This window comes from Ammospiza nelsoni, chromosome 2 (genome assembly GCF_027579445.1).
Source record: "Ammospiza nelsoni isolate bAmmNel1 chromosome 2, bAmmNel1.pri, whole genome shotgun sequence".
NCBI classification, from domain to species: Eukaryota; Metazoa; Chordata; class Aves; order Passeriformes; family Passerellidae; genus Ammospiza; species Ammospiza nelsoni.
In genome coordinates, this window is record NC_080634.1 from 46028689 (window position 1) to 46317046 (window position 288358).

General features: G+C 40.2%; 3 protein-coding genes across 4 annotated transcripts in view; 1 reads left to right on the forward strand and 2 right to left on the reverse strand.

The window, feature by feature from the left end:
• The window catches only part of POGLUT3 (protein O-glucosyltransferase 3), a 15407-nt gene extending 10539 nt beyond the window's left edge, over positions 1-4868 (reverse strand). Inside the window, exon 1 of one of the 2 annotated variants that reach the window (XM_059466377.1) lies at positions 4640-4868. In XM_059466377.1, coding sequence (XP_059322360.1) covers positions 4640-4859 — 220 coding nt within the window. In that variant the 5' untranslated portion in view covers positions 4860-4868. Of the gene's footprint in view, positions 1-299; positions 334-4639 lie in introns of those variants that run through there. The other variant, XM_059466378.1, reaches the window with a different exon arrangement.
• Positions 4869-10117: 5249 nt separating this feature from the next.
• Positions 10118-45440, reverse strand: EXPH5 (exophilin 5). Its single transcript, XM_059466047.1, has 6 exons — positions 45145-45440; positions 28002-28159; positions 23693-23837; positions 19043-19091; positions 17392-17518; positions 10118-15794 (listed from the first exon to the last, which is right to left on the reverse strand). Exons 1-6 carry the CDS (start codon positions 45261-45263, stop codon positions 10465-10467), a joined length of 5928 nt encoding a protein of 1975 aa, XP_059322030.1. The 5' UTR covers positions 45264-45440; the 3' UTR covers positions 10118-10464.
• A 29203-nt stretch (positions 45441-74643) lies between these two features.
• On the forward strand, positions 74644-228337 carry DDX10 (DEAD-box helicase 10). The gene is made up of 18 exons (XM_059466772.1): positions 74644-74839; positions 79771-79831; positions 80067-80197; positions 81682-81840; positions 82296-82416; positions 83532-83721; positions 85736-85862; positions 87152-87314; positions 88569-88653; positions 101200-101301; positions 107993-108080; positions 113637-113725; positions 121594-122059; positions 171829-171942; positions 174159-174320; positions 188249-188305; positions 217388-217521; positions 227649-228337. Exons 1-18 carry the CDS (start codon positions 74654-74656, stop codon positions 227836-227838), a joined length of 2625 nt encoding a protein of 874 aa, XP_059322755.1. The 5' UTR covers positions 74644-74653; the 3' UTR covers positions 227839-228337.
• The last annotated feature ends 60021 nt before the right edge of the window (positions 228338-288358 follow it).

Genomic DNA, 288358 nt, shown 5'->3' on the forward strand with positions numbered 1-288358 from the left:
ATTTAATTTATTTTTCAGTACAATTTTTTAATTATACCAAGTTGGTAAAACTAGTTTCCAGTGATGAAATATCACCCTACCAAATATTCTTAGTCATTGCACACCGCTAAATGGAAAACCTGCAGGTGTAGATAGAAAGTTAAATATTTGATTATAAGACAGAAGGAAAAGCTAACAGTATTTTGAAGCTAAGATCAGGTTTTATTCTAAGTTTTCAAGTTAGTGCTCTGAGGAACAATAATTTCCTCTAGAGTAAGAAAGGCAGGAAACCAAGTGAAAGTAACAGGAGAAAAGAATACTTGCCAGCTTGTGGAAAGGCAGTTGCAGCATGCAGGAGTCACATACAAATTGTTCAGCTTTGGGCTGCTGCTGACTGTCTTGAACATTTAAAGATCCAGCTACTGAAAAGCAGTGATAAGAGAATGATAATAGAGATGTTCCCTGGACATCTGTCTGACCTGTGCTTAAAGATCACCAGCATTTCATCATTAATGCACTAAGATATGGAATAATTTATGAACAATATGAGTATGCATAAAAATAAATCTGTTATAGTCTTTAGTTCTATCACAAGTGGTCATTGCCAACTTTATTAATTAAAAAAAAGGAGGGGGACAAATTATTCACTAAGTGTGACAGTCTAAGCATTATGAACCAAACAAATACAATGCTACCACCAAGTAATATACAGAAATAAATGAAACTGAAAAAATCCAGAAAAAATCAAGATGTAATTAAAATCTGAATATGTCCCAACAGCACTAAATGGTTGAGATGTCAAAGTTATATTTTGCATCCACAGATAAATACACTGATGTGGTAAGTACCAGTCTTTTAATGATTAATCATGTCTTCCTTAGATCACTGGGTCTTAAAACTGGATTCAAGTCAAGTACTGTGCAAGAATATTCAGATTAAATTACTCTCCCAAAGAAATGAACATCTCTGCCTCTAAAGGTCACTGCAAGTCACAAACTTGCTTGAAAGTAGCTGAGTACTTCAACCAAGTACCCTCTCCCTAGGTGACTATCACCTAGTATTATTTGGATGAAGAAGCATTGAAATCCAGAGTATGTCATGAGGTTCACAGACAACTGTTTCTTGTTGGTATCACATCTTTGTCTCCTTGTACCCCTTTTATTAAACAGCATTTTTACTGAGTATAGTGATTTCCCACTGAAGAAAATTACGTTTTCAACCATCATAAAAATTAGTGAATATTGTGAAATCAGAAGTCAAATATTACTTCCTTGTCCTGTATTACTTGTATTACTATTTTATATCCTTGTCCTGACCTACAGGAAATACCTAAGTGGGTCTTTTCCCCTGCTGGTTATGTACGTCCTGCTCTAGACATGGAGCCCTTGATCTGCCCAAATGATATGTTGGGTTTAGCTGGTGGCACTTGGACACAGGAATCATTTGATAAGGGAAGTGACTGATAACAAAGCTCTATGGGAAAAAGCTAACTCCACTGAAAGTGAAGGGGAAGAAAAACAAGACTGAGTGTCTCATGTAAGTACAAATAATTCATTGGAGGAAACAGACTTCTTGTTTGTAATTTACAACATTGATTGTGTAATGGGGCCAAAGCCTCCATGGTATACTTAATCATGACAACTTTTTGCTGATTTTTATTTTTTATTTGGAGGAAGTTACCATGGTACTTTCACTCCTGTTTTTTTTTTGTTTCTCTCAGCCCAAAGGAATTACAAAAGAAAAATGTGTCCTTGATGAATCAGCAGTGCTACTACTTCTCTGTTACCCTGAAAACCTGTCTGGGAGAGCATTTTGAGTACAAATAATTTCCCAGCACTGAAGAGACACTAAAATATAGACACAGTCAAAATGGGATACTTTAGGTAACCCAGGTAATGACACCTGCTTTATGCATTTTTTTTCTTCTGTGCAGCTTGCAAAAGAGGTATGCCATGCATGGAGGAACAAGTGACGAAATGGAGGGAAAGAGAGAAAAAGTAACAAGATACTGAATTTAGGCAAATTGCTAGAGAAGAGCAAAAAAATCCTAGTCACCCTATTTCTGACATGTATGCAGAAGAGAAATTAAAAGATCTGAAGATTTTTTGATTCAACTGTTTTACTAGAATTGTTGCTGGTTACTCTCACAGATGGAAATCACAAAATCAACGGACTCACTAAAGGGACACACAAATTATTAGCCTATACTTTCAGAGAGCTGGATGCAAGAGCATACATCCAGTAATAAACAAATACAGGCCTTGTGTGTGACCATCACAAAAGCCCAGGGATTGTGGTCACCAAAGGGAGGTCCTGCAGTGCCCAGGTATGAAGGTGAGTGAACTGAAATGTACAACTGTTTGGCAGCACTGCAATGAGAGCTGGAAGAAGCATGCCCTGCTCTTTGAAAGCATTTGGTGAAACCTACAAGAGTATCTGGGAGGCCTTGAAAAATATTTATTAGCACAGTATCACCTGATCAACAGATAATCTGAACAGATCATCAGAGATCATCTGAGCAACAGTTAATAGCTGATTTTATCACGGTCAATAGTAGACATGGTTGGCAATTGTTAAATCTAGGATAAAACCCAGCAGAAAAGAAGGAGAAGGCTTATCCAAGTAGCCAAAGGAAAAAAATCTATGCAGTTTACACTAAAAGAAAGTTCTGTGTTTTCAGCAGGGATTTTCTTAATCTTTGAAATAATTTTTCTAGGGAAACAATGAATTCTGCATCATTCAACAACCTCCTACAAAGGCAGGTAAAACAGTTACAGCCTCTGGGCTGAAATTCCAGTGTAATGTGCAATGATGCATATCAATTCTGGTGAACAGACTAGATATTCAGAAAACAATTCTGCATTTAAAATCTACTTATTATGCTACACAAGTTTTATAATGGATCCCAGTAAGTCCTGACCCACTTAACCAAAATTCTAATGCACATAAAAAACAATTTAATAGATTTGGACACATTTCACAAATGTGATGCCTTAACTGTGGTTCTGCTGCTCTGATCACAGTGTTCCTGTTTCGCAGTGGGGGTGATAATGTCAATTTTTTTTGCTATCTCCACAGGTATATTTTGAGATGTTTTTAGTTTATGTTGGAGAGTGGTGCCTGAATGAATATTGTTAATGGTAATTCTTAATGATGTTTTACAGAATTGAACATTTTAAATCATTAAAGAACAGAAGTTTATACCCAGGGTCTCTATGAATACTTTAAACAGTGCTCATGCACTGAATATGATCAACTCTACCACTAATTTTTTTAAGGATGCTTGGCACCCTCCTAAACAGTTCTTGGCATGGGACAGCAGCTAGCACAGGCCGAGGCAGCAGCTCTTCCCTGCTGGCAGCACTCATGCTGTCTTTGACTGGAGGCCACAGCAGGTCATGGGATGAATGGAGATCACTCCATGCCAGATGGCATTGGGACTTGGAAACTTTCCTGGGACACTGAATTTATTAACATAAATACGAACACACTGCAATCAAAACTAGGTCTCAGTACCCATATCCTCCCAGTTTATCTTGGAGGACTTACACTAGCATGAGAATCCAACTGAACTTCACACCTTTTCACCTTTCCCAACCTGTTGTTTGAACCCAGGGCTCTCCCTGTGCAGCTGCTATCAGCCTCCACCCCACAGTGCAGTCGCATTCTGGACTGCAATTACAAACTGTGCTGACATCCAGCACCAAGCTGCAACAGCAGATGGAGAAAGCCCAGACCTGAAATATCTGAAGTATCCACACTCCTGTCAGACTGAACACATCCCCTGTATAATATATGGCTACTCCTTAATTCTGCAAGCAGCAGCTTTCTAACTAACAAGACATGAAGAGGCCATGCATACTTGGTAGCTGCCCGCTCAGTACCATCTCTGTGAACAGTAAATAATACACAGCAAATTAAATAGCTTCTACCCTATGTAAATTAGCAACACAGGATTTCCTCTGGGGCTATCTTCATTATGAAGTCTGTGACACCAAAGTAATTTTCATTTCAAATTTAAATTATTAATACAGAGTGTGTGGAGTTAACTTGCAGCAGCAAACAGCTGACTGGCATCATACCACTGGCCTGCAAGAACGAGCCCAATTCCCACCCTCAGGAGAAGTGTCGTGGGATGGTTTGTGCTTGTGCTGAGTAAACAAGAATGAAAATTACTCCTTAACGGAACAGCAGTAGGATAACAGAGCCCAGAGGCTCTGCTGACTGAGACACAAATTTTAAGCAACTGGTGTGTGTGCAGCATTAAAAATAATTACGTTACCACTTCCCAGCTGTGCACTGGGAATCTACGTCCACTAGCTCCAGGAAGACTGGTTCTTTCTGAGCTTACGGTTTTTTACAGTAAATTCCAAACTGTTTAGAGCAGACTACTGGTGAGAGCAGAGGAGGCACTGGGCAGCACCAGAAGAAATGAGCCTGGGACCATGTGCTTCTCTTGCCATCCCGCCTGTCCCGGGCGCTGCGGGACCGGGTGCGGGGGCACAGCCACCACGCGGAACGGGGAAAGGAAGGAAGGAAGCAAAGAAGAGGGGAAGAGGGCAAGGGCTGGGCACCTCCAGCCAGGTTCTGCGGCGAAACCGCGGCCCGGGGTAGGGTCTCCATTCCTGCCCCTGCCCGCCCCGGAGCACACGAACGGTACCTGGCGGGGAGCGGGAGAAGTTCCGTCCGGCCGCGCTGACCGCCTGGATGTAGAAGTACCGCACGGGGACGGTGACCCCCGCGTCCAGCCCGGGGCCCCACGCCAGGCTCCTCTCGGCGCTGACGGGGTCCCCGGGGTCCGCCGACTGCGCCGGCTGCAGCAGCGGCCCCGCGGCGCCCAGCAGCAGCAGCACTGGCAGCAGCAGCCCGCGGCCCCCCATGGCCCCACCGCCCCCTATCGCACCCGCTCGGAGGGGTCCGGGGCCTCCTCGGGCCCTGCGCGGCCCCCGCCCGCTCCCCGCCCCGCGGGGCGGCCCCACGGCGCCGGGGCCGGTCAGAGCCTGAGGGAGGCGAGCAGAGGGCCGAGCTTTCCCCGGGCGGCTGAGTCCGCCTTTCCTGGTTCTCCTCCTCCTCCGGGCTGTCCCGCGATGTCCCCGGGGAGGTCGGGGGGTGAGAGCCCAGCCCAGCCCGTGTGCGCTGGACCGCACCAGCGGCGGGAGCGAGCCCCGCCCGCGGGGCACAGGCACAGGAGCGGGTTCGGAGCCGTGCAGTTCCCCGGAGCCGCGGGAAATACAGCACTGTGAGAGTGCTGGGAGAGCGGGGAGCGGGCTCGGGGCCGCTGGTCTGCGGCTGCCTGTGCCGAGGGGCTTTCTTCCCTGCCTGTGGGCGCTTTGAGGGCCGCGCTGAGGAGCAGGTGATCGGGGGTGTGTCGGCCCCCTCAAAGAACACGTTACCTGTGGTTTAGGATACGACTCAGCCGGCAGCTGAACAGCTGGCCTGGAATTTAGAGAGGAAAAAAATCATCTCTATCGCTTATTGTTACTGCCTTGTGTCAGCTGATGTACAGGGATTGCTGTAAAAGGAAAAAAAAAGCCCCCAAAACCTGACAATTTAAAATTCCTCACTGTTTTTAAGATTTCCCATAGCAATTGCATTTAAAGCAAAGGACAGAGCATGGACCCTGTTAGGATGCACGGACACACGGTTCCCTGTCAATAGGCTCCACTCCCTGTCCCAGAGAGGAGGCTCAGACACGCACCCGTGCCCAGGTGCTCCTGAGGTCTGTGCGTGACATGCTGCTGGTGGCCCTCATCAGTGCTGTGATGCTTGGTGAGGGGGGAAAAGGGATCACAGTGTTATCCTCTAGAAAATTTAACAACCAAGTAATTTCATGGATTTAAAATGTTGGGTTGCTAGTAAAGAGGGTAAAACTCCAATGATTTGTCTCCTAAGGTTGTTTTATCGTTTTTCCTAGTTGCTGCTACTAGGAAGTATTTCAATGTATGAGTAGATGGGAGGGTTTACAAGGCTGTAGGAGAATTAAATCAAGCTTCTGGGCAAGCCTGGATTTTCACATGCAAAGCAATGGGAGCACAAATGAGTTCTGTCTGGTTTTGAATAACACGAACTTCAAGTCTCTGTGCATACAGACCATGAAAAACAGGTTCCTTGAAGGGGAAATTATCAAGTCTGGTTTCCTCCTTGCTTTTGTCTCTAGTCTCTTCAATTCCTTCACTTCAGATAGCCACAGATCTCCACTGACATACCATGTCTGATACTCCCAACAAGTGAGAGAAAACTTGTGTAGTATTGCAGGGTACAGGGCAGGGCTGGGGTCAGGTGGGGACATCAATCTGCAGATCAGGATCAGTCCCTGTGAGGGGAATTGGGGTCAGACACAACTTTGGGATAGCTGCCTGTCCTGGGGTTGTCAGCCTGCAGATAGGGCCAGGCTCAGCAGGGAGGGCAGAGGAGAGATGGAGACCAATGACCTATGCCATCAGTGGGGCAGGGACTGATGGCCCCAGGCTGGCCAGAAATGGTGTCCATGGGCAGAGAGAGCAGGGGGAGCCCTGAGGAGGTGGGGGGATCAGGGCCTGATGGTGCTCTTGGGCCGCTGTCCCTGGGAAGGAGCCACCCCTGTTCTGGTATGGGCTGGGAGCAGCTGCTGGGAGCAGCTCTGAGGGAATGGCCCTGGGGATCCTGGTGGGCATGGAGGGACATGGGCCATCAATGGCAGTAACAGTGGGGTGAAGGAACAAGGGCAGAGCCAGAGGTCGAGGGGAGTCATTATCCACCTCCACTCAGTACTTGTTAGACCACATCTAGATCCTGCATCCAGCCTTGGGCTCCCCAGTACAAGACATCAATAAACTGGATCAAATCCAGGGGAAGCCACTGAGATGGCGGAGCTGGAGCACCGGCCCTGTGAGGAGAAACTGGGGCAGCTGGACTTGTTAAGCCTGTTAAGAGATACCTTCAATGAGGGAGTAGACCTCACAGGAGCCCCTAGGAAGATCATGATATGGTGCAGGGCAGAAGGATGAAAGACAACTAGCATGAGTTGAAAGAAGTGATTGTCACCTTGTAACATGTCCATGTTATAGGCCAAGGCACAGAGAGACTGTCCAGTCTCCATTTTCAGAGATTTTCAAGCCTCAAATGGATGAAGCCTTAAAAAGCCAGCCCTGACCTCAAAGCCAATCTGCCGTGAGCAGGAGGCTGGACCATAGACCTTCTGAGGTTACACCCACCCTGACATATCCTTTGATGAAACCATGACATTTCTGTCCCTTCTTTCAAATGTCATCAAGATGGTAGAATGCTCAAAGATCATCTAGGTACATGCACGACCTACTGGGTAGACAGAGGTCTAGACAGAAAAACCACCTTAGTTCATAAACCGTGTTTCCTTCTGAAGCCGGGCTGAAGGACTGCTCAGGTACCACAAGTACTGGCTGTAGTAATTAAGGCTGAAAGACTGTGATTGCTCTCACACATTTACACAACACGTGGCAGCCAGGTTTCACTCAGGCCTAATTGCAGCTGAAGGGATCTTCACGTGGAGCTCATCACCTTGTAAAACTACTCATCAAACACCACCCTTGGCCCCTATGTGGAGTATTGGCACCTCAAGGCAAGTTGCAGGCATATGGCTCTCTAAGGGTTTAATATATCTACTGTAAAGGTTCTACCATGGATGGAAAACTAGTTTGTGTGCTGGAGCCTCGTCAGCTGGCAGGACAAGAGAAGGCAGCACATCCTGCCTGAGCCCAGCAGCTGATGTGACTGCTGGCTACAGCTGTGAGATGGACCAAGGCTGCCTGTCCTGCTCAATCCATGGCTTTGTGGGCCATCAGCACCCTGATGATGTTAGCAACCATATTGAGATGCTGGATTTTTTTTTTAACAGTCTACTGCATTCACAGCATGTGAAAAACAAATATAATACCAATACATTTTTTTCATGTAAATGCAGAAATTTTTTCAAACAAATAATTTTAAATGTGAAAATCCTGTAAATTATCAATATTTATAGAATATATTTTTGCCAAAGAAAATCTTGGAAGAGTGAAAGTGTCAAAATTGGGCTCTGCTAAACTGAATGGAGCTGAATGCTATTCAAAAGGTATTTCTCCCTATGTTTTCATGCAGTTGACTGTTAGAATACTGCTATTCAGTGTAAATTTTAGTTTACAAATCCTCAACAGGCTGCAGTCTTCCACAATTAATTTACAATCAAAAGCAGTTTTTACTTGCTTACATTAAATCAAGCCACCTGATTTCCTGTCATACACAGCATAGGAAATGGAAAAAAATTGTATCTGCAAGGTGAGCACTTAATCCAACTACTGTTGAATGGTTAGAAAATAGTTACAAATAAAAATGTTCTAAATCATCCACATCTAGTCAAGAAAAACTGTATGACCATTTACTTCCTTTGTACACATTTCTTTTATTATTCTTTACATTATGTAGCTAGTATCCCAAATTTTTGGATTAATTTATTTTGCAGAAATGTGCAACAACAGAAATTCCACACAGATACTCAGCTTGTTTTATTGTCTTACTCTACAGAATCCTGTACACACAGAGAATAGAGACATTTACAGAAAAACATAATCTCTCCTTAGAATACCATTTTTTACAAGACTGCAATTATACAGTAGTCATCTCCTTCCAGCATTGCCTATGTCAGTATATTCTTTTATCCTTGTGAAACAGGCATGTGGTAGAGATCAGTTCTGTCTATAAATATACAGTTTATGTTAGTCTTTCTATGTACAACAAAAGACAAATTACCCCAGCAAAAACTAATGATACTTATATATCAGTACAGATTTGAACTACAGACCCACTTCTTTAACGAAGCTTACAGTATGAAAAAATAAGGATACCTCTTACCTACTGTAATATTTTCATCTTTTAGTTTTTTGTGGAGTAGTCCGTGATACAAGCATTGCTTGTTTTGTGTAAAATGGATTATTCCAAAATACCGATATACTGTCCTTCAATTTAGAAAAATATAATTATGTCCTACAGAAATTTTATTGGATTAAAAAGCATATAAAAATATGGACCATCATTTCAGACCATATATGAAATTAGAAATAAAGTAGAAGAAAATGTCTAATTATTTTAAAATATATCTTTTGGCTCAGTGAGCCACTTCTGATTTTTCATAAAAAGAGAACAAGGCTTAGTTAGAAATTTTATGGCCAGGGCCAAGTTTTGGCTACTGAGTAATAATATTACATTATTGTTGTGAGGAAGGGCCAATGGAATATGTTTACACCCATTCAGTTAAGAGGATAAAGAGACTGTGGTCACAGCAGGAAGAGTTGAAAAATACCAAAAGGGGACAGTAATTTGACAAAGGGCAAAGAGCCCTTTCTTACTGGTTTTATTTACTTTGCCTGTAAAAAGCCACCAGTCAGTACGGTGCAGTGGTGCCCCAGCCAAGTGCCCTCTCAGGCTGCCCCAGGTGCTGCTGCTCTGGAGGAGCCCAGGGGCTGCAGGTGCCTCACCCTGAGACCTGCCAAGCAGAGCCAGCTACAGAACTCTAGGACCCCACAAACTGTTTTGGTTATTTTCTCTCTACCAGGACAACTAAAGATTGAACCTATGAGGTTAATACAGGAAACCAACAAGCTAAAACTTTTTATATTTTGAATTGTTAAAAGTGTATGTATTTTAATCCAAATTAACCTGTTTCTAAGACCAGAAATCTGGCCAGTCATGTCAACTGTAACCAAAGCAGTGCTGGTTATAAATCTTCCATGTCTGGAAAGCAGATTTCCATGCTCAGCTTTCTTTCTTTTGGCCAGTTTCTCAGGGCTGTGCCCTGTGTTGAGCTTTTTCTCCTACACTAGAAGTACCTCTGCAACTCACATTGCTCACTGCTCTTGCAATGCTGGAAAGTCCTGGTGTGGAATCTGCTTTAACAGCACAGCAGAAAAAATGCCACCAGGGACAGTGTTGCTATGCTTCCCAGGAATGCAGAAAAAGAACATTCATGCAGAATGCGCTGTAAAGATTTAAGAGGTTTCATTTTGTGAGGATATTTGTTCAGTGGGAAGGATTAGCATTGTCATGCTTGATAATGAGGAAGATCAGAGAAACGACAAATTATCAGCAAAATAACTGCTTGGGTTTCTATTAAGTTCTGTAAGAAAAAGCAGCTCAAGCTAGAATTTATCCATTCCAGCACTGTGTAGCTGGCAGGAACCTAAGTACTGCTTGCTGACTCAGAGGAAAGCCATCCCTGGACTTACACTGCCCAAAGCTCCACAGCTGTTTACCTTCTATTATTTGGGGAAGGGATTTTTTAACATTGTTTTTTCCCTGCTGAGAGAAACACGAAAGGTGAAGCCACGCATTTAATACAAAAGTCAAATGCTCAGCTAATATACCATACTAACTCCCTTGAAACTAAGGAAGCTGTACCACTTTATAGCAGCACAAGAATGGGCTCAGCATATTTGACATGTTTTTGCCAGCCCAGAAACTACCACACTATTGTGCCCTTTTAGTACCACAGTCCCTTCATAGCTCTGATTCTTTATCTATCTCATCTAAGTAATATTCATCATCAGTGGTGGTATCACTGTCTGAGTCCGAGTAAGCGGCTGGGTCTTCCCCGTAGGTATCAGTGAGCTCTCGGGGGGACGAGGCAGCTGATGACATTTTGCTCCCAGCAGAACTCGAGCTCAGAAGCTCAGCCCTGCTTATAGAAGAGCTCTCTGTATCTCTGAAAGCACCAGGGTTATTCAGAAGACATGGTCTCCATAATCGCCCTTCTGTGAGTGACCTCTTGATATTTTCCAGGAAAGCCAGTTGTTGCTCTTTGCCAAATATACCAAATTCCACAGATGGATACATTAAATTTCTGGTGCTGTTACATTTCTCATCATCTGATGCCCAGTTTTCATTCTCATCACAAGACAACAGCTCTGAGTAAGATTTAAATCTCTTGCCATGTATGCCATCTTTGGGTAGAATATTGCTTCCTGAGGCAGAGATCTCAAGGGAATCTCGAGCACAAATGCCCTCGGAGAGGTGACGCTCTCGCTGACTTTTTGCACGGCTCTTGCACAACTGATAGCTATTGAGGTTAGCGTTTTCTAAGCCAGCAGGCTGAGAGGTATTTTGATGCTGACCAAGCACTGTCTGGGAAGTCAGGTTTTGCTCTGGACATGTGTTTGCCTGCAAGCAGCTATTTACATAGGTGTTGGAGTTTTTGTCAGTTAATAGTGGCAAGGGAGGAGCAGAGGTATGACTGCTAGCTCCTCCTTTCTCTTCATCCAGTGGGTATGACGTAGTAGCACTGGGGGAGATGGGTTGGCTTTTGCTTTCTAACCTGAGATCAAGCACTTGGGAATTCTCATTTCTTGTGCTTACCGATTTATCTGGAAATAGGGTTGTGAGTCTTGGCCTATTTTCCACTTTCACTGCAGTTTTTTGAGGACTGATGGCTTCCTTCTGGGTATATGGACTTGTAAAAGGCCTCCTTTTGCTGTTAGCAAGCAAAGAGGGATCATTCTGATTTTCAGTCTTCTTATTATCAGCTGTTCTTGGTCTTGGAGTATTCTTGTCAGAGTTCAGACTGTGATTCTGATTTTCATTGTCCAACTCCAGGAATGGCTGGTGGGAATCCATTGAAATCAATGAGTCAAGGGACATGTTGACCTCTAAAGAAGTAGCACTTCCATCATTCTGTGAAAAAATGTTACTTATGTGTGGTTTGGGGGGTAGATTTTTACTTGAAAATTTACGACTTGTTTTGTAAACAGCTGCCAATTTATTTTTAATTGAAGGTCTGTTTTTCCTTTTCTCTATATCTTTGACTTTGTCTCTTGTGCAGTCAGAGACTTTGTCTCTTGTGCAGTCAGAGAGAAGCTTGTTCTCCTCTTCTGCACTCTGTGTTATGTTCTGATTTTGTGTAACCCTGGGGACTTTATCTTTAATGTTCAGGTTGCCCTCAATATGCCTCTCTGATTCCTGAAAACCACTGTAAACTTTACCCATATGAGAACTCTGTGAGTTTTGCTCTTTTTTAATTTTTGAATTCTTTACTTCATCTGTGCTAGCCACTTTGTCTAGCTGAAGAAATGGATCAGCATTGGAAGCTGTGCTTACCTCAGATGCTTTGCTTGGAGACTCTGGAAGCACTTTGCTGCAAAAGTTTGAACCGCTCTCTTTTTTTCTTGAACTGTCAGCCCTTAATTGCAGTCCACTAAATTTATTATTACACAGAGGGGTGGTTTGGTGTAGGACATCTACTCTCTGTTTAACTTGGGCACTATCCCTGTACATACCTTCCACAGGAGTAAGTGGCACATCAGCATGCTCTGTGCTACCACTCCTTCCAAGGGAACTCTTCTCTTTGGAGCAGATGAATAAACTGTTCAGATTTTTCTTGTTCACTTTTGGGGGCTGAGAGCAAGTTTCAGAGCTTCCCTTCTGTACAATATTTTTATTTGTCGAATTAGAATATAAAGGCTTCTCTAAATGTCTGGCTGGCTTGGGAGGGGTTGATAAAGTGGACATTAGTGGTGTGGCTCTTTGTAAAATTTCCTTCTTTTCTTTTACATGTATTTCTGCCTTTTGGCTGCTTGAAGCATCAGAAATGGCCCTACCTGACTTAGTCACTATCGCAGTGGATTGTGGGCCACCAAAAGAAATTTCTTTTGTCACCACATGAGAAAGTACATTTTCTGCTAATGGTAGACATGCTGAATTATCTTTCCTGTTAGGTACCACACTCACTGACTTCTCAGAGCTAGGGGATAAATGAGAATTCTCTTCTTCACTATCAACAGCAGTTCTTAAATTCTGAGGTGTGACCAGAACTGAAGATACTTGGTCAGAATAATATGAAGACACCTCTTTTTCTGAAGTAGTAGGGAAAAAAACATTTGCTAAACTCACATGACCTTCATTTTTCTTGTTTTGTATTCTTGGTGACTGAGCAGTCTCTTTGGGACAAGGTAAATCTGCATCCTCTGAATTATCTCTAAAGAGGCTACAAAATGTTTTTGAATGCCTCCGTGGTAGTGTGTAATAAATTGAAACTAGTTCATGATACTTGACATGATCTTCATCAACACAAACTGTAAATGTGCTTGTGGTTTTATATTTCTGCAAAAAATTTCCCCCTTCCTTATAATCTGAAAACACAGAGGATTCTCTTCTACTTAGATGTTTACATCTGTCTGTCAGATCAACTGATGTACTACTACTGACTGAATCATTACTATTTTTGCCTAAAGGACTGTGGTAATCTTTTTTAGTTGTGGCAGCATTTAATGATGCTGATGTTAGAAAGGAACATTTTGGATCTAAACAAGACACATCCCTTTGATTAGAATAACAGGTGTCAGCTCTATGCAGAGTTTCAGACCTTAAACAATCATATGCTCTGCTTTCTCTAGGTAAAGAGATAGGTGTCTCTGACATAATACTACCAGCAATGCTGGCTGATTTTCTAGGTAAAGTGTAATAAATAACAAGGGGGTCAGAAGATTTGGAGCTGTTTCTGCCAGGAGAGCCAGTAATGCTACAGCTACTGCTATGTCTTGGCGAGCTGTCTTGCTTGTGAAATCTTCTAATACAAGGTGAAGTACTCCTCATTTTTTCAGTTCCTTTTTCAAGGCAAAAATAACTTAAACTATTTTGAGAGGTATTGGGCTCTCCATCAAAGCCACGCATATAAATATTTCCAGAATTTCCATTTCGTGGGGAACTAGTAGTGAATTGTCCATTATAGTCCTTAGTAACTAAAGTGCTTGCATTTTGCAGTGTTTTCTGTGAAATCTCTTTGCTAACACTTGTCCTACTCACTTCAGCTGTTGTCCCCCCTTCTGCTTGAGATTCAGTAACAGTGCTATTTACCGAAGAGCTAGATAGTGTTCCTAAGCATTTAGCATTGTCTTTATGAGAAAGTGCTTGGGGAGAATTTTGTGAGAAACTAGATGAGAGCTCAGGAGGACAGGACAACATGCCTTGACAGTTTGCTAATTTTTCAGTGGATAGAGCAGCAGTAACATTCAGTAATGAGGAGTGCCTCTTTGGAGTAGCTTTGTTAAGGGCTTCTGCACTCCAACTGTCCTGTTTGCTGCTCTCTCTTTGAGCTGCATAATGCAGATTATGTTCCCATTCTTTCTGACGTGGAAGAAAAGGTTCCTTCCTGCTCCCATCACCTGGCAAAATACAGGGAGGCTGACTGAACGCACTATTGGGTGGACAATCATTTTCCTTCATTTCTATACTTCTTTTATCACCATTTGATGTATAATTTTTTGCAGGATCTCCTCTGGCAGTGGCTTGGGCTTGTCTCTTTGATGTCATTGTGCTATAGAGAGATACATCTCTTTGCCACATGGCAGAAGCTGGGCTGTTAGGGGAAAAACTCCGTGCGTTGATGTAGCTTGTATCTGCTTGTTGAGGAACTGACGGTAACAGCGTGTCTTCATCTGCCTGTTTCACACCTTCAGCCTTTTCCAGGTGTGTAAAGTCTGCCTTTGTACTCCTTTGGGTAACAACAACTGAATTCCTGTTCAGTCTTGTAGGTTCTGGTTGGTTCTTTGAATTGGGAAAGCCTGACTCATCAGTTCTGATACCAGATGAAGAAACAGAAGATGTACAACTTAGCCAAGGCTGACAGCCCTCAGTGAGTTCTGAAAAATTTCTGTTTGCACTTCTTGTCATCCTTTTGATACTTGTATTTTCTGGAGAGTACATGTGAAAATCATTCTGCAGGCGCTGTGAACCAAACTTGGCATTCTTTGCATGTGCCCACTGCTGGTCATTTAAATTAGCCATAAATGCTTCAAAGCTGGTGTCAGGGGAAATAAACACCTCATCACTGTAACACTGAGGAATATCAGTCCAAGAAGGATAGCTGTCTTTTCTTCCATAAGAATTTTTTTGGTTTGCATACAGCTTCCCATGAGAAGAGGTGTCTCTATAGAAGGATCTAGAGAGATTATTTTCTGATTTGTATACAGGATAGTTTTCCCAGTTATCAAAGGGCAATGGAGAAGTAGCTTTGTCAGGGCAACTAACTCTGCTAAAGCAATTGCTGCTTGAAATAGATCTTCTGTAGTGCTGTTTTGAGTGGTAACTTGGGTATTTCTTAGTTTCTTGTAAAGAGCTGGGATATCTACCATGGTCTGTAGCATGAAATTCCATCAGTGATTGAGTTCTAAACATTGTTTCTGGAGCTTGTTCTGAAGAGTCTGGTGTGTTGTTCCATACAATGGAAGACAGAGGAATTCTCTTTGGGTTCTGTCGACCAAACCTTGGTACAAAACCATTCTTGCTCTCCCTTGCCAATGGATGCTGCAGACTAGATGCTGAGAGCTGATCAGAAGATACTGATGATGGACACCTTCGAAGGGAACACACAGAGTAACTCCTGCCAGCTGCATCCCTGTTCATACAAGCCTTGTGCCTAAATCCGCTGTTGTGCGTTACGGAGGGGGGATATAAGCTGCCCTCGGAAGACCGCCCGAAGGACACCGCGGACAGCCTCCTGCGCTGCAGACGGGGGTTCCCCTCCACTGCATCACCATAACTGCAATCCTCCTGAAAGGCTGCTTGGTGCCAGTTTATATATGCACTCTGTAACTTCCTTGGTCTGATGAAAATCTTGTGTTCATCTTTGGCCCGCAGCGTTCTCATTCCATCCGGGAAAAATGTGCTAGGCATGTCACTCCAGTCATTTCTCTGTTGCCCCCTGCCAACAGTCTGCCTCTTTGAAGTAGGGAATGCACTACTACTTTGGACATTGGATGCACTGCTTGTAGAAATGATCCTGTCCAAAGGGTCTTGGGCTTGTTCCTGGGCCAGCTGGTCATCCAGATCACTTAGAACTGCACAGGAAAAAAAAAAAAAAAGATACTTGGTTTTGTTTTCTTTAATAATCTTCTGACTGCTTATGTTAAAAAGTTTCATGTACTACATTATTAATCAGAACTGGCTTTAAAAGGAGTCATCTTCTCAGCATTCAAAACCCTTCCCAAACCGCAAATTCTTCTTCCCTAGGACTTTTCAGCAGTCACCCATTATGACTAGAAGAAAAAAAATGTTCTCCTCCATGACTGCTCTTTATGTAAATGTTAGTCTTAAATGCTATTTAAAGGAAGAACAAAACAATTTGAAGTCTGAGTTTTCACTCACTGTATTGTGTGTGTGTGTGTGTGTGTGTGTGTGTGTGTGTGTGTGTGTGTGTAAACTTTCCAAATACAGTCTGTAAGCAAAAAAATCCTTGAAAAGAATTCACTAGGCACACACAGACCTTTCTGTTCACAAAGCACAATTATGACATAACTATAAGAGAACAGAATCCTGCAAACCATCAAACAAGCATATTCAGCAGTCTGGCATGTCCACTGTTTATTCCATTCATTAAATAAGTTCTCTTCTGAATTGTATGAGCACTGAAAATGGCATTTTCTGCATAAGAAAGGGTAATTAAATAGTTAGGAAGCTGTGATTCAATCTAGCAACAAATATGTATTTATATAAACATATATAGGCAAACTCATGAAATGGAATTAAACACTATGTAGCTCAATTAACCAAGATATTCAGTCAGAAGACTGATAGCAATATATTGAAACTATTTTTATTGTCAAAAGCATTTTTCCTTTGCTAATTGTATTCTGCTATTTCCAAAATATTACACATAACATACAATGGATATGATTGTTTTGTTACAGAAGTTCCTAATCCACTTAAATACATAAGACTGAGTGATCAGTCACTACAGAACTGTGTTAACACTACAAAAGCATTAAGAAAGCATTGATAAATATGTATAGTTGGTATAAAATGTGATCCAAAGGTACTAAAATTCTCCATTTTTCAAAAGTTTCTCTTCAGCACACAAAATAAAAGACTTCTGAGAAATCCAGCTTAGAACGAGAAACAAGATGAGTTGTTTCTGAGTCTTCCATTGGGAGGACATGAGCCAAGCTGAAAAAGAACCTGCAACTCTTGACTGGGGGTATAAAAAGGCTTCCACAAAACTAACTGAATGTCATAATGCCTCTTGATTCTGTGGTTTCTGGCTTTACAGTTTATAAAACCAGGCCAAATGATTCATCATGATCCAAATTATTCATGCAGGAAACGGACAGAATTCTCACATAACCATATGTCTTCATCTAAAGGGTGCAGTGTGGGCTCCAGGCAGAAGCAGCAGAGAACTGTGCACAGTTACATGGGATTCTTCTGAACTGCATCAGTATGAGAGGAAATGCACTCTAAGAGTGATTGATCACTGACATCTCCTGAAATCAGTGTTGGAGTAGACATTCTGCTATCAGACAAAGACAACACAAAGTAGCCACTCTGCTAGAAATGAGCCATTTTTTTACAGCTGTGCTTTTGCAGAAAATTCTCCCAAACCATAGTAACTTCTAGTAACAACACCATCAAACAATACCAAAATAAGGACACACTTACCACTGAAAATCTCCTTCTCTAGCTGTTCATTCCATTCCAGTGTACTTTTCTCCACTGTTTCATTTTGGTTTGTATCAAAAGATTGACCACTTGTTTCAGTTGACATTGGGGAATTACACATTTCAGCCTGTTAAAAATTGTAAAGTAACCTGGTTTCAGTTCTACATGTAGGTTCAAATCACATTTCACATATCACATCACAACCCGTGTCACAAATTCCAGAGGTGAGCAAGCTCTGTCAGTCCATTAAATAATGTATTATTAAAATACACAACTGAGGGTTGTAAAATTGCATGCAGTTTATAGAGGTCTATACATATAATAAGGAGAATTACTCATCTTGTCCTCATCCTGTATGTTTTGGATAAGGGCATAGTTTACTTAATTTATCCTAATGCATCCTTATTGCATTGTATCTCTCAATTTAGTTTTCCACAATCATCTCTTCCTTGACCAGTGTATTTTAAAATTCACCCACTGACCTCCCAACAGAGATTTAATAATTTAACACTACAGTCCATTTTCTTATAGAAAGACAGCACTTAGTGATAAAAGTGGGGAAAATGTCATCCTATTCTCCATCTGTTTTTTGATTACATGTTAAACTGAGAGGTTCTATCCCACCCATATTTCACTAAGCTCACAGTTTCAGATGGTGGAAGTGCAGACAATTGTTTAACTGCTGAATAATTTTAGCTGAAACTCTTCCTTCTTTTTTCAAAAAAAACCCCACCCTACTACTTTTTGTTTGCCATATTTATACTATTTTACTCATCTAGCTATAATATAGCTTTATATAATATGTTTCTATAACAGACAAGATTCCCTGATAAGATCTTTGCTCAGTCATATATTAATATAGATTATCTCTTTGTTTTTGAAATATGAGAGAAGGGAGGTGGCCAGTTTACATCCTCTGTGCCTTTGATTATACACTGTATACCTTCTTAGTCCCCTCTGTGGTTATGCCACCCAATTGAAGATGAGGAAAAACATGTTAGTAATACAGGGTCGTGAAATAATTAAGATAGAAAATATAATCCTTGGAAGCAAATCTGATATTTCAACAGCATGCACTTAAATTACATCAGAAATATATCTGTTTTATCCTTAAAATGAGCTTGTGCTTATAAAATGGAACATCCATCCATTAAAAAAAAAAAGTTCCTACTTCAAAATTTACATTTACATGGTAACTCTGTGCATGGAAATGTTGCACAAAAGGTTCTAGATTACTGCCTGTCAAAGGCCAGCTACTCTTTTTCATCCTTGTACAAATGAAATGAAACAAAGTAAATATACTAGATTATGATTTAGTGTGAGTTTTGATCTATTTACAGGTTGGTTACAGTTGCCAAGATATGTGAAGGTCCTGACCTAGGAAAATATCCATGCAATTATTCTGTCATTATGAGAGAACTGAAATCCTGCAGAGCTAGATGTAGGGCCTAGCTAGGAAAGCTTTGGATTTTAACAGAAAAGCTCAGTCTACTACAACAAGTTCACAACAAAGACATTTTAGTCATCATTTAAAACAAGAACTGCAAGAATACTATTTAAACACGTTAAAGCAACAGCCTAGAGCAAGGGGACTAGTTTTTGAAAACTCTGTATTGAAACATTGCAGACAAGAAATTGATAAGCTACTTACCGTTGCCATTTCTTCCACTTTTGAGGGTGGGCTAGCAGAATTGTCATATCTGTAGGCAGAGGGATTTAAATGTTGGTTTTGAAAAGGAACTTGCTGTAATTTCATCAAGTAGGAAATATCCAGCAGCTTCTCATTTTAACAACTATTGAGAAGCATCTGAAAAAAAACTTGCTCTATGAAGAATTCATCCTTACCTCCCCCCTGCCAATATCCTGCAAAAATAAAGTTCTTGGAAAATGTACCATTCAGTTTGGCCTTGTCAGCTTGCAAACTTCATAACTGCACAGCTAAAAATGAACTCAACCTACTGACATCTCAGTGTCTGCAACAGAATTGTTTTAATCCAGCATTATGGTAAGATGGTATTTGTTCTTTTTCCAAACAACTATAATTTAGTAGGTACTAGTCATACTTAAGTTATATACTTGTTAAGTTCTGACTGGTTTGCATCTGCAATTCCATTCTTTTTCTCTTCTGTTTCACCCTACTCAGATGCAGAGCTGTGCTCTGTCCCTGCAACGGAGGAGAGACAGAAAGCAGATTGGTTTTGGAGTGAACTTTGGAACTTGCTGCTATTCACCCAAAACAGCCTTTATTTACCAATTTTTAAGACGTGGCAGAAGGCTCATCTGCTTTCCTAAGCTATTTAAGGCTGCAAGGGCTTGGCAGAGAACTGGCTCCAGGGTCCGTGAGTAATGCAGTGGTTGGAACAAGCCGAGAAGCCCCGAACATAAAAAGTACTCTGTCTGATGGGGTGACTTGCAGACAAATACAAAATAAATGAAAGAAAAAAGAACAGGACTAGACGTCACTGAGTCTATTCAGGTCTGCAGATCCTTGTTTTACAACTAAGCAAACCCAGTCCCTTCAAATGCCCCGAAGGAAATGTTGTTCAGCCTGTGCTGATTGCCAATTCTTCCTCGTCTCAGAAACTGTTTTTTTCCCAGGAAGTTAATTCTTGGGAGAAAATGAAGTAGGGAAAGATGGTTCTGCTCAGTCCTGTTTGTCTCAAAGTCTTTTTGAATGACCTTGTTCTTAGGCTCTTAAAGCCTCCTTGTGCTCAGGTAGACTACTTTATTGTGCTTCAACAGCAAGTATAAACCGGCTTGTTGGCAAGTTCTTTGTGGCCCAGCCTTTCCTCCTGAAGTGCTTTGTCATTTGTTTGCAATGTGCTTGCAGGCAGGGAAGAACAGTTGAAAGGTGCAATTTGTTTTTGCTTCTGTAATTGTGAACTGTAAAACCAGGATTCCTCTCTGACATGGGGTCCAACTGAAACCAAACAAGCCTGTTGACTTCAGCGGGCTTAGGATTTGGCCAGACAGTCTGAATCTAAAATTCCTTATTTTTCTTTGTAGCTCTGAATAAAAATAGCCATTAAAACGGCGGTTACCTCCCTCTTTGAATGAAGTTTACAGAACCAGAACCCAGAACTGTATGTATCTTTTCCTTTAAACTTAAATAAAGTTGTGTTTTAATGCTTCTAAAACAAATTAAGAACAAAACTTAGGTTTCAGAGCTTTTACAATGATTTCCTGTAAATTAAATTCAGTAAAATCCTGTGGTTTAGCAAGTTACCTTAGTTATACTTATATGCATAACAAAAATGCAAAAGCTTTGTTAGAAGCTTTCTTCTTCAGCTTTACTGTGCAAAGCCACTCTTTGGCAAAGCCCAAGAGCACAAAGCTCTCCCCACCTGATGTTGTATTAATTGCTCCTTGCCATGAACCTACGTGAAGTAGACATGTTAGTTAGAAATGTCAGTTAGAAATGTCTTCTGATAGTCTAGGCAAAATTTAAATTTTCATTTGCACCTGTGGCACTATTCTAAATTCATCTGTGTCTTTATTGTCACTGTTCTCTCAGAAATAACTGGTCATTGCATCCTGCGTTATTTTTCTCCCTGCTAACTTACACTGACGAGGTTTTTTTAATATTTTCCCTATGCCAATCTCTCAATTTTCCAAACTGCCTTATTAGTTTCTATGAACTGTTTTAAATTTTCCAGCATTTAAAAATTAAAATTTTTCTTACTTTCAGAGAAATATTGCCTAATTTTAGGAAACAGTAATTCAGTTTCTTTTTGGTTAATGACATGGAGCAATGTTTACATTATTTTGCACACAATGCATATGTACATATACTTTTAAATATTGTCTGTTATTCATAAACAGGAAAGAAGCTAAATTGATGTTGAAGTTCAGAAATATTTGCCATGTGGAAAATTATCCTCAATATGGAAAATGAAAAATTATATGTTCTACTTTTCCACTTCCATATATATGTATCTTTTTAATGACAATCAAATGTAAGATGAAAAGTAAAAGATGACTATCACAACTGGTAACAATAATAAAAATCCATGAATTAAAATCTGCTGTGAATTAGTATTTCCACAGAGGCAGGGCACCTGTCTTCCCCAGGCTACCACCAAGCTGTCCAATGTCAGTATAATCCATTTTCTTCAAGACTATTCTTATCAGTACTAAGTAAGAAGCCAACTAAAACCCAAACACATAAATCATATATGCTGAAAACACAATTAAACAGCATTTTTATCCAGGATGAATCACACTTACACATATAGAAGAGAGTAAGAATGAATTCAAGAACTGACACCTTTGAACCGAAAGGGATCAAACTGCCTTCAGACTACAGTTACAAACCTTTTATTAGCATCTTCTGTATGTCCATGTGAGCGCACTCCTTCCTGCAGCATCCATAGTTTACTCTCAGAGCAGAACACCACGACAGCTGCCGAAACTCCCTCTCCAGAACTGAAAGGACCCTCTAACCAGCCATTAATGTTCAGCCATTGAAAAGCTTCCGCCAGTTAGGCTTACTTACAGGATTTACGGTGCTGCCTCCTACAGTGTTTCACTAGCTCTCCAAAATAACTCTACCTGGTGAGAGGCAGATTATTTCAGTGCTTTGCCTATGCATAAAACAAACCACATGCCACGGCAACACCTAGAAGAGGGTGGGGGAAGTTTTCAACAGAGAGGCGTGACTAGAAAATGTAGCAATCAGCTCAGTTACACGTCAGGATTGACTTGTTTATTTTTCAAGTTATGCACGGTCAGAAATCAAAGGCATCTGAGCCTGAGATACGATAGATTTTCCATGGAAAAAACAGATAAACACACACAAGAAAAGCTGATCTTATGAGTAGGCACAGTTTGGTTTTATTGCCTTCTTCAATTAAGAAATCATTTCAGTGCTTAGATTCTACAGCAAAGCCTCGACCTTTGTGTGTGCATTGGCTACCTCACTGTGCACCAGGATAAAGCACCCTTGAAATCTGATTCTCAGTTACACAAGTGTCCCTTTATTCTTCGGGGAAGACTGTGGCCCAGTATTTCTGTGTTCCAGAATAAGGGGCATTATCAGGTCACAAGAAAGAGGAAGGAGAAACTGACAGGTATGGAGCAGTGTTAACACTGCATATTCTTTTTTCATGTTGTGTTGTTATGTAAGAGAATTGTTACCAGTGAAAATCCACAAGGCTAACCTCAAAGCCTCTACTTAAACCTCTCCTTAAATCTCCTGCTTTCATACAAACACTCCACAATAGCAAGCTGCTATGTTACAAAACCTACGTATCAGACTAATCATAATTTCTTTAGAGGCTTGCATTCCCTGTCATTGTTTATTACAGCTGTTTTATTACATCATGCCAGCAGGGAGCCCCAGGCACAGACCAGAATACCAATCTGAGACGCACCGAGCAAAATCAGCTTTTTGTACAAAGATCTTGCATCTTTGTACTTGGATTTCACAGCACTGCACAATGCTCTACCTGTGATTGCCAGTCCCAAGCATTACCCTATGATGCACACAAGAATAGCAAGATTTCATGCACGTGCTGCTGACGTACAGCCACACAGGACAAAAGTTAAGAGAGATCAGGCAGCCTAACCAGCCTGACTGTAGCTTCCCCCACCCCTTTTCCTCTGAACAGCAGCTTCAACCCTGGCAATGGCAAAGGAGAAGGATGCTCTTCAAACAGTAGCTCCTGAGCTGCGTATGAGACCAACTTTGGTTCAGATTCAAAAACCAAAGTAAACCAAAGCAAACCCAAGTACTGAACCCAAAGCACTGACAAAGCACAGAAGGCAAAAGGGCCAAGAGCTGTCCGGTTTGCCTGGCTGGAGCTAAAGCTGCAGGGCTGCCTCTAAGCTGCCTCTGGGCTAGAAATGGTGGGAACTGATGCAGCAGAGCTGCCTGGGGCCGGCACTCTCTGCCATGACTTGGGAAAGCTGTGCTTTCCTATTGTATCACAGCCACAGGGCACCTGATCCCCATGCACCTTACGCTGTGTCCTCTTGAGAGGGAATGAAACAGGATGCAGCTGCTCCAAAGTCTACAGCCTTTCATTTACTTCAAATCTTTATGCAAAACCTGAGCAAAATAGGTTTGGCCAAGAGACTCTACCTACTACTTGTGACTTAGTCCCTTTCTTCTGACACAATACAGATAATCTTTCATTACAGGACCAAATAAATCACAATCTTCTCAATGAGGTAAAAAGCATGAGACTTAAAAAATAATTTAACAAAATTTTCTAAAACTTTAGAACTTTGTTCTATACCACAGAACAATTCATATACTTTTTAGAAGCTGGAAATAATGTATGTTCTCATTATAGCTCACCGTGGTTGCTTCTGAGTCTGGGTTTTCCTTGATCTTCTAAAGGAGGAAAGCCAAGCAAAAGGTGATCTGAACCCCAGAAAGGAAGCTGAGGTGTTCTTTTGGGCTTGAGGATTTGTGCGGGATGACATTTTTATTTCTTTATGATCTAAAAATGTGATAAAAAGCAGATTTGTTTTGAGCTCTTAATAAATGCAGTATTAAAATATACATAAATGTTTTATCTTCATAAAAAATTGCTTTTGCTTACCTTTTATGTCAGGTAAATCCAGTTTTGACATTTTTGGACAGACTATGTGACATACTGGTTTATAATGACTAACTAGAAGACAGAGAAAGATAAACAGGTCTAAAGTTTCAAAATGTATTATTTGTTTTGGGTGATGCATGTGAGCTACATGAGGCTGATTTTCACAAAGTAATCAGAACTCAATTACTTGAAAATCATACCTGTTTTAAAATACAGGCAAATCAAACATTTGAAAATTGAGGCCCCTCACAATCATTACTCGCTTTCTTTTTACGTTTGTAAGAAATATAAATGCAACAACCCAGAAAATACAATGACCTAAGTGACTGTAATGTAACTACATAACACCAACTCGGACTAATGTGCCCTCTGTATCACAGATTTCCCTACACTGGGATTCCTGTGGCCAGTAGAGTACCTTTTTTTTTCTGCTACAAACTGCATATCACATCTGTATTTTCAATGCACGATATTGTGAATTATTTCTTTGGAAAGGTTATGACTTGTTTTCTTCAAACAGAACATAAACTCAGTCTGCCTGTAAAAGCAGCAGGCATTTGGCGGGAAGATGAGGATGAGTATCACTTATAGAAAAGGGAAAGAAACAGAAGGATCAGCACCACACCACAGCAAACTGGATAATACAAGGAAACAAGATATAACTAGGAATAAGGCATTACTTTTTTTTTTTTTTTTTTTCATTTAAAGCAACACATTTAAAGCCTGAAACAGCACAACAGCCTGAAAATGGCTTATACAATGAGTGTAGGAGAAAGCAAACCCAGAAATTAGGGAAAAGTGACATTTATAACAACAGCAAGGGGCAGCATTTTGGACATTGTCCAAATGAAGTGAATAATTCATGTAATGTGATTTAAATCTTGTGTGTAATACATGGCTTTCCCTTCAGTGACAATCTCTGTGTACTTCAAAATGCCTCATTCTTTACCCCTTTCAGAGCCTATTCTCTTGGTGGCATGGACTTGACAATGCAGGTGACATCAAGAGAGTCCTAATAGCACTGCCATAGCCAGGATGGTCTTAGGATGTAGACACAGCAAGGCTTGCAGGAAGAAGTAGGATCTTTTATTTAGCCAGCTTATACAGCTGGAAATATCAGACAAGCCTCTGAGGCACACAAGCCCTTCTTCAGATCTGAAATAGAAACAGGTGCTTTCAAAGTTAAATGCCAGAGAACAATTACACAGAGTTTAGTCAGACCATCTCTGAAAGATAAAAAATGTAGGTAGCTGAGGACTAGAGGGGATGTTGGGGATAAAAGGTCAGGAAACCCTGCAATCTATTCTGTGCAGGTCTGTAGTATGAGGAAAATGTTTAAGGTTTCACTTATCTTTCGAAATCCATGACTCTAGTTCCAGTTGCTATGAAGCACAAATAGGAGGAGCTCAATAAAAAACATGCAGAAGTGTGAATGGAATAAAAGCATATATTGTGCATGAGAACTATCTGAATAGAAGATGAAAGTGCAGAATACCATGCTTTTTCTAGAGACACTGTGTTTCTGCTGCATATTCATTTTGGATGGGCATCAGAATCTGTGAAATGAGATCTCAAGAAATTGCTTCCTGGTCAGGCCAACTTTTCAGGCTTTGACACTCACCCTGATAATAAGCACTAGCATGCTTTTAGCCCAGTGTTACCAGAAAAAGTTTTCCACTGGTATAGTCAAACCTTTCTCACCCAAATTCATCTACTTATTCCAAATGTCATTTAGGTGCTTTTAGTTTTTTAAGAAAACTAGGCAAAACAGGGTTTTTTTTGCTGGTTTTGGCTGGTATAGTTAATTTTCTTTCACGGCTGCTTGCATGGGCTGTGTTCTGGATTTGTGCTGGATGCAGTGTCAGTAACACAGGAATATTTTACACAGTTAAGGCCTTTCCTGCATCTCACCCCACCCTACAAGCCAGTAGCTCAGTGTGCACAAGGAGCTGGGAGGAGACACAGCTGGGACAGATGACCCCAGCTGACCCAAGGGACATTCCAGACCGTACAGCACCGTGCTCAGTGTGGAAAGCTGGGGGGAAAGAAGGAAGGGAGGATGTTCAGAGTGACAGTGTTTGTGTTCCCAAGCAACCATTGTGTGTGCTGCAGCCCAACTTTCCTGGGGACAGCTGAACACCTGCCTGCTCACAAGAAGTGGTGACTTAATTCTTTGGTTTGCTTCCTCATGTGCAAGGTTTATCCTTTATCTATGAAACTGTCTTTATCTCAGCTCATGAGTTCTCTCACTTTTAGTCTCTTGCCCATCCTGATGGGGGTCAAGTGAATGAGCCACTGGGTGGTGCTTAGTTGATGGTTGGGGTTAAACCACAAGACTTCTTTAGGATACCCAGTGTAAGGCTCGAAGTGTTTGAGATAACAACAGACCTCAGTGGAATGTGCTAGACAGAATTTATCGCTGTTCTTGCTTAGAATTCTTGTTTAGCTATTAATTGACAGGTTCCAGTGCTTGCCATGGGGATTGCTTGCCCGGCTGTAAGTTAGAGCCTATGCTCCTTGGTGTAATGGTTACACGCCATGGTTATGGTGCACCTCTGAAGGGATTGTGACCAGGAGTAAGTGCGTAGAAAGTACACACCTCCAAGAATCCGTGGAGAACTTCAAAGTGAGTGGCCATGGATAAGCCCATGACTCCCCCACGGAGACTGCAGCCACAGGTAAGGCCATGTTGGAGTAGGTGCATTTCTGAAGGCATTGTGGCACACGGAGGAGGCCATGCTGGAAAAGGTGCACCTCAGATGGACTGGGGCTGTGGAAAACTCCATGCTGCAGCAAGTATATCCCTGGAGAGACTGTGACTCCACTAGACTCTCACTCTACTGTGACTCTACTTGGAGCAGGAATACCCCTGAGACACTGCAGTATATGAGTTAGTCTTAGCTGGAGCAGAGGCAAGGTGAAGGCAGTGGGGTGGTTAATGGGGACACACTGAAGAGTGTGGGACCTGAGCCATGGAATAAGGAGTAAAGAATGTGCTGGGTTTGGCTGTGATAATTAATTATTTCCATAGTAACTAATATGGGGCTGTGTTCTGGATTTGTGCTGAGAACAGTTCTGGTAATTCAGGGATGTTTTCCTTACTGCTGAGCAGGGCTTACACAGCGCCAAGGCTTTTCTGCTTCTCACCCCACCCCATCAATGAGTGGATTGGGGATGTACAAGGAGGCAGAAGGGGATGCAGCTGGGGCCAGCATACCTGATGAATATCCCATACCATACAGCATCATACTCAGCATATAAAATCTAGGGGAAGACGAGGGAAGGGAGGACATTCACAGTGATGGCATTTGTCTCCTCAAGTCACTGTTACATGTGATGGAGCCCTGGAGATGCTGAACACGAGGAGTGGTGAATGAAAGCCTTGCTTTGCTTTGCTTGTGTGCGTGGCATTTGCTTTATCTATCAACTGTTGTTACCTCAATTCACTTTTACCCCTCCAATTCTCACCCCCTCCCATGGTGGGGGAGTGAGTGAGTGAGTGGCTGTGTTGTGCCTTGCTGCCAGCTGGGGTTAAACCACAACCTTTTTGTACAATGCAGACATCCCTGCTTTGATTGGGAAACTACCATTGTATTTACTATAATTATAGCAATTTCATTTTGATTAATAAAGACTTTTTTTACCGTGAGAACAATTAATCACTGGAACAGCCTCCTCAGGGCCATGGTGGAGTCCCCATCACTAGAGGTTTAGAGATGTGACTGCAAATGGTGCCAAATAATCTTATCCAGGTTCCCTCTCCTATGAAAAACTGGACCTGAAGATCTTCTGATGTCCTTCCAACCTGGGCCATACTATGATTCTAACTATGGCATAAAAATATCAGGGATTTTCTGTTGTGAATCCCAGCTCTGCTTTTAACAGAACCTGCTCAAAGAAACATACCCATTTTGAAAACACATCTTTAGTAAAACTATGATTTGAGAAGAAGCTCAGTGCAATTTCAGAAACAAGGATTAACTATTACACTCTGACATGCCATAAGACGTTGGTTTGGTGACCACTATTATATAGATGAGGAAATGGACAAATGTAACTCACTGGTGTTTTTGCTCTTCCTTAACTGATGCTCTAATGGTGGTTTTAACATTCTATTGACATCAATGTAATTCTGATATTTTCTTCTTTTTATTTCTTCAAACCATTCTCCAGTCACTCCCTGCAGCCCTTTTTCAGATTTCTTTCTCTTCAGAAGTTTGCTAAAAAAAAGGAAAAAAAAAGCCATTTTAGATATTACAGGGCCATCATTAGGAACTCTCCCTGTTTTTCATTAAAGTATTTACAGTATATCTCTACATATAATGACTTTTACAAAGGCAGTGGGACATTCACAGCAATCACATAAAAGTTTTAGTGACAGCAACATTCTACTGTTTAACAAATGACTCATATGCTTGCATTATTCTCATCCTCAAGGAAGTGCATCTTTTTTCCTTGCAAGAATAAGGCAATCCATATGCATTCTAAAACTAATTGAATGTAAGATTAAGTTGATCCAATAATCAAATTAGAATAAATAACACTCAAAATAAAGCAAATTTTGAAATATTTATTCACTCATTTAAATAGAAGAAATAACAAAATTATTTTTATTTTCTAGGGGTAGATCACTGATGCCCTGACAATGAGGTGCCCACTACACATTTTCCATGCAAAGGAGAACAGTAAATTGAGAATTCAGCTAATAGATATTCATGAAACATGTTCAACAAGTTTATCACATTTTCCTCTTTCCTTGATGCATAGTGATTCTGCTTGTGTTCAATATGGATGGAGGCAGCCAATAATGAATATGAATGTTCTGCCACACTGAGGCGCAGCCTGAGCAAGCTACACACATGTGGCTGCAACTGAAGAAGATATTTAGTAGCAAGTTCAGATTTTAAACCAAGAGGTCATAGGAATGAATTGTTTAACTGGACAGAAAAGAAAAAGGTACAATTGCAGAGGAGTGGGAATAGTGCAAGGGACATGCAAAGTTATTTGTTTTTAAATTACATTTACACTAGTGTCGAAAGTATAGATGCAAATACAGCAAATCCACACCCCCAACTGATTCTGATGGTAACAAAACGAGACGTTGTGCACAGCCTGGAGATGTAATACCAATGTTTGAGCAAGGCTTTCATGTAAATCTGCCTCCTTAATCAGGGGTAAAAATCTGTGTCCAGAATACAGATGCTCCCAGAGAACATAAGTTGCTTCAGTTATCAATTTAAGTAAAAACTCATCTGAGACAATACTACTTCACAGAACAAACTTAAAATTAAACATCTAGTCTGGAAATGGGTATATTTTGATCTGGAATTTATGGAATTCATTGTCCATTCTAGCCCCTACTGTGCATCTGGTGGCATCTGATGGACAGGAAGGCTGGAGGGAGACATTTTTGGGAAATGAGTATTTCCCTTGAAGAAGATTACACAGCCACCTGCACGAGTACTAGCCATTCCAAATAAACTTATTACAGAGGCAAAAATGTTACTCATCGCAGATATTACCGCACCATGGGAGTGACTAAACACCGTAAATGCATTGTGCAGTCTGGAACGCAGCCTAGCACTGATGTGAAGCAGGAGGGGATGAACAATGTGCTCTCCATAGCCAACTCCATGACCTCACTCCTGTGGTAAAGGGGATCCAAGATACTGGGAGGAGTAAAAGCACAGAGAGGAAGGCATGAGCTGCTTGGGAAGTAGCCGCAGCCACAGCGACTGCCCGGGAGACAACCCCTGCGCGGTTCTGCTGAAGTCCCGAAAGCGGAGAGCATCTGTTAGGATCCATCCCCGCGGGCCGAATCGCTTTTCCCGCGGGAGGCGGCGCTGGCATGGCCGCTCCCGGGCAGGCGGGCGGGGCCGTGGCGCCCCCCGGCGGCGGCCGTCGGCAGCACCGCCCAGCGCCCGCGGCCGGGGAGCGACAGGACGGGCAGAGAAACAGCTGTTGGCCGCACATTTACGCATTCCAGAGCAAAGGGAAATATAAAAACCCCACAATCACTCTATAATAGACCATACCAGGCACTGCACGAACGCGCCTTGCACGGAGAAATGGAGTTAAAAGTTTTGCACAAACACTGACTTCACTGCTTAAACACTATAAAGTCTGTACTGGTACATGCCTGGCATTATATGTAGTCGTTATCTGTGTATCTGCTCCTTTTGAATTGTGCTGTCATGCCCAACTCATCAAATAAATCTTTTAAACTGCCTGTGCATATTTATATTTATACACACAGAGAGTCATATATGGAACCCTATATATGTAGTTATTTGAGTAACAAATAATAGTTAATGAGTATGATACATGATACATAGTTGCAGTATTGCACGACTGTTAAGTATTTCTCCTTCGCGATGACTCCCAGCCAAACCACATCATTTCCCTACATACCTGCTCTGTCAAGTTTACTGCCCCCTCACGACACTAATGAACACCGGTTGTGAGCCAGAAGGAAAGCCCATCTCAAGAAACAATTACAGCAGGAGATGCTATCTGCACTCAGTATTGCAATGAACCTGCCTCTGAGGCAGCACTATTGTTACTTGGATAACACATTATGTGTTAAGACACTGCACGTAGGAGTGTCAAAACACCTATTGGCCTCTAAACCAAATGCACTAAGCCTGCTTCCCAGTCTGCTCCATCCATCCTTACTCCTCATTTGCCTACGGCTATTTTGTACACTTGGAGCCACTACCTTTTGAGAGGAGACAACATCATTGTGACTGGGAAAAGTACCTATAAACTATTGTGGGGTTGAAGGCAAATCCATTCCCAGGATTACTTACAGGAGACTGCTCCACAAACCAGTGCAGGCAGCAACCCTAAATGACCTCACAGGCTCATTATCTTTCCCCATCTATTATTCTACAGAGCGTCTAAACCAATGAATCACTCAGGAGCAACTTCTTTGCAGTGTTTTTAAAAACGTCTCTTCCTTATTGGCACAAGGATGTCCCAGTATTTCTTACAGACATCTCCAGGGAAAAGTTACCCTAAATGTTTGTGTGCTCTAGACTTTCATGTGGGTTACCATAAATACTGTCCATAGATGTGCAGCCTCCCCTGCCACTTCCTGTTAGCATAATAAGGAGTTTTAATTGCTACTGTAAGAGGAAAGGCATTTTCCTTACCATCTTCACTCTGAATATAAAGAGGAACATGTGTTCAAGGTAGTAGAAACTGGGTTGCCAAATAGGACATTTGGGGACAGCACTTGTTTGCAGAGGACAGAGGATTCAATCCTATTTTTGCTAAAAGCAGAAATTATTATTTCTATTGAGTTTAACAGAGCAGGATTTGACCCTAAAGGACTCTTACCACACACTTCAAAAGAGAACAGATAAACAGCAACTACAAAGAATGAAAAATTGCACCAGGTGAAGAATAAACAGATCAAACTTGCTCATTGGATCAAAGCTCTCAGTGTCTGAAAATACAAGACCGAAAAGATTGCAGAAAAAAAGTAGTGTTGAAAGCATTAGATAAAAAATACAGCAGGGCAGATAACTTGCAGTAACCTAAACCAAGCTTTTCTCTTTACTCTGTTCATATTCCTTGTTTTGTCAGGAAGAAAAGGCTAGAGATCAATGAAAAATCAATGCCTGAAGAACCTGTTGTTTCCCAATTTTTTTTTTTTTTTTACTTCAACTTACCCCCTTCATACCACTTTATGCTGCACTGGTGAACTGTACAACTCCATCACTTCTATGACCAGCTATTTTTCTAGAAAACTCTGGCTGTTGTCACAGCCGCAAGTAGCTCTAAAACGCTCTCCTGGGGCAACCCTATGATGCTGGATTGTATCCCCATTGGTCTGTTTAGCCCAGAAATACATTCTGCACCTTTAAAACTAGATCTGAGAGCAAAGAGGGGAAGAAGGACAAGTGGTGGAATTCTTTTCGCGGCTGTGTTCACAACACAGAGGTAAGCAGTGCTCTCGGAATTCTCTGCTCTGCAGACAGAGGGGGAATTTTCCCTTGTTATATTTGCTGTTTTTTCCTCTGGTTAGCTGAAGCCAGAAGGGTTTTTTTGGAACGGTTTGGCCATTGTTGGTTCGGGAACACCAGGACCATCATCCAGGGGTACCCAAAGCTGCACGGCCGGGACACCGGACCCGAGCCCCGGAGAGACTGAGAGAAAGCCAAGGACACACCCACGGAAAGGACTGTGAACTACAAAGGACTCTCTGAATTTGCCGTCTCTTCAGAACAGCGAGAGGTTCCATTGTTTAATATTTTTCATTTTCTTGTGTTTGTGAATACTTTGCTTGTTAAAGAAACAGACTTTTCTACTTTTCTCTAAGGCTGTTTATCACCTGAATAGATGGGGGGGAAGAGCTGCTGAATTTTGCCCTTTAGGGAACATCCTTTTGGAAGTTCCCTTCCAAATTTGTTCCAAACTAGGACAAATGCATATGCAAGTATATTTTCTTACTTATAGTTCCTTTTAATTTTATGAAAACAATTTAAAGACATGCTTCCAAGTTGTCATCTTATTTAGAAAAAAAAGGGAAAAGAAGTATTACTGAGAAAGGCAAAGGCTACCACATGTGAAATAATTTGAAAAAATTTATTATCTGTAATTTCCTAGAAACATATAATAGCAATAACAACAACATTTCAGTTTCCAAGGTGCCAGAGAAGCTCCTGTGGCAGGCTAATCCTACCAGGAAGAAAAACAATGAGTCAACACACTCTTTCCTAGCATGTCAGACACCTAACAGGTCTGTTTTCTAAGGCAGTCTTTATTCTTAGTAGCTGGTATACTTTTACTCAGGTTAAAGCATGTTTTGTTTATTTTTCTTTCTTACTGTTGTCTCTTTGGCTAAGAAAAATGAACCAAGTCAGCCTCATTATTACCTGTAAGACTTTATGCACAAGTAGATGAATAACAGAGGAAAAAAGACTCCCATGTTTTGGTTGTACATACTACAAGACAATGTAAAAAGATCTAACGGAAAATTCACTTATTTGTTTATTTGATATATGTAAAATTAAGCATTTCTGCAGTAATTCTCTGAAAAGTCAAGGTCTCCTCTATTTTGATGAATAAAATGTGTTGTCAATCAATAATGCTTGAATCTAACCTGCTACGTCGTTGCTGATCAAATTTAATTTTCTCTTCCCCTGAAATAATAGTTTTCTAAGTGTTCATCCTTTTCATCTTTTTGTCATTTTTGTCATTATGTATTCATTTTATAATGCCCATTAACCCACCAAGTTGCCCTCAGATGTATTTATCCGAGTATGTGACCAACAGAACTAAAGATGTGCGTGGGCACAGAGCATGTGGCACAACAGTGCAGAATAAAGAGTGTGAGTTCAGTGTCTGTGACTGACCAGGACCTGAACACCAAGAAATGCAATGGAAGGACTTCAACTCTCCTCAACAGGCACCAGGTCAGGCTGCGGCAGGGAGAGTCCCCTAGTGGTGACACCCCTGCGTGGAAAGGAGCAACTGGAAGTGCCAAGAAATATTCACCTGAAGGCCAGGAGTGCCCAGCACTGAACTGTATGGCATATGTTTTCAATTCCACTTTAATGGTCGCATGACAGTGCCAGCTCATAATTATCCCTAAGTATTTAGATTCCAGTTATGTGCAAAACCAAGACGCAGAAGGCAGAGGAAAGTGGAAAAGTAATTGATCTTCTCTAGTTTTTCATCCCAGACTGTACCTTTAATAGTCAGAAGTACTTAAAACACAAAGATATCACTTCTGCCCATGAATTTGATATGCAGTCACAAGTATCCTTTAAACAGCAAGTAGGGCTACAGAAACAGACTCTTGCAGACAGAAATATAATTTTGTCCTTAGAACACTTTTGTTGAGAACAGGTATCAGATTCATACATTATGACCTGCTGTGTGTGTCAGGGATACAGTCAGGGAATATGTGAGTTGAAGGCAGAACATCTTCTCTACCCTTACTAAAGCTCTACCTTATCTGCTATGAGGAAAACCCTTCCATTTCTACCTCTCCTCTTCTTAATTAAAAAATAGCATAAATCACAAAATCTGACATTATTACACTATCTCTATTCAGCAAATTTATTCATTTAAATGAAAGCTGATCACCTGCTTTGAGATAGCCTAATCCAGTGGCACTGTGTGCATTCATTACACACAACCCACAAAGCCAGTGAGATTTATGAGCATACACGAAACATTGAAGTCCCAATGGACATCGAATACTTCTACTCTATAAATCACAATGACTTTTGTGTCTACAATTCTTTAACTTTGGCACCCTCTGTACAGTGACCAAAAGTTACCTGTGTTTTCTCCAAAACATTAGCTTCTCATATTAAACTATGTGAAATTAATATAGTGACTTACACTAGCTGCTCTTTTCCTTCATCAAGTCCAACACTCCTTTCCCCTTGAAGCTTTTGTCTGCTTTTTTGAGCAAAAGCACACACTTTCCTTTGAAATGGAAAACTAGGAAATGTTGTAAGGGCAAGAACAAAGGTTAATTCTCACGCTGACTACATAACTCCTCTGTGTTCTGACAGCTCAGGAATCAGAAGCTCTTAGTTAATGCTCTGAAATGAGAAGCTCAACGACTGCCTTCAAAAAGTTACGTTTTCAAAACACAGCATTGAAACCTGAGATCACGGGAGCTGAGGGTGATTAATCATGCACACAAGGTGCAACAATGCCTCAAGACATTACTGTTAACACTAAACTATTTCTTTAGCAGCTACCCCGGGTTTACAGTGAAAACATCATTTCAGCCCAGCTGGAACAAACAGAAAAGTCTGTAAGTACAGATCTTTGAGCAGTTATAAATACTTAGAAAATGAAAGCTTTTAGTTCTTTGGGCAGCTGGTCACTAGGAGAGAATGAGGTGGAATACCACTAGGAATGTCACAGCTGTTGGTGACTCTCCAGCTTGGGCTGACTCTCTGCAGTTCCTTTCACAATGCATGCAATACAGGGGAAAGCTCCATTCTGTGAATGTTTTATCCATTAGTTACCATGTCTCTGTAGGCTACAAATGATAGTCTAGAAAAAAGGGTGTTACATTGCAAGCTACCTACCAATATTGTATGGTAATAACAAAACAAACCCATGATGCAACGGAAAGAAAACCCACTTATCATCTTTAAAGTGTGTCACATAGCTTCTGAATGGTAGTAATTAATGTCTCTAATGAGATTACTTCATTAATAGGAATTTCTATTAATATTAATTCATGCTAATAGAGGCAATGGATATAATTCTCCACATAAAGACTCTGATTTATTTGCAGTCATAGATGTAGTCTCAGTCCAAAAACACTGGAATAAGTTGTGAGGTCCTGAATTTCTGTCCCAGAAATCTTACATAGAAATGTAAGATGTATACCATGTGTACCACATGATGGGTTGGAAGGCTGATGATCAGGTCTCTCAATAAATCTGAAGCTAATGATTAACAGAGACATATTTACTCTGCCAGGGTAGAGCTGCTAGTTGATTACAATGAACTTTTATAAATATTGATAGCATGCAAAGAGATAGTCATCTATTGCAAGTAATTTACAGCTCAGTCATGTCTTGTAAAGTTAACTGCCTTACAAAGACATAAAATGCAGACACTATTCTTCATCTTATTGTTTGACTTTCTTTATGAAAAACCTTTCCTAATAAACAATATAAGAACAAAAACCACCCCAAACCAGAAACAAAACACAGGCTAGGTGAGAACTCTGTAGGAGGGAATTGGTTTCAAATTAAGAGCAAATCCTCATCTCTACAAGCAGATTTGTGTATGATGACCCATGGGTTTGGACAGAGTTCTGAAGTTGAGACGCTCCAAAAAGGCCATTTGCTTGTACAGAGCTAAGCCTGAAGCCAAGGGCTCTCAAAACGCACCTCTGCAATCTCAGATAATTGTACAGAGTCTCACACTGAGCAGAGTTCACAGCTCTGGACAACAGAAGTAAGACAGGTCAGTGTACCTGCACACAGTTTATGTGTTACTATAACACTACAAAAGCCTCATTTACATTGCTTTAAACTAAGGAAATAGGTCATAAGAATTAATGAAAGCTTTAAAAGTTGACACAGTGGGTGTTTTTCATCTGGAAATGTAATGCTTCTATACATGTATGTATTACATACTTACACAGAGATCCTCTGCCACAGTACCTTAGACTCACATAATTTATCACAACTCTTCCACTGGAAATGGAAATATTTTATTATAATAATGCTTTAAAGTAGAATATTTACATGTGTATAATTTTGCATATATTAAAGAACACAGAAAAATAAATACGTATTTAAGGACACACAAGTCTCTAATGAAGAAAGATACTGCAGAGCACCCCAGACACAGTGCTGAAGCTTTTCCTGACTGCAGCTCTCTGCATTCAGACCCCTGCTGATCTAAGAATCCAAAGACATGGCCAGTATAAGTGTTACAGTTCCTTGATTATTCCAATAACAAAGTAAATTCAATGTAATTAATGTGCTATAAAGTGTAAATACACTGTACTTTTCATAATTTACTCCTGGCTATTGTGGTTTTGATGTGTTGTTCACAGTTAATATGGTACCAGGATATGGATTTATTTATTTCTGAGAAAAATAAGATAGGTTCAGTTAAGAGTTTAAAATGCAGACATTTAAATATAGTTTATTATACTTAACAGTGTAAACATAATAATTTAGCTGCAGAGAAGGATTAGGAATAAATTTCCTTTGATGTTTTAGATGCACATGTCCTCAGAACAAATCCTATTTTTTTCTACCTGCTTTAATGAATTTCCTGCATTGAATACTTAAGTAGTGATTTTTTTCAGACTGTAAGCTCCAAGGAAATATGTAATTTGTCAATTTAAAACAATTACAAGAAAGACCAAACAGAGGTCAGGCCTTAATTTAGATAGTCCTGTGTTAAATTTCTGGAACAGAAAAGAAAATGGGGTCTCTGTGCCCAAAATTCAAAACTCTAGTGGGCCAGATACCACTTGATTTGAAAACTAGATTCAGAGAGAAAAAAGATTTTAAAGGATGATTAAATTGACTATACACAAACCACTGGCAAAACCTAAATTTATAAAAAGAAAAGGAGACAGATACCACAATTTTCAAATGCCATCAAAACAGTATCTGACAGAAAGCAGTGAACATCAGCTGGAGTCCTGACACAGCCCAAGGAGCTTTGCCCCCAGCTGTTAGCCAGGCTGAGAGCCACGTCTGCGGGAGGTACAAGTGCTGCATGTCTGGATGGATACGGGAGTTTGAAGTACATCAGGGGCCAAATCCAGCAAAACTCCAGCTCCTTGGGCTTCACTAGGGAAAGCAGGTGTTGCAGCCTTTGTGACACACAGGCCTATGAGACACACATGTCACCTGAGCACACCACCAGAGCACAGCTGTGCCAGTACGCATGGGGAGATAGCCAGCCACTCTGAACGTGAATCAGATGTGTTTCTGCAAAACACTTTTTTGAATTACTGGCATAGCCAATTTATTATTTCTGAAATAGATGCAAGGACTTGGAGGTGTTGGGACACTGTGTAGAAGTTGTCAGCATGAGATAATCATTCTCATCATATAGACACCTCAATGACTCTCTGCTATCCTAGTAGGGAAAGCTGTCTTCCACCTAACAGTAATTTCTCATTCCAACTAGAATGTCAATTATTAATTAAACTTCTGCACTTGAATTGTGGAGGAGACAGAGGGTGTTGAGACTATTACTGCTGGAAAGGTCAGACCTGGGAAGTGTGCAGACTTCCTACAAGGTGCACAAGACTGTAATTGGGTCACAAGTCCATGGAAAACCTTAAAAACTTGGACTGTTCTGCATTATCTATTCCAGAATAACTCTCCATATTGACTGTCTACTCAATAGTTAGTGCTTGCTTGCTCTGCTGTGTCTGACCTATTTATTCGTGAAGGCTGGTCAATTTATCTATAAAGACAGAGTTCAGTGAATTCTGCTTTTACCATTAAGTTTGAACTTCGAAAATGTCTGCCTATGACTTAACAGTAAGTCTTTGCTTAAATCTCATCCAGTTTCAACACCATCTTACTTTTTGGCAGCCCTAGTGACATCAGAAAGTGAACTCAATAATAACAATAATAATCTTTGTGATTTTCACTTTCACACTGTTTGGTCGCTTGAAAATGCAAAAGTTAGTCTCAGCAGTCTGAAAGACCAGGCACAAAGCCTGTGTTTGAATGAGCACGGGTGAAAGTGCCCTGAGAGTGTCCTTCCTGCTCCTGTGGGTTTGGCTGCCTGGGCCCTGGACCAGCCTGGGCAGAGCAGGGCTGGGTGTCCTTAGACAAAGGTGTTGTGCAGACAGCAGCCACAGGCTCAGCAGGGGTGAGCCCTCCTTCCCTGGGAGCTGCACAGGCTGTCCCGCTGGGCTGTGCTCCACTTACAGCCCCAGCTGCATCCCCAGCTCCATCTGTGCCCTGACCCCTAGGCTGACACCCAACTCGGCCTCCAGCCCGGCCCCTCACCCCTGGCCTGCCTGGCCATCACAGGCCATGGCTGACCCTGGTCACTGGCACCAGGTCTGACCCTGTCTTGACTGCTCATCTTGACCATGGCCCTGCCCCATGATTCCGGCCCTGCCCCGTGAGCAGCGGGCTGTGGGGGAGCAGGCCTGACCCCAGCCCTGAGCGTGACTCAGCCCCACAGCCTGGCCCCGGCCCCGGCCCTGCCATGACACCACAGCCATCACTGCGCTGCCCATCTGTGTCATGGGACACAGGCCCTGGTGGCCAGGCCCTGCCCTGCCAGCCCTGTGGGGAGCCACCATGGACCCAGTAACCTGAAAAAAGCAGAAATACATTCAGTGCCCTGCTGACAGGCTGTTCCAAATGTTACACACTTCAAAAGGTTCTTCCTTCTGCCACCACACACACCATAGGAAACCCCCTGCCCTCAAACACCAAGCACAAATCTTTAGAGGAAAGGATTGACACTGAAATTAATTCAGTATGAAAGGACAAGACCAATGAGCTGGCAGCAAGGCTGGTCCAGACTCTGCTCTGTAGGCATAAAACTGGAGTTACATCACAGCCTTTGGTCTAGTTATCCCAGATGGATAGAGTAAAAACCAACAGAGAAAATGGCACACACAGTGCCTACCTGCCCCTGGCCATTCCTACTTCTCCTTCTCAGCCTGTGTGAAGCCCCAGTCTGTGAGTCTAGACCCCACCACAAGATAGGACTATTAAAAAACACAATGAGGAAAAAACTTGGTATGCAACTTACCAATTGCATTTGGTTACAGTACCCCCACTCAAACAAGGGAAGTCTCAAAATGGGATTCTTATGATAGCAATTGTTTACCAAAGCAAGTAAAGGTTTTTAAGTCCCGGTCTTCCCTGCCATTTTTGCTTCTACTGGCACTTCTTTAGCATGTTAGCCCTTCAGGGCTTCAAAGGCCTATTTTCATTAGTGTTTACAAACCACTAAACACACTGGTGGCACAGTATCAGTGGTAAGTAATAATAGTATCTCCTCCACAACAAGACACAATAGAACACTTGCGCCCAGAAACATTCCTGGGTGGAGTATCTCTTATGAAAGAATTTCTTTATTAATGCTTTGTTCAGTAATGCTGTCCTGGTATCCTGTCTGCTCTCCCCATCCATGCAGCTCATGTACTTTGGAGCTGATTTTTAAAAATTCTTTGTAATTGTGAGGAGTTGAGCCCCAAATCCCTATCTCTAACACCCAACAAGTTATTCTTGATCTCCAAGAAAGTAAAGAGGACTACTTCTGTGAATATGACAAAATAAAGCCTGCAATGGCAGACCCCTCAAACTGTAAGCAAGACAATATAATTGGAGCACTAAGTATGAATATGCTTAAATACATACAAAACTGAGTATGTCTGCACTTCTGCAACAAATGTCTTCCCAAGAGAAGAAGGAAAAAAAATACATTTCCAACACAGGATTGTATTCCCCTCCTATTGCCAGACCTGTGAGAGTAAATGGCAGTCAGGAGAATACAATAAGGAATTACTTGCCACAAATGAACTCAGTAAATTATCTGCGTGAGGCAGTAAGAACAGCTGTGTGCCTGTAACAAGTAACTATGTCCAAATGATTTAATTTAGAGACTGTCTGGAACAGTCAAAGGAGGGGACTCATCTTTCCCACAACACTCAAATGTTGTTAATGGGTCAGCAAGAGTGGAGCACTGAGTGGTGCTGACTGTACCTTCCAATTAATTTCATGTGCTTTTCATCTTCAAATTTGAGGGTAAATTAAAATAAACCTTTGTTTTGCTCCTGTCTATTCTCATAGTCATCTGTAAAATAAATTTCCTAAACATTCCCCCCCCAAAAGCATAAACCAACCTGGAAAAGAGCAAAACAAATTAAACTAAATAGAATGAGTGCTCTCCTCTCCCACAAACTCCATTTCCCTTTCCTCTTTTTTTCAGTTTCTATTCAGAGACAGTGGCTGAGGTGCCAGATATGTTCTAGAGCTGGCAATTATTTTTTTGCCATTCTTCCTACTGAAAAAAAGAAAAAAAATCCTTAAATAATACATGCATACTTAGTTCTCAAAACATGATCTATAAAGTAAATTGCTATTAGGGCAGATAGGTTCATTTCCCTATTCTGTGGCTCAGTCTCTCAGTTATTTTCAATATCTTTTTTGTAAGTGAAGATAACAATATTTCCCTTTTTCTCAAGGATTAATTAACAAAACCAGCACAAGACTATTGCATGCAATTGTAATAGGAGCATAAAACAGCCAAGTCTCCTAAATAAAATTATTAAAGGATACAGAGCTTTTGTGCCCTTTTACATGCATTTTCTATTTATCCATAACTCTTCTACTCTGTCTTCCAACTGTTCACTTTTTGGACAACCTGCAACTGTACCAGCTACCTGATCCCATGCCACATCCTCCTACCTGCTGCCTCTTTTAAGTAGCTGGCTCCATGTCTCCTGGATCTTCTCATCTCAGCTGCGTTCTCTTGGCCTTGATGCAGTTCCAGGGGTGGAGGTGCATCTCAACACCCAGTGTTCAGGCTATGAGACATCAGAGATGCAAACTTGACGGGAATGACACCTGCTTGGGCACCGTCTGCCTCTCTACACTCTGCAGAGGGAGGAGCTGCCTTGGAGATAAAAGGCATTAGCTCCACCTCTGTATCCCATAGCTTCATGCCCTAATGCTGCTGAGACTTCCTACAGGGACTGCCAGTTCCTCTGCTACCTGCCAGGCTCTGAAGTGCTGTCCTGAAGAGATGGAAGGCAGTCAGCCTCTCTTCATCCTGCCCATTTGCTTCATCAATAAAGGACAGAAAAGAGAAGCACCTTCAGGTTTGTTTGGCCTTTGGGACCTGGAGGTCTCTGTGCAACTATTAGCTGTCAGTTCTTTTTTTCATTTCTGTCCCCAGCAGCTGCAGAACAAAGCTTAGGAAGATGAGCTGGGTGGACTCTGTAGTCTTGAAACCATTAGTCAAATATGTGATTTTCTGGCCTATTTCATTACATACAGAAAGTTGATCTGTGATATTAATACCTGTGCAAGTATTCATTGCACTGTTATAGAAACAGAATTTTTGGAGAGCCATCTGAACAGGATATTGCACTGTGAACATGCTGTATTCCTCCCTGCCTTCTCCTGGACATCTAATTCTAACTGAAGTATTTGTGATAAGGAACTTCCTTCCACAAGCTTCTGTAAAATCATCAGTTTCACTAATCAGGCTTATTAAGTAGCATTTAATGACTTGAGTTGGACTCCTGCCTTAATACTGCAAATACTATAATGGAACAATGCATGTATATTGATATATAAAATACTAAATTCCATCTCTCTTCCGCACTAGCATGATAAATGAAATTTTCTTTGAATTGGTATTATGAATGAAACTGGATTGGATGAGCAAAGAAATCTGAAGGGAAGCATTACCCAAGTTCAAAATGAGTAAGTTTTTTTTTCTTTTAAATTATTATATACGTGATTAATAAGTTTCTGAATTATTTTCGGTGTAAATAGCAGTGAGCAGCCATATGAGTTATACCAAAGCTGACTGTTGCTGCTTCTCTGAACTTGTTTCAAGGAGAAGGAGGCAGGTAGGGCTGGTTTGTGGTGGCTGCTCAAAGGTACAGCTGAGAGGAGCCACGAGAGGGCACTGGAAGGAGAGAACCGGCCAAAAAATGCACTCCTGGGAACCAGCAGGCCGGGACACAGCAAGAGCTCTCCTCCCTGCTCAGAGCAAGAACAAATTAAGGTCCAACAGGACATACAGTTCATTTCTGTATAAAAGCCAAAGCTATACTGAGAGGTGTCCCAGGCCAGGCTTAGAGGTCTGAAGGCTTCCAAGGGAGCCAAGAAAGGGCCAACGGTTCCCAAAGAATGTGCAACAGGAGGGAAGCACCAAGCAGAGCTGAGAGCTACACAAATGTTCACAGTTGACAACATAACTCACATGTTCCTGCTCTGCATAAAGGCTACTAAGAGAAAGGGAGATGAGAGAGGCTGTATAAAGCAACCTTTCCCCAGAAAATCTCCCCATTATACACTTCATTTCACAACGGCTGTGCTGACTGGATGAAGAGAGATCCAGTTCTATCCAGCGCAGGTAAGCAACAAGAAAATAAATGTACTTGTCAGGAAATAATTGCAAGCTCAATACATTTGATGAAGTCACAATAAACCACAGATAATGTAAGAATTAATATTTTGATTTTATTTCTTATTTCATCTTTCAAAATTAACTGGAGTTAACATTTTTCAGTATAACAAATGTAGCTTGTTCCTGCTTTTAGGATTCTAGATCCCACTTTATAAGTGGGAATGAGTTTCAATTTTTCATTGATCTTTTAAGAGACTGGCAGACAGCTATGTGCTTGCTTGTATGACATCAGTGTGGAGAAGATCAGCGCAGTCATTGGAACCTGACTTTGGTCTGGCAGCAAATGCTTCATTCCCTCTGTCAGTCCAGTCTACATTGGTCTATACAGGAACCTGATGCATTGTAAATACAGATGGTCACTGAAAACACTTTACCAATTTGTTTCTGACCACTGGTTGTTACTGATTTGCTCCCTGGCCCTGCCCAGCTCCAACTAGCTATTTCCAAAACCATGCTCAAGAGCAGTTTGAAGGGCAACTCACTTCACTAACTTTGTGCAGAAAGAGTAGTCTTAATGAAATTGTTCCTTCCATTCCACAGTATCTCCTGTATGCCTTGTTTGATTGACAGCATCAATCAAATAGCTACAAAATCACACTTTGAAAATATCCCAGGAGTGGGCTGCCACAGTTCTCAGGCATTCTTTTAAAACTTTTATACTGAAAAAATGTCTATGAAGTTAATTATCAAAATAATAGTAATAAGAATGGCAAGGAGGCAGGCATATGAGACAAAGGCATATGAGACAAAAAATGCAATTTTGTTTAGAGCCTCTGAAGCTCACTGTGGTCATATAGGAACTGCAAGATTTGGCCCTCCAGGGTGATCACTGTTATTACTTTGATTATAGTAGCACAGGGCAACACCACACAGACTGGAACCTGTCTGCTCCTGATGAGAGTCTTCTGGCCTGAAGAGCTTACAGTCTAAATAAGACCAGGTAGACAAGTGGAGTGAGAAAGAAAGTACTTTTATTAGGTCCAGGAGAGATTAGGAAACTTGCCCAAGGACACATACCTTTGACAGATCCAGGGTTTAACCTAGATTTTCAGTATGGCACCTTGGTCATAAATACTTCACCTACCTTCTGCTCAACTTGTCAATACCTCTTCAGCTGAGACTTAAACAGACTACATCTCAATAAAGCATCACCAGAAACAACCTGTTATACCATGTTTATTTTGACAGCTTTCACATAAATAACATTTTCTATTGACAAAGTCCTAAGTGCATAGACAAAGAAAAATACAAATTTGGGGGTAGGTGAAAGCCTCAAGCTCAAAAGCAGGCTACTGCTTCACAAGGCTCTCAACAGCATTGGAATGCATTTGCTTCAGCTTTAGTCCCAAAACCTCTAGTTTTAAACTTACAGGCCTCCAGCTATGTAATTCCCTATATCCAGCAAAATATTTTTTCTTTTTGGGAGAGTAATAGTAAGACACATGTAACAGAAATTAATCAGAAAAGTAATACCAAATCAGGGAAGAAAGAAATTGCCAAACTTAACTCAGTCCAGGTGCACATGCCACAGAAAACCAAGACAAGTTTTAGATGTAAGTCATTGTTGACACATAATATTTAACCATGCTCATCATAAAATCCACTTTACTGAAATCAAAAATACACAGTACAAAAATCCACTTGACGCAAATGTTACTCATTAACATTCCCTCTATATCTTACTTGAAAGCATTTCTTGTGAAAAGTGCCCACTTGCAAATCTGAGAGGACACACTGCCTCTCACTTCACAATGTGCCAAAATTCATACCTCCGGGAGGAAATTATAACCTTTAATAATAAACGGCTCATTTTCCAGCATAATTTCTTCTAACTCCTCGACCTTTGCTTTCACTATCAACACAAATAGCTTTGATGATTGCACAAAGGAGAAATACGAGCTAGAGACAAGGTCGAGGTGTCCTATATCTTGATAAGGCAGAGAGAATTCAATTAAGTCACTTTAAAGAGTCTCGTGAACTACCTTTCAGGCAGGTGAGCGCCTACCTTTGTTTCCAAAAGCTGCCAGGATCGACTCAAAAGCCTCAGAGTTGCTACGTTTCCCTGCAAGGTCCGGCACAACTTCCCCGTCGCCGTGGTCTCCCGGGTACCGGTGTTTAGCCCACACCCCATGCCAGCGGCACGGCGAAGCACAGAAGTGGCCTCCTCCTCCTCCCCGGGGAAGGAGAGGTGCCACGGGGAGCCGCAGCCGTGACTCAGAGCCGTCTCTGTCACAACACGCATTTCCCAAACGTCCCGATGCTCCAGGTGCCCGGCCGGACGGCTCCGGCGGCAGGCAGCGCTGGCTGAGCCCCGGCAGCACCGCGGGGAGCTCAGCCCTCCCTGCCGCGCAGCCCCGCAGCCCCTCGGCCGGCGCAGACCTTCCCCGAGGGGCGCCCCCCGCCACCCCCTTTCCCGCTGCCCACCTCCTTTCCCGCTCTCCCCGTCGGGATGAGCGTCCCCCCGTACCGCCGGGCTGGGGCCGTGTGCGCCCCGCAAACCCCGTTCCGCGCCCTCCGCCTCCCCACGGGCGCGATGGGCACGGCGGGACGGGCTGAAAGCCGGTACCTGACTCTGTCCTTCTCTGCCCGCCGGAGCTCCGCGTCCCTCTGCAGCACCTGGAAAATCGCCCTGGCTTCCTCCTCGTTCAGAAAGCTGAGATCTGGCCCCTGGGGCGCTGCGGTCATGGCTTGGCTTATCGGCGGGCGGGCGGGCGGAGGCGGGCGGGCAGCGCTGAGCCCCGCGGAGCGTGCAGCCGCACCAGCATGGCCGAGCGCCGGGCGGACCCGCACGCCGGCACCGCGGGACACGCGTGTCCCTGAACGGCGACAGCCGGCGCGGCGAGCGCTCGGAACCGCCCTGGCCCGGGCTGGGCAACTCCCTCCGCAGCGAACGCAGCGCAGCCCGGCGGGATGGGGCGGGGAAGGGCAGGGCAGGGCAGGGCAGGGCAGGGAGGAGAGGGGAGGAGCGGGGAGGCGGCACCACCGTCGGGGCCGAAGCCGGAGCCGGAACCGGAGTGGGCGTTGGTGTTGGAGTGGCCGCTCGCCCCGTGCTCGTGTACCCCGGTTCAGTCGGGTGATGCGCTGAGCGCTCGGAGCGGTGTTTGCTGTGGCACTGCCCAGGGAGCACACGCTCGCACGGCGGGGCCGCTGCGGTTCCCTCCTGGCGCTGACGGCGCCGTTCCCGCCGGGCAAGCCCCGCCACGTCTATGCCCGGTTCTCCACGGCACCCGAATGCGGCCCCGGCGCTCCGCCCGGGCGTCGCTCGGCCCCCGGCAGCTCCTCCGTGGGGCACTCCGCGTCCCGCTGCTGCAGGAGGACGTGCCCGTAGTTGTGCGGAGTGGATACAAAGCGGCAAGTTTTCCACGAGGGAACAACGGGACAGTGTTACCTATTTATCTCCTGTAAGGCTTTCCTGAAGAAATAATAGGGAACTATTCTTGTTCTTGATCTGGGAGTTATAATCAAATCTCGGGAGTAATTTCATCTTGACTCCATTCTAACAGCTCTAATGCAACTCAGCTCTGTGGTGAGAGCACCATGAATTGCTGTATCTGTCCTATATGTGTCTGACTAGTTCGCTGTATTGGTTGAAAACTTTGTAAAATGTCCTTTGAATTTTTTCCATCAGAGAAGAGCTTTATTCAGGGCTGAACTGCAGATGGAGAAGAAAAATTATGGTCAATTATTTCAGGCTGAGAAAGTTTGGGCTCTTCAGCCTGGGAGAGGTTTGTTGTGCCGACCTTGTAACAGCTTTTCAACATATGAAGGGGACCTACAGGGAAGCCAGAGACGGTAGACTCTTCATTAGGAACTCTAGTGGTGGGACAAAGAGTAATCGGTACAAACTGAAAGAAGTGAAATTTAGGTTAGATATTAGGAAGAAAATTTTTTTACTGTGACAGTAGTGAGACTCTGGAACAGGTTGCTCAGAGTGGTTGTGGATGCCCCAGTCCTGGCAGTATTCAAGGCAAGGTTGGACAAGGCCTTGAGCAACTTTTTCTAGTGGGAAGTGTCCCTGCCCATGGCTGGGGGGCTGAGACTAGACAATCTTGAGGGCCCCTTAAAAACCCCTGATTCTATGAAAGAAAACGCAATTTTTATTATGGCAAAGCAAGTTAGTGGAAAAAGGCGGGGCAGTGTGCAGCAGGAGCTGGGCTGTGATGCACGCAGCCACTGTCCCACCCTGCAGCAGGCTGATGTGGGGCTGCGGGAGAATGTTGCCCCACTAGGGAGCTGAGTGGTGCAAGTGGAAATGAGGGCCTTAGAGCACAGTGGGAATAACAGGTTGCAGGAGGTTCCTCGTTTTGAAAGAGCTTCTGGCATCATTTGTCTGACCCAAAGAGAAACTTACCCGATTCCTGGTAATCAAACAACAAAACCAAGGCTGTGAGACAATTGATGAAAATGTAAAAAAGCAAACTATGTGGAGAGGGTATGTCTCCAACAGAGAAAACACAGTGAATTTTTAATAGTGTATGGGAGACACTTCTGGGTAAAGTCCAAGCATTTCTACATTGTTTCTAAAGGTGCAAGAGCCACAGCTGTCCCTGGTGCAGTAGGGGAACTTCCCTCTAAGAACAAATGTCCTGTCCTTCCCATTCTGTTGCATTGAGCATAACAGAGTGACTGTTTCACCAGCAGAAGCTGAGTGCATGGACTTCTCCTGGGGACTCTCCTAGGCAGCAAATTAGACATCACTCTCCCTTTCTGACTGGCACCTGCAGGGTGGGAAGCAGTTGCTCACTGTGCTTCTGCATCATGCATCGTGCTTCTACTTCTGCATCATTCAGAGCTGGGGCAGAACATGGTAACATTTTTTTCTGTACATCCATTGCAATGAAGCTCATCAATGCCCACACTTGCCTTAAAAACAATATTGCATCTTACTGGTGAGTTGTGGTCTTTTAACTTCTTGTGCAACTTACAAGTTGTCATTACTCTTTGCAGGAGATTGGAATAGATGACCTTGAAACCAAACCATAAATACATGCATACAAAATAAATAGGAAGGCTGTGCATTTTCTTACGGTTTTGCAAAGGAAGCTATATATTACAATTCTTACAAATAAAGGGTGGCATTTCCCCACAAATTTGGTGACTATCTATAATTGTATCCTGCATGTAAGTCAAGAATGGACTTGTATTTCTAAGTTTCTGTCATTCTTTTCCTTAATTTCTACAAATTGGAGTAATTGGTGCATTTTTCTTCCCATCATTAATAATGGGAATAACATAATTCCCATTATTTGTTGGCATTTTTTTAGTGCAGAGGGAAACAGAGACAAGATGTTCATTTAATGTATAAGCAATGTAAAGTCTGTCAGGTAATAAGAAAGAATTTTTTTGTGTGTGTGTACAAAGCAATGGAATTGTTTAGAAGAGTGACAAGTACATACACTAATGGCTTTACAGGGATGCTGCAAGACTTCAGAATGATAATTATTTCAGTGGTTTCTATTCAGAAATATTCTATTCTATTCTATTTAGAGATTTGGGCATAGCCATCTGTATAAGAATAAGACCTTCATTTTACACAGCATCTTTGGTACATCACATAACCATTACAAAGTGTATGTTGGACCAGGAATAGAAACAGCTCCTATCTATGGAGTCTTTTACCAATAATTTATTGTCTGGTAAAACAACCACTTTTTGGTGAAAAAAACACTTTTCTAAATGTCTTTTCATTACTCCAACTCTCTTACAAATTATGTCTTTTCCATATATGGATCATGATGACAGGAAAACACTGCCTGTATTCCAGTATTTGGAGTCCCTAGCACCTTATGTGCTTTAATTTCTGCTTGATAAACCTAAGATAAGAGACATGCTTTAAATTTTTTCCATGTTTTTCAGTTAACAGCTGTTCCAGGAAGATACAGAAGTGTTTCTTGTGAATAAGTAGTTTTCCAGTTTAAAAACCTGAAACAGAGGGCCAAAATAGCATATGAGAGGCTGCAGACATGAGACATCGTTAGTAATGTTAATTGCCAAATGCCACTGAAGAGGATGCTGACATACATATTTTAATTATAGGGCAAATTCTTCAAAAACTGTGTTTCACAAATACTGCTGTACTAATGGGTGTTGCTAACTTCACTTATTCTCAGTGGATGAATTAAAAGTGTAGGGTTCTGGAAAGCCAGAAGGATTGATTCTAAAAGTTGGTCTGTGCCTAGGGAATTGGGAGGAATATGCAGAAGGGTTGGTTAAATCTTGTAGCAATTGGTCTTGAGGCTTGTAACAGCCTCGAGGTTTGAAAGAACTGTAAGGTCTTGTCTGTTCCTGTTGCACTAATTACTGTCTAAAGTGTCAGCCAGATTAGTGAAGGCTGATTTAATTAACTCCCTGAGTTAAGTGAGAATGGCTTTGTGACAAGGCAAAAAATAAATATGAAGCGTCTTCCATTTAAAATGTGCTAGATCTGCTTATTGCTTTTGAAATAAATATTTCTGACACTAGGCTAGGTGAAAAATACTCAGATCATACTACTCATAAGGACAAAAGCAGTGCCTCTCCTCTGTTTAACAAGCCCATTGTTTATACCTCTATTTATTCTAATAGTCATTGCTTATTGATGTGGGTTAACATTTGGAGATCCATCTGCCTTTCAGGGGACATGGAGGCTTGCAGTGTATGGTTCCCACTGCCACAGGTCAGCATCTCCACTGAGCAGTGGGTGTCCTCCAGGATCTTGCACTGGGCCATTAATTCCCCCTTCAAGAGAGCTTTGGCCTCTCTTTTAGGCATTTCAGCTGTGAAGTGGTGCACTTTGAAGATTGCCTGGACATCAATATCCAAATGCTATTTGTGTTTTTGTAGCTGTTTGTGTGCTACACAGCCTCTTGTGAGGCAAGGAGGGAGCCAAGACCAGGCTGAGCAGGCTGTGGGGTGCAGACCATCACTGACCACCCTGTGAATGCCATGGGCAACAGCTCTGCTCCCACAGGGACAGCCAGTCTTCAAGGTACACTGTGTTCCCAAGTCACATCTTGTAGCCATCTGTGTGGCTGCAGACTGCTCCTTTTCACAATCTCCTCAAGCACTTTGTCTTGCTGAGTCTGTCATTCACCTGCTTCTTTTTCCCTCCCCATCCCTGGAGTGTGGGCTGCTCCCTTCCCCCACTTTTAGACTCTGTTCTGCCCACACAGCACATTTCCTCACCTTACAAGTACTGCTTGCTGCTGCCTCTTGCTCCAAGGCTTTCCTGCCCCATCCATTGCCAATATGGACTCCTCAATTTGTTTCCTGTGCAGGGTTGTTTCTGCTGAAACAGACTTCTCGATCCCTTAGAATGGACTTAAGGACATCAAAATATGATCTAGTTTTTGCCTACCAGAAGAAAGGTAAGAGCAATGTCCCAAAAGCATATTAGCATGACATAGCAGCAAGGAAAGGTGGTCATAAGAGAGATCTAGAGATCTCTGAAATGGTGACTGAAATCTGAGTGGGGTCTCTGAAATGGTCAGACTCTGCAGTCTGTCCCTGACATTCATGACACTACCCTCTGTGTATTTGGTGCTGCTTTGGAAAATGAATCCATGACACCCCTTTGTTTTGCTTTCTCCTTATGACTGACCATCCTTCTTCCTCCCTTATTTTTAGGATTCAGTTAATCACCAATTTAATTTGTAATACTCACTTTCTCTGGATGGGAGAGAAGAGAATATTGTGAGTAGGATCCCCCTCACAGGGCAAGACAGATTTGGCTTGTAGGGTGTTGCTGCAGAGGGCTGCAGCCCTGAGAGGCATACAAACCAGATTGTTACCTTTACAGCTCTGGAGTATTAAACCAATTTACAGCTCTGGAGTATAAAACTACTGTTGGAATGGGAGGGTGAACATGTTTGGTTGAAATTATGCAGGGTTTCTGCTTTTTTAGAGGTCTGATGTCTTGACTGTCAGAGCCATAGGTTGGCTAGTACTGCATGTAACATCTGCTCTCTTGTCAGAAACTAGGCAACCTTTTCTTCCTCTTTAACTAATAGGTGCATAAACATAATCACCAGAGGCCAATACTTGGGACATGGCAGAATTATACATTTAATATATTTAGGTCATATGCCAGTGCATGCAACCCATTAAGACAGGCTTGAGTAAAGGTACAAAGAACCAGGCATGACTAAACCATAAGGAAGAGATGTCATCAGAAGCAAGAAGGCAACCTTTAAAACACTGTAGTCATATCCAAATGAGTAAAATAGAACAATTCATAAATCCAGGCTGATAACATATTTTAAAAAAGGGAAAAAAAAAAAGAAAAAAAAATATGGGAGGAACAACTTGCTGAAGATCTCTAAATGAGGACTAAACCCTTCTTCAGCACATCAAGAAGCTCATCAGAGAGTCTGTGAGGCAGATCAATGAATGCTATATAAAAGAAGCACTATGGAAGATTCAGTTTGACTTCTAAAAACAAAATTCCTACTTGACAGTGCTCTTTTTGAAGGATGGCAGCAAATATTTGGACAAAGCCAAGTTGATGTAATCTGCTTGTACTTTTAAAGACATTTCATAGTACCATCATCAACAGTTTCCAAGGAAACTTAGTATTATGAGATTAAATAAAAAGTCATTTTATGGGTCAATAACAGGTTACAATTTGGGAAATAGAGGGTAAGAAGACAGGTTACTTATTATAGTGGAAGGTCAGTGGTAACTACTGGTCACAACCACTGGTAACCTTTGATTTTCCCAAAGCTCTGTGCACACGCTTAGGTGACCCGGAAAAGAAATGAGCAGTGAGCAGAGGTGAGCAAGTTTGCTGGTATGGTGGTAAAGTTTGTGATATGAAGACATTCAGGATAGTAAGGACAAAGGCATACTTGCTGTATGGAACATAGATTATATTACATATTACCTTATGAACATAGATTTCTGCATATATATTCTGATTATAAATTCATATATATTCCAAATAAATGAGAGAATTAGAATATGGAGTTCTGTATATTCTATATTTCTATAGAAATGATGGAAAGGAATTAACTTTGGTGTTTCTTCAAGTATAAGAATGAGGGGCCATCACTCTGGATTCCAGATCCATGGCTGTAATCAGGAGTATGTGTTGCATGTGGCTGTGGAAGGCTCCTTGTCTTAGCAATAAAGTTCATGAGGATTCCTCTTCTTTTATGCCTAGCTATTCTGCTAATGTTCATGACTAGCTGCTATGAGATTTTGTTGGAGTGGCTGTCCTCAAATAGTTTCTGGATATTTCCTACTAGAAGATGTAACCTTAGGAGCCAACAGATCCCCTTTTGATATCAAACTGTTCTTCATCATCAGAGTCTTAAAAATTTTGCAGTTTACCAGCAGCTGAAAGAGGGATATCAGAGTTGAAGCAGAGTGGTGTCAAATATGGATAGATGAGGCTGCTCTGTATGGTGGGACAACTTTATAGGATTGGGAATAGACCAATTCAAATGAGCTGTGCATTTTTGCATCCAAACTGCTTTCAGGAATTAAATTCAAACTCAAAATTTCTCTAGTTGTACCTTAATTTCTTTTCAAGCCAGTTTTCATGCTTATGCTAGATTCAGCATCTTTCTCATGTGAACCAGCACATGAGAAAGATAGGCAAAGCATGCAAACTCAAGTGAAATCTCATGTGACAGTGAAGACTTACTCAAATGTCCCTGTGCTTCCCTCTGCATGTGCTGTTACATATAAGCTAGCCCAAATCTAACTGCTGCATCTGGCCTGGTTTTGGCTGGGATAGATAGATAATTTTCTTCTTAGTAGCTGGTATCTTGTTGTGCTTTGGATTTAGTATGATAAGACATTTTTTAGGTTTTAGTATGGTAAGATTTTAGATTTTAGTATGATAAGACATATTTAGTTTTCTAAATAGTGTTTCTATCAAGTAAAGGACTTTTCAGCTTCTCATGCCCTGCCAGCAAGAAGGCTGGAGGGGCACAAGAAGTTAGGAGGAGACAGAACCAGGGCAGCTGACCCTAAAGACCAAAGGGATATTCAGTATCACATGTCATCATGCTGTATATAAATTAGGTCAAAAGCTGGACAGGGGCTGCTCTTGGGAAATGGCTGGGCATCACTTGGGAAGTGGAGAGCAGCTGCATTTGTGTATCACTTGTTTTGTCTCTTCTAATTCCTATTATTATGGTAATTAACACTACTATGATTTACTTCCTCTTATGTTTCATTAAACTGTTTTTATCTCAATCCACAAGTTCTCACTTTTACTCTTCTGATACTGTACCTCTGGGACTCAACTTCCTTGCTGGATGGGGTTAAAGCAGGTTAAAGCATCATGCCACCTATAGTTCCTGAATGATGAAATGGAATGCATCCTCATTAGCAGGTGGGGAAAAGATGGCATGCTGGATGGCAGGGCATCAGGGGGATCTCAACAGGCTAGAGAAACAGCCTGACAGAAACTTGAAGTTCAAAAAGGGAAATTAAAAAAACTAAGCAAGCAAACAAAAAAGCCATTTAAAAAAGGCAAGTAAAGCCTCATCTAAAGCTCTATGACACAATGCCACTGTACAATCTAGAACAGACAGGCTAGAACAGAGACTTTTGGGAAAGAACCTGGGGTGGGGGGGTCACAGTGAACAACCCAAACATGAGCCAGCAATGTGCCCTTGCAGCAACAAAGCCTAACTGCATGCTGGCCTGCTTTATTACGGGTCTAGCCAGCAGGCCAGGGAAAGTGACTTCCTTGTGAACTCAGGAGGCTTCATCTGGAGTGTTGTATCCAGTTTTGTGCTCCCAAATACAAGAAACATTAGCACACAGGGACAAGTCCAGTAGAGGAGCATAAGACTGACCAGAGGGGTGTAGCCTGTGACACTTGACTAGAGGTGAGGTAAATGGTTTTGCTCAGCCAAAGAAAAGGTTAAGAAAATTTGTGTACAACTTTTTAGTGGATGGTTACAGAGCTCCTTGGAGGTGCAACACAAAAAGACAAGTAATAATGGACATAAATTCCCTGAAAAAGTTCTAAGTCACCATTATTAAAAAAAAAAAAAATCCTGGATTTATTTGGGTTGAAAGGGACTTTTAGAGATCATTTGGTTTGTCTCCCCCAGCTATGGGCAGGGATGTTATTATTCACTAAATCAAGTTGCTCAAAACTTCACACTGCCTGACCTTGAAAACTTCCAGTGATGGAATCCTGGCTGATGCAGGTTGTCTAGGAAAGATGCAGACGTGTAAAACTGGGGAAGGCACTGAGCATCTAACATCAGAGTTAGCCCTGCTTTGAGAGGGGATTCAACCTGACAAGGTCCCAGAGTCCATGTAGATTACTTTATGCTTCTGTGATTGCAAGTGGTTTATAGCATATATGTCACATTCAACTCCTCAAAACAAAAATTATCAGAGACAGAAAATGCTTCTGTGTACTGACTGCAAGATGTAAATGTAGTCCATCTTGAGGAAGTTTATTTCATCATATATATCAAGTAATCTTTTACTAGAGACTAATAATCAGATTATCAGAGAGAGTCACCAGCAGCAACCCTGATTAATGTCCTTAGAATTTAATGGTCTCCAGTGCTGGGTGGAGAAGAAAGGTAATACATTTTACAAAAAATATTACTTCAATTTTCATTTAATTAAGACAATTAAAATAAATGAAACACAATTAAAGTCTCAAAATCTATAATAAACAATCTTAATGATATCTTTAGTAAAATTATTTTTGAGCTAAAATCATATAATACTCTGTTTAAACCCTGAAACAAGTACAATTATTAATGCCCCAGAGAAATCTCTGGCTTTATTTACATGCTCTGTCTCAGAGAACAAGGTACAGCAAGTATGATACAGCTAAATCAGAATGCCTCTGTGAATATGCCAGGGGAAATTAATATAAATTGTGGCATGAAAATGCCTTTCATTCCTGCAAAGCAGAAGATTATCTTGAACTTAATTATATCACAGACAATTCCGTGTCATTTTTAGCCCTTAACTCAAAGAGTCCTTTTATTTCAAGAGAATCACCAGAATTAGACAAAATCCTTCCTTTACTTTCCCTTCCTCCTGGTGTTTGCATAAATACCCCTAACAGTGGAGGGGAAGGAGTAGGCAATTCACATCCTTCTTTTAAATACCAGTTACTTTTGATGTTAGTCAGCTACAAATACAGCAGATCAGAAGAATAAAGAGCATTATCGAGTAAAAAATATTTTACCTTTTCTTTGTACAGCAATCAAGTTCTATCTGAAAGATCAGGTAAAATACACACTTGTGCTTCAATACCACTGCCTGACTTATCCTCACCTAAACACATTGATGATGAGTCTAAATACCTTCATCTGCCAAAGAAAGTAATCATTTCCCTAAATATAAGCACTTGTGCTGCAGACAGCTCCCTTTAAATGAATTAGCCTAATTACTTTTATTTTCAATGAAGAACACCAAATGATTATAGTACACAATTTATCTCATTCCAAAGTAGACATTTAAATAGGTCAGATGAATCATGCCTTAAAAGAGGCTGTTTCTCTCTATTGAGTGTAAAGAGAGTCTGGCATGACTAGCTCCAAATTGTAAACTGTATGCATCTAAAGTTAGGTGAGAGGAATCTCATCCCACCTGTTTGTGCACTTAATAAAAGAAGAATACCAATACAGTATGAAATTGAACAAACTGTCCCCAGGCTTTGAAACAAGTTGTTTTAATCTTGAAGCAATCTGGCTCTTAATTTAGGGTTTGATTTAACTCCCACTGAAGTCCATAACTGTATGTTTTAAGGGGAATTTAATGAGTCTTGTCAATTACTGCTGTTCACTCTCTAATCAAGTATACTTAATTAAATTCAAGGAGAAATGGATACTCAATGCTTAATGAGAAACAATATTCTATAAATACAGGTTGTATTTTGAACAGAATTTTTTTGCAAATTAGTTTTTTCCCCCTCCATCTTATAAATTAGATATGTAAGTAGTATAGATAAATCCTTAGTGATAACTGTCTTTAACAATTCTAATTCAAGTAACATCAGGGAATGCATATTTTTTTACCTTCCACAGGATTATTAGCTCTTTAATTAATACCTGGAATATATTAAATGAAGTCCAGCAGGATGTTATTGCTCTGTTTAAGTGACACCTCTGAAACTTGTTTTACACTGTCACTTTTGCAGAGCTCCTCAGCGCTGCACCCCAGGTAACAGTAGGCTTATTGGACTACTTATACACAGAGTGCAATGGAGTTGTAGTTTGAAAATCTGATGGAAACTTTTGGGCCCTACTATCAGAGATGGAAATGAAGGGCTATCCAAATGAAACCATTGAAAATTTTCTGTGTAGCCAGGGTGTGGTTCCAGTCCTCGTCTTCATGTGGGGAACTGAGGAAACAGTGGGCGTGCATTACATGACTGTGACCATGTCGTGTAACACAGGGCCTTTGCTGGGAGAGATGAAGCCAGAAGATTTGTGTTCTCTTTTCTCCTTGATGAATTCCTGCTAAATACCTAACTGGCTTCACAGCTCACTGATTTGATGTGCAAGTGGTATGGAGGTCTTGGAGGAGGAGAGAGAGGGAACTCTGTGAAAGGAAGGAGCTAGCATCTGAGTGAGATTTACAAATCCTGGAGTTAGACACTACACATCTATTCTCTAATTCAGTTTCCATTTCTACCTGTAAATCTGCTTCAGAGTAACGCATGTTTGAGAAGACAGAACATTACCAGGAGCTGCATGAAGGAGAGGAGGCTGCCTTGCTTTGCCTCTTTGCTGAGAATTGTGTGTTTCAAGTTCCCCAGACAGCCCTTTTTGGCAACCCTAATGCAAAGGAAAAGGAGGTCAGCTTGGAAGGATTTTAAACATGTTAAAATTGAAGTAGCAACACTGCATATTAATAACAGGATTAAATTAAATAAATGGATCGGTACAGAGGGGCTGAAAGCAAAGGACTCTCTCCAGTGCACCTGGCAGTAAATGAAGAGGATTTAAGTAGGTGGGGAAATAGAAGCAACTTCAATACATTAGAAACACTGATGCAAAATTGAATGTTTTTTTCTTTTATTTAGCCTACCCCATTCTTGTGGTATGAGAATTTCTGCTAAACAAGAGGCTCTCCTATAAACGAGCTCTTCTGTTCCATTTCTGGCTTCAATCCGCACAACAACCTTTATTGTGGCACCTGATCCAGCCACTGATGAATAGTTGGTCTGTGTAAGCCTGTAAGGGAGAACTGTGTGCTCTGCAGAGCTCTTTAGTGGGGAGCACTGGAGATGATATCTTGTAATGTTAGCAGGGAACTTCAGCCTCTTTGGTACTCTCCTTCTGGGTAAATCTGTGCTTCACTTGTTCTAATTGTGTCTACATGTATTTAAAAACATTTGGTGCAGACTAGGTAAAACCTTGGGTCCTGAAGGAATGCAGAATTAAGAAGTTTTTTCTGTTCCAATTGAAGTAACTACATTATTAGTTTTCTTGCAATTTACCACTTTTTAAATGAACCATAGAAACTTGGTATTTCATACTGAAAAGAATGTGAAGTTTCTGTGCATTAAAAAGTGACTGTGCTATGAAATCTATTACTAATTTTTTCATGAGGAATAATGAAAAACTGAGAAATTTTATCAATACTCCACAGGGAAGGCATTAGAGGCTACACACACACATACATAAATTATGGTTACATTCAAGTATATAATCAAGTTATGTTGATATAACTGCAGCATTTTATGGTCTTTTTTGGTACAGTGACCAGTGGCATGCTGAAAAATTTATATATGTTCTTATTTTCCTGTAATACCATCCATAAATTTTGCCTTATACTGGTCTATTTCATCAGATGAAAGAATCACACACAAGTTTTATAACACTATAAAGATAGGATGAGTCTGGTTACTTTAATTACTAGCCCAAAAATGCTAGTAAAAGTAATTTTGATGGCACAAGAGATGTCAAAGCAACTTAATCAGTTTCAAGTTCTCATTTTATTTACAAGCTTATGAAATCTACATAGAAGCTTCTTTCTTAAGAGCAAAAGAAAAATGCAGAACCAAGATGGCACAACCTTTAGCAATGGCTTGACTTTAAAGGCAAAGGGATTTATGAGATGTACATGTTCAGTAAACAATCACATTTATGTCCTTGTCTGGGTTTGATGGTGGAAATATTGCCACAGGTTTTGCATGGCAACAGACATTTCCAAATCAGTGGAATTGCACAATAATGATTTTGTGCCATATATAGAATGGAAATTCTATCTGCTCTCATGGGCTAATTTTGCAATGACTTGCTCACCCTGCAGGCCCTTGTACACCAGACCCATTGCTGCATAGAGATCCTTATATAGGGCTGCTGATCTTCTATTGGTTAATGTTTCTCAGTCATTCTCTGCTCTTGAGCTGTGGGCTTTGGGAGTCAGTGGGCCCTGAGCCATAGTCAGTCTCTCACTACCAGAATTACCTTTCCCCAGCTGAGGTTGATTCAGCACAGTTGCTGAGATGGATTTATTTTTTCCTTATCTTGTACATTTTGCCAAATTTCCTGGTGGCACACAGATTCTGCATTCTTCGTGTCCACTATCAGTGGTACACTCTTCTTCCCATGTTTTAGTAACCTCCCCCTGGATCTGAGATCATTGGAGCTTGTCAAGCCCTAAACCTTAACAATGCAGTGCTGCCAACAACTAACTTGTTCTTCTAACATCCAGACATCCCTTGGAGCTTGTTAGCTGCTATCTGTTTCATGGATTCAATTTCCTTTCTTTTTATTAGGCCTGAAATGACACAAAGATCAAACATCAAAGAACATACTTTCTTAAGAAAATTTTCTATATAACCACATTTTGCAACACTGGGACACCTGACAGCATGTTTTGGGGATCCGTTGCTGTCACAGACGGTAGAAAAAGGCACTTATAGAATTGACTACTGTCATCTGGCAGAATGGACTATCCAAGTGCTGTAGCCCATTGAAAAGTGTCACGTTGCATCACCTGGGTGACACACACCTGGACAAATAAATATTATGGAGGCAGTTAGGAGCTGCCTATCACCCTTAACTTCTATCCCATGTGTGGACAGCCTCTGGTAATAATATCTAGTATTTTGTGTGATCTTAAATTTCATGATCTTGTTAGGAGCTGGATATGCTGTCCAGGGGATGGGGATGAAAAGATTGGTAATGTAAAAGCAGACAGTTCCTAAGAAGGAGCTGAGTCCTGTTACCCAGAACAGCAAAAAATTCTCCTCTCTCCTTAATTTCCTTGGCACTGTATGCTTGGTAGAAGATGCTCAAAAAGGAGGAAGAAATAATTATTTGCCTTTGCAATTAACCCTTGCCATGCACGATTAAGTCAGAGTACCAGAAATGCTTTTTCATTCAAACACCTCCTCATTCAAGGTGAGAGGCAAAACCAGTTCTTCCTCCATGTCTTGATGGGGACACGTATTCATTCAGAACAACAAAAAGACTTTGTCAGCCAAGGCAAAAGTAGTTTGTGTGCTGTAGTGGCTGATCTTGAGCCTACATCTAGTCTGTTGCTCACTTCTCCCAAGAAAAATGGGAGAGAGACTTGGAAATGCAAAAGCTGAAAGCTTGGATTGAGATAAAGAGTGAAGAAAAGCTATTTGTAGAAGCAAAGCAGAATAAAGGATTAATTCACAACTTCCTATTGGCAGAAGGTGTCCAGCTACTTCCTGGGAAGCAGGACCTCACCACATGTAACAGTTACTTGTAATGACAAATGCTTTAACCACAAACATCCCTCTTTCCCATTGATTTCATAGTTGAGCACAATGTTATATGGCATGGAAAATCCCTTCAGTCAATCTGAGTCATCTGTCCTGGTTGTATCCCCTCTCAGCTTCCCGTGTACCCCCAGATTATTTGCTGGTGGGGCAGAATAGAGGAAGAAAAAGGGAAAAAAAGTGACCTTGGGGCTTAACAAACACTGAGCAGCAACACCCAAACTCTGGTGTGTTACTAACACTGTCTCAGACTCAAACAGCAAACACAGTAGGCTATGAAGAAAGTTAACTCCATCCCAGCCAGACCCAGTGCAAGGGCTGATCATCAAGCTGCTGTCGTGAGAGGAGAGGAGCCCCTGTGCCAGCAGACATACCTATGGAGGAGCCTGATATGTCTGGGTATCACTGTAAACCTACAAATCAATTAAAAATCCATGACCTGTGGATGTCTGACTGATGCAGCCTGTGTTCTCTCCTTGTCTCAAGCAGAGCGAGTTATGAATGTATCTGTGTATCTGTTTTATTTGCATTCAAAATTCAACGCATCAAGCACTACACCTTGGTGGACCCAAGCTGTGTTCCACTGCTGGGAAATGCACGGAGGAAGCTGGCAGGGAAGCACAGGGCCAAGGGTGTGTGAAGGATCCCAGTCCAGGCAGGGCCAGCAGAGGTGTTGTGGCCAGGAGCAGGAGTGGCTCCACAGCAGGGGTGTAGAGAGAGGTGTGGCCCCAGGCATGGCTCCAGAGGTGAGGCAGGCAAGAACACAGGTCCAGGGTGGGGTGGAAGAGCAACATGTGTGCTGGCAAAACGCCCAGGTCCTGGCTCCATGCCCAGAAAATGACAAAAGAGGGAACCAGGAAAGGACCTACCAAATGACCTTCTTGCCTGGGAAACCTAATTATGGCTCCAGCGTGGGCTGTGGTGATACCTTGCTGGTGCAAGGTGAGGGTGGAAGCAACAGTGAGGGCTGAGGGTGGAACAAAACAGGCTACGAGGAAGACAGATGTGTGGAGAGATTGAGTAAGAGATTAGGAAGAAGCCAACTAAGTGTAATGTGATGTTAAAGCAAAATTTTAAATTGGTACTTGCAGCACCCAGACCCAATAGCCATGGGAATCAGTGAATAGGAGGGAGAGTCAGAGAAACTGATGAAAAGGATGAGACAGCTGCAGATATCACTCGCACAGAGAGGCAATGCCTAATGTGACAAAGCCTACTAGCTGACCCAGCAACATACTTGGAGTAACTTTGAGCTGGGAAAATACTTTTGACTGGGTCATTGATTTGTGTCATGAAGGCAAAGTATTGACCTACTTGTGCGAGGCTTCAGCTCCACTCTAGTGGATGATCAGACCAGAGTGACTCTTAGAACAGGGAGTGGATTTGGTTGCATGAGAATCACACAGCGTAGGTGTACAAAAGCAACCAGGAGATTAGAAAGAGCATTAGAGACCTCTGGAACTGTGACCTGAAGGAGAACCCAAAAGAAAGAGCAAGTCTTCGTCACTGCCTTACAGCCCACTTCAAATCTTTTACTGGATTTTTAATTCACATTACTTAATGGCATATAATTCTCTATCATTGCTCTCTTAGAATGACATACTTATCATTTAACAAAAAATAGTAAACATCAAATTGTTTTCATGCCTATATTCCACTACCAAAATACACCAATAAAATCTATACTTGTAATTTAAAATGCATCAAAATTTTTTAACTCAGACCTATCTGGAAAAAGAGCTTAGGCTTCTGAGTATGGAGGTTACCCTCCTGCTATTGTGTATTATTATTGTATTTGAGAAACAGGACTTTGGGTAGATGATTTGCACAGGCAGGGCAATGCAGAGATAAAGCAGGTGTTTTTCTTCCAGTGAAAATGATGCAACAAAATAATCCTGAATACTCTCTAACTGCCTGAGTAAAGGGTAAAAGCAGTTTATGTATACTGAGATATTTGCAAGTTGGCTGAGTAGCTTGTTAAATGGAGATCTGCTTAACCATATGCTTACTCTCAATAATTTGTTAGTAACTTGATGAAAGTAGATCTTGTTCCAGTGCAAAGTGACTGTCAACTGCAAGCATTGTTAATAACAATAGCAGTGTATTGTACTCATGTGGTGATAACCTAAACTACTCTTCAAAGTACAAGGCAATAGAGCCATTGAGGATTTTTCTTATCTTCTGTCTAGTCCTCAGTCCCCTGAATACCACTGTTTCACCCACTCCTAACTGATAAAGAGATAAACCCCATATTTCCAGTGCAACTGCATATGTTTACTGAGTTTCTAGAGGATTTGAATCTTGTTATGCAGTGTTCTTGAATCAAATTGCTAGATAATTTTTTCCATAATGTTTATGTGTGTCTGTAGGAAGAGTTTGTTTCTCTGTCACCATTACACATAGAAGCCTTTGCAGAATACTAATGAAATAAATTTATCTCACTAAATGGGACATCAAAGCAGGTATCCATTTAAACATTTGTGAATGATGACACTTCAACAGATGTAGACCTTCAATATCTCAATCTACATATCCTAGTATGTAGCTGTACTATGGATAAGTGGCAAATGAGATAAAAAACTACTGTGGTATCTTAGAAAACACAGAGCACCTTTATTGCTCTAATCTGAAGCTCTTGGAATACCAAAATGACAAATTACTAAATAAGTGCATAAATAATTGTAAAATTATTTAAAAGCAAACCAGCATATGCTACTGCCTTTGAAGGATCCATTGCCTAAGAAAGAAAAAAGTGGCTTTGTTTATTTTGAAACTCAGGAGAAGAATGTATCTATTACCAGTTCTCATCTCTCTGTAAGTCCCAAAGTCAGACCTTGAATCAGAAGAAAGGTTTGTAAAGGCATGCAATGTATATGACAAACAATGCTTTTATGTCTTTACTGGGGACTGTGAAACTTCTGTCATAATCTGTTCTCCTCCTCTCTCTTTTTTTTCTTTTATCTTTTTACCTTTTTTATTTTTCTTTTCTTCTTTCTTTCTGTATTTACATCCTGCAGAGGCAAAATGATCTGGTTAAATGAACAGGATAATAAAACATGAACTTATGTTCAGATAATGGTCTCCTACTTCTGAAGAAAATCATGAAGTAAACCTAAGAAATTTATTTTGATGTCAATCTAAGCCATTTTTGGAACAAAATTTACACTTTGTTAAGGTTAATCCTAGACCTCAGAATGCACAATGAGATCAAGCTTCAAGGTTGCCAGGGCAGCTTCTCTTTCTTTAACAGGAAGAAGTTAACCCAACACAGGAATGTCAAATAAGACTACTAAGATAGTTCAAAAGTAATATACTGTGAATGCTACTTGCACATTTAAGCTGCTAGAGGCAACAGAAATGGTCATAAATATACAGTGGAGACTTTTAAAAATCTGCAGCTCATTGTAAACTTAGCTGTTCACAAGAGTTTTAATACTCTGAGTACAGCTGCTTCCTGGCAGAAGTGCAGAAGAGTCTCTGTGAACCCATGCTCCTCCAACGCTCCCTTGCAGTGTGATGCCCAGCTGCCAAAAATCAGGGAAATGCACTGAATCCCATCATTTTGTGTGCAAGCTGGGTTTGAGACCAGGTACTGCAAGGAACCATTTACCTGAACTCCTTGGATACATGCTTTGTACAGTAGAGATATGGCTAGCCTGTAATTCCCTTTAAAGATGCAATTTGCTATGTTTATCACAGGATTAACTGGGAGGAACTGCTGGCTCCCTCCAAGGCAGGGAGGCCATGTAGAGAGACTTCAACAAATGAGAGGGCAGATGAAGTTCCACAAGGGAAAGTTCTGGATTCTGCACCTGGGATGGAGCAACCCTGGATGTACAGGGAAATGAGATGCTGCAGAGCAGTGCCACACAAAGGGACCTGGGGGTCCTGGTCTGTGCCAAGTTGGACATGAGCCAGCAGTGCCCTGGCAGCCAGGAGGGCCAACCCTGTCCTGGGGGCATCAGGCACAGCACGGCCAGCTGGGCAAGGGAGGGGATTGTCCTGCTCTGCTCTGGGCTGGGGCAGCCTCACCTCCAGGGCTGGGGGCAGTTCTGGGTGCCACAACATAAAAAAGACATTAAACTGTGGGACAGTGTCCAAAGGAGGGCAACAAGGGTGGAGAAAGGCTTTGAGGGGAACCCATGTGAGGAGTGGCTGAGGTCACTGGATGTGTTCAGCTTGGAGGAGACTGAGGGGAGACGTCATTGGGATCTGCAGTTTCCTCATGAGGGGAAGAGAAGGGGCAGGCACTGATTTCTTTTCTGTGGTGACCATGACAGGACCCGAAGGAATTGCCTCAGGTTGTGTCAGGGGAGGTTTGGGTTCAATATTGGAAAAAGGTTCTTCACCCAGAGGGTGTTTGGGCACTGGAACAGGCTCCCCAGGGAGTGGTCACAGCACCAGCCTGGCAGAGCTCAAGAAGTGTTTGGACAGCACTCTGAGACACATGGTGTGACTCTTGGTAATAGTGCTGTGCAGGGCCGGAGTTGGACTCAATGCTTTGGGTCCCTTCCAACTCAGCTTATGCTGTGATTGCGAGATTCTGAGCTTTCCAAAGGGTTTTCTGGCTGTCTAGAAAGAGCATGTTTTTCAGTGGCTTATTTTTCATACATTTTTCAAAATTTGAATTGATGTTCATGTCCTTCATGAATTACAGTGTGTCTCCAAGGTCTTTATTTTGCAAAGCATATTTTTCCAATCCATACCATCTAAGAACTAACACTGATTGTTTTCATCCTACAGAAGGATCTTGGGGGACCTTAGAAAATGCAGTTACCTGCATATTCCAACATATAGCAGTTGCCTTGCCTGCCTCAGAATCTTGAGGACTCAGAACAGCTTTTAAAATCCATCTGTAACACCAAAGTGCTTTTCCTGCTGCATTTGTTGCCAAATGAACCCCTCCCTGGAGCTGCAGTAATTGGATTTATTGCAGAAAGGCATCCAGAAACAGGAAGTTTCTCTTTAATATTACTGCAAGGAATGGGGTGGAGTGATTAGAATGAAGATGCAAAATAGTTGTTATCAGGAGTGAAGATCAAAGAGAAGGTGATGAATGGGCGGTTTCAGTTGTTATTGCTTTTGAGAGCTGACTGAAGGGAAAACAAAGCAAAACACACACATAAATTGTTGCCAGTAAGTTAAAGGTATTGGCCTGGATTCTTTGTACACCAAGTTCACTCGCTCTGCAGTCCTTAAAACAATTCAACAATAAGGAAAATAAACCTTTTTATTCTTTTCTGTAAGAACATAAATAGTAACTCAAATGCCTCTTCCTTTTTCCTAAACATAAACTGAAATCCCTCACTATGTATCCTTGCTTTTCTCCTTTGATCTCTGGTTTCTTTTCAAGGATGTCTCTTGCTATCTTTGTATCTCATGCAGTATCATAATATGCCAAATTACGCTGATATATATGATGCCAATTTTTGTGGCCCAACAGGCAGTAAGCACAGATTTACAATGAAACAGAACAACAATAATAAATGGCAGGAAAAAAACCAGAAGCTTTTTGTGAATCCAAATTTGAATCCATATTGTTTTCTTCTGAACCTGTCCATACTATCCCAAGCACAGGGGCAATGCCAGGTGAAAGAGAACATTCTTGCTGAGATGTGCTTCTGTGAACACTCAATGTGATTAGATGTGCTCATTACAGTTTTATTTGTCCCTAAAAGGAGCTACCTTCTTCCCATTTCTGGAGCATTGCAATCAGAATAAATCCTAAGCCTCGTGTACATCTACAGCAAAACTCCTACGAGTGCTAGATTTCAAGTTTTTGCAGTATTTGCATTGCTCTATTCAAAAGGAAGCAAGTGTTCTGGGGCTTCTCAGAGAGGCTAAGCCACTGAGATATTGTCTGCTTCATTTACCCTTTCTGTGCAGTCAAAGTGCTACTGTTTCCCTGATGTCACAAGGCTGGATGCTTTGGACACTCCAAACTGACTGATAGAGGCTGATGTGAATGAATGCAAGCAGTTTTCCTCTGTCTCAGATGTGGAAAGCCAGAACATGGTGTACTCCCTTTGAAATTTTCTGAGTGACACAGCAGTATAAATTCCTCACAGACTGTTTACAGTCTGGGGCAGAAAGTTGAGTGGTGTTACCACTAAATCTCTACATACAGCCATCCAGCTGGACAACACTCACACACACGACAGAGCACTGGGGCTTTTGTTGCTTTTTCTTTCAGTCACTATTTGTGCCTCACAGAATAGCTTCTAGTTAGACAGATAAAAATGCCCAAATAAGAATCTTATGATAGAAACAGTTTCATTTAACACCCAAATTTTATGTGTAGCAAAAAATCAACTAGACAGCCATCATTGGTACATATACAGTTGGAACAGTTTTCCTTGTGTATAATTTAATGTTTAATTACCTTGAATTTTAATTGTTGTTTTATTATCTTGCTAGTTATTCTACAGTCTTCACAGGAAATCCTTTGACACAATAGAACATACTGTGGAACAGTGAGCCAGGAGTGCAGAGTGAGAGTGGGGCAGGTGAGGACAGTGTCCTCCTCCCTAGCAAGGCACAATCCCACAGTGCCTGAGCAGGGCGAGCAGGGCAAGCAGAGCTGGTCCTGTGGTGGTCACCCAGCTCAGCCACATGCCAGTGACGACCAGACACACAAGTTTGTGGTGATCCAAGGTCCAAGGCCCAGCCATGTCCCCTCTGGAAGCCATGAATCCTTCTGCCAAACCCCATTGAGTGGCAGAGCCTGTTAGCTTAGACTGGGTGGCTGTGACTGTCAAGATCCTGAATGTGGCAGGAGCCAATCCTCAGTAGAGCTGTGTAGAGCTTTTATGGGTTCTGTGTTTGTTTTTATGAGTTGTTGAACTGGTCTAATATAGGTCTGAAACAAAGATGCTAATTTCATTAAAGAATATTGAACATTTTTGAACTGGATCCAAAAAGTAGCCACTGAAAGATCTGTTAGATTTGTTTAGGCTTTAAGTTTGCCTGTGAATCAACCGCATTTGCTGAAACCTGTTTCCTGAGTGTTATTATTGATGGTGATTTAAAGGATTGCTAAATGAAGCAAAACTGGAACACTAAACTGCTGAGAAGCTCAGTGAAGCTTTTTATGTCCATGTCTTCACACGCCTTTTATCGAATCTTTACATTTGGTGAACATTAAACTCTTTGGGGAGGGATAGGGGGCAGTCAGCTCTAGCTTGGAGGCACTTTAATTTCCTGTCTACATGTCATGTTCCCATTACAGTGAGTGGAAACCCAGACAATTCAGCTAATGGACTCTGCAGGGGGATTCAGATGTCTCTTTCAAAATGAGTCAAATAGCTGCACAGTTTCCAGTGGGATTAAACATAAGCATTCAATGCTCTAGGATACAGAAGCAAAAGGCTGGCACATATAGTGTGGGGTATATGGGAGATCTGTGCCCCTCTGGAGAGGCAGCTGGGGCTCAGGCAGGGTGCCTTACAGCACCACAGGTGGCAGCTAAGCAATTGAACCAAGCCCCTCCATTTAGATGCCTATATATACATATATCTGTGATCTGGAGCTGAATCCCACACCTGAGGTTTGATTGTTCAGAAATTTTAAATCATTATGTTTGTTTGCCAAACAAAAGTAGCCAGAATCTCCCATGAAAAATGTTATTTTTCTTAACATAGTTTCTGGTTTTGCTTTTTACCATGTTCTTAGAACCACAGGAAGTACGGAAATGTTATTGTAAGATTTAGAAATCCAGCTATTTAGGCACATGTCTTTACTCCATCATCATGAACTGGTCTTTGGTAGGGAACTGTAGACAAATCCACACAACTTCATCACCACATCCTGAAAGAAACCCTTCTAACCTTTCCTTGAATTTGTAATTGTGAAGATGAGGAGATTTAGCACAGCAGCTTTTCTCTCTCTAGTTTTTAGAATGCTGTGGTCACTCTGAAGTTTGGAGGTCATGTGGCTACTCATGCTATAGTGGCAGTTTCCTTTTCACCTGAACCTTGTCAGCACCTTCTACTTGAGAAATCAAATGCAACTGAAATAATAAAGCATGAAGATAAATTTATTTTTTATAAGACTTTCCAGTTATTTAAGGGATGAATTTGGTTCGACAACTTTACAGTTCATGCAGCTGTTGCCCATGCAGGTCCACACAGGACTCCTACAAGTCCAGGGACTGTCAGCAGGAATGGCTGAATGGTAGGGACACAGGCATGGCTCCAGTCTCACCTCTGGCAGCATAAATAGGCACTACCAGGGTAGTTTATCTTCAGTTTCCTTAGCCTTCCCACATTGCCTCTCTGTCACTGACTTCCAGCCTATTTCTCATCTCAAATTTGTCTCATGACCCATTACTATAAAATATCAGTCTAATGAGTCTAAACTTTTGAAACAAATTTAACTTCTACAGTCAGAAACGTGCAGATAGATAAGGCAGGCTGGGTGGCTTACACTTCCCAGCCACAAAAAGAGGTGTTATTAAATCATCATAACTAGGAAGGAAATGTACACTTCAGAGTTGAGCAATACACCTGGTGAATAAACTACAGGATCAAAATAATAAACTATGACTCTTTCTGCAAATGCAAAAATAATCAAGCACATAAAAACAAGGATAATAAGGCATAAGTGCTTGTTGCATAAAGGTACTGTGCCTTTTTTTACATATCCGACAAACCAAATATATTATACTACGCTAATGATCTGGGAGAAACAATACATTAATTGCCTCCTGAAATTATTCTGAAATACAGAAAGGCCAAGAACTGTGCTAAATAAAAATGCTTTTTTTCTACAGAGTGCCTTGATAATTAAAGGACAACATTCAAGCATGTAATTTTAATATTAAGCTTCAGTAGCACCACAGTGTGTACTATTCTGTTTGGAAAATGGCATTCTTCCAAAATGTGCGATCATCTGAAAGGTTAACTCATCTTTTGTAATTTCATTTGTCAAGTCTGCATCTCAGTCAGGAAATCAGCTCAGTTGTGAAAGAACTGTCAAGTGTGCTCAAGATGAATTGCATATTAATGGAGTTCCCTGCATTAGAACTCCAATGCAATGGATTTCCCTGCATTGCCTGTGCCCTGGGACTGTACAGAGATCCCAGCCGTCACGAAAGGGCAGGCTCGATGAGTTAATGGTCCTTCTCAGGGTGGTGTGCCTGTTGTGATCCCAGTTTATTACTCATTTTTATTTCCCCAGGTCTGTCACGGCCCCTAGTGGCTCAGAGACACCCAGACACCAGCGTGGGCCCGGCACCAGCAGCCCGGAGAAGGGTGAAGTGCTGCAGGGCAAACTGTGGGCACGGGTGAAGTGATGGGGCCTGGGAAGCCTGGGCGTGTTCAACAGCTCTGTGAGCCAAAACAAGTTCCAGCAAATCCCATCTTACATTTCTTGCAAGATTGGTCATGCTTATAATTTTCAATAAAAATATTTTGTCGATTGAAAGGAAAAATGTTTTGATTTTGTATTTGTTTTAATATTCATCTTGTGTTTTTATTAAAAGAATCTATGTATCATAACATTTTGAAGAGGCAGATGATTTAATTTAAACACTGAAAGTATGACACACTAAGTAATTAATTTTTAGAATCGCTTTCTGTTTTATAGGTTATCTTGTCAAACAATCTGAGTGAAAGCTTTTCTTCTTATCCATGGAATTGTTCTTGTTGGCCAGAATTTACATCACAGCTTTCCCAATGTTCAGTTGGGCTTTCATTGGCAAAAAGTTCATTCTATGGGCCCTGCAAACTAAATCATGAATATTATCAGTCCTCTAGAAAACAAAAAGTCCTCTGGCATTCCAGGAGAAATGTGTTTATGCCATTCTAGTCATGGCATCCTTAGCTTCTGGATTGTCTACCTAAATCCAAATTCCTGTAATTTACATGCTTGGTAAAAGCATACTTGTTTTATTAGTTCCCCAAGAAGAAATGCACTTGCAAATTCATATTTGTTTCATTGTTGGGCAACAGCTGTTCTTTACTAAGAGGAAAATACAAGATCTCAAGTACACCACACAATATTCTTGGTAATAACTGACTATTTATCCATCACAACTAACCCATTTGCTCAGACCAGGAATTATTGAAACAGTGTTTCTACTGTGGTTTTGAAAATCCAGTGTAACTTTCAACTTCAAAACTATAATTTCTTGGTAGCCTTTTATTATAGGGCTACCCAATACAGGAAAAAACAATTCTCAGGGTTTTATTATTTTTTTTTCCTCTACCTTGTCTCTTTTATTGATTGCTCTCCATCCCAAACACCAACTGTGACTCCTTTTTTGCTTATCCTGGGTCTGCATGAGAGTATTGAAATTTCTGTTTTAAATTGAGAGCATTGATTTTCTTCTCAGCCTGCAGTACTCAGACTAATACCTCTTGGCTAAGCTGAAATGGAGTTCTGAGACCATGGGCAGGAGTTGGGAGAGACCCTGGGGGAAGCTTAGCAGGGACAATAAGGTCCAATAGTGCCCTCAGGGCCCTGACATCTACTCTAACACCCATTTATTCTCTGAACAAGTCTGTCCATCACACCTAATAATGCTCATTTTAAAGTGATTTTTCTTTTTCCAAGTGAGATTATAATTTTTCTATGTCATATTGTCCATCCTTTGGACAGATAAAATTTCGTAATAATGTCTGATAGGAACATTACCTCTGTTAAAAATAACTTACAAATCTGACTGCCATTTCCATACTTTTTCCAAACTGCTCTGAATCTACATGTAGTAGTGCAAATATTACATTGAAGATCCACCCTTTCACTGTGGGTGTCTCATTCAGAGACACTCAGGCAGAATATTCTCATGTGCTTTCTCTCAAATCTCCTGAAGCACAGCAAGTGAGCCTTGGAAGATAAGGGTGCTGAGAGCCATTGAGGAAATTCTCCTAGCATGTGATTGTTTTATTGAGAAGGGCTTTAGTTGTATCTCACTGACAAATGGTCCTTCAAGGGTCACATCCTCTGGTTCACTGACTACTTCTTTAGGTATATAAACAAAATGGTGTAGAAAATGGAAAGTAAGCATGTTAGTATAAAACAATCAAGGATTTAATGTGAATGCCAAAGTCTAACTTAAACACAGTGATAATTTTAAAATATTATTATCAAATAAAATCAACCTTTACTTATCTTAAATTCCTGTAGAGATTTGCAGAGGAAATATTTAACTGGGGTATGTGGTATGTGAATGAGAGTCTATGTGGCTGCATGAGGCACCAGGAGAAATGGTAGAGCAGGAGTGCAGGGAGTGATGCACCTGCAACAGATTATGACCAACCAAAAAATGCAAGAAGGAATATAGGTAAGAATGGAAATTTGGCAACATCTGGGTGTTGGACCAACTGTTCTAAATCCTTGGCATGAAGAAAGCCCCATGAAACACAGTTCCATAGCTGTGTGGTACAACTCAGCTTGGCCCTGAGGTTTTCTCAAGAAAGAATATTAAGGATACCAGAGACTGTGAACCATTGTCACCATTCAGGATGAACCCAGACAAAGTGACAAGGGCTTGATTGTCAGGGCACAGCCAGGACTGGCTGCTCCCTAAGAGCCAGGATCTCAGCCTGGTAACACAGCCCCTGAGTGAGGGAGCAGTGTGTGCTCACAGCTGGCAGCTGTGGTCAACCAAGAGTCCAACTCATCAAACACATCTGAAGCAGGTCCAAGGTCAAGCTGGAAAAATCAGTTCCTGGTCAGGGACAGGATAAGGATGAGGATCAGGATGAGCTCTGGTGGCCATAATGAGGGTCAGATACAGTCACTGATGACTGGGCATGTCCACAGTGACAAAGCAGGATGGAGGTCAAGCCAGGAAGTCATTCTGCAGCTCTGGGTCCCAGCCAGTGGGATCTATGGCCAAGGACAGGCACGGCCATGGCTGAGCTGGGGATGGGGACCAACATGACGTGTGACATAACTCAGACAGGCCCTGAAGCTGCAGGGTGGAGCTGTGCCAGGGTGCAGGAGGAGGACTGAGGTGAGGCTGGTCAGGGCCATTAAGGTCTATGAGTGCCCTCAGGGCCCTGACCTTGATACTTGGTGCCCCTTGTCCTCCTCACCATAAAGAACTTTCAAAACACACGCGTTTGTACTCATGAGTAGGAAAGATTGAGTATGCATGAAAGTGAACTCTACGGAGAATGACTGTTCCTAAAATAGGTCTTGTTTAAAGTGAAAAATTGCTGCCTTCCTCTCTGTGGTTGTGTATAGGGCTTTGCTACTTTTATTGTTATAGCTGTACTCCATTTCTTCAAATTACAAGAAAACAACTGTGCTTGAATAATTTATTTGAATCTCCCTCAATCTCTCTCAGAAGGACCTCTGGTTTTGCCACAGTTTTAGGGATAGTACTATTACAAGGCAACTGAAATTTTAAATGTCTTATTAGAAATTTTACAAGGTAGAGTTTGTTCCTGTATAAAAGAGAAACTTTCACAAACCCCTGACTGTTTCTCAAGCAGGCCCCTCACAGTGAGAGGACCAGAGAAATTAGAAGGGCAGTTCCAGAGCCCTTGCAGGCTCCCAGACCTCCAGCCTGGAGCTCCATCCAGCATTTTACCTCATACTGTGAATGAGCAAATTAATTATTAAAAAAGCCTCAGCATGCTTTCATGCTTTTCAGAACCTCTTCAAAGCGTTCATGACAGTAGCATAAAAAGTTGTTTTAGAAACAGGACAGCAAGATATGATTTTACTTTTTCTTTTTCATTGAGGATTTATGTCTGTCATGACTCACAGACCACTGCTGCTGTTCTGTTATGAAAGAGATGAGCCCTGCAGGCAAAACACAGACCAGGTGAGCAAAGCCAGCATGTTCAAACACAACACTTCTACTGTACATTTACTCAGGAAAAGAGTAAACTTACTCCAGTGCTGGGACAGGAGGGACAGGAGGCTTTTTGCTTGGATGTTTTTCTATTACAGGCAGACATAAAATGCCTAAACTGGCAGCTGAGCCCTGTGACAGTCTGACTGTGCTAGATTGGGACTTTGTTTGATATATCACGGTAATGTGTTGTAACTGTGGGAAACATGAGCCATCACCCAAAGCACATCCTTCAGGGTGGATCAGCACCTCCTGCAAACAGCTTTTTATCAGGTAGTTTTGGACAAAACTATTTTTGTTTCAAGAATAAAACCTTCAGGTTTATTTATGAATACTTATTCATTTGCACAGCAATAAACCCCTAGAAAAAAACATTGCATTCAAAGCTGTACCTGGGTGAAGAGATCTCCCTGGGGCATACTTAAAGGAGATATTTCCATTCCCTGCTGAAATTAGTAACTTCATGGATTTTAAAGGGAAACCAAACATTTCTATGATCATAGGTTTCCCTGATCTCAGGGAAGAGGGAAAACATTGTTCAGCGATACACTCAACATATGTATGGCAAAAGTGGAGCTAATTAAGAGACACTCCCTTTTCCCTTGGCTTTCTGGAATTCCAAACCCTCATCAGAGACAGCAATTATTTTGGGAGTCTTTCACTGTTCCCCTCATCAAGGTGTTTACTTCCGTCTTATGCCATTGCATAAATATGTTTGCAATTTTCTTTTCCTGATGTGGCACAATAATTCCACAGCCTGTTTTTGTTTTGAATTCCGTGTGCTGATGAAGGGCTAAAGCTCACTCAGCAAATTGTTTCTGACCGCTGAACAACTGCAGAGCAATGCAGACCTTCCCGTTGGGAGGGGTTAAAAATTGGTGAACGTAAAGATAGTGTAATATAAATCTGCAGGGTGCTTAAATCCAGTTTGTTGAGAGATATGTGCCTCTTACAGACACCAGCCTTACACCATGCAGTGTAGGACAACTTTGTCTGTTTGTGGTTTTCCCTGTGACTTTCTGCCAACCCTTTGCATAGTTCAAGGCTCTGAGCCAAGGCCATTAAGGCTGACTACAGCTGTATTATGAAGGGTCAAAGCGATGTCAGAGCTTAAACCCAGCACTTTAAACATGAGCTCCACTCTATGCCTTTCAACTGAGTTTTGATTTTTCCAAATTTCTCAGTTTTCCCTTGTACCGAATAAGCAAATAAAGCATTAACAGCCTTGCCACAGAGTTCTTCCTCCTGATTCCAGCTCCAGAGTACTCATTCCAGCTCTGGGGTCCTCAGGACAAGAAATACATGGAGCTGTTGGAATAAGTCCAGAGGAGGCCATGAAAGATGACCAGAGTGACAGAGCACCTCTCCTATGAAGACAGGCTGAGAGAGCTGTTTAGGCTGGAAAGAGAAGACTCCAGGGAGACCTTATAATAGCTTTCCAGTATCTAAAAAGGGGCTTATGACACCAAGCTGGGTGATGTGGCTGACACACTTCAGGGATGGGATGCCATCCAGAGGGAGCTGGACAAGCTTGAGAATGGGCCTGTGGGACTTTCACCAGGTTTAAATGCACCAAGTGCAAAGTGCTCCACATAGGCATGGGCAACTTCTGGTATGAACACAGGCTGGGGGTGAACAGAGGGAGAGCAGCCCTGCTGAGAAGGACCTGGGGGTGCTGGAGGATGAGAGGCTGGCCATGAGCTGTCAGTGTGCTCCCAGAGCCCAGAGAGCCAAACGTGTCCTGGGCTGCATCCAGTGGTGGGCAGCAGGGCCAGGGAGGGGATTCTGCCCCTCTGCTCTGCTCAGAGCCCACTGCAGGGCTGCATCAGCTCTGGGGCACCAGCACAGGGAGGACAGGGACCTGCTGGAGTACAGAAGGACACTGGGATGATCAGAGGGATGGAGAACTTCTCCTCTGAAGAAAGGCTGAGAGAATTGGGATAGTTCAGTCTGGAAAAGAGAAAGCTTTGGGGTGACCTAGCTGTAGCCTTTCAGTACCTGGTGGGGGCCTACAAGAAAGCTGGAGAGGGACTTTTCTCAAGAGCAGGTAGAGATACATCAAGGAGAATGTATTCAAACTAAAAGAGGGCAGATTTAAACTAGACATTTGGAAGGAATTTTTCACTGTCAGCACGGTGAGGCACGGGAACAGGCTGCCCAGAGAAGCGGTGGATGCCCAGTCCCTGGAAGTGTCCGAGGCCAGGGTGGATGGGGCTTTGAACCACCTGGTGTAGCGAACGGTGCCCCTGCCCACAGCAGAGAGGCTGCAACTGGATAATCTTTAAGGTCCTTTTCAAGCAAATCCATTCTATGATTTTGTGATTCCTCCACACCATCACATTGCTGCGGACAAAATTTATGCCAGCACTCAACACATACCCCTTTTCTATTAAGGCTTTATTTTCTTTTTCTCTTTCAGTAATTTGCAGTAATTTCCTCGCTCCGGCACGAAGTCCTTCTTTGGGTTCCACACTTCCCACCCTGGCGGAGGCCGGGCCGGGGCGGTGCCTGTCGGCGGCGCCGCCCCGGGAGTGACGCGCTCCGGCTGCGCCCGGCCCGGCGTGCGCGACCCACGCGGGGCGGAGGGGCAGCATGGGCCGGCCCGGCGGCGGCGGGGCCGCGGCGGCCGCCATGGACCCCGTGCGCAGCTTCGAGCGCTGGAAGAAGAAATACACCCGGCGGACGAAGAGGCTGCGGCTGCAGCGCAAGGAGAGGAAGCGGCCCGAGTGGCAGGTGGAGCGGGAGAACATCGGCCGCCTGGTGCAGCGCTACCCCGAGGTACGGCCGGGCCGGGAGCCAGGGGCTGTGCGGGGCGGTCTGTGAAACAGCGGCTCCTTCCTCGTGTGGCGTGTGTGTGGACAGAACCGGGAGGAGGAGGAGGGATGGTGTCTGTAGGTCCATGGTCGCAGGGGTGTTGGAGGTGCCCGTAGGTAGGAGGTGTGCTAGGTGGCACTGCTCTGCGGTGGGCAGCGGGCTCTCACTGTCACGAGGTCGGGATGGAGCTCTGTTCTTATCCCCAGGCAGAGGAGCAGGGACCGGCAGCCGCAGTTCAGGGGTTTTGGTGGAGCTGACTGTACGGGCTGTGGAGCTGGGGGCAGTGGGACCCTCGGGCGGGGGAGTTAGTGGTTAAAAGGGCAGCGAGGAGGAGGAGGCTGGGGCAGGTTGTAACCAGCGGCGCTTGGCCCTTATCACCATGCAACGTGGATATCTCCGTGTTGGAGATAGCGCACGTTTGTCTCCGTAGAAAACGCACGGCGGGCAAACCATCAGTATGAATGAATGTGATGTTTAGCCTCAAGCCAGGAAATAGGTGTTTGAATGCGAGACCTGAAGTGAGTGGTGTTGGTTTTGTTTCTCAGAGTCCCTTGAATTCCTGCGGGAGATAGTCAGCTTTGGATAGTCACCGATCACACTGATGGGTGGAAAGCGCTGTAATTGTGAATAACGGGTTAGATGTGTGCTGCCTGTGGCGCTGCTCTGCCTCCTGCCAGCTTTTGCTGAGTTTGCAGGGCAGTTGTGCTTGGTTATGCAGCACTCGGCACAGGGGGTGGTAATGACTTTTGGTGGTTGTAACTTGATTGAGCAGAAAGTAATGACAAGAGATGTAGAAGAAACACATCTGTTACCATAAAGAGGTCATGTTAACTCCGTTAGTTAAAATTCAGCAAGTTAGTATTCTTGAGCTTCACTGGATCATTTGCTTTGCTATTTGAAAACAAATGACGTGTTCCTCTACTCCTAGCCTTGGCTATGTGAATGTCTATGGATGTTTCTGTGTCACTAAAGTGACTGCTGCATGTGCATCTGTTTCTGGGCATGGGTGATAGTTCTGCTTCATTGTGCAGCTTGGGGCAGCATAGGTTGGGGTTGGATAGTGGAAGGTCGTGTTTGTGTGTATTTTTGGGGTGTTGAAGAAAAGAGGCTGGCAATGTTCAGGCATGTTTTCATCAGAATTAAGAAAGAGTAAATGTGTGCTTGTGTTAGGATAGTTCTGGGGGCTCTTGGTCTCGCCTCTGCTGGGGCTTTGCTGTCCTTTTGCTCCAGAATTCTCTTGCCTGTGAACTTCTAACTTTCTGTCTTCAGTCCTTCAAATAGTCTTTTCTGGTCCCTGATAAGGTTTTCCACTGGGTCTCCAGTGTTTCTTCCACATTACCCTGGATCTGGTTAAAGTAGGCGTGAGAATTGTGAAGAAGTGCCATGTGCTTGGATCATCAGCGGTCTGCAGAGAGTTCTGCATGATCCAGATCCCTTAGGGACAAGTGAAGCAGGATGCTTTTGGGTGAGCTCCTCTGTGAAGAACAGTGGCTGGGGTCTCTGGCACACAGGCTGTGCATGGGTTAGATTTATATGTGCATGGAATAGTGGTAGAATGGTTGGTGGATGCAAGATGATCCAGCTTGACCTCCTGTCCATGATTTCATGTGTGAGAATGACTGCAGTGCATAAACAAGACAAAATTAATAATGAAGACTCAGCCATTATACTTTGTTACTGGATTTTTTTTCCATTTGTTGACATGTGATGGCAAGCATGGCAAGCATAGATGGAAAATGTGAAATTTAATTTCAGTATGTCCATATCATGGGACCATTTTCTGTGTTATATGTTCATAGATGAGTTGCTTTCTGTTGGTTCAGTAACTTTGTTGCCTGACTGTCAGGCTATTGATGGACCTGGTCTATTCCAAACAGTTGTGCTCATGAAAAGCATTAACGGCCTAACTGATGTGCTGGGGAGCTGTTTGTGAAAAATGCTTTCTAGTCTGCTTGGTGTCAAATTAGTCAAGTTAGATCAGAATAGCTGAATAGTTGAAATATTTGAAATGAGCTGGCTGCTCTCATATGGAGGGGATTGGAGAGAGCTCATGGTTACAGCTTCCCAGAAGATGAGCAGAGGTAGTAACTTTGGACAAGGAAACAAACTAAAAAAGTAGAAGTTGGTGGTGTTTTCCACTGGTGCATGTAGATGTGGAATAGGATTATCGGAAGGTCTACCTTAGACATCAGTCCTTATGCCTTCTATTTGGAGATGACTTCAAAACAAATCAGGACCTTCAGAGTTCAAGGGTGCTACAAGGTAACATTATTCAGCTCCTGGAAATATGCAGGGCAGATGTGGGATCTCAGCACCTCAGGACTGAGGTGCAGAGGGACCGAGACCACCCTTGGGGGGCTCGGGAGTCCTGGAATGTTGCCAGAAGTGTCTGGTGGCTGGACTTTGATCCTACAAGGGAGATGACACCTGTATGAGGATGGGAGGATTTCACTGGGGTAAATGGTGAAGGGATAGGTTAATTAGAGTGTGAGACACAGGGTTTAGGATTTCTGTACAGGGGGGTCTAAAGAAGTAAGATGGAGGAATTGGGGCGTGTCCCCTTCTTCTTCTTCTTCTTGGCCTCCATCTTCTGTGGTGATGTTGGCACTTTGGGATTGGTTATTACTAGAAGTGCACCGGTTAATAAGGGTAAAAGGTATTGGGGAAAAATGATAAATATTGTGTACGTAACTTTGAGTATAAAGATAGGTGACCGCCCCGGGGGCTCTCAGTGTGCTCATGGCTGGCTGCTGAGCAGACCTCTGTCAGGCCAAGAGAAAATCTTTTAGATAAACAATCAATAAACACCGAGACCGAGAAAAGATCTGAAGCCTCTTCTCGTCCTTTGAAGTGGGAGTTGTCCAAGGCCACCCCTGGCCTTTCCAAGTCACCTAAACAGCCGAGAAACCGACGGGCAGAGAAATAATACAAGAAGCTTTGTGACGTGGCCTTTCCCAACATTCCTTGCATTTTCAATACTGATCTCACTTTTTTTCCCTTGGACATCCTTGAAGGAGCTAGGCTCATGCTTGTAATGATTTTTAAATTGATTTGCAGAAGTTGAGGGTAGAAGAGTGGAACAATATTTGTCTTCTTTTTTGGTTAATACATCTGTTCTTACTGAGTCATCTGAAGTTAAAAAGAAATTGATTACTGACATACTTCAATTATTTAGAACAATTTCAGATTGCTGCAATAGCCTATTTGATGTATCACAAACCTGTTAAAATCTATCCCTTTAGCTGCACATAATCGATTGCGTGAATTCTTTTTTGATGTTAGCAAAATGCTTTTCCCTCCTGTAGGCCTACTGTTCTTCTATGCAGTGAGTCTCTTGGCTGAAATGAACCAGAAACTGTATACATCACTGAGTTGTAAATATTTAGCATGCAGAATAGTAAGACTGGGAATTATCAACTGAATTTGAAAGTATTTGTCAAGAATTCCAATTTATGAAAGTCGAAAAAAGAACTTTTTTATGGTGATTCTGGTAGGATTTTTTCCCTCCTCCAAAATGATGTTTGGCAAAAGTTTAGTTGCTCTGTTAGGACACAGTGAAAGCTTGAAATCTATCTTGCTAGTGCTTTGCCTTGAAATGTGTCAAAACCAGGTTTTTATAAGAGCATTATAACTTTTTACCCGTTTTTATCTTTCATTTATAGAGATTAAATTCATGTGTTAAGTTACTTGTCTTGATTTTACTGGAGAGACCTAGGCTGAAAAGAGTGCTGTTGTGATTTAGATACTTTAAACAGCTACAACCTCTCAGTTTTCCATAACAGGCAGAGCCTGTAAAATGCTTGCTGCTTCAAGGAGATACAAGGCTGATCTGACAGCTCAGTAGCTCTTTATCTGAAACCTTTTCTGGAATTGTTAACACAAGATGTCAGGAGGGTCAGAAGACTATTTTGCTTGGTCCCTGGCTTGGGAGACTTCGGTTCAGCACTTTGTTAGAGATAAACAATACCTATTAGAAATGCACGAGTTGTAAGCTCCAAGTTTGACATTTAGAAATCTCAGTTCATGGATTTTAGTCAGTATGCATTCAAAGCTGTGTAGTCTGGCTTCTTTTTCAGGCTTTATTAATTCAGTAGTCTCTATTTTTTCTTGAGTTTTGTGGTTTTTTTTTTGTCCTGCTACTATTAGTTGTGAAATTTGCCAGTGAGAGCGGTTCACATCTGCTAGAACAGCCTTGAAAATACTGCATTTTTTCCAACAGCTCTACTTGACACCTCATCTTTGTAAATCATTGAGCAAACTCATGGACTCAAACACTTTTTACTGGGGGCTGTGTGTGTGTGTATAATTAACAGCTCTCACATATGGGTGCATACAGAGAATTAAGTTAGTAGGTGCCAGGACAATCAACTACTTTTTTAGTATTTTTTTAACCCTGTAGGACAGGTCTAAAAAATTAAGTACACAGAGTGCTAGAGGCTGGTGAATCTGGTGAGCTTCAGGACATAAGTGAACTCTTGTCAGTCAGGTAGATGTAATATTGCTGCAGCTCTGAGTACCCAAATACATGCTGCAGTGAGGATGAGATATAATCCCAAGCAAATCCCTGCTAGGATCTGAAAAGGACATCTGGGCTCTAGTAAGGTGTAGACCAAGGACCTCCTGAGGTCCTCTTCAGTCTAAATTTCTCAATGATTTCATGATGTCTGAGCTTTAAATTGTGCCATTAACCTGCATTATTCAAGTATATAATTACTTACTGAATAGTTCATGGTAAATCTGTGGTTTAGATTAGGTCAAACTAGTATAGATTGCCTGACTAGCTAACTTGAATCAGGTCATACTGAACAAAATGTTAACACCAACTTGTAGAATGCTGTTCGGTTCCTCTCTTATGGTTGGGATTGTAAGCATTGATTAAAATTATTTTGTTTCAGATAAATGCAAGTGAAATCCAAAGATTTTCAGATTTTCCATTGTCAAAGAAAACCCTAAAAGGTGAGTACAGAACTTTTCTTTAGAAAAATAATATAAGTAAAAGACACAGTTTATCTGCATCTGAACATTTTTTTTTTCATTAAACTAAGTTTTAGGTAAGTATTGCCATGCACAGCATTTTCTAAGCAGAGCAATGCAGTTGTGGACCAGACAAAATTGAATAGCTTTTTTTCTTTCTTCTTTTTTTGTTCCTCTTCCCCTCCCACCCTCTCTCTTCCCACCCTGCAAATACCAGGACTGCAGGAATCTCAGTATCGTGTGGTAACAGAGATTCAGAGGCAGACCATAGGTTTGGCTTTACAAGGGAAGGATGTACTTGGAGCTGCGAAGACTGGATCGGGCAAAACGTTGGCTTTTATTGTTCCAGTAAGTGATTTACATCCTTCTATTTCTATCCAAACCACGTTATCTCTGAAATACTGATGTCAGTCAGTTTACATTAGTAGATCCTGAGAGAAAAGGAGAAAAGTTAAAATCCAACTGATCTGTTTCAGGAAAGCCAAGATACTTAGGAATTGAATAAAGCTGCTTGAGCTTCTGAAAGAAGTGTATTTTTTGTGCCAGGAATATTCTGCGACTTACAAGTTTCATTTTGATCCTTACATTAGTAGACCCTGTGTGATCTAGAAAGTGCTTGGTTGTTCTCTCAGGAATGCTTTCCTGGTGCAATTCTACTTGTCCAATTTTTCTGGCATTTTAAAACTAGCTGTATGTAACAGAATGGTGGATTTTCAGTTCCTTAGTTTTTTTAATGACTGGTTTTCACTCCTTTAAAATGTTACAATTTGGACCTTACATAACAAAGTTAACCTTAGTGATTGTGGACTTCCTGTCAACTCCTTGGAAATCACTTCTAGGGGCAAGCAGAAAAGTGGGATGAAAATCCCTGTAATGGATGTTCATGTCTGACAGTTTTACTCAAAGCATCATGATCTGCATTTCATTTCTTCAGTTGAGACGTGTACTTAAAGTGCACATATAAGCAGATACAAACCCCAAAGGGGAGAATTTTTTTTTATGGAGTTACTCTGTTGAACATTACTTGCATTTTTGTATGCTTAAATTTCTTTGGAGCCTATTACTGTGAGAACAGTAGTAGGTGCTTTGAATACCCTCTCTAGTAAAGAAGATTTATGCTGCTTTAAAAAAAAAATCTTATTAGTAGAGAATAAAAAAAATGCAGGTGGCTTCACCAGTCTTGTGAATTTAAGAAACAAGTGAGATTACTATTTAATATAAGAGTAGATGTACTTAGTTTTACAAACCTTATTTTAAAACAGTTTTAGAGAAGAGGGCTAAGAGAGGAGCTGAAGAGCGGAAAAAATTCATTGTGCAAGTATGCTTACCAGCTCTCTGTATTTCAGAAGGCTTCAGATATTCATACCTTAAACGTTCTGTATGTAATGTGTGGATAGACTGCTTCAAGTCTATAAGCCAGAATTAAAGCTTCAATAATTAGTGTTCTTCCAGGTGCTCACTGTACCCCTGGTTCCCACAAAACCTTATGAGCAGAGGAATTTCTCATGTTTTTCTGTACTGATTCCTATTATCATATAAATGGGGTAATTTAGCAGAGTAGGATTAATTGTGCAGTGAAGTGTTTATGATTTTCCACTCATTGCTGTCTGTCTTAGGTTGGTACTGGAAAATTTTGCTTAACAGCAAGTGTCATTACCATTAGTTAGAATTTATATATCATCAACCATGTAAAGTGTGTACTGATGTTTCTTCATATCATTATTTTAATTAATGTGGCTTTGTCTATTTTTTTTAAATTACACTTTGCTACCAACTTATTGCACATTTTCCTTGTGAGATTTTTGTGGTGATAACATGGTCACTTCTTTCAGGCTTTGGAGCTCCTCTATCGGCAGCAGTGGACTTCAGCTGATGGCCTGGGGGTGCTGATCATCTCACCTACCCGGGAGCTGGCCTATCAAACCTTCAAGGTTCTGCGCAAAGTGGGGAAGAATCATGAGTTCTCAGCTGGCCTTATCATTGGAGGAAAGGTGTGTGTCCCTCTCTTGGGGTTTGCTGTGTGGAAGCATAGTTGAGTGCTGCATTAAGTGCTAGTTAAGGAAGGAAACCCTGGGCTTGGAAAGTCAAGGAGGAGAGTGGTTAATGGGAACCCATCAGTGACCCACTATTTTCTTGTGTGTATTCTGTGTCTTTTCTGAAGCCTTTTGAGGCATATTTAAAGTCTTTGCAGTGTCCATGGCTGGATGGACCTTCCTGCTAAGTCTTCCAGGACTATCCTCTTAATTTAGATTACTCTGAAATACCTTTTCCTCAAGCCACAGATATGAACATGCTGAAGAGATGGTGGCATATCTGTGGGAAGGGGAAAGCTGCTCCTTGGCTATTCTTTCTAAGAGCTGTTAATAGGTTAAACTGGCCGAACTGTTTCTGGTACTGGACTTCTAGTCTGAGCAACTAGAGCTAAGCTGGATTAACTCTATTTCAGGATCTGAAAGAGGAGTCTGAAAGAATCCACCACATAAATATGCTGATTTGCACTCCAGGACGGCTTTTACAGCACATGGATGAAACATCATATTTCTATGCATCTGATTTGCAAATGTTGAGTAAGTTTTTTTAAGTACTTGAAAGTACTCAGGAATATATTGTAACAGCTCATAATTGTATGCAGCACTTCTTTGCATAAAAAGTTTATTCTTGTCATGTTATGTAGATGAAATGGCATTTAAACTTGCACGTGTTCAGATTGAATTAGAAAACAGCAAAATCCCTTTCTTGTGTGTACTCTATCTGAAGCAGTTGATGAGCATGCCATCCCTAGGATGAAAAGAAGCAGGGGATTTAGTAAGGAACCCAAACCCCAATGTAGTGCCCCATATAATCTTTTACATTTGTCTTTACTAATGCTAAACTTACCTTTCTGGGTGTGGCTCTTGTGTCTTTCCTGACATGATAATTGACTAGCTATATAGGATATCCATTGCAGTGTGTGTATTTTGGACCAGTTCTAGAAAACATTTTCTTTGTGTTTTAAGACAGATTTCCGCTCCTTTTATTCTTTTGTTTGCATTGTTACCATTATTTGTTTTCATCTTTCCAGCCTGAACAAAAATTTTCAGTGTAATGAAAAGGTTTGCCAGCTTCTAAGAACTGCATAATCAGCATAGCTTGAGGAGCTTAAAAGCAATTTAGAAGCTAATGAAGCTGATAAAATGTGAAATTATGCTTGCTACACTTAGTACAATTCATGACAGACAAGAATTGCATTAAATGTAAGCTCTTTTAAAGCTTTGTCTCTGTGCTATACCCTATATTTCAATGGTAAATTCAGCTTAGGTACAGGAGAGTGTTTTGCTCTGTCACAAATACTACAACATTGTTTTACTTTCTGTGCTTTTATTTCAGTAAAAGGCCAGGGAGTCTGTTTGCAAATTGCCAAACTCTTCACTTGAGATGCTGATCTTTTTCCTTCTCCATGTGAAACTGAGGGCTGTAGTGCATAGATTATGGGAAATGCTATGATTTCTGTTGCAGGTATTTTTAAAAACATGTTTTATGAAGTACAGGGATATCTAAAGAAATTCCTGTCATGTACAGTAGTTAATTTAATCTCTGCATTTTAAGTACAGAGAGAATTTTGTGCTACATGGATTTAATGTAGATTTTTTAAAAATAAATAAATCTAAACCCAGTTTTTTGTCAAATTTATCTTTCAATCCAGTTCTTGATGAAGCTGACAGAATTCTAGACATGGGGTTTGCTGATACAATGAATGCAATCATAGAAAATCTACCTAAGAAACGCCAGACCTTGCTTTTTTCTGCAACACAAACAAAATCTGTGAAGGATCTTGCACGGCTGAGTCTGAAAGATCCAGAATATGTTTGGGTTCATGAGAAAGCCAAATTCAGGTATGTTGGGATTTTTTTTTCACCCTGGGGAGGGTTAGATAGTGATCCTATTTAACTGCTGCTCTGACAGTTCTCTGAATCAGAGGTAGCATTGTGCGTCCGTCACTGGATCGGTGTCTGATCCTGCTGTGTGCCTTCCTGAAAGCAAGATATATCCAGGGGGGACTAGTTCTGACTGAATCATTGCAGGGAGGCTGAACCTGTGCTTGTCTTGACTCCTCAGGCAACTTCTCAGTCTGGAAATTCTTTTCCTCAGGAGGAAACTGCAGAGTGGATTATAGCCAGTGTGCTGCGTCTAGCCGCACTCAGTTCTGAGTAACTCCTTTTCTGCTGTTCAGCATCCTTGCCTCCCACATGTGGGTGCTTACTGTGCAAAACCACCACAGATAGTTTGTCTGTGTGCCATTTGTAAATCTGGCTTTCCAAGGACATGCTTTCCTCTTGGGAAAGTGCAGAATGGCAGTCTTGCTTGTGTATTCAGTATTAGGTGCCCAAAAGAAAGCATTTGCTGTTAGTTGATGTGTGGTAACTCCTGTGGCTTCCTGATGTGCTGTGTTTTCTATGCATGTTCAGGGCTCTGGCCCTGTGTGCACAAAATAGATTTGTTCTGCCTTACAGTTAGGAGTTGGATGGGAGGTCCTTGCTGGAAGGGAAGTATATGGTGTGCCATGCTCAAAAAATGTAATGTATCACTGAATGAATGTTGCTTTTTGGCACAATTTTCTTTTGAAATCCAAATGAAGAATGTTATTTTGCATTTCTGTGGGCTCGATCGAGTGTCAAATTACTTATGAGCATGGATGATTCTTTTTCTGCTTTTCTCTGAAATATGCACGTATTTCCATATGTAAGATGCAGGAGAAAGGTGAAGCACAGAGATAAAAATGGTTTTCCTGGGAGCAAACAAGAAACCATCAGGAAAATGCATGGCAGAACCATGCAATTGAATCTTGAAGAAGTTTTTACTATTTGATTTGATTATCTTTGTATTGTATTTCAAATACCTTTTTTAAAATCAGTAATACTATCAAAGGCATCTTAAATAAACATGATTGCCAGAAAAACAAGATTGGTAATACCTTCTTATCAGAAGAGAATGTACAAGCCTTGTATGCAGTCTTCATTTTGGAGACTATCTATTTCACAGATCTCCCATGTTCAGTGAAGTCTATTTTAAAGTACATTTAATTTTTTTAAATATTTGGGAGAATGCAATTAGATAACAAACCAAATTAAAAGAAAGGTAAGTATTAATTTGTTTTAGAGTTTACTGCCTTAGGTTATTGCCTTATAAAAGCAATTTCCTCTGAAAGACGTAGAAAGCAAAAAGTGCTGTGGTGTAATTCAAATTAAATAGCAGAATAAAAACTTCTAATTTCATCCTCCCAAGTGACCACCTTAGAAAGGTAATTTTGAATACCCACAGTCTGTTTAGGGTGAAGTCAAGGGAGATCAGCATTTAGATGTGTTTCAAGGGCAAATATCCCAAATAATTTTTCTTTTTTTTTTTATTTCTGCTTTTAAGAACAGAAATGTGAGTTCAGATGACAATTCAGAGCTTTAGAAAGTCACTTTGCATCTCAGTGTAATCAGTAAAAGTACATCAATGCTCTCTTTTTGTGCGTGATTAGACTCTGCTTTGACATTGCCTTGAGCAGAAATGATGCTTTAATAGGACTAATAGATAAAACTGCATTTTAAGTCAAGGCAATTTGAATATCGCTGCTTAGACATGGAAAGTTTGCCTTGCTGGAAGTAAATGAATTTAGAAGTAACGTCAAAAGTCATATTTCCTTCCCCACTGGCTTTTAATAAGGGAATTGATGTAGCTTTCAAATGAAGCTGATAAGACTTGTTTCTCAAAGGGGGAGAGCTTTCCAGCCTGATTCCTTTTCTCTTCTTCTTTTTCTGAGTATGTATAAGACACTCTTGGCTTAAATGAAAGGTGAGACATTTCTGTGATTTATCTAAATGAACTTTTTTGATATGTTTTTTTTTTTTTCTCCTTCTTTAGTACCCCAGCAACTTTGGATCAGAACTATGTTGTCTGTGAGCTTCAGCAAAAAGTAAACATGTTATACTCTTTCCTGAGAACTCATTTGAAAAAGAAGAGCATTGTGTTTTTTGCAAGCTGTAAAGAGGTATGTTTTTTCTCTTCTTCCTTCTATCCCAGAATTTAAAAAATGATAAAATGAACATATTCATATAGGTATCAATGCATTAGAGAGGTGAGATTGTGGGCTAATTTGCTACAGGAAATTGGAGGAGCAAAACATCACCTACTGCTGTGTGTCATTCAGGACCTGGCTCCAAGGCAATTCAGTGACCCAGGCTCAGTGCAGGAAGGTTCTGGAGACCTGAGTGTTCTCAGCCACTTTTGTGGTCTGCTGTTCAAAATGAATGCTAAAAGTTAATGTCAGTAAGGCCCAGCTATTTCAGTTCTGTCTTTTGACATGCTTCACAGTTAGATTACAAAGTATTTCAGTAATTTTACTTGCTTTCCTTACAAGCTTTTAAATGGGCCTCTTTGAGAAGGTGTGATTGTGAAATAGCACTGGCAAAGGTTTTTCTTACGTAGCAAGTAATCCTTCAAATACCTTCTTTGTAAGTGTCATGGGACCATTCTGTTGAAGCTATTTGCATGTGTTTGTTTGGCACAGGTATTTGTACCTATAACTACTGCATGTATCAAGTATTTTACAGTGCAGGTATTGCTTACTAATGTAATACAAGGCTAGTATTTTACAATAATGGACCATTTTCCAATGGCCTAGTAAATATTCATTGCAGTTCTTTCACCTGTGCAAGAGGTGGTGATATTTTTGTTGTTCTGCAGTTGACTGGTGGCACTGAAGTGGTTGGCTTAGTTGTACAGAAATTTTTGGAGCTGCAGCTGTTCTGCAGTATACACAATTTATTTAACTACTTTCTTAAAAAGATGCTAGGTAGCTGCCTACTGTAAAACAGTGCTGCATCATGGGTACTGTAGGTAAGAGTAAACAGGTTGATTTTATTATGAACATGTTGAAACTTGAAATAGTAAACTGAGACTGTAGACTGATATTTAAGTTGCAGTATAAAACACAGCACCCCTCCAGTACTGTCTAAAAGAAGTGCTTCTCATGGACTTTTCAGATGGACTTTGTTCCTTTGCATACAGCCTAAGTACTCATGTCCCAAGTTGTTCTTGCTGTTACCTACTCTGGTTTCCTTTAGGAAATGCCATCAAAAGGCCTGGCAGTCTTTTGCCACAATTGCTTTCATCTTTTAGTACCTGGTTGTGTAACAAGATCTCAACATCTTTTTTCTCTGATGTGGAGAAAAGTTTATTTAATTTGATGTACAGTTTCAGTTGCTATATACACTGTATATGATCTTAACTTGTTTAACAGTGCATGGTAATCCTTTGCCCCCTTGATTTGCTGGGTAGGTTCAGTATCTGTTCAGAGTGTTCTGTAAGCTTCAGCCTGGTCTTCCTGTCCTGGCACTCCATGGCAAGCAGCAGCAGATGAAGAGAATGGAAGTCTACACTTGTTTTGTTCGGAAAAAGGCAGCAGTGCTTTTCGCTACAGATATCGCAGCTCGTGGCCTGGGTAGGTACCCACAGGAGCAGCAGCTAAACCTGTTGAGGCTTTATCAGACTTTATACTCTGAAGACTGACCCAGTTTTTGAAAAATGAAGCTGTAGTTTGCTTAGGAGCTCAAAATAGAGATGCTTCTTAGAGTTCTGCTGTTTCTTTACTGAAGTGGCCCTTTTTGTCTGTTCTTGTATTTTCTGTTTATCCAAGAGAAACATGTGGTAGGTAAACAGTGGTGTATCAATGATGTATTTTTTACTTGTAAGGCAAGATTCCAGCAGTTTTAAGTATTTCTGATATGCTTGTATCCTGTGGGTTATTTCAAAGTATATGAAAAATTGCTAATCTACTGATATGTGGAAATGGAAACCTGAAATTTTAATGTCTGATAGATGAGTGGCATTGTAGGACTGTATTGATAAGGAGACAGAAAAATAAATGAGGGTAAAATAAATCTTTTTCTTTTAGTTCTTGAAGGCATTTAAGTATAACACAAGACTTTTCAAGAGTCCAGTCATTCTTTGAGATAGCAAACTCTGTTGTCCAAAATGTGAGGTTTAGTCACTGTGTTACAAAAAGAAAGAAGGTGTTTTGAAAACTGAAGTCAGGAATGAAACTGGTACTCATACCTTCCATACTGCTGAAATCTCACCAATGCCTATCTAATTTGGGTGTGGTTAGTTTGGTTTAGTGTGGGTATAATTCTGGAATACTGTGTAGCTGCAGATTTGGTTTCAGTGCAGAGCATGCTGCTGAGTGAAGTGCAGTGGTTGGAAAATGCTTATTATTAATACCATTCACAGTCAAGGCTGACTTTTGTCAGGCTTGGTCACCTCCTCTCAACTTTAAGAGGGGCTGTTGTATTTCTGTGTGTGACAGCTGAAGTGATGCAGTCTCACCACAGCTAACTTCAGACCCCAGTGGTGTAGCATATTAACAGTGAGGATTAAAAGTGGGTCAGATATTGTTATATAATTGTTAACCATAGGGTGTTTTATCATCTGTGTGATACAAAACATGTCTATTCTTGTCAAGTGTGAAATTATGTTCCATTCATTGCACTGTCATAATTTGGGAAATGAACACACAATTAATTTAACTTTCTTTGATGAAGAGAATGATTGTTTATGCATGCTAATGCATGCAACATTTCAGAGGTTGCACTAATGTCTGTAAATGGGTCCAGGTGGTGGTTCTTACAGGAATTAATGCTCTTGCATAGGAGGGTTTGAGTCCAGTGAAATTACTTGTATTTTTTTCTTTACACAGATTTTCCAGCAGTGAATTGGGTCATTCAGTTTGATTGTGCAGAAGATGCAAACACATATATCCACAGAGTGGGAAGAACAGCCAGGTTTGTTTTCACTTTTCATGAGTATTTTAATGTTTACAACAAGATCTCTGTAGGGACAGAATCACTGGCTAAAGATTTACTTGAACAAAATTAAGATATAAATTAGAAAGAAAAGTTATCACTAAGGGACCCTTTTGATTAGTTAGGAGTAATGATTTAACTTAATAATTTCTTAGTGAGCTTCAGAGACTTCTTACAGCAGACAAAGATATCCCTGATTGTTCCATCTGATTAGGAACAATTATTGAAGGAAATAGAAAACCTTTTTCCCTTGGCAGGATTGCCTCAAAGGATGAGTTTAGTGTGTGTGTGTGTGAATGGAAAAGCTTGTTTTGCTACTGACATTTACAGATAAATAGTGTTTTACACTGTGGATCTAATTTCTTTGTGAAGACTCTTCAAAAGAATGTAACTATTTCTTCCTTATTTTAACTTGAGAGGAAGGAATCAAATGTTAATTACAGGTTAAATTTTTAATTTTCTAAGTCTTTTGTGGAATTATATACTTAAGCATAGCTTTAGTTAAAATATTTCTGGCTAAGCTTTTATGATGGGAGTTACCCAGATACACTGTTGTAAACCAGGTCCTTCATCTCTGAAGTAGATTTTTAAGTGAAACAGAAGCTGTTACTGCATATAATTCAGGAGATCAAAAACCTCATGCAATTATCTGAAGGATGAAATGCAAGGCCTTGTCTCTAATTTAATTTGTTTGTAGTAGAGCTTGCAATATAGGCAGTTGTCAAACCTAATGACAGAGTAGTTGCTTAGAGTAGGATTTCAACACTGTAAGAATTTGAGATCTGTATTCCTAGATTAGAAGGCTGTAAGTTTTGGTGACTGTACCATGCCAATGCACTTTCAGCACTCCAAAGTGTAGATGTTTTAGCCATGTTTTCGTTGTAATTGGCAGCATTTCTGCCCCATTCTGTCTCTCTGCTCTCAGTTTTCTGATCTTCTGTGCTGTGGTAGAAGGGAATGATAAATTTTTGTTCATTGACAGTTTTTTTTCAAAGTAATTTGAAGTCAGCGAGTGTTGTATATAGTTAGATAAAACACGTAGCTATTTTGCTAATTTAAAATTTAGATGTAATCTAATGCATACCAATTGAGGAAAAAGCATATGGGCTTGGTTAGAGTTGTGTTAAATTTTTTTTAATCCTGTGTGGCTTCCACAGAAGGCTTGTAATTTTGTCTTTATGGCATGCTGTCATCATGGAAGGAAAACAATGTATTTGGGACTGTTTAATTGGCAGGGTTTAGGATACTGGTTGAGCTCTTTCTGAACCATGTCACTCAGTTAAAGCACCTTCCTGGAGTTGGAATCCTCAGGCCTTTTCCGTATTCTCGTTAGGAGCTGAGAAGAGCAATTTTAACCAAGTTTAGCATGGGGAAGAAGCTCTAAAGAGGTGCAAAGCCAAACAACTCCTCTTTGTTATAATGCTTTTATTCAAATGTCCTCTGAGAGGACTTTAGCCTGGCAACCTTAAGGGTCTGTCTTCAGTGGCCTCTTAAGTGCAGCCTTCTGTGATTGCTCCAGGGACAGATTTAGACAGAAAACTGGGGCAGGGTGTCTGTCTCAGGGACTGTGGACTCTGCTGGATGCCTTACTGGGCTGTAGATTACATTTCCTTCTATGCCAATCTTTCAGTAGGGAGACCTTACTGAGAAATTGAGGGTACACCTGGTAAGTTGTGTGAGCTGGAGGGTGTTGACTGAAAGTAAAAAAAAAAAAAAAGCTTTTCTGTAGGAAAAGCTTCATGTTCATGGGTATTTTCTGTTTCCTAATCTCAAACAAGGATCAGCAGGTTCTGCCTATACTGGGCATTCATTTTGAAGAAACATACAGGCTGTCTCCATCCTTAAGGTAAAACAGTCCTTGAAGGAAATTTGTTTAGGAAACTTTATAGCATGAAATAAATATTTGAAAATAAAACAAGGGACATGTCTAATAATCTTAAGTAAGTGCTGTGCAATAAGTAAATATGCTAATGCAGTTTTTGATGTGGGTAATTGAGAATGTACTTCTCATTGAAATCTGAGTGTTGAGTAGGAAGCTTCATTTGTTTTCAATAGCTACAGTTCATATGAGAAGCTTGTGTTTCTTCTAGAAACTTGATAAAAATGAACTGAACTGCAATTTAGTAGTCCTCATTAATGGGGTTAGAGATAATTACAAATTTTCATGGGTTATGAGAATATAATTGCATAGAATGAAAGCTAAATTAAAAATCTCATCTAATTAAGGGGCTGTGTTAAACTGTAATTAAAACTGGGATGCCAAATAGTGTTTACTTTTGAAGTCAAATTATTTTGTGATATGAAAGTAAATATGAAGGGAGAGAAAATATGTTGGGGAAGGGGCTGGAAAACCTTTGACTAACAATTATGGATGTGTTCCCACATACATCTTACAATTTGGCAAAGCTTGATCTAAGACAGGAGGTAGCAGTTTGTTTTAAAGTGGATAAGGCCAGTGTGTTTCCTAAGAAACACTTCATTTGCATTTTACCCTACTGAAGAACATAAGTTGCAACTCCTGCATTTTTGATTTATGGTTAAGTAAGATCAAGAAAATCTGGGTGTAATCCAGTAATGCTTTTGCTTTATAGTAGAATTTACATATATTGGGTGGGGTTTTTTTTAAATAAACTTGAAAGGTATGCTACAATTAGACTGACTAGAAGCTGTTTCTTCCAGTTGCTTTCAAAGTCTTAAATAGTTCACTGACTTTCTAAAATACTGACAATGTCATGGGCAGTCCAGTAAATACTTTTGGTGTTATTTTTGCTGCACGGTGTCTTAGAAAAGTCAGTGGTTTAAAACACTAGCTTACAGTGTTTCCTCTGGGATTTAGTTTCAAAAACTCTAAATAAAAGCTGCTTGTAGCAATTGCCTGCAAAACTAATTTCTTCTGGCTTTTAATTTCTATTGATGCCTTGTATTCTGTAACCTGTGAAGCCTACAGTTGAAAGTATTCTTTGATGAATTTTGTGAAAGAAGTTACAATGCCACTAGGGGACAGCAGAAGATAATAATAATTTTTGAAGCACCCTGATGCTCATTTCTTCCCCCAACTGTTTTTCCAAACGTAATGTCTAAGTTGTATGGCATGAAAAAAGTCTCTAGGGATATTTGTCTTCCCGTCATGATTGCATTTGTGAGACAAGACAGCAAAAAGTTTATTTTGTCTTTTTGTTCATGCATAACTGCCTTCAAGTTTGGATGTACCTATATCCTGGCAAGTCTCAGTAATTAATTTCTTTCTTTCCTGGCATTGCATTCATCCCTCCACTTAATGTTTAATTTTTTTTTTTATTTTTTTTTTTTCTTCAGAAGCTACTACTGCTGCTTGAATTAAGTGATTTTCATGTCATGAGTCTTTTTAAAGGCATTGGCACTGGAATGTTAAACAGAATAAGTATTTTTGTTTTGCAGTTTTTATCTGTGATATGTCTGGAGCTATATAGGATTTAGGTCTCACTGGTTCAGACTTCTGATGGTATTTAATCCAGCCTAGTTGGTTAGCTTTCTTAGGTGCTTATACTGATTTAGGAAAGTAATTGTAATTCTGTTGTTGTCAACAAACAGTGTGCATACGGGCATGCTTCTTTTCTTCTAGTAAATTATATTTCTGAAAACAAATGGAGTAATTAAATTCCATCTTCCCAAAGCAGCATACTCTGTTACCTGCCATTTTTGTGGTGGCTGGTATGATGATTAGACTGAAAGAGGTATGACTAAAGCCTCTTAAGAAGAATGTGTATTTTGATGCTTTGTGAGTACTGGAGAGCACACACACCTGTCAAATTAAGGACAGGTGAAAGGGGCAGGTGATAGGATGATCTTACTCTGTCATGCAGTTATAAGCTTTGAAGCTCATTAATGCTCATTGGGACTTTCCTTAAGTAATTAATTTCACACATTATATGTGTGAGAGTGAGACTAATAAGCCTTAAGAGTAATGTGACAATAAGGCATTTAAAAATGCAAGTGACTTAATAGTATCTTTTTCAATGGTGGAAGCTTGATTTTTATTTTTCTTTTTAATTGGGAAAAATTTCAGGGATATGTGTCTTGGGTCCTGAATAATCTGGACAGCCAAGATGACAACTCCTTGTTTAGATTATTTTTCTAAGACCCACTGAAGCACTTTGAATGTTGTTTAAGGATATATACTGTATTAAGACCCTCTCACATTGCAGTCAAGTCATTCTAACTCAAGTCAAGTAAAAATAGCTGCCAGTGGAGGTCACAAGATATTGTTGACACCACATTTAACTTGGAATTCACTTTATTAACTTCTCTAAAATTAAACACTGTATCCTAGCTACATTCTTGACAGTGGCCTCTGATGCTGCAGTTGTACTGACTGGCACTGTGTTATCTGCTAGAATTCGCTTCCTAACGGAATGGTAGGAATGTTCCTGTGCACTGAACGATTAAGTGGCCAAGGTTATTACCTGCTGACAGGAAGCTGTGCTGTTTGCTGGAATAACAAAATAAACAAGCACATGTATTTTAACTCAGCAGAGTAGACACAGCTGCTGTGGGTAATGGATTGCTTCCAGTGTAGGCTGCAGCAGTCAACAACCTCTCAAGGCCTTTTGAAATCAGTTTATTCTAAGACAAACTTGATAAGATTGGTGAGCCACAAGAACCAATGATGATTCTTGTCCATTATTTCTTGTGACCAAGACTGGCAAGCAGAGTCACTCACCCAGTATGACTGAATGGAGGGGGCTGTGGTTCTGTGGTGAGAGTAGAACCTAGATGGTTCTCTGAACTTGGCTACTTTCCAGACAGAAAAAGGGCATTAAATGGTCAGTGGAAAAGAAAATATCAACTGAATCAGTTAATCTCTGACTTCATAGCCAAATTTACTGATAATTTTTGGGGGAATTGAATACACTGAACTACAGTGTATTCAATGGCGAATAGAAGTGATCTAAAGCAAAAGAATAAAGGACAGCCACTTCACATTTTGTTGTTTAAGTGGTCTGTGGAATGTCAGATTGTTCACAACCCATGGGAAGAAGCTTCTTTTCCTGGGTGAATTGTGAACTTAGCAGTGAACACTGGCTGTGTGCTGCATTGGGTGAACTGTGGATAGTCAGGACACTTTCTGGTCTCCTGTAACTTTTTTTGGGCTGCTTTGGTAGGACTTGCTGTAGATGGTACAGCACAGTTTCAGATTGCAGTGTGCACAGATCTCTTGTTTAAGATTTGTTGTTTTAAGCAGAAATGCATATTACAGGAAGAGGCCATTGATCATGTAGATGAGATAGAAATTCCAGTATGCATTTATTTTCTGTGCTCATTTGTCATTTAAAAAAACAGCAAATCTGTATTATGAAAGAAACCTGGCAGTGTAGAAGTTACAATAAATGGCCTGTTCCTATTCCTGCCTGGAAAAATACTGTTTTCTTGATTTGAAGCTTAGATTTCCCCAGTCCTCATTATGTCACAAGGCCCAAAAGGTATTATGATTGGAAATAAAGTTTTTCCTGAATTGAGCCTGGTTTTGGAGACCTAAAACTGTTACTTTGTTTAAGAAATATTTGTTTAGATATAGTAGCTTCTGTAGTCAGATTTAATGGTTGAGTTTTAAAACAAAATATGAATTACTGTGTTTCTGTAGAAGCCCTTGGGGGTAGATTTGGATTTTAGTTTCTCTTTGTTAAAGGATAGTATGTGGGTGAACATATTTATTTGTTATGTGTATCAGATTGAAACAGATCTGCTTCAGAATAAAACTATCCATTCTGATATTTTTTGGATATGTTTTTATAGATGTCTTACATTGTTCCATTATACAAAAAGTGCAACACAAACAAATGCCTGCTTCAATTGAATGCTTTTTCCTTCACTTCTGTAGTTGTTTTAAAAAAAATTGAAAACAGTTTCAAAATTAAATATAAATTACATAGAAATAGTATAGAAATAGTATAACTTGACTCACTTTAACTTTTTTCCTAATCTATCTCATATTAAGCATGATTATTAGGTTATTCGCTAATAATTCACTGCTGTTTCTTTCAGTCTTTGCAGAGGCAAATCTTTGCTAGAGAAACAGGAGTCTGTGCTGCTTTTTGTATTTTGCTCACCAGTGTTTCTGCATGATGAAATCGTCTTGTTCTTGATTCTTTATTGAAACTAAAATGATATGCAAAGATTTAAAGAGCATTATTTTTGCAAAATCAAGTTGTCCAGATTATTTCTGTTCTGAGAGGGGTATGAATGGTGTGTAGTGAATAAATGATTGCCTTATATAGTGAGAGTAACTTGGCTTCACAGTGTAAATAATTATTCAATAGTTTTTTCTTTATAGTTTTGCAAGTATGTATGATAAACAAAGGGTCCATTAGAAGAAGTGTGAAAATATATAATTAGAGTGTATCATCATGCACATGCAAAATCAGGCACATTTATTGGGGTTGGTTTCAATGCTATTCTAAATGCTTAACTTACTGACTTTAGTGTTTTGAGGAGAGCAGTCTCTTACCCGCTTCTGGTAAATCTCTAGCATATTTGATCTGGGTGAGAATGAGACAGTTGAGCAGTTATCTGGCATCCCTAGTGCCCAATTTCCTTTCTCTGAAAAGGTTTACTGTGGAGAGTTTCTGCAATGCAAAAGGTATCCGAAGGTGGATTGTTGGCTTGGAATGTGATACTTTTGGAAATGGGCTTTGATTTAAGCTCACAAGCTTTGCAATGATACCTTACTTCCTTTTATATCTTTTGACAGATAAAATGACAGCATATGTTGATGCTATCCATGCTGTCCCAGTTAGGCTAAAATTAGATCTTTAACCTAGTCAACCTGGTAAAGTCCTATTCAAGTTACAGATTAAATAAAAAATCCAAAAAAATACTTGTTTTTGAGTAGGGGGGTAAATGTGTGATGTCCAAAGTATAAAGAAATTACACTTATTTTTCCTGCATGTTCAGGTGTGGCAAATATCTCAAAATGTAATCATTTCCTGTATATTCCATTTTCTGTAATGGGAAATACTCCAAATAAAAAAACTGTTATGCAAGTATCTTTATATCTGTAACCCTCCTCCCCCAAATTTTATGATTATCTCATCCTCTCTTTCCTCCTTTGCCAGTTTTTAAAATAGATGATTTTTTCTTGCCAAGCAAAGCAGAAATACTGCCTTTAACCCTGGAAATTTGGCATCAACTTACGTCTTCTGAAATACAAACGTTAGGGAAACATGTTGTAATACATCTGTTGGAGACAGCCTGTGTAACATTTTCTATAAGGTCTGCATATCTATGCACCTTATCTTTACAGTTCCCTTTCCATAACTTTTTTCCTACTGGATATTTGCTTTTCCAGCAGAACACTGGTGCCTGATGAGCATCATGAGATGGTTCCCATTCCTGTTTTATTCTGTTACAACCACAGCTCATATGTCACTGACAATTAATATGTGGTGCATTTGACTGAACTGCATGTTACAATGGTCATGGCAAGGATGTAGAAGTACGCTGAATGTGGTTTCAACAAGTTCAAGTCTAGCTGCTTGGCCAGGTGGAATTGATTAACAATCAGTATTGCTATCATTTACTGCCTTTGTGATAATGGTAATGTTTGCTTTAATGGTATTGCCCAGGGGTATATGCAGCTGTGGACTGGATCTGATCAAGGATGGGTTAAGATAGGTTAAAATAAGGCAAGAATTGAGTGTCTATTTATCCTGTCTTCACTGGACTATTGCCATTCTGTTTCTTCATGTTTGATACCAGCTGTTGGCTCAGGGTGATTTTAGAAGTTTAAGATAGATTCTGTCATGGTGCATAAACTATCCTCTTAATTTTAGTTTTTTTTTTTTTTTTTTTTTTTTTTTTTTTTTTTTTTTTTTTTTTTTAATCAAGTGAAGCTATTTGGCAACACTTTGTGTTTCTTTGCTAAGGAAATGGTGTTGTGAACATTTTAAAACCATTTTTCTCTACTGGTAATTAGCCACTACCACATTGTTGAAGTAATTTATCCCACTTCCTTTTTGTCTGCCTTTGGCACTTGCTCTTGATTGTAGGCATCTTTCTTTTTCTCATCTGCAGTCACTGTAAATATAACCCTTTGCTTTATAGCACTAATGATGATGTTCACAGCTTCCTGCTTGCAAGTCGTAATTGAGTTGCAGAGAAGTTGTTTGCCTTTTTCAAACATTGAAGTCAGTAAACTCTAGAAAACAAAGCAGATATGAACTAGAAGTGATTTTTTTTTTCCTCCAAAGACTTTCTGCAAATAAGATGCAATTTTCCATGGACTTGGAATAAATCATATACCCTTAGAGACTGTTAAGATCACAGTGCAAAGATGAGTCCCTTCTCTGGTTTCTTGATCACCTTGAAGAGATGACAGGATGTCATCAATTATTACATAGTCCAAGAAAGTTTGATTACTTTCAGGTTTTTAATTTACTTTTCTTCAGCAGAGTCAAAGTGCATACTTATTGGATAATAAATCACCAGAGTAAATTAGCATTTTAGGACAGATGTTTGGTTTTGATGATGATGGACAACTTGAAGGCTGCAGTTGGCAAGAATAGAGAGAAATTCTAATATTCTCTCATCTGCAGAAGTAGTCCTGCTGAAGAACTTACAGTAACCAAGGTTTTTTCTTCATTGCTTTATCATCTGTAAAGGTTTAAGCATTTTGTTTGTGTGCTGAAAATAATTACAGAGATTTTCCTTTGTTTGCTTTAGTGGAGAACTTTATTCCTGTAGGATAATAAGAGGTGTTCTTTTCCTGTTCTAGGCATTGTAATGGAAACAAATTTTAAGCAGGTCTAACTGTTCTTGTTACTGTTTATGCCACTTTTTAGTAGCTTGTCCTTTCCTAAGTCTGCCAGTATGGAGGCTTTTAGTATGAAATATGCAGAGGGAACACTTTGGAGAAGTTCAGTTTTCCACTGAGGCCTCTATTGTTGAGATGATCTTTAACACAATATATTTCTGATTAGCGCATTATGAGGTTGGGGTTTTTTGAGAAATAAGAGAATACTTTGCCCAACTAAACCTCCTTTTTTATAAGCTGCATTTTGCTTTCTTTAACTGAATGTCCACTAAGCAGATAAAAACCTTCCCAGATGGTATTTAAGATCCTTTGGTTTTTAGCTTTATCAATTCTGTGATGTTTTCATTTTTGTGTGTTTAGCTCTGAAGAACAGTGTTGTTATTAAACTGTTTGTTTTAATTAAGTCACGATTATGGTATAAAGGGCAAAGACTGTTCCTCCTTAACTTCAAATATTTTTAAACTATTAGCATTTAAAAGAGAATGTTTCCAAAACATGTATGGGAAAGGATTGCACTGCATCAGTAGTTACTAGATGTCTTTCAGTCCTTTAGAATTTCTGAAGATTTAGCTCTGAGAAATATTTCTGTGTTGCTTTTTTTCCCCCTCCTTAGTAGGTGGAAAAATATGATAAAGTAGAGGTGCTTGAAAACCTCTCTTTTCCAGATCTGTATTTTCATGTGGTTGTTTGTTTACTTATCTGTGCTACTACTTTGTCTACATAAAGGCTTTGCAAGACTTAATGTAAACATTGAAATAGTTGGTGTCCATAAATACCAGATGTGGTGCTTGGCTTTTTTGGCAAATTACCTATGGAATGTGCCTTTAGGATTTGTACTTTATGAAGCAACTACTGACTCAGCATACAAAGAGTTTAGCACTAATAACACAAAATCAATTTTTAAGGGTCAGAGTGAAGGTTTATCTGATCCTGAATCCTGTTTCAGGGAGGCCTCTTGGATACTGCTGGAAAGCTATAAAAACAAAACAAGCATAGAATGGTTTTTCCTGTACTGTATCATTGCAGATTTTGGTTTTATGGCTTGTAGAGAGGATATCTGCACTCTCTGCCCTTTGAGTATTTCTTCTTAATTTCTATGACACTGGCCTTTCACAGTGTTTTGCACACTGAATAAAATAGATATGATTAAAAAACAATTTAATAATGCCAAGTCAGGCACTCTGGGATAAGAAATACCATGAGCAACAAAACTACACAAATCCATGGCTTTGGCTAACTTTAAGGAATCTGAAAACATCATTTCTATGTTTATACAGTGTAATCAAGACTTTTCTTGACAAATGACAAAGACTGTTAAGAGATTTAAGAGACATTTTTTGCAGATACCAGATCATTCACGTAGCTCTTGTTGGAGTCCTGTCCTTTCATACCATCTGCTTTGGAGAGAAAAGTAGATCTGCATTATTCTGTACTCTAAATTGGTGAGACTGGTATTGGCAGCAATATTATCTTTGTCTTCCTGTCTGATAGATACAAGAGAATATTTTCATCCTTCTTTCCAACAGTGCTCTGAGAGCTCAGGTTCTTTTGATGAGTATGATTGGGAGTCTTGGTAGTATGATCATCAGGTTTTACAATAAAATACCAAGTCCTCTAAGGTTCAGTGGCTTTCCAGCATTTCACTGCTTGTTCAGATAGTGGCAGTGTCCAACAGGTACCCACCTTGTAGGTATGTAATTTGTAATTTGGTTAGGTTGAAATATATAGAACTTCTGTAAAAGGCGCACTTGGTCCATGTAAGCAAGTTCTTCCCCACCTTAGTTATTGTATAACAGTGCAGACATTCCATGGGATGTTTGGTCAGTTGGGACAACATGCTTGGTAAAGATAATAAATTAAGACAAACACATGTATTGCTTTAGAACTCTTTTTTTGATAGATTGTACAAGCTGATATTTTTTGTATTGAGAACATTGTAGGTCTACTAATGAAATGGATTTAAATCATTATAGTTTTTGTACAGTACCAAAGTACTCTTATCAATCAATTTATAGTCAGTAAATTTACATGATGTTGGCATGTAACTGAGATTCTTCTCTCATATCAATTTTATTTCCATGTAAAATTTTAAAATCTAGAATGGAAAGTTTAAAATTTCATGATGTAAACATTTACTAGACACTTGTAGATGATCTTGAGAAGTTGGTATCCAAACCTATCATACATACATTGACGAAAAAAAATCCCAGGCATCCAAGAGTATTTTGTTGTGATTTTTCAAATTCATCAAATGGAAGCAGAAAGCTGTAATAAAAGCTGTCAGACTGTTTTAACTGCAGATTTTGTTTCTACTTGCATTGCTTACTGTGCTGTGACAGATAGTGTTTATAGTTTTCAAACAATTCTGCAGTACTGTTTTTGCCAAGTGATAACTGTTTATCCTTGGAGAAATGTGGGCTCCCTGTATTCCACTAGAAATGATTTTTATCAGTTTTAATGGTATGATTCATGTTTGATGTGCCTGAGAATATCCTTCTGTGCTCCCTGGCCTCCCTAAAGAAGGGATTTTAAAGCTGCTCCACAGAGCAACTTACCAGTTTTGTTTTGCTTTGTCCTGCACATTGCTCTCATCAGTTGGTGATGAGTTGAATTCTGTCCAATTCTGGCATATTTCTGAAATTCAGTTGGAATTTTGTTTTTGTAGTGAGGGACTGTGCAGTATTTTCTTATCAATCTGTACTCTTAAGAAGTATTTGTAAATATAAACAAGGAAACAGTGTATACAATGCTACAGTGGATAGCGACTTGGTGCCTGCAAGCTCATCACTACCCACTTCTTCAGGAGATCCTAAACCCACTGTGCTGTTTGCTTGCTAATGCTATAGGGTACTTTTTTCTACATCAATGTCCTGAAGTCAATAAATGTGCCAAAAGCAGGAACTGTTATTTTCTTGCCCAAAGAGAAGGTGCTCAAGAAGATGCTTTAATCATAAAGTAGCTGATTTTTTAATGTCTTTGCTAACCATGTATCTTGAGTAATTACCAGCTCATCTACATTTGGTACAGCTGTTAAGTGCACTGAAGAGTGAATGCTAGATACATTCTTATGGGATCAGTCTGATTGTATCTTTTCTATTACATCTGGAAACTGCTTCTATAAATGAAAGAGCTCCTGTTTTTATACTTTTCTTTCCTTGATGTCACTGTGACCTCTTAGCCTTTACTGAACATGTAAGAAGAGGTTGTTATTTGAGACCAAGGCATTTATCCTTTTGTAACCTTTCCCTGTCTTTGGCTTGCAGGATATGCAAAGAGAATCAGTTTTTACCAAGTGTTAAACCTTACCTATTTGATTTCTTCTCAAAATCAAACCTTACCTATTTGATTACCTATTGAAACCTTACCTGGCAAATGCTGAATGCAAGTAGCTGGATTTTGTAGTCCTGTAGTTAAAGGACGCTTTGATCAAGTGCTGTTTGCTTGCCACTAATAGTTCAAGCCAAAGGAGGAAAAGAGTCACTGGTCTGAACCCATGTCTTAGCCCCAGATGTTCAGAACTCCAGGTATAGTTTTAAAATCAGCTCAAGTAGGGGTTATTGGCAAGTCACTTAACTGGTTTGCCTCTTCTTTTCCCTTTGTTAAGTGAGAAGTTTTGTTCATTCTTTGGACTGTTTATAAGGAATCAAATGTAAATTCTCATTGGCTCTTGAAAACATCAGCAAAAACTAATTTTTTCATGTTTGCTTGAGGTTTCTTTTTTTTTCCCTTTTGATCAGGTACAAAGAAGGTGGTGAAGCTTTGTTGGTATTGCTTCCTTCCGAAGAAAAAGGGATGGTGGAACAGCTGGCACAGAGGAAAGTACCTATCAGTGAAATCAAGTAAGTGGCTAATGCCCTGCCTGTTATTCAACCTTCTTTCTGCAAGAGTAATCTGTGATGAGTCTATGACAATCTTGATAAAGTGCTTTACTTGCCTGAAGCTGGACAAATCAGGGAAATGAATTCGTTTTGGTAGTGTTGTAGAAGGAAAAGACCTTGAGAGGTTACCTATTTTATTGCTGTTCCCAAAGGCATGATGAGCTGCACAAATCATTCTTATCAGATGCCAATTAATATATTCACAGTTTCCCAAAGAGACCTCATCTGTACTCAACAGTTACTACCATTAACATTTTTTCTTCAAGTGTCTGATAAGACTTGTAAGTAATTTAAATGAAATATTTCTTTTGCCTTGTGCCAAGAATATATGGAAAGTGATGTATTCTCTTACTCTCTGCAGCTTCTTTTTATGTAATTGAACATGATAATGCTCACTTTCTCTTTTGCAGATTAAACAATTACAATTTCTTTAATCTGTCCCTGTATGTTTTTATTGCTGTTATCATTTTTGTTTCTCTTATCTGTTATTTCTTTAGTTCTGGACTTTTTCTTCAACTTGTCATGACCTTTCTGAATCAGTTAGTTGAAGGACAGGAAGTGAAAGATGGTAATTTTACATACTAAAAAGAGGGTTCCAAGGGAAGCCTGTAAGGAGCTATGCTATCTGTACAAATAGAACTGCCTTTGAAGCAGTTGCAGAAGCATATAACAATACCAGGTGAAAATAAAAAAGCATGTTTCCATTTTCTGTTAAATGCAGAGTAATGGATATGTGGGAAACACAAAAATCCTAACTGTAAAAATATTAGAAGAAAAGACCACCACTAAAAAATTGATGGTACTTTCTTATTTAGCAGCTATAGGTAGGAACGGGTTTACTGTTTTCTGAGCCTGTCGGTCTGATGTTGAATTAAGAGAGAAAAGAGAATGTGAAGGAAATATGGAAGAATTGAAAACAAGCCAGAAAATGTGATATCAGCCTGACTCCATTTTTAACACTTAAAAAGTTCAGGTCACACCATGCCAAAAATTGTACAGCAGAGATAAAATAAATCAGAGAAGGATGACAAGGTAGAAAATGTCAGTTTCTGTATGAGTGGATATGAGCAAAGCTAGGCTTGTTTTACTTTGAAAAGCTGTGGTTTGCATGTGAAGATACAGATATCTAAGCAAAGAAGGGAATTACCTATACTGAATTTCTATGTAGAACAATTGTTTTTGAGAAGAAATCAAATTAGGATGAAACCTTAGGTGGTTATTTACACCTCATTGCTTAATGTTCAGGTTTGCTCAAAATTTACAGGTGAACATTTCTCCAGAGAACAGAAACAACGCACAGAGTACTTTCTGGATTTAAAGTTTAATTTTACTTTTAAAAGTATTTTTGTTGTATAGAATATGCCATTTCAAAGGCTCTTCTGAACTGTACCTGTGACTGCTATTTCTGTGTAACAAACTGAGTACCCAGCAGCTGGTGAAATAAATCCACCTTTTCTCGTTAAACACTTATCAAATCCATGCAGGATGTGGACCAACTTCAAACATAAACAATTTTTCCTAAAACAGTGAAATAAGGACTATAATGCAGTCCAACAACTACTCAGTGACAACCCAAACAAAACCTCACCAACTGAATGTGGATAATATAGGTAAAGCAACTGAAGTCTGGCATTTTCTTTTCCATTAAGCATCATAGTGCTTTAAAAGGATCTGTTGTATAACCACTGCAGTAAATTTTCTCTTTCCAAACTTCATGTTTTTCCATCTTAAAATGGTAGTTATTGAAGTAATTTATCTTTCTTTTATATTCAGTAAATAGATGTCTGATCTCATACACATTATAAATATTTCTCCTTTCCCGTTTCTTTGTCAGCTAAGCTTTTAACTTCGTAAGTAATGGTGCTAATTGTTTGAACAGCTTATCAAAGGAAGTGGTAAAATAACCTCTTTAGGCTGTGTTTATCCATGTAAATAGAAATCCATGTTTTTGTACAGGGATAATAATCCAATTTTAATAGGGCAAATATGTCACCCCCAATAAATGCACATTATATTTATAATCCAAGCTAGGTGAGTCTCTAGAGAGACATTAATGGTTGCATCTCTTAACATATTGTTGTTAATCTGGTGTTACTTTGATGGAAAACTCTGCTGCTTTATTTTTTTTTTTTAATAATACCCCAGAAACTCCTTCTTGTACCAAGCCACTAGGACATACGTATTATAAATGCGTTCAAGAAATATTCTTAATTGGAATCATTATTAGAAAAGTCAAGGGTTTTGATTGATAACATATTTTAACATCCTGCCCCAATATCCAGATTTTCAATCTGCAAAATAAACTTTAATAGAATTTATAACATTAAAATGAAGGGGAATGCTTTCACTTAGAATTGTCTGCCTAATGTATTATGATTTAAAATTTGTAGCATTGTCCTTGTAAAAGGCTAACTAAAATCCTTAAAAAGTTATTCTTGTAATTACTTGTGGATTGCAAACCAGTTAAATTCTAGAAGTTTTTAACTACAGATTTTCTCATGCCATTTGCTTCCAGCCAGTTTCCCAATTAATATAAGGCCAGTGTGTTTTGTCAGTTTATAAATTGTTTAAGAAGTTGCATGAACCCGTGGATCATGTTCCAGGTCTTGTGGTGAAGTCTTCTCCTGTTGTTTGTGCTTATTCACCTAATTATAGATTCTTAAGAATTCTAACTTGAGAATTAGAAGATAATGAGCACTGCTCATTGCCAACAGAGTTTAACTGTTCAAGTTTCTGAAATTCATTCTGAAAGCTTTTTTTCAAAAGCTTGTTTCTAAAACGTTGTACAAACGTTGTATATTCAAGTGTTTGTTTGGCTGTTCTTATTGACCTGTGTTCTGGTACAGTGGTCGTAAGAATGCTGGTTTTTTTTTTATTTTGTATTTTTTGATTTGCAAACTGTTTTTGATGTTTTGTTTCATCTAGACAGACCTTTTAAAACAGTTCCATAATTTGAAAGTAGAGAAAGGAAGAACTTTCCTTGATACCTGTTCAAAGGACTGGGGTTTAAGCTCTTTCCCTAATTTTCAATGTTAGGTCTAAGCTGCCAGTAGAGGCTTTCAGTAAACTAGTCCCTTGTAATTAGCACAAGCTGCCAATTTACAGATAGTGCTTTTAACAGTACATAATTTCTTCATTATTCAAAAAGAGCAAGAGAAAATGCAAAATATGCAATAATAAATACAATAGCTTAGAGCATTTAAATATGGCAAAAAGGTACTCTGAAAGTATTAGTTTGTACATTTTTTAAAGGAGTCTGTAATCTCCAAGTTTACCATGCAAGCTGTAAATTTAAATTATTTTTGGTAGTATTTGAGGTTACTTTGTTGGGTAAAAAGATAAGAGCTGCTTCCTCAGGGGTTGCCATAACAGATTTTGTGTCTAGAAAATTTTACCAAAGGAAGTGCAAGTATATAGATACCCATGATGTAGTATTGCTTTCTTTAATTTTATGGCAAAAAAGATATTTTTTGAGGAAAAAAGCAAAAACAACAACAAAACACCTTTTTTCCTTTCTTTTTTCTTTCTCACAGTGGATAATATTTGGATGTGTATCCCACACGTTGGTAGTATCAATATAGGGGATCTGTTAAAACTGGCTGCCTCCCAGTTGCCATAGTTACTGTAAGAGTGGTGTCACTATTGAGTGTGGTTCTACACCGGTGTGTGATCTGCTGAGTGAGCCTTCCCTAGGTGCCAGCCCTTCCCCCTCCCTCCAGCCTTCAGGATGTCTAGTTGGAACCACAGGGAGCCACATTCACACTGAGAGCACAGAGCAAAACCTGCTGCTGCTGCCTGGAAGCTGGGTGGAAATCTGGAAACTGTTCTGCTGCAGCAGGGCAGCAGGGTCTTTTAGGTGGTTCATCTTTTTTGCTTAAATTCTATTTTGGAGTAGAGTGGGGGAAGGACAATGCCTAGTTAAAACAGTGCTTGTATCCTAGTATATAAACCAGAGAAAATTAGAGGAAATCAAAATGTGTATCAACCAGAAAATTTGCTGTCTGATCAATACAGAAGGCCAGGAAAGCTGGGTTCATGTTTACATCATGGCATAGTCAAGCGTGGCCATTTATGCAACTGGTAGGCAAAACTAGCTTCAGAAAGTTGTACTACTCCTTAAAGGTAAGATATGTGATCACAGAGTAAGAAATAACCAGCCTACTTAAAATGGCAGACCATGTTACAAAACCCCCTTCTAGCCTTTGCATAGTTGGTTTTAGCTCATTGGTTCTTGCCATTTAGGCAAGCTTATAAATTATGACAACTAATTTCAGTGTTTAGCTTTTAGGTTTGCTTCTTCTAATAGTCACATGTATAGACTTTATTGTAAAGAGTTTTATTTGTTCAGAAGGAAGTAACATACAAACTCATTATAGCTAAAATCTAATTTAACAGTGGCCAGCTTTCTCAGTTTTTGAATCTCAGCATGAGAGGAAGATGACAGTGGATGACTGTCATGATACAGTGTTGGAGAAGACAGACTTCAGTACTGCTCCTGTTTTTTTGGTAGTCAGTGCTGCAAATTTGCTCATTCATTAACAAACACATAAGATCAAAATGTGCCTGGGGTACCATGTTCTTAGTTGACATTGCTTAGATTTATACCACATTATCTGGCCATTCTTTTAAATGTGGAATGTCTTGTTCTTGTTTTTGCAGTTTTTGGCTTTTTCAAATCCTTTTCTTGCATATTTCAATCAAATTACTCAGAATTTAGATTCAGTCTACAAAATGTGGCTGTATTTTGTCTTGAATTGTTGTGTATTATGCTTGGAGCCTCAATGACACATAGCCTCTTATGAATAATGAATCATATTCCTACAATAGTCAAGTCATAGAAAATGATGAGTAATAGCATGTCCAGGTGAAAATTGAAACTTCATAAGCATTTTGAGTCTGACAGTGGCAGCAGGAAGTAGTTTGCAGTCTCAGCTACTCTTTGAGAAGTGCTCCAAGGCTATTTTTTTATTACTTGAAGATTTCACATAGACCATATTTCCCTATTTTATGAGAATGTACCACTGCCAGATGCTTTCCTGAAAGCAAACATGACATCTACTGTTTCTTTCCCATTCTTAAAACCTGCTAATGCTGCTATGGAAGATAATCAAACTGATGAATCATATTTTGCTTCTGACTAAGCTGTGTTAGCTGTTAGTGTATTTGCTTATTTTCTTTAGGTCCTTACAAATCAGTTTTTTTTGGTATCAAGAAAAAGTTAATTGTTTAACTTCCTTTTTGCCCCCTTTGAGTATGAGCACTGTATTTACATGGCCTTTTGGATAGGATTTTTTTTCCTTCATCTTGATGAGTTGTTAAGATTAGATACAACTGTGACTCCAAGTGCTTTTACTTTCTCTAGTTGCTATGGAGCAAATTTCTTCTGACCCAGCTGATTTATCAGAGCACTTGGTCTCCCATGATTTGTGATTCTGGTGTGAGCTTGCACTGTGCTGTAGCTGTTGTTAGCTGACTGATTGCAGCTGCCACTTGGAGTGAAGACAAGGAAAAAAGGCAGTGGCTAATTTTAGGACTTTGAGGTCATCTCTTAATAGCTTTCCCATAACTTAGCAGCAATCCAACACTTTTCTGGACTGTCTTACTACTAGTGTTCATATTAATTTTTTTATAACTCATGCTATCCCTTCTTTACTTTTTGTATCATTATATTTCAAAGATTTGTTGGTCAGTTTGTCCCCCACTCAATTTTTCATGCTTCTTTTCTTCTGTCTTATGCTTTTACATTTTTAGAGCAAATTATGTGTTATCTGGAAACTGGAACTCGTGTTGTTTGGCCTTTCACTAAAACTGTAACTAATAGTGCTTCTGTACACTGTAGTTTTCCCCTGGCTGTATCTGAACAGAGTGAAGAAATTGAAATTGTAAGGGAATGAAGCTTGATATCTGTTTTCATATTTAGTAAGAATAACCTCCCACCATGTTTGCTAGGTTTTATGATACACTGGGGTGGCAGTAGCAGCTCAAAAGTAGATGAGATCTGGGCAAATAAATCTGCAATAATGTAGGTATCACTGGAATAAGTTTAAAAATTCAGAATCTGGGAGAGGGCCAGATATCTTTTTAGTAGGTTTAATGGCAATTTCTATAGTGCAGTCAATATTCTTTATTTACTTGAGAAGCTCTTAAATCTGTTTAATCTCAATGTCCTTTATTATTGCTCACCTGGCTATTTCTTCTTAAATGAAGTACTTAAATTTCAGTATTCCTGGCACAATGAATCTTATTTAAGCTTTTAAAAATGCTGACATTTTCCTTATGAAGACTTTTTTTTCAGTATAAGGTAGTACTATAATTCATTATGCTGTTTCTGTATTTTTGCAGTATTTTTATAAAATCAAGAAGTTCTTTTCTGCTGATTTCTGCTTTGCTTTGTAGTTTCACTACCTTCCCTGAAAGCTGTCTGAATAAAACAGCTGCCATTTGTCTTTTCTGCATTATTTGTTTGAGGACTGTAATCTTCATAATATGGTTCCATTCTCTGTTATTTCAGTGGTAATAACTCTGTGCATATTAAAACAATGCAAAAGGTGTGAAGATGCTCCTGAGAACCTAACAGGTGCTTATTCTGAAATCTTCTAATAATTAAAGCTTGTTTTTTTTCTTTTTTTGTTTTTGTTTTTCTTTAAATTAGAATTAATCCTGAAAAACTTACAGATATTCAAAAGAGGCTGCAAGCATTCTTAGCTCAAGATCAGGAGTTGAAAGAGAAAGCTCAAAGGGTAAGTCATCTGCTGCACTGTAATTCTTGGGGCGTGTTGGTTGAGTGGAACTGCAGTTGGAATAACTGAGCAGCTCAGACATGCCCTAGGAGCAGTGATTGGAACTGAAGAGCCACCAGAGATAATTGAGCACTTGTATTAGGAGAGAAACATAATTTAGAGAGAACCAGAGTCTTCTGAGTGATGTCCAGTGACAGAAGAGGAGGCAACAGGCACAAATTTCTGCACAAAAAGCTCAATTTAAACCCATAAAAAGTCTTTCTTGTGAGAATGGCTGAACACTAGAACAGCAAGGGTGTGCAATCTTCAAATGCTGGTTATTAAAAACTGGGTTCCTTCCTGAGCAGCCTGCCTAGCTGACCTTGGTTTGAGCAGGTGCTTGCACTAGATGGTCTCTGAAGTTTCTTCTCAACTTCAGCTACTTCGAGTTTCTTGGAAAGATGGTACAAAAAATGTCAAAATAATGCTACTAATAAAAAAGGTGTCTTGAAAATAGCAGATTGCATTACTTGACTTGAAAAGCTGGAGATATGAAACCATGTAGGCCTCAACATGCCCACCTTGATCAATTTTTATTTGTCATATATCCTGAATATATGTGACAATTTGTCCTTTCTCAGGGTAAAATTGAATGCATTGAATAAAGCACTTTAACTTTTGTTTAGATTTAAATGATCAGCAAAATAGATTAGAATAGCTCTTTTGGGTAAGATGGAGAATTATGTGAATGGGATTTCTTTACTGTGCTGGTTAATGCTGGGAGACTTCATGGACTGACAATATGTGCATTTCACCACGTGTTTATCAGGTTTGGGGACGGTAGGGACCCTTCAAATAACTAAGTAGGTGCCTGGATGAGAATGAGCTTGGTTGTAAAAGATACTTTCTGTGAAGGGTAGCCTGTGAAACATTTCTGGAAATTGCACTGCCTCTTGCCATCACTAAACATGTTTGCTGACCCTTCCTTGGTTTTGTAATATTTTTAGGCCATGAACTCTTTGTAATAGAGCTTGCTACTTTTTTATTGAAACACTGCAACACGTTGGTTTGTTGGGGTTTTGTTTTGTTTTTGAATTGTGTGTATCATTAGCCTGTGAATTCTGTAGTTGTATCAAGTCTCTTCAAAACTATACAAAATTAAAAGCTCAGTTTGAGGTGCAGGAAAACACAGTTGGAAGGATAATAGGCAAATCTTTCATGCCATTTTTTCTTATATATATAGGTCGAATTGAAAGAGTACCACCAAAGGCCACATGGTGAGAAACCCAGAAATGCCAAAGCCTGAGAAATACATGATTGCAGAGATTCTGGATTAGTGTTAATAACTTTTTATTTTTATGAGCTAGTGTGGATACTAATGACACTTGAAGCTATACTGGTAAACCTGAGTGGTAGGGTAAAATGAGAAGAGGATTGTGAAAGCTTAGAGAAACCAAGAATTTCAAGCTTTCTGTTGAACTGGGATGTAAAATGAGTCAAGTTGAAATATTTACAACTCTTGAGATTCATCTCACCTAGCTTTAGATGTCCTCTGTGAGTTAGTCTGCCTGAACTTTCTTTTATAGCTGATAGGGTGGAATAAGCACTTATTGTGCCTCCTGGCACAGATACCTTAAAACCCCTTTGGGATGGATGGATGAATGTTTTTTTTATTTGTGCTGCAGAGGTAGGATGTGTGATGTGACCTATCTTGGAGGCCTGCAGTAGGGACACCTAGTGAGTCAGAGGAATGCCATTCTTACTTCTCTAAACAAGGAGATTTAAATCACAGTGCCTGAGGAGCTCAGTGTGAGCTTTGTGAATAAAATGTCTAAGGCAATGTTCCAAGGGAATGCTTTTAAAAACTATTTTTGGCGTTTAGGTATTCCAGGTTTTTGAAGTGCATAAAGCATTACTTGAAGCAGTGGGGAATGTCAGTGTAAGCTTCACCCTTGCTGCACAAACCAGAGGCACTGGTGTCACATTTATCTCCAGCTGCCACGGGAAGTTGCAGCTACACCAGTTTATGTCAGAAGTGACAGAGCAGCTGGCTGGGGGAGGATGAGAGTAGGAGTAATCCAGCATCATTTTACTTGGAATGAAAACACCAACAAACCTCTGTTTCTGCCTTTGGCTTTTTAAGATCGCTTAAAAGGCAGAGAAGGATCATTCTGAATTGAGCAGAGGAGTGATAAAATTTCAAAATAGCTCAAGAATAAAATGAAACATGGGCTGTCTGTCAGTATTGCAGATACAAACTTAAATTCGTTTGGAAAAATTTTAATTGCCATCTAATTACCATTTGAGGCTATTTTTGTTGCAGTTTTAAATTTATGGATAGCAGAGAAGTGTTATTCTTGCAGGCAAGCTGTAAATACATTCAATTTTTGAAAAGCTTGAAGTATGGACAAGTGATTTATCACAGAAGTGTCCCTCCTTAATCGGGTTTAACTATGAATGTTCAGACATACTATGCAAATGTGCCCAAGTAGTCTTACATGTTAATGTGAATAAAACAATGAAATGCATGCAAATGAAATCCTGACCTTGGATCCTGATCTGAAATGCTAGATTTCTCAGAGGCATGGGTGTGTTACTTTGTCTAGCCTGTCTGTTGCAAGCTGCCAAGTTCTTGACATTTGTAGTGTACGAAATAAATTCCCAACCTGAGTGGATGAGATAGCAGTGAAACGGCACGTCTATGCACAGAAGTTCAGATAGGATTGTAGTCTACCATCATGTGATGAGGGCATGAAGCCTAACTTATTGTGTCCTCTAAGCTTGTTGATTTGCTTCAAGGTACCTTCATTTTTTTTGAAAATAGAAAGTTCTTGATTACTAATTGCTTCAACAAACTTCATGGTTCATTTAGTAGGACATGGCTCCCCTGCTATTGCTTGGAAAGATGGTTTAAATCAGATCGGGGCTTTGAAACCTTTGCAGTTCTTCTCATGGACTGATGCTGCCTGTTGGCATTGCTTGTAATTGTAATATTTAATATGTCAGTTCAGCCAGTTCTGGAAAACAGTTTAAAAAAAGAATCTTTTTTTCTTACTAGTCGAATGTTATTGTGGCACTGAAGTGATGTCTGTCCATTAAATTCTTCATGACACCCAGAGAGATGTGGAGGGTGTTACAGCCTGAGATTCCAGCCACACCCTGTTACTTTTGAATTACTGTCCAAACAGCACATCAGTTGAATTGTGTGCATTTTAATGCTTACAACAGTTATCCAGGAAATAGATCAATAAATCAAAATTTAGAGGTAGTAAATTCCTAGAGCATGGTACATTTTTCTTCTGTATTTCCAGTACTTGTACAATAATTTCTGCTGCTTTTGGAGACATGTAGCTACTGCTGTAGTATGTTAATGATGCCCCAACCATAACATTTTCCATAGAAATTACTGCATATAGTATTTTTGCAGTGTTCAGTTATTTAAAAAAAAGCCTTGAAAGTGATATCGAACAGCAGATGTGGCAGGGGACAACAGCAATTGTAAAATAGCAGGGAAAAAGTTCAGACTGCGTAAACTTGTTCTCCCTCAGCTCCAGTGTGTGTGTGCAGGCTGAGGAAGTCTCAGGACAACTGAATAAAATCCAACTGAGATGACTGAGTTTTAGACAGAGGTTGAAGTCAACACACTGAAATCAAATTAAATAAAGCAAATGGCTTGAGTTCTCTTCTTGTAAAGTAGAACAGCTCTTCTATGCATTTGTTTGGTCTTTCATTCTTAGTTATTGTGGGGCTTGAAAAGCATGCAAAAGGTGTGTTCTTTCTGCCCTTTATGGTTTGTTAATTTCTAGACCATGTGTACGAAACACATGCTGGTAAGGTAAGTGGATGGTTTTATCAGTTATCCAACACATAATGAGATTTCAACCCTGTAGCAAGTAGTGACTCATGTAGATATTCAGATCTGCAAATCTTAGATTCACAGGAAGGATGCTTCTTTTTTAATCTTTTTTTTCATCTGTCACTGCAGAGAAAAAAGATGCTTTCATTGATTTTTGTCACTTGCTAGACAGCAGTAGATTAATGAGATCTGTCAAATTTGAAGCCTTTTCCTAAACATTCTAATTACCTTTGTAAAATGATTAATAATTCAATGTGAGCAAAGAAGTGTTTGATGTAAGTATTCCACATCTCAATCTTGGTAGCAGCTGAATGAATTGAGCTCACACTTTCCACAGCTAAAATTAATTGAAAGACATAATCAGGAAGGAAGCTTTACCCAAAAAGCCCTCAGCATTAGGAAAAACAAGCAAATGAAAATTTACTTTCATAGTGAATTAATGGGGAGCTTGCAAAGTATATGTCTTAGCTCTACACACCTTAATCATATTTTATTTAGGTCTACATACCTTAATCAATAGTTTTTATTTCTGTTTACTCAGAAGAAAAGAATGAGTTTATAACATTGCTTAATTTACTGTCTTATGTTTCATTTTACCTTTTAAAGTGTTTTTTCTCTTGCAAGCATTTAAAGAATCCCCATAAGACATCAATGCTCCTGACTTTTGGGTGTTTGTTCCTCTATCTGAGGTTAACAAGAAATGGATTTTTTTTAAAAATTCCACATGAATTATTAATACAGTAGTTTTCTCCAATAGGTGCCTCCAATAGGTACATAACAGAACAAGGGTGTGATTATAGGATGCTTGAATGTAATTCTGTGAGCTTAACTTGCTGTTGTTATTAGTGTTTGATGGTTTAAACCTCATGGTAGGAGTTTTGACATGTGTCAAAAATAAGGTTATGAACAACAGAAATCCAAGGATCTCTTCTGATACTTGAATTATTCCAGTATTTATGCTGCTGCTGCTAGGTAGAACTAGACTGTGTAAAAGAAGCATGAGAAGAAGAAGAATCTTTCCTTTTGGGAAGATGCAATGTAAGATTAAGTTATTCTCCTGTGTAGTGCTTCCAGTTTTTTTGGAGAAAGTCTATGATTAATTGAGACTTCAACCTTGGATTGGTCTTAGTAGGTGTTGTATAGTGAATTTGTCTTGGTCAGCTGAGTTGCATTCATTGACTGTGTGCATGTGATGAGCTGATGGTAAATGCAAGGTAATATGAATCATCTTAGACCACAGTGAAGGGCAGCTATATTGAGTTAAATAACTTCCTGCTCATGGCTAAGATTAAGTCAGGACAGCTCAGATTGATAGCAACAAAGTCTGTTTGAAGTTCCACATAATTTAGATATTGGAATAGCATAACAACATTCAGAAAAGCTAGGAGAAAAAAAATCAAATTGAATCAGTGATGTTTCCTTCTGACTAATCTGTCATATTTTCTTTCTAGGAAAATACAACATGACATACTCTTGGGAAATTCAGTCAATTCAGCCAATGCGAATGTAATGAAATATATGAGCACTTGAAGTTGCATCACTTCTGTAATAATGATAAATTTTTGTCTGATGAGTACTTTAAAATTTCTGTCTGAAATCTATGTTAGACTACCTAATAGTGAAATTCTTTTTTGTTTTTAGAGCAACAATATAATGTTTGTTTCTTGTGTTGGTAATTGAATGATGTCTTTTTTTGTTGAATACTTCCATTTTTCTTTCAGTGTTTTGTATCCTACTTGCGTTCAGTGTACTTAATGAAGAACAAGGAAGTATTTGATGTTTTCAAATTGCCTCTAGCAGAATATGCTCTGTAAGTATGGTCAACTTAAAATATGAAAGCTATATAGTGAGATGTTTTGCAGTCTTTAAATAGCTGTTTTGATTGTGTTAACACAGAGAATTGGACATCTAGTCTTCTAGTGTATTTAGTTTCATATTCATGCTGAGTTTTTGCATATTTTCAAGAGCATTCTAAATTGAAATTATGTGTAAAGGCAATATATGCTGTACAGAGAAATAACTTAGGGCAGAAGGTACATTTGCTATATATACTAGAAGACATAATTTCTGAAGTAAAAGGATAGAGAATAATGTTTTGGTGTTTTTTCCCTCCCCAGATTTGCCCTTCAGCCTCATAGCTAAATACCAGCCTGTAAAGTGTATTATTTAAAAAGAAATTGGAGCTATCTAAAGACTATGTATTGGAATCTCATTTTGAGTATAATTCGGACATTTCTCTTTGGCCATCAATTACTTTTCAGAAGATTCAGTGTGTTTGGTAAAGATGAAGCATCTGCACTAGACTGAATAGCATCTATTTTGCTATGTCTATTTTTGTACACGTATGTGAATCATTCCATATTTTGTATGGGAGGGAAATTAATTTTGACAGGTTGACTGTACAGATGACAGCCCCTTGAAATTGTTTTAAGATGTGAATTTTTTGAAATCTCATGTGTCCCACAGGGTAGTCGTAAGGGAGCAGCAAGGTGTTCAAAGGTTCACAGTAAATTAATTTGATGTGTGTGGGATTTCATACAGAGAAGGCTAATTTGCCAGCACATGGTATAATGAACTAAAATGTGACAAATTACTAGACTCTGGAACACCTGGTCTTTCTGTGCTGTGCTGTCATTAACATGATTATGCTTTTTAAGATACATAAGCCTATTAGAAAAGATGCTTTTTAACTTCATGGACTGAGACTTTTGAAAAACGAGAACTAGCATAAGCTCAAAATTCTTTGCTACATGCAATGCCTGACCATTCTCTTGTGTGGTTTGTCAGCATCTTTAAAATCTGTTGTAGGTCTTACTGTGCTATGAATGTAAGGAATAGTTGCAGAAAATGAGGGCTAAGAGGGATAACCACGCAAACTCAGCCAGTGTTAGAAACAGACTAGCAGATGGTGATAATGTTGAATTTTCAGAATCCTAGTGCCTCTTTCTGGATTTCAGCATGGTTTGCCATCTAGTATCTGTAGACGGAGTAGTCTGCAGTTCTATTCTTCTCAGGTCTGTGTGCCCAGATTTGGACCTTCCTCAAAATAATTCTGAGTCTCAGCTTTGGAAAGCTACTAATGTCATTCCTGTAATAAAATGCAAGAAACCAGTCAGTTGTTTGGAGAGAGTAGGAGAGGTTTAGTCAAGGCTGTGAGATATGTGGCAGTATAATCAAAAAGTCAGAAGGTAATAAATCTGGGAGATAATTTGGAGATTCTCTTCTAGTTTGTTGGCACTATTCTTCCCCACTCTCCAGACTGCTAGTCTAACTAAAATACACCCTGCACTTCAGTGCACAGCGACTGATACATGGATCAGCCATCTTCATTTATATGAAAGTCCCTCAAAGTCTGGTATGTTTGAATTTTGCATCCAGAACCGACCTTGGTTTCCATTCTGCACACAAACTTACGGCAAAACCTGAAATGAAAATCCTTTCTTCCCTTTACCTTGTGTGCATTTTCTGAAAGTACTTAAGCCTTTCTGTGGAGATTTACTGCGAGCTTGATAGATGTTGCTCCACTAAAAATCCTGCAGAGAAAATAGGCTGCTTAATGCCCCTGTCAGGTTTGCATTGCAGGCTGTTGCCCACATTCCCCATTGCTCTCCTGCTTTGCATGTCTGTGCACTGAGATTCTCTTAAGCTCTGTTGATTGAGTCTGCAAAAAAGCAAGTATTTTTCATTTTTATATGTTATATAAGATCATATATATATATAAGATATATAAAACAAAATATATAAAAAATGTATGCACACACATGCACACACATCTATTCTAGCCATTGATCACCTTTAAGCTAAGGTGCATTATTATTCTGTCCAATGTTCTCTCATTATAAATTGCTATCAAGAATAATTTGCTGGAGGAAGACTTGTGTAGGCCTTGTGTTAACATAGGCAACCTTTAAGTCTGATGAAGGAGAAGCTCAATGCTTGCATTAAAAAGAGAAATTTGTCTTTTGATTGCAAAGGACAGCTTTGAAAGTATAAGAAAATGTAAACAAACAACAGGGTGAAAAGGAATAATTACATAGTCTGGTCTCCTGGAGAGGAGGCAGTGTTTTGAAATATTTTCTTTCTCAGGCACTTTATGTTGCTAGGTGCTAAGACATACATATATCTGTACATTGTTCACCGGGGCAGATCTTATCAAGTGAGTGTGCTGGATGGACAGGTTAGTCACAGTTCTAAGGGGCTGCCAGGGAAGGTAATTTCCTTTGTGACTGTAGTTATGTCTTTCAGGAGAAATGCAGCAAATTTTCCTGTTTCTCCATGTATTGGTACATAGAGAATAAATAAAACAAGTTGAAGCCAGATTATTGGGAAAATGTCAAATACACACTCCTTAGTATCCAGATAGTTCTTGCAAGTATTGCTTGCAGATCAGTATTAAAAAGCAGTAGGTAGCTGCAGGACTGAAATGGGTGATAGCAGAATACACGATCCATCTGTCCACATCTGTCTGTCCTTTCACTAACCAGGGAAAACACCCACTGCACTCTAATCACCACCCCTGGCCTGACCCTTACTGCATGGTCAGGGCAGAAGGTTTTATTTGTTACCTTGCTCACAGCTGTCTGTCTCATCCTCAGACAGTGCCCATAGCGGTCTTTGCATGTCTTGTCATCTCTTTGTTGGTTCTTGGCCCTACTTCTGGCTCTCCTCATACTTACTTTTCTACATGTTAATCTTCTAACTAAAAAGAAAGCTCCTGATTACTTTTCGCCTTTTGTTTCCAGTCTTCATGCACCTGTAACCAGACTCAGTATTTCTCATGCTGTTACCTGGTTAATGTCAGCCTTGTATGCTATTGCTCATACAGACCCCAGCATTCCCTCCAGTCATTTGCAGAGTTTTGGTGTTCCTCATTGAGCTCCCCCTCAAACACCTGAGATCCAGCTGTCCCTTCCTGAGCTTCTTTAACTGCTTCTGTAAACTTTTGCCTACAGCTTTCTGAAGAAGCTGCAGTCTTCTCTTTCAAAGTCCAGGGTCATTATTCTCTTAGTCATCATCCTCATTTCTTCTAGGATCTTGAGCTATCTTTCCTCATTCTGCAGCCAAGCTGGCTATTGACCTTCACTCACCTTGGAAGCGAATGTGCTTGCATATGCATGAGTAGCAGTTCCAGTAGAGTGCCTGTCAGAGTTGGCTAAGCTAGCTAACTTGGAGAAAGGGACTCTAGAAAACCTTGTTGCTTGTGCTCTGCTGTGTTGCCCTCTGAGCAGGTGTCAGGGTGGCTCAGGTACCAAGGAGCACCACCAGGGTTTGGAACTGCAATGTGGAGGTTCCTTTTCCTTTGGTAAGGAAGAACTACATCTTGGTCTTCTGAATTATTAGGCTGCAACCATGACATCCTATTTGATTTCCTTCTCTTTGGTCCTGACCCATGAGGTCTTGAATAGTTTGATCCTCCTTATTATTAATAGAGTGCCAGGCATTTGAACTCCTTGATGGAGAGGAATAAAGCTGGCTGGTAAAGGAAATAGCACAGCAAACAGAATTTCTCTGTTCATTTTGGTTGTTAATCAGACCATCTGGATAGCCTGTTAGTTCAGATTTGTGTCTTTTCAGTTGATGTGGTTTCTCCTGTTTTCAAATGATTGCTCATCCTCTCTTCTGATAACATTTTAAATGTTAAATGTGGATGTAGCATGTATTGCTAGGCAAGTAATACATATTTCTTCTCTTGAAATAGCTTCTGGGAGTATTTAACCTTTTCCAACCTATTTTAGTTCTTTGTCTGAACCTGTACCACAGTAAAAGTACTCTCTGTGCTGTGTTTTTATGTGTTCACATCATTCTGAAGTAGTTCACTAATGGAATATGTCTATATTTAGTAAATGTGCTAAGTTAATATCAGGCTAAATCAGTAACTTGTGTAAAATTGTTCTGAAGCAGTTTACAGCTGGCTCATTTTGTAAAAAGGACTAGTAATCTTCTAGGAGCAAATTAGGAGCATTTTTCAAACTTAAAATTTAAAAATTTTACTGGTCTTACATTTGTTTTTTGCAAAGATAGATATTGCTTCGAGTGTCTAAGATTTGGTCTTTCTAAAAGGTTGAGAGATGTCAAGTTTTTGTCTCATCCCAGTAGAGGCAAAGTTAGCATTTAATATAAACACACTCCAAGTCTTTGTATAAGCGCAGTTCACAAGCCTTAGAAGAGGCAGTATTTTATGTCCGTTACACCATTCATTTAAATTCATCCAGAAAAAGTTAATGGACACTTGATCTTAAGTATTCACTGGAAACAAAAGTGGTATTCTCCTTAAAGTCATACAGTGTTACTTCTTTGCAGTTTTACTCTTTTAATTTATTTCCTGAAAGTCCTTGTAAACTTGCTACTAAATTAACAAAGGTACTTGAGCAATATAGGTCATTTGTGTAGTTACTTCTATGCATTCCCTAATCAGTGTTAGGGAATGCTGATGTCTAGCCACCTTGGTTTCAGCTGAGGAACTGAACCCATAGAACTGCCAGCTGTACTTTGATTTATAGCAGTGAAATACTCCCTTGGTTTCAGTATTGTCTTTAGAAACTGATTTCAAATGTCTTTCTAGAAGAGCTTACTTTTGTCATTGCATTTCACACCAAAATACAAAACAGGATTGTTTGTTTTGTCAGCTGAATTGTTGTTGCCATTTAAAGGCTATCATAGTCTGAAGACTACACTGTGGTGTTAGTGTGTGTTTAGTGTTGTCTGTTAGGATTTATGAAATCTCACTAAATAACTTAGCTGCTTTTTGTCTGTCTTCATTAGAAAATCCTGCACATATCTTATTCCAGATGAGTGTTTGAAATGGTTGCACTAAAGTAAAAAAATATTTGCAACTTCAGTCATAGTAGGATTATGATCTGAGTGGCATCTAATGAATTATTGAGAACTAATAATGCCCTTTGTAGTTTATGAAAAGAAAGGCTGGTTCATACATTGAGTTGTTTCAGTATGACTGAACTATAGATTTGGTGAATAATTAAGAAATAATTTCAAAAGAAACTGTCAAATCTTAAAATATGGGGAAGCTTTTAGCAGTAGTAAAATGTCCAGACTGTTTGTCCCAGATTTTTCTCCATTTGGAATATACTATGAAAAAGAGGCAGTAATGGACCAAAACACTGATATTTCTTTGAGAAGTTATGTAATTAAAAGTATTGGGGGATTATTTAATACACTTTTTCTAAGCTTATCTACTATTACTGTCTTACCAAATAAATGTGACCTTTTCTCTCTCTGCCTGAGGTCTGTATTCTTTTGGAAGTAATTTGAATTCTGATAGCACTAGTCTTTTTTTGGTAGGCTTGATAAGCAGTGAAGAAAAAATTGCCAAGACTAACTGACAATTAATTTTATTCAATTATTAAAGTAAGACATCAGTGCAGTACAGCAGTCTGGCAAGTGAAATTTCATACTTGAATGAAAAAAAGAGCTGTGATGTGAAGTCTTGTCCCCATTGTGGGCTGCTCTTTCTGTTTTGTAACTTTTGCTGAACAGAGAATAGTTTTTCACCTTGTCAGACTTTTCTATGCATGTGTATTCCTAATCTTTGATGCTAGCTCTGGAGGTGTAGAAGAAAGCTCTGATAAAATCAGAGTTTTCAACCCTGTGTACCTTGTGCCTGTCTGCTTGAGAAAGAGAAGTGAGGACTGATTGTGTAGTTGCCATACGGTATTGCTGCTTGCATTGCTATGTCAACACTTGACAGCAATACTTTATGTAGAATAATGTGAAATCTGGAAAAGCAAAAAAGCATTTGTCTTTTAAATGATTTGATTTTTGCAACTTCGATCTCCTTGCTGAAGAGATTGAATGCAGCAATCTCTTGATGTGTGTTTTACTGTGCCTGGTGTTAAGGCCCAATTCCAGGTTTGAATGGCTTCCAGCTGCTGCAGTGAAGCATTACATCTGCTGTTTGGTTATTTCCATTACAGTTAGTCAATAGGCCAAACTTTAACACATCATTTCATTGCAAAGGTAATTAGTGTTTGCTGTCAAACAGTAAAACAAGTTTAAGATCTCTAATTGCTCCAATTTCAGTTCCCAACGGTGTTGAGTTACCCTCTGCACTTTCAGTAAACGTGCAAAATACATTGGATAAAAACTTCCTTTGATATTTTAAAATAAAATTCTATTTGCTTTGTTATTGCTGTTAATTGCATGTGGAACAGTACTGAATTATCAGAAACATTAAACCAAAATTTTAACATTAAACATAAACTTTATTTGTTGGAATATTTGTTCTTTATCCTAACATTATGGATTGCTGTTCGGGTTTGTGTCTATTTTTAACCTGTGGCTGGTACCAAAAGTGCCCTGCTTAACACAGGTGTGATTACAATTCGTTTTTTTTGTTTAAGCAGGGCACTCCTTTTGATTAGCCTTTCCCATTGGCTAATCATTAAAAGTGCAAGGCTGTCCAGAGCCTACAGTGCACTCTTGCTGCTCTGCAGTATCTTTGGGTGCTTAATCAACTGTTTATTATGACTTTTCTGCTGGATAGTATGGATTAGCTATTTCTCCTGTGCTATAACTTGGGTTCCTTTCAGAGGCTATGTAGTGAAAATAATAAATTATGCTATCTACTTGAACAGCATTGAGAGGAAAGCTGGTGTATAGCTGTGCATGTTTTGAGTTGAAAGAGGCTGGTCTTTTTCAGGTGTGGGTGCCTGTAGTCACTGTATTTGGTTAAATCCTTTATTCCTTTGTTAAGTGTATGTACAAGCACCAGGTACTACTTTCAGTTCTGTGTCATGGGTTCTCTCTGTGTTCCTTGCATGAGTACCAGTGTCTCCTCACATTTTTTATTCACCTAATGAGATGGCTCATGAACTCTGAAAGCAGAGTTGTTTGGTTTTTTGTTTGTTTGTTTTTGGTTTTGTTTTTGTTTTTTTTACATTTGGAATTGACAGGGTCAGGTATAATAACAGTGAAGTCATATGGGCTGTTGGAGTCAAGGTATCCGTTCCCATGCAGTGCTCTCCACTTTTTTTGCTAGACAGGATTTTTGCTTTTTCTGCAATTTTTGCCCCTTCGTGTAATGCTTATTAGTATAACTTTGAATTGTCATGCATAACTGGGTAAAATAATAGCTTTGCTGGTACTGTTAGTTATGTATGCCATGCAGGTAAAGCCTTCCTGTAGAGAGGTGGAAGCAGATGAAATTGCCTTTAAGAGAGAAATGTCTCTCCCCTGGCTTTTTCTGCAGTTAGTCATTCATCCATACCATGTTTGTTCTGCTGCTCTCAGTCACTGTGAGGTCAGGGGGATAATGTTCTGGGTGTACTTCGAGTAGTGAAGGACACTTGACAGATCAGTGTTATCTCAGTCCTTGACATGTAATCCATGTATTTTCAATACCAAATTACACTGGTGTTTCTTCCACCATGTTTTACTGTGAATCATAGATAGTTAATTGGCTCTTATCTGCAACTTACCAGGTTCTTTGTTTGCTTTCCTTCCTGGGAGGCTTGTAATTGTTATTGAGAGGTCTCAGTTATTTCATCTTGCCTCCTCTTCCAATGTTCACTTGTATTTTAGACTTTTCTAAATGTGCTGATCAAATGTATCAATATGAATCATAATTGAAATTGAATCACTTGAGCGATCAATGAGAGCTTCTAATTTAGTAAATTTTGTGTTTCTGCCTTTTAAATTTATTTGGTTCATTCCATGTTTTAGGTCACTTGGTCTTGCAATGGCACCTCGTGTGAGATTCCTTCAAAGAGTTCAGAAGCAGCTGTGTGCAAATGAGGCAGCCAATGGGACAGACCCATTGGAGGAGACAGTGCAAAATGAGAATGCCCTCACCTTGCTAAATGAGGAAACAGTGGAGAAATGTGCAATTAATTTCAGTGGAAAAACACCAGTTAACAAGACAAAGGAGAAGCAGAGAAGAAAAGAAGCTGAGGAATGTTCTGTTTCCAGTGGAAGTGCTGAGGAGAGTGGTGAGTCCGAGGATGAGTCGAAAGAAGTGTCTGAGGAGGAGGAAAAAGAAGATGTACCTAATAGGGGACCAAACTCAGAGTCCATGCAGTTCTTTGAAGATGATGATGATGATGACGAGGACGATACTGAAGGTGTTGATTTGCTGACAGTGAAACAACGGGATGTTTTTGGTGTGGAAGCTAAAGAGAATCCAGCACCGGTAAGTGTGCTTTACAGTAAGGCTTGTGAATCTTAATCATTTTTATTGGACTTGCTCCAAGGAAGGAGGAGAGGAAAAGAGGAAATTCTGCTCTTAGCAGAATACTTGTTTGAAGTCAGACGTGGTGTGCATATGTATCAGAGGTCATAAATACTCCCAGAGGATCAGTGGTGTGACTGAGCTGTTATCATTTTATGCTGTTAGCACAGTTTTACCTGCATAACAAATATCCTTGTACTCACTTAAATTTATGAATAATGTGACTCGAAAACCTGGGAAATTGTGACAGTTGTAATTCTTATCCTTTCCTAATTTGCTTGTACCTCTCTAAATAGCTGCCACTTTGAGTCATAATTTTGATGCTGAACCACGGTTTATAGCACTGGGAACTAAATTGCAAAACACAATGAGCCACTTCCCAGCAGAAATCATAGCAGAAAGATCTTTATAAGAATGTAACCTTCAAACAATGACTTTTACTTTCAACAGGACCATTCCTATTAGAATTGAGCCAGTATCAAAGAGAGAGGGGAAGAGCCCATGTTTCTTGTGAGGCATGGCTATAAAGGTTTATGGAAAGTATTCATGTAAATCTTTAATTTCCTTGGTGCATAGCTTTATAATTTCGATTTCCTTTGTCCTTGGTATTCTGAGAAATATTTCTTTCTTTTAGTCTTTAAATACAGTGTTACAGGAAGGGGAGTTTTGGGGCTTTTAAAAATTTTTTTTGTAATTTCTGTAGAGCAGATTTGGTATGTGCATATTGGAATTTCTTTTTTTTTTTTTATGTATCCTTTGCTAGCAACTATATTTCTGTAGTAAAAAGATACGAGCAAAATAACCATCTGGTTTGGCATGGTTTTCTTCTGCACTTAGATGCATTCAAGGGCAACCTCCTGTTAAGCAAAGTGCTTTTTTTTTTCGAACTGGTATTTTAAATCTTTCTTTTTCTGGACTATTACTTAACACAGGGCACTTACCATGACCTTGAAGCTAGTCATCCTACTAGCTGCATTAATAAGCAGCATCTTTGCTTTGGTATGTAGTGAAATATGAACTAGTTTTATCAGCTGTCATTGTCACAGATGAGCAGTTGCACGGTGATCTGACTGCTGCTTGCACTCTCCTCTCCACGGTGAGGAGGCTGGCACAGGTTGCAGTCGCATCTGAGAACTGTGGAAACAGAGTTAACTTTCTGTTCCTGGTATTCTCAGCCTGAGTGGTTCTGCCCAGGCATGGCCACTGCCTGGCAGTAGCTTATATTTATTAATCAACTTCAGTTTTATGTGGAAAAGAGCTTTGTGTTTTAAAAGCAATGAGGAGTAAAACATCTGTGCCTTATTTAAAGAATGATCATCTCACGGCTTTCTTATCGCTTCTACAATTTTGCATGCTGAAATACACAAGCAATTTCATGCTGTTTTTAATATGTTGCAAGGTTTTGTTGAGGAAATGGTAAAAGGTGAAAGTTTGAGGTAGAAGAATGAACAGAAGAAATGTTATGAAAAGTGTAAGTGATTTAGAAAGTAATTTGTAACCACACTGGCTAACCTTTTAAGAGTTTTCCAGCATTAAACATTCATAGGTTAGTTTATGTTCAGGTAACTCAGACATTATTTTCTGTGATAAGTGTGGATTAACTTCTGTAAGGGTTAGTAGTTCATGATTGGTGTGCAAGTGCAGAAGACTTTGTACCACCTAACACCTCTGGTACATGGGGGCATAATAAGAAAATACTAAAGTTTCTCTTCTAAGCAGCTGAGAATAAAAAAACAAACTGAAAGTTTCAAGATATGTGTCATTCAAAACTTAAATTATATTTAAATAAACTCCTGCAGAAATGCCTGTAGTAGTGAAATATGTGGCTTTTAGAAAGTCAAAATGCAGAGCATACTCTGCTTAACTTGATCAAGGCATGCAGTAGTGTGGGGTTTATTACCATATGATACTGTGAAAATTATTGATAAATTGTGGAATGCTTTAAATGTAAGGATTCTATTTTTAGTAAGAAAAAGAGAATAAAGGTTTCTGTCACTAACCATATTAACTTTTAAGGTTTTGTTATAGAAATGCAAAATAGTAGAAATTACATTAAATTCTTGGGCATTGTGCATTTTTTATTTGACATAACTCAGGACCTCATTTTCTCAATGTTAAGATGAAATTGATAATGTGCAACAGCTTTTATTTTTTTTCCATTTTCCATTTCTTTATTTCTTGGATAGAAGTTCTGAAGTGGTTATTATTGCATTAAGACAGATCAGTTAATATTTAAAGCATTAGCATTCTGGGGTGTGAGATGCACTCAGCAGTGTGAATGCAGTTTTCCTGGTGCTGTGTGTTGCAGTGTCCTTCTAGGAAGGACTCAGGAACCAGTTTGCTGCATTAATTAGTACTATGAAAGGCTGCAGAGTGTCTAGGACTATGAACATAGAGTGTATAGTCAGCTGCATTAGTTAGGAGGATTTTTTGGAAAATCTGTTCTGTGTGCTAAATAAGATAGGAGTCCTTTGCAAACCCTGGCATGTGGTTATCTAATTTGGGGTTTGTGAATATGCCCACAAAGACTGAATTCAGTTTGCATTTATGCTTTTAATGTCTATAATTGATTGTGCAATTTCACTATTCCTGCTTTGGGCATCTCATCCTAAAAGCAGTTCCAAAGCAGTCCTGCTGTGATTATTGAGCACCAGGACTTTTTTTGCAAATGGAAACATTAGGTTTAGTTTCAGTTTTTGAATTGCTGTTGTTAGAGACACCATTGCTTCCTCATCCTTGTCTCTACCCTAGTCCCTCCAATGGCAGAAGGAGCAAGGGGAAGTGTTAGGCTGGCTCTGATGTAGAGCCCTGACCTTTGTTTGCAAGTGGGGTTGGCTCATCCGTCTTTGTACCAAGGGAAATGAACTGGTCAAAAAGAGCAGGGGTTATTTAAACTGATGATGGATTTGAAGGGGATTTATGGGATTTTCGTAGAACAGGTTTTTTTTGATGAATGTACACGATACCCAGCCTAACTGTAGAAGAGGTTATGGTGTGAAGTGTGACACATCCAGTGTTAATCCTTCTAACAGTGTGACTTGTGGCTCAATTTCACTTTTTCCCTTTCTTGGTGTGTGTCCCTTGGCTGCATGTGTACTTTGTCTCTGTCATTTTGTGATAACACATATAAAAGAAAAATCTGTTTTCTGCATTGCTGTATAAAAGGAGAAACCTTGGATAAGTTGAAAGACCTTGGCAGATATTGCAATTTTGTTGTGAGCTTCCTAGCTCATTTTTTAAAGAGATAGTCACTGACTGCTCTATTTATGAATTTTACTTTGATATGTCAAGATTTTTAGCTGGTGGTCTAACTCATGGGACTTATTTAGACAAGTACAGTGTTCTTATGCATAAAAAGAAGGTCAGCTATATGCATAGAGCCATTAGCAGATAGGCAGTATTTAGCTGTTGTGTTAACATTATGGAAATGATTTTTTTAAAGTGCATTTAACAGTATTAGCAGTATTGATGTTGCAAAGACCATAAGTACTCCCTGGTTACAAACTTTGTTTCTAATGCTAATTTTATGAAATTGCTTTTTGCATTTGGCAATTCAAAGGCTCTACTTGTTCAACTTCTATCGTTATTTATTTTGAGAACTAAGATTAAACCTATAATATTTTTATTGGTTTTGTTTATACTTTAATTTTAGTCAACTTGTCAAACATATTACATACTGTCAGACTTCTCTTCTGCTCTTGAATTTTCTGTTTTAGTGAGGAAACATTACTGAATTCTTAGAATTGCTCTGGCTTCCTCCCTGCTTCCCCATCCCTTGTTTTATGGACTGCTAAAACTTCTCAGGTGTATTCAACAATTGCTGCTTGGAACACTGTAACAAGCAAAAGCATACAGGGGGCTGTCTTGAATAGTACTTGCAGTTTCCTTGGAGTTAGTCTGGCTCTTGAAGAGCATGCTGTTTGAATGCTGTGGCTATGGAAGGAAATTATTTTATGTGCTGTGATTCTGTCTAAGCTATCTGGCTTGCCTTGCAATCCATTATTATTACATTCAGTGAAATTTTCTTAACCTCTCAAAGACATGAAGCAGCCACTATAAACTGCCATATCATGACCTGGATATTTACATATTGATAACAGCAGGAAAGAATGAGACAAAGGTAAATCTCCCTAACTACAATGATGGGTGAGTCTGTACCAAGAAACAGAGAGTGGTAGCTCCTTGTATTGTGGACTTTGCATACAACATAATCAGGGAAACATCATGTAATATGCACCAAAATGAGGACATAGTCCCCTGGAATTTTCTTCTGTGATGTTGAGAAGGAAGCCTGTTACACTCCACCAAAATTGAAATTAATTTTGGGAGATGTGATTTGTCTAGATTGCTTCTCTTACACTGTCTTTTCTCTCGAATGGGATTTCTTTCCTCCTGTTACCTGTTACGAGAGAGCTTTTCACCACTCTTATGTTTATATACTGCCTTTTTTTGACATGAAACATCTCATTCTTCTCACCACCCTTACTAGCTATCATTCTTATGCTTTCATATTAATATATTTTAAGCAGTTGACTTTGTCTCCTTGAAGCTTTTCAGGGGACAGCAAGGTAAAGAATACCCAAAGGGTGGAAGAAGCAAGGAAACAAGCTGGCTGGCTCTGGCAGTGGCATTTCCCTTCGGGGTAGCCTGCTTTGCTCCTGCTGTAGCGGTGTGTTGTGTCCAAGAGAAGAAAGCTGCTCCGGGCAGCCTGCTGGCTCTGAAGAGAGCATAATTCCTTGGAGACATGTTGCAAAGTGAGCAGTCTGGCAGAGAAAATAGAGAAGTTACTTATTTGTAAGTTAAATAGAAGTCAACAGTGTGATGCATTACATACCATAAAGTCTCCTTCCTGAAGAATGTAAGTGCTTTAGGGTCTCAGCCCAGTAACAGAGTGCTAATATATTTCTAGTTGAATTACAGCAAGTAAAATAATTTATATGAAGAACAAAATATTTGCATACAAGTGAGCTAGGCCTACATTTAGATATTAGCCAGAGTGCCTCAAGATTCCAAAGTTATCACCCATGACTGGAGATAAAATCTACTGATGATACTTCAAGCCTCTTTATGCAGAGCAGTCATCACAGAATACATTCTATGAACTGCATAGAAAATTTTAAAGAAATCACATTTTCTTTTAAAGCAATTTCAGTAACTTCAATACAACTAAGACTTGTTTTTTTAAGTACGTTTATGATATGGAGTTTTACGTTCTATGTAGTTTTTAAAAGTCCAGTTAGTCAGGACTCCTTCTGTGAGCTACAAAAAGGACAGAGCAAACCCATTTACTTGTCTTCTTGGACAGCTTCTACTTTTTGGATTTGCAGAATAATTCATTCTCCTGGCACTACTATTTTTGTGTAGAACACTCGTGACTTGCTTGCTAGATTAAACTGTGCAGCAGAGGCTTTTCAGGCAGTGCCTTGTAAACACCCATTACCTACATGAGCTCCAGCTCTGTAGATCAGTCATTGGTTTAGACTTTTTTCATTGCTTTCTCAGGTTAGCTGCTTTAGCACTCTTCTGTTGGCTCCACATGCATCTTCAAATTTCCCTCTAAAGATTTCTATTTCAATTGCATTTTTACCAGCTTACTAAGGACTTCTGTAGTTTATAAAAAAATCCCTGTAAGTTTTTAGATTTCTCATACCTATAAGACATCACTCCAGGTACTAATTTGTGCTAATCCCTGTGATGTTTAGGTTAATTTAAAAAATCTACAATTAGAAGTCTTGGAATTACTGGTCAATGGTGTATTTGAAATAAATGGATGCTATATAAACCTTTAAGGATATATGTTCAAGACTGTCATCCTAAATACTTGAATCATGTTGAAAACCTGGATAAGAATATGGGGCTTTTATGAATATTTATAAATTGTATTTGATATATCTGCCCCTGTCACAGATACTAGCTTCCTGTATCATAGGTTATGGAGTACATAATTCTGATGTGCTGGGCTTTGCTTCTGTGGAGAATTTAATGTGTTGGGGTGCTTTTGAACCAGTGTGAATAATGGTACTTTTGATGCCCACAATCTGCCCTCTTGGCATTTGTTACTCTTGTAAGTAGGAATCAGGACTAGAAAGATGGTAGATGAGTAGGAAACCTGCTTTGAGGAGTCTGATTTGAGGCAGGATAGGCTTTCCCAGGTCTGGTGGGACTTGTTCAGAAGTCAGTGGCTTTTCCAGCTGGCTGAAATGTACTGCTTGCCATCTAGAGCAAGGGACGTTGACAGGTTAGTAGCCACTGTAGCACAGTTCTGAACCAGGCAGTGCCACCTCTTTGTTTCAGCTACTGAAACCGTGAGTTAAACCCCTTCATTCCATGTGCCACCTGAAGTAGCCTCACAAGCTGCCTTGCCTCTGTGGGACCTGCTGAAGCACCACATCACTTACTGTCCTAAGGAGAGGAGGCTGTTTGGCAGCGTGTTTCTGTGGCTGACTTCACAGACGTGCTTTGAAATTTGTGTGTGACAATCTGAATTTTGAACCTGGATGGAAGGTATACTAAGCAAGTTCCCAGATGGTACAAAACTGGAAGGAGCTGCTGACTCCCTCCAAGGCAGAGAGGCCATGTAGAGAGACCTCAACAAATGAGAGGGCTGGGCAATAATGTTCCACAAGGGAAAGCTCTGGATTCTGCACCTGGAATGGAGCAGCCCTGGGTGTATGGGCAGACTGGGGAATGAGATGCTGCAGAGCAGTGCCACACAAAGGGACCTGGGGGTCCTGGTCTGTGCCAAGTTGGACATGAGCCAGCAGTGCCCTGGCAGCCAGGAGGGCCAACCCTGTCCTGGGGGCATCAGGCACAGCACGGCCAGCTGGGCAAGGGAGGGGATTGTCCTGCTCTGCTCTGCTCTGGGGCAGCCTCACCTCCAGGGCTGGGGGCAGTTCTGGGTGCCACAACATAAAAAAGACATTAAACTGTGGGACAGTGTCCAAAGGAGGGCAACAAAGGTGAAGGGCCTTGAGGAGAAGTCACTTGAGGAGCAGTTGAAATCACTTGGTGTGTTCAGCCCATGGAGACTGAGAGGAGACCCCGTTGCATCTGCAGCTTCCTTGTGGGGGATTGAGGAGGGGCAGGCACTGATCTGTTCTCTGTGGTGAGCAGTGAATGGCCTGAATCTGTCTCAGGGGAGGTTTACTTTGGTTATTGGGGGAAGGTTTCTCACCCAGAGAGTGTTTGGGCACTGGAACAGGCTCCCCAGGGAGTGGTCACAGCACCAGCCTGGCAGAGTCCCAGAAGCGTTTGGACAGCACTCTCAGGTGCATGGTGTGACTCTTGGGTATGGTCCTGTGCAGGGCCAGGAGTTGGATTCTGATCCTTGAGGGTGTCCCTTCCAACTCAGGAATTTATGTTATTCTGTAATCTTTTCAGGTTATTGATGATTCATGCAGTGCAGAGTGCTCTGAGCAGGCTGGGCTATTATTTGCGTGCTCAGGTTTCAGCATCTGGTGCAAATTCAGGCTGAAATGAGGTGTGTGCTTTATCTCTCAGTTGAATAGACCTGAAATGAATGAGAGAGTTGCATGGTCTTTTATATCAAGAAATATTAGAGTATGACTTGTATGACTTGAAATATTTCACTGAAATCTTACTAATTACTAATTTAATACTTCTAGTAGGTTACTCAAGCCTGCACTAATATCTTCAGTTTTATTTGTTCTTTATCACTGATTTGTAGCCTTGTTTAATATATTGCAGCAGTTTCATAAATAAGGGTGAATGAGCAAAATACTCTGCATTAAATCTGCCTAGTTTTGACCAGTATTCTCTAAATATGTAGGATTTGTAAACTATTAAAATGTCACAGTTTCCTTTGAAATCATTAGTCCCTGAATGGTTGTTGAGCAATGCCATTGGAAATGTTTATAACTATGACATAATTTTGGATAAGTTTTCTGGAAGTTGAATGCTAAAATTATTAAATACTACTAAAAATTATACAACACTAATTTTTAAAGGAATGATGCTTCCTGAAATTGTAATAATGCAGACCAGCTATCCAGTATGTATCTGGAGTCTTCTAACTATATTAGTCAGCAAAGTTAGAATTTTGAGAATTATTCTTTATTGTAGACTGGCTTCTCTGATACAGACATCTGCTACTGTAAGCATTGCTTAACAAACTACCCATGCACATTTTAAACAATACTTTGAGGCACATTTCTGAATTTGTGTCTGAGCTGTGTAGTTTTCAGATGGAATCGTTTGATAATTTGAAAATAAAATTTGTGGGTGATGATTCATCAGCTATTAACCAAAGTGAGTCCTGGGGTAATTCATTACACTATCACTGACATTTTGAAGATTGTAATTTAATGCCTATTTCGAAAAGGAAAAATGTGTATGCTCTTTTGGAATAGCACCTGCTGACTGACTGACCAGGAGCTAGGAATTCTGCTTAGTTGCATGGAGCAGATATTCCATGTTTCCATGAGGCTGTGGTTTGTCCCAGCTGTGAGGAACTGTACTGTTGGCATCCCAATTGGGATGGAGTCTCTCACTTTTTACAGCCTGGTGTCTCTGCTCTCCATCTTGGATAAAGCAGTACCTGCATCCTCTGGGGATAAAATTCTCTCAAAGGAGCATTACTTTGAATGAGTGAAAGGAAATTAAACCAATTAAGACTGCACCCTCTAGCTTTATTTCAGTAAAAAACAAATTAAGTATAAATCTCTTTGGGCTAGCCTGGTGAGGAAGTCTTAGAGGTCTTCTCATTCTTCATTACCACACTGTTCCTCTGGTAGTTTTCCATGTATTTCAGTGCAGGGTGGTTTCTCTCCTTTGCCTGAGCTACGTGTGTGCTTGTTCCTCTTGCTAGAAATCTTCATCTAGCTGATGCTCAGTGTATCAAGATAAACTGCTTTGCCTGCTCCTTATGGCCCATATGTTCTGTATGGACCTCAGTGAAGTAACAGGGTTGTGCTTGCAAAGAGAGATGGCTGGCAAACAGGCCTCAAGAACATGAGGTGCATTAGTAAATCCCTCAAAAAAGCATAGATGGGTGACCTTGAGTGGGAAAACAAAATGACACATGAAGCTTTTTGAGGAGCTAAATCGCAGTATGATTTCCCTCAGATGGGTCCCCTATGTGACCAAGACCACAAAGCATTTTTTAAAACTGTTTTTTATGGTAATTTTCTGTGGTTATATTGTCTATGCTTCTTGCAGAGAGGCTGTGCATGTGGGCCACTGGAGAAAAAAGCCAATGTCAAGCCATGAAACCACTAGTATTGTGGTTTTTGAAATTGGTTTTACCTGCTAGCAGAGTAGAAGAGGAGTGTGTTTGAGGTACTTGTGCAATGCAGATCTTGCTGTGAGTTCTCAGGGAGGTGAACACAAGACTATACCCATTTAATAGAGTAGCTAATAATGACACCATTCATTTTAAACTGGAGTTGCTGAAGGTGCCTTTCTTGTTTCCATAATCTCCACATTGAGCAAAATTAGTATTAGTTGATGTTTTATTTTTGTTGACTCTTACCTGAGTAAGAGTGGGAGAATTACGAAACACCAGCTGTGTGGTAGCAGCTTTCCAGCAGCTTTGCAACAAAACGACATCTTGCAGAGCATAAAATGACAGTATGTGTTTGTTTCTCCACAGGTCTGTATGCATATACATGTAGGTGCATATACCTCTTATTTCTGGGAAAAATACTGTTTTTGCAGTCACTGTTCCTCTGCTGTAAATACATAAAATTCTAGTCTGATTTTTGGTGTCTGTACTTGTGGGTGATATTCTTGCATTTGGATACTTCAGATTGCACTAATGCAAAGCAGGGGTCCTTCTGGTGAGGGCACAAATCCCAAAATCCCAGTGTTATTCCCAAGTGTTTTTTGTGCGTTTTTTTTTTTTTGCTTGTTTTTTTTGTTTGTTTTTTAATGGAAGGGAAGAGAAGAACAAGCTGTACTAAAATGTGTATTGACAGCTGCATCTGAGGCTTGTTTGCATTGAGATGCACTGAATACCAAAATGTACTTCAACCATAGCTATTTACATGCTTGTAAAGCAATAAGCACATGTTTTCCTGGATTCTGTTATATTCCAACCACAAGAACTCACTGTGGGCTTGCAGAAATCAGTAGTTCATCATTGTGTATTTTGAGAATAGCCTGCTGACATAGAATCACATCATTTCTGCTAAAGAACTCGGTGTGAACTGTTGCTGTCATTTCCTGTGATGCCTGCTTTGTGTGAAGAAAGCAACTTCCAAGGAGTTTCATGAAAGTTTACGTGTCCTGGCTCACAGATGAGTACTGTATTTGCAAGACAAGTCTTCACTGTGTTTTGTCATGTCCTGTTTCTTGAGGTTTCCAATTCAGGTTCAAATTTGAGACACACTTGACACATAGATGGGAAGCATAATTGCAAACTAAAGTTAAAATTTTGTGTGTGTTTTGATCAGTGGATTGACAAGAAATACTCATCCCTAGCTTTGGAACACATTCTGCGTGGGAGTTTCTAGCACATGTAGGTTTTACATCAGTTTAGAAACAGTGTTTGAAGATAGAGGCACATTGTGAGGGAAGGCTTTGTAAGTATCTGTCACAGAAGCTATTGGGTCAAGAGGGGATTGAAGGGAGAAAGGAGAATAAGGTGAGAAACCTGAGCTGAAAGGCAGTAGTTGTGTATGGGCATGACAAAGCCATGAAGCATCTTTAGAACCTGACCCTTGGGGAGCCCACAGGATACTGTCTGCAGGTTTGTCTCTCTTAACTTCATGCTTCATAAAAACTTATACCACCCCTTTTGCAGTAATATTTGCATATGTGTTTGTGTGTTGCTCACGACCACAGTTTTGAATATTGACTATTCTACTGATATGTGGTTTATTTTTCTACAGCTTTTTAGTGCTGCAGTAGTTGCATTTTATAGATGTAAAGGGAAGTGGTCATCTGGTCTGACTTCCCTGGATATTATAACCATGTTGTGTTGCTCAATCACTCCTGTATTGAATGCAAAACTTGAATTTTGCATAAGTGTACCTTTCAAAAGGCATAGTTTTTAGTTCTGAAGAGATGTAAAATCTGCCACAACTAGTAACTTCTCAGTGGTTTAACTCATATGTTCGTGTTGTACTGAAGAGGTGGGTATGGGATTGAAGAAAAAAGACAACAGGGGACATAATAAGAGGACAGCAGTGGAGAATATTCTAGCAAATACTCCTTTGGCCTTACAAGAGAGACTTTATTTTAGCACAGAGAAGAATGTGAGAAGAAAATGTGATAATGTTATGGAGGAGGTGAATGACATGATATAAATTGAAAATGCAGTGTGCAAATGCAAATTAAGGCAGCTTTTAGTTTATGGACAATTTGTTGCTGAATGTTAGCAAAAGTAATTTGGATGGCCTCCCATAGTTCCTTAGGTGTGGAAAGGGCGGTGTGGGAGTTGAAGATCTATGTTTTGACTGAGTGAACTTGAGTCACATTTCTGCTCCTTGCTGGTTCAAGTATTATAATTATCTTACCAAGGAAAGCCTTAAAAGATGGAGAAGAATTTCATGTATCACATCTGCAGGTAATTTTTCTCTCTTTGGTTGTAAGATCAGCATGTGCTGTAAGCGAAGGAAATGTTATGTTTTCATTAACCAGTTTTGTTCTTGTGGCTCTACTTTCACAATCCCTTTTTAACATAGGAAATTTAAAACATAAATTACTTTGACTTCTCTAAATTTTCAAGAAGTATTTTACTCTTTTTAGTGCAGATTAATTTTTCAGTGGATCATTGAAGATAATAAATCTTGAAATTTCTTTGTTACTGCTAATCTTCTTTTTCTCATGGAAAAATAACATTCATATTTTATTTTTCCTGTGAACACTTTTGAAGCACTTACGACCAACAATGCTCTTTTAAAACATTTAATGATGTAATGTAGAATAGCTGCTAGTGATTAAAACCAAGATGGTTATAATGGAATATTTACTGGGTAAATCCAAAAGAGACTAACTGGTAAATAGTGGTATGAGAAACATTAAATTCTTTTAGTGAAAAGACATCAGAGAATTGGAATGTAGTTTTAGCCTTTTGTCTTTTGTCAAGCACGAGCATCTCATTGAAATGTAAATGCTGGCATGTTATTTTCATTTTTTTCTTTTCTTAGTGAAATAATAGTTAAAAGGTATTTCAGATCGTTCTGTTGTTACATGCTCAACTTAGTGCAGCATGAGTGCTGTGGTCTCTGAAATGGATAGGGCTGTGGTCATGGTATCCACACTGGGCTGCTGTTGGGATGGGAGGTAATGGATGTAGTTGAAAACTGATGGCACTTGTCCTGCTCCCATGGGTCTTCAGCTTGATGAATTCCTTGTCTGTAGATGGGTTCAGGCATCTCTGATTTCCTTCGCCTCGCATTATATTCTCTAGTGTTAGAACTTCTGGACTGTCATATCTAGAGCCAGGCAGTTCCTCAGATATTTTCTTGAAGAAAGGATGGGAAGTACATTGGAAGAGATTTTATTTTATGTTATGATTTTCTGCCTGTCTGGAGCTCAGGAGGGGATCTAGAAAAGGGCATGTTTCCTGCTGGTGTGAGAGGCTGGCTCCCAAGCTGATGCAGAGGTGGTGGGAGAGGAGGGAGCTGGGCTGCAGGGCTGTGCTGTGCTGGCTGCAGGCTCCTGCTGCAGTGAGAGGCTCAGTGGGCAGCGCTGGGGCTTTGCCAGGGGCTCAGGCTCTAAGGGCTGGAACTGGAGCTTGCCCTCTGGCACTGCAGGGCTCCAGCTACCCTGACAGGAGACATCTCTGCTTCCCCGTGTCTCATCTCTGTCTGCTGCTTTAGCTTTTTGCAGGAGCAAAATGCTGCAGCATTCCTTCTCTCCTGAAGGGGTGACTTTGTTACCTAATTCCGGATGGATTGTATGGTAACTGAAGGTACACACTCAGTGAGATAAAGGGGCATTAATGGCAAGGAGTTAAGCATTTAAAGTGGAGGAATAGTGCTTGTACTGCTGCTTCCTCTCTCTCAAGTCTGAAGATAATAAGGCAGCTAGGTGAAATTAAAAAGAATTAGCAAATCCAGTTTTTCTGCATATATAACTGTGTCTAAAGATTTTACAGCTAAAGAATCATTAGCTCTTGTTTTCACTTAATCATCCAAGCAATGCAGTGCTTCTAAAAGACATATTCCCAACTAAATTTGTTCACATTTTTTCAGCAGGAAGGCTCAAATCTACATTAAAGTATTATTAGCAAGATTAAATATAAATTCATGTGGATGTTCAGTACATATTTGGGAGGTTAATGCTTGTATTAACCACTAACTTTTAAAACTGAGTTATTGATTTTATGGTTTAACCCCAGCTGGCAATTAAACACCTCATAGCCATTTGCCCACTCCTCTTCAGTAGAATTGGGGAGAGAATCAGAAGAGTTAAAGTGAAAAAACCACCTGTGTTGAGATGGAAGATAGTTTAACAGGCAAAACAAAAGCTGTGCTTGCAAGTAAAGCAAACCAAGGAATTAATTTACCACTCCCCAGGGGCAGGCAGGTGTTCAGCCATCTCCAGGAGAGCAGGGCTCCATAATGCACACCAGTGACTTAGGAAGACAAAGGCCATTGCTGCACATGCTTCCTTCTTGGTCCCTCAGCTTTATGTACTGAACATGATGCTGTCTGGTTTGGGATATGTCTTTGGTCACTTGGGGTCAGCTGTCCTGGCTGTTTCCCCTCCCAGCTCCTTGTGCACTCCCAACCTACTCACTGGTGGGGTGGGGTGAGAGGCAGGAAAGGCCTTCCTCTCTGCAAACTGTGCTCAGCAGTAACTAAAACATGCCTGTGTTGCCAACACTTTCCAGTACAAATCCAAAAAATAACCCCATACTACCTACTGTGGAAAAAAATAATTCTCCTCCAGTCAAAAGCAGCACACTAGGCTAAAAATGTTGCCACAAAATCAGTGAAATAGTGAGTATTTAATTTCTGAAAGCCACAACTACTAAATCTGTTTCAGGAGTGAACCCAAACTTCATATTCTTAATTCTCTTACCCTTTTCATCGATTTCCTTAGAATTCCATCCTCTTTGACATGTGGTGGGCAGGCATTTGTGATTCACACAAAAAGTGCCATATGTTGCTGAAAGCTGTATATACATTTGGAAAGAGTTGCGAAGCTCTGAGATCTCAATACTGCCTTTAGAGATGTCACTGGCCAGGGTTTATCTTGAGAATGTTTAATGAGGTGGCTCAGCATAAGAACAAACCAGTTGTTAAGGTAGGGTTGACTTGTTTAGAGCACGATGATACTAATGTATGGTGACTCAAGTTCTTCAGTCATGAGAGTTTATATAGTGGTAAAGGACATTTAAGGTGATGGGAGAAACCAGGTTATTTCTAACTAAAAAGCTGTAACTTGTTTGTTTTCCTCTATTTGGTTTGTTTACTCTGAGAAAATTCTATGAGCTTAATTTCTATGCTGTGTAATTTTTTTTTTTTTTTTTGTTTACACATAGGTTACTTAAAATTCATTGAGCAGTTCTGTGTACTTTAATGTCTGGTATTTGTGGGCTGGGTTTTTGCATTTGCAAAATGACAAAACTGTTGGAGGTGAAAGCTTAGGTCTCATGGTAATCTAAAATGGGATTTTGAACAGTGCATTCAGGCTTTTTAAACTTACCTTTTTTATTTACTATTTTTGTATATAAGAAGGAAAAGCTTTATGCTTTACCTCTGGAGTTCTCTGGAATCTTTCTCTCTTGCCTGAATCAGTGACTTATGACTGAGATTCACTGTCCTTGGACAAACTTCTGCTGTTTTCCTATGTTCAGACAGAGGCTAATAGACAGCCCTAAACTGCTCTTGTTGGTGGTTGTAGAATAAACCTATTTTTGTGCACGAGCTGTGCCTCACTTTGTGTTCCCTTCTCTCATACTGCCTTTATGTTGCTGACTCTTTCACAAATGCAGAAATTAGCTGACATGGGAGAGAGAATTTCTTACCAGTCTTCTTTGTGCAGGAAGATAAATCTGTGGATTTTGCCAGTCTTGTATTTAGTCTGAATGTTTGTTGTCAGCTGTTCAGGAAAGAGAGAGAGTTGATACCATATTGAGCTCATTTTTACACATAAGCAAGGCTGAATGCAAAGGTTTCCTATTTGTTCGGAACAGTGGTAGGAGCTCCTGAATCACTCTGCAGAAATTACTGTAACACAACCAGTCCACCTTACTTTCAGGTGTACATTGAGACATGGAGGATATGGCTGTATTTAGTAGTGAGTAGCCAGACTGAAAGAAATCCAACTTATCCCTTTTGGGCCATTCAACCAACATGATTTCCTTCAGTGTATGTGGTTATGGTTAGTAGCTGGAACTTCTGCAGATCCCCACTGTGTGCCAGGAGCAGCAGAAGTCACCTACTTGTTGCTAAGCATTAGCTCTAATTACTCACAGGGAGGGAAGGGATTAGAGTTTTTTAGTTTTGTTTTGTTCAAGGCCAATTTCAGAGAAGGTACTGATAACCAAAAGGCATATACAGTAATAATATAAGAAAATGTATGTAGGGATAATAGACTTGAAGAGAGAAGATAGAACCACACTGATAGTCAAACATAATGGGAGCTTACCAGTGGCAGTTAGAATTCTTTAGTACTTTGGGCACATGAGCTAATTTAAAATGTGTGAATTGTTAATACTTCACCTTTTTACTGTATGCTAATGGCAGTTAAGGCAGTGAAAACCTACTTTCTGCTTTATCAGAAAGCTGTTGCAGTTGTTAGACATTACTTTATGAACATCTGTCACTTTTAATATTGAGTTGGCAACCCCCCAAATTGTTAATGAATATACGAATTCTAAGATCTGAATGGGTTGTGCTTGTATTGGAAAGCTTTGGTGGCTAGCTGCATACACAGCAGGCATCACTTCTAAATACTGGGTCTAGACTAATTAGGTTGTTCTAATAGATGGGTTGTTGATGAAAGCACTTAAAACTTTAGTTGAAAGAATCTTCAAACAAACAGCAACAAAACCCTATCCAAGAACTCCCTCTTGAGCTTCAAATCAAGAAGTGTTGTTAATCCCAGCTGTGTAGTCAGAGTAATGTGCCAGCTGTCCCAGACCTGCATGTGACAGATGACTGCTGTAGGCAGAGTGACAAGTTGTAGACAGCTGTAGAGACAATTTTTGATGTCTGGGGTGGGGGGGAAAGTGCATAAAATATTTTTTTAAAATTGTTATTCAGCACAGAATGAGGAAACACTGAGACAACAGCAGCATCCCTTACTCTCCACAGAGGTGTTGGCAAACTGAGTGCATCCAGGAGCTGCATTGAGTAAGTGTGTTTTTTTGGGAGATGAACTGTTCAGTTCTTGAAGCTACAAAAGGGGTTATTACTTTTTTTCAGTATTTTTAAAGGCATTGTGATACACAGGTTAAGATGGATGCAATATTTTGGGTAGACACAGAGGTGAAAAAAGATAACTGCTTGAGAAGGAGAGAAAATTTCCTTTAAGCAGTGTTAGAGGCCTTTCTGCATGGCCTAGAGCAGGTCAGCAAATCCTTCTGGCCCTTTTGCAAAGTATTTAATGTATGTGCTTATGCTTGGATGGTTATTTCTCTGCGTGCATTCACAGATGATTAGAGGGATGAAGCACCTTTCCTGTGAGGAAAGGCTGAGAGAACTGGGTTTGCTCAGCTTGGAGAAAAGAAGGCATGGGGTGCCCTATCTGTGGACTTCTAGTAACTAAAGGGGGCCTACAGGAAAGCTGGAGAGAGACTATTTAAAAGAGTATGTAGTGACAGGACAAGGGAGAATAGATTCAAACTGAAAAGAGGGTAGGTTTAAATTAGATATTAGGAGAAAAAATCTGCACCATCAAGGTGGTGGGACAATAGAAGAGGTTTTCCAGAGAAGTTGTGGCTGCCCCATCCCTGGATGTGTTCAAGGCTGTGCTGAGGGGGGCTCTGAGCAACCTGGTCTAGTGAAAGATGTCCTGCCCATGGACAAGAGACAGTGGCCTCAAATGGCACCAGTGGAGGTTAAGTTTAGATATTAGGAAAAAATTCTTCCTGGAAAGGATTTCTAAGCATTGGAACAGGCTGCTCCAGGAAATGGTGGAGTTGCTGTCCCTGGAGGTTATTTAGAAGACATCTCAATGTGGCACCTGGGGACATGGCTTAGTGGTGGACCTGCCAGCACTGGGTTAATGGTTGTACTCGATGTTCAAGATCTTTTCCAACATAAATGATTCTGTGGTTCTATAAATCAGGTTCATAAATCAGCTCTGTGACAAAGGCTGCAGTACTGCAACTTATATAGCAAATAAAAATAATACCTTGGTCTTGGTGACTGGAATGCTCAGAAATTGGAAAACCAGTCTGAGCTTACATGCTTTAATGTTGAGGCCAACATTAAAGTGCTGCATGTGCACTGACTTTTGCTAGAATGTTTAGCACTCAAAGTATGCTCGTATGTGAGTAGCTTGAAATCTGAAAGCTCCTCTCTTTCTCTCTCTCTCTAAACAGTGTCAACTGCCCAAAAAGGACTCAGGACTTACTCAGGAGGTGTTTATTCTGGTGCATGAACTTGCATTTTAGCCTTGTTCAGCTCATTTGACCTGTGTCTCATGATTTTGAAATATAATTGGTACTTGTATCTGAAACAGGAAAGTTTAAAGGTGATATCTAAATACAGCAATACCAAAAGTGTGATTATTCTCACTTCAGAAGTGCTCCTCAATGGCTGTGGTAGCAGCCAGCTTGAAGCAGCTATGGGTGCATTTCCTTGCATTCACTTGAATGTGAAGATGTACTTCAAATAAACCAAGGTTTTAAAGCACTTTGCTTGTTCAGATTTTAGGAAATAATGGAGTTTGTAATTTTGTAGTTTATGAAGACTCCATGAGTATACTTGCCTTGGCAATGTGTCCCAAGAGATCCTTTATTATTTCTTGAATGACAATCTAAGTGCAGCACTCAGCCATCCCTGATGAGTGGGCTGAACATGTGACTGGGGAACAAAGCTGCTACTGACAACCTGTTCCCTTTAGGTTTGTCTAGGGCAGTAAATAAAAGTTACATAATTTGCATAAGCCTATTAAGTGGTATTCTCAAGGGGAATAACAATAATTTCTAATGCTGTTTTCAGTGCTGACAGTTGATCCATTTAAAAATTAGATACTAAGAAGGATTCCAGTGAAAGGAGAAGGTGGAATGGTTTGTGGCTGTGCCACAGCAGGGTCAGGAAGGTACAGAAAAATGTGAGTCCTTCTGTGAGCAGTGAGTGCCCAGTCTTATATGTTGTATGGAGTGAATGTGAAAATCAAGCTAGACCAGTACAATTGTTTGAAGAATAAGGTAATTTCAGAGATTTAAATGCAGGCAGAAAGAGATTAATGAGCTCAGTATAAATTCCGTGTGACTGTCTGTTTTAAGCTAAAAGTATACAGATGCTTGTTTTTCTGCATGAAATGAGACAAAATGAATCACAGTGAAATTGAACATATGTTATTTGCACTGGCTTGTTTAAATCTGTTTCACAACAAACATTTATTGGAGCCACTCGAATTTGTGAAGAGGAAAAAATGTTTTTGTGGTCTGTGATGCTTCTTGAAGTGGCAAATTGAAGAAGTTCACTACATCATCCTTGTAAAATAGAAAGGTTCTGTATGCTGTCTATTTAAAAAGGAACTTGCAGAGTAACTTGATTTGGTAAAAGTGTATGAAAAGATAAAAGTTAACTTTTCTTTAAATTTTAATAACATTTAGGTTTTCCCTATACAAGTCCTCACATTGTGTTACTGTACCGTTCAAGAGGGTGACATTATGGTATGGTTGGCCAAAATTTGTGTGATTCTGTCTCCCAGAAGTAAAAATTACTTGTTGATAACCACAGGTACGGAATAAGTATATCAAAATCCTCCCTCTTTGTTCTGAGATGTAAAATGAGTGTATCCCAGATAATGGAAATGGCAATATGTGCTCCAAATACAGCTCTAGTGTTGTCTACGACGTTTCAGGAACAAATGTTCAATTTTTGTTCTCTCTTTACAGAAATGTGTAAAAGCATTTTTGGTACAAGTAGTTTTTAAAAACGTTGACTGGTGCAGAAAAGTGAGATCTAGAGAAGAAAGGAGAGAAGATTTGTACTGTGTTGAGCCTCTTCATTATTCTGAAAAATATTTGTCATAGCTTAAAAAGCAGATTTTAATTTGCAGAATAGACAGTGTTATTCAAAGTCAACACTGGATTGTGTTCCTAGGGTTTGAGACTATTATTTTATTAATGCTATGTAATTCAAATGGCAAATGGAAAATTAGAACTCAGCATTTGGGGTAGTTTTATTGATGTATTCCATTATATATTTTATGTGCTTATCAGCCTGCAAATGTGCATAACTTTTTAGACTTTTGACTATTTCTTGAAACTTAAGTTAGTGAAAGCTCTTTTGTATTATGGAACAGTAGTAGTAGGTATTGACTTTGTGATAATGGCTCAAGCTACAATTCTCTTTGGTCTTTTCACGCATTGTGAAATATTTGCATAAGGGTCACAGAAATCTTTAGCAAGTACAATGTATATTTGTTGAGTACTTTCTGGTTTAAAAACGTGGTGCTTTTATGCCTAGATTAGCAGATCAGGTTATTGTTGCAGCAGGTTTTCAGTTCCGTGCCAGTGAAGCTGGCAGCTTTGATTAGATGTTGCAGTGCAGTCAATAGGATTGTAGTTTGTCATTTGAGACTGCTTTGGTTTCAGCATGGAAATTCTTGCAGCAGGAGGAGCTTTCGACTCTGCCAGTGTGCCAGCCTAGCAAAGGTTTGCCTGCTGTCTTAAATGGAAGCATTGTTGGGACAAAGGCTGTCATTCTTTTAGGCATTTGCATGATCTCTGCTGGAGTTTTCAGGGCTGTACAGTATCAAGGTAAAATCTTTTTAAAAGTATTTTGAGAGCAGTCAATTTGGTGGTCAAGCAATCCCTGGAACAATGTCCGCCACAGCTGGATATTTTCAAGAGGTGTTTGAACAGTGTGCTAGATAATCTCATCTTGGCTTCTTTTCCCATGAGAAGAGGTTGGACCAGATTATCTTTTGAAGTCCTTCCTTTTTTGTTGAGGTTATATGGCAGATTGGTAATACTCCTTATGGACAGGCATGTACACTGAGGAGCTTCAGGAGTATCCAAAAATGTTATGAATGCACCCCGGCATCTTCTGTTCAGTGGAATGACTCCAGGCTGCAGCACAGCCATCAGTGCTGGATGCCTCACATGCTTGACAGTCAGCTTCTGATTTCTGGTCTGGCACTTCAGGATGAAGCAGGACACTTTGATAAGCCCAAAAACCATATGGTTACACTTGGCAAAAACTCTGGAGCTGATGATGGAAGGGCTGTATACATAATTGTGGCATGAACATGGCAGGCAGCACAGCCAACCTCAGACTGTCCTGAGCTGAGACACCGCTGTCCCCTGTCATTAGGGTATGACAAGAAAAACTGAGCAAGCCTCACACACTCCTTGCTCTGGAGTTGTTTACTCCTTCATCTCCTCTATTGCAGGGATGCAAGCAAAAAGCAAATATTGGTGCTGTTTTCAAAAGGGCTCTGGGCTGGGTTTTAGGATTACAGAGCTGCTCTTTTTTTCTTGACTTAGTGTCCAGTTTCTAGTAGAAGTTCAAACTGGTGCAGACAACTGGGCATACTGGTTTAGATGTAGGTGCAAATGCTGGAGTTGAGATTGTAGGCTTAAAAGTTAGGAATCAGAGTTTTGATTATTTAGGTTGTCATTTCCCCACTGTGCTGTTTTCAGGACATGGGGGGGAAGTGGTGAGTATATTAAAAAAACAAATCTCACTAAAGCCTTCAGAATTATTGGACTGCCCCTAAAATAGAGTAGAGAATGTTGTATTTTTCAATGGAAACACCAAAATAAATTACTTCTGCTCTTTCAAAGAGGTTCAGGAAGGATAGGAGTAGTTAAATTTCAAAGTTGTTTTGAAGATGGTTAATTAAAAGGATCTGTAAGGTAAATGTTGACACTTTCTAAGAGTCTTCATACCTGTACATACTTTATTCTTTGTTAATACAGTGCTTTGAAATATTTTTGTGCAAATGTACTTTTTTAAAAAATGAGATTTTCTTAGGATTTCCTGAGATTGCATGGATTTCAGGACCAAGCTGGAATGATTTGCTTATTCTGTAAAGTGACACACATGACAGTAGAAGGGTGGTTGGGAAAACCTGAAGTACTAATGATAAATCTGTGAGGTTAATTTTGCCTACTGATTTACTTGAAGGAATGGTATACCATTAAAACATGGGGCTGAAGACATTTTTCATTGTGCTTATGAGGAGTCTTCCCTTTGTTGATGGTAAACAGTGTAACTTAGTCTGCTTCGATTTCCTTTACTCCACAGAACAATTAGAACAAAGCATTTTGCTGGGTCAGTGCTGTGTTGATTCTGGAGGACACTTACCTGTCTCTGCGTTGAGTCAACAAACCAAGTCAAGAGCCTTATGCTGTACTTAACTTCGAAGGCAAATTGTGCTTTTTAAGTGCTGCTGCATTTGTTCTGAGGAGTTTTTCAAGTGGTACTTCAGTGTTGCAGAGAGATACTTAGAGCTATGGTAGAATCGCACAGGTTTGATTGTGTTTTCAGAGCACCTAGTGAAATTTCTGTTCCTGTAAATGGTCCCTATTTTAATAGAATGTAAATGGTCGAGCCAGGGTGGGTCCTTAGAGAAATTCCCAGACCCTTAAGTTAATGGCAGACCAAGAACTACTGTCTTAAAATGCCATTCTCATTTTAAAACCTTCTCCTCTCCCCAGTAATGAACCTAGAGACATGAATGGAACAGTTTATTTAAATTGCCTTTAGTTGTATCTATTTAAGAAATAGCAGGAAAATCTTTTGCATAAATGAAAACAAATACTAGCTTGCATCCTCTGAACCTGTGTCACTGTAAGCAAGTTGCTGCCTGAGCAGTATAATGTGTTTAATTTGGGACCTTTTCCACTCATAAATATTGAAAACCTAGCTGAAATTAAATTAAATGTTTGGAAGTTTAACTGTACAAAATGAAACTTAAAGCTAGTCATTATATTTTCTTCATTAGATGAAAATGTGCTTTCTTTATAAGGAAATTGTTTTGAATGGAAATTAGTGATATTTAAAAAGACTATAAGCTGAAGGTAAAACTGTGGGCCTTCTGATATACATTCTTGGTTTTCCCTCTTCAGTCTGGAGCTTTTAATGAATTTAAAAGAAAAATGGGTTCTTTATCTTCTTGCTGTTTGTCAAGAGGAGATGATTAGTACTGAAAGCCATACATGCGTGTATTTCATATACATACACATATACATACATATATACATACATATGTATATATACACACACACATTATGAAAGCTAAGGGATCTTTCTGAGATATTGATTGTATAAACAGATTCTGCAGGCCAGTGCTTGCCTGGCTGTTCTCCATTACAGGATGCTCATGTGTAATCCGATTAAGCTTCAGAATATTTAATTTGAATTATTTTTTCTGACTATATGACATGCTTTATATAGGCAAAATATAAATGGAAGAGTAGGAGTCTGACAAAGCACACTGTGCCTATAAAAAACACACGAGGAATTTTAATAATCTGAACTGCTCATCTCACTTTGTATTAGGAAAAATGTCATCTTTAAACATCCAGTCCTTAAGACCATTTTGGAGCATTCATGCTTGCTCTGCACCTATTCCAGGATTGCTTTGTTTTCTTGGAAATTATCTAGTGTGTCAGGAACCTGCTTAATTGAGATCTAATAAGGTTGTGTCTTTAACATAGGTTTATAGTTATACAACTAGAATTAACCAAACTTTCTTGTAGGGCACCCCAGTAACACCCATGTGTTTTATCATGGAATTGTCAGGGTTGGAAGAGACTCTGGAGATCATCTAGTTCAATCCCTCTGGCAAGGAAGGGTCATCTAGAGCAGGTTACACAGGAACACATCCAGGTGGGTTTGGAATGTCTCATGTGTCCAGAGAGGGACACTGCATGACAGCCTGGGCAGCCTATTGATGTATGAATAAGTTCCATCTCTAGTATATTGTCTTTGGTTCTGCAAAATCCTCTGATCCTATTTTATTTGGTATCCAATATCAGATTCTTCAGGAGTACTAATTCATGTGTGTGGGGTGGATTTTGTGATGAGCTAAGTTATTATGGATTAGTTTCGTGGGAACTAGCGTTGCAGTTGGAAGAATAAACTTTGTCGGCAGGTTGCAAGGCTTTTTTTGATGTGTGCATGAATTTGGCTAGCAAATACTGTGTGATGCTTTCAGTGGTCTCCAGCCCTTAAATGATTGTTTCCACTAAAATATAGATCACTATGTTAACACTTTCTCCCATATGTGACAGCGCGTAGGCGGGCTGCGTTCTGCCGAAGACTGTATACCAAGCTGGCACTGTGAGGGGACAAGTGGGGACGTATGAACTGGCAAGACATTAAAAATCTGTGAAATCTGTTGTCTTAGATCTTGCTGGTAGAGTGGAAGAACAGAAAAATCTGTGTCTGTGGGTGCAGAGGAAGCAGTGTAATGCAGTAAGGGTGGATCTGCAGAGTGAGCCCCATGTTTACAGCGCACTCCTGTGGGGTTTGATGCTGGGGCTGATCCAGTCTAGTCCTGCCCATAGGCAGTCGGAGCATGTAAGGTGTACTCCTGAAGGCATCTGAAAGTCTTGTTTCATTCAAATTGAACCCATTTCATGTGCTGTGAGACTGCTGTAGTGTGCCCACCAAAACATAATAGGTAGGAATGATCAGACACACTCTGTAATGCTGATGGTCTAGTTTATGGTTTACTTTAGGTCCTACTTTTTTAGTACATATTTTTTTGGTTTTGTCCTCTCTTCTTTTTACTTTTTATCACTGATGTTTATTCAGTGCAAAGTGCCATGATGTACCACACCAATTTCCTTCATTCTTAGCAGAGTATCAATTAGAGGAGTATGTGTATATGGATGGATGCCCACAAACATGCGTGCACATACTTACAGTGAACAGTTTGTGTGTCAGTAGTCCCATTCACTTACAGTCTGTAACCAGTAGAGTCCTGGCAGTGATTAAGGAAGGCATTCAGGATGGAGGGATGTCCCAATATCACTGATGGGCAGTGTAGGCTTGAAAATGTCTTTCTTGCACTGAAACCAACTCTGAATGTTGTCCTGCTCAGCTCTAAGTTGTAACTGTATTCCCTGGGACCAGGTTGTCTTCCTTTCCCTTCAAACAAAGGAGTGCACTGTGCTTAGACAGGCTTTGGGGGAATTTCTTCATTACTCCTTGCCTTATGAGATGACTTCAGGCAGTGGGATATAGTGTCTTCTGAGCATACTGTTCTCTCTTACAAGGTCACTGTCTTTTCACTGCACGTTCATGCAGTTAGTAATACAGTTCTCTTTTTTGATCTTGAGATGCTACTGAAAAGTGACTTCTGCTTTAAAGGAGACAAGGATTTTATAATTGTTTGCTCTAATTTGCTTATGAGTCTTCAAATATATAATTTGAATACCCAAAGCTCCTATTAAATATTCAGATGAGATTCTGTTCTTCAAGGCTCTTAAAACAAAAGACTGGGATCACAAAAGAAAAATTATTTCACAGCATGCCCAGCAGCAATCAGTGCATCAAGAAGTGGGGCTTACAATATACAGTGAAGTTTGAACAGTCCACACCAGTGTATTTAATGGAATTTAAGCATCCACAGCAATATGAAATGATTATACTTCTCCAGCTGTGTGTGTGACTTTGCAAGAGTGTAGCTGACACTGTCTGGTGGTATCAGCCAAATGGCAATGATCTGCAGGCTTGGCCAGTAATGGGATTCTGAGAGCTAAACAGTTGGTTTTCAGTATCTTGAGGATTTGTTAGGCTCAAATAAAACTATCCAGTTGGGTTAATCTTTTATGCAGGACTATTTGTCATTGCTGGTGATTGGGAAAAAAGCAGGAAGAGTTTCAGAAAAAAAAGCAGCCAGTAGTTCCAGACAGTACAACAATTGCAGTAATAAGAATCTGGAGAGCTCTTTAAGGTCTTCTTTAGCACTGAATTCTGCCACAGGTTTTCCAGGATGTCACTTCTCTCCTTCTTGAAATATAGGTACACCACCGAAGGGAAGGGAGAAATCAAATCTCTAGTTCTGGACAGCAACACAACATTCCAAATATTAATAGCTATCTGATGCAGTTTTGGAAATAGCCTAGTTTGAATTTAATAGGTCTACAAATTAAATTTACTGTACAAAAAGAGTTTATTTCTAGAGTTCAGCTAGGAGGCAAGAAGATTCTAGTATCAGATCTGTGTTGAAACAATACTGGGTCTGTCAAGTCTTCACATCCTTATCTCTCTTCCTGAATATAGCTGTTATTTCTGCTCTGGAAGGTCACACCGAATTCTGTCATCTTATCACTAAACAGTCCTTCGAACTTTTTTCCTTCATGTCACTTCTTTCAACTCCTTCCTGTGTTTTGGTTGAAGTTCATGGATTTGCAGTGTATTTGTTAAGGGCTGTTGCAATCTAAAATTGTTTTATCATCTTGGAAATTTTTTAGGAATACAGTCTTGGAATGAACTCAGCTTTCAGGATTCAGGTTTCTATGTTTCCATACAGAATCAACATAATCTCTTTTTTTCTGCTTTACAACATAATTGTTTTTTATTTTATGTGTAAATTATATCTACCTGTTCCTGTGCAGGCTTTATTTTTAAATCTAAATAACAGAAATTTCTTATTTACTTTTTAAATTTTAGAGGCATATTGTTTGATTCTAAATTGTGTGAGTGAGAGTTTTTAGAGGATGTATAATCTTACCCTGATCCCTGTGGTCTGTTTAATATATAGGATTTGTTTATGGTTGCTCTGTACTTAGGTTGCTCCATACAGCTGATTATCTGTGTTGCTTTATTCTGTATCTCTTGCAAAGTGTCCATGTCTCTGAGGCAAGATGATTGGAGCAGATGTAGCTATCAGAATGCAGTGTATAATGAATAAGAATATTGGTTAGTTTTCTGTTTTGTTCTTGATTTATTTTCCTTTTTGATTGCATGTAAATGGTTAGCTCACGTTTGAAAATTTATGCATAGTAATTTGAGATCTTTAAGGAGTGATGTAGGTAAAGTTCATTAGTGTGTGAATAGTGCCACATAGCCATTTTTTCCGCATTAATTTATGTTTTCTGTTATTCAGTACATCATTCTGTTTTCGAGTTCAGTATCACTGTGACTCCTCTCAGTAACTTTGTTGTTGACAGATTTTTCTAACCCAGTTATTCCCCCCTGCTTCAAAATTTCTTGGGAATGTGTGGAGCATTACAAATCTTAACTGAAATTTTTGGCAGTTCCTGTTAACAACCCACTTTGTGAAAAGTGTCTTTCACTCTTTATATAAATTAACGCTTTATCAGTGTTTAAGGGAGTCTGCCCTCTTATACTGCAGTTTCTCAACCTATAATGGTTTTTCCTGGTCTTTGCAGCTGCTGCTGCCTCTCTGATCTTGATCCTCATCAAATTATAACACAGTCTTTGTGCAAAAGCAAGTAATTTGAAGAATTTTGAAGAGTAGTGCCACGACTAATATTTCAGTTGCCAAAGTGATGGATGTGGGTGGTGGGCAATGGGATGCAGATGCTGACTCCTCTTAGGGAAGCAGCTGCAAGAGGGTGCTGGGCTGTGCCAGGAAAAACCGGGCTGGGCAGAGCCTCTTGACAGGAATTCACTGAGCATTACTGGAGGCAAGTAATCCTACCTGGAGGGAGATAATCCCCAGGTGAAAGCCTGAAGATGGGCATCATCCTGCCAGGCAGGTTCAGCTCCTCACCTTGTACAATTTCCCACTTTTTTTGTGCTTTTCTACTACAAACAAGCTGGTAGGACTTCATTTTGTCAGCAGTTCATTCATCCCTCCAGGTTTCCATACCTTTCCACAGATGAATTTTGGCTTTTTTTTTTTTTTTTTTTCTCTTACATTATATTTAGGGAGTCTCAAATCATGCAGTGGAACTGCTGGTCTTGATTCAGGAGGTTCAGTCATAGGCTGCTTATGCTGTCATTTGCTTGTGCCACCTACAAGCCTTTTAAGGCTGTGGTTAAGGGTTGTGTAACCTCCTCTATAGTCCTGCTCTTAAGCTTGCAGTAACACATCTGTGCTATCTTCAGTACAGCTAGATGACTCGTGGCTAAATTGCACCAGTGTCTCTTCAGTTTAAATAGGGATTTTCTGTGTGGCGTGATATCAAAAGCTTTATTGAACAAAAGTATTTTATGCATTTCTGTTCTTCAAACAATTTCTTTGATAGCTAAAGAGTATGGGTTTGGCCTGGCATCTTTGGTCTACCCATGCTGAATCTTGTCCTGTTTTGTCTTTTTATGTTTTTGTTTGTTTCCACCAAATGTTGTTTCAGATCCTTTCATCCCACTGAGTCAGCTGGTGATGGTTGCTCTTATTTTTCCTGGCTCTGTATGTGACTATACTGTAATGTTTTGAAAGCACATTCCGATATTCTGTAATCCTATATTCTACCTGCATAACAACTCCACTGTTATTGTTTTTACTGCACACTGTTATGTGCAGTTATAGGAATCAGTGTGATTTCAGTCCTATTAGCTGACTTGTGTGTTGTAATTTTCTCACTTGGATCCCTGTTTTGGCTACTTGCAGGGTTCCTGGTAAGTTGTCTTGTAATGGTTATTTATTCAGGAATCTCTATAGTTCTACAGGCTTGGTTTTGCTTAGATTTATATTTTTGAGAATTTCACACTTGCTGTTAAACCATCTTCTCTAATGAAACCAACCTGTCCTCCAGCTGGTCTCCGCTTACTTAATTTCTCAGCCAGTCCTTTTGGGGCTTGAATTTTTCATGCTCAGAGTATCCCAGGCAGGAGGTGCTGGAGTTTGTGACACTAATAATCCACATTTGGGAAGTGTACATAGGTCCAGAGAGAATGGAGAGGATGGAATGCCACGTCCAGGGACTTCAGGCCTTATTTAACTCTGTGGCTAGTATTTGCAATTCCCAATAATCTGCTTTCCTATAGTGCAAACTTATAGGTTTTGATTCAGTTTTTATTTAGGTCTTATTTCTTTAGCATATTTCAACAGGAGTATGCCTTGCTTTTCCTTTGAGCTTTCTGTAGCACCTGGGGAGCAGAAAATGAGATTTTTTTCAGGTCTGTGTAATATCAGGCATTATTGATCATTAATGGCCAAGGATAGCAAAAAAAAAACCCCAAGTAACAAGAAAAGAACATTCAGTAGGAAAATGATAATATCTTAGTTCTTGTGATAAATGAATCAATCTTTATTTCACATGGCTGTGAATAGCATAATATACTTTATCCCAAATTTTCTGGGAATTTTGGGCTGGTTTTGTTTATTATTTACTCATGAAAAAGTTTATTTGCTCTCATAGACCTGTTTTCTGTTTTGTCAGGCTATGCAAATAAAACCATGAGAAACAACCATTGTAGTGGCTATAAACAAGCAAGCATCTTCATCATTGGTGGTACACACAGACATTCAAATCTGCTTTTAACAGATCATGAATCTCTGTGTTGGAAATGAATGAAGAAATATTTAACTTTCTGTTTATCTCCTCTGGTGTGTCTCCTTATACTCTCTATTTCTGTCTTGATTGATGTGCCTTTAACCTTTTAGGTGCTTCTCATGTTTGTTTGCCCATTTGTTTACCTCCAGCCTAGCTTTGTTTTTTTAAATAACCTTCCTGTATGTAAAACTGGAAAGTCTTTCAGTAAAGGTTGTGTTACAGTTTAGCTCTGTACTGCTGTGTTGCCTTTGAAAAAAGAGGATTTTTTTCCTGTTCTTTTTTCTCTTCTTGCCACATATCCTGTCTATGGAAGTTGGTTTGGTATCTTCTGAGCTGCTGTACTGCTCTGTGGTGCTACATCTTAATTTTGTTCCCTTTCTGATTGGACTCTATTAAATGGATTTTGGTTTTTTTTTATTTTTTTTTTTTATTTTTCATCTCTCCTATCACTTTGTATCTTTTCCCTGTTTCAGTGGGGTAAACTCCTGCTTAAAAGAAATGTAAAAGTCATGAATCTGAGAAATAATAACACCACAAGTAGTATATATAGATGTAGCAAACAAGCAAATGCATGTTTTGGGGTAAATTGATTTTTAGAGAACGAAAAGAAATTTCAGAATATGCTTGTTTAGATTAATGCTTTTTAGGTTTTTGTTTCAGATGGCTTTTATTCTCAGAAGTTGCTATTTGTCTGCTATGCTTTTTATTTACTGTGTTACGTAATCTCCATTTGCTGAAATTTGCATTTCTGCCTTCATGAATATATTATTTTTCAGAAACATTTTGGGTCAGTGAAAAACTTCATTAAAATATCTATTTATTTAGGAAATACATTGCTGGAGGCTCCAGAAGAAACAATACCCTAGAATTGTTAAGCTTTGGTATTTCTAAAGTATTGATTGCTCTAACAGAAATTTACAGAGAAGGGGAATAATAGGATATTAAATTTGCAGTCGGAATGAAAATGGCTTTACAGATATAATTTGAAGGAAATCTAAGGTATTAAAATAAATAGTCCCACTATCTCAAATTTCATTAAATGATGTACAGGCAAAGACAGTAATGGATTTTTCAACATTGACTGCCTCAGTGAGAGTTGAGCAGTTTGCATTTGAAAAAAAAAGACTGATATAAAGGCTTAAAGCTTGCAGTTTCTTTTTTAACTGCTTATTAAAACAACTGATCAAATGCTTTCTATGAGATTTATTGCTTGCTTTCCTCTGTCTTAGCCATGTATTTCACTAATTTAGAGTGATATTTTAGCAGAGTGATTTGGTAATGGCTCAGCAATAAGGCAATGTCTGATCTGGAGGTAAAGGTACAGTATTTGATGTTGTGTTTTCTCGTATAGCACAGCATCCAGGACGCAGCTAGTGAGGGCTTGTAAACAGTAAAGGAGGTTGGGACACAAAGGAGATGTGCTGCTTTACAGAGGTGCTCACCCAGTGGCACAGTAAATGAGAATTTTCTCTGCAGACCGACCGCAGCTACTGCCAAATAACGGTGGAGAAACTGTGGGCGATGAGCACTTACTCTAATTGCAGCACTGACAAGGAGGAAAGCAACAGGATAAAAATAAACCCCTCATGCTTCACTGGGCCTTCCATTACTGTAGCATTGGAGATTTTTGTATCTTATGAGTTAAGGGAATCTTCTGTCCATACATACTTTGGGCTGAGTCCAGTAGAATGTAGTGAAACATTTCAGGTCCAAAATACATTCAAGTTACTGGTTCCTGAGTTCTGTGAACGAGCACTAATCCCTGATGTTTATGGAATGAGGCAAACTGAACACTAAGTGGTGTTGAAGAAAGTGAAGAGGCAAAATAATGAAAGCAATAGTCTATCTTGTAGTTCCTCTTCTACAATTTAATGTAAAAGACTTCCATTTGAAGGCAAGGGAGCACTAAATACCTATTTCTGTTACTAACTAAATTTAGAAGAATATATAAAACATGATTTGTGGATGTTAATAATGTACATTTTAAATGGTCTATGCACAGTCCTGATTAAATGTGATCTATATTTTGTTTAGCATAGATTATAAAATCTCTAATTAAAAGCTGGGACTTTGTTGCACTAGGCATTTAACTTACTGCATATGTACTGTAGCTGAGCTGCTGGTTTAAGGTGAGAAAACAGGTGGGCACAAAAGACAGATGGGGAAACACAAGGTGATGAAGACAGTTATGGGGGTTGTAATAAGCTGCAGTTGCCATTTACCATCTGCCCAGCTACAGAGAGAAATTTTGTTATACCATTTTTTGTTGTAGTGCACTATTTTTTCATTTTGCCTTAAAGATGTAGCAGTGCATGTCCATATATATAGGACTGTGTTATTTGGTTCAGTGTTGGTTGGTAAACATTATTATTATTATTATTATTATTATTATTATTATTATGATGATGATGATGATGATGATGATGATGATGATGATGATGATGATGATGATGATGACAGAGAATTGTTCCTTAGCTTTCATATATGTTCCACACCCTGATTTGTGGATGCTTGGGATCTTCCTGGAATTACAGTTGATAAGGGGGTATCAGTGAGTGTTGATCGCTAGTAATAATGAAGTAATATTTTTTCCATTCTTGTAATGGAGGGACATAAACAAGAGCACTTTTCTCTTATATGTAGTGTTCCCAAGTTTTGTCCAAATTGCAGTATTTATTTGAATTTGTTTTAAATCTATCCAGTGTTTAGTTTTTCTTGCCTAAATCATCCTTTAAGCCCTGGTAGGCTAACTTGACTAAATTCACCTAAGGAATGCTTGATTTTGAATCTGAAAGGTACAAAAATAGTAAGGAATCAAGGTAGTTGTGTGGAAAGACTGATGCTGGTAAGTTCTGCTGTTTGAAATACAGCTGGTGTTGCAGTCCAGCATCACACCACATTTTTGTGGTGAGGATACACTAGGAGAGGGCATGGAAAGAGTGTGAAGGTTTCTAGGGAAGAGAGTGTTTAACAAGGAGCTGGTGCATATTGAGGAAATCCAGATGAAAGCTGATAGAGCACATCTTGAAGGGTGGGTAAGACTGACCATAGGGGTAATTACAGTTTTTGCTTGTGTAGGCCAGTCATCCAAGGTTACTCCTGTAGTGCAGAATGAAGATAATGCTTTAGATTAAACACAAAGAAGAACATCTTTACAGTGAATGTGGTAAAACTCTCAAATAGGTTGCCTGGAGACTTGATAGATGCCTTATTCCTGTAAGCTTTGAAGGTCAGGCTTGGATGGGGCTCTGAGCAACCTGATGTAGTGGAAGGCTCCTGCTAATTTCAGGCAGATTGGACTAGATAACCTTTAAGGTCCTTCCAACTCAAACTATTTTGTGATTCTAGGATTCAGTGATTTCAGGAGTTGATTCAAAGTCCCTGATGTTTTACCTCCTGCTTAAAATCACCCCCTTGGTTTGCAGAAGTAGTAAGGAAAAAATAGTTTTCCTTTGTTTCCTTGCATGCTTCTCTGCTCTTCCTGTTGGCTTTGTTTGATAGTCTCTTTTCTTAACTTCTGCACTTAGTTAAGAAAAGAACTCAAGTCTGTAAAGTAGAGCTCTGCTCTCTGCAGAATTCCTGCTCCTTGCTCCATAGACTGTTTGGAGGAAGATCTTTGTAATATGTTTGCCCTGTTGATATTTGTACTGCATTGTAGCAGTATCTTCATAGTGAAAACAGCTCCTTTGCAGCTGAAAACTAACATGGAACAGTGACTGCTGGGTTATGTGGAGTGAGTGGTGGTTTTGTCTTGGCTTATGTCAGTAAGAATTGTTTATAGCTGGAGGAGCAGTGGGACCTGAAGCTGGAACGTTGTAATAATGAAAATAGTTCTGTATTGCAGATCTTAAAATTCTAAGTAGGATTTTGTTTTGCAAGTTCACCTTTGGAAGAAAAATAATAATTTTATTTCCTTCTATTTCTTGTCTTTTTAGAAATGTAGTTGTTTTCCAGATAAGATTTTCAAAAGGTTTGAAAGTCTCATGTCTGTTTCCCGTTAAAATTGAGTTTATTTCTCAAACCACCCAAACAGTTGAAAATCATACTATACTTACAGAACTTGAACTTCCTTGTGATGATTTTTGTAAATCACATACCAGAAAAAAAACTCATGGAGGCTCCTTTCAATAACTGAGTGCTACAGTTTTGCAAGTGAAGAACTTAGAGCCCTGAATTTCAAGAAGATTAAAAAATGGAATCTGTCTGGACCACAGTCCTTGAAAGTGAGCAGTCCATGAAAATATGAAGTAAAGCTTGGCCAAGCAAATGTTCCTTGAAAAGGAGTTTATTTGTGCTCTGGGAAGTGTGCTCCCATTTTCAATTGGAATATTCAAAGTCAAGGTGCTTTTAATGGGAAATATCTCCTCCCATTTTCGTTATTATTTTTTTCCCCAGGAGGATAAGAAATATTTCCTTCTATTTTTAAAAAGCAGCCTTCTGGGTGATTAAAAAAAAAAAGTATGACTTTTTGTTGCATATATTCTATTTTAAGCAGCGAGAGTGGATTTTATTAGAGCAGTGTAAATAAATAAGCAGATGGCTTTGAATATTAATACTTTGCTTTGCATGTATTAAATGTCAGTATAAAATTTATTAAGAAGAAATATTTGCTGCTGGACTGTCTCTGTGTAGTAGGTTAAACATTCCAGTTTTATCCTGGCTAAGATATTGATCTCTTTGCACTGATGGCCCATAGCTGACTCATTATTTTTCCCATAGCACTACTAAATACTGAAACCTACTGATGTTCTAAACAACAAAGTAGATAAATAAGGTAATAAATTATGGCAGTTCTCTTCTGCAAGCTGCTAAACTGATAGAAAATGTATTATGGTTATGTCCTTGGAAGAAGCTGGCTGTTTCAATGTAGTGTGAACTTCTTATCAGGCTTCTTGTCTTCTTCTGGTTATTGACCACTAAATACCCTTAGCTGCTTTTTTTCACTTGTAAGTAAATCAGTCAAATAACCCTTACTGTAAAAAAAGCTCCATGTTAGACAAAGCATAAGAGAGTTCCACACTAGAGTGAAGCAGAAGACATTTTATCCATATGGTCTCTCATATTCTGCCTGTCTGTGTTAGCCTAAACTTGGATATGCTTTTTTATGTTTTTTCCTCAGAGCAGTTGAAAATGGTAGATAAAAAGAATCTTACCCACATTTCTGTAAATGGCTACAGGAATAAAACCTATTGAATGCATGATAAAAAGTTACTGCAGCATAAAAAAGCTGTATTGTTCAAGCATGGAAGCGTTGTAAAAAGTGCTTGTGAAAGCATTTCAGACATTTTCCCCCTACCATAGTTATGAGTAAGTCATCTCAGTATCTTCTCTCTTTTGAGAAAAATCAAAGCAATCAAATGCAGCAATACAAAGGGATGACATCTGTTTCTGTCTATTTAGTAGGAAAAATTACTTACATATATATCTATATATGAACTTCCATCATCTTGGAAATCAATCTGTGCAAGAAATGCATAGGAAAAAAGGCATAATCTCAAAGTATTGTACTTTGTAGTTTTAAATTGAGTGGTAAATTTGTGTGTTCTTACAAACTGGTTTGTCTGCAACAACCATATTCTATTACATTATCACTGTTACAGAGTTTGAGAAAATACTTGCTCTGGAGAAAAGGGATTGAAATTGCTCTGTCATTTGGTTCCATATTGGATTACTGTTTTGGATAGAAAAAGATCACTAGCAATGTGAAGTACATGGTTATCTTCCCACTCAGTAGTGTTTCTTATGTAGAATCTTTTTTCTGCTGAAAGGTTTTAAGAGGATGTTTTTGTTTAATCTAGAATAAGATGTGTCAGTGTGAATGCACATGTTTGAAATCCAGTTTCCACATTGGCAGTCAATCTACTATTCTTGGTTTTCTTGCTCTTCCTAACTTTTGCTGTTGAAACTGTCTCCAGCTGCCTTGACATTCTGGCAGTGAAGCAGCATTTGGGTTTCTTCCAGCTGTGGTCACTGGGTGGCTCTTGGCACAAAGTGAAAACACTTGCAGTTAAAATGGGAAATATTTCTCACCATCCTAGAAATGTCGACTTTCAGGCAGTTTATTCTTAACTGAACAAATGTCATCTGCCACACATGACCCATGCATTCTCTGAAACTGCTTCAGACACTGTTTTTTGAAAGAGATGAATGTTTCTCTTATTTCTTAAGCTAGCTATCTAAAATTATTTTTAATGGAGACCTGTCAGCAGCTACCCTGTATTTTTTTTAGTAGTGACGACAGATCACTGTCGTCACTACTAAAAAAAACCTCATGTATTTTTGCAACACCAGTTTGGTGGAGTAGTGTGTGTGTGTGAAGTTGTTCCAGGTGAGCAAGGTGAGCTTTTCCACCTTGCTGGAGTGAGAATGAGCGTAGGGCAGACTGGGGTGGGGCTCATGACTTCATTGCAGTGGCCCAGTTGTGCTAACATAAGCTGCTGTGTCCCCCCTACATTGCTGCCTTCAGGCTGTTTTCTTTGGTGTGCCTGGTGGCTCCAGCTTACTTCTTCACTTCAGGCAATGTAGCAATCTGTGTGTGTGCCCAGGAGTTTAGCTAATGCTCAAATGGGATAAGTCTTTGGTGGTACAGAAGTGAAGTCCAGCCAAGAGATAATCTTTCAACAGAGATTTCTTAATTTAGGGAAATTTTTCAGGAGACCATGTTGTGTGAATTGCAAGGATGGGAATTAAGCCTGAAAATGAACAAAATGTAGCTTATTTGTCAGTGCTCATGAAAACGCTTCAGGAATGGGAATGTGTTGTTCAGTTCCTATTACTTGAATTGGATTGGTCCAGCTCTTGACCTTGGAGCACGGCGTGTCCTGCAACAGGCTTCACAACAATTTGCTGTGCTCTCAGTGGGAGGAATCAAGACATCTCTTTGGATGGCAGAAATATCTTCCATCTCCAGCTGTTGAACCTTTTCTTGTGAATGTTCTGGTGCTTGGAGCTCCAGTCCTAATGACATTCCAATTCTCTTTGCTTGTGCTTTAATGCAGCTTTCCTGCAGTGCTGGCCTTGGTGTTAGAACGAGGAAGAGGCAGGGATGACTGATCACTGCCACGTGTCTTCCCTTTGATGGGTTCAGAGAATTTTTTGCTAAAATCAGTGATGCATTTCCATTGACTTTGGTTTGTGAAACTTCATTGTAAAATTTTTATGGATTTTCAGTAAGCACAAGAAATGTCTAGGCCTAAACTATTTTGGTGAATAGCTAACAAGGCATTTTTTCACGTGTTATCCCTGCAGACTTGTTTTTCTGTCTATGCAGAATATAAAATCCACATTTATTCAAAACCTGTGCAGTTAAATTTAAGGGAGAAGAAGAGTATGTAATGTCATACAAAGTTAATTTACGATGATGAAATAACTATAACAAGTAGATTATGTTAATTTCTGAACATCTCTAAGGCTCAGTGTGTTTCTCTAGAAATAACTGCTAATTTGATTTCAGCTTGACTTTCTTCCAAGGATCTTTAAAATATGAGTATTATGGCTCAGATAGGATAACCAGAACATAAGTTTTCCTAAAAGCTTGTAGCAAAGTTGTACATGCAGCTCAGGAGGAAAGATTCAGTGTTAGAGTGCAATTAATTGACCGCCATAAGCTTTAAGACATTGTGTATTATTAATGACAGATATTTGTTCCACTTTCAGAACAACTGTCATAAACTAGTTGATCTTGACTTGGCCTGAGAAACTAAGGGTGCACACAGAGCAGGAACCATGGACATGGCTTAGGAGAATCAGTAGCACCTCAAAAATTTGTCACAGATCATTGTAGTCACTGTAGCAGTTCTAATCCTTCACCTCTCTTAACTCTCTTTGACCATTTTTTAAACTTTAGTTCCTACTTTATAGCCTGAATTCTTTTAAATGTTCCACAGAAAGTTAAATTGGTTACTCCTGTTATATTGCCTTTGTCTAAAGAGTCAAGAAACATTATTTTTGAAAATGTGCCTTTGGCATTCTTGTGCTGTAGGTTATTTCTTATTCCAATTTCCATTTCATTTTTGTAATCCATCATTCCTCTAAAAATTGCTTTTCTGCTTTGCATCCTTTTGAGTTCAGTCTGAGGGCCTGTCATAGCCCGATTTCCTTGCCCTTCACAGTTTCTTCTAAGTTTTGCTATTTCCACTTCTAAATCAACTGTTACATCCAGTAAGAAAGATTCATTAAAAGAAAACAAAACAAAAAAACCACAACTGCTAGAAGATACGCTGTTAATGGGGATTACCTAATCATTTAATGCCTGAATTGGGGGGAAAATTATTTATTTTTTTTCCCTTCCAAATATATGGACAGTTTTCATATCATCTTTGCTGGAAGCTCAGTTGTCTTTGCCCTTCTAGTTGAATTGCCAGCTTTCTGCCAGTTCTACATCCTTGGAGCACCAGCTTTTCTCTTTGGGCAATGACCAGCAAAGGGCAGCTGTGGAGTTGTGTAAAAGAACTGCAGGACCACTTGTGGCAGCATTTTAAGTCTGTATTGAATACATGGAAAAAGAAGTCAAAATACTCAACCTTTTTTAAAGAAGAGAAATAATAGATGTGAAATATTTTTCCTGGTTATTATTGTGGTATCTGCATCTGCCTTTATTTATGAAGAGCTTCTGTCTGTTCAGATTATCCTTGATTGACATTTGGTTGAGAGAAGCCAGCTCTCTTCTTCTCAGGTCTCTTGGCAGCCGTGAGCAGCTCCCTCAGCTGATCTCTTGTTCTTTCCTCCAGTTCTCTGGTGTGTTTCTGAGGGGTTGCTGAGGAGGCCCTGGTGCACTTGGGCTCTGCTCTCCTCGTTTGGGAGCAAAATTCAACCAAGCCTTGTGTCAAAGATAAACCCTCTCAGACCACCAAGCATCTTCTTGCTCTCTGTAGTATTGCTGTGTCTGGGTGAAGGCAGGGGAAGGGCTTCACTTGTGTCTGCTCCTGTGCACTGAGAGGAGCATCACCTTCAGACACCTGGGAAGGGGAAGGGAAGGAGGATGTGTCATGTGGGTCAATCAGAAGAGGAAATAAAGCGCTCTTAAGGACAGTGGTGGTTATCACACTAATTACTGCTGAAAAGTACACACTGGTCAAATGAACAAAACTCGGTGTTTTTTATCCAAACATCTGCAGTCTTTGCTGTTTGTGGTCAGAGCCTGTGGAGAATATTTTTGTGGTGGCAATTAAATGGACATAGGTTGTGGTTTTAGCTTGTTCAAAAGGAGGGAGAGAGGGAGTTGAGATAATATATTTCTCTGCAAAGTAAAGTTTTTGTTACTTTCTGATGACAGATCAGGAGAATGTAGCAAACAAAATGTTTTGAGAAGCTTCAGCCTTGACTGCTGCTGTGTTCCTGAGGCCAGGCCAGTGGCTTTCTGGGGAGAGAGAAAGGTCATGCTTATCACACACAATAAAATATATTCAGCCTTAGAGCAAAACAGCAGGAAAGTTTGGTCTTCTCATCCCACCTTTTGATCTAACTTTCTTCTGCAGAGTATTTTTAAGCCATAATTTTAACTATGTTTTGACATTTATTTAAGCCTTGGCTGCCTTAATGATTATGCAGAAAAGTATTTTTTTCCTATTTTTCCTAAGAATAACTGTGTCCTAACTCCTAGAAAATAGTCACATTAAACGCAACGATCTTTATTTAACTAAAAAAACCCCAAATTAATCAGTTCATTAAATGTCAGCTTAGCATTGCCTTCTGGCTCTATCATCCCGTGATTACGTTTCTCAGAATATTTCAATTTAACTGTCTTGCAGTTAGATATTAAGTGTGGACTTTTAGTTTTGCTGAAAATTGCTCCTTCTCTCAAAATTTATAATGTCCAGAACATATGTATGTACTCAGCACACCTCAGGACTTAAGGATTCCTTTCATCTTTAAGGGAAGGGCAGCCTTCCCTTTCCCTTCCTACTTGTCTTCCCTCACTCCCATTTTGAGTGTGGGCCTTTCATGTGGAAGATTGATGGGGGATGAATAAGCAGAATCTTTCACCTGCTGAAAACTTCAAAAATATCTCAACATCATCGTTGTTGGAGATCTATAATAGGACAAAATTGCAAAGAAAGTGCAATTTTCTTAGCTCCTCAACTCCACCTTAGCATGGTATGGGGTTTGGATTGAGTGTGGTTTTGTTTGATTGAAGGTTTTTTTTTGAAATGACAGACAGGAGATGCCTAGGTTTGAAGTAATTTGTAATTTTGTCCAATATCAAATACATGGTCATGCTCTCCTAGTTTGCCAAGTTGTAATGGAAATAGCATCTTCATGATAGCTTTTCCTTGCTTGCAAAAATGGAAGCTCTGGAGGGTAAATAGCAGTGAACAAAATAATGGGATTTGCTTGTTCTCTGATGTTGTGTCTACTTCTCTTGGCTGTAGAGGTCCTGGAGAATTGGTGTGCTCAGTTTGGATTTTGTCAAAAGAAGATTTTGTTGTAAGGGTGCATAGCTTATAATGGCAGAGAGGAGTGGAATGAAGGCATTTTGTGCCTTGATCTGGCACTGCAGTTACTAATGGGATTCATCATTATTGTATACTTCTTTGATTTCTACAGTCCGAGGCAGTCTGAGTTATTAGAATATTTTGACTTATACAAGTTTCTTTGGAGATACATTTTTCTACCAACCCAGATGCTGAATATTAACAAAGCTGTGTTAATGTGTTTGATTTTGAATTACAGTATTCTGGAATGTCTTTATCTTCATTTAGTCATGCATACGTGATTATAACTTAATTTAGTTTTTGCCTAGAAATATGTAAATGGTTCTGTGTTCTCTATTAAAGCTCACTTAAATAAGCTGCATGAGAAGTGATGGCCATGTGTTGCTAAAGGGCTAATGCTTCAGAAGGGGATGTTATTGCTGCCTATGCTCCCAGATAATAGAGATTTTCAGCCTAACACAATAACTATACTGAAAAGTTCTGTGTTCCAGTGCATTAGAGATATCTTTCACAGTGAGATATTACCTAATTATTTTATAACTCACAAATTTCTCAAGAAGTGGATTTTTTCGTGTTAGATCATATAACAAAAAATGTAGAGGGTTTTTTCTTGCCTATATTTCTTGTATAATAGTCTTATACTTAAAGATTAGGAAAATGAGCTGCAGTGGTTTTGCAGATAAATGACAAAAACTGTTTGTTGGGATATACAGATAGAGTTGTGTTTACAATTACATAATTTATAATCTGTAAATCAAATGTTTGTTTTGTGGGCTGGGGGGGGCTTGGTTCTTCACCAAGGCATTTCCAGTTCTGTGGAGGAGTTGGAAATATGTATATAAAAATAAAAAGAAAAAAGCAGAGGGAGAGGGTAAGATAGAGGGGAAAAAAAGCATGAAAAATTGATTGTGCAATGCTGCTCATTCATGGTTCCTTCTGGTATTCTGGGATTTTATATCAGGGTAAAACATTAACATTCTGTTATTCAGTATAGAACATGAAAGCGTGAAAGTTTTCTCATGAATTTAGGGATGAAAATTCACTTAAAAATACATTTTCATTATTTGGTTTAAATTTTGCTGCTGTTAAATGCTGCTGTGAGGATGCAGGAATTGTATTCCAGGATTAAGAACAGTAACCAGGCATTTCTAAAGTACCTGTAAAGAAATGAGAGGAAATGGTTAAAGGAGAATTAAAGTTCTTAAAATGAATGCAGAGATATGGGAGGGCATGGAAAAAAAAATCCTTTCTCTCATCTAAATTCATAGTTGGAAATACAGACCTACTGATGGAATCCCCAATATCCTAAAAAAAATAGTTTTTTGTTGAAAATGTTTTGTCTTTACTATTGTATACGTAGTTATGATTTTAAGTCATAATTGACAAAATAAGTTCAGTCAGTTATGATAAGTGTTGCAATATTAACATATTTTTCTGAATGTTTTCTCTTTTTACCTACTTGTTAAAGAAACTTTATCCTCCATCTCTGTTTATCCTTTGCCAAAACTCCCATTTTTAAGTCTTGATACCAGCTGCTGAGATGAAGAGTCCTGTATCACATGGAGTATGCATTCATCCCTAGGAAAAGTGTAACAATTCAGTGGGAGATTATTTTAGTTGTTTTCTGTGTTTTAGAAGTATTCTAGAGAAATGCTGCTATGTGGTATCAGAAATGGGAGTAAGATTAATCACTGGAGAACTATTTAATAAAGATTTCTCTACTTAAGCTTGGCTCTTGTCTGTGGTTAGAGATAAATACTGGACAGGGACCCATTTACTGGTGCCTGTTTCTCCTTCGTTTCTGCTGTCATAGTCTACATACAAGTAAAAACAATCTCCTAAATAAACACCTTTTTAAAATAGAAGGAATTATAGCAAATTCCTGTCTAAAAACAGTGCAAAGGTCATAATGTAAATATATTGCAGAATATTCCAGTTGTTCTAGGAAGTGGCAAAGTTTTCTGATCCTACCTCCTGCATTTTATGTTGAACGCTGAAATTTTAATCTTAAATTTAGTTATTTTCAACTTTCCTGGCTTAATTTAATCTGTTTTGGAGAATAGTAGTATATTATGTAATAAGAAATCAATTGTCGCCCAACCCTTGCACCTAAACTCAGAACTGTAGTGAAACTCAGATTCAGATGTAGTCTCTTGTGCTAACAGTAATCAAAGCCATCGTGTAAGAGTGTGGTTCCCATAGTACAGGTCTGTCTTTGCTGTGCCTTATTTCATCTGTGTCTCTTTCTTTGATCTGAAAGGCAGTTTTAACTGGGACACAGTAGTGTGATGAGCTGCTGGTGGTCTTTGTCTGTAATGTGATGTGCAGGTTTTGGCTGGGATAGAGTTTATTTTCTTCATAATACTGAGTATGGGGCTGTGGTTTGGATTTGAGCTGGAAATTGTCAATAACACAGGGATGTTTTCATTGCTGCTAAGCAGGGCTTTCACCAAGCCAAGGCTTTTCTGCTCCTTACCCCACCCCACCAGTGAGGACACTGAGGGTGCAGGAGGAGTTGGAGGGGGCACAGCTCAGGCAGCTGGCCCCAGCTGATCCAAGGGACATTCCAGACCTTCTGGCATCATGCACAGCATATAAAGCTGGGGGAAGAAGAAGGAAGGGGTTGGGACGTTCAGAGTGATGGTGTTCATCTTCCCAAGTCACCATTAGGCATTGTGGAGCCCTGCTCACCTGGAGATGGCTGAACACCTGCCTGCCCATGGGAGTTAGTGAAGGAATTCTTTTGTTTGCTTCGCTTGCCTGCTTAGACTTTGCTTTAGCTATTAAGTTGTCTTTATCTCAACGCAGGAGCTTTTTCATTTCTATACATCTTGATTTTCTCCCCCATGCTGATGTAGGGGGAGTTAGTGAGTGGCTGCGTTGTGGTTTGTTGCTGGCTGAGGTTAAGTCATGACATGCAGTAAGCTATACTGAATAGTGGTTATTAGAATGTTTTGTTATCTACATGACTTTTGTTTCTCCTGTTGCTGTGATTTTGAAATACTTCATGTCTAGGCTATTCTTTGTGCTAAGAGTGCTGTTTTTCTTTTGAATACCGACCTGGGTCTTTCCTTTGTAACTGTTACTGTAAAAGCCATATGCAGTTGTTGATGTAAGTTTTTCTCTCCTAAATTAATGGTCTCTTTATAAAATCAACATTATGTCACTAGATTTAGAAAGGAAATAATTAATAGATGTACTAGGTAATTTAGCTGTCTAGAATTTCCCTGATCAAACTGTGGTATTATGTAAAGAATTACCAACCAATAACTTCAGCTTCTTGCTTTTTTAGCATCTTGCTTGAAATCTCGCATGATACTAGCTGAAAAAAGCCAAAGTAAGACACACACACATACTAACACCCTGAAGAAAAAACACCCCAAACCAACAAGACTCACATCAGTCCAGCCTTTTAATTTAAGCCACCCCTTGAAAAATTGAAGATCATGTTGATCTTCATGCTTGATTACTATGCTATAAGAATTCATAGAGAAGCAAATAGAAAACATGTAAGGAGTGTTGTTTTTTCTTTTGAGTATGTCTACCTATTTCCAGATTTTCACAACTGCTGTGATAAAAGCTGTCCTCATTGACTTCTACCAATGCTGTGGAAGTTGTTTGGATAGTGTCTGTGAACTTAAGCTTCCTAGTTTTTAACGTTTAATTAAAAAGTAAAAACTTGGAATACTTCACCAAAGCCACACTTGTACAATACAATTAGTCACACCTGTATTACATAAAAAGTAGAACAACAACACAGGCTAACAAAAGAAGCTTGTTTTCCTAGGGAAGATTGAGGTAGTTCTTTTGTGGAAGCAGCTTTGCCCTGCTGCTTCTCAGTGGCTTTGGCTTGTTCTGATGTTCACAACAGTGCAAAGTGGACCAAGATTTATGAGCAGTCAGCAGAAGTTAGGAAGGACAGAAATAGCTGTTGTTTAGAGAAGTGGACTGGAAATCAAAATGAAGACTACCTAGCTATAGCTACCACAGATCATGAAGCAGCATCCTTGCATCCCCTTGTGGTCATGCCCCATCCTACCCCATCCTAGGATTTTAGCCTCTATACTCAATAGGAATCAAATTGTATTATCAATAGGAAGCTTTTGTTGTTTAGCATTTTGTAGGTGCTTGAAGTAAAATGGACAGGACTTCAGAGTCTGACTGTTTTGCTTCTCTTGATGTTTTCTGTCTTATCCATAGCAATTATGTGTGAGGAGTAAAGTTTGTAACTCACTGCTGCTTCTGTGATATTTTAGATATTTTTCAGGAGAAGTGAAAACTTCTCTCCCCTCTAAACTCCTCTCTCCTCCATTGTAGGTAATCAAAGTCTTGTAGTTAGAATTTGGGAAGTTTATGGGTTTGGGAGGTAAGGCTTTATGGTGAGGCTGCTTTAGATTAGTGACTGGAGGATAGTTAGTATTTTCAAAGTTCTGTGGTGCCTACTGAATGAAAACCATCTCTGCTTTCCATGGCACAAAGACAAGCCCAGTGCTTTTCTTTGTCTAAGGTTTGGTAGCTTCAGTCTGCAAGCCTTCTGTGGGGAATGACATCTGTGGCATTCACATTCTCTGAAAAGATTCCTTCACCCAGGATTTTTCTCCTGGGAAGCTGAGAAGCCTCAGAGAAAAGGAAAACTATTCTTATCTCATTTGCTTCTCGTGTATTTTGCTCATGTGGATTGTGTTTAGGGATTGTTTACCCACAGGTGATTGTTTCATTATATTCTGGTGTGAGTTGTTTTGACTCATTGGCCAATTATGGCCAAGCTGTGCTGGGACTCTGGAAAGAGTCACAAGTTTTCATTATTATCTTTTTAGCATTCAGTAAGTATTCTTTCTGTATTCTTTAGTATACTCTAGTATTCTTTAATAAAATGTAGTATTATAAAGTGATAAATTAGCCTTCTGAAAAGATGGAGTCGGATGCATCATTCCTGCCTTCATTGGGGCATTCCCTGCAAATACAATGGACATCCAAGTCTGAATGCAGTAGCTCGACAGAGGGACTGACATACTTGGTGATACGGCAGATGTGATAGTACTTGCTCCTCTTGTTTCTTGTTTCTTCAAGAAATACAAAACAAGTCTGTGAAACTGAGTCCCACATTGATTTTTATTTCTCAGAGGCAGTTGCTGTTAAATTCTTGGTAAAGTAATGTTGGGAGAGACTGGAAAATACTTCCAGGTATGGCACTATTCTTCCTAGGAATTGTATGATACAAGCAGGAGGGAGAAGAAAAGCCCACAAACCCTCTAGAAATGCAGTAATGCTTGCTTTAGCTTGTGGGACTGGAGAATTGATTATTTTTTCTTTCCTACTGATATTTTAGCCTGCCACAATAATGTAGTCCGGTCTTTAGGCAGCTTTTCTAGTGAGTGTTCTGTGCTTGCTTTCAAAGGTGTGTTGAGGTGAAATGAAAAAGAAAATGGTAGTTAGAAACAAAGTAACTTTAGGTTGATGATGAGAAACACTCCAAAGGTCAAAGTACATGTGTTTTGTCTTGTGGTAAGATACTCTTGTTAGATCCTGAGTTACTGAGGATTACATGCTCAAATCTATCTATTCACTTAAAAATTGTATTACTAAGAAAAAATATTACAGTAGCAAAATTTACTGATGACTGTGTTTCTGTGCCCTGTCTCTTCAGGAAAATACTGTAATTGGAAAAATAGTGAATCTTATTTCTTAAACTTGTCAGTATCTTCATTTAGAAAACCTTTTGTTGTTGATTCAGCTTAAGAATACCAGATGTTTTAAGCCAGAAATCAAAAGCTCCCTCCTTTTTGGAAAAAAAGAGAAAAGAACTTCCATTTTAGCTGTATTATTCCTGATTCTATATCAAAATGTTTGCATTTTCTGTGCCTGTAAGAGCTAGGTTTTATTGTTACTCATTAAATAACCCAGCAAACCATCTGGCATGTACAAAAGGAAAAAAGAAATTCCGGCTTTAGATTAGTAACAGTAGAAAATCCCCCAATTTTGCAGCTGATCCTACATTTTACGGATTTTTTTCCAAACTTGAGTGACTCTTAATTAATAATGTTTAAGTATTATATATCATTTTAAAGAGGCTAATTATTGCCCTGGTTTTGTTTGATAAGTTTAACTGTTGCCACATCTTTATAGAAGAAAAGATGAGATTGAGGGCCTGTTGTATTGGGCATAGGGCAAAATGTCCCTGCTGGTGAGCAGCAGGTAGCCTCTTCTCATTGACAGAGAGGGGTGTGTGCACCAGCTGGTGCTTGAACTGCTGCTTGCAACTGGAGTTCAGATGCAGAATTCCTTTGGGATCTTAACAGCATCACGAAACCCTGAGCCCAGGTCATCCATGCTGTTTTGTTTGGATCAATGGCTTATCTGATGGAATAATTCAGCTTTAGAAAGGGATGTACTGTGGCAGGATCTGCAATGAGCTGATCAGTGTAGACAACAGCTGTGCCCTCCCAGCTCACTTTAATATGCCCAGGCCCATGGCTTGCTCTGGCACTAGAAGCAGGGTCTAGTTGTCAGCAGAAACCCTCTGTTCACTTATATCTGCTGATGTGATCATGCTTCTGCCTGCACGGCCTGTGACCCCAGTTCCAGTGTTCAATGGGCAGAGAGGAGTCAGGACTCCTGCTGCCTTTGTATTCTCTGCAGAACTTCAGGTTAACAGCTGTCAGGGATCTTCTGGCAACCTGCAGCAGTTGGTGGTGAACTCTTAGTGAAGAAAAGAGATGAAGCCCTAGAGAATGTCAGTGCTGCTTGTCCGTGCTCAACTATCTCCTAGTCCAAAAGATGAAAATGGGAAATGAGTAAGCAGAGTGGCGTGAAAACACAGGGAACCAAGGGTTAGCACTGAAGATTAGGAAAGCCTGAGGTCTCATATCCAGTTGCACGTTTAAAGTAGATTAATCAGACTCCTGCTCATATTTCAAATTTCAAATGTGAGGTCAAAGCAAAGACAGGCAGTGGCATTAGAAATTTGGGTGAGAGGGTCACAGGGTGTCATGGATCATTGAGGAGGCCATGAGCTCAGATGTATTTAAACAACCCATCCTGCATCAAGACTTAAGCCACTTGGAAAAACATCTGGCCATAGGTATGTTCAATATAAAGTAGCAGGAAGTAGGGCAAGAGGCTCTTAGAGTGTGGGGAATAGATCCTCTGAAAGATGCTACTGGAGACACATGGAGAGAGAAGATTAAGTGACAGAAGAGGGACACTTTAGGATTATGTAGGGACTCCAGAAGAATGTGAAAGAGATCCCCAGAAGGGAATCAAAGCAGCATGTATGGGATCCCACAGTAGCCCCAGGACTGTATACACTCCGTGGCTGATCAGCCCGACTCTTACCCTGGATTATGCATTCTCCCCCTTGGAACAGGGAAGCTGTGTCAGAAACCACTGCCCTAATACACCAAAGGTCCCTTCTTCTACTGCTGAATACTGAAGTCACGTAGTTTGGAAAATTGTGCCTACATCTGTGATAAAATGTTTTGATATCTGAACCCATCTGGTCTTAAACTATGAATCAGTCAGGGGAGTGTCTCTGAGGCTGAAGGAGCCTTGATAGCCATCAACTTTGTAGTGTACTCAGAAAGCTGAACTACCAGTATAGTGGTGGACCCTGACTGGATGCCTGCACCCACCAGAACCTCTCTGTCATGCCCTTTTAGAGCTGGACAGGGACGAGAAGATATAACGAACGGTTCGTGAGTTGAGATAAGAACCAGGAGAGATCACCCAACAAATGCCATCACAGGCAAGACAGACTTAAATTAGAGATATTAATTAGAGTTATTGTTAACAAAATCAGAGCAGGATAATGAGTAGTAATATCAGACCTTTAAAACAACTTCCCTTTACCCCTCCTTCTCAGCTCTACCTCCTCCTCCCCAGTGGCACAGAGAGACAGGGAATGGGGACTGTGGTCAGTTCATCACATGGTGTTCCTGCCACTGCTTAGGGTAAGGAGTCATTCCCTTGCTCCTGTGTGGGGTCCTCTCATGGGGGACAGTTTTCCAAAGTGAATCCATCCCATGGGCAACAGTTCTCTGCGAACTGCTGCAGTGTGGGTCAGTGCTTCAAGGGCAGGCTGCTCCAGCATGGGTCACAGTCCTACCAGGAAACCTGCTCCAGTGCGGGCTCCTCTCTCCACGGGTCTGCAGGTCCCTGCCAGGAGCCTGTTCCAGCACAGGCCTCCTGTGGGGTCACAGTCCTCTGTCGGGCATCCCTCTGCTCTGGTGTGGATCTCCTCCATGGGCTCCAGGAGGCTTTCTGCATCCCGTGGGTGCTCTGTGGGCTGCAGGGCACAGCTGCCTCCCCGTGGTCTGTGCCATGCAGGGGAATCTCAGCTCAATGCCTGGAGCCCCTCCAGCCCCTCCTTCTGCCCTGCCCTTGGTGTCTGCAGGGCTGCTCCTCTCACGAGTTCTCACTGCCCTCTCCTCTGGCTGCAGTTACATCCGTGCAGTAACTTTCTTTTTCCTCTACTTGAATATGTTATCACAGAGGCTTTGCCATCACTTCTGGTGGGCCCTTGGCTGGCAGCATGTTCGTCTTGGAGCCAGCTGTCATTGACCCTGCTGGACATGGGGAAAGCTTCTGGCAGCTTCTCACAGAAGCCACCCTTGCAGCCTCCCTGGTACCAAAAGCTGGCCATGCAAACCAATCCAGTGTCCTAATAAAAACCACAGTTTAATTATCTAAAGATTGTGTAGTGTTTTATACTCATGCTTTTTTTCTGTAAGTTTTAAAAAATTTTGATTCCTTTGTGTAATGCTACACAAGGAATATTATAAATCTGTCAGGTTCACCCACTGATCCTACACTATGCTTTTTGAGTCTTTAGTGAGGGGATTTAGCTTCCCATTTTTTTCTTCTTCTCCTCTTGTTCCTTCTATTTCTTTGGAAACTTTGTATTATCCCGTTTTTCCCATGCAACTTGACTGAATCAAACTCAGAGGAAGGAGGGGGGAACAAGGTACAACTGGAAACATTGCCTAGTTGTGCATGTAAAGACAACTCATTGGATATTTGTGCTCCTTAGCTGGGAAAACCCTTTTTAAGAAATGTAAACAGCTGAAGTTCACAGTTAAATACAATTTTGCAAAATACTGGTGTACCAATTTCAATCTTACAGTAATTTTTTTTATAGTAGCATTTTATGCTGGTACCAATAATACTGGCAGTGCAGAAGTAAAGGACTGTTTATTAAAAAACAAAAGCCAAAAGCAGCTGCTGAAAGAAAATGCTGTGGTAGCGAATAGTATTGTCCCACCACCTTGAATTACATTTCTCTTTAAATTCTTCCTCTGGACAGCTCCTGTTGTTTGTATTTTGAGGCAAGGGTTTTGTGCTAATGAAGCTTCTGAAACAATTTGTTTGTAGGGTAAGCAGCAGTAATGAGCACAGCTTTCTGAGCTGTTACAGATGTACCTAACCTTTGCTAGCTGCACAGTGCAGCAAAAATCATTTGACAATACTGAGGACAAAAGTGCTGCTACTGTTACTATTTTTTATAATAGATATGGTCATTACTTGATATCATAGGCAGTAGCTGTCACAAGCCATTTTTCATGTTAGAAGGACTATAATTTTTCTCTTTTATAGTTCAAATTTCACTGCATTAGTGTGCTGACCATAATGGCAGTGACTTTCTGAGTTAATGTTTTTTTTGCTTCTTTTTATAGTAGATTTTGTATAGAACATGGAAACTGATTAAAATGACCAAAATAAAAAATGAAAGTGAGAAAAAGTTCAGTTTTTTCTTTTTCTTTCTTGTTGCTTTGACTGCTTTCTGTTATTTATTAGAAGTTGAGGCAGTTTAGTGACTGTTTTTCAGGTACTTTTCTTCTGAGTAGTGGAGAGATTGCAGTCTTAATGGGATGATGAATGAGTTGTGGGCCTTCTCCTATGGAGTCTCCACATATTCCTTCAGAATATTTTTGCTATAAAATAATTTTATAATGTCAGTTTCTGCTTAAAACGTCCTCAGTGTATTGTGCCCTGGTAGATGTTAGAACACAGTCAGTATTTTTTCTTGAAAGGAGATTTCTGGGTAGAAGAGTTGGGGGTGGTGAATCTCCACATTCTTTAGTTCCTTGATGTTGCCACTTGGTGAGTGCCTTGGGGAAACATAGATAGGCCATCTGTGGATTTCACTGTTTCTGTGGATTCATTCATTAGTTGCTCTGGAGTCTTCATCAATTTTCTCCCTACTTTCTTTTCTGATGCTAGTAACTTTTGTGATATTTAAATGGTATTTAATTCTAAACACCTCCTGGATGTTCTGCAAGAGCCAAAAGTTATGAAGTAGCAGTATTCTTGCACTTGTGGCATTCATTGACACACAGATAGCTCAGACTGGTTTGCTATGGTGCCTGGGACAATGTGATGACAACTGAGAAGAAATTGGTCTCTGATCAGTTGTAGTTACTGGCTTCAAGTCAGTTATACTGTATTTCTTGTCTGATGAGGCTTGCTAACAGCATAAGTTGGTGAATCTGGTGTCCTTGTCCTTAAAAGGTTGGTGAGATTTGAATGAGCCAGGTGTCCTGGTGCTGGCAGGATTTAATTTATGCTACATTTTTATTAGAGTAAATGAATTTCTGATGATGCATCCTGCTTAAAGTGCTTTTATGAAAAGGTTTACAGGCTGATTTTTACTGGAAATGATTCTTACTCATATTTTAGGAATTTAATTTTCATAAATCTGATTACTTTTAAGAAAGTTTGAAGTATATACTCTATGACTAGTAAAAAACTCATAAGAAACCTTACTGTCTTTTATGCAGACCACGTCAAAATTAAAGATGAAGAAAAAAGCAACTAAGACCCAAGAAGCCAAAAAAATCTTGAAGAAGAAATTTAAAGTTAATACAAAAATAGTTTTTACTGAAGATGGAGAGGTAAGATCACTTAAAAGTTGTTGTATTTTTTTTGGAATTGAAGTTTCTATATTTCTTTATTCTATTTGTAGTTTCTATAAAGTCAAAAATCTGCTTTATAACTATATAAAAAGACACACTGCTAAAAAATGTGTGGCGTTTGTAATTGGCTTACCTTTTGCAAAAGAGTTCAGCTTCCATTTAGAATTCAGTTCCAGTGAGAAAAAGAGAAATGTTGAGCACTGACCTCTTTTCATCTTTGTATGTATAAGATACTTGTATGAGAGCTGTAAGTGGATGTACAGAATTGTATCTCTTTTCTGCGTATTATCTTCAATTTCAGGTGGAATCAAGAGCTTGGATTTTTTTTCTCACAGAAATGTAAAACAATTTTCCTGTAGCTGTTTGCTAAATCTCCCCCAAGTCTTGAGTTAATGTACTGGAATTGAAAGAAGACCCTGATTTTCTTCCCAGTATTCACTATTTCTAGAATAAAAGTTTTGTTACAAAAGCTAAGGAAGTACCAAATTTTGGCCTACTGGTGCTGGTGTAGCAGTGCTTGGAAATTTGCCAGTTATTTGATTTGTTCTTTTACTAGAGCAATAGAAAAATTTATTGACTTTATACTGAAAGGAACTATTGTGGATGCTGGTCACTCTAGGGTTTCCCTGTGGAAATAACCTCACTAGCAAATGTCCGCATTCCATGAACTTTTCTATAATTTGATTTCACAGCTTCAGATGCTGTGCATGTTGTTTTTTTCAATTTCCAGCAGTAAGATAAAAGTAGGGTGGGTTTTTTCCCCTCTTTATAATAATTTCAGTAAGGCATAAAGAGAGGTCACATTTGCAAGTATATAATTTGCTTTTTTTCTGACAAAATACAGCATTTTATATTGCAGGTGAAGGGAGTGTAGCTACATGCGTAATTACTAACATTAGGCAGAATGTAAAAGGTTTTAGAGGTTGCCCCATTGATTGAAAACAATGTCAGATATTTTTAGATATTCAGAAGCTGTTGTGTCAGCTTCAAATTCATATGCAAATGTTTTAGGTATCTATGCAATGAAGCAAAAAGGAGGAAGAATTGAGAGAAATCAATCACAAAGACTGTAGTTTGAAAAGCAATAGAATAGAAAAGGGGTGACATTTAAGGAAACACAAAATTTGCATCTGTGGATGTTGTTCTTGCTTTTTTTCTCCTTGAGCTGTGTAAAATTGTGCATTGAAATTTTACTGTTCTATTCTGCATGCTTCTTTTTGATAGTCCTCTAAAAATGTATCTTTCTAGAAAATACAAGTGCACAAACTCAATTTTACAAAAGGATGTGAAACAATGGGTTGGATTTATCTGTACCTATTAAATAAACAGCCTGTGTGCATTAGGGAGTCCTAAATGTGTTTGGTTTTGCATTTGTACTGAAAAGCATTCTATATTTTCTGCCATGTACTTTCCTTTCAAGAGTTAGTACTCTACCAATCCATGAGCAAGAATGATTTTGCAAAGACTTTCCCTTGAAGGTGTGTGCTCATACCCTGAGGTATAAGCTACTAGGTCATAAGATAGATGGGGATATTTTTTGGTGAATATATGGTCTTTGTCTTGAATTCAGTTTCAGATATTTAGGGGAAGCTGGATGTGTTCAGTGTGTCATCCATCAAACATTTCATCAGCATGAGTCATCAAACATTTCCAATACACTCTTAGTACAATAATCAAAAAACCCTTCCATGTCTGTTCTCCTTGCTCCCCTCAAAACATGAACCTGCAGTCATGGTTTTTTTTTTTCTTTTTGTGTATTCTGGAATAAAGGTTTGTCTAATTTTTGTCTTGGTTAATATGTTGGAATGTTGATTGTTTAGATTAAAGGTACTGTTTAGATTTACTGACATTTTTTTCTGCTCTCATTTTTTCTTGAGAGCAAGTAGTTTTTTCTTCCCCAAATGAGTAGCAGGATTAGAAATTACTTGTTCTAATCAGGAAAGAGGACAAAATAAGGGAAGAGATTGAAGTGAGTTCACTAAACAATAATGTGAGCTAATGAATACACTTACTTTAAAATAATAATTTTAAACTGAATGTGGTGTTAAATAAGGTCTATTAATTTGATTCCTTTGCAGATGACTTTCTTTATTTGGTGTGAAAAAATAATGTATTGGAATATTTAAGACACCAAAAGTGTGATGTGGAAAAAATTATTCTAACCATTATTTTTCTTGCTGGCATCTCTAATTCAGTTAGTGCAGCAGTGGCCACCTGTGCAGAAATCCAATTTGGCACAAGCAGATGAGGAAGATGATGCCAGTGGTATCAACTTAGATAAAGCCAAGGAAATCCTGCGTGAAGAAGACAAATTTGACAAAGAAGAATATAGGAAGAAAGTAAAGGAAAAACATAGGGTAAGTTGATTTCCACCTCAATTATTGAAGTACAGAAGTACTGCGCTGTGGATTGCTCAGTGAGGAAAAATACTTAAATACGTTGTGAAATAAATGTAGTACAAGTTCATTTAAGTTCTTCAGTTTTCTTCAGGACTACACTGCTCACAGGAAAACTTTTAATAGCTGGATAGCACAAAGCCTTATTCAGCATTAAGTGTTGGTAACAGTGGAATTTTATTTACAGCTTTAAAGTTTGGTAAATTTAGTAGGAGTATCTTTTTTTTTAAGCAGTGTTCACTGGAAGGGTTTGTTTCACCAAAAGAAAGTATTATTAGGCATATATGCTCTAAAACCTGCTGGCAGTGAAAGAGTATCTCTGAAATGTCTTCAGACTACCATTTGCTCAACATTTAGTGTCACATTTCAGCTAGGCCAAAGTGTTAACTTTTTGTATTAGTGTGCTTAGGGCTATCAGAATTTACTGAATGAATTACTCAAACTACATGATATGATTTTGGCTGTGACTTGAAAAAATCGGTATCTGCAGTCTGGCTTCTCTCTGGTGTTTAAAAACCTTTAAAAGTTGCAGACCACAAGTTTTCCACCTACTTCTCTATTATTTGTTATGGACCAAAGCAGGGTTGTCTGACCTTACTGTGTACCTGTCATATAGAACACAGCTGTGTCTTTGAGCTCAGGGGTCATTCTGTTAGTGATTGTGAGATGGGTATGGCATTCTCCAGATAATGGATACTTGTAAGATTCCACAACTATGTGTTGTTAAAGGCCTGATTTATACTCAAAGCTTCACATTTCCAAAGTGTTAGAAAGTGTTGTTTTATTGTCCTATTCTGTAAATGCTGACCTAATTTAGTTTGACTTTCCACTGATTGTAAGTAGTTAGTGCAAGATCTTCCAGTGTTTGTGAGTGTTTGAATTGGAACAAAATAATTTGGAAGGAATTTGTGAAAGTTTCAAGTCATGTTTTGGCTATGAAGTATCCTAGCTAATGTCAAAGTGTACTTCACACATTTAATTTGAGTCTGCTCCTCTAGTCCTGTTGCAGTCATTTGACAAATACAAAAAAACTCACATCATTTTTAGCAAAGGGTTCCAGTTGATAGGAGGTGAAAAGAAACCATGTTTGTTGTGCTCTAAGTGAAATAATAGTCGTTTACAGAAAACAATGCAATCAGATTTCAAGGATGCACTTAATGAACAGGGAAGGAGAGACCGATTCGGTGACTTTGCAGTCAATCTCTTATTCACTAGCAGATTCATAGAGTTTGAGTGTAGGTTTGGCATCAGACTTCAATGATAAAAAATACTTAATCTCTTGGTCTGTTAGCACAGCTTCATTGTTAAAGCGCTGAGGGGAACAAACCGCATATTTCCCTGCATTGAAGAAAAATACTTAAACTGTGGAGATACTGTGAAAAGAGAATGCCTCTTTTCAAAACTGAGACAGACAAAATTACCAGACTGGCCACATCAATGTCATTGGTTTTTTTTTAATTATAGAAAGTGTCATACATGAAGCTTCTTGCAGATTAGTGCATGGGTATTTTTCATGCTCCATCCTTTATGAAATGAAATAAAATAAATGATAGTATATAAAAGAAGGAAATAGATGAAATAGATTAAAAGAAAAAAAAAGAAGACTTCTGTTTGATATCCTGTGAAATGATTGTCTAGTATTAAGGGCTGCCAGTCAGTCACTGCATGACTGACACACATCTGACATTGTTCCGATTTTTTTATTTGAAACTTTACAGTTTGAGGTGAAAAATACATCATATGTAAATTCTCTGTACATAATTAAGTATTCAGTTACCTGATTGTCATTTAATTTTTGGAATAGTCTTATAACAGTTTAGAATTATAACATCCAACTTTAAATAAGATGAAACTTGCAAAGAAAGGGCAGGAAGGTGATGGGTGTTTCTCTGGTAGAACCTCATTTGCTGTCCCATTGTCTCACTAACCTTTGTGGGTAAAGATGAATCTCTCTCCCCACTACAAAAGGCATTCAGGATACCAATTCATTTCATCTATTAATTAATATAGTTTATATAAGGTAAGGCTGACATACAGATTGATTCTCTTGCTCTTTCTTATTACTGAGTCATCCATTTATGTTTGGGATTCTTGACAGTCAACTGTTGCTGCTTAGGAAGCAGCTGTAGTAGTAATTATAGGGAAAATATGCTAAGCCCTGCTCTTTTGTCTCATCCAAGGAGAGACAGGCATACCTCCTTCTTTTTGGACCAACTTTAACTGGTCCTGTGACCAGAAGATTCCTTCTTGCAGTGATTCATGAAGAAGCTACATATTGACTAGGTAGAGAAGATACTACTCAATTTTTTCATTGCCACAAAATGTGCAATTTTTAAAATTCACACTGTAGGGGAAGGTTCTGTGGCATAATTCAGAAATCATAGGTAACTGTCATAGATAAACATTATTTTAGCTATTTCAGTCATTGTTTTTTCACTGATGTTTTTGGAATTTATTGTGTTGTTAATGGGCAAGTCATTTATCCTTCATTAAGAAACCATGCCAGGGGAAGATTTGAAGAGCCTCACGATAAAAGCGAGCTACATGGCCATTTGCACAGTGACTTCCCAATGGTATTTAAAAATTCTCCCACCTCATAAGGTTTCCCTTCCCAAAAAATAATTGCTCAGCAGCAGATACTAGTTGAGTCTGAATTTCTGTTTAAAAGTTTGGTTGTTTATGTAAGCCTGACAGGCAAGTGGTCTAAGTTATTTCTTGCCCTCATTTGGAGCGAGAGGGTGAAACCTAAAAGATGAATATTCAACTGTGTTACCAGTAAAGGATGTGAGAGCAGTAAAAAGACTAGGAGACTTTTTTTTCATGACTTTGGATTTTGTGTAAGTGCGTATGTCTTAGTGTCCTTTCTTGTGTCATTGAAAGAGGAGCTTTTTAAAGTCACATACTTTAATCCCATCTTATATATCCCTTTGCTGGCATTCAGCAGAACCCTTTATACAAAGTCCTAAATCCATCACTTGTGACTGTCATTGCTTCTTTTTAAATCCTCTGTGCTTCACTCTGAGCCAAAATACATCATGTCATAACATGAACTTTGTTATCTGACCTGTCCTTTCTGCAGTAATGCTAATTATTTAATTCCTATCTTTGTTTAAATTTCCTTCCTGCAAGCAGACTGCTGAAGATCTTTGTCCATTTGACATGTTCCAATATCAGATATGACAACTTTGTTTCTTGGTTTTCTGACTTGGCTGCTGAATTCTCCTACAACTCTCTTTTTCCTAGCTTTTTGAAAAAGCTATGGCTGAATCTTTCCTTTCTGCTTTTGGTTAACATTTTCATCAACTTAACTTTGTTCTGTTCCTTCACTTACATCAAGTTTCAAATATATCTTAATTCATATTTCTTCTTCTTAATTCCTTTTCTTCCCTACTGCAGCTGATACCTGCAGTAGTTTCTTGGTGCGTGTGTGTGTTGTGTGTGTGGCAGTTGTTTTGTTTTTTCCCCTTTAAATCAAGTTTTGAAACATGCTAAATCTATTAAAGTTATTAAGATTAGCAGGCCACTGGAGACAAATGCATTTTCTTTCTAATTAATCAAATGTAGCAGTCCGATACTTGGTTATTTACATATAATCATAAAGTCTCCTCAAGCTGAATGTGTGTTAGTAGGTCTCTACATTGGCTTTGAAATGGTGACTTATAATAACAAAACAATTTACAGAAGGCTATAAATGCAGAAGTTATTTGATCTGGGTTTTTTTTTATCTACAGGTGGGTTCAGGTTTTGATTTAGATAAAGAGTAGATGTAGAAAAAGCAGCGTTTTCATTAAGCTTGTACTTTTATAGGTCATCTTCAATTGAGAATCCTTTCTTAAGGTTTCTGCAGTATAATCTTGAAGATTAGAGGTCTCTGGGAAAAAAGTTTACTTCTTAAAATCAAAACATCTCTAAAATAGCTTTTTTTTTTCTAAGGGAACATGATACATAAGCTTATTATGAACTTTCCTTGCAAAACTGTTTCTGATGAAGAACAAAACTATTCAGAAGTATCCACAGGCCATTGCTTTTAAATCCATTTGTGAATGTAATTTAAATGAGCACAGTTTCCTGTATGATCAGAAAGATGTTTTGATGCATTCATGAGATGCTCGGATTAGAAGAGTTGTGTGTTGCAGCGCCTGAAGGCTTGTGGCAACTTGCAAAGCATCTACACTATAATTAGGTTTCCTTCATGAGTCTCACATTTTATTATCCTCTCCTTGCTCTGCAAATATGGAAGAACTGAAAATTAGATGGATAGAAGTAAATAAAAATCTGAGGTATAATTGTAATGTAATTAATGCTTACTGAAGTATTGGAAGCAAAGTAAGTTAGTGGTTGAGCACAAGGGAAGGACAGTAACACTGATCAAGATGATGTGAAAAGAGTTCTGCATTAATGGCTATTTAATGGAAGCCATTTGAAATGTGTATAATGTTATAAACAACAATAAAGGGGAAAAGTGAATAAACTATTCAGAACATGTTTTGGCACTCCATTTTTCAAGTTTTCAACTGAAAATGCAGTGTTGTTAGGAGGAAAATAGTGGCAGAGAGGGATTCATCTCACTTCTTAATAACCTCTTTTTCCCTGTACTAACTCAAGCTCAGAAAAATGCCTGTTGGCGATGAAGGAGAAATGAATAGGAGCCTTATTTCTTACCTCTCTTTCCCACCAGTAAGATAGGCTGTGAATTTTGAGTGATCACTGTGAGAAGAAGGCTAGAATATTTTTTAAAATATAACTTTATTTGGGCAGTATTAGTAGAAATCAAGCTGAGACTTCAGGGGTCTGATACTGCTAGATGCAGTAGTTCTGTACCTCCCTGGAAGACCTTAAACAAATACATTTATAGAGAGATGACTCAGTTAGACTGCGGGTGACGGGGGATCTTTCAGAAGGTACTGCATTGTCCCATAAGTCTGTATTTTAAATATAATATATCCTTTGTATTTTTGAGATTCCTTGCACAATCTTCCTGGGATACTGATGTTGCTCTATGAAATCTGGAGATATTTTGTGGCCCTTGTGCCACTGAAATGATCTTGATTTGTACCACTTGATGTTTAGGGCTGTATGTTCTCAAAGTTTTGCTTATGCTGTTCTTAGTTCAGTAGGAAATAGAGAATTATTTTAGAAACTGTAACAGAATACCTCTCTTCGGTTTGTCTCCTGTGCCCTAAATGCATTTGTTAGTGCCATAGTGCATAATTTTAATAAGGAGCAAACACTGCAATGTTTCACCCTTTGTGTGTTTGCTCTCCCAAATACTATTACTCTATTAACTGTTTCCAAGGCTAAAAGAGAGAATTCTTTGCACTAGACTTAGGTAGGGACTATAATAAAATAAATAGCTTTCATTTTCACAAGGAGTATATTGAATTCTGATTAAAATTCATTTTTGAAAATGGGAGATTACAGACTGGTAAAGGACCCAAATCCCTTGGGTTTGAACTCAGGCAGTTTCATCTGCAGGTGTTTTTGCTGAAGCCTGCTGCTGTTCCAGGCTGCAGAGCGAGCCCCCTGCACGTGTATTACACAGAGGGACACACACACAAGACACACTCTGGATATCCACAGAGACAAGAGAGGCTGCACTCACATAAACATGCACAGCACAGGCAGCACAAGCTTATTTCTTCTTGTTGACTGATAAGGGGTGGTGTCCACCAGCAGGACTAAGAAGATCTCATCACTCCTTTGATTGATAAGCACACTCACCAACACATTAAATAGTAAAGTGGATCCTAAATATGTCTCATTTCATACCTACATCATAGGGCCCTTGTGTAGTCACTGACCTTGGGTTTTTCGTCATGCTAGTCTTTCTGCTCAGTCTCATAGTACCTTTCAAATACTCAATTGAAATTTACTCCTTCCCATGAGGCTGATAAATGTAGATAACCTGTTTTCTCTTTGTCTTACTGGTTACAAACTTTTGTGTGAATCTTCCCAAGATTGTGTTTGTGCAGTTCCTTAAGTGCTCATCTGCCAGTGACTTACGAGTTCACATCTTTTGCTACTGTCTGCCTTACTGCTCATTAGGGTTAGAGTATTTCATATTCACTTTAGTACTTTTTCTCCTTCTTGTCTTTGTCTTAGTTGTAACAGGCTGTCATTGCAAACTGCACTTTTACATTCAGCGTATTCCTACCATCAATGTGTCCCTAGGACTTACTCCTTCCTTTGGCAGCCCCATTCCAAATGGAGCTCTAGGCTCTGCCTCTCTGCTTTTGCAAGTGATTTCTGTTGATGGCAGAGTAGTTTTGATTGAAACATGTTTGGTTTATAGTTTTATAAAATAATTCTAAAAGTTGTAGTGTGTTGTAATAAATCATTGAATAACGTATATCATGCTCAAGAAATGGAAAAGATTCCGCAGGGCTTTTTCTTTATTTTATAGAATAGATGTTATATAACACAAGCTGTTCAATATGGTTGAAGATAAATGATCCCATGAAAAACAGCATTTTTAGTTTGAAATCAGTCATTAGAATAATTCTAAAAGAAAGTTGCATCATATTTCCAGGGAAGTAATCTGAAGGAGTAAAAAAAATTGACATGCAGGGTTATGCTCTTTATTAAATAAAGCACCTGAATAGTCCTGCACTTTGAGGTGGAATTTGTCCATGTGTACAGTTGGTTTAATGTGGTGCTGGGTGAGAATGATAAAATTCTCTCACGTAAAGAATATGCCAGTGTAGGAGCAAAATATAAAGGGAAGGAGGTTACTGCTGAGAGGAGTGCTCAGCTGAACAGCAAGGAAGAGTATAGATGGAGAGATGTGTAAAATAAATCAGGGAGTATTACTTTGTTAGAAAGCCTGTCTGAGCTCTTCCATAGCTTTTGTGTGCAGGCAGTGCTGCTGTTATGCTCCAGATGCACAGCTATTAAGATAAGGGGGATGGACACTGAGAAATGGGTTGACAAGCATCCTGTTTCAGCCTTAGCTGCAGCATCCATCTGGTCTCCCTGTGGTGCCAGTGGAGGCAAGGGCTTGCTTGTTTATCTTTCACTTCAACAGCTGAATGGGCTACACTTAGAGCTTGAAGTGTCCATGGATGTTTCTAAGAGTCTTGCAGCAAAATCAGAGTTCTTGACCTCATCTTATTGATGTGAAAAATAAGAAAACGAGATCACAGGTGATAGAATATTCTGAGTCCACAAGGACTATTGAATCCAGCTCTGAAGTGAATGGCCCATATGGCAATTAATCCCACAACCTTGATATTCCTAGCACCAGGCTCCAACCAGCTGGTTTGCGTACATGCTAGTCAGATGAATGCCAGGAGGACACAGCTGTGGGGAGGCTGAAGTAGTTCAGGCACAACCTTAAAGTGGGCCTTTACCAGCCCTAGTGCTCTAGGGGAGCTTCCATGCCAGGCTGCTTGTCCTGCTGAAGGATGTACTGGAACAACAGCCCAAAATGCTGACCTCTGTGTGTAAGGCTCTGTGAGGCACCCTTTGCTTGCTGAGGATCCCAGTACTGCTGGGTGTCTGCATGAGCTGGCACAGATACCTGAGGGGCTTCTCTGCCTTCTCTCAGAAGCCCTGGGCTTTGTGGTTAGGAACCCTAACCCTGGCAGAGCAGTGAAAGCAGCCTTGGGCTAAGGCTGGCTCAAAGGAGAGAGCTGTGGAGGCAGCCATGTTGTGGCAGTTCTGTGTTCCCCTTGGCATGACTTTTCCAGCTGCAGTGTGCCTGGAGCCCTGGGCTTTGTGGTTTTCCTGGTGTTTGAGCTGGGTGTTTCCTTATAGGTGGCTGCATTAAGACAACTCAGGAACCTGTGACCTCTATTGATAATGAATTTTCCACTGGCATCATCCCTTCAAAGGCTAAAGCAGCCACAAAATGAGATTAAGGGCATCAGTGCCAATTTTCCTCTATTTTTCTCTGGAATATACTAGCATGGTTTGCAGTGTGACTTCCATTGATTTCTTGTTAAAATTTTAGTTCACAGCTTTAAACATTACTTTTAATCATTACCTAACTAGTTAGTTATCTACCTTCATTCATCATGTAATTCAGTTGTAGCTGTATTTTGAATTAGTTCTACCTTTATCTTGCACTGTATGTGTTTGTGTATGTGTAGGTTCAGCCCCACCACTCTCACAGTAAACAATTTCTTTGTAATCTTCAATCTAAACTAATCTAAATCTCTTTAAATTCAAAGCCTTTACCCCTTGTCCTGCCCAGTACATGCCATTGTAAAAAGTTGCTTTCCAGCTGACTGACTGGAAGGCCACATTTAGGTCTAACCAGAGTCTTCTCCAGGCTGAATACTCTGAACTCTCTCAGCCAGTCTTCATATGAAATGTCTTCCAGCTCTCAGATCACCTTCATTGACCTCCTCTGTACCAACTCCAGCAGGTCCCTGTCCTCCCTGTGCTGGTGCCCCAGAGCTGATGCAGCCCTGCAGTGGGCTCTGAGCAGAGCAGAGGGGCAGAATCCCCTCCCTGGCCCTGCTGCCCACCACTGGATGCAGCCCAGGACACGTTTGGCTCTCTGGGCTGTGGGAGCACACTGACAGCTCATGGCCAGCCTCTCATCCATGTACATGTTTAAACCAACTCACTTAAAAGCTTTAGAAAAACTTCCCTATCATTAAAACCTACTCACTGGGAAAGGAATCATTTTGATCTTTGTCCACTGGTTTCTTGTGTTGGTTTTGTTCCAAGAATGTCCTTTTAAGGGTTAGTTTCTGCCAGCTTCTGTTTTCTTCTTTTTAATGAGAATACCTTTTCCCCACTGCCTCCAAGACTTTTTCCAGTGCTTGTTTAATGATCAAGATTGTCCATGTGCTGTTTTTCACATGCATTTGATAGCTCTGTGTTGCCTTAAATTGGTGATTACCAGGTGTTTCAGTTTTCCTGCCTTTAAATAAACATCAGCTTTACAGATGAGGCTTACATCATTATGTTTATATAGCTTGTTGCTTAAAGAGATTATTTAATAGGTTTCTAAAACCAAACATTGAGATTTAAAAAAAAAAAAAACTCACAACAAAACAAACACAAAACAATGACAATGGTTTTGCTTTTTTTCCTGAAGGTATTAAGATTTATTTAATAGTTACCAAAATTGTAGTTATTTCCAGTTTGGTTTTTTTTAAAATAGTATTCAAAGAAATACTAATAAGTTTATTCAGTTCAATGTTTGAGTTAGCAATGTTAGTTTGTTTTGGAATGTTTGTTAGGAATGTTAGTTGGAGAAGTACTTACTTGCATGTAGATGTTTTCTAGTTTCTGTAAGGTGAAATATTAAGCTACATAGCAATATAAATGTAGCAGTGAGCCATGAGCATGGAAACAATTCAAGCTTGGTGTGAAATCTTGGAGAAGAAAACTGTGGGAAACACATTTATTAAGTCAGTTTTCAAGCACATTTGTGCTTCAAAGTTTTGGTGGAAACCAGCTCTTGACTATTGCAATGCCACTGTATGAGAACTGCTCTGAACTTTTGAACAACTCTGGGTTTTCTGCAGCACAACTGACTGAATTTAGCTGTGTCCCACTAAAATAACAAAAGACAGTTGGATACCAAGACAAGGTTCCACCATTGACCAACATGGATTTGCAAACCACAGCCAGACTTTTCCAGGCAATGGAGTGATTTATTCCAGAACTTGGTAGACCATTACCTCGGCTGTTAAATAGAATGGGTTGGTAGCTCCAAATTATGGCATCAGTATGTAAAGGAATAGTTACTAAAAATCTAGTGTTAAAATGATGGATCAAAACCTGAGGGAGTTCTTGAGTATTTAAATAAAAAGACTTCAGAGGACTCAGATGAGCGTGAAATTTTTCCAGGAAATAGATTTGCCACAGGCTTTTTTAATGCTCTCAGAGCTAAATATGCCATAATATGCATTAGTTTTGTTGAGTGAAACTTTTATTTCCCTTCAGGTAAGGAAATGTAAGAGGTCAGTGAAATTTTAGGGTGGAAAAACAGCAGCTTGTCACCAGCTAAAAGAATTTATTGAATGTAAATCTGACCTATGCATAAGTTCTTTAAAAGAAAGAAAGGCGACTTTTATTGTACAAATTTTCTACGCCTCAAAAAAGCTAAAAGAAAAATTACTGTATGAAACAAAGCTGTTCATAATAGAAATAACAGAAATAAACACTGTTTTTTTTAATATTGCAGTAAACCCTTTGCACAATGTAAAATGAACTCCTAAATGTAGAAAGAAGAGAGAGTCCAAGGAGGAGGGGATTTCCTCTGGGAGGAAAGAACTCTGAAAATTGTTGGACTTAATTTTTTTTATAACTAAAAACTTGGGATTTAAGCTCTCTATTAATGTCTTTCACATATTCCTAACATCACCAGCTGGAGAGAGCTGCCGTGCTACAGTTAGTTATTTTTTTGTCTCAAGTTGAGAACGTGGAATGTAAATGTTAGAATATTTATTTAAGTGTCTTGGAGTTTTAAGAATGAAATGAGTTTTTGTTTCCAAACCCAACAGTAGAAGGAAGGGGAGATTAAATGTGAAAAGAAGCCAGTGTCAGACTTCTTCGCTTCATGATTAAGAGCAGTGAGCATTTCTGCCACATATTAGATACAGCTTTATCCATGGTTTGGGCTCCTTTTAGGCAGAGCTGTTTCTGTTGTCAGTTCTAGTACAAAAAAGTTTGAAGGTTTGCAACTCTTCTTTAAAGCCAAGTGATGTAGCCATATTACATGTTGATGACTAAAAATTTTCATCGCTTTGATTACTGAGGTTATAACCATCCTTTTAACGTAGCTTTGTAAGAGTGAAGAAAAAAAGACAACTTGCAGTAAATTAAAAAAGCTGACCAAGAAGATCTCTGAGCTGTATAATACTATTAATGAAAAACTAAATTAAAAGAATACAATACTAGCCAGTGTGGGTTTGTAGAAATTAGATGTATAGTGAGTTATATGTTTTTGGCAGAGCAGAACCTTGTTTGTAAATACATCTGTGGAATACACTGAAATTTCTACATGGCTTTTATTGTGAGTGTTCTGATTAGTAAATTAACATGTCACAAATTAAATGGACCAAAACCTCTGGCAATGGCCATAAGTAAAACAAGAGATTCAGCATGGATTTATGGGGAATTTTTCTGTGTGAGAGCAGTCAGGCTGTGGCATAGGCTGATCAGAGATGATGTGCAGTCTCCAGCCTTGGGATTTTGGCATGGCTGGACGAAGCCCTGTGCAGCATGACCTTACCTCAGAGATGACTCTGTTGAACCAGTTGACCTCCTGATGTTCTTTCCAGTTGGAATGATGCTGTGACCCTGTGAATGGCCAGTGTTGTTCAGAGTGTGTTAGTGTCAAGCAGCAGAAGCAGCCTGATTAGGGCATTGGCTTCTGAAATGCACTCCTAGCTCCAGCTCGGGGCCAGCATGCATGCACCCTCTGTGAAATCCACTTTTGTTTTTCACTGGCAGAGATCCAACCCCTTTCTGCCCCCTGCTTGGGAAAAAGAAAAGCACGTCTTGACAGCATCTCCTGGTGATTGCTTCTCTGTCTTGTTTTTCTCCTGTGCTCCTTATTTTAGTCTCTGGACCTATTAACTTTAGAATCTTTTTGTGTCTTCACTGTCCTTTAGAGACTAGAGTTTATAATGCTGCCTGTGTACTCCTCTCCTGTGTCCTTATGTCAGTCTTCTGCTTTCATAGCTGTCTTTTCAGGGCTCTGTCAGAAATCCCTTGAGCAGGAACTTTGCTGCTATATTTGTTCAACCCTGTAGCTGTAGTTAAAACACTGACATTTTATACACCATAGAATTTTTCCATCAGAATTTTTCTATCCAAAATTTTCTAAACTGTCCTAGTCAAAAGCTGCTTTGTAACATATGGTGTATTACTTTCTACCTATGTTCTCTCTGTTTTTTAGGGGTTAAGTTTGAATATTACCACAATTTTAGCAGAAAAATGAGAGAACCCCAATGGTTACCCCAAATGGAGAATGTGTAGCTAAACTATGTGGAGTGGAGGAAGTGGAAGACTTAAGTGAATAATTAGAAAAGCATAAGTAAAAAGGATCAGAAACTTATATAAATTAACTTGGGAGAGAAGGAATCATAATATGGATGATCATGTTATTACCATGATGCATAGGACTACTTCATTGGAGGAACTGCATGTAGACCAGACATTACTTAGTCCTGGTGGCTTTTGTTGTCCCATATTGTGGCCTTAAATGTAATTTTTTTTTCTCTCTCTCTCTCTTTTTTTTTCTTTTTTTTAATTATAATTTTTTTATACTTTAACACACCTAAATAATAAGACAGCTATGTTGTATGTGTCTGCAGTAGTTTGTTTGGGTTTTTTGGATTTTTTTTTTTTTTTGTTTTATTGGGTTTTTTTTTTGTTTTGGGTTTTTTTTTTGTTTGTTTTTTGGTTTTTTTTTTTTTGTTTTGGGTTTTTTTTTTGTTTGTTTTTTTTTTTGTTTGTTTGTTTGTTTTTTTTTTAGTTTCACAGCATGCATTAAAGGCCCTGGTATGTAACCCTGAGTGTATTGAGTTGTTTGAGTCAGACAGCTTTGCACAAAGCATTGGGGAATTGTTTCATTTTGATTTGGAGAGAAGAGGTTGACTTACACAGAAAGGGATTTTGAAAATAAGCTAACACTTGTATAGTGTGGGCAATTGGGAGACTTGAAAATGGCACATACCTGGCAAATGTCTCAAAAGGCCCTGAATTTAGACACCAGCTTTGAAAATCTTTGGTGGCTGTGTTTTCTTTTTCCCATGCCTGCAGTCAAACACTGCTTTTCTGAACAACTTTGTGTGATACCTACCAATATGTTTTGGCAGCATCATTGTGGTGAAATGGCACCAGGACTACTGAAACTGTAGCTTTTTCCTTACTCCCATGAGTGAGCTGATATGGAACTGCAATTCAGCCTTCTCTGTGCTGAAGTGCTGACCCTGGACTGATGTTAATGTCTCCTTTTATGTGAACTTGATTCTAAATGTGCTGATGCCAGGGTGGCCTGTATTGCTCAGAGAAACTGAGTTGTATTTCAGAAATATTTTTAAGCTAGCATAAAAGAGTTTCAATACCAATGTCATCAGGATCACTAAGATAAGAAGAGGGAGCTGTGTGCTTTTCTAGAGGATGTGCCCTCAGTTGCATTTCTGTCTTTTCCTCATGAAATAAAGAATTTAAGGGATGTTCAATTACAAGGACCTGACAGTATAAATATAGAGATAGTACCTTAGTTGGTGTAATAATAAACAAAACAAGCAGCAATAAATGTAATTTGATTTAAATATCTTGGGCACTTCTGCATGCTGACAGATCTAGCAGGCGGCTTTGGATGAGTTTTTTCTGCATTTAGATAATTTTCCTGTAGCAGAATCTTTTTGGTTAAGAGATCTTTGTAATGGTTTCTGAATCAATGCAATTACTAAGCAAATGCTGTTGTAAAGTGTTTGTTGCTAGTGGACATATGAAAGGCAGAAGATGTTTTAGCTTTCACTTCCCAGTTACTTAAGCAATTCTGAAGTTAGGAAAATTTTCATTTTAGTTTAAGTGGATTTTATTTCATTTTAAGTCGCTGAGAAATAAGAAAAATTGGATCTCTTAGTATAATTTTAACTACCTTATTTTACAGGCAAATACTAGCTCCGTTGAATTACTCAGCTGCATTATTCCTTTAAGAGTAGTAAGTCTTTGTAGAATATGAACTTCGATCCTTCTTGTAGTTTTATGATTTCCTTTAAGAGCAAGAAGAATAAATAGTGTCTCATTCAGATCTTTCACGTATTGTTTTCAATAACATGTAGGGTGAATACCACCAGTCTAACCTGTACATTAAAAATACCTAGATGACTCAACATTAATCTTAAAGTATTAAAGAAAAATAAAAACAGTGCAGAAGTTTGCTTTAAAACTGTACATCTTGTTTATTTCAGGAGAAGAGGCTAAAGGAAAAAGCAGCAAGGAGAGAAGCCAGGAATAAGAATGCACAGGTAAGGGGTTTTGTTGTTTTGATCAAGCTACTGGTTGAGGTTTGAAATGCTTTTTAAATTATTTCATTGCTTTCTTTAATAAACAGTGTTGTGATTAACTGCTCTTTAAAGGCATTTTCTCTTTGCTTCTCTTTTCTTACTCCCTTCCTCTGATGTGGTTGTAATAACTTGGTATAGAAGGATTCCGATAAAGCATGAATATATATGTTTGTGTGTGTATAAATACATAACAAAGGAAGCCCTTTGGAATTTCATCCTCTTCATTGTGTATATCAGGTGAGTAGCAATTTCAGCTGAAGTACTGATGCCATTTTTTTCTCTGACTTGGGTCCTATTTATGATTTGTAGGCAGATTATTTTTTTTGTGTACCAAATCTCGCTCCAACCTTTTTCTGCCAAACTTCTTTTTAAACAGCAAGTATTTTCATGGAAGTTCATTCCTTCCCCTCATTACCCCAGACAAAACCTGTGTTATCCTTTTCTTCATGTATATGTTACTAATTTCCTAGAGGCTGTTCTAGTTTTTCATGTTCCTTGTATTACAATAAACTGAGGTTTCATTCAGCTGCAGTGATTTCTGGAATATGGACATGGAGACTTTTGCTACACATGAATAGTTACAGTTTCTTCTTGACAGTCGGCAAATATCTTACTCCCTTGAGAAAATCGATAATGTTCTTTGTCTGATTTTTGCAAGCTGGCTGTGCTCTGGGAGGCTTAAGTGTAGGAAGATGCTCCATTGTGTAACTCTGAAGTGGAAAGTAATTACAGTTTCAGATGAAAAGCCTAGTTATGCTCAGTTTTAAGTATGATTCTGCCTTCAAAGATGGCAAGCTATGAGAGCTGTTGGCATCATGACTCCCCAATCAAGCAATAGAAATTTTCTGCCTGTAATTGAATGTATAAAGATGCATACTTTTTAATGCATTTACCAAGCATCTTAGGAAAATTATGGAATGAATAATTAACAAACATCTTAATAAAGGGAGAAAACATTGATCAAATCAGGCTGTATCACATTCATGAATACTGCTTGTTAATTTTGCCTCTTTTTAGGGAATAAAAAATTATTCAGCAGCTCTGGAAAGAAATCCATTTCTTTCAAAATTATCTGCTTGCTGATGTACATCTCCTATCCTGTTCTTGGCCAAGCAAATGAATCTGTCAGTGCTATTGGAAAGTGAATGAAGTTGATCCCTGTTGAGGAATGATTTTTGTGGTGGGGAGGTTATGTGCCAGTGGGCATGGTTTGGGTTAAATGTGGAGCCTTAGCCCCAAGCCCACAATTTTATGCACTCTTGCCTCTCTTCTGTGCAGCACTTGCATTTGGAAAGCTGATTTACTAGTGCTGGTCTGGTGTGAGATTGGCACCTGCTCTCCTTGAGGGTACCAGCTGTGTAAAGCTGCTATTGCTTTGACTTCATTTTATTCTGGAAGCACTTAGCTCACTCTCTGCAATAAGGTGCAAGCCTCAGGAGCTGACGTGTCTCCTTGATGAAAACTGTTGGGATTTTTCTGTTGTTTAGAGGCTATTCTTGCCAGAACTCTGTGCAGCCAAGTCCAGTCATTTTCAGTGTGGCTCATTTCAGGGAAAATGCTTCCACTGGGAAAGGCTGCCAGCTTGGACCTGGACTGTTCATGCCTGGAAGTGGAAGGGAGCAGCAGACAGTAGATAAAGGTGCCAGTTTCTGTCTGCTGGGTGTCTGAGGAATTAATTAAGAACACTGCCTGTTTCTCAGGATCTTAGACATGAGGCCATGGTAGTTAAAGTTCTCCATAGTCTGTGTGGGATATGACTCAAGCAGCTTGTACAAGATACCTAGGGGAATAAAGAAGGAAGAAACGGTAAAACACAGAAACTATTGGAACATAAACCAGTTTAGAAAATATATGCTCCCTAAGTCAGGAGTTGAGAAAATGTTAACATTTTCACTAGAGCTTTCATAATATGTCTTGTGACCCACTTACTCTGCTATACACTATTACTGTGGTAATTAGTAATGTTTTCTTGAAAGAGAAAGCAATAAGGAGAGCCAAAAAAAGTAGAAAAGGTATTTTTAGCCATGTTAATGCAGCTTAGCAGCTGGAGAAAAGGACTAGATCAACAATTATGAGTAGCCAGTCACTTAAGAGCAGCTGTGGCCATAATTTGTTTTCCACATCCTTCTGCTTTATCCTCTTGTTTGTTTTATTAATTGTCTCCCTTGGGTTACAAACTCCTTGGGTTACAAAGTATTATTTTGCTATCTTTCACTAATACACAGCCCGCCAGGTCTGACATGACCAAACCAGAAATTTACTTTCCCATTCTTAGTATTAAATAATAATTCTTTGTGAATTTAGGGGGGGAAAAAAAAGAGAGGAAAAATTAGAGGAGAGAAGGATGTTCTCTCTTTTCCTCTGGTGCTGCAGGAGCAATTGCAGGGAAGATTTTGCTCAGCCTTTGTCATGCTGGGACAGGCCAGGCTTGCTGCAACTGGAATTGACTAACCAGATTTTGGCACGCTCTGCTGAGTGTGCCTGAGCAGATTAGATGAGTAGGTAGCTGCAGTGTTATTGACTCCACCTTGGATAAATCTCCATGCAATAAATAAACTAAGTAAGAAGTGAAGACTCTTAAAGGATGCTTTGGAGAAAGTATTTCTAGGTGTTTATGACCATTAATTAAATTCTCATGCAAAAGACTGTGAAAACAGATAAAACAAGTCTTCTGATATATTCTTAGTGAAGAAAAACTGGAAATTTAAGGTTTTGGATTTTTTTTTTTTTTGATATTAAGATGTTTAATTGTCTCCCATTTTATGAGAATTTGATGTGATATGTACAAATGAAATGTTTTAAGATAAAAAGAAGCAGATACTTTGTCCTCACTCAGTACTGATTAGATTATAGTTCTCAAACCCTCCAACAAATTTCAATACTGTTTACTTGAAGTGAGATTTCAATACTGTTTATTTGAAGAGAGTCTGGAGAAAATTAGGTAAGAAGTAGTCTTTTGAGCAAGAAGTAAAGCACTGAGCAGCAGGCAGTGACAGCTGCCCCAGGACAGGAGCTGGGTGAAGCCAGCCCCTGGCTCAAGCAGGACATCCCTGTGCTTGTGGCTTTCCACTTTTTTTTCTAGAATTTACACATACTGATTTCTTAATCTGTTTAAAGTACTTTCAGGTTTCAACCAGTATTTAAAGGTCCTTGCCCTGCTAGCAACTGTTAGCTGCAATGAAGCTGAACAGGACTGCATTTCTCCTTTAGGGATTTTAGTCTTTTGCTACCCTGATGCCTTAGAGCACTACTGATGTGTTGAACATTATGTGAAATGAGAAAGATTTTGATTTCTTAAAAAAAAATAATGTTTTTGTAGGAAAGGAATTTTCTGGGAGCAGCTAAACAGGTCTGTGCTTCAGGGTGGAGAGCAGATTAGGAGTCAGGAGAAGGTGCTGTTCCCTGCCCAGCACTGATGTGCTAGGTGATCCTCAGCTATCAGCTCCCAGCATCATGCAGGAAGTGATACCTGGTCCCTGAAAGAAGGCATTGATTGCTGTCTGCTAGAAATAATTTGGATGTCATCTGTAAGCAGTGTCAGGAGGTAAAACTTGCTCAGTCATGGCAGTTCAGTGCATTGATTCGGGTTTTGGCAGTCCTGTAGCAGTTACGCCATGCTGGTGTCCAAAGCAAAACGAAACCTGAAAAAGCTCTGACTAGCAGAGCAAAAGCTGTTTATCCAAGCTCCATAAGAAAAATGGATTAGCCTGCTGAAAACCTAGAGAAATAAAGCTTGAACACATTTTCCTTACTGAGATGTTTTTTCCTATTTTCACTGGACAAAATTGAGGATGGGGATTCTTGCCCAGCTGGATAACTGATTTGTGGAAGAAATCCAAGAGCTCAGTTGTCAAGGGTGCTTTTTCTCGGGAATAAATGGTTGCTGAATAATTACAGAACATTAAAAGATCGACAGCAACAGCAGGATAATAAATATGCTTTAACTTCTCTCTTTCTCTCCTGTTCTTTCCCCAGTATATTTTGCTATTCCCACAGGAACTAGTGCTTGCATATGAGATTTTACAAAATACATGCTGTATATATAATTGAAGATTTTTCAGAGTCACAATCTTTCTGCTATGAGCACATCTACAAAATACACGTGGGTGAGCAAGAGCCATATACTCAAAAGATATGGCAGATTCAGGCATTGATACCTGCCTATATCACATCTCTGCAAGCTATAATGCTGCACCCCTGAAGCACAGACCTGTTTAGCTGCTCTCAGAATGCTCAATATAGCATTCTGTTTTCTGTGCCTTGTCCCATACTCTATTGAGATTTTTACCAGAAAAATCCTTAAACCCACCATTTTGTTTTAATCTCTAGCACCTCCCATGGAATTTGAGATACACTTGCCAAATATAGCTCAAGAAATCTTTGCACCATGTGGGAAAATTTAAACAGGAAGGGAGAAGTCAAATTCCTTGAGTAGGTGTGACTGATAATCTACTCATAGAAATATATACTTCAGAATATTGTGAAAATTCTTCATCCATTGTGGATAATTCCTGTAGTTACTGGGTTTATAGCACCTCTGCTTCTGCCTTGAATTTCCCTTTTCTTGAGATCTAGCCTATAGCTTGTGCTCAGGCTGGAGACACTGGATTCAGTGTGAATGTGAACAGTAATTTCAGTGTGGAAAGGAGGTTTAGAGGAGTGAAGGAGGGATTTGGTCTGTCTCTCCTGTGAATCCAGGTTCCCAAATCCCCTTGATCACTGGGGCCACCGAGTCTTCTTGTGAAAGTATCATGGGATAACTTGTGGTGAGTAGTGATGATGAATTGTTCTGGTCGCTTCTCATGACCCTCTCATGGATGGTGTTGAGGAGGCATTGCTTTAGCTCCCTGTGATTTCTGGAGCTGGAGCAGGGTTTCAGGGCCAGATCATTCTGATGGTCTGGAGAGTGTTGAGGTTGTGGAGTTTGTTGTTCTTGAGGAGGAGAGAGTTGTGTTGTCCTGGGGTAGCCTCAGGACAGGCTATGTCTTGTCACGGCTATTTGATAATCACTGTGAAGGTCTTGACATTATTCTTCATCAATAATTATTTTTTATTCTGAAAACCACAAAGAATGGCAAAAAATTAGGTCATGTTCATCTACAAAAACTTGCAGTATGTTTAATGTGAGGAGCTTACAACTGAAATTACTGTGTCAATTTCATCCCTTTTAATAAGTCAAACTTCTCTCTTAAAACAATCTCATTAACCTTAGTTTAGAAGTAGTTCTGGTCTGTTAACTCTAATGTTCTGCATGCAAATCCAAAAGCTGTAAGTAACTTTATTTATTCAGTGCAAGGTTTGAGTGTTTTGAATTTCTTTGAGAAGCTCTGTGAATAAACAGAGTAATTTGGGATATCAACATCTTAACATACTAATTTAGGAATTCATTTCAAAGTCAAGTCATGGAAATGGAAAATGAATTCCTGATTCTGAACTACTTGTATGCTGAAACATTTTTTAAATTCAAGATATTCTACAATATTTTAAGTTAATATTTGAAAATGGGTATTATCTGCCTGTCTGGAAATGTTACCTGTGTTTTGCTTTTTGAAAATAACATTGATTCCATTTAATATAATGATTGAATTGCTTTAAGTAAAGCTGTAATAAGTCCTGTCTTTTCTGCAATTAAGAATTTATATGATTAAACCAATATTTCAATGTTGTGACTCTGAACAAGTTACAAGTAAGAATTCTGATGGATTGATTTGCCAATTACCCATGCTTCTGTAAACCTTTTCATTGCATCCAACAGCACACTGAGGATTTCAAACATATTTATCAGATTGACAATTTAAGCTAATTGACCATGGCTATAGCAATTGAATTTTGTGAGTATAATGTTCACAACTGTTATTTTTAATCGTGTGTGGTATGTGATGAGAATTTGCTGCTCTACATGCCAAAAGCTGATGTTTTACCAGTCACTGAGGTGATTTCTTCATAGACCTGGCACAGAAGCATAGTAGTGGAACTGTGGACCTTGCAAATACTCTCTTATTCCCTGAAGGTCTGCTGGAATGAGGTTGATGCACAGTGGATCAACACAAGTGCATCTTTCATTACCATTTCTGTTATAACTATACCTTATTTCTTGTTTTGTGTTCACTTGCACATTTATGGTGAAGAGAGGAAGCTTCTTTTTTCTTCAAACTTTTGGATTTTTTTTCCAATATTGGTGGCTTGCAGGGGAGCTTTTGATGAAATATGTAATGTGGATATTTAAGAGCAGAGTAACAGAATTTCTGGCATGTTAGGGAGCACAAGGGTTATTGTCTTACTTGATTGTAAATGATTGTTGAAAATTTCTAGGGCAATACTGATGAAATTTCTCCAGTAGACTCCAGCAATATTACACTGTTAAATTCATTGTTCTTCAGGAAAACCTTTTGTTTTTAGAATGTCTGTGTAAATTTGATTGGAACAGAGGTTTTGGATACAGCTGCTGAGCTTCAGAGCTTTCAATGTGTTAAAGACTACACAAATTTATTGATTTCAGAATCAACAATAAATTGGCACTTTGACGGGGAAAAGAAACACTTATGTTTTCTTATTGAAAGTTTAGGCTATGAAAATTGCAAACTGAGTGATTATGCCTTTCGCTCTTCCTCATGACTTACATGGGTTTGTAATAATTTATTTGTATCATATAGTTACAAATAACTCTTGGTAGTTGTAGAATTGAGGAATGCTTTGGCACCGTTCTACCAAAGCTCTTGGAAGAGGCTCAGCAAAGAAGTGAGTCTTTACTTGATTTGCTGCTTCACATCCACCTCTCTTCAGAGCAAAGCAGGTGAATATCACTCTGCTGCATTTTTACTCTTTGTCTGTCTCTGTGGCTGTTAGGAGCAGGATTCCGCCATCAGGTGTTTGCCTGCATATGGCAGTGTGGTATAGCACAGAGAGAGCAATTCAAGAGCTCTGCTAGCCTTGCACAGTGGCACAATTTCTTCCTGGCTTCCAAAATTTCTTGTTCAGTTTTTTCACTGATTTAACACTCTCCTCGATAGTCTCTCTCTGAGCAGCACATGGAAGATTGTTTTGGCCCTCCATGACTCTGGCCATGGAATAAGAGGCAATAGCCAGTGCTGGAGCAGCAGATCCACCAGTATGAAAAGAAGAAAAAAAAAAAAAGCTGTTCTCAAATGTTATAAACCTTTCTTTGAGCGTTTTCTTCTTAGTAAATAGACCACTACATGAAATTAATTGTAATGATACTTCATTTGTTTATTTGCTCTATGTTGCTCCTTAATAGTGTTTAGTAACCAGTATTTGAAATTTCTTTCCCTCTAAAGCACAAAATTTAAAGCTGTTACTCCAAGCTCATTTGCTGTGTTCCATACATGTGTGGAGCAGCAAAATGTTGTATATCAGTGTGGAGTTCTTCTTGCCTTTGGCTCACCGCAGTCCTTTAATGCCATATTCAACACAGTACAGAAGAACTGCCTGGAACTGGACTTCTGGAGATCTTCACCCTGTTTTCCACCTCTGCTCATAATCCTGAAGAAGTGAGAAACTCCAGCCAAGGCAGACATAATGATCTTAGGCTTTCAGCAGCCTTCACACAAAGCTTTTATTTGGGAAGTAGGTATTTTCTCTGGATTGAGAGGTCTTTTCCTGTTCCATTGTGAAAAGCCAGGTGTATTCACACTCCTCAATTCTATCCGTAAAAAACATTGTGCAGGTGATTGCATTTCACAAGTAAACTGTATCAGTTAGTTCTAATTTATTTATTTTGCACCTTGGTTTGTTCTGGTAGTACTCTGAGCTGCTTTGCATCTTTCCTTATGTGTTTGAAACTTTCTTAGATTGTAGACTTCAGATGCAGGAGTTCTACTTTGTTCCATATCTCAGATGTGAACTTCAGAATGAGTTAATTGGCTGATGAGCAGGGGTAATCTTTCAGATGTGTTTTGATGACATCTTCATGCAGCACACAGTGCTATTTAGTTTTAAATTAAGCACTTCTGTTTTCTCAGCATCCCCCCTGTTTATATTCTTGGAATGTGTTACTTGCAGTATTGTACATAGTCTGCTATAGCAGTTGTAATTGCTACTAGTGATGAAAATTGATTTGGGCAATCAGAAAACCATTATCTGCATTCAGACTGATAATGCTGCAGTTACCAACATCTTAAAATTCTTCTGGTGGTTGTTTTTTCAGAATGCTCTGGGGTCCTGCAGTCACCAGGATTCCAGTTGCTTTATGCTGAATCTTAAATGAGCATTGAAAGAGAAAGAAAAAGTTCTTGGTTGTTCTCTCAAATATATTTTTTCCCAGAGTTTTTAAAGATTTAGTGTTTTGTCAGTCCTCCTGTGCCAAATATATTAGATCAGGAGTAGTGCAATATCCCTTGTTTTACCACAGTGTGCAGAGATTTTAATAAGTTTTCTGTTCTTTCACACTATCAGCTGCATTGATAAACCAAGCAGTTTATTAATAAGAAATGCCAAGCTAGTAACTAACACGTGGTTATTTAGTACCTCATGGGAAATCTGGTAAGCCCATACTTCCCCCAAATGAAGCTCATCTTAGATATAGGTCCATTAGGACCTGGGTCTTTCTGTGTTGGTTCCCTCAATGTTCCTTTTCTTTAAGGCCTAATGCTTCCTTTTTGTATTATTTTGGTTTTTTTTTTCCTCTGTTCTTCCATGAAATTTGTTGTGGCCTTACAGGTTTCTTATCTCTTGCTGTTTCCTTATCCTGCTTTCTGTTTCTTTTGAAGGAGCTAACTTCAAGCTGCTATTGCTTCTATTTGGTTATTTCTGCTGTGGGGAAAGAGCAGTAGCAAACGGGAAGAACAGGAAGAAAGATAATAGCATCATCTAGTAGCAAAGCCTTAGGAAATGTGTTCAGTATTTTTAGAGAAAAGTTTTGAGGGGCTTTTTTGTTAGCTTTGTTTTCTTCATACTGTAAGGTTTCATATTTTTCTGATGTTCTTTCAAATGAATATATAGTGGTAATCTTTTGCTGGGCTGTTGATAGGATTCATGTTTTAAAAGATGCCTTGTCCAAATGAAGGTGCAAATGAGACCATGTGCCAAAGTCAAGAGTACAGATTTTATTTAACAGTAAATGTGAGATAAGTAGAAATAAAGTCCACCACCATATGGGTCCTGCAGCATCCTGCTGGCCCTTTTTCTTCTGGTCTTCTCTGTGGTAGGGGTCCTGGAGTGTTCTTATGGAGTCACCACTTCTGCAGTGCCCAGGTCCCAGGTTTGCACAGAGTGTCGATGCGTTCCTACAGATGGAGCTGCATGTGTATAAGGAATTGCTTCCTTTCTTACAATTTGCCATGGTGGGAATTTTGGCAGATTGACAACTGATCCTTCCTCTTACTTTAAGGAAAATACTTACAAATAAGTAGAATTTTCTAATAAGCAGCTTTGCAAAGCAAACTGTTATGACTGATAATAAGGTAAGTTGAGCATATGTCAGTAAGGCAGTCAGCAGCATGTAATAGGATTAGACCTGGTTTATACAAGTATATTACTCTCCTCTCTTCATTCTTTTTGGACAATCTGCCAAGGCTTTGAAATTTTCAGCAAGAAAAATTCTGGGTGGACAGGGGAAGGTGATTAATTGCAGTCACAGTAAGCGTACATTTACATGAGTGGCTGTTTAAGGTGAAAGCTCATAAAGATCATTAAGTTTCATAATAAATGGCAATCTCAGTCCATTTTCTTTGCTAATTCACCTGCTGTTAAAAATGCCAAAAGTTTTTAGCATTTTTAATTTCCCATCACCTAATATTCTAGCAGACTACATATCTACAAAAGTAGTGCTAAGGGTCATTATAACTATTCAAGGTATTTACTAACTTAAGAAATGCATAGAATTTATGAAATTCATCCTTCCTGGGTGCCTGTACAGCATAACAGGAAGATGAATAAAACTAAAGCTTTCTGTTTATGAATTAATTCAAGTCATAGCCAACCAAATCAGAGTAGGATAATGAGAAAATTAAAACATCTTTAAACACCTTCTCCCCACCCCTCCCAACTTCCTGGGCTTAACTTCAATCCTGAGTTCTCTACCCCAAGCAGGATGAATGAGCTGTTAATGTGGTTGTGGTCAGTTCATCACACATTGACTCTGCTGCTCCTTCCTCCTTAGCAGAATGACTCCTCACCCTCTTGCCCTGCTCCAGCATGGGTTTCCTCCCAGGGGAGACAGTCCTCCATGGACTTCTCCAGCATGAGTCCTTCCCCAAGCTACAGTTCCTCACAAAGTGCTCCAGTGTGGGTCCCTTCTGTAGTTCTTCAGGAAAAGGATACTGCAGTGTGAATCCCCCATGGAGCCCCAAGTCCTGCCAGCAAATCTGCTCCAGGGTGGGCTCCTCTCTCCATGGGGCCACAGGTCCTGTTGTCATGGGTAAGAGGGGGACCTACAGATAAAGTTTACTAGAGAATCCAGGTCTGCAGGGCTGTTTTTCTCACATTTGCTCACTCCTCTTCACCTGCAGCTCTGCAGTTTTTCTTCCTTCCTTTAACTTTATCTCAGAGGCACTGCCAACATTGCTGATGGGCTTGATTTTGTTCAGTAGGAGATCTTTCTTGGAGTTGGCTGGCATGGGCTCTGTCGAACAGTGGGGGAGCTTCTGCTGGCTTCTCTCAGAAGCCACCACTGTAGCTCCCCCCTGCTACCAAAACCTGCTGTGCAAACCCAAGACAGGGACCCAGCTGACAGATGTAAAGCAAAGAAAGACCTAAAATTAGAAGAGGTAAAAATAGAGGATGGGAAGCTGTCTGATTGATCTTACAAGCAACACATTTATGCTTAATTCTGTCAGTTAGGTTTGCTGTATTTGTTAGGTCAGACTGTGGCTCAGACAAAGTTCACAGAAAAGCAAAAGGTGTCATGCTGAAAAACATTGATTTAAAATTTGTTTTGAAGTGTATAAAAAATTGGCATGTCTTAAAAATTGGTTGATATGGCCAGGCTGTTCGGATTTATCCCATGACCAGATCAGAAGGACCAGATCACTGTTTCAGCCTCAAGACAGGAAGACAAATTACTTATTAACTTTGAAGGTAGTTTACTTAGATGTTTATCAGAAATATTCATCTATATGATGCAGTTGGTGAAAGGACTTTTGATGTCATAGTATTGCATCACAGAAAGGAATTTTCTAGTGAATGTATTTATGAGGGAATTCCATCCAGTTCCCTCTGTTGCCAGTGAATGCAGAGTTTGTCTGTCCCATGGCAGAAAGACAGGTCCTGTATTTGTTTTCCCTTTTTCAGAGTTGCCGCGTGGATACAGGTGAGGAGTAAGCTTGGAGCTGTACTTTGCAGGATGCTGGCTTCACTGTATGCATGTCTATTCATTAAAAGCTCTTCTGAGACTGGGCTGCTCTGACTGCCTGGTTTGAAAGCACTTTCTGGGTAGTCAGTGAGGGATCACTGTGACTTCCTGTTGTAGTTCATCCTGAACTGTTTTTTAATGTCTCTGTTCTCATAATAATGCCAATGATACTGAAAACATTCAGGACACACCTAAATGTAGACAGAGAGCAAGAGATTAGTGCAGATACCTGACTCACCAACTAAAATATGAATTCTGTTAATTTGCTCTGCTTAAAATGAGTTGATGTACTTAATTCATTACTACAGATTGATGAGATTAGTTTTTCAGGTGCTAAAGAAAATATCCTGTATTGTTTGTTCTGAAAGGCATTTGAAAGACAATTCCCTGTGTAATTCATTAGGCATTACATTTCAAATCCAGTCTTCAGTTGAAATAGTTTTCAGATTTTTACAGATTCTGTAATTTTACAAATTGCTAACTGCATTTGAGTGTCAGACACTGAGTGAATTAAACTCCTAGAAGACTTCTTGGTAGGAACATAAAGAACATTAAAAAGATTAATGCAGCCTCCATATATAGAAATGCTTGGGGATTTTTTTCTGTCACTAAGAGCATTCACAGTAGCATCAAAATATTCTAGAATTCTGGAAAGATATCCCTTTGTAAAACTGCCTAAAAGATGTATAAATATCTGCACCTGTTAAAAAATGGTTAAAAGAATATTGGATAGATAAATTACTCTATAATCCAAGGCTCCGATCTGTCTCAATAAGCAGGTATTGACTTCATGCAAGGATCATTTTGTGGCCATCTGAGACCTGTATTATTCTAGAGGCTTTCCATCTTAAAATCTCTGAATATAAGGATGAATTTCTGTGTTAAAGAATTCTCTTTCTGCTTCCAATTTTTAGCTTTTTATGTTAGCAAGAGGAATCAGAAAAATCTTGTTCAGTTCTGTTTCTTGATAGCCAGAACAAAGATAATGGCTGACTCAGTAACTCATTGCTCACTTATGGATAATATCTAGTGAAGCCTTTTCCAGACTGTGAATGGTATGCCAGTTTTGGAGCAGGTCTCTAAGTCCCTCTGGAGAAATGAGGTAGATCAAAGGGACTTTACAGGTGCACTGGGAGTGCCCCTGGCTGGGGTAGAAGATAAGCAGCTTTGGTCTGAATGGATCTGCTGAAGCATTTCTAATTGACAAGTAGAAACTAGGAGAGTGATTCACTTAATCCTTGTTGATGTTCTCTTTTAGTAACTTCCAGAGAAAGGCAAAGTACCGTGTAAGCTTTCTAGCCAGCTTGAGTTGTTGTATAGTGAGTTTTAGTTCCTTCTCTAATCTGGTACAGTGACTCCTACTGATCATTCTGTTGTTTCCTGTCTCATTTTAAGCCTGAAGTTAAAATACTAATCATAGTACTGATAAAATACCAATTCTCATAAACACTGTACTTTCATTGTGTGTGAGAAATGCTGCCATAGACTTCTGGTTTCATGCATTCTGGGTGTCTTCTGGCTACAGCCTGAGCAGCAGGGTCCCAGGAGGAAGAGCAAGCTATTTCTTCAGTAGGTAGTGGCAGTTAGGCTTTCCCTGGTTGCAGTTAGGCTTTCCCTGTCTCCTGGAATGAAAGAATGGTTTGGGTCGGAAGTGACTTCAAAGATCATTTGCTTCTAACACTACTGCCACGGGCAGAGGCACCTTCCACTAGACCAGGTTGCTCAGAGCTCCATCCACCCTTTCCTTGAACACTTCCAGCCATAGGGAATCAACAGCTTTTCTAGAAACATCTTCTAGTAAGTCTGGAAGTATTCCAAAAAGAAGAGTATTTTTTAATTATGTGTGCTGTTAGACAAAGATGATTTGGCCATAGTGAAAAATCTGTGTTGTACATAAATTGTTTGTCAGTTCTGTAATTTTTCTTAGTGTATATTGTGTAGACCTCAAAGCAAACTGCAGCTATTTGCAATAGTGTCTCCAGAATATGCACAAGAAAATAGTTTCAAACATACAGTGAGAAATTGCAATTTTCAAGTTTGGCTTTTTTGTTTGCTTGTTTTTTCTGCTTTGTGGTGGTGTTGAGTAGGACTTCTGCTTTGTCCCTCTGCATACTGATGTCTGAAATTATCTTTGGCAGTAAGATGCTTAGCGTGTTTGAAGTTGTCTTAGTATAGTACTGCCCTCAGAAAGAGACTTTTAGCTCAGGCATTTTTCAGATACTTGAGTCACAAGCTCAGTACTAGAATGAAATAGTGTCATAAACAGTATTAAAAAGAATGATCTACTTGCCCTGATATTTTTGCCCTGACGTGTTTCACCATAAAAGAAAGCGACGTAACTTTTTTGCAGAACCTTTTGCTCTCTTCCTGGCTCTTAATTGGTAGCTTGAAACATCAGTAAGATCTATAGCTGCTAGAGCTATTCATTTGTTACCCTCACCATTCAATGGAAAATTTTCCATCTGCTTTTGCTTTTAGGCTGCTGTAAAATGCTGAAAATACCAGCACAGAAGTCTTTGTCCATCAACCACTACAGATGTGACTTTACTGTAGTTAAAATACATGTACTTTAAGTATGGTATTTGTAAGCAAAGATAAAAAGTTGCCTGCTGGAAAATTGTGTCAAAAGCTGGTGATAAACTACTTCTATTGCAATACCAACAACCATCTAACTTAGTGAAGGAGCGGGAAATGTCCTCTGTAATTCTAGTCATATTTTCCAGGCTGGCCTTAGAAGAGCTTTCTTACTGTAAGGAGCTTCTAAACCAAATGAGTCTTCCATAAGTCTAACTGAAGGTATTTCTAGAACACTCATTGCTGGTGAATGCAAGTGTCATTTAAAATAGTGTTAAGTCTTGGTGGACTGAATTTTTAAATTGGCATTTAGCTTTGAATTCTGGAAAGCTTTTCCTTGCATGCTACCTTGACAAGTTAATAAATTTTTGTCCAGTATGTTAGACTGTTTAAATTTTGCTGACCTTGTGACTAGTATGAAGTGCCTTGTCATCTTTCAGTGTGTTTTTCCTCACAGCAGTCAGTAATCAGGATTTACTTCCATTCACATGTGCAGGCAAGAGCAGTGGCACATATTGAGTGAACTCCTTAGACTTTTTTTTTTACTTGGGGCTGGAGCAGAGATTTGAGCAGATTTTCCCACTTTTGTCATGCTAGTTGCTTGCCTGCTTGACAGTCCTTCCTCTCTCTTATCTGAAGGGCTTTTAAAAATAGAAACAGTAGAAAGTTAAAAAAAAATTTCAGTGTATACATGATGTGAAGATGGTACACACTTTTATTCCAGTAACTGCAGATAAGTCAGGGTCTACTGCTCTCTGTATCTCTTGCTGGAAACATCACCTTTGTGTTGAGAGGTATTTCCAAAGGTGTTTTTCAGGCCATATTATTACACTGAGGGCATCAGAATTTCAACAGCTTTGTCACTTATTTGGCAATGAACCAGACAAACTGTCAGATGTGTATGGATTACAATTAAAAGTGTAGCTATGGATTATGGTGGCTTCTTAAAAGCAAGAAGTGTTTTTGTAAATGTGTTAACCTTTCCAGTTAGAATACTGTGTAGCCATCTTAGCTTTTCCTTAATTGACTGCCAGTGGTTTTATGGCACTAGTCCCTGAATTATGACAGTAAAGTTTGCTTATCACACTGTCAGTCCAGCAAAATAGAAAAAACATGGTACTCAAGGTCAGTAATAGATTTTACTCTCATTTGGAGAATCAAATTGCAAAGGTGTAGAAAATGCTGGTGCAATGCTTGAAAAAATCTCAAGGCCCTGGATACATGTGGATACAGAAGGGCATCTTCTGTAGTACATATGAAGGAGAGGATAGAGGCTGTAAGTTATATTTTACTGTTTTGCCTGAAATGTTCTGAACTCTTCCTTTGGATGAGGATTCTTTGGAACTCTTCAGGGAAGTCAGACCACTTGAAATTTTGATGCATTCTTATTGTTTGTGAGGCATCCTTATAAGTCATCTTTTCTGGGAATGGTTTTTAAAAGGCAGTGGGATAGATTACACAGGAGTATTCTTTATAGTCATCAGGCAGTATCTAGTAGTTTGAGGAACAACTGGAATTTTTTGTAATTTTTGGCCATTGTGTATCTATTTTATGAGTTTATTCATCTGTCCTGTCTTGTAGCTTTGAAAGCTATTTAAAATGAAAAATTCTGTCCTAACACACTATTAAAGGTAAGGCCTTGACTTTACGGAAGCTCTTTTTAAATGCATTTTTGAAAGGAGAGCTTGAATGTAGTTTTACATTTTTTTTTTAATATCTGATGATAAACTTTTTTTTTACCAAAAGAAGTAGAAAGTATTAATTTGGACAGTAACAGGCTGGGGTTTTTCCAAATCAAAATCTTCTTGTATTATATGTTCTTGTACAAAAAATATTTTCAGGTAGCTTAATAGTAGTAACAGTTGTCTCTAAACAACAGTATTGATTTATTAGCTGAAAATGGTCTTAAAAAGTAATTAAAATGATTCATACCAATGGCATGTATTTCCATGTGATTAGAGAGGGTGTCAAAACCTGTATCAGTAAAGTGCATTTAAAAGAATCGGGATGAGATACATTGGTTTGACTTCCGTGATCAGGTCATTAAGTTACGACTAAAGTTAAAAGCAAGTTATTTGTTTATCCTTCACATTAATAGAGTAGTGATACATTCCAGTGTTGAATTTTGCTTGAGACTTTCTGCTTCCTCTGGAACTGAACTTGGAATGTATTGCTGAGGAGAACTTAGAAGTCTTTTAGACATACCTCAGGGGTACATTTTGCTCTTGGGTTCAGGATTCAGCCTGTCACCAGATATTTTATATATCTGTTTCTTTCCATGTGAATCATGAGGATTGAGAGTTTCTTTTTGTTTTGCTCTGTAATTTGAGGAACAGCATCCTCTGAAAATATCCCTCTAAAAATTCTTAGCTTTCATGAGAACTAGGAAAAATCTTTCTGAGGTGTTTCATAGTTGTGTTTTCTGGTACTTGTGCAGGATCTTGAGGTTTTGCCTTGTAAAGTTTTGCTAAGTGTGCCAGCATGTGGCAGCAAGGTTGTTATGGAGTGTCCATCTGTGCCTTCCATTCCTGCATCAGTTGAATTTTGATACTATCTAGATTTTGTTTGAAGCAATTGAGTTATTTCTACAAAATAAAAGATAAAGATGATGTTGATGCAGTGGCACTTCTGACATGGTACTGCTTGTAAATATTCTTGCTCTGGATGTGATACTCAGTGTTTCAGTGGTATCAGAGTTTAACTAAAAAATACAATCAGTTGCATCATATATTCTGTACTTTAATCTCAAGTACCTGAAATCATGATTGGAGTAGGTGTTCTAATTTCTCACTTTTCCAATTGTATATATAAAATCAGACAAGAAAAAAGCTGAAATGGTTAATCCTGATATTATTTTTGTATACGGGTAGGTGATTTCATGTTGATGTTAAAAGACCTACCACTTTGAAATAGTTTATTTCCTCTGTAGTTGTCACCTTGCCTATTTAAATTCCACTCCAGCTGAAAAGAATGCACAACCATCAGTCTTCAGGGTAGCACTTTATAGAAATAAAGAGAAAACATAATTGTTAAGCAAGTGGCTTGATGTAAATGCATTTAGTTGAAGGTGTTGCTCTGGCCTCCAGTCATCCAAATGATGTCCTGAATAAATTTTTAACAAATTAAACTGTTTTTTGCATGTGTCCTTATGGCAGCTTTGTTAATTATAACTGCACTAAAATAATTGTATGCTTATAACAGTTTTTAATTTATTTTACTTATATGACGTGATCATAAAAAACCTGCTCTGTAGTATATTTCTTGGAGTGTTGTAAGGTTATAAATTAAATAATATTTCAGCTGATTCTTGTAGCTGCCTCTTCAGTGAGACACAGTGGACTTCCTAGCAGAGAAGCTTGAACCTGACACCCCTGACACCCCTGACTAGGTCATGTGGTATCTGACTAAGGCTTAAGATTTCCTAAGATAAAGTAAAATATCCTTGTATTGTAAACATATTTTTTTGAGTCTTAAATCACAGACCATTTAATAGGGGTGATTTAATTTAAATTTGATTTTAATTAGTGTGCAGCTAGAAACATTTAAACAACAGAAGAGCACAGGTCTCCTCTGTCCAAGGTGCTTTCAAAGAAAGAATGGTTGGAAGCACAGCCTGTCTCAGATATTTCAAAATTTACAAATAATCTGTGCCCTCTGTTACCCATTGAACTCATTTATCAGCTGGTTGTCACTGGAAGCAGTATTTGGGCTGCTAAAATGGATTGCTAGCAAGGTGCTGAAGCTCTTAAAGAAACTGATCACCTTCAGCAGTGGTGCCTCTTCATCACAACTGTGAAGAGGAGTGATTTGAATTATGCCTTTAAGAAAAGGCATCTACAAATTACTTTTTAATAATTTTTTTACTTATACATAATGTATAAAGCAGGATTCTGTACTTATTTAATAAAAATAGACTTAATACAAAAGCAAGTTTAATTAAAACTCATAACTGGAGATGTCAGAAATGCTGATCATAGGTCTGAATATACTTCTTTCTAAATTTAGTTATATATTCTGAATTTCATGATGGATATTATGTACTCAGTGCTTTGGGAAGTCATGCATAATGTAACAAGGAAATTCAGTTAACAGTACCTCTAGCAAATGTTCTCTGTGCTAATGTTGTATGCCAAGTACAATGTGATATAACAAATTATTTATTTATTTTCAATAGATCATTAAATTTTATCCTCAAATTTTTGTGAATTTGCAAGAACTTAAAAAGGAAGCGTAAGCCATTTAAGATACATGTGTGAGGAGATAGGTTTGTAGGTGCAATCAAATCATAATTGGATTTTATAATCAGGTTGCTCTTCTGAGGCAGAAATAATTTTAGCGACTCCATAACGCTGAAATCCTACACTTCTCTGTGGCAAAGACTTGTAGTCCTGAAGAAAGAAAAAAATCCTCCTTTGAAAATAAAATGTTCTCCTTGCAAAGACGTGTGACTGTGCAAAGAGAACCAGGCACTTATGGCCCACCATTTCTCAGTGGAGAAATTCTGCAGTGTCTCTGAAATCAGTTTAAAAGTCACAGTTCTTTTGTTTGATTGTCTTTATCTAATATAACAGATGCAAAATGTTTCAAAGGAAAGAAGTATTGGCTTTTGTATTAGGTCAAGAATTGAAGGATTACGCAAATCTAAATCACCCACCAGAAGTAGTGGAGAAAGTAACATTTGAATATAATTCTCTTTTTGGAGTGTGTTATGGTTTCTCTCTTCAGATTTTCATCTATACTGAAATACTAAGGAGCAATGACTCTAATTGATCCTTGAGGGTGGGTCTCAGGGAGGAATTAACGTGGCCACGGGAAGCCCTGCCTGACCACTCGGCAGTTCAGGAAATACTAAGCACAATAAGTTTAAGCACTGATTTTTGTCAGCAAAGCAATATGTGGCAGTGTATCTACACTCCAGCCAGTGGCTGCTGTTCCCTGTACTTCCTGATGGTTGGAAAATGGTAATTGCAAACAGATTGTGTAACACCAGAAGGTTGGAAGAGCAGTTGAGCTGTTTGCACTGGAGTTCAGAATGGGCGGTAGAGTTAGGCTAAAATGACTTTTCCTGACAGCTTTCTAAGCATGTTATGATCTACTTTCAAATCAGAGAGATTAATATTTATCCTTCTTATTTTAATTTCCTTCACATATTCTATATATGTTGCAAATATTTGGGGGAGTAGGAGAAAGAAACAGATTTATTAATAACATGATAGATAAAAATCACTGATTCAATAATAAAAGAGTTATTAAAATACATATTTTAAATTGTTAGGTACATTTTTTATTTTTGAGAGCTTTACAATGGTGACTAAAATGAAAATATTAAGGAATGACCTATGAAAAAATTTGCTAGAAAAATCTAAAAAATTATTCAAGAAATCAAGTTGCTGATTAAGTTTCAGATAGAGATGTGATTTAGAGAACAGTCAGTAACAGAGAAAACTAACTGCTGTTTCATCTCAACTTGTATCCTTTTCTCATTCTGAAATACTTTATTTATTTGGTAAGTTAAATTCAAGGTGTCATTAAAAGTTGAAAAACATATTAGGATTTGAGGAACTGGTCATCTTTGTTTATTCTAACCATCCTCTTTGAGCCGGTGAATGTAAATTGGATTTGTCTTTTAGCTGTATCAAAATCTCATAAGATATGATGCTTAGAAGTAGTAAATTTTGCTAGCAGCAGAGAATGTCAACATAAATGTTAAACTTACAATACAGCATCTGCTTGGATCAACTTAATTTTGCCTACATGTATGTGTTGTATTTAAGGTGGTCCTATTTAATTATTAACTTTTAAATAATATGCATACAATATACATATTTTAGAAAATAATTAAAATTCTGGTTGGAATCAGTTTCAATTTCAGATGGAATAGGAATCAGCTTGACACTAACGGTGATTAAAAAATGAGTAATAATCAATTGGCGAAAAAGTGATGGCTCTTCTGTCATTTGTTAATGCAAAAGGAAAAACTAGGAATTTAAATTATTAGCATAAAATAGTGGTAAACATTTTGTGTTAAGTCCAGTGTAAAACAACTGTGCCCCAGAATAATGGCATTAAAAAAAAAGTGGCAGTGATTACTTGTGAAACGAACTGTGAGAATTTAAAAATTACTGATTTTAATGGGGTTTATAATTAGTGATTCAAATCACTAGTTTAAATTGATTCCCCTGGTGTTGCTGTCTCTGATTCCTTGAGAAACGGATGTAAAATAGCCTTGCTTTAGTACAGTGTGAAGAGGGAAAGTTTGTACCTGCCTGTGCAATGTTAATGACATTATGTCTAACCGTACCTAAGTTTGATCATTTAGACAGTTTTACCAAAAGGTAATTTTCAGGGAGTTAGAGAGAGCCATGTTTCACAAAAGCTGTCCCCACAGGAGCTAAATGCCAAGGTAATCAATCATACAGTGTACTGCATCCTGTTGTTATGGATATAGTACCTTATTTATGCAGTATAAAGATTTTTTAGATGTTGTTGAAATGAACAGGCTAGCACATGACAACTCTAGGTTGTAATAAGTTACATGAGCTGCAAATTGCAATTTCATAGGTTAAAATTTGTATAGATGCCTTTAATGCTTGCAGCAAGTTAGAGACTTCTGGGGAGCAGCAAAAATTCTGTTAGAAGTCTGTAGTATTTCAATTACATCTGTAGATGAGTATTTGTATACCACTTGTATGTCTTACTGAATCCAAGAGCTGTTACTCAGTCACTGGAAATAGGGTAAAACGTTTTGGCAGCAGTACAAAACCCAAGGACTGTTTGAGAGAGAGCACAGTTTAGGTTCTTCAGCAAGCCATTGCATAGGATATAATTAGGCACAGATTTTTGATGGAAAATTGTCTCAGCTTTCAATTTTTCCCTCACTGCATTGTTCCAAACATTTTGGTTTTGCTGAGAACAAGATAGTCATCTTCATCAGATTCATTTAATAAGCTGTTGTATTTGTATGAGAAGCCCTAAAAGACTGATAGAAAACAGAACAGTGGAAAAAGTGGAAAAAATAATGGCTTCCATGAAATGAGGGTGACCTGCTTCCCTTCTCTCTGTCAGATATTTTGGTTGGTTTTAAGGGAAATTTGTAGTCATACCTGTAGAGTGATTTTCAAATTGTGATCATTACCCCTCTATGGCTGAAGAGTTCTGAAGCTGAGAGAGTTCCTGGGTTATTGGCAAAGCGCTGCTGTTCCTTACCATGCCTTGATATATTTCATTACTGTTACCTACATATTTTTTGAGCCCATGTAAACTCCTGAATACTTCAGTGAAACATTCATGGCTTTGGTAAAGAGAAGAGGTGCCTTTGTGTATTCCACCATGCATTCTCTAGTTCTGTTGATTTAATTTCTCTATACCTGGAACTTCTTCCTCTTGGCTGTTTTTCTACATTCTTTGCAGAGATGCAATCAGCTCTTGTGCCATTCTCATGCCTTCTTAGTCTCCCCATTTCCTACTCTCTTCCATTTTAAAAATAGATTTAGCCAGCTCTTCTATCCCTTTTGTCTCCATTTGTCATCACTGTCATCTCCATCAGATCTTCTCTTTGTAGTCTTCCTCTCTTAGGCCTTCTCACTGTTGCCTTACAATTCTTCCCTGTTTGTCTTTGATTCCTATTTCCACACTGGTCTTTTGTACTTTTTGAGCTGCCACATTTCTTCATGCCCTTCTGTTAATTTGCAACGTACACATGTTTCAGTTCTACTCAACAAACATTAATCAGCCTTCCTGTCACTTGTTGGTCATTCACTTGGCCTTTCCATACCCACTCCAGTTTTAGAAGGTTTGCAAATGTGACCAGACTCTGTTCTGGTGTCTCTCTTCTCTAGTAGCTCCTCCTTTATAATTTCTGGAAATCTTAAAATATTCAGTCTCCTTCTCTCTTTCTGTGATGATGTTTTGCACAGCCTTTTGCTTTTTTTCCCTTCTCTTACTTATGGAGAAAAATACAAATTCGTGTCTGTACTCAGGAGTCTTAATTCAGTTTTTCTACTCCAGTTGTACCTTTCTGCCTAAATTAAAATCTTAGCTGATGGATTTCATGGATTAGGCAATGCTAAAGAAAAGTTCAAGCTTCTTTGCTACCTTCTTTCACAGTCACTCTGTGTACGACCACTTTATCTCACTTCAGCCTATACCTTAGCATTGCCATGGTCACTTTCTGGTGCTTATCTAAATCCTTCCTAATTCTCCATTTGTCCTTTCATTTACCACAGATGACAAATGTGTTCTCTCCTTCCTGAAAGTTCTCCTGTAGGTTCTCCCTGTACTAGCGTTCCCCAAGCCTGCTGCATATATATTATGACATTTTACTCAATTCCTAGAGTAACACTAACTCAGCAATTATTCTTATTTGGGTTGAAGTTTTTGCTTTGAAGTTGCTTTACATTATTTTAGACCTGAAAATTTGTTTCTTTTAATTAGTTGGTCTAAAAGGTATAAATATAAATCTTCATATAAATCTTTCATATTCTTCATACTTGTCATTTTTAAGACAGACCTGTCATACTTTTTCATGTAGATAAAATTCTTATCAGTAGATATTATAATTTTCTGTCTGCTAATGGATGGCTGCCAGTCTACCTCAGAATCTTTTTCAATTTCTTCATTGAGGTTCCCCTGTGCAGAAATGCTTGTAGAAATACCAGAGGGCAAGTCTCTCTCTGTGTCACGCCCATTGCTCAAATCTTCCCCAGGCTTGCTTCCTTGTCATTCATCAGTCTGGATTCATCTGTTCTCTTGTGGCTTCTACGTAGAGCTTACACTTTTGGTGCCAGCAGTTTTCTTTTGCAAAATTTTGTAGACAGAGATTCATGGCTTAAGAAGGTGAATTCAACAACAAAAGTGATTAATAATAAATGACCCTGCAATTCTGCAGCATCAGCCAGTGCTTTCTGATTTACTTGTTAGTTGTTTTGAAATTGGAACAAATATGAAGCTGTTGCAGCTGCCACATAGGTCTGGAACAAAGGCACACCAGGTCTTGTTATCACAGCAAGCAATTGAGTCAGTGCCATGAGCTGCGATGCCTCTTCTGGGTTTCTTTTCCTCAGTTCATGTCAAACCACCAGAAGGAGTTAAAATAACTTTCACTGCCTGGAATTAATTTGATTTCTATTTTTCTCCCTGTAAGTGTGCTATTTTATATGCATATTTTGTACAAGCATTTAGAGTACGTGACTTCAGCAGTACAGTGAAAGCATTAAAGTGGTGTCGTTGGACAGACACTTAATGGCAGTGTGGCTCTTTGTTGTGTACTGAATACAAATCAGTTGTTTCAAGAAAAGAGCAGAACTAACCAGTTTACAGAATTACGTGACTTAAAAGGCTTCCTTTCTAATTATTTCATGTCAGTGCTGCTGTTGATCTGTTCCTTTTTAAAAAATACCCATCACTAAGCAAAGAGTGGGTCCTGCCTGCAGTCTCTGCTGTGAGCAGTGCTGGTGGTGGGACACTGCTGTGTCACAGCAGGGCTGCTGCTCCCCCATGCTTGTGCAGAAGTGCTGGAAAGTGATACAGAGAAGATTCTCTCATGTAGGTGCCATCTCTGGACATATGCTGAGATTCCCTGGAGAAGGCGGATGTGTTGAAATGTTTGAGCACAGACACTACTTCGGAGACTTACTTTGTGTATTTGAGCTGACAGCCATGACTGCTGTGAACCTGAAAGTGGACAGAAAGGAGGACTGTAAAGACAGTCCAAGGGCTATGTGCTGTGAATATAAGTTCAAAAACATTGTTTGTTTGGTTGGGTTTTTTTTGTTTTCTTGGGGTTTTTTTGACATGGCATAGACTTTTGAACTAGTATTCTGGCATGTCTAATTCTCTCAGACTTCAGTAATTTCTTTTAACACTGCTACTTTCCAGAATGTAATGTATTTCAGTGTGTATTTTGCTTCTAGTGCTACCTACCTAGCAACTTAGTTTCTTTTCCATTGTATTTTCACGTCTTTAACATTAATTACATATAAGGTAACAGTTTAGTTGTTTTATCCTGATACTAGTCTTCCCTATTGCTAAAATCACGTTGATAATTGTGGCTAATAACAACTTGAAAAAACTTGTCTTTACCATAAGTATTCTACATGTGTCATAGAAGAACAAATTAGAAAAGGAGAAGCGTAAGGTCTAGTTTTGAGACATGTCCATTATAATTGAAATCCAAATACATTAAAACAAAAGGTCTCTGAGTAGATTTAGAACTTCTCACCAATTTCTATGAGTTTCGTGTTTTCAGTGCTTCTGAACTGTGCTTGTGGCAGGAGCCATTTCCAGCACAAATTGCTTTGCTATAGTTACACAGGAATTTGAATGTCAGAATATATGCATCAATGTCTGCTTGTTTGGAACACAGGCTTACCCATTCACTGACCATAAAATGTGGGGCATTTAGGAAAGACAAGAAAGAAAATTAAGTATTCTCAATGTGCATTATGTGAGAGCACTGGTAAAAGTAAGATTCTGCTGGCTAAACAAGGCATATTGTATTGTTTGAGATCTCTGATGGCTTAAAAGAAATAAAAAATGACTGCATGAAATTGAACCTTGATGTGACTGCTAGTGATCAGGAATGGTGAATGATTGAAGATGAAGCTAAGAGTTATCTGTCTCTTCTAGTGAAAACCAAGAATCAATTTCTCTGAAGTGTTGTAAAAACCAGGAAATATGACTGACTCATTCCAGAGACCAAAGATCAGTGAGATTGTCTTAGTGCAAGGATTGTGTCTGGCTGACTAACCTGGAACCTTGGTTTCCCCAGTTTTTGGCTACCAGCCTATCTGGCCAGAGCCATGGAACATGGATGCACATAGATGGTAAAGAGGGGAGCTGTGAGTTTTGGCACAGCTTGGACAGCTCTGTGTTTGTCAGACTATGTGTAGTTTGCTCCTCTGGCTCCCAGTCAGTTTTCAGTTTATGCTAAGGCTTTTGTCTTGATCTTCAAAACAACTGTTGGATCAAACACCCTAGCAACATCAAAGGCTGTATTTCATTTTTGAACTGCCAGAAAAGCTGTATTCCTCTGGGGCAATGTAGATAATGAAGTATCAGAGCAATCATTCATTAGCTGGGAACAGTGTGATGGGCTGGGGTACAGGCTATGAAAAAACCCCAAACCTGTGAGGTGATCAGGTGAATCCACAGTAATACATTTTAAAGGAAGTGCTATAAAACCTCTCTGTATGTATTAATGGGTTCCATCATAAACATGATGCAAAAGCAACTTCTGTTTTAATCTAAAAGATAATTGTCAAAAAGAAGAAAATTGAGAACATTTGGAACGCTGTCAGATCTTACAAGATACTTTATTTTTAAATATCCTGTTTTTTGAGCCATAATATGCTAAACTTCTGAAAGTTGTGTACCTGTGTTGGGTAACCTCCTAGCAGTGTTCAGAACTTAGCTATTCTTGGCATTACAATCACAGGCATCACTTATTGGGAGAGGCATAGTAGCAAAAACTAAAGGGTAGCATAGCTCTAAAAGGACAGAGTATTAAGTATGATGGTCTCAAGTGTGATCAAATTCTAAACAAACCTTAAGAGTTTTGTTTCCAGCTAATTGGAAATATTCTCCCACTGTGCTTTGTAAAGTACTATCTACAGAACTGATAGTGCTTAAGCAATTATTTCTCCCCTCTCAACCTGGTAGCTAGAAGCTGATAAATTGCCTAAAGTGTTGAACATCAAAAGTGCAAATCTAGACAATTTAATTCGAGGGAGAAAAACTTTCTAAACTAGAAAAAAAACCTTCTTAAATTACATATAAATTTAATACCATAATAAATATGTATTTTAGAAATGAAATCTAAAGACAGTATTTTTCTATCTACAGGTCTTCATGATGTGTTTTTCAGTTCTCCTTTTTTCTTTCTTTTTTTTTTTTTTTTCTTTTCTTCTGATGATAGTCAGATAATTGCCACCTGAGTGCCTATTGCCTGGTAGAAATGAGACATCATTCTGGTTTTTTTGAACATTCAAGTCCCTTGGGTGTCTTGGGTGCATCAGTTTCCTAATTTTAAGTTTCTCTTAGCCTGCCTAACTCATTTACCTGAGCTCCATCAGCCATTCGGGCCCCCTTAGGAGGTGGGGAAGTTGTCATTACATCTTGTAACAAAGACAGAAGATGAATTGGAGGTATTCTGTTGATAAACATGGCAAAAGCTCTAGAGGAGCCTGTTCTGTCTGTGTCACAGGGTGTATGTTTTCAAAATGACTGCAGTAAGGTCAAATGTGATTGTTGGCTTGGTGCAATGTGGAATGTTGACAGCAACAAGGTTTCCAAAACTTCCAGCACAGAAATTTTGCTGAATTTTTCTGAAATGTTGAGTTTGCAGAAGAAGAATCTCTTCTTCAGAGAGAGACTGTGTGAATGCAAAAATGATTGCATCTCAGTGTCATGTTTAAACTGAAAGTCTTTGTGCACGTTTCTGTGGAACTAGAATTACAAAATACATGGCCTGGTGTGGTACAAAGAGAGAGAGCTTGTTATCCCTGAGCTGAGTCAAAAGATGATTGCCACTGAATTCAGTTCTCCTGGCCAGCCTGATTTGATGTCTTTGATGTCAAGCATGGCAAGTTTCCTTCCACAGCTGAGCTTCACAATAAGTACACACTCCAAAGTGGGTGTTACATTGCAGCCAGCCTTAGATATGAAGTACAGGCCATCAAAATCTCTTCTTCTAAACTCTTTTGATGGTGATTGCCTTAGGACAAGTCTAGTCCTGAGTCTGTAAATTGCATCCTAGTTGTGTCCGAAGAACTTTTACACGTGTCATTTTGAACTATGATTTTACTTCTTTTCTCCAGCTCTTGTGGTGAATAATGTGAAGTCACAAGATTTTTTTTTTTTGACTGGATGATAGAAATTTGAAGTGAGAGAGGAAAAATAATGAGTTTCCGTTGTTCAGCTGTGGATGATAAATGTTCGTGCTCAGGTTCTTAACATTTTCAGGGTCTTAGAAATATTTCAAAGAATATGCAAGCAGTGATACTTACAAGAAATACAGCCTCATGATTCCTGATGAGTGAAAGAGGCATCTTTGCCAATTATTTCTTTTGCTGTAGCAAGCATTATGTTTAACACTTCTCTGCATCTTTTCTGCTGGACAAAATTAATATGAATGTGTAATTAAAGCGAGGGTTTGGTCTGTGTGCCATAATGGAGAATATTAATGAACAGCCCCAAGTTTTAAAAGATGACTGCCAATAAATGTTAGTAGTACAGAACTCTGTTGCATGGTGTCACGCATACATATTAAAAATCCATTATTTCATACAAGAGCTTTGAATGCTACTTCTCTTTCTCTTTTCTTTTCAATATAAGATTGGTATGCACCAGCTATATCAAAAGAATAGGTGCAATTGGAAGGACAAGTAAAGAGCAAATATTTAATGTTGTAAGAAATTAAAATAAGCTATAATTTAATGCAGAACGATTTTCAAATGAGAAAATTCATTAGCAAAAAGGTGACCTTCAAAATAGTTTTTTGTGGAGTTAGTAATGCTCTGTAAGATTGTACAAAGAGATGAGCTTGAAGACTTTTTTTGTAAGCAAAACCCCTGCAAAACTAAAACCAACTTTCTTGTGAAGTGGTACCTGAAGTTCCCAAGACTCAACATGCTTTTCTGTTGGTGTTTGTTACCTTAGGAAGCTTACAGTGCTGGAATCTGACAATGCTTTTAGTAATTTTATACACCCAGCTATATATACACTTTTACTGATATTTAAAATAGTGAAGAACAAAGTGTGTGTTCACTATGTTTTTCTTCTGCCTTCCTCTGCCAGATTGCAAATCTGGCTTTTGTCCCTTTCTTCTACTTGCTTTCAGTACACTGCAGAAGTGTCACTAGTCAAGCAAGAATGGACTCTTGCAGTGGTGACTAATCTTACCCTTCACCAGCTCATTGCCTTTCACTCACTGTATATGCAGATATAAAAGAGACCATTGGTATGGTTTCTGTTTGACTTTTAAGTTTACTTTCATTGCAAGAAGGTACATCCACATAAAGACTGTTCTTTAAAAACTTGATGATAGAAATGGTGAAAAAGCAAAACAAAAATTAACTGTAAATATATAATGATGTGAAGTTATTCATAGAATGAAAGATCATTTAAATGAGTACTGTTTTAGAAACTCAGCTGTGTGCATGTTGATTAGATATATAAACAAAAGGTAGCAATGTCTTTAATTATAATTTCTTGGAATTCGTTTTTGCTTTCCAGCATAAATATGCATGGACCTCGGGTTCACGTTGCTTAGAAATGCCTGTAAGCTTGCTGTCTGCATTTCTGTGTGCATATACAATTGCATGTGCCCTCCAGTGTATCTGGTTCTTTGTGCCTACTAGCAAAAATTTACAGAAGTGGTACCATCAGTTCAGGATTAAGTGGAGCAGAACCTGTATCTGCAAAATTAGCCAGCTTTTTTTATATTACCCAGGACTTCTGTGGAGCAGCATCTTCTGTGCTCTCTTTGTTAAGGAATTAGTGAGGCACTGCTGCACCCTGGGGAAACTTGCCAATGCCATCAACCCATCTGAGATGTGCTGGGGGATAGAGGGAAGCTGAGTCCTGGAGAGGAGGGATGAGGGGATCTGGGAAGACGCCTGTAGAACATGGATCTCTTGCAGAGGATGGGTGAAACTCCCATAGAGCAGTTAATTCAGCTTAAGCAGCTTTTTGGTTTTTAGCTGCAAGGACACCCAGATGAGTTTTAAATCAGAGTATTTCATTAAATCCACCTAACAGCAGTGATTTATGTGCCCACCTGTGAGTGTCTCTTTTCCAGTGTGTTTCTGAGGGACAGTAAAGCTGCATATTACTTAGACACTTGCTCTCAGATGGCTGTTGATTACTTGCTGCCCAGATCTCTCCTAGATTTTGTAGATTTAAGATTACAATATTGGAAAGTAGAATTTGAACATAAATCCTTGTGCTTCCTTTTTTAATGTTTCTTCAACCTTTAACAAACAGCCTTGGAGGAGAGCACTGATGATGACAGAAATGATTCTCCTTTCCTGGGTATGATCCTGGTGGTGTTTGACTGCATTTGGGGGCAGTGGTTTTTGTTGCAGCCTCCATATTAAAGGGGTTATGACAAGTAACGTGGACTTGTTTGCTTGTCTAGTAACTCTCCATTTGTCACCTCACAGGCTGAAGAAGAAACAGTGGCCTTTCTTGATCACAGTGGAAGTGAAGAAGAGTTTGATCCAAGCACTCTCCCAGATCCTGATAAATTCAAAGACTCTGATGCAGAGCAGGATTCAGAAAGTGAAGACAGCTATAGGTATGCACCATCTTCCATGTTAATTTTAAAATGATATTTTTTATGAACTGTTTTGTTTACATGTTAGGAATTCGTCTTACAGTCCTCTTTCTCATGGGATTTAGTATTTGTCTTATAAAAGTTTGTGTGTTAGGTGCTGAACAGAGCTGAGCTAAAGGCTATTATTTTCTTTTGTGAAGTTGTATAAGAATGATTTTTGAGTCCATATTGAAGGGATCTTGGTGAGGCTGTTTCACACGCAAAAAACTTGACTAATACCCTGGAAGTTTCATGTGTTTCTGTGGTGGGTTTACCCTCTCTGGATGTCCAGTGCCCACCAAAGCCACTCTATCACTGACCTCCTCAGCTGGACAGGGAAGAGGAAATGTAGTGAACAGCTCAGGGGTTGAGATAACACCAGGACAGATTCCTCACCAGCTACTGTCATGGGTGAAGTAGACTTGACTTGTGAAGAAATCAATTTATTTATTGCCAATCACATAACAGTTGGGTAATGAGAAATAAACCCAAATCTTAAAACACCTTTTCTCCACATCTCTCTTCTTCCCGGGATTAACTTACAATTTCTTCTACATCCTCATCCTCAGCAGCACAGAAGGATGGGGAATGGAGGTTGCAGTCAGTTCATCACACGTTTTTTCTGCCACTCCTTTCTCCTCAGGAGAGGATCCTTTTCCTGCTCCCATGTGGGGGTCTCTCCCACAGGGGACTTCTTCCACAATCATCTTCAACTCTTTCCTGTAGGCTGCAATTCTTTGTGAACTATTCCAGTGTGGATCCCTTCCATGGCATACAGTCCTTCAGGAACAGGTTCCTCCAGTGTGGACTCAAGTCCTGCCAGCAAATGTGAACGTGCTCCAGCCTGGGCTCCTCTCTCCATGGGGCCACAGGTCCTGCCAGGAGCCTGCTCCAGTATGGGCTTCCCAAGGGATCACAGCCTTCTGGGGCTGCAGGGGCACAGCTGCCTCACCATGGGCTGTGCCATGGGCTGTGGGGCAATCTCAGCTCTGGCACCTGGGGCACCTCCTGCCCCTCCTTCTGCACTGACCTGGGGGTCTGCAGGGCTGTTCCTCTCACGTGTTCTCACTGCTCTCCCTGGCTGCTTTTGCACTGTTTATTTTCCTTAACTATGCTATCCCAGAGGCGCTTCCACTATCACTGATGGGCTCAGCCTTGGCCAGTGGTGCATCTGTCCTGTTTCAGAAATGCATTTCTCTTCTGTCATATTGCAGGTTCTTTTTGGGTGGAAGGAAAAATGTTGAAGTAATTTAAGGATTTCGCGATCTCTTTGCACCTGTGCTGTATTAAATAAATTTGTACAGGGTAAAACTTGATAAGTTCTATGATTCAGTATTGTTCAGACTCTTTAAGAGTCAAGTGAACTGGACTCTGAGTAGAAGTAAATGCATAATAATAAATTAAATTAATTCAATTCAGTGTTTATAATTGAATGAAGCAGAAGAATTTGTTTCATGTAGCAAAAAAACCACAGGGTGAGAATGAGGATCTGTACTTGATACCAGCATACTGTGGGAAGATAAAGGGATACAACATGAAATCCTGTGTGGTTCACTGCAACAAGAAGGCCACTTGTGTTTTTCTGACAAACAATGTATCATGTAACAGATTGAGAAGAATGATCTTGACACCTAAATGGGAGCATAGATGTCTAAGTTCATAAAGCTCTTGCTTTTCACATCTGAATCGGGTGAATCCTGGGGCTAGATTGTCCTTCCATGTGTGTCACTGTGTGTTGTGGAGTCAGTATGCAGGACTGGGTGGGGGACACAGATTTAAGTACTAGATAGTTCTCAGTTAACAGGCTGGTGGCCGTGTCCCTTGGAGCCTGTTCACCAGTGAATGCCAGTAGAACTGACAAGGATGGGGAAAAGCATTGCTTTTTCTGAGCAGCAGTAAATCTCTCCTTCTTTGTGTGAGGGGAGTATGTATTCATACATCATGTTTTGTATTGATCCTTTCCTCAGAATGTCAGCTAGACTCAAGATTAGCTGCACTTTAAGAATAAAAGTTGACAGAAATGGACAGATTTTTGGCCGTGGTAGTAAGTGCAGACTTTTGTTGGATCAGTGGCTGATCTGGCCCACCTAGAGTCAGTTCATGCACTCTTAAGGAGAGCAAGGACTCAAAGAAAGTCAAGGTCCTTGATAATCTTCCCTTCCTGTGGAGTAGATTAGGAAAGAAAGAACATACACTGAAGGAAACCAGGGAGGTTTCCTTTAGTGTATCTCTAGACATACCTACACTGAGCATCAAAGCTGCCTTTGGAGCTGGAGAACAGACCCTACACACGTTGAAGAAATGTGGTTTCATCAACACTGCTTACTGGAAACAGCCCTTCGCCTGTCTTACTGCACCAAAATACGGAGACATTCCCCAGAAGAGCTTTAGTTGGCACCATGTGAAGCTGCAGCAGTTGTGGACAATCTCATGCCAGTACTTGTGCCTGCACCATGGCCAAATCCATTTAGCCTGTAACAACATGACTGATACGCCCTGGGCAGGCCATGACCAGCACAGGATTATCCATCACATGCTGCACGGTCACCAGAGTCATCAATGGTGCTGCCTTCCAACACACCCCACTGAGGCACCCATACAAATGGAAAAGCTGTTTGAGAGCTGCTCCAAAGTCAGCTTTCATGCTCAGTGTGGATAGACATATCCACATGGTGAGGTGCTCTGAGCACCCTGTAGAAGACTTTTGAGAAAGAGCAAGATACAGTGAAGGAAATTAATTTGAGGGTGTTAAATCAACAGTCACGCCTCATGCAGCTCTCTTAGAATTGCTATTGAGTTGTATGATGAGTTGCTTTTGGGGCTGGGAAATACTGACCTAATGATTTTTAAAAAAACAAATCAGCTGAGAGTAGGAGACAGTCAAATTGGGCTTTGAGATAAGAAAGTGCAACTCTGTGCTGTTTTATATTTCCAAAATCCAGAGATTTTGCTCAAAGAGTTGGATTAAAATAGAAATATGTTGGGCTACACTAGCTGCTCCTTGCTTTAAGGGGGGGGGGGGGGGGGAAGCTTCTAAAAGGGATAATTCATAGTAAGTATGAGACCTAGAGTGTCTTCCTTCAAGAGTCTTTAAAGAGAGACTATCTGTCCATGGTTTCAAAAGTCAAAATCTTCTCTCTGTCCTCCCACAGAATTTTTTTAAACTGGGGAAGCTGTACAAATCATGAATTAAATTTGCCTTTGCATAAAAATTCCCTTCCAGCCATACCTCTATAAGCAGAGTAATTAATGACTTCAAGCATGTAATATGAGATTAATTTTTGTATATCTAGCAACACTCATCATATTTGGTTTAAGGCTATCAAATGTAAATTGTTAATGAGGTGAAAAATCTAAGAATATAGAACAGGGCGAAAGAAAAGCAGCTGGATTTCTTAAATATTCATTTTGCAGTCAGATTGAGGTTTTGGTATTTCTAATTCTTCAGCTTCTTTAAATAAAAGTATTGAGGAAGAGCAAAGTTCCGATTGACCTCATAATTATCTTCTTTGAATCTTTAATGGGTGCAACTGATCACATTAACTCCTAGATCAGCATGGAGAAGATCTTGGACATGAGGGAAACATCTTAGTTCTGGTACTGTTTTGCTTGTGACTTTATGGACAGTCACCAGGTGACAACTGTGCAAGTTAGTAGTCCATGCTACTTTGCTGTGTGCCTTCCTATATTTATGAAGTTTATGGGCAAATTGCAAGTTCTTACAGCTTCTTCTTTCAGCAGGATGCTGATGTTGACCTGCTAAGTTTTGGGTCATTCTTGATGAGGTTGACATTACATTGTCTTTTGAGATGATTTATCAGCAAATCATGGTGCTCCTTCTAAAATGGATTATTCAGGTCATATCTGTGACTTTGTGAAGGCCTGAACTTAATGTTGTGATGGCCAGAAAAGTACCATAGGAGAGACATTATAAAAGGTCTCAATTTAAAAGCCTTGGTCATTCTGATTAGCTGCAGAATTGGACATTGAGATATTGAATTGCTCTTGATAGAGGCTTATATATTCAATTTTAGAGGTGTTTTGATTTATATCAGTGAAATGGACAGTAAGGGAATCATAGAATCATTTAGGATGAAAAAGACCTTTAAGATCAAACTGTTAACCCAGCACTGCCAAGTCCCACTAAACCATGTCCCTCAGTGCCACATCTACAAGTCTTTTTAAAAACCTTCAGGAATGGTGACTTCACCACCTCCCTGGGCAACCTGTTCCAGTGCAGCGAGTCATGGCCTTAAAGTCAGGTGTCCGGCAGGCAGGAGGGCGGCCAACACCCAGCTGCAAATGTGGGAGCACCCCTTGGCGTCAGAAGGCTTCGGGCTGTGCTCACAGTGGACGGAATCGCTGCTGGCCGACGAGAGTAAAGAGTCCGGACACTCACTGGGGACTTGTCAGATTTATTGTCAACTAGGGAGTGACAGACACCCAGGTGTTGAATCTAACGCGTCTGCCAGCGAGCGACCAAGAACAAAGGGTGCATCAGGGTTAAAAAGGGAGGAGTGATCTCAGGGAGGGGTTTACAAAGGAACCAATAGGGGAAGGTGAGGGAGTGGACTTAGGATAACGGGCATGAGAGAAAACCCAGTAGAAACAATGTAAAGGAGGGGCCCCAGAGCCACAGCCAATCAAGTCTCCCTAAGCACAGAAGATTCTGGCAAACTAGGAGGAGTGGGGAGTGATTGACTGGGCCCAGGGAGGAGAACAAATTCACATATAAGGAAACCCAGGGGAGGGGAAATTATATAACAGAGAGGATTGACATAAACTGAGGCGGGAGTAACCAAGGTAACCAAATGATAGACAATACAATGGCGGGAAAAACTGGTGAGGGCAGAGCCATTACAGAAAATGGGGGGAACAATACAGAAAATGGGGGAGCAGTTAAACAAACTAACAGAACACACTACAACATTCCAGGACTTGACAGCAAGCCTTTTGGTGAAGAAATATTTCCTGTTATCCAATCTAAACCTCTTCTGGTGTAATTTGAGGCTGTTTCCTCATGTCCCTGTCACTTGTTACCTAGGAGAACAGACTGATCTCCACCTGGCTGCACGCTCCTGTCAGGCAGCTGCAGGGAGTGCTGAGGGCCCCCTGAGCCTCCTTTTCTCCAGGCTGAACAGCCCCAGCTCCCTCAGCTGCCCCTCACAGCACTTGTGCTCCAGACCCTTCCCCAGCTCCGCTGCCCTTCCCTGGACACGCTCCAGCCCCTCAATGTCTCTCTGGCACTGAGGGGCCCAGAACTGAGCACAGGATTGGAGCTGTGGCCTCAGCAGTGCTGGGTACAGGGGGACGGTCCCTGCCCTGCTCCTGCTGGCCACACCTGGCTGAGCCAGGCCAGGATGCCATCGGCCCTCTGGGCCACCTGGGCACACCCTGGATCATGTTCAGCTGCTGTTTGCCAGCACCCCCAGGTCCTTTTCCACCAGGCAGCTTCCCAGGCACTGCCCCCAGCCTGCAGCACTGCCTGGGGTTGTTGTGACCCCAGTGCAGAAGCCACTGGCCACTCCTAGAGGTGGCCTCTGCCCATTCATCCAGCCTGTCCAGATCCAGAAAGTAACACAGCACAATATATTTTAATTACCATTTTTATGTGCTGTAGCATTCTGACAGCAAGTAAGGAAGAAGCTGCACTGGGCTTTATGGAAGGGACTGCAGTAATTAATCTTCATTAGGATTGCTGCCATGGCCTTGTGAATTAAAATTTATTACATGGAAAAAGTTTTGGGCACAGCATGTTTGATTAGCAAAATGCCAATATTTATGGGATAAATTATTCCTAACTTTTCTGAACTGTATTTTACTAGCAGATTCATTCATTATTCCCGTACATTTCTTTGGGAAAGAGATTGTGTGCTTTGTTGCAGCCTGGAAACTTGACTCATGGCCTGTAGTTCAGTGGGGAGGGTGGTTTGTTTCCAGAGGAATGCTGGTAATCCTATGCTCCAAAGCATCCTCTGATAAATGTTAAGTGAAGCAGAGCCTGTCTAGAGATCTTGCCAGGATCACGTTGTTTAAACAACAGCTACTTGGCTGTGTGACTGCACATTTCAAATGGCTGATTCTCAAGCATTTAAAATCTAAATGTTACAGCTTGTTAAGACATTGTTTAAAGCCCAGAAGCGAGTTAAATGCTAACAATTAAAGCTTTCTATTTTTCCCTGGTATTACCTGAAAACATACTTGTGAGTTTATTTTGTGGTAATTTAAAATTTGAGTTTCTTGGTGTATAGCTGTCAGGGTCATAGTTAGATCCCGTTTCCCAGATGCCATTCAGATACACTGGTGTTTGTTTTAGGGACAGGATTCATAAACTGTACTTTAATGTTTGAGTAATAAATATTTTCCACCAAATGATAGCATCTTACTTAGGTGTTACAGCTGAGCAAATGGTGGCCACAGAAATTACTGTGCCTGTTGATAAGTTGGCTATTGATAGCTCCTCACCTGTGTAAACACAAAGTAAATCCTTTCATCAGGCAGCCTCAGAATGCATGGATTGTTCAGGCAGCTGAAAAGCTTAATTTCACCAGATGGTAAAAGGAAGAAATTGTAAGGCAGATGCACATGCCACTTTTGAAATGTTATTAGTAGAAGACAAAAGGATGCACTGACCTTGGTTTGGATCTGAATTTGGGATTGCTTTCTGAGTTGTTCTGCTAGAAAATAATTTACCTTAGCAAAACTTTTGTTGGCAATTTGTGAACATTAGCTGGTAGTTTATCAGTTTGTGTGTTTGTGAGGAATGAGGGGCCATTTATGTCCATGGAAACAATAAAAGGACTGGCTCTACCAGGTGACAGGCCTACAGTTAATGGAGACTGAGGAGGAATTCATTTGACAGTAAGTGCAGAAGTTATTCCCTTATAGCTGCTTTTGCACACTGAGTCCTTTCACATGTGAAGCTGAGAGTTTTGCCTGTTACAACTCCTCCAAAGAGCTTTGTGTCAATACAGCTAGGGAAAAACACCCTGAATGAGGACAGGATATCTCTGAGCATCATGATGCCACACATTTTTCATCTCCCTTTTAAAATTGCCACTATCACCTCTTGTAAAAGCTGCAACTCTGACTTCAGAGCCCCTTTTCACACCACCCAAACCAGTGCTGGTAAAAATCCATCCTGGAGGAACAGGGAGGGGGGTTGGACTTGCTGTTCTTCTAAGGTCCCTTTCAACCCAAATAATTCTGTGGACAGTCAGTCTGTCTTTCTTCTACATCTCAGAATTAGGAACATCTTATTCATGCATTTCACATGATTCTCTGTTTACCGGCCGAAGCTGTTGTTAACAAATACTGTTTTGCGTCTACATTTTGTGCATCATGAAAACACAACTATTTTGCTCTCATCAATGCTTGTTGCTTTTGCTGCTTCCTGTGTTGTACATTCCTCTTTATTCACTTCTCCAGTTCACAGCCCAGCTGGGGTCAAATTATTTTGAAAATACACATGCCTGTGTGTAGATGCATCTTCTGTTTACACTGCTAATCAAGCTGCACAATCCCTCAGTAATAGTAAGGAGCAGCTTGACTCAGCAGAATCATCCCACAAAACTTATGATGAAAATTATTCATAATTGTGTTGATGTGCTTTTGTTTGTGGTAAAAGCTGAGGAATCTCACAGTTCAGTTCCTTCCGAACGTGTTTTATATTTAAATGTTTTACCTTATAGGTATCTATGCCTAAGGTCTCTGAAACTCCAGAAGTGATTATAATTTTTGGCGTTTAAAGTCTGCTGTTTTATAGCTTGTAGGTACAAATGCGTAGCTTGTGATGTTTCTGCAGGGTTTTAATTGCTAAGATGTTTTTAACTAATGTCCTAGATGAAGCATTAGTCATTTATGAATGCAAACTGGGCTTCAGAGTCCATTCAAAGACTGGAAATAATTGGCTCTTTTGCAAACAAGCTAAACTGCTTTAACTTAATGAGGCCTTTCTTGAGCTTTTAAAGTGAACCCCTACAGTCTGTCCTGATCAAAGTGAACACCATGGAACTCCAGCCCAGACCCACACTGTCCACTTGGAAAAGTGAGAATTCTTTCTGCTTCAGTATATTTTCATATCCTGTCAGTATAGCTTCAGCATTTATGGAACATCTTATGCACTACAGAGAGAAATATGAGAGAAATATTCCTTTCCTCAGAAAAGAAATAAAATGTTGGTAGCAAGCCCTGAAAAGCCACCCCCATGCAAATGACAGCTCAAAGCCAGCAAAGTTGCTATATCCTGTGAATTACAGGAAGAGTGAGTATTTGGAGCAGTCATCATCTATTCATGAATCATCACTGAGTGTTTTCTGTTGGAAGGGACCTTCTGGATCATCCAGGTCCAGCAGTCCCTGCCGTGGGCAAGGACGCCTTTCACTAGACCATGCTTCTTTACACTCTTTTCTTCTTTTCTCTTGGGTAGGCAAGGAAGAACAATATAAAGGTAGGGTATTTCATTTGCCTAAATTGTGGAAATGCAGGGTGTTCCTTATAGGATTTCCCTCCTTCCTCTGGGCTCTGAGTGGGCAGGAAGTGGCACAGTTCTCCATGAAAAGTGGGATGGACGAGAGAGGGAGGCAGGTCATACCTGTGCAGCCCACCAGCACAAGGCCATCCGATCTCCCGGAACAATTCCTTCATCTCTGTGGAGGGGCAGCCAGAAAGCACAGCGTATACAAGCTGCATTGTGCTGCTGATCCCTCTCAGAGAGCGTTTGGGAACTTGCTGAGAACTGCCATGGTTGGGGTTAATGTTTGAATTAGGCTGGTTTCTAGTGAGTGGTGAAACCAGCATTTCACAGACTGTTAACTAGCCCTATTAATGGGAAAAAATAAGGTGGGCAGCTGAAGGTGGGTTGAATTGGGCTTTGGGTTCCTTCGCTGCATTGATTCTAAGGACAGTATTCCCCAATTAGAGCTATTTATTGTAACTGCTGTTTCTAATTGTTAAATGTCTAAACAGCATTTCTGAATGGAACTGTTCACAAGCATTACATTTACGCCATTGTAAAAACTATGGACATGAAAAAATTCCTGTTGAAATGGTTTTTTTAATTAAGCTGAATTTTCTGAGTAGAAATTTGACAAATTTTAATTGAAAATCTGAATTTAACCAACTTTTTTAGAAAAGCCGTAGCTCTGTTTCTGAAGTTCCATTTCAATTTTTGTTATATTTTTAAAAATACAAATACAAAAAGCTAAGAATGCTGTTTTGTTCCAGTTAGTTTGTTTGGATGGAATGATTTGGGGTGTGGAGGTTTGCATTTCACTAGTTTTGGGGTATGAATTCTACTCTACAGCATACAACAACCAGCACTCCATAATCTGGTTCCCAGATATATCTTAGAATAGATTTTATTTGATTGTTTTAAACTTAGATAAAAAGATTTATAGCATTTTTTTTATGTTTTGGACAAAAAACACATGAAGATACATGAAAGCTCTGTCTTTCCTCCCATTGTTGTCACATAGCCATGTGGTAGAAGCCAGGGTGATAAAACAGATTGGCAGCTGTTTCATCCAGATTGAAGGCTGCAAAAGGCAGTTCATTCAAGTCTTTAAAAAACAGCAGAAGAAATAGGAATTCACCTGGGAAAATTACTGGGTTTTCCTCTTCCTCTCATGGCAAAGAGGTGTTTAGTAGCTTCCAAGGGAAATGTCTGAAAGAAGGGGAAAGAGTGAGTGATCAAATTAAGTGTAGGATTTGCCAGTGAAAGGATAGTTCTTATATTTTTATTTTTGGTGCATATTTATTGTAGGCAATATCTTGAATGCATGTCAAGGTCCACTGACACATCATGAAATCAGTTTTGTGAAGTTGTCTGTTGCTGTATTAGGCAGCAAATATTAGATAAGACTTATAGCAATATCCTGATACACTGTAATCAATTAAGACAGCAGAACATCCACCACCACCTCAGTCTGAGAGCAGCTCTAATTTAGACATTCAGAGTTCATCAGCTTCCATTGCTTCACCCTTTTGAATTGTAATTTTGTTTGCTCTTATCTTGACACAAACTTGCCTTGTTTAAAAGGAATTGTTAGATTACATGATGATATTGATTACCACAGTTGTTAAAAAGACTAATTGATTTTTTTCTGCAGTGAACTTGAGGAGAACACTGGAAGAAAGAAGAGAAGCTATAGCAACAGTGCCACAGCAGAAGAAATGCCACTGAAAAGAAAAAAGATGCATTTCAGCCAAGAGGAGGACCCCTGTTTGCCATTAGATACTGGGCTTTCTCTGGCAGAGGATGAAGAGCTTGTACTGCATCTGCTCAACAGTCACAACTAATTATTTTTTCTGCAGGTTTTCTTCTCTGGGACATTTCCACAATTTTGTCAGTAGTTTACACAAAATGGATTTGGCATCTGGGCAGCTGGATCCCTGTGAATGTAGATAAATGAGTTCCATGTGCAATGGGATTGCCTTAGATTAGCTCACAGGTTATAGACAACATTTAGTTTGGTTTATAAGGTTTTCTAAATGAATTTTTCAACCTAAATCCCCAGGTGTCATTTTGCAGTAGCCTGTTCATAATTTTAAATCTCCAAGTTTTGAAACAATTACCTTCTCTTATTTTTATCTTGCTTTAAATGAAAGCAGGACGTTCCTTTCTTGACCATGCCAGGTTTGTTATTTTGGAAGATATATGTGTACTAAAATTTTAAGGAGGAAATGCTGTTGGCAGCTCAGATCATATTACTTAAAAATGAAGTATGTACTTTCTTCTGTGTATAAGGCACATATTTTAAGAATATTTTAATAAAAATTTCTAGAGCCTTGATGTAAACTTAACTGTCTCTTTCAGCTTTGTTATGAAAGCTTATATTTATCCTTCAGGTATCACTTCTGTTATGATTCTGTCACTGGTGTTAGGCAATTCAGAAAACAACATTTAGAAGCTAAAACTGAGTCTTGTCTTTGAATCCCATGTGAGTGAGAACACATTGTCACATAGTAGTATCTGTTTGGTCTTTCCATATGTCCATATGAGCATATTAAATACTCCTTTTTTGTCAATATCACTTTTTTGATCATAGGAATCTATCATCACCTGTTCAGTACAACCCTTTCCTCCTCTCCCTATACTCTGTTATCTTTTAGCTCAGTTACCCAAAACTGAAAATATACTGCAAATTCTTGCCTCCAAATGTTTCTTCCACTGTTCTGCCAGCAGGCAGGGTATCATAAAAACAATATTATAGGCAGAGCACATCTGCCATCTGCTCCTTCCTGACAATGTGGAATGAGAAGAAATGACTGAGTTTCACAAACAGCTAAACATGAAAGATGGGACCTGCTTGGCAGCTGATGCACAGTGTTTGTTTAGTCTACAGTGCCACAGTGGGCCTGGAAAATGCTGTGATGTGGGACCAGCATCACTGATGAATCTGTTAATGAAGAAGGATCTGCTGTGGTGCTGCTGTGACTGGTGCACGTGTCCTGTGTGCCATCCTGTGAATGGCTGCAGTGAATGTAATGAGCAGCCTCAGCAAAATATCTGTCTGTGCTTGGATAGCAGAGCTCCTGCTCCTGTAGCTGTGGAGGAAGACAGAAAACTGCAGTGCAGAGAGCTCCACCAGCAAAAAGCTGCTCAAAGATGATTTAGGTAGAGACAACAATACATACAGTGGTGTGTTCTTTCTGGAGATGTTCAGGGACCCATAGTGTACTTGGTGGTGGTCAGTTGTCTTGCACATCACCTGATGTCTCTCAGATCAAAGCTTTGCTCCAAGGAGCATGAGTTGTTGTTGAGGCAAGCAAGTAAAAAACCAAAATACTTACTGTTTCTGACTAGAATGTTCTTATTTGTATGCTGAAATGGGGCAGAGATGTTCCTACCTACTAAACAATAAGACTAAAATTTAAATTAGATACCTTGGAAGTATTGTGGTGCACTTTTTATCTTGTGATGATTTTTTAATTGTCTGCGTAAAAATAATTTTTCAAGTGCTTTTAATTTATATTTCTGTATAATGAAGTTTCTAATGTATTTGTGTTGTTTGATATAGAGCCAGTGTTTCTTGAATCCTTATGAATTTGCCCATCTACTTCAAATGTGTCCATCCTTGAGGGTATGGTGTACATATAAAGAATGAAGCCACGTGAAAAAGAAGAGGGAAGGGGCTTAAGGCAGATGCTCCATGCCACGAGTGTATGTAAGAACAGGTAACTGTTGCCTATGATAGAAGTGGTAAGACAAAAAATCCAACATTCAGCATTTTTGGGAAGCAGCTGTGGTTCTGGGTTACCATTCCTGTGAGCTATAGATCTGCTTTAAGGGGCCCCTCACCAGCCCTGCTTTTACCAGTGTTTTTCTGGTCCAAGAAAAGAAGCACAAATAGACAAAACAACTGCCAGTTTCAGGACTGACTAGGCTGAAGGACATTTTCCAAGGAGCTTGTTTTAATTCACACCCGGGGACCTCTCCATCTGATGCCAAAAAACCTGGCATGTGTGTCCAGAGCTAATGGGCAGGTGGAGCAGGGCTGGCTGGGCATGCCACCCATCATCTATCTCCTTTTCTCGTGGTCCCAGGCATGCCACTGTAGCATCACAAACAATCCCAGGCTTTTGCAAGATTGTACTTCATTATAGTCCCAGCTTACACAGGAGAAGTGGGAGTGGGGAAATCACAGCCAAAGGCATCCTTGATGTAGTTGATCTACACCTCCTAAATCACTTGTGGATTACCAAGAGCAGCCTCCCACTTGGCATCTGAGCTGATGCTGTGCAGAATTGTAACCTTCAGGCGTTGCATGTTTGCTGGGGTGGGTTTCAGGCTTCTTCACCCCTGTAATTAATTGCAGCCTATGGAAAATCCCCTTTGGAGACTTCTTCAGGAGGGGTTGCAGAGTCTGAGTAAGGTGCTGAGTATTTTCCAAAGCCAGTGGCCAGGAGACATTCTTAAACTGCCAAGCAGGAAGTCTTGTTTTAATTAATGCATTTTCAGATCAGTGTGCATTTTTGTATTATATGAATAGTGGTTGATTTCCTTCTGCTGCTAGAATGGTTCTAGTGTGTTGATTTATAGCTGGGTATAGTATTAAGATATATTACATGTAGCTAATTCTCAAGAGATACATTAGGCATTTATGTAATGGCATAGTTTGGTCAGCTTTTATTCAGAATCAGTTTTTCTCTTTGTTGTGTAAAAAATAATGAAGACTTTGTTTGCCAGATAATTTATTGCAATTTGTTTGAAGCCTCTTTGGATGAAAACTGGTAGTCAGGTAAAAGTCAGGAGAGCATTGAAGAGTTTGGTTTTTTTAGATGGGTTAAATAGACTGACACTAGATGTGCTACCTACTGAAGACCCCCCGCTTGCACTATTTTCATGAGGCACATAAAGTGTGTCATAGCAGAGGCAGTGTTAACCTCAGCATCATAGAAGTTTCTGTTCAGCGTTCACTTTGTAATGACCTTAACCTTATTGATGCTGCACATTAAATTGTGTGAAGAGTATAAGAAATTTAGGCTGTATCATAAGGGATTGCAAATTAATATTAAACATTTTACATGGGTATTTTTCTTTAAATATTATATGAATAGAAATAAAAAATAATTCCTTCTGCTGCTGACTGAGTTCAGCTGGAGCATTGATTGGTATGTCCTGCCGTCTGGCCATACTCATAAAGAGAGAGAAATGCCTGAAGCAATACATTAAAAACCAGAGAGCTGTGGTAGAGAACATTCATTTCAGGCTATAAAACATAGTACAAGATCTGAAGATACTGAAGTGACCCTGTGGGTTCCTGTAATCCTGGATATATATGACTAAACTGCTACTAAATACAAGAAGAAAATGTCTCTTAGTAAAGGCTGCTAATGGGTATTTTTCTTTATCGTGCTGCTCTCTAGTTTGACCTGATTGATGCTTATATCCTGTGAGAGATGGAGTATGCCTTGGAGCAGGCATACTGAGCTGTGCTAGGCTGCAGCTGCTGCAGAAATGGCCACTGTGGTTCAGGGTGCTGCTGCTTTTATGCTGCAGGTCACTGCCCCAGCTGTAACCTTCCTGTGGCAAATGACCTGAGGTCCAAAATAAGCTGGCTGGTTCTGTCCTGGAAGAGATGACTCCTTACACTGCTCATTTTGGGAATTGGGCAGAAGGCTTGTGACAGGCAGCTGAAGGACAGCAACACTTGTGCACCAGCCACTTCTGTTGCCTATTTGATAGAGACCCTGTGCAGAGTGGAACCAAACCTTGCACCCAGCCTGCTTCAAGCTACAAGATCCAGAACACAGTTAAGGTAACTCCAAGAGACATGCAATTTGCCATAAACAGTCCTAGTGAGAAAAGACTGTTACCTTCACTTTTGGACCACATTTCATTAGATTTGTTTGTTATACTGCTCTCTTCTCTGGTGTTTGTAGCTCCTCTGAATTTAGTGTTCTTGCAAATTCATGGTTTATTCTCAGAAGGATCTGCAAATTTTATCTTTAAAGGTGGAAGTAGATGCCAGAAAAATGCATTGCCATCATTTTTGTAAGTCATAAAAAATGCTAGCAAGGCATTAGTTTATACCATGTGGACATTTCATTACCAAGTAGTGCATACTTTTATAATGAAATGCTCCCTCAACTTCAAAGGCAAATCAGTCAGTCAAAACCATCAAGGAATTAGAAAGCCTAATGCAGAAGAACATTCTTTTCAGGTCTGTTAGGAGGTATTGCTACGATTAAATCAGATAGAGAAGTTGATCTGTTCCAAGAATGCCTTGTTCGTTGTCTATTTTTGTCCGTGTCTGGCCAGAAGCCATTTTTCACAAAGAAAACTATTCATCAGATTCAGTCATGTAAAAATGATTGCTTAAATTACACTGGGCTATCAGCTAGCAGCTTTACCCAGGAGTGGAATCTCTTGGGTCAATGCTATCTGTAAGTTTTGCACATTGTCTGAGATGTGCTTTGTCTCTAAAATGTAGATAAGTTTAATTAAACTAAATTAGTTTTGTTGAGCAGTTTTTGAAATCCTTTTGTGCTGAGATGTAGCTGTGCTGAGATTTCAGAAAAACTGAGAACTGTTAAGAAGAAACCAATGAGCATTGTTCTCCTAATCACATATGGGATCCTGGAGGAAGATAATATTCCTGGCTGTGGCCTCTCTGGGACTACAGGAGTCCTCTCTCATGCACCGCTTATCCCTCTGATGCTAAACCCAAGCTTCTACAAAAAAAAAGCAATGTGTAAGTACAAGCTGTAAATTGAAATTGCTATAAATTGAACTTGCTGTTAAGCATGTTGATGTGCTTGAGCTTATCACATTTAAGGTGATATTGAATATAGCTCAGTTTTTGCAAGTCCATCATTTATACATTGTGCTGCACTTCCTGAGGAAGTGAAACAGTTCCTCTAGTCTGGATGGTTAATGGCCATACTCATGTGATCCCTCCCACCAAATGCATTTGATTGTACTGAAATGCAGCTTGTTTTTATCCCATGAGCTCAGTGAAAGCTAATGAGTATGGCTTAGGAACTAATTTGAGCTTATTAGTCATCACAAATGTCTCAACAAATCACACTTCAGCAGGTCACGGGCTTTTTATGCCATTTCCCTGAGTACAGTTCTTATCTATTTGAAGAGGCTACCAGTCCTTTGTGGAATTTGGTTTTGAGAGGACTTTTTCCTCTTAAAGTAGATACTAATGTGAATCTTTTCCCTAGCAATGAGGAGAGTCTACTCCAGTACACTCTCAGTTGCACTCAGAAAGGTGCCAGTGCCTCAAATTGGTGCCCTGCTTGCCAATAGAAGCTCCTCATGGGTGGGAAGAGGCTGCCACAAGGACCTTTGCAATGGAGACACTTGTCACTAGAAAGCAAATAATCATCCAGTTGGGAGATGTGATTTGCCATGTGAGTGTTACCCTGCACCTATTCCCCAAAAATTTAGGTTTTTTTTTCTTTAATTAAACACCCAGAGTGTCTGTGCAAGCCTAACCTGATTTATTTGACTGAAATGCTCATTAGTGTGTGCAGAGAAAGCAAAGAGATGCTTGGAATTAAGTAAATGATTTGGTGTCACCACTCAATATCACACACTCAAATGATGGCAGGTCATCTTGCAGATGGGCCCTGTTTCCAAAGGGAAACCGGATGTCCTGCTCTCAAATCCCAGGTCATGGTAAATGGCACAATTTCTGCATGAATGCTGCTAAGCTTGTCCTCGGTAGTCCTGACTGTGGAGATTGTTGGTTTGTGAAGACCTGGGACATGGTTGAGAGTCAGAATATTGAATTAGCAGTGAGGTTACAGTGAGCAGCCATCATCCTGTTTCACTCTAACGCTGTCTGGAATGCACAGGGCAGTGCACATGAGCCCTTCTTGTCCTCTGAGAGATAAAGGATGATACTTCTCTTTATCTATTTTTTTACTTTTCCGTTGTAAATCTCTCCATCCTCCATCAGGGAAATAACATTGAAAAGAACATTGTGGGGAGCTATCAGGCTTGGCTTTGGCATTCTCTTGCCAAAACCTTTCCTCACCTGTCACAGGGGAGAAGCAGTCCCAGGCAGAAGCAGAGTGCTCTGGCTGATGTCCCTTGGCAAACCTGTGTGCTGCAGTGTAAGGCAGTGATGAGGTGACATGAGGATGTCAGCTGTCAGGGGCTGGCCCAGGAGCCTTTTTTCCAAGCCTCTCACTGACAGCTTTTTAAAAAAACCTATCATTTGTTTTCTTGTTGCAGTGCCTGGCAGAGAGGCAGTGAGGTGGATTGCAAAGGAGCAGCATGCAGGGGAAGCTTGGTGTGCAGGGACAGTTCCACTGCTGCCTTCCCTCAGGCTAAGCTCGTGTCCAGCATCTGCTCAGTGCCCGTGGCTGCTGGCAGAGATGGTCCTTGACCCACACAGCTGTTCAAAGAGTCCTCTTTAAAAAGATGAGTTATCCAGCACAAGGAATAAAGTGCACTGGGTAGGATAAAGAGCTTGTATTTCTTAAATATATGTGAGAACACGCTAATCCAGTTCCTTGTCTAATGACTAATTAAGCCTATTTACTCTTTCCGTTGTTTCTTGTAGATGCTGATACATTTTTTGCAAACTGATTTGCTTCTTCAGCACCCAATTTCAGCATAAACAATGCCAATCTGTTAGTGATGCAGAATTCTCTTGGCTAAAAGAACAGCTCTCCTCCATAAACTTGCTAAATACAATCAGGGGAGGGTGAAATTCTGCATTCAGCTATCTTTTTTTCCTGCCAAGCATCTGAGGTTGTAGTTTCCACATCTCTGATGTGGAAGCAAAGGAGTGCAGATCAGCACCTTCAGCCTGCTGCCAACCCGCTCTGAGCAGCTCCACAATCCCAGTGTGGTGGGACCTTGGCAGCAGCGCTGCTGTGCCAAGGGATGGCACCAGGCACATGCCCCCAGTGGTGTTGGCAGCACTGTGGGGTCTGCACACAGACAAACAGCACAGGGAAATCTCAAGGGCTGGCACAACCCCTGTGGGAACAAAGAGTGGAAACACCAAGGAGAGGAAGGTGAAGCAGGGAGAGGTTGGGGTGGGAGGTGGCCTCTGTCTCCTACCGGCAGGAACATGACTGGGCCCCTAAGAGATGGCTTGAATAGGTTTGGCCATGGGGACATTCCTCTCGTGGCTGTCAGGGATTGCCTGCTCTGGGGGGCTGCAGCTGTGGGTGCAGCCATGGGGACAGGCTGTGCAATTACCCACAGGGCTGCCATGGTGACCAGTGCCAATATGGTCACTTAGTCTTTTCCAGAACTCAGTCAAATCCTCTCTGGTTTTCTGATGACTCTGATTGGCCAGCTATGCCATTTGCAAAAGCTCTTTCATTGAATTAGCTATTCAAAATTATTTTGAATTTTCAAAATCCAACTCCTTCTGTGGTAATGTAAGATTTTGTACATTTAACAACAATTCCACTCACATTTCTGTTGGATAATATTCAATAGCTCACCTAAATACTCTCCTCTGTATTGTAAATATTCATTATTTTCCCCATCTATTCCTGTCTGCCTGCACAGACACTGAAATTTCCTTTCTGTCACTCAAGTCATAAAGCATTAAGAGGGGCAGTTTTTCTCCACTAAGTGAAAATATGAGCTTGTCTATTTAGCTCTGCAGAGATGTTAGCATTCATTCTGTGTTCAGTTAATGTATGTGGCTGCAGCAGGCACAGATTCTGCTGGAACAAGCAGCGCCACAAAATCACATGCTGAGTGTTTTATTAGGGAAATGCAAAGCTCAGAGTTTGATCCTCTATGCTAAGTCTTCTAAAATACATCCTCCCCTCTTCTCAGCCCCCTATCCCCCCACTTTCTAATCTTATATGTGTTATTGAGCATTACTGCACATTTGGAAATGTGCAGGAAATATCCGCTCAGTGACAGCCCAAAACCTTGCCTGTAGTCCTCCCCAGTGAGGGGCTGGTGCTGCCTGTCCACCCTCCCCAGCATGTTTGCCACTGCCCTGGCTGCTCTCGCTGTCTGGATTTGTTCCCTGAGGAAGTGCTGGGTCCCCATCCTAGTGCAACCATCCAAGCCAGGCTGAGGGCTCACTCTGAGGATGACTGGAGCTGTGCAGGGCAGAGGATGATGCTGCAAACCTCTGCAGTGCTCCTGTATGTGTGCCTGTGCAAGGATGGCCTGTTCTGAAATGTGGGGTTGCTGCCTCCCAGGCCAGGGCTGTGAATTCTCCTTTCACCAGAGGCACATCTTCCCCCACCTTAGTCCTTGCATGCTTCAGGACACGATCAGTCTCCAGACAGCTCATGGTTTGTCTGCAAAGGGTTAATTTGCTGTCTGTGGAGAGTGGCCTTGGTTATCTGTGTGTTCAATTTATAACAACATAAAACTTTGCAGGCTCATCATGGTTCATGTGCACTTGAAGTGAGAAACGTGTCACCTCTCCACTGCCAGCTCTCACTCTTGCCCATCATATGTCATCTGAAAAGTGTGTAAGACTCAGTGAAGCAGCAGCTAATGAGCAGAAGAGCAGATGTGCTCCCTAACACACAGTGTCCCCTCCAGCAGCACCACTGTCCTTGGGTGATCTCTGGTCTGTGACGGTGTTCACAGGGGTTCTTGGACGAGGGAAGAGACGAGAATGTTGACTCCATGTTCAGAAGGCTTGATTTATTATTTTACGATATATATATTACATAACAACTAACTAAAAAGAATAGAAGGAAAGGTTTCCTCAGAAGGCTAGCTAAGCTAAGAATAGAATAAAAAAGAATAATAACAAAGGCAGCTGGCTCGGACAGAGAGCCAGCTCTGCCATGACTGGTCACCAAATCCAAACATCTACAGGAGACCAATCACAGATGCACCTGTTGCATCTCACAGCAGCAGATAACCATTGCTTGCACTTTGTTTCCGAGGCCTCAGCTTCTCAGAAGGGAAAAAATCCTAAGAAAGGATTTTTAGTGGAAAGATGTCTGCGACGCTGGTCTGCTGTGAGAACTGTTAAGAGAACATGCTGGTTTTATTTTGCAACCCCACAGCGTACCCCTGGTGCAACAGGTGCTCTTGGACAGGTGGTGTCCTACAGGGATGCTGAGACTCCTGGACAAGCCTCAAGAAAATGGCCTGCATCCTTAAGAGGCTGATGTTATGCACAGTGTTAGAAAGGTTACAGAGAGTGGAAATGAGCAGCCACTCACTTGGAGAAAGAAGAGAAAGTTTTCACTTAACGAAATGTGTTTGAATTGCCAAATCATTTCAATTAAAAATAGGTGTTTCAGCTGCTGTTTGCCAATCTGGGATTCAGCTGTGGCTGAGGACAGTGCACTCTGTGTCTCTGCTGAGGGTTTTAAGGATGGTATGGGCAGGGCTGTTGTCCCCAAGTGAATGCTAAGCTAGCAACAGAGCTGGGAAGAGAACATGGGTCTTTATGCTGTGGTCTTTTAGGTGCACAACCTGCAGGTGCCTTTGGCTTTTGTTCCAAAAGAAGACATCAGGTGTGTTGCCTTGGGAGAGTCTGTTGGTAATTCCCTCTTGGGCACATCATGCCTGGAGAAGTGCTGGCATCAGCCTACTGGCCTTGTTTGAACCTGCAGGATGAAGGGGGAACTTTCTGTGTATTTAAATAGTGCTTCAACTACAGCTTGGAGCATCTGAAAGGGACTGGGTCACCTCTGAAATGCTCTGTACTTTCTGTGCCTCAAGGTCAGTGATAAAATTCCTGCTGATTTGTTAAGAGCAGAGGTGGCCTCAGGGCTCATGTTGCTGACAAAAAGACCTCACTTTTGACCCCAGCTCCATAGAAATGATCTCCCAGCTTGTGACCTGTCACCTGTGCTCACGAGGAGCAGCACTTACTGGTTTGAGCTGCCTTCAAGGATCTATATTTAGCCAAAACATTTTAGTGAAATGTTAGTGAAAAACCAGCCAGTGAGGCTATCTAGGGGGCAGCTTTGGGGAACTGATTTTGTTTTCTTGGCAGGGGTTCAGTTGTATCAGCAATGGTGGGAAGGCCCAGATGGAGGAGGGAGCAGGATTTCAGCTTTCATTACAAGAATTTTATTTTTATAAACCAAATTCTGCTTGAATAACACTTCTCAGTTTAATATATTGATCTGAGCAGCAGCAGCAGGCAGGTTGTGATAGGCTGTTTGAAGGCTGTTGGGAAGGAAACCATTTGGTGTGTAAAACAAATTAGGAGGTGGGTGTGCTCAGGTCAAGCTGTGTGCTGAAATGCTTTGAAGTGTCTCAATGCCTTGCAAGAATTCAGCACTATGTGGCTAGTGACCAAAATAACCTGTAAACCATTAGGGACACCATTGATTCCTTTCTCATCACTTACTGGTGACCCATCAAAGTAATTTTCTGAATTTGGTGCAAAAATGGTTTTTAAATGAGGCAAAGGTACTTGGCTGTTTTCTGGCATATGTTGACTGTACCTTGGAAATGCAATTGTGAAGTTGACTGGTTAAATTTACCTGCCTGTACCCTTTGTTTAGGAGCAGTTTCTGTATTTGTTACTCTTCCAGGAACTTACACTTGATACATAGGCAATTCAAGTGCAAAAGTAATTACAGGGAGTCACAAAGGGGTTATAACTCATTGTAATGTTAAAAATGAGAAGCTATTCAAAGGTGCCTTATATTCAGGAGAGAAAACAGAAAGTTTCTTTGTTTTTGAAGCAGATTAGCTCATGGTCTGAAAGTATTCATAGCAGGACCTTGCTCTGAAGCTACTGTAGGGAGCAGCAGCCTACATTAGAGTTGATTGTAGACCCTGAGCTCACTCCAAGTTAATTTTTCTTTCTCTCCTGGAGCAAACAGGAGGTTTATCATTGAAGGTGGTGCCTGGCAAGACAAGGATGCAGAAACTCTTGGAATGAGACAAGGGATTGATTTTGCCTTTGAAAAAACTGAGCTCAGAAGTGAAAAACTCATCCTTATCCCCATTCTGCTGCTGGTCTTAATTTTTATCTATTAAACATAAGAGAGCTCTGCCAAACAGGAAACATGAATCCAGTCAGGCTGTTTCTGGGCTCATTCTCCACCTAGATGAAAGTTGCAGGGCAGGTGGCACTGATGGGGGGTATTTCCAACCTCTGAGAAACAGGCTGCAAAGAAAGGCATTTGAAAAGATTGACAAAGGAATAAACCCCATTTGCCTGGGCCAGGAGACTTCTGTGTTGTTTCTTCTCCATCCAGAAGTGGAGCTGGTGTCTACCATCATCACCCCAAATGGAGCTGTGTCAGTTTAGACCAGACATGGGTTTTCCTGCTCAATATGTTAATGTGAAACATTAGGAAAAACCTGGAGCCTTCCATGCAGGAGATGAAGGGACTGAAATCAAAACAGATTGGCAGGAGAACAGATGACCAGGGAGCAAGGAGAGATGGGGAAGGGGATGCCCTGTAGCGGATGCTGGGATTTGCACACTCTGGAGCCCTCTGATTCCTGTGATCTGTGATGTTACTGCCCTGCCTGTGCACTTGCTGCTGTTTCTCAGCATGTATCCAAACACTTCACACTAATGATCCTTCATTGCTAGCAGTAATGCAAATGTGTTCTTACCAGAAAAATGAGAAATCTGCTGTTGTCTCAGCTTTTCTTTTGGTTTGACAAGTACTTCATAGCAGGTGATAACAGGCCCTGACACAGCCAACTTGCTGCTGCAGTGTTTTGACTCAGTTTAGCTGAGCTGACTTGTGATCCATTTTTGGGGCTGATGAGAGATTTTTCCAGGATTTTCCTTTAGTGGTAGAAACATTTCTGTGAGATATTTTTATGGGGAAACAACCTCCTGGCTGATCCCTAATTGCACATCCTGGACAGTGTCACTCTGAGAGCAAGGCTCTTCTGTGCTGAGCTCCTGCCTGCTCTGACAGGAACAGATATCTGGAACAGACCCAGGTGAGCCTCAAAACAAAGTGCAAATGCTGCAAACCTGGCTTCAAGGAGTTTCGGATGCTGCTCAGATGGCCATGAAGTACATGGAATTCTAAAGAAGTGAACTTTAATAGTCAGTCTCTTATCAGAAGTATGGTTACTCCTGGAGGGAAGTGGGGCAGATGCAAAGGGATTTTGGGCAGATGCAGACTTTTGTCATTTTCCTTTTTTCCCCAATATTACAAACAGATCTTTTTGGCACCAAAGTAGCACTGGGAGAGAGTTTCTCAGAAAAATAGCTTTGCCATGTATTGCATAGATTGCAGCTCAGGACAGTGATTATCAACATTAGTGCTTTTGCTGCTGCTAGGACAAGTGTTATTTTTCTTCAATAATAAGTACCAGAAAGAAAAATATTGCTTGAATGTATACAAGTGATGTTGTTCGGTTTTGGGACTTCTTCAGGACTGATAATATTTATTTGATTACTGGTCTCATTAAAATTGCCATATTGATTCATTTGCCATGAAAATAAATTGGTGGATATTTCATATAATACAGTTGTATTGATCTTCCAGAAGCTGGTGAGACAGAGGCTTTCATCACTGGACAGCACATTATACTTTAATTGATATATTCTGAAAGCTAATTAGAGGCCAGCTGGATTCCTTGGGGGAATAATATTTATTTTTGATGTTGACAAAGTGCTCCAATGCACAAGTCATATGGTGTGATTTAACAGTGATTAAAACTTGGCTACAGACACAGACTACTTGAGGAGACTGCCAAGGAGCCGAGACCAGAAAGAGTGAAGGCCTAGATGTGTGTAATCCCTTTGTGCTCTGTCACATACACACACCTCTGCCTATCAATCAGCCAGTGAAGTGTCTGGAGGGAGGCTGCAGCACTTTAATTATTCAGTGTCAGTCACCATCTAACCAGCACAGACACGTGTGTGTGCATGTGCCATGTGCAGCCTCGTCTGGAAACCCTGCAGAAGGGTTTATTAAAGTGCCACAAAGAAGTACAAGTAAATCAGGAAACCTAAACTCTTCCACTCATGGTATCTTACAGTGATATGATCTTGTTTCTCACCTTATAAAATAAAACATCCATTTTTTCCCCATAACTCCTATGCGTAATCTCCTCTCTGCATATGCTTTGCACTGCTCACAGGGAGGGAAAGAGGGAATGACAGGAGGAACCTGTTGCCATGAAAACTCACCAGTGAGCACACACAGCACCTGGGATGATTAGCTCAGGTGTAGACATCTGCATCTCATCAGATGGATCCAAACACTAATTTTGTGCTGTCTGATCTTTTATATCTCTGCCTCCCAATTTGCTATATGAAGAATTATCTTTCCAAATTTTCTCCAGTGCTTTGGATGACTCTGGCAAAGAATTCCCTGTGTTTTCAGTTTATTATGTTGGAGCTTTTATTTGATTTCTCTAGAGGGGAGGTGTTCTTCATGACAAGGTTAAAGGATTCCATTGAAAATTGCAGGTGACCTTTACCCACAGCAGGTCCATTCTCCTGCAAAGAGCAAAGTCAAGCAGCCCTGCCTCATCCTTGTGTGCTTCTGCAAGGTCTGCTCTCATCCTCTCATCCAGAGACCAAACCATTTTCTTTTTATTACTACTGAAGGCTGTGACTGTTTTCCAATTTTCTTTCATTTATGGCAGCTATGAGCTCTGTCTGTTTTTCTGTAATTGATTCCTGTTCTTATTTCTCCCCACCTGCCTTCGGATGAGCTCTGTGCTCTGCAGAGCTCTGTCAGTGTCTGCAGTGGCTGGAGCTCTGCCTGTGCAGCAGCTGCCTCTGCCCAGCTGCCAGCAGCATCCTGGCCACAGACTGTGCTTCCTCTGCTCCCTGGGACACCCTGGTGCTGTGCACCACACCAGCTGTGCTGGGATTCCTTCATTCCATTTTGTACCATCCTGCCTTGCTCCTGTGCTGGGGACAAGCAGCCCCTGGAGCAGACTGGAGAGCCTGCAGGTGCCTCTGACACTGGAGGAGTGTCTCAGTTTGCAGCCAGCTCACCTGCAGCAGGTAATTCTGGCTCCCCCCAGGGTGATCTTCTGCATCTCTTAGCAAAGGAAGTGCTCACTGGCTCCTGCAAGCTTGGTTACCTTCCTAGGAGCTGAGCTTGTCTTCCTTTCAGGGTTGCTTCTGCTGTAGCCCTCTTGATTTTGGTAAATTCCAGTTGTGCCTCCAGGAGTTACTGTTGGAGAGGGAGTCTGAAAGAGCAGAACTGTCTTGCACAGGACATCACCAATGAGTGGCATCAATCCCATACTCTGACAGGTAGCTGCAGCATCCTCCTGAGACATTGCTCCTTAGTTGCTGCTAAAACTTAACCTCTTCTCCCTCTCACATGTAATCTCATCACTCTGACAATTGAGCAGCTGCAAGAGGAGAAAGAATCTCCTCAGTATTTACAGAAAGATTTTCTGTTTCTGCCCAACAGCAAAAAGCCATTAAGAAAAGATTTTGGTTTTGTTTGTCTGGGCAAGGAATTTGTTTGTGAAACTGAATTTATGTTTTATCCTGGCAATGCTCTCTTTTGGTAAATCTTCATGAAGCCAATACTATAATTCCTTTCCCAGTGGCTTCCCATGTTACCATGAGCACAGACTTACCGCCATCCAGCTTTGACAAGTTCCTGGTGTGGGTAACCTGGGGGGTTTCCTCCTTTTCAGCCTGAGGATGAAAAGCTTTTCAGCTTCTCAGCCTGAGCTCTCAGTGCCCTTCCAAAGTCCTCTGGGACCTGGGGCTCCTTTTAATGCTTGTAGCTCCTGAGCTGGAATATGGCACCAGTGGCCCTCCCAAACAGCTCCATCCTCCTTGGCTGGTGGGGCTCAAGGAAGCCTCTGCCAGAGGAGAGCCTGGGGGTGAGCAGGGTGCCCCAGCCAGTCCCAGTGAGGTGGCCTTGGGTGCTGTGGTGCTCTGTCCCTGCAATGGGGCAGGTGTGACTGAATCATGCCTCCATCTCCTCGCTGGAAATGTCTTGGGGGATTTCTGTCACTGCAGAGCTGCTAGGACCAACCAGCACTGTGCCCTCCGTTAGTGCCTGTTTTCTGTTAGGAGAGAAAGGGAAGTATATTTACTCATTTCTTTCTCTCCTCCTTGAAGTTTTCCAGGAGAAATGGTGCTGGGGCAGGTTGGGAGGCAGGACTGCCAACACAGGTAGGAGTTCTGTGATGCACGACTCTGTTGCTGTGATGCAACATCACAATTGTTTCGTTTTCTCCCTCCCACTGGTTATTTTCACACATGTGTAAGAGAGTTTGAAAGGAGCTTTTTTGGGGGAGTTACTGTCATGAAAGGAACCAGAGTCAGTGACCATGATGTTGGTATTCATTACCAGCTGCCAGTGCTCTTTAAATAACAGACACTATGGCTACTTTGGCATATCCGCAATTAAAAGAAGTAGATTATTTGGAATATCTGCAACCCCTCAATATCATGGATATGTTTGGGTTTTTCAGAGAAACAGAACAGTTAAGGCAATTCAATTCTAATTTGGCTTTAAAAATACTTTGTACATTTTTATGTTCTGTTTGAATAAGGGTATAAGAATACAAATATGTATTTCCATGAAAATATGCATTTCCATTTTCTTACCCAGGATATAAATGTCCAGTATGAGATCCCAGAGTGAGCAATATGGTTTCTCTTGGACAGAGTGTCTCAGTTTAAGTGTTGTATAACTCATACTCTGCTCCTGGTGTGGTGGCATAGAAACTGTTCCTTGTATATAGCTTTATATAACTGCTGTATATAACCTGCTATAGCTAAACTGCAGCAATTTAAAAGCAATGACAATTTATTCCCAAGTGTGGTCCCTGATCAAAGTTGGAGTCTCCATTTTAGGTGTTAAATATTTATTCAAAGTGCAGATCCCACATTTCTGGTACTGTGCAGGGAATTTATGACAAAGCACCATAGCAGGCTGGACACCAAAATGTGTTCTACTCCAACATTTTTTAATTTTTTTTTTTTTTAAGAGCAAAGTAATTGAACATAAAATAGAATCAGACCAGTCCTTTTGCCAGTAAAGCTTTAGCTAGCTCTCACTTCTACAGCACAAGGGTGCAGGCCCAGGAGCTGTGGGATGCTGGGTGTGTGCCTCTTCCCCTTGCTGGGTGTCCTGGTGCCTCTCCTGGGGGTTTGTGCTGCTGCTGCCAGAGCTGACAGTGCTGTGGGGCTGGTCACTGCTCGTGGTCATGGCAGGGCTGTGTGCCTGCTGTGTCCTGCCAAGGACAAAGGCTCCTCTGTGGGCCAGACTGAAACTGGCCAAGAAGTGACCAGAACAGGGGGCTGCAGCACAATGGGCAGGGTGAGCACACACCTTCCATACCCAGTGCAGAAATAAGGAGGGTGAAGGGTGAGAGGTGGGCACCATCAATGGGAAACTTCAGCCAAACTGAGGGAGTTTGAAGGTGTTTCACTCTCCATTTGGGACAGGTAGAGCCAGGACAAAGTGGGGACTAAATTTAGATATCTGAAGTTAGCTGAGGTGAATCAATCTGAGTACAAGGACACACAGGACAGCTCTGCAAAGGTGGAAACAACAATGCAGGACTCATAGCATTCCATCATTTGTAGCTCAGCACTCACCTGGAGGAAGATTGCCCTTTACTGATCGACCCATGGTACTTTCCACAGTGCTGACCTAGTGCTCTGGCTCAGGTGAGAATTTGCCTTTTGGCAAAACTGGGAACAGTGTCTAGTACTGCAGGTAATGTGTCCAACAACATTATCGGGTTTGGCAGATGGAATCCATTTTCATAGTCCATAATTTTCTTTCTTCTATGAGCCTTATTGTTTCTAATGTCAGTAATACTTGTATGCATTGTTTGCTTCATGTACTGTGCAGCGTATCTTCCCTGAAAAAACTCTTTCATTTACCTTTTTGTTCTTACACCCATGACATTGAGTCAGGGGAAGAAAACTACCTGACTTTGGGGTCAATAAATGGCCAGTTAGCTGAGCATTGACAAATTAAAGAACTGGCAACTCTTGTTCCACATGCTTGTGAACAAATCACAAAATTATTTAAAAGGGGTGTCTGGAGAACAGCAAGTCCTATCCCCTTCTTGAAGTGGTTCCAGTTAGGTTAGGTTGTTCAGCCCAGTTGAGTTTCAGACATCTCCAAGGATGGAGATTGCCCAGCCTCACTGTTCAAGGAAAGGCAGCAGGCAAAAGGATACACATAGAGAGGTGAAAAACACCTCACAACAGCAGGACAGTGCAGTGAGCAGTGACCTCAGCTCTCCAGGACAGCAGTCACCATAAATATTTCACTTATCTAGTTCCTAGTGACACAAAGCAGTCCATTTAACCCAGGAGCATTTCCTTATGCTATTGAACTAACAGGAAAGCATGGCTGCTTTAGGCAGCCTTATTTAGAAGGGAATTTCAAATATTTAACCACTGCATCGTCTCTACTAAATAGAGGTCTCATGTTTGTACAGCTAAGGGTGAGGGTCATGCTCTGTATGTGAGGAAATTAATGCCAGCTCTGACTCTAAGGATCAAACCCTGAATGACTCTAAAGGAACAATTCATCATCACAGGAGTGAAGCATCATCTTCTTTCTTGTGTAGCAGAGGTTAAGACAGAAACTCATTGACCTTCTCCAGGAGGAGAACTGGGACACATTGAGATTCTGATCACTGTCATGTTGTTGGAAATTGAGAGAAAATCCTTTGAAATGACATTGGAGCAGAGCAGCAATAAGCAGCCTGAGAATGAAGCCCATAATCTCTCTGTCCCTATGTTGTACATGTTCTTCCTTTAGCCTAGTTTAAGAACAAAATCTTAATTTGTTTGAGAAAACCAAAAGTGGCTGCTGTGGTTAATTTATCTGGGGACACACTGGTGCTGATGAGCTAGAGGAGGATGTTATCTCTGTCCTTTCACAAGGAGACAGATAACAACATGATGTATGCAAGATCCAGGCTGTGGCATGTAGGTTAAGAATGAGATAGCTCTTTTGATTCCTGCAAAGCACACTGCAGGGCAGCTCTCTGAGGATTCCTGAAGCATGGGGAGCAATGGGAAATGGAGGTTATGTGTACTTTTATCCCCTTGTTCTCTCTCATATGCCTGTGACAGTGAGGACCACTGTGCAAGCTCCGAGCTGCCAGGAGCAGATCCCCTCCTGATTATCAAAGGTGCTCCACAGGGTGGCTGTAGTTCACTTAACCATTTCTTCCTACAGCTGACCTTATGCACAAGGACCTAACGGGCTTCTTTCCCCACTTTTTGGACACAGTGGTGTCCAAGTTTTTAGAGCATGACTGCACAGGTGTAAATGTGACCTGTTCTGGAGAGCCAGGCTGCCTGGGCAATGGCACAAAGGGGATGGATGAGGAAGAGTTTGCTTGGTTTCTCCTAGAGAAGCAGGGAAAAGGACTTTAGGGATATTCAGCTTGTGTCTTGCCAGCTTCTGTTTGCCCTGCTAGGATCTTTGTGTTTTCTGTTGGTGCTCTGCCCTGATATTTTTTGGGCATTAAAAGAGGACAAGGGTGCAAGGCCATAAGTGTATTGTACCAAAAAATGTGTTAGGCAATGGGGCTTAACACAGTTCCTTACTGTGCTGGTGGGTAAACAGGAGTAACCAGGTGTCCAGGAAAAATAGTGCCAAAGACTATTTCAGAGGAGGTATTTTCTGAGAAGGGTTCTCCCCAGGTGAGAGGAGCCCTGCTCCAGTAAGCCAAGGGAAGGTCAGCAAGAGCCTGAGCTGTCTGAGCACCATTTCTGGTTTTGCTGCAGCCCTCCAGACCCAGGTTACCACCCACCCTTGTGGCCCCAGGCAGGGTTTGAATGCTCTCCTCTGTGGTTAGCAGCTCTGAGCTGGATTTCTCTGGTGGTACTTGTGGTGCTGTGCAGCTGAGCCTGCTCCTCTCTGATCAAAACCTGAGGGCCAGTGGTAGGGTGAAGCAGAGGGAGGCTGCAATGTCAGTGTGGCACCTCTTGGGTTAAGTAAGTGTTGGGTAAAAATGTTCAAAGTGTCTCAGTGACCTGGGCAAACAGCTGTCTGCCACAAGTATTTAAAAAATCCCATTTATAAATGGGACTTGGGAACCTCAGATAAAGGGACATGTTTGAAAATTGTATCCTTCATGTTTAATGAGCAAGAAATCAACACAACAGGAGCAATCAGAGAATCTGATGGAGGTGTAATGAAATAGAAAGTATTTGCCATCCACCTTCTGGTCCCAGTCTACCTTCTGTTCCCTGTCCAGGCTGTCTAAGCTGTGCATGCTGGAAGACTGAGGTTTGTTTGTTTGTTTGTTTGTTTGGTGTGCCTCGCTCACACGGAGCACATGCACTTTGGCTGAGGTTTCCTGGTGCTAATGAAGTAAAGATTCATTAGCAAACCTCTTCAGCTTTTGGTTACCAACTCTAAGTTTGGTGCATAAGCACCAGAAGAGATGGCATTGGTTACGTTTATCCTCTGGTTTACATGGAGAGAAAACCTGTTGCCTGTTCATTTAACTGGATTTACTACATCCCAAAGACTGTGCATGTGGAAGAGATGACAACTATTTGACAAAGGCCCTGCAGTTAAATTCCCCACTTTGCACCCTCTGCTCCAGATAAAACGATGTTAGTCTGCCAGGAGGCATAAAACAGCGAAGTGCATAACTGCACAGTTAATTATAGCTAATTATAGCCAATGACCAGAGAGATGGGTAACCCTTGGTAGCATGGAATCAGCCTGTGGCTTCCTTGCTTATTTTTCTCCTGATGGAAAAAGAAAAATTAGGAAAAATGTCCTCTGGCCTGTGGACACCAGTATTTGCTGTCAGTCCATTGGACAGCATGTTGTGTGATATCAAAAGAGCAGTGGGTTGTGACTGGATGTGACACTCTGGGTTTCAATAGAAAATAGTCCTGCAAGGCCCCTGCTGTTCTTGCCTTGTTAGCTATCAGAAGAAAAGACAATTTCACTAAATTTGTTTTCCCCATCTCTATTATTTTAAAAAACCTCAACACTAGACCAAGTCTGGAGCACATGGGAAAAGGAACTGCACCAGAAGATACCCATCTTATGACCAAAATTCCAGCAGAGGAGGAGGGTAAATTCTTCATGTGCTAAAAAATGTACTGAAGAGTAGAGCTGCAGAAGTATTTAAAGTCTATTGTACTGCAATGTCTCCTCATCTATTAATGCACCTCAAATGTAGCCTGTCAGCTTGCTTTAGCTCTGCGGTGAATCTTTTTTGTCATTCTGGAATCTGTAAATAATGAAGGCCATCTATTAGGAAAGTATCAAAGGTCTTTTTTAACCCAACTGATAAAGGAGTCCTGGGGCTATGATTTGGAAAGGGTCTGGGCTGCTGTAACTTGTTTGAGCCCTAATGTGATAAAATTAGGAGTTATGAGATGTGACTCTTAGGTTCAATCTCAGTGTTGGCACAAATGAGACAATGAAAGCATCTATCTGATTAGGCAATCAAACAAGGAGAGGTGACTCAAAATATCCTTTCAATTTCAATAACTCCTGTGAGATTAGGGGCCCTTTGAAAACCATGTCACACTCCCTTTTTCTTTAATACACCTGCATTTAATTGAAATGCTATGAAAGAGGATGAAGGCAGTTGTAACCTGAGCAGCTTTGGTTGCATTCAAGTGTCACACCAAGACTTTAAAATGGTTGAGGAATTAGGAGTGGCAGACTAGTCCCCTGAGCAGTTGGTTTTTATACCCCATCTTTGTGTTTTCCAGGTCCCGCTGTGTTTCTCCTGTGAGGTGCAATGCGTTTTGTGGGTTGGCATATCCTCTGGATAAGTCAGAAGTGCTGCTCAGACAGAGTAGCAAAGTGAAGCTCAAGGTCTTATCCTGAATTGCTGGGTAGGGGATGCAAGATAAACTCAACTCCAGTTTTTCCTACTACACCCTTTTGGTGCAACCAGATGTTCTGTTGTGATTGCCTTCATCAGATCCCTCAGCCTTCCCAGGAGGACACAGGCCAGCCTTCTCCTGACTCCCGCAGGCATCCCTGCTCTCTGCTCCAGTGTCCCCTGTGCCTCTGGTGCTGCAGGGACACTGCCTGTATGTGAGGTGGGAATGCAAAGGGAGATGGTCCCCAGCTCTCTCTGGATGATGCTGCTCCACACTCGGAGCACTCAGGGGGCAGGACAGGCACGGCTGCCCCTCAGGAAGGGTGACATGCTGCTAGCAGGCAAAGTAAATGCAGAAAGGGCTTTGCAAAGGAGATCCCCAGGTTGCTAATAAATGTGTCTCCCCTTGTTCCTCTATGTTACACTGAATTATTTGTCCTGGTTTAGATATGCAATAGATCGCTCTTGTTCTCCTGCCTTACACATCGTGTCCTGAACATCTTGTTCCAACGGCTTTAGGCCGCCTATAGCTTCTGGCAGGGTGAACAAATAAAATGGGTAAAAAATGCCATAAAATACCAAACAAAATTTTCAACTAGCTCCATTGTATTGTTTGTACTTGGCTGGTTATATTACTGTGTTGGGTTATATTATTGTGCTCTTTGGATGAGGTTGAGTCAGTGCTGCTCCAGGGCAGAGCTTTGTACAGGATTGACAGAGGCTGCTGTGCCAGGGCAGGGTCAATCCTACGGTCCAGTTTGAGTCCTACTTTTCTGAATTTCCTGTCAATGCATCCCAGGAAGATCTAGAGAACATCTGCAGCTCTTGAGCGAGGTCTGCAGCAGGCTCAGCTGGAGACACTCAGCTGCAGCTGAATTGAATAGAGCAGATCAGGCAGGATGAAGAGAAAGCAGAGATCACCCCTGAATGCAAGTGAACAAACACATGATGGAACCTGTCAGAGACAGAGCTCCTCAGTGGACAGACAGCAAAATAAACTTAAAGGAGCTGGGAGATTCACAATCAACGTAAGAGTGCCTTTTGTCCCAGTTTGATCCTAAATAAACACTTAAATGTTGGAATGATGCTATGTGAAATGAATTTAAAGTCTGTCTAATGTGTATTGTGCCCAGTGAAGTTATCTCTTTAATCTACAAGCCTCCCATAGGAGGCTATCAGCTGATTTTTCCCCTTCAGACCTTCAGGAATTCCCACAAGGTACAAAATTTATTCAGTTTTTGTATTGAATATTGATCAAAGCTTTGTTTCTATAAATGCCAATGTTCATGATTTCTGTATAAAGCTAGCTTTTCAGTGAGAGCAATTTTTTGTACTGCCTTAAAAATAACCAGTTGGCATGTTTTTAATGCTCTTGATTATTGTGCTATGTCCAAGGATAGAAAGAAAGAGGATGCTAGAGTAATCTACAGACAATAATAATTAAGGATTTGTTACCAGAAATTGAATTAATAAATTTGAACAAAATCAGCTTAAATTCATTAGTCAAACTGGTGCTTTCACTACTGTTTGGGTCCAGACACTGTAATGCCTACTCTGTAGAGTGCCTTTGTAAAGTTAGCTGGAATTTTATCAAAGCTAGGATATGTAAGGTGAAGTTCATTGTCTGTTATTTATTTATAAAGAAACAACAATGTACTAGTCCCTTCAGAGTGCAAACAAACAAACAATAGCTATTGCCTGTACTAGAGACCTTATACTCTAGACATGTGAAGAGGGATGAGAGCACTACACATCATAGAAAGAATACAAAAAAACAAGACAAGTTTTATAGTGAGAAGTAGGTAAGGCTCTGTGGTTCTGTTACATACATACACTTTTATAGGCTTAAGATCTTGAGGTGATGCAGAAGGCAGTGAGTTTTGAGAAGGCATGTGACTAAGGAGAGATTATTAAGAATTTTTCTCTTTCAGTTTTTCCAATGTTCCTTCCTGGTGTTGTGACAGATATGCTGATCTGTTTGTTGACTGAAGAATCAGTGCCACACTGTGTAGAAGCTGAAGCCCAGGGGATGAAGCACAGGGTGTAGGAGCTCAGCTGTGCCCTGCAGGCTGGCTGGTCAGAGGTGTCCTGTGCCCTTGGACTGCTCCACCCAGGTCTCATGGGGCTGATGCTCTCAGGTGCTGTGTGTGTGATCCTTGAGGCAGGAATCGCTGTCCAAAAAAGGACTTGTGTGCCATGATGTTTTTGTGTGTTTTGTGGTTTTACTCTCTGTGCCTTGGCAGCTCATTCCAGAGCCCCAGGTCAGGTCCTGCCTCTCTGCAAGGTGCAGGGGGAGATGGAAGAATGGATGGGCAGGAGCAGGAGGCAGCATGCTGAACAGGCAGTAGCTTTGCCACTTAACAAATGTCTCTTCAGATGGGGACATGTTTTAAATTGTCGCCTTCTCTGGGGCTTAGATCTTTTCTCAGAGCTAAGGGAAGCACATTTATCAGTCTGGATTTACAGTTGATAGCTTTTCCTGAAGGCTACTACTGCAAAAATAAAAGGAGAAGAGATCAATTTTTTACTTTATTTTACAACCCAGTATGTGGGATGAGATGCTCTTTCTGTTCTGCAGAGGACCAAGGCCAAACTTATCCTTGTCTGATGAAATTCAGTCTATTTATCTTCATCATCAATGAGGGATTTTTGTCCTGTGCATGAAAAACTCATGGGATGAGAGAGCACACAAGTGAATGCCAGTGATACTTGTGTTGTCACTTGAAAGATTTGGGTTCCTGTTTTGGCTTTGTGAATGCTTTATACATTAATGCAATGTCTGCTTGACATGAACCGCCCTGAATATGCCCCTCTCAGCAAGCCTGGCAGCTGGGCACTTGTAGATAAGGCTTTTCCACTGGGAGATGGGGAACACATCTGAATTAGGCTTAATTAAATTTTACTTCCCCTTGTTTGGAATAGCTTCACATTTTTCACAGATAGAAAAAGGATAGTGATGTTTTCCGTTTAAAATATCCTTATGCAATTAAATATTATGGGGGAAATTTCCTCTTTCTGTATTAAGGCATTTATCCAGTATATCATTAAGGCACATGCATTTGTACAGAGAAGCAAAGATGGTGGGGGCAGCCCACCAGAAGTGGCAATTTATGTGCTATAGCAGCCATTGATTGAAATAATTTTATTTTTCTGGTGTAACATGCTTTTTCATTTCTCTTCTATCACAGATAGATTAATCATGGAACATAATATTGCAATATATTTTGTTTTTCAACTACCTAAATAGATGGCTGACTTCTTCCACAAAGTTTTAGGTAAAACAGTTTCAACATTGTTATTTTTGTTTACTCACCCTTAAAACAATGTGTTTTTTAAGTCCTTTGAAACTATCTTTTTGGTTAGTTTTAAAAAATAAATGTCTCTGCTTACAAAATTGTACAATGCATCAATTATTGTACAATTGCAATACAATTAAAGTATTCAAGCTTAAAAAGAAGCAGTTTCCTGATTTCTTTAAAAAATAAGAACTGACTGAGTGAATTGTTCTTTATTTTATTTTGGCAGTGTTGTTTATGTTGATCAGCACTGTACTCCACGCGTGTTGCCATCGTAATTAATCTGAAAAGGATGATGTGTGTGGCTCAGTTCAGAAGATGACACTCTTTCACCCCACTGAGGACTGGGAACCTGCTTTGTCACCAAGCAGCTCCATGACCAGAGGAGGAGCAGCAAGGAAGTGACCAAACATGGTACCAAGCCAAAGGTTCTGAGGAGGATATGCAAGGCCTCCCTTTTGAATGCTTTGGTGTAGAAGTGTTCCTCTACCCAAGCACAGACATTTCTCTGTTTTCTGTCTGCCAGCTCAGCACCTCTGGATGTCCCTGGCCCAACAGGTTGCAAACCAGCTCTTGCACTGGCTGTCACTCCTCCATGTGGCTCCCCAGCTTCATCCACTGCAGGCAATGGTACCTCTTGGCTCTGTGCCAAGCTGGAGCTACTTTTGATGCTTACATTTTTGCTGAGCTGCATCTTTCCTGGTCTGGAAAATCATTAGGAGATTCCCAATGCTCATCTCTCCTTGTGGCTCAGTGCATGCATTTGCTTCCTGTAGATTTCCCCTTGTATTTTAAGATGGAGGAAGTCCAGTCCCAGCAGTGGGCTTGTGCCAGTTTGAGTTTGAAGCAAATAAGGCAGTTTTGTTCCTAAACATCCATAAAGACATTTCTGTCCATTTGACTGTGTCTCTGATGTCCTTCTCTGCTCTGTCACTTGAATCTCTGTGATGTGGGGACATGATTGTTCAGCAAATGATCTTCTCTGTTTATAATATCTTGTGTATTATTTGAGGGCTATTACATGAGTCAAAACAGTTGTGTATGAGGCATTTGCCAGGCCTTGATTCCACCTTATAGGAATAATGGACTGTGATCCTAAATTAGCAGAAATAGTTCACCCCAGTTTTGATCATGAATCTATCTTACTTACTGATGACCGGTGACTTCTCTTTGCTGTCACTTGGCAAAGCCTTACTTGTACATTTTATTAATTGTTTACTATTACCTGTATTTCCCTTCAGAGTAAAATGACACCCAACCCCTCCTTTGTCCCTTTCCTTTGGCTTTAGGAAGGCATTTCTAGAGAAGTAAGGACCCAAACGTAATCCTTTCTTCTTCCATTCGGCAGTGCTAGTGTTGCTGCTGGTGATGGTCCCTGGTAAAGAGTCAGGGTATTGGGTTTATATTCCTAAACAATGTATTTCACATGCATTTTTTCCCACTGCAGAGTGCTTGGATTTTGGGCTAAAACCATTTTTTCACCTGTTCTCCATTCATCCTGGAGACTCTTCCACCTCCCCAGCCCCAGGGCAGCTGTCAGTGTTGTCTCTTGAATGTTGAAACCACAATTTGGTCCAACCAATGTAATCAGGTCTCTGGATTATTTTCTGAACCTGGTCCCTGCTGCTCTTAAGCTCTTACTTGTCCTTGGCATCTGTGCTTTCCCCTCTCCTCTTTGCCTTGATCTGAAGTCAATGTTGCACTGTACATTTGACCTTAACATACCATTCTTAAATTTTAGAAAAGCTGCAAAGCTCCCAACTCCTGTGTTTTGAGGGGGCAGTTAAACCAGTACCTTTTACTGGCACAAGGTAAAAATATTTTCTGAGAAAAATATTTTTATTTTCTGAGGAAAAATATTTTCTGCTTGTCTATATTTATTGTCTCAAATGCAAGGAGAGAGTACTGCAGTCCTTCACTATATTGCCAGCAATACAAGTTTTGCAGTGAGCTCCTCAATTTTCTCATAAACTACCCCTCATATTTCTTCCCCATCACCAGTTTTTTAAAGGGATCATTAAGTTTCTCTCAGATAGACTCCTCTGATGTTGCAGGATGGGACCCTTCTGCTTTATTGCACTGCTTCATGATGTATGGGCAGAAATACTGCTTACCAAATAGGAGGTGAAGTGAAGCACTGGCTCTGCCATGCTGTCATATGTTGTAAAACCCACTGAACACTCCTTAACACTGTTTTAATGCAGGGGGAAGAAAAACCCAACCAAATATATTTCGAGTGGTTTGAAATCATTCCAAACAGGGAGAAAAATCAGAGCTGTGGTGCAGCCCACCAAATGCCAAACATTCCAGATCCTGGGGCTGTCCCTGCAGGGGCCAAGCAGCCGCTTCCACCACCTGAACCCTGTGGTTCCTGTGGACAATGGTAGGCATTGCTCACCAGCCAAGTCATATTTCACCTGAAGGGGAAAATCCAGGAAGAGAGCACCTTGTGAATTTGAAGATCAGAGCCACGGTTGGGGAGGTTTGTAGATTCTGCCTCAAGGGCCTGTGATCAGGGTCCTTGTAGGAGTTGTGTGTGAGAAGCATCGAGGTGCTCTGATGTTCAGGTGGAATTGTTTTGACAAGTCTAGAAAGATGTGAGTGAGGAAAGGTAATGAAACGAAATCTTCACTCAATGAAATTAAGGAACTTATTAACTCAGCAGCTTTGGGAGAATACTTTCAACCTAGATGGACACCTGACAGGAGCCCTATCAAATTTTCATAGATACAATTAACTCCTTCCATTTAGAAACACTCAATTAGAAGCTTCCAATTAGGCTGCACAGAACACCATTAAAGTGCTATAAAACCTCCAAACCACTGCTACTGACACTAAAGACCTGAGAAGGAATGATTGAACAGCTTGATCTGAAATGAGAGCAGCTCACCTAAGGCAAGCCTGGTGCCGATGTGAACACTTTCCTTTTTTATTTTCTTTCCAAAATAGATAATTTGTACAGTGGCACATGGAAGTGCTTTGCATTGCAGGCAGGACCAGCTTGTGGTGAGCCCATCCACAGGGCAGGGCTGCTGAGCTGTCTGGGAGCCCCAGCAATCACTGGCTGGTGGGAAGCCTGCTCTGGACCTGCCCTGGGCTTCCTTGCACAGTGCCGCATCCTGCAGCACAGTGCCACCCCTCTGCCCTTGCCAGCACTGTCATTCCCAAGCCCCCCAACTTTTTAGAAATGCTTGGAAGACCAAATACTTCCATGATCTCGCTTCCACACAAGTGACTTCTCTGATTTAATATCACCTCTTTGGGCAGGGTTTTTCCTCACTGTTGGCCTGAGCTGGTACCTTTTTTGGTTTTTAATGGGTTCCTGCACTTTTCCTTGCATATAATGTGGACAGAAACAGACCAGTGAAAGACTAGTTCAAAGGTTTATCTTACAGAAGTTGGTGGAAGTGGTGATCTTTTCTTAATTAAGGTAAAATGTGTGCTTAGGGAACTGAAAATGCACTGTTGACAAATGGCTTAAATGCTTACTATTAAAGGCCTTCATTAAATGAAGGGAGGGGAAGGGAGTAGGAGGCCAGGTAAGTGGTGGCTTGAGCAAGAGACCCCTTGGGATGTATTCTGCTGTTTCACATCTATGTGAAACATCTATGACCATGTTTAAATTACAGCTTATCCACCCAGGCAGGTCTTGTCAAACCTGCTGGTTTTGGCTGGGGTAGAGTTAGTTTCCTTCACAGTGGCTGGTGTGGGAGAGTGTTTTAGATTTGTGCTGAGCAGGGGGCTGATAACACAGAGATGTTTTTGTTGTTGCTGAGCAGGGCCCACACAGAGCCAGGGCCTTTTCTGCTTTTGCATTGCCATGCTGGGGAGGGGCTGGGGGTGCTTGGGAAGCTGGGAGGGGACACAGCCAGGACAGGTGACCCCAAGTGACCAAAGGACATTCCAGCCCATCTGACATCATGTTCTGTGCTTGAAGTGGGGGAAAGGAGGAGGAAGGGGGAAACAATTGGAGTTATGGTGTTTGTCTTCTCAGGTAACCATTGGATGTGATGGCTCCCTGCTCTCCTAAGGATGGCTGAACACCTGCCTGCCCACAGGGAATGGTGAATTAATCCCTTGTTTTGTTTTGCTTTGCATGCATGGCTTCTGCCTTCCCTTTTAAACTGTCATTATTTCAACCCGTGAGTTTTCTTGCTTTTACTCTCTTTATCTTCTCCCTGATCCTGCTGGTAGGGGAGCAAGTGGGGCTTGGTTCCTGGCTGAGGTTACACCCCAACATCAACTTACATAGAAAGGATGTGGGTCACAAGAAGCTTCTGGTGCAGCCAGAGTTTGGCACATGAATGTACCTGAGCTAACTTGTGATTGTTTGCCTGCCTCTCTGGGATCTATCCTGGTGCCAACAGGATGACTTTGCCAAATGTACTTGGAGGCAGCTCCATGCTTGATATGTGGTATCATTAGTAGCTCAGAAATTGATGGAAGCTCTTCAGTTAATGCCAATGTTGAAATTTGGTACTCTGAATGTCAAAACTTCTACTGAAACTTTGAGAAAGTTGGTGAATGTGCCTCCTAGTAGATATTTCAAGGTAACAGATCAAGTGTTTTTAATTAATTGTATTTCCATACACACAGAGATAGCATTTTCCATTCTGAATTAATGACCTGTGAAATCCTGAGTTTAAATACAGAGGTCATTTGTAATTTACTGGAGGGCAGAAAAAGCGTCAACTCTCCCTTAATGATTCCACTGTTTTTTTTATTTCCCTTGACCTCAAACAACCAGAAGGATTTTTCTCTAAAAAACCTTTTTCTTCCAGTGATGAGATTCTGTATGTTGAGTTTCAGCTGTGATTGAATTTATACTACAGCCAAGTTATAAACCCTTGAAAATAGGATTTATAATGGAAATTCCAAGTGCAATCTTAACTGTAACAGCCAGCTTTATACTCAATACTACTATTAACATTCTTCAAACCCAATGTTCAGGGTGAGTCATACTGATCTAATTCTTTACATAACCCTTTTCTTTTCTGCAGCGCAGGCCTACTCTTGTAATTTCTAGTCATATGCCAATGGATATATTTCTTTAATTTGGGGGCACACAGGACACAGCTGATATCCAGTGCTATGGAAATAGACACTCTTTCCAGCAGGGCCATGCCTTCTACATGTGTTTATTCAGTTAAAGGACAAGTTTTGAACAACTTTCCCTAGTCTGAATCATTAATGTATTTGTTACTTGTTAATGTCTATGGAATGTTCTAGTTCTGGTTTTCTAGTGCTTAGATAATCATGCGACATTTAAAATTATAATACGCAAACCATTTAATTAAGCTGTGAAAGTGAAGATAGAAGAATTGTAATGCCTTCTGCTTTCTCCCTGTTCTTTGTAAAGAGAGGTGAAGAATAATTGGCATGATGTGAAGAATATGACATGCACTATCCTCAGTGGTGCTGTGCTGCTATAAATGCATAAGGTGATCCTAAAAAGGGAAGGCGAATATCAGGGATAAGAACAATGGTGATGAAATCACTTTGCTTGTCCTGGTCCCTGCAGCAGAAGATTTGACTTTGCTGGCCAGAATTTAAAAATTCTGGTTTGTGACTATTATGGAAGTTTTAGAATTTCACAAGTAAATAAAAACTTAGACTTTGTATAAAAACTCATGAAGACAGCATGTAAAACAACTAGCAGTTTGGGAGGAGAAGGGCCAAGCTGACACAGTGTCTGAGAGTGGAATTAGCGGGTGAAAGAAAGGCTTGAGCCCCACCATTCCCTCATGGCAGGCCCTTGCCTTCCCCTTGCCTCTGCTACCTTGTGCCAGGGAGAGAATGAAATATTTATCTGCATGTATGAAGTAGAACAAATTCCTCAGGTGAGATGAAGAGGCTCCCTGAGGCTGTTGGCTCTGCTGTCCTTGCTCCATCCATCAGCAGAGGGAGAAGGGAAAGAGGAGGTGCCAAGGATGGGCCAAGCTGTCAGGAGCAGAGCACGAAGCACAGGGCAGCTGGACATCCCCCTCCAGAGATACACTGGTCTATGGGAACTTGAATGAGTGTCTGGAGAAAATCTGGCAGTATGGATGGACCTTCAGCTCTGCTATAGCATAGGCAGGTCCATTCCCTTTTGCTGCATTTGTCCTTTCCTTAGATAGCAAGAGTTTCCTTGCAGCCCATGCTGCCTTATCCTGCCATTAACTGTTCATATGGGTGAAGCATTCTGCTAATTACATCTGCTAGTGACAAACTTCTCCTCCCACCCAGGGGCCCACCAGGACCTGTGCCTGAATGTGGCTGCAAATCCCAATACAGGTGACACTTTGGGCATGGCAGGAGCTGACAGCAAGCGGCCTCAGCATCGAAGCAGTGTCTGTCCTCAGCAGGGCTGGACACTGCTCCTTAAAGCCTCAATTCCCACAAACTGTTTCTGACAGATCTGTGAAAGCAAACAGGTAAAGCAAGCCTCTTGTGAGCAGGTTTGTGTTTTCTTTCATGGGATACTCTGCTGTAAATTTTTAGAAGTCTGAAAATGGGAGAATGTTGACAGCCACAGGATCACTTCTGTAAATAGCCAGAGAATAGTCAGGGTTAAAAAAAAGTCCATATTCTCTCCACCTCTTAAAAACTGAGACATAACGGGTGTTTCAAATCCTTGTGGAATTGAGCTTCTTTTGACATAATCAATTGGGAAATTTTAATTTCTTTCTTTAATAGGTCATACTATCATAATTTAAATTGCTGTTCTCCCACAGTTTAAATATATTTCCAGATTCATCCCTGTGATCTTTTCATCAACTTTTTCAGATCTGAAGTGTCAAGCCCTCTGGGAAAAAGAGGGTCACTAGCACTAATATTTGATTGATGCAGTAATATTGTCACTTGAATTTCTATGATACTCTGGTTTTACAGGGCCTTGAGTACACATTAGTACCTGGTTGTTAGTTTAAGCTGTGTCTCTCTGGATGTATAAACTGTTGCTTTTGAAGTTATAAGCATAAGAAAAACTTTACTTTTTACTTAAAAAAATAATCTAACAGACTGTTGAAATGGTTTGTGATGTTGTTATGATTTTGCAGAGAAGAAATCACCACTGAGAAAAAGTACTTTTACATATTTCTGGAAAACCTTTGAAAAGTATATGATTAATAAAGATTTGAAAGTCATATTTGAAGTCTCTTGGGTATTTTAGGAAACGCTTAAACCCTTCCAAACAAGCTTTCCCCTCTGGGGGAAAAAATTTCTGCAGCTATCCCTCCCACCCTGATGTTTGCTTCTTCACGTATCGGTGAAAAGTTTTTAACCTCTTGGTTGCTCTTAGAACAAACTCAGAAGAGGAAGAGGCAGCTCAGGGGCCCCCGAGGAGCTCTGCAGAGAGAATTCCTTAGCCAGGGAAGGAGGATTCCTTATCCAGGGAAACCCAGGTGAGGTGTAGGCCAGGGGCAGCTGCCAGCATCCCATGGAGTGGTGGATGGCACATGGGATCTGTATAGGAGGAGAGATGTGGCTGCTGTGCTTGGGGGGAAAACCTTGTGGACCAAAGCAAAGGGCACTGGACTGGGACAGGTCTAACGCAGGAGATGAGGGGAATCAGAGCTCTCTGTTGTGGGTGGTGTCAAATCAGCCCCTGGCAGGGACCACAGACTCCTGCCTGAGCCACATCTGTAGGTCTCCTGGCTGAACTTGACCAATGAAGAATAAAACAAACCAACCTTTAGGAGCCTTGCCTGGCTGGATGTAGGTTTTGAATTGAAATGTTTTTTTGGCTGCAATGAGACTACAAAATGAAGGAGGACAGCATGTACATATTTTCACAATTCATTTTGGAGGGTTAAAAGAAAGACCTTGAACATGAAAATTGCATAAATGTATGCAGAGGGGCAACCAGAAGAATTCAGTGTACAGGAGGACCACACTCCTCACCTTTCCCCTCTCCCTGTGAGTGCTGGGTGAGGCGAGCCAAGTGTTGGTGTATTTACTGCACTTCTTATCCCTGAGTGATTTGTTTTGGCTTACCACTCCAGCTCAGCCAGGAGCTGTCATGTATTTGGAGGAAAAGCCCTTTGCTCTATTTGCAATAGGCTCTGTACAACTGGAGAGGGGTCAGACATGTTTTGCTGCATGTGTTTGTTGTTTGACAGGTGTCCAAGGGATTTGGAGATCATGCAAGGTTTTTGGAGAATCACACTCTGGACAAACTGCTGTTTTGGCCTTTTCCAGGAGAAGCCATCTCTCTGACTCAAGCTTCAAGCTGACAACCTGCTCTCTTGGCATCAGTCCCCTGGAGCCTGACACAGTGTTGGGGGTCACTTTGCAGGGGTGCAGAGGAGTGATGGAGATTCATCCTCCTTCTGCCACAGCTCTGTGCCCTCTTTCCTGGCTCCTCTTTGCCTGTGACTGCCGCAGTGGTGGCACCAGAGTTATGGCTGCTTATCCTCTCTCATATATCCTCCTTCAAGATCCTTGATTGTAGGTACTTAAACTTAATTACTGTGGATTTTATAGCATTCTGGGACAAGATAAAGGAGAATGAAAACTAGCGAGGCAAGTGGCCCTTCCTCTGCTGTTCAGGGAAGACTTAAAGGTACTTTTTTAACAGGTAATTTATGAAAACTCTGATTAGATTATGTAGCTGTTTCCTGCTATCTCAACATCATCCTCATGAGAACACTACTAATAGGGCTTGGCAGTAAATTTCTGGAGATCTCTTAATAGTATTAGTCTTTCTGCATCTGGGAAAAAGTTTTCTGATGTGAATAAATTTATATATTTGTCCTGATGAACATTATTAATTTCAGACTATTATTAATTATTAATTTCAAGACTGCTTGTTCAGTTTACCAAAATTAGAGCATATTGTCACACTGTTCTGCTAAACATCTCTGGTTACTTGCGGCTTTTCTATCATCCCTTTGTTGTTTCCAGCTGGAAGTCACCTGATTGAACTGATTTGCTTAATGTATTGAGAATTTTATCATGTAAGATTTGCAACTTAAATTTTTATTATTGAGAGAAGATAAAGAGGAGAAAAAAGAAATCACATGTTCAAACAGCAAATTCCTGGCAATTTGCCTGGAGGAAGAGGGAAGGCACGGAGGTGTCCAGCTGCAGCTGCTGTGGCCTGAATGAGGACTCTGCATCTCATTCAACACTGACTGAGATGAAATAGAAACTTCCATTTACCTTATCATGGAATGAATCTGGATCCTTTGGTAAGCAGCCTTTTTCAATATAAGAAATGTCAGAAAGAAGGAAAAGAAATCTCTGCTGTTCTATGATCTTAAAGCTCTTATTTAAGATATTTTTGGTGTGTTGTCTAGAAAATGTTTATAATTTATAAGAAGAAAATTTGATTAATTTATTTGTGATTACCAGCCTCATCAAAAAACTTGCTCTGCACTTGTCTCTGAATAACACTAGGTCATTTAGAAATTCAACTTACTGTTTTATTTATTTTAATGTCAAGAACCACTAATAATTAAAAAAAAAATGTTCCATCTCTGACAGAAGTCTTTTAGTGGGAGTTCAAGTAAATTATTCACAAATCAAATGATGATTTTATTCCAGTGGGAAGGTGAGAGATTGCATTATTCATTATTAATTCCATAATTCCATAATACTGCACAGCACTTTATGCAAAAAAAATGAAGCCATCATTTGCAAAGAACAAATGCCTCTGGAAGCAACATGCACACAGAGATAGGCAGAAAGGAGCTGTGATGAGCCTCAGGTCTTGTGCATACCCCCTTCTTTCTTTTCTTTTTCTTAGTCCCATTTTCTTTCCCTCTCTCTCCCTGATTTCAAGTCCACCATTTTGGAATGGACAATTTAGATTAACAACTGATCTAGAAGAAAAGGCTTTGGAAGACAATGGAGAGATGCAGTTGTAAGAGTGAAGCTGAGCCTCAGGACATGCAGGGAGCAGCAGAGAACAAGATTAGAGGCAGCTGCTCAGGAGGGAAGGAAACAGGAATTGAACAGGAAGAAAAAGCATGAGCACGGGAGATGTAGGTCATGACCACTATTTTTGCTGTCTTTGATGCATAAGTAGGATCTGTGTGGGACACAGAGCAAAGTATGAGAGGGGAGTCAGAGGCTCTAACAACCTCTAACAAGCAGGGTGCATGTTGCCACCTCAGAGACAAGAATAATCCCAGATCCTTTCCCACATTTATGCCCTTATTCATGGACCCATACTCCCTGTCAATCAAGTAGGATTTTCCTGTGAAGGGAAGGTTGGCAGATCCCCACTGGGACATCTACAGCTTGCTTCTTGAAGAGCAGGGTGGAGTAATGGTCCCCACTCTTCATCCAGGGGAGCCCTGGCAGCAGGAAGGAGAAGGGTGGTATTAACCAGGCTGTGACAGAAATATTATTTCAACATAAAAGTAAAATGATTTTTCTGTTTCTGCTCTGGTTCCAAATAGGGTAACTTAACTGTCTCTCTGTATCAACCCATCTTCCTGGATTTATTTGTTTTGTGACCTTCGGGATAAATACAAGTCAATATTGCAAATCAATGTTAAAACACTGGCTCTCTGAAGGGGAATGCTGAGTTTATGGTGAAGTGATACTAGTGATGAAAACCAGGGTCATGGTGCCTTTTACACTCTGTTCTCTGTAGGCTCTGGTATTTCACTGGCCTCCTGGAACACCTGGAAATATGGCAGCAGCACATGATGAGGCCTCATTAATATCTGGGGGATGAAGCTTGCTCGGTCTCTCAATCAGTGTGCAGTGTAGAAATTGGGGATTTGTGCAATGGAGGAGAAATTGGTTTTTGTTATTATATGTCTTGCTGTATGCTAGAAAAGGCAAAAACAAGGGAGTGTGTTGTGCCACATTTTGCAAAGTGATATGGTTTGTAATGGCCCATGGGAGCTCATCCACAGCCTCAGGTCTGCCTGGCCAATGCCCCATCTCCTGGCCAGGGATTCATTTTTCTGGTTGAGGGCCACAGCAGGGACTCTGTCCTGGACGGACCTCTGGGGACCAGCACAGCCCAGAGCAGATGCTCTACAGGCAACTGGCTGGGCACCTGAGTATCACTCATTTATTGACTTGCCCATCGTGTTGTGCCAGTGACTGACAAGCATTTGGGCAGCTCAGCAACATGGCATATTCTTGCAACTTACCAATAAGGAAGGAAAAGAAGAAAATCTATCACAGATATTCTCTGGGTTTTTATTTTTATTTTTTGGGAATTTTTTGATTGTCTGTTTTGTTTTGTTTGTTTTTTGTTGCTGATTATTTTTGTGGTTACTCAACCCCTCAAATACAAGGCCAGTCCCCCCCTGTTCTGTTTGGTTATTTGTGGCATTACCTCCTTGGTAAAACAAGAAATTCTGCCTGTGTCAGAACCTGTCCGGAATGCAAGGAAATATTCAAACTTCTCTGCAGTTTTCATAAATCAGCCATCATTGCTCATGGTGAAATATGGCATGGAAAGTCATAGTCAACAAATACAAAAGAAGGAAAGCTTCAGCAGGTACCTCTCTCTAAAGTTCATGACTTTTAGCACAGGAGTTAAGGAGATCTTCATGTTTTGTTTTTTTTTCCCACTGCAATGGTTGTAATTTGAATTTATGAGCTATTTGAGCTATTTGCAGATCAATAAATTGTGTGTTACTACAGGCCTATGCAGAAAAACCTGGGATGTATAGACCTGCAGAGACAACAGTGCTGGGGCCTCGAGAGCCTTGAGGCAGCAAGGCTTGCTTGCATCAACCTGCTGCCATTCATCGAGAAGATGCAATTATGAAGGGACAAATTACCCTCCAAGAAAACAATCAGCCCCAGGAGTTTTTCAACTGATTTTATTTGAAAATACAGCTACACACATACATATGGTCACTGAAACCAAAAGGATTTCTACATAATTTCTGTCACTACAGGCAAGGGCTCCTTTATGGAAAGTGGAGCCTAAAAATAAACCCACACCACATTAATCCTAGGTCTTGTTTTTTGAGGAGATTAAAGTGTTTCTGATGTGCATCCAGTAATAAGCTCCAGCAACAGCCAAGAGACTCCAGGTGGCTGTCTGTTCCTCTGAGCTGAGCAAGTCATGATAAATAGGAAGTGATGTTGGCCAGGGAGAAACTGCTGTTCTGAAAAATGATTTACTGACGTTATGGGGTGGACCCAACCTCCACAGACCCGTCTCTGGATTCTGTGCTGGCTATTGTCCTCTGTGTTGCCACTGCCTGGTGATGACCACTGTTAATCTTCTCAGAACCAAAGTGCCAGTACACTGGAGGACATTACCAAGGTGCAAAACTCTAGTTGTGACAACCACGAAGGACAGTCATGTCTGCACAAGTTTGGGTTGGTTGTGCTTCCCATGAAGAAATTAAGAACGGTCATAGCTGTCCAAGAAGATAACCATTTCTCTTGAGGGTAAGGATTGGTTAAGGACACTCCTTAGATGTTGCTACAGTGGTGTGAAAATTCATCATCTTATGGAAAAAGCTAATGGAATTATGCTGCTCACGTTGAGCTGAAGTGAAAGGACCAATGAGAAGGCAAACCAGAAAACATAAGGCCACAGTGGCTGGCACTAGAACTAAGGTAAGTGATCTCAGCTTTGGTGTAACAAGACATGACTGGGACCAGGGGGAAAAAAAGATATTCCTACCCACACCTGGGTACAGGCCAGTGAGTCAAAACACATAATGCTGCCTGAGTTATTTCTGATGGCCAGTCCCAAGGAAGTTGCTGCTTCTTGGTGAGTGTTTGTCAGAAACCCACCTTGAGCACAAAGGCAGGGCATGGAGAACATTCCAGTCATGCTGAAAGCTCCTCATGTCCCAGAGGCCCAAACTGGCACCACACCAGGGGATGATGTCTCTGCTGCAGGGTCTCACCAGAGCACCTAGCAGAACACCTGGCTGTCTGTCCTGGAACAACTTGACACAATCCTTTCTGTGGGAAAATCCTACAACGCACCTTCCATGGCTGAAAAGAGACGGGCTGTGATCAGTAATGTTAAATGCTGACAAAAGAACCACAGAAACTAAAGGGAACCTAACTCTTCTGCCTTTAATACATTATTTAGGAACCTTAAGATGTGTTGTCTCAGCCTGGGATGACTACAGAAAGCCTTGCTGAATTTTTCTGTGGAACTAAATTAAATGAATCTGAGTTTGCAGTGATTTTGCAGCTCACTCCTTCACAAGTGTGTCAGAGTTTGGTGACTGTTTGCAAGGGGCTCAGAGGAATTCCTGGTAGGCCAATGGAGTGCTGCAGGGAGAGAGCTGCTGTCTGCAAGTCATGGCCACTGGGAAAGGCACAGAGAATACCTTCCACCAGCTGTGTGCCTGTGGAGCAGCTCTGGGCCTTGGAGCACAGGTCTTGCAGGACCTTCTTTTCAGCAAAAGCATATTTCCCCCTAAGAGACCAATTTTCTTGGTGGGATTGAAATAATAGTCTAAGGAAGTTTATATTCCATGGCAGGCTGCCTCATTTAAAAGTCTCCTGTCATTAGGCTTGTGCCATTATTGTAGAGACTTTTCAGTGCAATGTGCAGATGAAAATACAGCCCAGGAGATGTACAAATTAACACTTATAATGACATTTTTAAGGAGTAAACAGAATTAATTTTTCCTGTGGAAATTAACAACTCCAAAGACAATATCCAAGTGGTTGCCTAGGGGTACATCCAGCAGTTTTGTCAGTCAAGGGCAGAAGGGTTATATCTTCCTTTTTAGTTAATAGTGTTCTTTGCTCCTGATGAGGAGTATGTATTGAAATTTTTCTCTGTCGCGGACTGAACTTTGTTGCTGTGTTTCACATCATTAGTGGCAGATCAGCTTTCTGTCCCAGTGAAACCTTGCCTGTGGCCCTGCAGCCCTCGTGAGGCTGTGGGATCAGGGCAGTAATGCCAATGCAGACACTGTCTGTGTCCTGGAGGGAATGTGGCAGGTTCCCTGCCTGCTTCCTTATGAGGCTGGCTTCTCCTTCAGAGCAGCAGGGCAAAGATCACAGCAGATGAAGACAACCTTTTTTTAATTAGCTAATTTATTATTTCAAAGAGAGAGTCCCTGTATTTAGTCCAGTGCAGGTGCATTGGAGAACTGGCTTGTTAGCATTATGAAAGTGGAGGCTCTTTTACATCCCATTCTCATCACACTTCTGAACAGAAGTTTTTGCAAAAATGTTGGTGGGGTTTCTTTGTCATTTCACATCTGTGCTTTCCTCTATGGTGCTCTGCTTTTGAGCTGCTTTTGGATGTGGAATGGTCACAGAGCTGCTGTACTCTGTGTCTGGAACCATGACCTGGTTTTCTCATCTGAGACCCTGTGTTGTTTCCCTAACATTTATCACAAATGAGTTAATCCCCTGGCATTTGACAAGCACATCAATCAGCCATTTTGTCCAAATTGACATCATACTGATCTGTCACTTCCAAATATATTCTGGTGGAAAGTTACCTTGGTTAGAGAAAAACAAGGAGAAAGAGGAACATACTGGATTTTCCAAGATCTTGTCTGATCTTCTGGGGATTTTCCAAGATCTTGTCTGATCCTGGGCCAGATCAGGCAAAGCTCTGTTCAGACCAAGACCTGTATCTGACATTGATCACTGACAAGAGCAGAAGAGGTCAAACATGTAGTGATACTCTCCCTAATCTCCCTGAGTCCCCAGATCCAGCAGTCTGTAGCTGAAAAACAGAAAGAGCCAAAGATAGCACATTTTTTATTAAAACCCCTGCGTACATTTTTCTTCCACACTTATTCAGCCAGTTTTCAATGTATCTATATTTTTGGGTTCTACGGTTTGCTGGTGAAGAAAGTGCTCAAACTGGACCATATGAACAGTTTTCTCATTGTAAAAAATAGGGTGACTCCTTTCATCCTGTTTTCTATTTTCTCTAACCTGTTGACATTTTATGGTGTCCTTTCTGTGATCTAAAAAATTTCCAGATGTTAAAAATCCATTATTCCCACTTGATCCACTTGAATGTGCTGCTCTTAGGCTCTGGAATCTTCTGTATTTGTCTTTTTTGTCCCTCAGTTTTCTTACTCTCATTCTTTAGACTGTGGAGACAGATGGCATGTTCGTGCATAGCAAGAAGGAGAAGTTAAAGAAGGTGTTTTCTCCTTCATCTCTTCCATGTGCTTTCATCAAGCACAGCTTCAAAGAAGATCTTCCTCTTCCTCCCTCCCTTCCTGCCACACACATGTACGACAGAACTTTCTTCTGGAAAATGTTTTCTTGTAGAAGCATGGTCAGGGACCCCTGAGGCATTGCTTGGGCTGCAGGGCTCTCACAGGGCAGGGCAAAGGCAGGGCTGGGCTGGGGAGCAGAGCCTGTCAGAAGGGGGCAGAGGGCTGTAGGGAAGGCCTGGGGGCTCTGCTGTTGGGGTGTGAGAAGTGGGAGTGGTTTATTCACAGTATAACTAACCAAAGATATTTTTTACCCTTTGTCTTCTTGGTTGTTTCAACTAGTAACTTCAAATGTCATTGTCATGTCTTCCACCGTGCACAGTTTCCATGTACACACATTGTATTTCTGGCTGCTCTCTTCCCAGCTCTGCAAGCACAGCCCTCATAAATCCCCTCAGCCCACACGCCACCCTCTGACTCAGCACTCCCACAAGGAGAAGAATGAACTGAATGAATCCTCCTTTTCCAACAGCTGTAGTCAGCCAGGTCCCTGAAATGCGCCATCCCAGTTATTCCTCCTTTCCTCTCCTATCTGAAACCCAGCACACTGCTCAGGGCTGCCTGCATCCACGTCTGGAGAGGGAAGAGGGCAGAGCATCATTTGGGAAAAGACCTGGCAGAGTCCCATGGAAACTTGTTTTTTTTGTTCATTGCAGGCAGAAGCCAGTCAGCTGCAGAGCTGTGGTGTCTGGCATCTGCACAGAGCATGCAAGAAGCAGTGTGATTTGCCCTGTTGCAGCTGCTGCCTGCTCTCCCTGCAATTCCCATTCTTTGGCTTCTCCTGCACCATGTCTGTCCTGCAGCTGAGCTGGGCAGTGAGGCCTGATGCCTTTCCCCTCCATGGGGTGCAATGCTGTGTGGGGCAGTGCCTCTCTGGCAAGCTTCTGGTTCTCCTCAACCCTCACTGGTTCCTGTCCTAGAGAAGAAAAACACTGGAAAGCTCAGAGGTATAAAATAAAAGACATTTCTCACCTTTAAATATAAAGTGATTTGCCTGCTCATAAAGGTGAAAAACATTGGGTCTACATCTACATCATTGCATCTACACCTAAATATTGCATCTAAAGAGCCCCATGTGTGAGTGAGGAGCTGGCAGCTGCTGCCCAGCACCAGGACTGGCAGGCAGGCCCTTCTCAACTCTAAATAATGTGGGCACAGGCTGCCGTGTCTGTGTTGCTGGCTCACTGGAATTGCCTGTCTCTGTGTGAAAGTCAGAGCCCTGCTGCTTTCCAGGTGACTGATGGTTCCCCCGTGTGTAGCTCTGAGACTGACCCTGTGCAGGAGCCTGCAGACACAGTGTGGAGGAGCACAGGAGCCTGGCAGCTCGCTGGGGACAATCAGTGCAGGAAGCTGACAGCTGGAGCTGATGTATGGCCCTGTTGCCCACCTGATGCATTTAGTGAATTATGGAGTAAATGACCGTGGCTGCCGGTGAAGTCAGGAGATTTGGCAGGATGCTTTAGTGCTTGGAAGCTCACAGGCTGCCTCCCTCACCACAGTTTGCAGTGCTGAGAGAGAAGAGAGGTAGGCAGTGGCTGTGTGACCAGTGTCAACACAGTGGATTCCCCTGGGACCCTGTGGCTGCATGCAGGGAGCACCTCAGGTGAGTGATGAGGGGAATCACGGGTCTTCAGGTACAAGACTAAAGTGAGAGGCTCTATGACACTTGGTTTTCTCCTCCCTCCACATTTACCAACAGCTCCCTCTGTGTAATGGCATGTTTCCACTGGGAAGTGAAGAAGCCTCCTGGTGCTGGCTGAGTTGACTGCACAAAAAAACCCAACCTGATAGCATGGTGCTGGAGCAATGGTTGGCCCAAGAGATGACTCTTTGCTTTACAAAAGAGGATCCAAGCAAGGGTCAGCATGGCTTTGTGTGGGTACTTCAGGTATGGCAGAAGGATTCCTGCACTGAGATCACTACCACCAGGCAGTAGTCTTTTTGTCTCTTTATTTCTTAATCAGTAAATGCAAAATAATTTTTCTTTTATTAACCCAAAACTTACTTGTTAATTTGGAGGGGTTTTTCTATAGGTATGGATAAACTATTCTTTGTAGCTGATTACTGAGAAATGTGCACATCTTACAGATAGCTTGATATGTTGCAAGTATTTTCTGTAAAGACAGGCAACAAATCAGCTTTTGATCAGGTATGAGATCAACTCCTACATGATGCTTGTGATGTTGAGGTGTTCTGGTAACTGGAGCTGATTCCTGAATGTAATTTTTAAAGCTCTTCTCCCTACCTGATGATCAAAGAAAGCAGAGTGCATAATTCATGGCCTTTCATATTCATGTTTATATTTTTGGTTTATGGTAGGCGAAAGCCTTTGCCATTTTAATGAAATATATGCCCACCCACTGCTCAGTTATTGAAAGAAGATTAGCCTGATAAATACATGTAGTTATCACTATTCATCTTCAGCAAGGAGATTCTTTTTGAGACAGTCTCCCTGCTGGCAATTCTGCAGAGGTTTGGCTTAAGCATCTTTGGGCCACTTGGTACAGTTCTCCTTCTCCTACTGCTTTTGCTGTTGTGTTTATGGGCTAAAAGAAGGCCTAGCTTTTGAAACTGAGCACTGTGTGAGGTCATTTTTTAAGGCGTGTGTGAGAGCTTACCTCTGCTCTGGAGTGACTTGAAGGTATTTAAAAAAAATTGTTTCTTTTTTCTTCTTTTTTTGTGTTTTAAATTTTTCATTGAGTAATAAATAGTGCCATTATCCTTGTAATAGCTGGTTTGGCTCTGATAATCTGTACTGCAATGATGACTTGATAAAGCTGGCCATGAGCTGTCAGCGTGCTCCCACAGCCCAGAGAGCCAAACGTGTCCTGGGCTGCATCCAGGGGTGGGCAGCAGGGCCAGGGAGGGGATTCTGCCCCTCTGCTCTGCTCAGAGCCCACTGCAGGGCTGCATCAGCTCTGGGGCACCAGCAGAGGAAAGATGTGGATCCCTTGGAGTGAGTCCAGAGGAAGCTGGAATGATCAAAGAGCTGGAGCATCTTTCCAGTGAGGACAGGCTGAGAGTGGGGGCTGCTCAGGCTGGAGGAGAGACAGCTCTGAGAAGGCCCCATAGCAGCCCTCCAGTTCCTAAAGGGGCTTAACAGAAAGATGGGGACAGGCTTTTTGGCTGGGCCTGTAGTGGTAGGACAAGGGGTTTCAAACTGAAGGAGGGTAGATTCAGACTAGATATTATGAAGAAACTTTTTTACAATGAGAGCGGTGGAATACTAGAACAGACTGCCCAGAGAGGTGGAAACATTCAAGGTCAGGTCGGACAGGGCTCTGAGAAACCTTCTAGCGGAAGGTGTCCCTGCACATTGCAGGGGGACTGGACTAGAGGACCTTTAAAGGTCCCATACAACTCAAACCAGGCCATGATTCTATGATATATCCACGATGTACAAACTCAGTGGAGTTTGCACTTGGGTTTGTAGCCAAAATGTACGTAGGGATAGTATACCCTTTCAGGGAGCTTTGAGAGATTGCCTTATGCCCATATTTAATTATAATTTTCTTTGTCTTTTCTGGTCTCTATTCACATATTTAGAACAACAGCAATTTTGATCCTGATGGTCCTGGAAGAACTGGGGGCTTGTTACAAGAAACAGAGTGATAGAATATTGAGTTGAAAGGGACCTACAGTGATCATTGAGTCCAACACTTTAGTGAATCCCCCAAATAGAGATCAAACCACAACTTTTGCATCAATCATACGGTGCTCTAACCAACTGAGCTAATCTCTTTTCATAGCTATGTAACCAAAATAAAGAAAGCTGCTCGCTCTGCTTTCACACCACACCTTGTACAGAGTAGGGCAGAAAATGACTCACTTCTGATGCTTCTTCTGTTAAAGAAAATAAATGAAACACTGACAAATGCCAGCACTTTCCTTGTGCTAAGCATTTCTCAGTAATACTTACCTGGCATTAATATGCTGATATGCTGAGCTGTGGGAAAGGCCTGATCAAGGGGTGATCAGTCCTTGCATGGATGCTCATCTGGTAATGAGGGTTTTCTCTCTGCTGGCTGTTAAGCCTGTTCACTGTTATGCCTTCACTTTGGCCTTGATATACCCAAATTTCAAGAGCAAACACCATCTTGCAACACACATCAGCTTCATACAAAATTAATTTAGGAGATACAGCATAGTCCATGAGACCATATAACACAGTAGCTAAAATACTATCCTTCAAACTGGTTTTAACTTCGCAGCTTCATTTGCAGAAGAGAAGGCTTCAGGGAGACTGTGGCCTCCCAGTACCTGAGGGGAGGCTACAAGAAAGATGGTGAGAGGCTATTTACAAGATCATGTAGTGACAGGACAAGGGGGAATGGCTTTAAACTGAATAAAAGGTAGGCTTAGATTAGGTATTGGGAAGAAATTCTTTACTGCGAGGGTGGTGAGGCACTGGAACAGTTGCCCAGAGAAGCTGGGGATGCCCTGTCTCTGGAAATATCCAAGGCCAGGCTGGATGTGGCTCTGAATGCCGTGGTCTAGTGGAAGGTGTTGCTGTCCACGGCAGGGGGGGTTGGAATTAGATGACCTTTAAGTTTCCTTCCAACCCAAGACATTCTATGATATATGATTTTTTCAATTTGTGCAATCAATATTGCAGTTGTTCTCACTGACTTGTTCAGTTAATGGGAGATGGTAGAGGGTGCTTTCTGTGATTAACACGTGTCTGGTCAGAGGGAAGGCATGACATTTTCAGCATATGAGTTTGGCTGGGTGATCTCCAAGCTCAAATCGGCCAGAAAGACTGTGGAAGTGGAATTTGGAGCTGTAGTCAACATTTAATTGTTTCTGATGGACAGTACTGGTCCTTGGAAAACTGAAAGGAGCTGTAGCCACTGCAGCCTTGTGCTCAGCTGGTTCCATTGAAGATGAACACAGTTCAAAATTCTCTTCAACATGCACATGTGAAGATTTTGAAGCCTGTGACTGGCACTTTTGAGACTCTTGTTCTTGGCTTTTTACATCTGATTTTGTTTAGGCATGCATACATTTGATGTAGATTACAACTCTGTATGAAGCATGATACTCTGCAGCCTTGGAAGTGTCTTGTGGTGTGTTCAAAACAAGCTCATCAGAAGTTTGGCAAATATTGTATTATGTCATTCACTACTGTGCTGGAAAATGTGAAGCTTAGCTGAATTACTTGGTAAAAATTACAGTAATAATCAGCTATCATTGCACAGAGCTTTGCTGTGCTCAAACAAATCAGTTGCCAATTTCTGCCAGACTCCATGAGGAGTACCACAAATTACCAGCAGCTCCTTGCACTTTGAAACAAATGCAGCACATTCTAAACATGTGCCCTCTTTCCTGAATTCATGTAGGGCCAGAAAAGTATGTGTTTTCTTGTTTTTTTTTTCTTTGATTGTTGGCTTTTGTTGTTGTTGGATTGAGGTTTTTTGCATAAAAATCCCCTTATAATCTTTTCTGTACATTGTTTCCTTAAAAATTAAATTTTCCTGAAGTCAATTAATGAATTTTAGCTATGCTCATTATTCACACAGAACTGCTTTTCTATCCCCAAATTAATAAATGTGGCAGGCAGCTTGTTGTTCTTGTGCAGACTGGTCTGATGACATTCTCTTAGAAGTTTCACTTGTATCATAATTTTGTCTTTCTCTCATGAATTTTGCTGACTGTTATAATATCATGTGTTTCTGTTCTCAATTCTCCCTCCTCTTTAGCATTATGTGAGAAAGAATCTGTTAGCAGACACTTTTTCTTTTTTCTTTTTAATGGTGTTTGGTAACTATGAGATGATGTATGGAAATCTTGCTGGTAAAGGAGCCAGACTTCACCAAAGGATATTCCCAGGAGATTTGATACCTGTTGCAGTCATTATTACTGTGTTGTTTTGCACATGTTGATCAAACCTCTGGCTTCCAGGGTCAAATGAAAATTGTTCCTCTTTGGTCCAAGAATGATTTGCTTTGTTTTGTTTAGATTTGTTCCCCACTGGAACAATTTTGCTTCAGCAGCTCTTTGTGAATCAGTCACTGAAGCGCTGTTTTTGTGATAAAGTAGATTTGCTGTGAGGGTGACTGCCTCTTCCACACTGACATTGCTATCCCATTGGTGTCCTTTTTCAGCTCTTCCAGGGAGTTGATATTTTTGTCACTTTCACATGAGTTGGACCTGTCCTGATTCCTTCATTTCCTACAAGGTGGCCAAGACTGCTCTCTACATATTGAACTGCTCTCTGTTGCAGTCTGCTCCAAGCTCACACTGTCTGCAGTTTGGGATGAGTGCTTCCAGGCTTTATTGTGCTTCTTTTTTGTGCTGCTAGCTGCTAGAACATCACCAGGTGACCTTACCTCTTGTCAGCTTGTCTGGAGTGCTGCGTCCAGTTCTGGGCTCCTCAGGACAAGAGAGACATGGAGCTCCTGCAGGTGGTCCAGCAGAGGGCTACAAAGATGATGAAGGGACTGGAGCATCTTTCTTATAAGGAAAACCTGAGGGAGCTGGGCCTGCTCAGCCTTGAGAAGAGATGGCTGAGAGGGGACCTCGTCGATATCTGGAAGTATTTACAGGGTGGGTGCCAAGGGATGGAGCCAGGCTCTTCTCAGTGGTGCCAAGCAATAGGACATGGGGGAATCGGTAGAAACTGATGCACAGAAGATCCAGCTGAACATGAGGAGGAAATTCCCTATTGGGCAGGTGACCGTGCACTGGAACAGATTGCCCAGAGATGTTGTGGAGTCTCCCTCACTGGAGATATTCAAGAGATGTTTGGATGCTATCTGTGCAATGTACTTTAGGATGATCTTGCTTGAACAGGGAGGATTGAACCAGATAACCCCACTGTTACCTCCTCCTGCCTCACCCATTCTATGATTCTGTACCAAGAAAAAAATTCTGAAAAACATGATCACCACAAATTACTTGTGATCATGTGTGTGTGTGTCAGCCGGTGGATGGTAGCTGCACACCATAAGTGCATTCTCATCTCATGACATATCAAGGTAAATGTCAGACCCTGTTTTTCCCTTTTCTGGCAACCAACCTCCCATACCTCCTATTTGCTGAGAATGGGACAATCTGCAATGTTCCTGGTGCTGGTGTAGTGCAGGTGTAGGTATTGACAGAGGTGACCAGATAATTTCAAGTTCATTTATTCCTTTCTCCTTTGGCTTGGTTTTGTTTGTTTAGCTGTTTTTTCCCCAAAAGTGGCCTTTCTACAGACTTTCCAGGGAGATCTTCCCTCAGATCTGGACAGTCTCTGAGCACCCTTCCTCCCTTGCTTTCCCTCAGTTAGTTTCCTATGCTCTCTTGAGTCTCTCCGCCTCTAGTTTGCTCTCTGGTGGCACCCTCCTTCCACCAGCACTGACGGGCTGGGTGTTTTCTCTGCTCCCACCTCAGGCAAGCTGCACGCTGCTGCCTGGCTGTGCCACCAGAGCAGCTTCACCTGCTCCTCATTCCACCACGTCTTGCATGTTTAATCACTTCTCCTGGTGCAGAAGTTAATGGAGGGTCTCTGGTGGGCAGCCCCTGTGGAGCACTGACAATTGCCAGCCAGCCCTTAATCTGCCCCCTGGCCACCTGCTAATGGCTGATAGTGTTTAATGCTCACAGGCTGCTTGATTGAGTAGGTTTCCTCCTAAAACAATTAACAGGGCCACGTCTTTCTTCTGCTTTTATTCTTTGAGTACTCGTAAAATCAGAAATGTAACCTAAAAGGAAAAAGTGTGATGGGTTTTCATGCAGGGGAAACAGAGCTGTTTTCAGTGTGGACAGACTGTAAGTTTCCCAAGTGCTTAAAATTCAGATTTTATAGAACTAAGCAAATGTTGACCTTCATGCTGTTTTGATGTTGTTTTTTTTTGTTTTGGTTTTTTTGTTTGTTTGTTTTGTTTTGTTTTTCCCTAAAAAGGCTCTCAAGGGTAATACCTTTCCATTTTAATTTAGAAGCCTTGATTTACTTTCTGGCTACTGATAACTGTTCAAAACTTGAATGTGTTTTCATACATTGTTACTTCAATCTGTTTTTGAGTTAAAGGCTTTTCAGTTATTCAAAAATAAGCCTAAAGATGGAAAATTGGAGAAAAAAAAATATCTATCAACTGCTTCACAAAAGATTACTTTCCCATATTGACCACAGAGCTACAAATATCTTTAAGGAGACAAAACTATACTGCAGTATTTTAAGACTCACATGCAAACTATGTAGACCAAGGCTATGCCACATTCCTCTCAATTTCTAATGTATAGCTTTTAACAATTGTACCTGCATTTGGCCCCACTCCCAAAGAGCATATATAGTGTTTATATTGTCCAATATCTAGTCATGTTATTACCCAAGGCTAAGAATTAAATTGTAAATAATTAAGATTTTGAAAGTTTTTGAATTTTCTTTTAGTTTGGTAAATAATCTAAGCGGCACTTTTTAAAGAATGTTCAATTTTTTTAAAATTTGGCCTGTACATGTCCTACATACTGATTTCTAAATCAATTGAAGAGGTTCTCAAAGGAAGTAAAGAAATCACAACTGCAATTCCATTAGTAATAATATATCCATGGCAGACAACATTGTCCATTCTGTATATAGAGGCTTTGGACTCTGATTTATTTGCAAGACCTTAGGAAGTCACTCAGCCATCATTTGTAGCACAGTGAATATCTCTGGCTAGCACAGCATGTAGCTTAAATGCTGCATCTTACACTGATAGAACCATGCTAGTATTTCAGACGTAAGTAGCAGCTGCCTGCCTTAGTTCTGAACTTATACTACACCATAAGCACAAAAATGATTCTTAAGTGGATTTAACAGCCCAGACTGAAAGCTTGGTTTGATCTAGGTTGGTAATTTTGGAAGTACCTCCAGTACCTACCTAGGTTATTCCTGCTGCAAGGTGCATACATCTTGTTCTTAGTGAACAGATAATTAATGGGTGGTTCCAAGCTGTCCTCTTGATATCAGAGGATGATGGAGGGCTTTGCCAGGGTGCATAACTGCAGGTAAGATGAATGATAAAGGAGAAATACTAAAAGTTTTTAAAAGGGCAGGAAAATGAATAAAGAATGTAATACTTCAGAGGCTTTTCAATTACAGAGACTTTTAAAAGGTAATCAGAACTTACAAAGAGAAAGGTTATGTGTTGGACAAATGTGAGATATTCAAACCATCTTCAGAAAGAACTGGGTGACCTTGAGGACTGCAATAATTGAAAGGGACTGAAATTTAACAGTACAAAATGAAAGGTCAGGTACTTGCTATCTAATAACAAAACCTTTATTACAAACTGGGATCTTAGCAGCTGTAAATGACAGAGGAGGAAAAGCTTCTGAAGGAATTGGCAGGTCAGAGTTGCTGTAAGTACCCATAATTATGTGTCTGGGAAAAGGCTGTTCAACCAGGCTACAGCTGTCAGGAGTGCTGGTAGGAGAGCATCAGTGTCATTCCATGAGGTATTCCACTCATCCCAGCTCCAGCATCCTAGGCTGCTTTAAGCAAAGTGTTGATCCCTCCCTCCTGCTCAGCCTTAACTGAGCACACCTGGAGTGCTGTGTCCAGTTCTGGGCTCCCCAGTACAAGAGAGACACACTGGACATGCTGGAGCAAGTCTATTGAAGGGCCATGAAAATGGTTAAATGCTCAGAGTGTCTGATACATGGGGACAGGCAGAGAGAACTGGGACTGTTCAGCTGGAGGATGAGAAAGCTCAAGGGGATTATTCAATGTATATATGATGAGAGGAGTGAAGAAGATGGACCCAGGCTTTTCTCAGTGGTGTCCTAGTGATGGGACAAGAGGCAATGGGCACAAACTGACACATGAAATTCCATCTAAAGGTGAAAAGAAACATTTTTTACTTTGGTAGTGACTGAGCACTGAGACAGGTTTCCCAGAGAGGTTGTGGAGTCTCCAGCCTTGGAGATATTCACAAACAGCCCAGGCATGGTTCTCAGTAACCCAGTCAAGGTGACCCTGCTTTGAGCAGGGGATTGGACTAGCTGACCTCTTTCCCAGCTCAGCTGATCTGTGCTAGAGTGATTCAGAGTGCAGAGAGGGGTCACAGGGATGAGAGGGGTCCTAGAGTGCCAATCCTGCATGGGAGGCTGAAAGTTCCATCAAAAAATGCATGCAGTGTATGAAGGGGAGATTTAAGCACCACAGAGAAAGAAGAAATATTTATTGCAAAAGGCCATGGTCACACAATAATAGCTGGGTTTATGCTTGTCATAATAACTGAAAAGTTGAAGTAAAAAGGTATTATGTGCACATCACAACAATCATATTTGCTATCAACTTTCCAAGCAGCAGGGGAAAAAAAAAAGGCAGCGAAATCTAACCTTTTTTAAACAGCTGCTAGAAGTCATTGAAAAATAAATGCTATAATGCAATATCTTCACGAAGTGGGGGTCCTTCAGGCCTCAGTGAGGAGCATTCGAATACAGAGATCCTATTTGGCTTCCTCCAGTCTCTGTTTCCTTGGAACAAGTGAATGCTTAGAAGTGTTGATCTCTGAACTCACATCTGTATGACATTACAAAAAAGGGATTGTAAGGATATAGAGGAAATGAGGAACCCAAATGCATAAGAACATACAGATCTTCTCTATTTTAACTGGCTTAGGCACAGTAGAAACTTGAGCAAAATCAGTCATATGTATTGGAACATTGCTGTTCTGGTGTGACTCAATGGGGTGAGAGCCCTGAAGATGGTGTTTTAGAAATACAAAACATGTTTAATTTAGCTTTAAACTGAGCCTTTCTTATCTTTCTTTAGAGTCCCATTTAATGCATTACAATGGGAGATGAATGGTTTAGGTTTTTTTCCAAATGCCTTGCTGAAAATCTCTAACTCCAGCTTCAGAAAGTTGTATTGGAAAGTGGTCTTGCACACCTTAGAAAGAAAATTTCAGCTAAAATTCTTCTTTTCCTGTCATTTTTGTTAAAGATAGAAATTGGCTGTGGAATTTTTGACCTTTGTTGATTATCTGTTATGTGAGAATGTTATGAGGATAAGCTACAGGTTTTTTCTCTCTATTGTTGCCTGCCTCTAGAAAGAATTTTCTAGCACCTCTTCTTTCTAATTCCCTCAGAAAATTCAGTTTGGTTCCAAAGGTCCAAGTCAAATTGAATTGAATGAATATGAAAAATTTATCCTTTGAGCAAAATCTCTACATCCACACTTCCATGATGTAGAGATCATTCAAACTATGTGGACAATTGGACAGGACAGAAACCTCACAGAACTGATAACAATTAAACTTCACACAATTGTTAAAGCAAATTACTCTCTTCACCACACATAATTACTATAATTTATATGGAATCATCTGTGGGAAAATAGAAGGCAAAGAGAAGCACTTTAGAACAATTTTGTGAGGCTGTAAAATAAATTTATTTTACAGGTTTTTGAAGATGTAAAATAAATTTTTCCATGATAAATAGCTTCAGGCCCAGATGCTTGAGTATTGATCAATGCCCAGGGAGCATGCAGCATCTGAGGCTTCCTCTTCATGGCAATGGTTGCTTATAGCCCTTGCTTCCCAGTTCTCATGATGAGTACAAGTTTGATGAGTACAATTGCTCCTGGCTGATCATTTGGCTTTGGCTTCCTTATTGCCACTTATGCACTTCTCTTTTCAGAACAAGAAAATGTCTTACGTGTCAGGGATGTCTATTGTACTGCATTTTGTGTACCTGCCCATGAAATATTCTCTGCCCCCTGAGGCTGGCTTGGTGTTGCTGCAAACCCTGTGAAGAAAAGCTGCTGGAGAGCTGCTGAGACTGGCTCACTGTTCCTTTTGGGAGCTGCTCTCCTCACTCACCCTCATGCAGGCACAGATCAGTCCCAGGCATTCTCCAGCCTTGCTCTTGATGATGGATTCATCAGCTTAGTGTGCTTGAGACACACCAGGCCTTTCTTCCTTGTTCTTTTGATGCATTCAGATTCATCCCTTGGCCAAAATCAGTGGCTTTTGCCCCCTCTCAAATAGTCTGGGAAGAGCTTTGCACATCTGCAAGATCTGCAGCTCTTTACTGCATCACGTTTTTGCAGGCAGCATGGGGAGTTTGATGGGATGTCTGACACTGAGCCTCATCTCCCTTCCAGTTCATCTGCCCTGTTGTTCCTACCAGAAAATGTGGTGTTCCTGCACAGGGAACACTTGATTCCCACCGCAGCCAAGCTCCAGTCTTCCCCATACCTTTGATGACTCAAACTTCTGCCAACAAGTTCTGTTAGGTTCTCCATCACACTGCAAAAGGAAGGACACATGCACTGTTATAAAACTTTCACCAACTTGTAGGCAAGTGCTGAGGAGTGTCTGTGGATGTGCAGTGACTCACATCAGCTGGGATGTTGGTGTCTTTTAGGTATATTTACAGGCTCACCCAGACATCAATACTTTATCATGGTTTTGTTCTCTACTGTCAGAACAAATGCACTGCAAATCTTCCAGCACACTTAGCATGTAAATCTTCACCGGTGTGGATCCAAATTTAGTCAGTATTTCCAAAAAAGCTCAGTAGCTCATGCTGGGAGAGAAACATCAGCAGATTTGAGTGCACATCAAACCTCAGGTTGAATAGAAAGGAACCAGAAAAATTTGGCAGTGTGGACTTTGCTGCAGGTAGATAACTCAGGCCTGATGTTCAGCCATCAAGTTTAGCTTTAAGGCTGCATCTTAATTCCTCATACACAATGGTTTTGCTCTGTGTGTCCTGCTTGAGTCAACAGGCAGCACTGCAGGAAGGAGGAGCCACCTGAGCCAGCTGTTCTGTGAGCTGAGGATTGGGCTTGTTTTCCAGGGGAAACTTCTTGGTGTATTGACTGATCCAAGTGTGATGCAAGCAGTACTGCAGGTATGTAAAAGGGAACATTCCCATATTTCCAGTGGAGAGATGATAAGATTCATTGCAAGGTCTTCTCCTGAGTGTGTCTGGGACCACTTGTGCAGCTCTGTCTTTGTCCTTGGACTGGAAAAGGTCAGGAGAAGAATTACTGTGTGTAACAAGAGAAGGAAGAGCTTGTCATATCAGAAAAAATATAAAGGAGCTTCCTTGTTTAGCTTAGCTAAATGGAGGCTAGAGGTGATGCAGCTGCTGTCTATGAAAATGCTGGTGGGAAGAACAAGGATACTCTGAAAACAGACAAAATCACGTGAGAACAGAAGATATATCAGTGGGCCAGGAGCAAACTCAAGCTAAAGTAGGAAAGGTGTCTCCTCATCATTGCAGCAGACAAGGAAGAGCCTTCCAAACAATACACAGCTGTTGCTTCCAAAATGAAGCTTGTTGTGGCTATGGAACAGTTTCATACAGTATGGTGCCAGTGGCAGACATCTATAGATATCTATCTATTCTATTCCTTTATATATCTGGTTGCTAAAATTGCTGTAAGTTCCAGTTATTTTCCTCTCCAAGGGAAGATAGCCACCATGAGAAAACATGGCACACATGCAAAGTGTGCATCAGCAAAGTGTCAGGGGGTGCATTAGCCTTTTTGGAAGTGTGTTCAGGGGCTTGCTGAGGTCCCTGCTGATCTGGCCACTTCACTGTAATATGTATGCAGATTACAGGCAGAATTTAAATGACACAGGGAAACCAAAACAAGCTAGCAGGCAACCAGCAGACAATCAGTGCACAGAAATCTAGTCCCTTCTACTCAGGGACTGGTGGTGTCACATTCTCCAGGGCTCTGTGCTGTGCTTCCTCTTGGGAAGTGCAATAGTGAAGAGGCATCCTGCGAATCATGACATGCTGTGAAATACGGGTTTTAAATTTCACAGAACATCTGTTGCAAAACTCTTGTTTGTTCAAGGTTTGCTCTTTATTTCTTCCAGTGTCTAGAGGAACTTAGATATGGGAATATTAATATTTTATGTCCATTCACAGACAGGTCTTTTTTCACTCAGGTCCCTGAGAGCAAATGTTCCTTATCTCTTGTCTTTTACAGGACTGCTATTACCCTCCAGCTGTCCCTGTTTTCCTTCAGTTAGGGATCCAACTGCAGACCTTAATAAGGAGAATTTTTTTTCCTATCTTACTGTACTTTTAAAAATAATTTGATTATCCCTCAGACCTCAAGGATTCTCCGCATTTTACATTTGGATGGACTTGTGGCTAATGGCCAGCTCTAATGAAAGTGACCTTTTCCATGCCCAGGAAACACACTTTTGTCCCCTATCATTTTCTGTTTCCTCAAACTTCAATGCAGGCCTGTCTGCCATCTTTAGCTTTTTTCTGAGACTATTTTCATCATTCCTGCTCTGGTTATTAACCTAGCAAGGTATCATCAGTCTTGTTTTAATGGTGGGATGTTATGTATTCTGATGGTACCATGGGTGAAAAGGAAGTTTCTGCTTCTTACAGGGTAATGCTGAAACAATGGCGACTGTTTTTTTATTTTCCTTTCTTTTGTTTGTTTGTAACTGTTTGACTTTAGGATTCCAAAAGCCTTCAGATATTCTGCTTTTTTATTCTGATAAATGCACTTCAAAAACTATTTACATGTAAGAGAAAATACTCCAGAGCTCAGAGCTCATAGAGCCCTGCACAGTTCTCTTTCAGTTCTCTTTTCAAGACATTTTCTGTAGCCTTTCTACCCCCCAGAGGATTCATATTTTTTGAGTAATAACATTACCTTCTGCCTGAAGCCTGCCTGAAGTCAAGGAAAGGTCATAAACTGACAGCAGTGGGTACTGGATCTAGGTGTCTCACAGTCCTCTGGCAGCTTAAGCAAGCTTAGGTAACTAGAAAGTATTTTTCTTGGCAGAATATTTTATTTTGAGAAATATTTTATTTTACACCCTTTGGGTTAAAAGGGAACTAGAAAACGGCCCGGCAATAGGAGATTAGGTGAAAGCTGCTGACTGTCCGGCTTAGATGCAGACATGATCTTTCCTCTTTTAATTTCCCTACTTAAATGAATTTGTCATGCTTTGTTAGTAAGAAGTTAATGAAATACTTTCAGCATCACAAGAGGTTAAGTGCATGTAATTTCAGCAAATCAAACCAGGGCCTGAAGTGTTAACATGCAGTAACTGGGCCCATTTGGTAAAAGGGATTAATTTTTCATTTTATCTGCAATATTCTGGTCCCCTTCTTTCAGACTTTTCTTTACATTTCTTGCTGTAATTGTCAAAATTAGGTGTCATAAAATATGATGTTCCCTGGAATTAGATGGGTAATCATCTTTAACTGTTAGTGAGCACTGGTCTGTGTCAAGCTTACTCCTGTGACAAGGCATGCTTCTTCATTTCTCAAATTTTGGTCCTGTCATAATCAGCCATATGAATTTAACTAAAGTTGAAGTGAGACCTATGTGCTCACTGGCACCCTGTGTCCATGTGCCCCTTTTCCTGTTGCTGGGGTAAGCTGGGTGCAGAAGGACCCTCTGGCACATGCAGGTCTCTGGAGTGTCCCATGGGGAACACACAAGCAAGTCAGCAGAGCAGGCTCTTGAGCAGATGCACTTGCAGAGGATTATCAGTCAGGAGGCTGGAATCAAAGGGCATTTCATTTGTGAAGCACCTTCCAGCTGTTTATGTCACTGGGAAAACTCAAGCCCTATACAGTCCTGGGCCATTCCATAGCCCTCACCAGTTACTCTTTGGAGCAGGAAAGTGGACTGAGTTTGTTGCAGTGTTGCAACACACAGCAAATGGCATCTTGTGAGTGCACATTCACCCAGCTCCAATAAGAGGAAAACCATCTCTGAACTGCTTCTTGGCTGTACCTACTGACTGGTTTTGCTACTACTTAGCAAAGGACCTGACATCTGGATGCCTTTCAAATGGTCAAGGAGAGAAAGGGTTGCTCTCTTTCTCAAACAAATCATGGAAAAATGTTTGGATGACACTCTGTAATTCTTAGTGCTTCCTGTGGGTTTTGTCAGTCCTCCTTTGTACCAGGCCCTCTCTGTGCACACAGTGGCCCATCCCAGGTGTTACCAAAGCAAGGCCTTGCTGCCTCAGGACCATCTTGCCCAGGACACTGTCTCCACCAAGAGCCAGCAGTGCATGCTTGGAAGAAGCAGGCAAGAATGATCACTGCTCTCCAGTAGCACCCTGATCCCAGCACTCTGGTTTTGGACTTTCTGGATATGGTGCTGTCCATATGGTGTGGCAAGGTGCCATGCATACTGCTGAGTTTAATGGCCACAAATGACTGATCATCCTGGAATTCTCAAACTTGCTCAACCCTTCAGCCTTCAGAGTGTTCTGTGCCGGTGAGTTTCCACAGTGACATCATGAATACTGCAGAAAGAAGGTTTGATTTTGTTTCTTTGGGTAGTGAGGCAATGTGGGTTATAGTTTATAGTTTACATAGTTTACAGTTCAGGATGATGAGGAGACCATGGCTGCAGAGTTTGCTGGGTTGATGCAGAATTACTGCTTGCCAGCTAAGCCCCCAACCATGGCAGCACAAACCTGAGGGCCTACTAGCCCTGCATTTGGGGACCCAGCCCGACACCCTCTCCTTTCACACCTCTCCAATGACCACTGTCCATCACTGTAGCAACTCATCCATCATGAGCTCTGACCCTGAAGCTGGGAAGAGGCATGCCCCCCTCTTCCTTGAGGAAGGGATAGAGCCACAAGCCAGGTTTCCCTATGGGGAAAGAGTGATCATATTGATACTTTGCCTAAATTAGATGAAATTAAAATTTCTTGTGGACAAAAATATAAAACAAATTATGTAAGTGAGGCAACAACCGAGAGTCAGATCCTCTATTAAAGCCAAAATCACTAAATGGAAGGCAAGATGAGTCCTTGGTTCTTCTTGATGTAGACCTGAAGAGTCCCCATCCATTCTTCTACCTGTTCTTATCTACAGAGCTGTCACATTTTTTTTTTAGATGCAGGCAATGCTGCAGTGATCCAGGCTGTGCCCTTTGAGTTTCAATCCTTGCAGTGTACTCTGCCTGGAGAATGAAGCAGCTGCTTCACAACTTGGCTGTGCTTTCCTCAGAGGACTTGGTAGCATTTATGCTTTTGAATCTTCCTGGCTTTCACTTTGGTTCTGGATGATGTTCAAGGTGTTGATTTTCAATTTAAGATAGTTTGCATCTTAGTGGTGAACTTGCTTCTCACAGTATGATGCTGAGGGATCTTGGGTAACTGCCTTTGTAGATGGGAAAGGGATGGTATTTCTGGTGAGGATCTCATCACCAACATTTTCTCCCTCTTTTGTTTTACCACAAATGGCTTCTATTATGTTTACTTTTGAATCTCATCTAATTTTCTGTGGAAGACCCTGGGGTTATGTCTGTGTAAGGAAATGAAACATGCCTGAAACATGTCCCAGTAGGGGGTGGTCCATGTCCATGGCATTAAACTCTCACCCATCCAGCACAGGGTGGCCAGTTGCTGGCTGTACTTCTTAGCCATGCTATTTCCTGTACCAGGGAATATTTGGGAAGTTTCTAGATGACCTGGAGCAAAATTGTCTCAGGGAGCACTGTAATGAATTAACAGTCCAAGTGATTCAGTGGTTGGGAACAGTTCCTGGCACTGCTTAACAGGGATGACTGATTGCCAACAACTAGGGTAAGGTTTGCAGAAGAACTAATGATTCTGAGTTTAAGAATAAGGTGAGAAAATGATGATATTTCAGATTATTGGCTTGGAGACATCTGGGGAGAATTTTGGCACAAATAGTCAGCCTGAGTAAGAAAAGTCTGATCCAGAGCAAGATCTGTGGTCCTCGGGCGTTTGGTCTGGGTGATGACAAAAGAGGTGTGAGAGGATTATTTCAGGCTGCTGATACATCTGTGATACCTCACAGTTTGTTTGGCTGCACCCTGTGGGGTCCAGCAAGGATTGCTGGATCACCATAAGCTATGGGAAGTTCAGAAAGGCTGGGGAGTCACTGGAGCAGGAGGATCCAGGTGATTTAGAAGAACAATTTCTGAAAAAGCAGTGAAGTGGAACCAGAATGTGCCTCTCTGGCATATGGTTAGTGCTCTTTCTGAGAGCTTAAGTCAGGTAAGTCCAATACCTATGCTGTGTGATCAGGACTGGATTTGACTCTAGGATTGAAAGTTCAGGAGCAACATGACAAATATAAAATATTAGAGGTCAGGAGAGATGCCATTTCAGTTTATTTCAGGCATCCATCAGGAGTTCTTGGTGGTGGTGTTGTTATTCTTTCATAAAGCTTACCTGGGGATTTTGTGCCCCAATCAGCTCCATTCAGGTTTAGGAGGGCAAGGCTGAGGGAACTGTGGCTGTTGAGGGAATGGGGAAAGATGACATAAAAGTGATCATTTGGATGTGCAGGTGTTTGGCAAAAGAGAGGTTTAAGGATTAAATTCTACTGGGAAATAAAGCAGCAGCCAGCACAACTCAATGCCTCGTGCTCCTGACAGAGACCTCTGCCTCCAGCAGCAGATTCCCAGAAGCTTCACACACAGCCAATCGTTATATGGTAATAATTCCAAAGTTTCTCTAAAAAGAGAACTTTTCCTCTTGCCTAAGGGCAAGAACTGACTTGTCTTGGGGGTTTAGTTAGTAACTATTACATTTTGCTTCTACAGTAACATGAAGCAAATCTCAAAAATTTAGGTTAAAGTTTGACTTTTATTAGTCCAGATGTTATCAAAAACACTGAGCACCAAACAGCTTTCTCTTCCCTAGGCTTGTGGAGGGCTGGAGTGTGCTCTGTTTTAGGTAACACAGGATGTCTCTCAGGATTTCATTAATGTGATGCTTCATAAAAAAATGTAATACTGTCTTGGGATCTTGCATATGGCCATACTGATTCAAATACATTTCTGGGTGACATTCCCAAAAACCACCTCAGATTCTTCAATTGGAAAAAAGAGAATTAAGCTGAGCACCTTTTGCTGATTAAAGGTCAGAGGGAAAATGTTATTAGGAGGAGCTCAGAAGGGTCATTTATCTTCTGTATTTTGCAGCAGGATAAAAAATACTTGCAAATCTCTGGACACAGCTTTAGGACTTCCAGAGCATTTTGGCAGTTGGGATTACAACAATCATATTCTGAAACTGATGGCGGATTAGGGAAAGTCTTGACTGGGAATTGATAGGCCCCCCACTAGTCAGGGTTCTTTTTTGTGCAATATCTGGACCAGAATCTGGGAGTCAATTTGGCTGCTGGTTTGTGGGTTAGGAGAGTCAGATGCAGTATTAGCTTTTTTACTTACTGGAATTGACATGTAGTTCAGTGTGATCTGTTGTGTTGTGAAATGTTTGGGAAATGATTTATTTTTCCTTTTCTTTTTTGCCTTCTTGGTTGGATCAACTAGTAAAAAAAAGAAAATCAAAAAAATATTATTGAATTCCTGAGTAAATGGAAATTTTTTATATTCGAGTGTGTTCAATAGTGTTTTAGGCCTGGGGATGTTCCTCGTGCACCTCTGTATTTATTGCAGGCTGTGCAGAGCATCAGAAGGTGCACAAATGTTTTGCAAAGATATGGAGAGAGTAGTCACACACAGCCAGTTCCTGAATTACAAAGTGGGGTTTTTCAGAAGCCCAAACACAGTTTAAAAAGATCCAAAGGGACAACTTTATTAGGCAGAATTCATGTATTCCTTTTGGACTCTGAGCAGTGCAACTACCATAGAGTAATACAGCATACTTAAGAAAGAGGAGACTTTAATTAGAACCTGCTTTTATCTCCCCTTTTGGAAAGAGGCACAGCTCATGTCATGATGTTACAACTACTGTACTTTTTAAAGAAACTAGGTTTTAATTGCAGGTCTCAACCCCAATGCATCTATCTACTGCTGCTTAGTTTATCACATGCTGCAGGTATGGAGCCTGTGTGAGGGGAACAGCAGGACTTGCATTGATTTGAAAGCTTCTCTGCATTGGAATTATAAACTTTGTAGGGCACTTTGGGTAGTTGCCTATCAAAAATCACATTTGACATTTAGTCCCTCAGCAGCACAACCAGAAGTCAAGGGATGAAGAGCTGTAGCAGATCACTTTGTGCCGGGTTACTGCCTGCTTGCTCTTTTAGATGCTCTTCTTTTTTTCATGCAGAACATTTTGTAATAGAGTGAGAAATTAGGTAAATATCACATGGCATTTCAGATGTGTATGTGGAGATCTGTATTCAAATTGTAGAAATGGTAGGTCAGAGACTGCTATTTACAGCAGTGCTTGATTAGAGGGACAGGTTTTTTCAGAAATCATCCAACAAATGTAGCTCTGTGGTACTGTCATCACTTGAAGCGAGGAATCAGCCCTAATCCTTTCAGACCAAACTGACAGCAATTTACAAAATGCAGCCCTGTTAGTGTGATGCTTGAAAGTTTTCTTCCTTTCATCTATTCAGTAAGCTTTAGATTTTAATTTTTTCTGTGACTTGCATTTGATTCTGGGGCTTCAGCTGACATCAGTCACAGACTTACAAACTCTGTGTCTTTAGTCCCCTTTTGATGACTTTCCTGCAGGCCAACAGCCTGGCTCAGCCAGGTGTGGCCAGCAGGAGCAGGGCAGGGACCGTCCCCCTGTACCCAGCACTGCTGAGGCCACAGCTCCAATCCTGTGCTCAGTTCTGGGCCCCTCAGTGCCAGAGAGACATTGAGGGGCTGGAGCGTGTCCAGGGAAGGGCAGCGGAGCTGGGGAAGGGTCTGGAGCACAAGTGCTGTGAGGGGCAGCTGAGGGAGCTGGGGGTGTTCAGCCTGGAGAAAAGGAGGCTCAGGGGGCCCTCAGCACTCTCTGCAGCTGTCTGACAGGAGCGTGCAGCTGGGGGGTGGGTATTGGTCTCTTCTTCCAGGCAATAAGATGAGAGGAAATTACTTGAAGTTGGGCCAGGACAGGTTTAGATTGGACATCAGGAAAAATTTCTCCATGGAAAACGTTGTCAAGAACCGAAACAGGCTGCCCAAGGAAGTGATGAAGTCACATTCCTGGAGGTATTTAAAAGATGTGTACATGTTGCACCAGGCAATATCAGACTTATGGTTGGACTCAGTGATCTTAGAGGGTTTTTCCAAGCTAAATCATTCTATGATTCTATGACCACTTGAAAATGGGATAGGAACCAGTCCCTTTTCTCAGCTGGGTGAGATTAATGAGGCAGCATTAATTAGCTACAGTCCATATTCTGCAGCACTTTGTCTTTTCTATACATACAGATGTGACAGAATACAGCCCTGCCTTGAGGACAATTTTTGAAGCCCAGTATGGAGATTTAACCACAGTTAGCTTCAGTTCAAGCCAGTTATGGCTGCATCTCCAAACATTCAAACCCTGCCCATTGCTCTGGGTAAAAAAGCATCTAGACAC

What these genes read in the sequence shown, in the direction of transcription:
- EXPH5 (XM_059466047.1), bottom strand. Translation starts at nt 45,263, where the DNA reads ATGACCGCAGCGCCCCAGGGGCCAGATCTCAGCTTTCTGAACGAGGAG. An exon ending in AAGGAAGAGCAAAAACACCA is followed by an intron (nt 23,838 to 28,001) that starts GTGAGTTACATT and finishes TCACATTTTTAG; the next exon opens with ATCATAAAGAAATAAAAATG. An exon ending in AAGTGGAAGAAATGGCAACG is followed by an intron (nt 17,519 to 19,042) that starts GTAAGTAGCTTA and finishes AATTTTTAACAG; the next exon opens with GCTGAAATGTGTAATTCCCC.
- DDX10 (XM_059466772.1), top strand. Translation starts at nt 74,654, where the DNA reads ATGGGCCGGCCCGGCGGCGGCGGGGCCGCGGCGGCCGCCATGGACCCC. An exon ending in TGGTGCAGCGCTACCCCGAG is followed by an intron (nt 74,840 to 79,770) that starts GTACGGCCGGGC and finishes ATTTTGTTTCAG; the next exon opens with ATAAATGCAAGTGAAATCCA. An exon ending in TGAAAGAGAAAGCTCAAAGG is followed by an intron (nt 108,081 to 113,636) that starts GTAAGTCATCTG and finishes TTTTTCTTTCAG; the next exon opens with TGTTTTGTATCCTACTTGCG.